This window comes from Delphinapterus leucas, chromosome 10 (assembly GCF_059928025.1).
Source record: "Delphinapterus leucas isolate spDelLeu-1000000601 "Yukka" chromosome 10, BTC_Dleu_Yukka2, whole genome shotgun sequence".
Lineage (NCBI taxonomy): Eukaryota > Metazoa > Chordata > Mammalia > Artiodactyla > Monodontidae > Delphinapterus > Delphinapterus leucas.
Genome location: NC_143138.1, coordinates 19,360,174 through 19,603,966, shown reverse-complemented (window position 1 = coordinate 19,603,966; position 243,793 = coordinate 19,360,174). Strand labels below are relative to the sequence as shown.

The 243,793-nt window shown below is 41.9% G+C and overlaps 5 protein-coding genes across 11 annotated transcripts; 3 read left to right on the top strand and 2 right to left on the bottom strand.

The window, feature by feature from the left end:
* The first annotated feature begins 616 nt into the window (after positions 1 to 616).
* Positions 617 to 52,929, top strand: KIAA0319 (KIAA0319 ortholog). Its single transcript, XM_022562203.3, has 20 exons — positions 617 to 1,477; positions 6,651 to 7,393; positions 10,091 to 10,283; positions 12,884 to 12,982; positions 14,398 to 14,495; positions 15,366 to 15,453; positions 16,416 to 16,508; positions 17,835 to 17,967; positions 25,776 to 26,004; positions 30,570 to 30,693; positions 31,342 to 31,474; positions 32,497 to 32,645; positions 34,109 to 34,260; positions 35,906 to 36,044; positions 36,727 to 36,886; positions 40,100 to 40,242; positions 42,337 to 42,459; positions 43,932 to 44,022; positions 45,828 to 45,919; positions 48,521 to 52,929. The coding sequence occupies exons 1-20, from the start codon at positions 1,423 to 1,425 to the stop codon at positions 48,697 to 48,699; spliced, it is 3,216 nt and encodes a 1,071-aa protein (XP_022417911.3). The 5' UTR covers positions 617 to 1,422; the 3' UTR covers positions 48,700 to 52,929.
* Positions 52,930 to 52,943: 14 nt separating this feature from the next.
* ALDH5A1 (aldehyde dehydrogenase 5 family member A1) lies at positions 52,944 to 85,977 on the bottom strand. 6 transcript variants are annotated; one of them, XM_089918408.1, is made up of 12 exons: positions 85,442 to 85,853; positions 79,427 to 79,510; positions 77,043 to 77,213; positions 75,509 to 75,625; positions 73,772 to 73,915; positions 69,579 to 69,722; positions 67,635 to 67,793; positions 67,066 to 67,248; positions 63,734 to 63,903; positions 61,022 to 61,080; positions 58,635 to 58,815; positions 52,944 to 54,172 (listed from the first exon to the last, which is right to left on the bottom strand). In XM_089918408.1, the coding sequence occupies exons 1-12, from the start codon at positions 85,766 to 85,768 to the stop codon at positions 54,154 to 54,156; spliced, it is 1,758 nt and encodes a 585-aa protein (XP_089774534.1). In that variant the 5' UTR covers positions 85,769 to 85,853; the 3' UTR covers positions 52,944 to 54,153. The 6 variants fall into 6 exon arrangements, with proteins under 6 accessions (XP_089774534.1, XP_089774538.1, XP_089774539.1 ...); XM_089918412.1 differs by lacking the exon at positions 52,944 to 54,172 and adding an exon at positions 83,940 to 84,185 and having other exon boundaries at positions 55,411 to 58,815; positions 85,442 to 85,545; XM_089918413.1 differs by lacking the exon at positions 52,944 to 54,172 and having other exon boundaries at positions 55,411 to 58,815; positions 85,442 to 85,977.
* On the top strand, positions 55,411 to 141,263 carry GPLD1 (glycosylphosphatidylinositol specific phospholipase D1). Its single transcript, XM_089918415.1, has 27 exons — positions 55,411 to 57,492; positions 67,900 to 68,027; positions 69,698 to 90,733; positions 93,457 to 93,512; positions 101,901 to 101,979; positions 105,076 to 105,173; positions 105,667 to 105,777; positions 106,562 to 106,610; positions 107,248 to 107,302; positions 112,577 to 112,684; positions 112,908 to 112,935; positions 113,039 to 113,178; positions 116,178 to 116,243; positions 117,819 to 117,942; positions 119,958 to 120,094; positions 122,197 to 122,383; positions 125,462 to 125,572; positions 126,894 to 126,968; positions 127,068 to 127,224; positions 128,133 to 128,274; positions 129,075 to 129,180; positions 129,269 to 129,362; positions 131,825 to 132,001; positions 132,348 to 132,508; positions 133,689 to 133,715; positions 134,067 to 134,117; positions 136,651 to 141,263. Exons 3-27 carry the CDS (start codon positions 90,637 to 90,639, stop codon positions 136,735 to 136,737), a joined length of 2,523 nt encoding a protein of 840 aa, XP_089774541.1. The 5' UTR covers positions 55,411 to 57,492; positions 67,900 to 68,027; positions 69,698 to 90,636; the 3' UTR covers positions 136,738 to 141,263.
* Positions 137,335 to 176,847, bottom strand: MRS2 (magnesium transporter MRS2). Of its 2 annotated transcripts, XM_022562341.2 has the most exons (11): positions 176,623 to 176,847; positions 174,724 to 174,797; positions 172,297 to 172,333; positions 170,943 to 171,055; positions 169,086 to 169,259; positions 167,060 to 167,190; positions 165,929 to 166,045; positions 149,847 to 149,999; positions 149,475 to 149,592; positions 142,021 to 142,134; positions 137,335 to 141,519 (listed from the first exon to the last, which is right to left on the bottom strand). In XM_022562341.2, the coding sequence occupies exons 1-11, from the start codon at positions 176,810 to 176,812 to the stop codon at positions 141,409 to 141,411; spliced, it is 1,332 nt and encodes a 443-aa protein (XP_022418049.1). In that variant the 5' UTR covers positions 176,813 to 176,847; the 3' UTR covers positions 137,335 to 141,408. The 2 variants fall into 2 exon arrangements, with proteins under 2 accessions (XP_022418049.1, XP_089774540.1); XM_089918414.1 differs by lacking the exon at positions 165,929 to 166,045.
* A 24,166-nt stretch (positions 176,848 to 201,013) lies between these two features.
* Positions 201,014 to 202,101, top strand: DCDC2 (doublecortin domain containing 2). Its single transcript, XM_089918407.1, has one exon. It carries the CDS (start codon positions 201,750 to 201,752, stop codon positions 202,044 to 202,046), a length of 297 nt encoding a protein of 98 aa, XP_089774533.1. The 5' UTR covers positions 201,014 to 201,749; the 3' UTR covers positions 202,047 to 202,101.
* The last annotated feature ends 41,692 nt before the right edge of the window (positions 202,102 to 243,793 follow it).

Genomic DNA, 243,793 nt, shown 5'->3' with positions numbered 1-243,793 from the left:
ATTGGAAGAGCCATCATTATTTTAAATACCTTGAAGGAAGAAAGAAATCCTGTCAGTTATACCATAGCACATCACTTTCTTATCCTGTAAACTATTTCTACACATTGAAAGAGATTTTGGGGGGTTGCTTCAGCAGATTTTTATCCTGAGTCCTTCTTGTGTATACATAAAAAGGAAATATAAGTGAATATACATTAAGGTATTTTTAAATTTCCTGACAATATTTGTCCATTTCTGCTGAATCACTTGTCAAAGCATTTAGTGAGGTCTGTGTTTTTTTCTGCACAATTTTGCCTCTCTGTCGTCATGAGCACTGAGGATGCAGCACTTCTGAAAAGAGTGCTTCACGTTGCCTTATTTCAAGCCTCTGACACCAGTCCTACAGAGTCCACGTGTGTGTACAAGCAATGACATTATCTTCTGCCCAGTGTTCGGCCAACTTAAGACATCCCAGTTTCAGAGATGGTAAAGCATGAAAATATTTACACGTTAGAACTGATGAAATATAATAGTATGATTGACTCTATTTCATTCCCTAGGTTTGGCTTATAAAGTGAGAAAGCATGAGAAACCCTTTGCCCCTTCTTAGGAACTGTACTTGCTATTTGAACAAACTTCAGTGGATGGTTTGCCTGAGATATGGTTGTCAGGGTGGGGAAAATTTCCCCCTTCCGCTCTTGGTCCTTTTGCCTGGTCAAATAATTAAAATGACATAAGGCAGATTAACAAGAGAAAACCAAATTTAATTGCTTACGTACAGGAAATCCACATAATGTGAGAGATTCCAGGTAAAATGAGAGTAAGTAAAATGAGGTATATATGTCATCCTGGACCAAGGAGAAGGGGGTAGGGGTCTGGGACTTCAAAGGGAAGGAAGGCAATTCACAGGAAGATGAAAAAGAGCACATGTTTGGTAAACAAATGTTTGCTGCATCATACAGACACAGAAGAACACAGAGAGGAATTTTAACAAACAGACTTTGCTAGGTTCCTCCCTGTCTACCACACCTAGTTCACATTATACTGTATTTATTTATGGTGAGAGGTCCCTTCCTGGAACAGGTCTTCTATCTAAATCCTTTTGGGCAGTTAGGGTGAAGGTCAAAGATTCTTCCTGAATCCTTTAGACCTTGACTGAAATAATCCACATGCCAAAGTGGCACATCTTGGCGTGTCCTGCCCTGAACCTCACTATGGCCCTGGGATGTAAACAAGACAGGCTTCCCATTGCCATGAATAAATAATATAAGTAACTTTGTATGTTTCTGCGTTTACCTGTTTCTTCCTTCCTGTCTCTTTTCTGTTTTTCCTTTTAAGTTCTTGAGGCCGAATCTGGCTCCTAAGGAACATCAAAGGAAGCCTGCACCAAAGACCCCTCAGGGCCATCTCTGAAGCCTGCTTCCACCCACCGTGTGAGTCAAAATGGCTCCCCCCACAGGTGCGCTCTCTTCATTGCTGCTGCTGGTGACCCTTACAGGTAGGAAACCGTTACCCTGGAGACACCACCAGACATCACACTTGGACTTCCTATCTTTGGCTTAAGTAACTCAGATCAACCTGAGGTGAAGGTGCTGTGTGTTTGCTTTCCAATAGACTTATTTCACATATAAAAAGGCAGACCTGGGGCTTCCCTGGTGGCTTAGTGGTTGAGAGTCCGCCTGCCGATGCAGGGGACGTGGGTTCATGCCCCGGTCCGGGAAGATCCCACATGCCGCGGAGTGGCTGAGCCCGTGAGCCATGGCCGCTGAGCCTGCGCGTCCGGAGCCTGTGCTCCGCAACGGCAGAGGCCACAACAGGGAGAGGCCCGCGTACCGCAAAAAAAAAAAAAAAAAAAAAAAAAAGGCAGACCTCATGCATAAGTGGTTTCTGGAAACAGGCATTTAAATTTTTTATCATGACTATTTTGGGGGAAATAAAATCACATTTCATATATACCAGGAAAACTTCATGTATTTATTTAAAAGAATTGCATAGTAGATCTTTTTCGGAAAGCAAATGACAGACTTTTTTTTTTATCGTAAATCTTTATTTTCATATAGTCTGTTTGCTTCTTGTCGACACACCATGGCGTAAAATCATTGGTGAGCATCAATTCTGATGATTCATGCCCCAACTAGGCCAGCCAAGCCAGCCGAGCCCCTTTGAACTTACCAAAGATTGAGGATGGAGATATGGCCAGGGAAACTGGTTTTATATCCGGGGTTTGTCCAAGTATGGTAAAACCAGGCTGAGGCTTCCCTGAGAGCGACCCTGGTTAAAATGTGGTTTCCTGGGCCCCATCCAGACCTACTGAATCAGAACTTCTAGTGGGTGTGACTCAGGAGTCTGAAGCATCTGAATTTTTATAAGCACAGTTTTAGATCATACAAGGGCCACTTCAGGAAACACTACAATCGGGAAAGCCCTATCGTTTCCTGAAGTTTACCCTCCCCACGCCATCCGTCCATCTTATTAAATTCACCACTGCTTAGCATGCAAGGCAAGATGTTCCTTTATTCCATACTCAGTGTACTCTTTACTCTGGAGAATGCTGTCGTTAATGTTTGAGCCCTCTTTTCTCTCTCTCTCTCTCAAATCCCCACTTTTTCACTGCTTTTCTTTTTCTTATGAGGTGTTTTTCATTAATTCAAAGTTCCTGAGTTACTGAGCCCAAATAATGTTATTTAGGGTTTGTCTGTCTTTTCTCTCTATCCTCTTTACCTTTGATAAGATGCTAACCGATGATTTTATTGATCTGTCAACAATCATGGAGTGCCTAGTGTGTTCATGGATTGGGCTGGTAATTTGTAGAGGGGACAAACATGTGAGTGTTTCCGGTCTCTTCAAGAACGTTCTTGAGTGAGTCTAATAGATTCTAAAGTAATTATGGCAACTTGGCCCAAAGGGAGAATGGTTTAGTTGTTGGGAAACCCACCTTTTCAAACTTCTTTCTTTAGCGTTCAGATCTCTGCTTAAGGTATGTACATCTAAACAGCCCATTCACGTGATTTTTTGCAGAACAAAATAATGATCTGTCCCAGAGGTATTGGGTTGGCCAAAAAGTTCCTTTGGGTTTTAAGTAAAAATAAAAGACACATTTTTCATTTTCACCAAGAACTTTATTAAACAACGTATTCACCATTTTGTTCCACTACCTTTTGCCATTTTTCAGGCAACTTCATAATTCCGTCTTCCCAAAACTTTTTATTTTTTTGAGCAAAGAACTGTTCCAGGTACCTTTTACAGCCTTCCAGGGAATTCAAATTTTTTCTGTTAAGAGAATTTTGTAAAGAATGAAATAAATGGAAATCTGAAGTTGCAATGTCTGGTGAATATGGTGGATGAATCAGAACTTCCCAGGTAAGCTGTAACAGTTTTTTCCTGGTCATCCAAGAAACATGCGGTCTTGTGTTACCCTCATGGAAGATTATGCGTTTTCTGTTGACTAATTCCAGACTCTTTCATGGAGTGCTGCTTTCAATTGGTCTAATTGGGAGCAGTACTTGTTGGAATTAATCGTTTCGTTTTCCGGAAGGAGCTCATAATAGAGGACTCCCTTCCAATCCTACCATATACACAACATCACCTACTTTGGATGAAGACCGGCCTTTAGTGGGGTTGGCGGTGGTTCATTTCGCTTGCCCCATGATCTCTTCTGTTCCACATTATTGTACAGTATCCACTTCGTCCATCACAATTTGTTTTAAAAATGGAACGTTTTCATTATGTTTCAGTAGAGAATCACGTGCAGAAATACGGTCAAGAAGGTTTCTTTCACTTAACTTCTGTGGAACCCAAACATCAAAGCAATGAACATAACCAAGCTGGTACAAATGATTTTCAACACTTGATTTGGATATTTTGAGTATGTTGGCTATGTCCCACGTGATATAACATTGACTGTTCTCAATTAATGTCTTAATTTGATTGCTATCAACTTCAACTGGTCTACTGGACCATGGAGCATTGTTCAGTGAGAAATCTCCAGCACAAAACTTCCCAAACCACTTTTGACATGCTCGATCAGTCACAGTACCTTCTCCATATACTGCACCAATCATTTTTTGTGTTTCAGTTGCATTTTTACCTTTCTTGAAATAATAAAGCATAATATGCTGAAAACGTTGCTTTTTTCTTCCATCTTCAGTATTAAAATGGCTACACAAAAATTCACCAATTTTGATAAGATTTTTTAAAATGCACGCTGATATGACAGCTGTCACAACTGAATCTAACAAAATTGTTTCCAATGAAGTTAAAGACAACTAAGTGCTACTACAGCCATCTTATGGCAAAAAACCAAACGAGCTTTTTGGCCAACCCAATAAATGGCGATCTCCACCTTCAACCTGATGGAAAACTGCTTTAAGCTTTGTGTTGAAGGTTCCTGCCATGCTTCTTACCCACGTGTAACAATTTGCTTATTCCAGGATCACAGCCTTTTCCCTGTATAATGGTTTCTGTGACACAGTTTTATAAGTTGGCTTTTAAGCTTCTGGTGGCCAGAGCCGGAAATGAAACATGATAGTTCTTATGAACCATATTGCCCAAAAGGAGAGGACCCAACAGTTGTTCAAGGGAAATAAAATATATCCTGCCATTTGTGTTTGAAAGAAATTTCTAGTTTGAGTCTTCATTTAAAGTCCCCTTCATTTAAAGGAATGTAGTGATATCTTTACAAATAAGGACACTATTTTTGAGAGTAGAACTGGGAGTTGGAGATTACCTGCCTATTTTATATGCTTCATCGTCTCTTGACCTTAATTAGAAATGCTATTTTGTTATGTTCAGCAGAATTATTTTTTTTCCTCCTCTCCATATCTGAGACTAAGCTTTCCTTTAGAAAATAGAAGGCTAAAACTATTAAGGTCATTTTTTTAAAAAGTAGATTTGGTTTGAGAAAATGTCATTTCAATTGAATTAAAGTAGTTTGTTGGGCTTCCCTGGTGGCGCAGTGGTTGAGAGTCCACCTGCCGATGCAGGGGACGCGGGTTTGTGCCCCGGTCCGGGAAGATCCCACATGCCGCGGAGTGGCTGGGGCCGTGAGCCGTGGCCGCTGAGCCTGCACGTCCGGAGCCTGTGCTCCGCAACGGGAGAGGCCACAACAGTGAGAGGACCGCGTACAGCAAAAAAAAAAAAAAAAAGTGGTTTGTTGCTAGCTTATTCATTGGGAAAGATGTATATTTATTATATCTAATTCTTATTGAATTGGACCAATTAGACTTTCCTGTAGAGTCAGTGTTAGTCATTGAATGATTCTTAAAAATTTATAACGCTGATATGTATACAGGTAAAAAAAAATAGGATGATTCTTATACTGTATTTAACCATTTCTCTTACCTCCAGTTAGAAGTGATCTCTGACTGTCATTATGAAAAATGTAACAGTTATTAAGAGAATGATCAGTGATGAGCCCTCACTAGAAAAGAAATCCTTTGCTGTTCTGAGTTCTGCAGCAGAACAGTGCTCATCAAACTATATGTGCTGAGGGACCAATTCATTTTTATTTCCAATCTACCACCGACAGATTCTTTGGTAAAAAAATCAACACACAATTTCTACTGAAAGAAAAATGCACAGGGTAAAAGTTGTGGGTTTCAGTTTTATTCAGGGACCTTCCTGAAGACTATAGCCCAGGAAACAGTCTCTCGGTAGCTCTAAGGGAACTGTTCTGAAGAGACAGGAGGAGAAGCCCATATATATATGATTTGGGGCTAGAGAATTCGTGCAGTCAAGCACACATTTTAGTAAACGATTACTGCTAGTCACAAGGAACAGCTATCTCAGCGGATGATTTTAGTGCTTTTCTATGTAAGGGAAGATACAAGAATCTGGGCTCATTAAAACTCTAAGATATGCATCTAAGTATCTACGGGGCCTGTTTGTCCAAAGCACAGAGCGCCTTATCCTGTGTCTCACCCTGAATTCACTTCTGGGTGCACTGTCAGTGACTGCAGTGGGTAATGACTTTATCCTTGTAGAACTGGGTGGTGGGCAGCATTCTTTGTTTTACAAAATAAAAAAGCAGGCAAGTGATTTTTGTCCTTGGAAGTCAGGGAATGACAAATTGCCGCAGAGCTTTCTAAAAGCCCCAGTTGCCCTTATTCTTTATGGACTGGTCACAGCGTTTGTGGCCTGCAGGTCACACTTACGTAGCACTGCTCTCCTGCCTGCTGTATTTGCCAACTGGCACCATTTGTAGTTCATGGTTTAGAACGTGCTTAAAGCTAGTTGTTATAGACCTGTATTTAGGACAAGTTTTTCTCTCCTTTGATATGTCATCAGAATTGATCTATCATCAGAATAACCTGAGATGTTTAAAAATTCAATTAACAGCATGACATTGTTCCTAAAGCAAACCTTTATAGCTGGGTTTTGGGTGAGGAGCAAAATATTATAGTGTAAAAGCAAATACGCACGTAGAAAAGAACGCCTCTCTTCGCTGAGTGGAGTAACATCATATAAAGAGAGAGGGTGGGCGGTTAGATGGACAGGTGGGAGAATCTATGGATGGATGGATGGGGGTGAAAAGTTGGGAGGACAGATGTACGGATGGGGCTGTTGATGGATGGGCTCTAAAGCCGTGGACTTTCTATAGGAGATGCTGGTGGTTTATTTGCTTGCCAGAAGTGATATGCCTCGCTTCCTTATTGGAGACCGCGTGTTTGTAGGTTGTGCCTGTACGCAGTGCAGTGAGGGGAGGACGTATTCCAATGCCATCATTTCTCCTAACTTGGAAACTAGCAAAATCATTCCAGTGCCTCAAACCACGCCCGTGGCAGACTGCACATCTGCCTGCTGTGACCTGTACAGCTGTGACCTGGCCTGGTGGTTTGAGGGCCGCTGCTACCTGGTGAGCTGCCCTCACAAGGAGAACTGCGAGCCCAGAAAGATGGGCTCCATCAGGTCTTACCTGACCTTTGTGCTCAGGCCCGCCCAGAGGCCCGCACAGCTGCTGGACTCCGGGGAGCTGATGCTGAACAGGGGTTCCCCGTCAGGAATCTGGGGGGACTCACCTGAGGATATCAGAAAGGACTTGGCCTTCCTGGGCAAAGATCGGGGCCTGGAGGAGATGTCTGAGTACTCACATGGGGAGCTGGAGCAGAGCCTCTTCCGGCCCATCGGCAAGCAGGAGCCCCGAGGGAGCTCCGGGTACACGGATTGGGGCTTGCCGGCCCGTGGCAAGGGAGGTTCCAACTCCTCTGCTGGAGGCAGCCCAGCAACATCGGCGGAGAAGCAGAAGGAGGGCCCAGAGCACCGTGAGCTGAACGAGTCAGCGTGGACCCCGGCCCCGAATGCCTCCGTCGGGGGAAGGTTTTTGCTTCCCTTGGTCACTACTCCACCTTCCGGAAAGGAACTGGAGAAAGAGACTTTTCAGCTCCAGGAGCAATCCAGCAACAGCTCTGGAAAAGAGGTGGGTGTGGCTGGCGTGTGTAGGAGAGGGTGGGAGGGGCTGAGTTCACTTTCAGAGCCCGGCCCTCGTTAGGACACACGTCACGCGAAGCTTCCTTTTGGGGGCACCTATTAAGGTATCGTCTAAAAAATGACTCTCAGAACCTTCCAGACAAAACATCCTCTTCCTCTGTTGTGCACTCATGACCAGACTGTTTAAAAGAGCAAATATTTATTCTGCCTTCACAAGTCAGCCGCCTAATGATGATTTAGTGCTTCTCCTTAGAGATGCCTCTACCGGTATCTCAGATGAATGAGGTTTTATAGAAGTTTCTGGAGCCAGCCCATATACACAGCGAGTGTAGCCAGAGGCTTTGCAAATCTCTCGTGGTAGGTTTTGTAGGAGCAGAAAAAAATTTTCTCCTTTCCAAGTTTTTTGGTTGGGGTAATAATTAAATTGACGTAAGATAGATTAACAGGAGAAAAACAAATTTACTTTGGTCTGTATTGGAGCCCCCATAAAAATATGAGAGGTGACCAAAGCAGGAAGGCTTTGTATCTTTTAAACAAAGAAACAATCAGTCTGTGAAGAATTGACAAGCCAAAGAGGATTAGGCTTGGGGTAATAAATTGGTGACAAAGTATCTGTTAAAGATAAGTATCTGAAGCATATTAACATTTTTAAGAGTTTGAGCAAAAATGCATTCAAATCAGGCAGCATCCAGTATAGCAGGTATAAAGGAGCTCCGAGGAGCTTTACAAAATGAAAAACTTTTTTAGGCAGGAGTGGAAACAAGGAATATAAGGCAAAAAAGTGGGTTGGTTATTACAAGGTTACTTTCTTTTAAGGGGTAGTAGGGGTTTATCAAGCAGATTACCTCAAAATTATTCCTGATTGACTGGTTTAAGATTCCATTTCTGGGAGACCTGAAACTGTAATTAAGTCTTGGTTTGGGGGCCTAACATAAAGGACTCTATTTGGGGCCTGTTGCTTTAACACGAGGTTTGTTTCTACAGCCTTCTCAGCCCTAAATTTCCCCTCTATGGTGATAAGGATACCTTCTATCCTCCTGGTACAGTGTTTTATTTTCCACGAAAGTACATATTTTCCCCTATAGTCAATTAAATTTTTTTGAGCTGCATTAAGTTGTAGATAATCCTTGAAAAGAAGGGTACCTTTTGCATGGGAGATTTGTCTCTTGCTTTCAGGGGGGACAAAGGAGGGTCAGAGTGTCCTTCTTGCACTGGTTGTTTCTCAAGTACCTTTCATTCAGAATAATCAGCTATATTTTAGAGTGACACTCTGACCCGCTACAGTTTCTTCAAGACCCAACAAGGTTCTGAGGTTGCTTGAAACTCACCAGTGAAGAATCAGTTGGATAGGAGGAACAAGATACTAAGGAGAGAACATAAGCTGTACAGAACGTTCCATGAAAAACACAGGTGAAAAGAATGGGAACCTTTGGGAGAGCAGACATACCCAAAACAGAGGGAAGGTTCAAGTGCTAACAGCAGAAGGTCAGGGAGATGGAGAAGGAGGCTGCACTGTGGGGGGAGTAGTTGGGAGCTCAGAGATTGCTCATTTGGGAAATACCAGGACAAGGTGAGGATATAGTGAGTGTGTCGATCAGGAGAAGCCGAATGCAGTTGGCAGTAAAGTGACAAAAGGACAGGTCATGGGAGAATTTAGTGTATTTCAAGATACAAGAGAGCAAATCAGAATGTAAAGGGACATAAACCAATTAAGATTTTTTTTTAAAAAAAGGAAAATATTATTTAAGATATCAGTGCTTAGGTTAGAATAAGTGAAGAAAGCTGGATCGAATTGACTAGACATTATAATCTCAACCATTAAAACTTGCTAAACATTCTTTTAAGCAGTGAGATTATCAGCTTTTTTCCTGCTTTGATGTATTTTTCATTTCAAAGTTTTCATATTTTTCTGTCCTTGTAATTATCTTAAACATTCTTAAGACTTTCAATTAAAAAATAAAGTATCAAAGATTAACGGTGTTCTTTTCCCCCATCCCTGAGTATTAACACATTTTACCTTCTTTTATGTGGCTAAGTGAACTGCAAAAAAGAGTAGCTGTGTTTTCAATAAATACCAACACCCCCCCCCTAGTTAACATTTGAGTTACAGCTTTGCTTTCTGTGGATCTCACACTCAGCCACCCCTTTGGGTCTCCTATCTTCTTAGCCTGAGTTTTACTTATCTGGCTCCATACAGGCACTGGCAGTTGGAGCTCAGAAGAGCATTTTATTATCATGTTGTGAGCTTTTCCCCCTGCACATAATATTTAATTTAAAACTTTAAGTTGGATAACCCTATAACCATAATCTTAAATTATAAATTATATACAGTGGGTGATATGAATAGAGATCATTTACTCTAGAAGCCTGTTCATTGTTGAATTATCTGATTGTCTTCAATTACTGCTACTCTAAGTATTTTCTCTCTTTTTATCTTGAATGTTTTCTGTATGTGTATGTTTGCCTATAATAATTCTCCAACCCAGAGTTGCCTTACATTTTTAGCAGGTAGCAGAGAATATTTAAAAGAGATGGTCTAGAGTTCCAGTGGTTTACAATGTTAGACATGGTATTTCAAATGCTACTGAGTCTAGTTTTTGAAAAAGTCAATGACATGGTGTTGTCTTGAAGAGTTCAACCTTTGTTTTTCCCCCATAACAACTTATGCTTGTAATTGATCTCCTAGGTCCTAATGCCTTCCCATAATCCTTCTCCAACCAGCCTGGAGTTCAGCCCAGCCACCATGGAGAAAAGCCCAGCTCTCACAGTCACCCCACGGAGCACAGAGCATACTATTTCAACCCTTCCCGCTAGCACCCTCCCCACTGAGTCTGCCCCATCTCAGCAACCTGTATCTGCTCCTACTGCCCCCAGGACAGGTAATTTAAAAAATATAACTGGAAGAAATGTACTGAAGACACACCGTAGAATATAGTAGTGACAACTTCGAAAGTTTACTCATTCCCTCCGGGCACATTTTTGAGCATCTATCGTGTGCCAGAAATGATGCTAGGCGCTGGGAATAAAAAGATGAATAGATATTGTCTTTTCCCTCCTTGACTCTATAGTCTAGAGGATGAGGCTGACAGACAAATAGATGGTTTGATACAGTAAGTGCTCTGAGAGGCTGCTATGGGAGCAGAAAAGGAGCAGCCCGGCTGACCGGCTCAGAGAGGCCACAGAACCCTTTCCAGAGGTGGTAATGCTAGGATAGATGAGCCAGCAAAAATGGAGTCAGCATGCTGTTCAGGTCGAGGGAGCGACATGTGTAATAACGATAATGATAATTACATTTACTGAGCACTTACCCAGGGCCAGGCACCACGCTCGGCATTTCCTGCCCATCCTCTCATTCACTGCCTGTGCCAGGGAACAGAGGAACAAGAGCTCAAGGGGCATTTTGGGAAGAGCTATAAGGGGTTCAGTATGGCTGACACTGATCATGTAAATGGAGTGGAAATGGCAAGGTCTGAGTCTAGAGTATTTTGAAGGGTCCTGTGTTCTGTGCTAAGGAATTTGTGCTTTATCGGATGAGTAGAGAGAACCCCTGAATGATCTGAAGCAGGAAAGTGAAATGATCAGACTGATATCAAGAAAATAGTATGGGGTTGACCTGAGGCAAGAGGATCCATTAAAAAAACTGTAGTGAGTGGTTGCAGGGATGGAGGGAAGGAACCAGATTCAAGCGATATTGGAAGGGCAGAATCATTAGAACTTGGTAAGTGGTTGAAGGTCACGATGAAGGTAAAAGGACTCTAAGATATATGAACACGTGGAACTGAAAATTAGATGAGTGGTTGGGCCAAAGATAAAGGACTAGGTGTCTTCGGTGTAGAGGCGATAGTTGAAGGCCCTCCAGGGAGAGCCACGGGGTGGGCTGGGGAGAGGCCTGAGGGGTGGAACTTTGGAGCCATCATTGTATTAGGAGCCGGGACAGCAGAAGGAGCCTATAGAGCTGACTGAGTGGCTGTGACAGAGAGGTAGAGAAAGAGGAGAGCGTGGACTGAGAGAAGGAGAGAGGAGAGGTTTCCACGTTGGAAGAAGTGATGAAGGGGCTGGGTGTTACAGGAGGATTGAAAAGCTCCCATTGGATTTAATACTAAAGAAGTTACTAGAGACTTTTGTCATGTTTCCTGAGCCTTTCTGTGGGTAATGTACTTTGAGGGTTACCCTCTCTTCTTTGGTTATTTACTTTGATCCTGAGCTTCAGTAGAGAGAAGGATAATGGTGGAAGAGCTGTACAGTATATGGAAAAGGAAACTGGCCTGGGAATTAGCATCCTTGAGTTCTAGTAGCACCTATTGCATAGAGTAGTCAGAGGATGAAATGAATTGATAATCTTCAAGTCCTTGGAACAGAGCCTATCAGAGTTCACTCTCGTAGATAAGTGGCTGTTGACATAAATACAGTTTAAATTAGTTAGATATTGGTGGATCTATTGCTAATGATCCACATAGCCTCAAGCAACTTATATTGCCTCTCCAGGGCTCAATTTCTTTATCTGTCAAATGATGGGTTTGGACCAATATCCCTTTTAGGTCCACCATGGCTGATTTTTCTTGAAAAGAGTCAGTGACAGGGAAGAAGAGCCAGAGACGGCAGACGGCAGCGAAGCCTCTGCAACTGGTCTAGGTAGGCACTCGAGGGACTGAGTACAGACTGAGAGAAGTAGATTTAAACGAGCCATGCCTCCATCTAACATCTCCAGGCAGCTAGGACCTCTAGAGAGCACTCAGCTTTTCTCTAAATCTTTGCTTTTCTCTATGTGATATCTTGACGATCTCAATTGTATTTTACAAAGGGAGACTAATGTCCAGTTGAGTCAAGCCAATTGAACGTATCAGTATAATCCTGGTTATAGAGCAAGGAAACAAGCCTTGTTCTGAATATGCTGATTTAGTGACTAAGCGCTTCTGGTGAGAGTGGATGTGCTTTTGCTGCTTGAGTTAAAATAGCCTTTTTATATTGAGGTTGACAGGCTTTTCTCTTGGAAAGGTTCCAGGAGCAAGACCGTTGCAGTAATTCATGGGGTTTTGCTATCAGAACTGAGTGGCGCGTGATTAATGCTACAGAAACACTTATGATTACACTCCATCTTTTCAAGACTAAAAATAGCACGTACCAGGGGGTCAAGCAAAGCTGGAAGCAAGAGAGAAAATAGACCCAGTCCGCAGTACACTACCTGTTTTCACGCAACTCTTGTCACCGACACCTTGCTCAGTCTATCTGAAGCATTATTTTCTCCACAGTGCCTACTCACGTTGACAGTTTTAAATTTATGAAATCTACCCTGCAACGTAATATAGGGCACAGTTCAGTTACTAGCCAGAGGGAAAAAGTATCTTGGATAAAATCGCATGAAGAGCTATTACAAAAATATGGGTTATCTTATGGATACTAAAAACTAATCTATCATAGGGCAGTAATTTAACATCATTGAAGTATATGATGAAATGTACTATTTCTAATTAACTTTTAGTGAAAGAACTCACGGTATCTGCTGGTGATAACCTAATAATAACTTTGCCGGAAAACGAAGTTGAACTGAAGGCGTCTGTTGTGCCAGCACCACCTGCAGGTGAGAGTTTGACTTTCCTCTGGGACCAGTAGGGGCCCATTAGCTGGTGTGTCCTTTAGGTGTCTTTACTGGTTATTTACAACTTTGATTCATTTTCACAACATAGTGAATGTCACTTTCGAGTGGATGACAAGGCTTTGATGATCATAAGCTTTAAAGTTTATTGAAAGAGTTTAAAATGGAGTGAGAGGATAGGAATTAAATACAGAACATTTCCTTTAATTGGTCAGGATAAGAAGTCATACATTTCTGATGATGCAAAGCAGAGTGATACCTTAGAACAGGAGAGGTTTCCATATACCAGCTTTTGACTTGTAATAACCCACAGAGCCTGGGAAAGTTCCACTGTCAGGTGAGGGAGGGAGCACGTGCACAAAGGTTGTTTGCAGATACTGTAGTGGCAACACGTCTCTCAGGTTCTCAGGATCCTCACACCAGTTGTTCAAAAACTGTTTAAAATACTCTTTCTTCTGCTGATCCAGCACTCTGCCCTTCAGCAAACATTTGACCTATTCCTGTGACCTGTCAAATGCATTCTTTCTTAAAAGTATATTCATTTTTAAGGTGTTTGAATATTTCTCATTCAGGTTAGTTCCTTTATTCATTTTTCCCTATCACACATGGATCAAAATTTAAGCATAGATGTTAATATTTGGCATTTGTCATTTACTCCTTTCAGCTGAGGTAACTCGTGCTTTACTAGAATCACAAGGTGGAAGACAGCTTCATCTTAATATAAAGAGATTTAATCTGTTCTTATGGCCTTATATAAACCCCTACGACAGATGGAATGAATTTAAATCTCCTTGCCTTTTATTAAAAGGAGAAAAGTACAGTGGATTATACTATGTTAAAATTTATATGTATAGTCAGGTGTAGTAGTCTGGAAAGAAAGTCATCAAATGCCAACAATGAAATTAGGGCAATTTTTTAAAAACTTTCTATATTTTCTAAATTTTTATAAGTTGTATGTTCTTATAATAACAAAGAAATTTTACATTAAAAAGATATAGAGGGCTTCCCTGGTGGCTCAGTGGTTGGGAGTCCGCCTGCCGATGCAGGGGACACGGGTTCGTGCCCTGGTCCGGGAGGATCCCACGTGCCGCAGAGCGGCTGGGCCCGTGAGCCATGGCCACTGAGCCTGCGCGTCTGGAGCTTGTGCTTCGCGGCGGGGGAGGCCGCAGCGGTGAGAGGCCCGCGTACCACAAAAAATATATATATAATAAAATAATAATTAAAACATAAAAAGATATAGATACCTTACTGTTCCTTACCTGAATGATAGTTGAAAGTTGAGTGCAGTCTATCTAAATTAATTTCTGCTAGTAGATTGAAGACTGTCATTTTCCTCCCTCTGCCCAGATTACAGTGACTTATAAGAGTTTATAACTACTCATATTTTTCTTTGCTCTCAGAAACAACCTACAACTATGAATGGAGTTTAATAAGCCACCCTGAATACTACCAAGGTGAAATAAAACAAAGACACACGCAAACTCTTAATGTCTCTCAGGTAAGTGGTAACCGGTGGTAACTGACAGCATACCTTAGAATTCAGGTAACGCCTTCTTAGCTGTTGAATCTAGAAGTCTCTCTTACGACTAAGATTAAAAGAAGAATATAAATGAATCAAGTTTCAAGCATGTAGGTAGACAGGTAGATTAAAATAAAGGGGCTTGCGGGATCTTTTCTTTATTTGACTTACTTGACATATCAGCCCAGGGAAGAGAGGCTGGCCCAGGCTGCTATGGGTCTCTGTAGTGAGGTTAAAGCCTGTGTTCCAACTCTTGATCCCTTTGCAGTGTTAGAGACACTCTGGTCATCTCTGATTCTTAGTCAGGCACATTTCTAGGATTGCCAGAAATTCCATTCCAGTTCACATATGGTTTGACTATCAAATATTGCTCCAAGATATAAGAAGAAATGTTCCCTCTTCTTGGCCCATAGATGATTATGTTCTCTTCATTTCTGATACTGCACAGCTACTGGTGCAACATGAGTTAGCATCACCCCCATGCCACTGAGCGCTGTTTCTCGAAGTCTGGTACCCAGACCATTGACAGCTGACCCACAAGTGCTACTTGGTAAAAATGCAAGATTCCCATACACTCAAGTTTGAGAACTGCTGCCCTCGGTTGGTCCATGTCACATACGCCTCTGTAAGCCCCGTGAACATCTGTAACTAAGCTGAAGGCCTTCCTGGGTGATCTTCAGTGTTCCAGCATATAGGCTTCAGACATGTGGCAGTGTGTCCACAGGTCCTGAGCCCCTTCTCTATGCTGATTCCAGGAGAACGGCTTCTGGAATATTTAAGGATTTTCTAGGCAGTGGACCCATCCTGTTGTTTGCATGTTTATCAGTATAACTTTTCTTTATCTTGCAGTTGTCAGTAGGACTTTATGCCTTCAAAGTAGCAGTTTCTAGTGAAAATGCCTTTGGAGAGGGATTTGTAAATGTCACCGTTAAGCCAGGTAAGCCTGTGTAAGAGGACAGCCTCCTGTTTATCTCAATTTTTGGTGCCTGAATAACACGGTAATATATCTTTTTAGTTTTACATTAGGCTCCATTGTAGAGAAAACATGCGAAGATTATACGGTTTTTTTCTTTCTTCTTTCTGTATAATTCTTAGTACTTGCTTGACACTGCTGTGTAAGGTTGCAAGGTTATTGCTTGCTGTTCTTAGGTGTGGCAATAGACTCCTCCGTCTGACATTTGCTGAGTTCACCCTTCTACCTCCATTCCCCGTGACTCAGCTTGTCCTTAGGTGAAGGGAGCAACTCAGGGGTCAAGGGAAATGTATGCCATGGGCTTTCAAGCTCCCTGGTCCTTTCAGGCCACCACTAGTCCATAGGTCAGTGCACTGGTGTGAATTAGAAATAGTGGCCCTTTGTCTGGGTGGGCACAGCCCTGGCTCAGTGCATGGAGCATGGGCCTTGAGCCTCTGCCACCCCCTCCTCTGGGCACAAGGGATGTGGGCCAGCTCAGTGCCAACCTCACCTCCAGCCTCTTCCCCAGGGGCTGACAGCTCCCCATTTTGCACATTCTGCCTGGTTATTCTTAGAGCTAAACGTGGTTGATGGGGGCGGGGCCGGGGGGGCGGGGCTTCAAAGAGTCAAGAGCCAGCTAATCGTAGGAGCTGGAACCCTACTCCATTGCTCCTCTCTTGCAGTTGCTGCTCAGGTTCTGTGACCAACCCCTTGCTTGTTATTACATGTGTTCATTCAGCCTGGGCTTTCATACAAAAATCTAAACCTGCAGACGTGCTCCTAAAGTGTATAGGGGGGTTCCAAAACATTACAAGTACTTCCCATAGTTGAGGACTGCAGGATAAACACTTTCCGGACAGGATATTTATAACCAATTTTTGAAAATCAGATGGTTTATTTGGGTGGTGACAACTTGGGCTCAGCCCGTGTCCTTTTTTCTGTCACAGCCGGAAGAGTAAACCTGCCTCCCGTGGCAGTTGTTTCTCCCGAGAGACAGGAGCTCACTCTGCCTCTGACGTCGGCCCTCATCGATGGCAGCCGTGGGTATCCAGCCATACTTCAGGGGATTTTGCCCTCTGCACTATGAGACGTAATGGGAGGCCTCTATTGAGGCTGTGAGGACTTATGGGCTAACTCACCAATAGATGAGCATCTATCTGTATCTTCAAGTCCTTCAGCTCCTTTAGCACAACTTCTCTGTCTTAGGCTGAATTTCCCTTCAGTTATGTCTCATTTGTCTATGACAAAATTCTTTAGGGTCTAGCTATTTGATCAGAATTAAAGCAATTATTAAAGAATCTCCTTTCGATGTAGTATACGTGATGAGCAGTTGGAAATCACTTTTTTTAAAAAATTATTATTTATTTTATCTATTTATTTTTTTTAGCTGCGTTGGGTCTTTGTTGCTGTGCACAGGCTTTCTCTAGTTGTGGCGAGCGGGGGCTACTCTTTGTTGCAGTGCACAGGCTTCTCATTGCGGTGGCTTCTCTTGTTGTGGAGCCCAGGCTCCAGGCATGCAGCCTTCAGTAGTTGTGGCACGAGGGCTCAGTAGTTGTGGCTCACGGGCTCTAGAGTGCAGGCTCAGTAGTTGTGGCGCACGGGCTTAGTTGCTCTGTGGCATGTGGGATCTTCCTGGACCATGTGTCCTGCACTGGCAGGAGGATTCTTAACCACTGCACCACCAGGAAAGTCCCTAAAGCCTGTTTTAAATGAAAATATTTACATGAGAAAATATATTACATTTTGATTCCTCTAATTCAGTGCGATTTAGTTACAGGAAACTGTTCAGGATTATTAATCTGTTGCATGAACTTTTCTTTCCTTAAATGAATTAGATGAAACTGGCTCCCTTCCAGGTCTAAACTTCTGTGATTCTACTTAGTACATTTTGTTTGCTGTCTTTTAAAGTAGAAATAGGAGGTTTTCATGTAGGATACTACCTTTATCTGGATTTACACTTAATAATTAGGGTAGTAAAAGGTGTTTTGTAATTATATAGGAGCATCTCAATTCTTTATGAATCTGTCAGTTCAGATACCTATTTGAATTATCAGTAAGATATCGTGTGCTGTAGTTGAAGTGAGTTAAAAAAAAAGCAGTTGTGCCTGTCACTTTGCTTTTTAAATTCACAACTGAGTCAAAACACCCTCACTCAAATCTGGTGGAAACCCAGGAGAAAAATCATGATGATAATTTAGAAAGAAGTAATCCTCCTTCTAACACATAATATATGGCCATTGAAATCTGTGCAATTATATAATTTCATATAAAATCAAATGTAAGCCCCAATAATGTAAATTACAAAATTTATGTTTTAATATTCTTGTGTTTAATTCTAGTTTTCGTTTATTTGTCAATCTTTCTAGACAGTACAGATGATACTAAAATAGTGAGTTATCACTGGGAAGAAGTTAATGGGCCCTTCCAAGAGGAGAAGACCTCAGCTGATACCCCCGTCTTACATCTGTCTAACCTTGTTCCTGGAAACTATACTTTCAGGCAAGTGGGTTCGCTTTCCAGCACTGATAATTTGACTAGTTCCGATAGATGCCGATAGAACATTGTGCTTCTTTTCATTTTGATCAGGAGACAGGGCAGATTTGGTATCCTCTGGGGTTTTGGTTGTCAGCCACTTTACACTCTGATACCATCATCAATAATATAAATTACAAGTGTGTATTTATTGGAAACCTTTGGATTTGGTTGTCAGGAATAGTATGGGATGGCATCTATTTTGCTGTGTTGAGATACGTGAAAGAAAGTTTCTGTCTTCAGAGTGAAAGTGAGGCAGGTTTATATGATTTACCTGTTTCTTTATCTTTTTACAACTTTTAAAGATATAACTGAAATGTAATAAACTGAACATATTTAAGGTATAAAATTTGATGAGTTTTGACATTTGCATACACCTGTCAGACCATTGTCACATTCAAGATAATAAACATTTCCATCATCCCCAAAAGTTTTCTCATGCCTCTTTGCAATCCAAACCTCTCTCTATTCCTGTCCTTGGGCAACCACTGACCTGCTTTCCCCCACTTTAAATTATCTTGCACTTCCTAGAATTTCACATAAATGGAATTGTACAGTAGGTGCTCCTTTTTGCCTGGCTTCTTTCACTCAGCAAATGATTTTTGAGGTTCATTCATGGTGTTGTCCCTATTGATAGTGTGTTCCTTTTTGTTGCTGAGTACTATTCCAATGTATGGATATACCACAATTTATCCTTTCATCTAGTATGGACATTGGCTTGTTTACAACTTTGAACTATTACAAATAAAGCTGCCATGAACATTTGTGTACAAGTCTGTGTGGACATGTATTTTCATTTTTGTGGAGTAAATACCCAAGAGTGGAAAGGCTAGCTAGGTTCTACGGTGAGCTTATGTTTAACATTGTAAGAAATTGCCAAGCTCTTTTCCAAAGTGGGTGTATTAATTTATATTCCCAGCTGTAGTGGATGAGAGTTCCAGAATCCACATCCTCACCAACACTTGATGTAATCAGTCTTTTTAATTGTATCTAATTTGATGCGTGGTTGTATCTCATTATGGTTTTAACTTGCATTTTCCTGTTGACTAATGCTATTAAGCATATTTTAGGTGTTTACTGACCATTCATATAACTTCTTTTGTGAAGTCTCCATTCAGATCTTTTTTCTGTTTTAAAAATTACATCTGGGCTTCCCTGGTGGCGCAGCGGTTGAGAGTCCACCTGCCGATGCAGGGGACACGGGTTCGTGCCCCGGTCCGGGAAGATCCCACATGCCGTAGAGCGGCTGGGCCCGTGAGCCATGGCCGCTGAGCCTGCGCGTCCGGAGCCTGTGCTCTGCAGCGGGAGAGGCCACAGCAGTGAGAGGCCCGCGTACCACAAAAAAAAAAAAAAAATTACATCTTACTTAGTTGTAAGATTTTTATACATTCTGAAACAAGTTCTTTGTTTTATATATGTGTTGTGGATATTTCCCAGTATATGACGTTTTGTTCTTTTAATGGTATCTTTTAAAGAGCAAAAGTTTTAAATTTTGATTGTCTAATTTATCAATTGTTTCTTTTATGTTTCATGCTTTTTGTGTTCTATCTAAGTAACCTTTGTTTAATCCCAAGATTGCAAAGATCCTGTTTTCTTTCTAAGTTTTATAGGTCTAGGTTTTATTTTTAGATCTGTGATCTGTTTTGAGTTATTTTTATGTATTGTGTGAGATTTTTGAATGTTAAATCAACCTTGCATTCATGGGATAAACCCTATTTGATCATGATATTCTTTTTGTTTGTTTGTGGTACGCGGGCCTCTCACTGTTGTGGCCTCTCCTGTTGCGGAGCACAGGCTCTGGATGCGCAGGCTCAGCGGCCATGGCTCACGGGCCTAGCCGCTGTGCGGCATGTGGGATCCTCCCGGACCGGGGCACAAACCCGCGTCCCCTGCATCGGCAGGCGGACTCTCAACCACTAAGCCACCAGGGAAGCCCCCATGATATTCTTTTTATGTAGCATGAGATTCAACTTGATAATATTTTTGTCAGGATTTTTATGTCTGTCTTCATGAAAGATTTGGTCTGTGCCTCCTTCTCTCTTTCTCTCTGTCTCTCTCTCTGCACTGTCACAAGGTTTTGATATGAGGATTATACTGGCCTAATAAAACAAGTTGACCAGTGATCCATCCTCCTTTATTTTCTGAAATACTTATGAACAACTGGTGGTATTTCTTCTTTGAAAGTTTTATAGAATTCACCAGTAAAATCATCTGGGCCTGGAATTTTCTTTTGGGGAAAGTTTTGATAACAAATCCAATTTCTTTAATAGATGTAAGCCTATTTAGATGTTCTGTTTTTTTTTAATTTTTCTTTTTTCTTTTCTTTTTATTTTATATTGGAGTATAGTTGATAAACGATGATGTGTTATCTGTTTTTTTCTTGTGTCAGTTTTTAGTAAGTTGTATTTTTCAAGAAATTCATCCATTCCTTCTAAATTATCATATTTTTTGGCATAAAGTTGTTCATAGTATTTTCATATTATCCTTTCATGTCTGTAGGATCTGTACTGATAACTTCTTTTTCATTTCCAATATTGGTGATTTGTGTTCTTTTTCTCTTGATAAGTCTAATTAAGGGGTTTGTTAATTTTATCTTCTCAAGGAACCCTAACTAGAACTGTTTTAATTATATTTGCCTGTTTTCTAATTTGTTCTTTTCTGCTCTTTACTGTTTCCTTACTTCTGTTTGCTTTTGATTTACTTTGTTCTTTTTCTTCTAACTTCTTAGAGTAGAATCTTGGTTCGTTCATATTAGAGCTTCCTTAAAAGCTTATAAATCTTTCACAGGTATAATTTTCCTCTAAGTGCTGCTTAGCTGCACCCCACACATTTTAGCTTATTATATTTTTAAGACCTCATATACTGCTTTAAGAATCTGATGATTTCAGAGAAGGAGCCCGTACATATGTATTTATGAATCCTCAGAAGTCTAGCCAGCTTAAGAAACTCTCAAGCATCTGACTGGATTCATCTTTGACTAAAAAGTCCACAGATGCTCTAAAGTGCTTTAGATTTTACACATGTTGTAAAAACTTCTGTTTGGGTTTATTGGAAATCTCAGCTTAAGAAGCAGTTTACTCCATTAGGATAGCTATCATTTAAAAAATGGAAAATAACAAGTGTCGGTGAGGCTGTGGAGAAATGGGAATCCTTGTGCATTGCTGGTAGGGATGGAAAATGGTAGAGCTGCTGTGGAAAACAGCTCGGCAATTCCTCAAAAAGTTAAACATAGAATTGCCGTATCTGCAATCTCACTTTAGATATATACCTCAAAGAACTGAGAGCAGAGACTCAAATAGATGCTTGTACACTATCTTCGTCCATTCAGGCTACTATAACAAAAATAACCATAGACTGGATGGCTTTTAAATGACAGAAATTTATTTCTCATACCTCTGGAAGCTGGGAAGTCCAAGATCAAGGTGCTGGTAGATTTGGTGTCTGGTGAAGGCCCTCTTCACATGGTTTATAGACAGCCATCTTTTCACTGTGTCCTCACATGGTAGAAGGGGTAAGGGAGCTCTCTGAGGTCTCTTTTGTAAGAGTACAAATCCCATTCAGGAGGCCTCTGCCCTCATGACCTAATCACCCGGAAGGTCCCACCTCCAAATACCAGTCACATTAGGAATTAGGTTTCAATATATGAGTTTTGGGGGAACAGAAAACATTCAGTCTATAGCATCCTCCAATGTTAGTAGAACAACACAAATGTCCATCAACCGATGAATGAGTAAACAAAATGAGGTATGTACATACAAAGAAATATTATTCAGCCTTAAAAAAATGAACTACTGAGACGTGCTACAGCATGGATGAACTTTGAAGACATTTGGTTAACTGAATGAAGCCACTCACAAAAGGACAAATATTGTATGATTCCACTTAGTTAAGGTGCCTAGAGTAGTCAAATTCATAGAGATAGAAAGCAGAATAGTGATTGCCATGGGGTGGTGGTAGAGGAGAAATGGGGAGTTAGTGTTTAATGGGTACAAAGTTTATGTTTGGGATGATGAAAAAGTTCTGGAAATGGAGAGTGGTAATGGTTATACAATAATGTGAATGTACTTACTGCCACTGAATGGTGCACTTAAAAATGGCTAAAATGGTAAGTTATATGTACTTTACCCCAATAAAAAAAAGAGAAATTTACCTAGCTCTGAAAGCTTCTTTTATTATTGAGTGGATTTCTGGGAATCTATAGGCCTTGTAGGGGTAGAGTGAGTAGCCACATGGGGCATCCAGTGCTCATGTGTGGGTTTTTTTTTTTTTTAAACTTTATTTTTTTAAGAGCAGTTTTAGGTTTACAATAAAATTGAAAGATACGGAAATTTCCCATATGTCCCCTGCTCCCCACGTGCTCAGTCTCCCTGTTATCAACATCACTCACCAGAATGGTTCATTTTTTACCAAGGATTAACCCACATTGACACATCATAACCACCAAAAGTCTATAGTTTACCTTAGGGTTCATTCTTGGTGTACATTCTATATGTTTGGGCAAATGTATCATGACGGATATCTATCATTATAGTATCATACAGAGTATTTTCACTGCCCTAAAAATCCTCTGTGCTCTGCCTGTTCATCCCTGTCCTTTTCCCCCTCCTCTGGTAACAACTGACCTTTTTACTGTCTTCATAGTTTTGCCTCTTTCAGAGTATCATACAGTTGGAAGTATATAGTAAGTGGCCTTCTCAGATTGGCTTCTTTCATGTAGTAATATGCATTTAAGATTTTTCCGTGTCTTTTTATGGCTTGATAGCTCATTTCTTTATAGTGGTGAGTAATATTTCATTGTCTGGATGCACCAAAGTTTATTTATTCATTCACCTACTGAGGGACATCTTGCTTGCTTCCAAGTTTTGGCAATTGTCCATAAAGCTGCCATAAACATTCATGTGCAGATTTTTGTGTGGACAGAAGTTTTCAACCCCTTTGGGTAAATACCAAGAAGCATGATCGTATGGTAAGAGTATGCTTGGTTTTTTGTGTTTTTTTGGTGGCCTGTTTTGTGGCTTATTAAACATACATTGTACATTTGGTTTGGCCATTGAGGAGGAGAATGCATTTAAAAGTCAAAATAGAGTAGCTTTTGTTTGTTTATCCAAGGTAAAACTAGGTGGCCATTGTGGACGTGATTTCAGACATGTTTGTGTATTGCTGAGAACTTGAATTTTCTGAACTGTATGGGATCTAAGGACACCACCAGTCATTCTCAAAACAACATCTGCTAGTAGCTTCCAGCTGCAACCTTATTGTCTGAAAGTCATCACCTCTTATAGAGTATGTTTAGTTTTGTAAGAAATTGTCAAACTGTCTTCCAAAGTGGCCGTGCCATTCTGCACTCCCACCAACAGTGAATGAGAGCTCCTGTTGCTCCACATCCTCTCCAGCATTTGGTGTTGCCAGAGTTTCAGATTTTGGCCATAGTATAGGTGCGTAGTGGTATCTCATTGTTGTCTTAATTTGCATTTCCCTGATACTGTATGATGTGGAGCATCTTTTCATATGCTTATCTGCCATATTCTTTGCTGAGTAGGTATTTATGCTAGTTTGATCCCTGGTTGGGGAACTAATAAAAACATGTGGTGTATTTATTTTTAGTTTACCACACTGGCTGCCACAGCTTGATCCAGAAGAAATATAGGTTTCGAGAGCCAAGTAACAATGCAGGTGTTTCAAAAAATGATATTTTCTTCTTCTAATAAGAATAATGCATGTTTGCTATAAAAATAAAAAACAGAATGTATCTAGAAGCAGAAAGAAGGAAATTAAACACCTCCCATAATTCCACTACCTAGGAATAAACATCCTTAAGAGTGTAGTACTAGGGAGACGCAAGAGGGAAGAGATATGGGAACATATGTATATGTATAACTGATTCACTTTGTTATAAGGCAGAAACTAACACACCATTGTAAAGCAATTATACCCCAATAAAGATGTTTAAAAAAAAAATTAACATGAGCGCATGGCAAATAAAGAAAACAACATAAAAGAAAAAAAAGAGTATAGTACTTATATTTATGGTTCTTTTTCTATACACATAAACTTAAAACTTTTTTCTTACTTGGATCAAAATGTATAAGATGTTTTACAAGCTACTTTCTATATTTTCTTCTAAAATTAAGAATTTTGTCTTTCATGTTTACATTTTATCCATCTAGAATTGACCGCATGTCTACCGTGGTTAGATCCAATTTTATTTGTTCCCACATGGATAATCAGCCTATTGTCCCATTACTGTTTATTGTCTAGTCTGTCCTTTCTCAATCTGCAAGACCACATCTCTTCTATATCAAATTGTCATATATGAGTGGATTTGATTTTGGATTCCCATTAATTATGGATATCTATGTCATTAAATATTCTGCAACATCATGTTTGATGCTGATACATTTCAGAAAATTAATTTAGCCCCATTATTCAGTGTTTGGGAGCACATTCTTATAGTTAAATTTTGGAATGCAAGTAAAATTTCTGGGTCAGAGGCCTGTATGTTTTTAAGGAGTTTGACATATGTTGCCAAATTATTGTCTACTTCTTATCTGAGGGTTTTGCTAAGGTAAACTTGTGGAAACTTTATGACCTAAAAGTCTAAGGGGACTTCAGAAAAGTTATTTTTAAAAGTCTTTCTATAACACTTTACTTATTTATTGGGGTAAAATTTATATACAGTGAAATGCCACTTTATGAGGTTCTTTTGATTAATTTTAATTTAATGACTCTTTACCTGTCTCATTGGGACAGGCCCACTTTGTTTTTATGTTGTTGTTTGTTTGTTATTTTTAACTCCCCAACCAGGGATCGAACCTGTGCCCCCTGCATTGGGAGCACGGAGTCTTAACCACTGGACCGCCAGGGAAGTCCCAAGGCAGGCCTACTGCTAACCCCATTTTACTAGGAAGAAATTCCCTTAGGGGCCCAGAATGTGTCCTGACTCAGCCTGGTTGAGGAGGAAGTACCTTAGGTGTTTGGTTTGCCGTCAGAGCGAGAACTGGAGTTTGGACCCTGGTTGTATAGAGTATGTGGGATAGAGGCCCAGAATATGGGGGCCCCCTGTACAGGTACCTTACCTACAAATAAGGCCTGTGTTTTTTCCAGAGCTTCATTCTCATATTCCTATTTACACCTGTTACACATGCATTGCTGCTCCAAACTAAATCTTGGCCCCAGAAGAATGAAGTGACCTTATTTCACTGATCCAGTTGCCACATCACCAATGAGTTTACTACAGGAGGGTCAGTGCAGCTCTCTGTGTTGTTTGTGTAGGCAGAGTATCGTTTGTATTTCAAAGTGCTTAATCCTAAAATTGCTTTGCAAGGAGTGTCCTGAAAACACTTAAGTCCTCTAGAAAAGAATGAGAAAATTAAAAAGCTTTGTAGCTGAAAATTCAGGAGTGATTTGCTGTCTCTACATGCTCAGGCCTGCAGGCAGGACTTAAAGCTGATACATTTGGGTCTCAGGTGGTAGAGAGAGGCTTCTGTGTTGGCTGAGGATGGTTTCTTCATCCAGCATCTCAAAGAATGAGAAACCCATATAAAATAAAACTCTATCATGTGAATATATTACTAGCTAAAAATAAAGTAAATCAACAGAAACAAAGAGAAAGTATAGCCTCAGGTCTCTGTTCTTTCCTCAGCTTCATCCTCAAATTTCTATTTACACCTGCTCTCGGTTGTTCTGAGAAATGTACCATAGGCAGACTAAATTGACCACTTGCCTTGATATTTGGCATATTCATGCAGTGTAATAGCTTCCTCTCCTTTTCATAGACTGACTGTTACAGACTCAGATGGAGCCATTAGCTCCACAACAGCAGCCCTAATAGTCAACAGTGCTGTGGACCATCCACCGGTTGCCAATGCGGGACCAAATCAGACCATAACTTTGCCCCAAAACTCCATCACTTTGAATGGAAACGAGAGCAGTGATGATCACCAGATTGTCCTCTATGAGTGGTCCCTGGGGCCCGGGAGTGAGAGTAAAGAGGTGGCCATGCAGGTGAGTTCTCCATCCTGCCTTCAGACTTTTATTTGTCTATCTGTGTGTTCATCTGTCCGTCCGTCCATCCATCTATCTATCTATCTAAAATATTGGTACAAGGGGGCAGCTAAATTCAGAAAATGTTTTATAAAGTTGTCTGATATATTACAACTAATAGAAGAACAGCTAAACTCACAAATCTTCCAAATTTATGTCACTTTCCTTCACCCACTCTATATAAGCCCAGGATAGCAACTAAGCAGCTCCTATACAGACAACTTGACCTTGAGGTTAGTTTAGGAAAAGTCTGACCTAACATTTGCTACAGAAATATTATTTTAGTATTAGGATAAACCTTAGGAATAATCTAATCTAAACCTCATTATCAGAAAATTCCTTTTTATTTTGTTTCTCCTATTTTTAGAAACTGCATGTTACCTTTTCTGGATCCAGTGGGCTCTTGTTAAGATCTTTTTGTATTTACCTTTTGATTTGTTCAGATTGCGAATATATCTGTCTAAAGTCATAAAAACCTTGAAACATTGCTGTATATTTATGCGTGAGTATGTGTGAGCTGTTTGCTTATTCTACTTCTGGTGATGGCCAGCTTGGTTTTTTTTTGTTTTTTTTTTTTTGCGGTACGCGGGCCTCTCAGTGTTGTGGCCTCTCCCGTTGCAGAGCACAGGCTCTGGACGCGCAGGCTCAGCGGCCATGGCTCACGGGCCCAGCCGCTCCGTGGCATGTGGCATCTTCCCGGACCAGGGCACAAACCTGTGTCCTCTGCATCGGCAGGCAGATTCTCAACCACTGCGCCACCAGAGAAGCCAAGCTTGGTATTTTTGAAGTTATGTTATTATTTAAGAGTTTAATGGAAGAAAGATAGTAGCTTACATTACCACCTTCCTCTTCTCCTTCAAACTCCATCTCACCAGTTCAAGACAGATTTCTCATTAGTGTTTATGGTGAAGTCAGACATTCCATGAAAACTGACCTACTTTACTTTTTGATATTTCTGGAAAGTGCTTTGTGATTATGATGAATTAAAAATGACTGGTTGGATGCATGAGTCTTGAAAGAGCCGTGAGTCCTCTAGATACCCTTGGAGAGCACTTGGTATAGAGTTCATCTCTACCTAAGAGTTGTGGCAAATGCTATGTTTGCTTCTGTTAGGTTAAGAATTCGCATTTGGTGGGGTTTGGATACAAACAGGAAAATGGGTATTTTGTATTTTCTCAGTTAAAAAATATTCCAAATTTTCTTTCCCTAATTACTGGGAAGTATGTGCCCAGAGCTAATGCCCCAGTACATCCAAGTCTAATGAACATGTATCCAAAGGAAGTCACTAGTGCTGGGCTGCAGACCTAGCCTCGCTGCTCTGAACACCTGCCCATCTGCTGCAGACACTCTTAGATTATCCACAGTAACAATGTCACTGCCTTGTGATTGACTGATAAGGTGTCAAAAGGGGTGATGCTTTTTATGAATTGGGGCAATCGCAAAGATCAGCTTTTAAACCAGCCTCTCTTACACTAGTCTAAAAATCGCCAAGGCAAGCTGCAGAGGCTATGCTTTGCGCTGGGGAGATCACTGAAGGTCACTGAAGCCTGTGCAGCTACCTGAATCATATGGCTGCTTTGAGGGCTCTCAGTGAATTAGTCTGCTCACTTTGCATTTGCCACAAGATTCCTTTTTATTGTGTGCATAAGCATTCATGTAACCATATTAATTTTGAGACACATATTACTAGGAAATTATACTTTATAGAGCTCTTCAGAAAAAAAGTACTTTGCTCTACTGAGTCATAGTAGGGAAAAGCCCTTTTTTTAAGTTTTAAAATAATGCATTTCAAATTTCAGAAGTTCCCCTTGTGATAACACACTTGATTTTCTATCCATTTTTTTTCCATTTTTCCACTAAAACTCTAAAACACACACACAGGGATTTCCCAGGTGACACAGTGGTTAAGAATCTGCCTGCCAATGCAGGGGACACGGGTTCGAGCCCTGGTCCGGGAAGATCCCGCATGCCGCGGAGCAACTAAGTCCATGAGCCACAACTACTGAGCCTGTGCTCTGGAGCCCGCGAGCCACAACAACTGAAGCCTGTGCGCCTGGAGCCCCTGCTCCACAACAAGAGAAGCCACCACAATGAGAAACCTGTGCACGGCAACAAAGAGTAGCCCCCACTCACCACAACTAGAGAAAGCCTGCGCGCAGCAACGAAGACCCAATGCAGCCAAAAATAAATAAATAAATAAATAAATAAATAAATGAATAAAACAGATACATTTATCTTTAGACAATCTTGTGATCTGTGAAAATAAATAAATTATAGTAGGACTTAAAGTTAAAAATCCTTTTCAGGATGCCATGAACTTCAAACATAGGCAATAACTGGAAATATTACCAACAACACAGCAGCAACAAAATGAAAGGGTATTAACCTGTAGGCAATAAGTAGCTAGCTACTATATACTCAATTGAAAAAATGCCTTATTGAAAAGTTATGTTGTCCTAGCATTTAAAAAATTTATATTTACAGCAAGGACTTACTGTATAGCACAGGGAACTATATTCAATATCTTGTAATAACCTATAATGGAAAAGAATCTGAAAAAGAATATATATATATACACATATATATAACTTAATCAGTTTGCTCTACACCTGAAACATTTTAAATCAACTATACTTCAGTAAACATTTTTAGAAAAGAAATACATGCAGGGCTTCCTTGGTGGCACAGTGGTTGAGAGTCCGCCAGCTGATGCAGGGAACACAGGTTCGTGCCCCGGTCCGGGAAGATCCCACATGCCGCGGAGTGGCTGGGCCCCTGTGCCATGGTCACTGAGCCTACACATCTGGAGCCTGTGATCCACAACGGGAGAGGCCACAAGAGTGAGAGGCCTGTGTACCACAAAAAAAAAAAGAAAGAAAAAAGAAATACATGCAAAAAATTCAATTCAAAAGATAACAATAAATGGAGAAAAATAACAAAATTTATTTATTTAGGGCTTCCCTGGTGGCGCAGTGGTTGAGAGTCTGCCTGCCAATGCAGGGGGCACGGGTTCATGCCCCGGTCCGGGAAGATCCCACATGCCACGGAGTGGCTGGGCCCGTGAGCCATGGCCGCTGAGCCTGTGCATCCGGAGCCTGTGCTCCGCAACGGAAGAGGCTGCGACAGTGAGAGGCCCACGTACCGCCAAAAAAAAAATATATATATATATATAGTTTATTATTATTAAATTTATTTTTGGCTGCACTGGGTCTTTGTTGCTGCACGCGGGCTTTCTCTAGTTGCAGCGAGCGGGGGCTACTCTTTGTTGCAGTGCACGGGCTTCTCATTGCGGTGGCTTCTCTTGTTGCAGAGCACCGGCTCTAGGCACACGGGCTTCAGTAGTTGTGGTACATGGGCTCAGTAGTTGTAGCTCGCGGGCTCTAGAGCACAGGCTCAGTAGTTGTAGCTCACGGGCTTAGTTGCTCCGTGGCATGTGGGATCTTCCCAGACCAGGGCTCGAACCCGTGTCCCCTGCATTGGCAGGTGGATTCTTAAAAATTGCGCCACCAAGGAAGCCCACAAAATTTATTTTTGATTATAAAAGTAATACATTAATTACTTCCTGTGGTTAAAAACAAACAAACAGGGCCTCCCTGGTGGCACAGTGGTTGAGAGTCCGCCTGCCGATGCAGGGGACGCGGGTTCGTGCCCCGGTCCTGGAGGATCCCATGTGCCGCGGAGCGGCTGGGCCCGTGAGCCATGGCTGCTGGGCCTGCGCATCCGGAGCCTGTGCTCTGCAGCGGGGGAGGCCACAACAGTGAGAGGCCCACGTACCGCAAAAAAACCCCACAAAAAACAAACAAACAAAAAAAACCAAACAAACTCAAATTCTGATAAAGTGAAAATACACCTTGACCTCTTCCAAGTCCCTTTACTCAAGATAATTACTTTTATGAGTTTAATGTGTGTGCATACCGAATCTCCTCTATGTGTTTGCATACATGTATATGTGCATGTAGCAAATATCTATCATGCTGTATCCATTGTTTCACAGCTTTCTTTTTTTGCTTCGTAATATGTCTTTGACATCTTTCCACTTTATTCTTTATAAATCTACTTTATTCTTTTAAACTTCTTTTTTTTCAACTAGCATCCCACAGTGTATTGTGGTGGGTTTGGCCATTCCCCTGTTGATGATTGTTTAGATTGTTTCCATTTTTTTTTTGGTGTCATAGGCAATGCCTCAGTCAGCACCTATGGGCGAGTCTCCATAATTACACATGTGGGCGTTTCTCTAGTGTAGATACTCAGTAGAAATGCTGGGTTGAAGAGCATGTTCTTTTAACATTTGAATGGATGCTGCCAGATTGGCTTCCAAAAAGGCCATATTAATTTATATTCTTTCAATAGCATCTGAGGATATACAATGGACTTTAGATCCCATTTTCCTGGGACATGCACATTTTTTTTTAAAGCAGGATCTCCACATTTAGTAAAATCACTAATTTTTCATTATGTCATGCTAATTACTTGTGCTTCTTTAATATTATTTTTTCTTTTTCATTTTTGTATTTGCTGTTACTTAGGGAGTAGAGACACCGTACCTTCATTTGTCTGCAATGAAGGAAGGAGATTATACATTTCAGCTGATGGTAACAGATTCTTCAAGGCAGCAATCCACAGCTGTGGTCACTGTGATTGTCCAGCCTGGTAGGTGAGATGGGAAAGGGATTTAGCCCCAGAGATTAAAACAGAAGTGACATCTGGGCTTCTGGGCTTCAGACCAGCCAAATTTGGTACAAATTCTCTAAATCTTTGAACTATCAAGAAATCAGGGCTGCAGAGCTGAATCTTAATATCAAGGCAATTTGCTTTTGTGGTTCTGAATTATGTCCTGGCTGTGTCTCCAAACCATGGCATGAAGGACAAAATGAGAGCTATCTCCAGAGTCACTTTGGGCTCTGATGCCATGCCCCACTCTGCTGCAAAGCTTTAGGGCATTCTTGAAGAGGCTGGTAGTTATGTGTGGCTTGATACTCAGATGGCTTGTGGCCAGACATTGGGGAATTAACTACAGTTCCACTCCATGACTTTTAAGGTATTTTAAAGAAACCAAAGATGTACATATTAGGGAACAGTATTTCTTGCTGCCTGTAACCCCCATCTCAAACTTAGAATGTTTAACTCCTGGGCCAGCTAGGAGACTGCAGTGTTTCACCCCAGGATTCCCAAAGGACAGGGCATGCTCTAGTAGCTGCCTGAGCTGAATATGAGTAATTTGCTTGAATAAAGAAATCAGGGGATGGCAGACTTAATGCAAAGAGATAATATTTCTTCACACCGTTTCTATAATTCTAGAAGACAACAGGCCTCCGAAGGCTGTCGCCGGCCCAGATCAGGAGCTGGTCTTCCCGGTGGAAAGCACCACCCTGGATGGGAGCAGAAGCAGTGATGACCACGGCATTGTTTTCTACCACTGGGAGCATGTCAGGTAGTCAGCCCATCTCATCACTGAGTGCTGGGTTCACTCCCTGGATGGGAGCTACTATTACCCCTGCTCTGGAGGGTCTACATTAAACACTCAGCTTGAGAGTGTTGAGGAGTCAGTATTTAAGCACATTTCTAGAAGTGGCCAGGGAACTATTGATCGGATTCTGTATCAGGTGTGGATGGACAAGATGGACATTCCTTGACAGTGGAGAGAGGTGGAGCTGGGGCAGGTGGACAGGGCAGTCTTGGTGTGAGGTGAGCTTCATGACAGAAGTGGTGCAGGGGAACCTGGGTGGGGTCCTCACGAGGCCCCCCAGTCTGCACTCACTCAAACCATGTGCAGTGACTATAGACAACAGAAGTGCAGAGTTCAAGGGGATTCCTTTATCCTCCAGCATTTTCTGTGCTATACATGCTTAATCTCATGGAATCCTAGGTCATTTCTTAAGAGGTAAATGATAATATTATTCCCATTTTAAAGATGAAGAAACTGAGGCTTGCAGAGGTGAGTCAGTCACAGGGTCTCTGGTTGCCCAGATAGTAAGAGCAAGAGCTGAAGCTCAATCGTGGGTCTTCCTGACTACAAAGCCCACGATCTTCATGACTCCGCTGTATTGAATAATTCCTCTTGAGCCAGGAGATCAATTACCTGGCTTGCTCTCTCCTCCTCCACACTCTCTCGAAAGATAACTGAGGATTTCAGCTGATTTTATTCAAAGGAGAAACAGGAATAGTTTATAAGGCTCCATTCTGATCATTTCACTGACAGTTCAATTTAAAAAAACAGAAGACTCCAAAATCCTCTTCCCAGGAATCCAGCAGCCTCTGTCTGAAATAGGCTTTAACTTGTGACTCTTACATAGAACTAGAGAATCTAAATGAATACAAAATTATCTTAGAATTCTCTAGATGGTATATATTATTGCTGTGAAAAGAAGCATTTATAAGGACACAAGCAACATACCTGCCGTCGTCAGAATCCCATGCCCCCTGCCTTTTGTTAATGACTGTCCTGTTTCACAGAGGCCCCAGCGCAGTGGAGATGGAAAACATCGACAAAGCTGTAGCCACAGTAAGCGGTCTTCAGGTGGGTACCTACCACTTCCGTTTAGCGGTGAAAGACCAGCAGGGACTAAGCAGCACGACCACCCTCAGCGTGACCGTGAGGAAGGGTGAGTCAAGGCAGAGGGCAGGTGGATCTGCCAGTGGAGGAGGTTGGGCCCCTTCTGCTTTTCAGTCTCACAGACCCTAAGCCAGGCCATGGTTATCCGGAAACGTTAGTGTTTGCTTATTGGCTATAGCAGATACCGAACTCTGCTTGGCCAAGCAAAGGTCACTCTTCTTCCGTCCACATGCACAGCATTTCCTTTTGTTTGTGGAGTGTGTGTCCTAATAGCTTCATTCTCCTTCTGTGACTACTGGCAACTAAAGCCCCATGTCCTAGTGACCACATGATGCTTTGCTTTCCCTCTTCCTTGGAAATCTAAGAGCAGAGATGGTTTCAAATTCCATGTTGTTTCTTAATATGAAATGTGTGGTCCAATCTATGACATCCTGCTTTATATACTTGTCTCTTTCTTCTTTTCCATTTGACCATGAGCTGGTTGAAGACCTTTTTTTCAGGTATTTCTCTCTCTTCCACGTGGCACAGTGCTAGACTCATGGCAAATCAAAGATGTTGGTTACTTCAGTGAATGAATAAATGATTATGATGTATTGAAGATCAGAGGTGTAAAAGAGCATGGCTGGATGGTAAAATCCATTCACCAGTATTATGGACCAGCAAGAGTGTCAGTTCATTGGGGAGGGTGGCTGAGACAAAGGCAGAAGCTCAGCCTTGAGGTATTGTATGTGTCAAGTGTCATGCTGAGGAATTTGGACTTTATTTGCTGGGCAGTTGGGAAAGGATAAAACAATTTTATCAGCACAATGACATCGATTTGAGTTTTTTTCAAACGTTTTATTATGGAAGTTTTCAGCCATATATAATAGTAGAGAAAGTATGGGGACATGTGCATAAAAGGGGGTGGTTGTCTTAAGTTCCAGTTTTGAAGCTTGATAGGGTCTAGATATTGTTTTTTGTAGAAGGATTTTTGGGCTTACTCAATTTACTGCCCGTCTATTTCTATTCTTTCTAGCCTTTCCCTGTATGGACAATGGAATTAAGCCTCCTCAGTGCCAGATTCTCCCCACTGCCCTGAATCCTCCCTCTTCAATTTACTTAGACAAGCAAGATTTGGTACTGTTAGAAACAAAAATATTTCTGTGGCCAGATAGTGTGGACCAGTACAAACTAATCCATAGCATATTTTAAACCAAAATATTTTCATTTTCCAGACCCCAAACATTAAGTAAGATCATGATCTCTCTTTTTTAAAAAGAGAAAAAACTGTAATGATAATAGAAAACTGTCCAGCATATAGGCTGCCAAATTACAACTAGCTAAGTGCAAAAAGAACTTTGAGAAAGTCTGTATGTTATCTAATGGGTATTTGGGGCAGGAAATGATGCTTTTTGGATATTTTAAATCTACATATCTGCAATATGGAATAGTCATGGATAGTTTGTGATACACTTCTATCACAAGTGTTTTAAATCAATTTCTTTGCTTTCATTTTTGCTATATTTGACTTAGAAAATAATAGTCCTCCCAGAGCCCAGGCTGGTGGCAGACATGTTCTTGTGCTTCCCAATAACTCCATTACTTTGGATGGTTCAAGGTCTACTGATGACCAAGGAATTGTGTCCTATCTGTGGATCCGGGACGGCCAGAGTCCAGCAGCTGGAGTGAGTACTTGAAGAGAATTGCCCCTGGACCACTAATCATTACGTCTGTATTAGTTTGCTAGGGCTGCATAACAAAATAGCATAGACGGGGTGACTTAAACAACAGATATTTGTGTTCTTCCAGTTCTGGAGGCTGCAAAGTCCAAGATCAAGGTGCTAGCCAGTTTGGTTCCAGATGAGAGCTCTCTTCCTGGTTCTCAGACAGCTGCCTTCTTGCTGTGTCCTCACAGGGGTGGGGTGGGGGTTGGGGGTGGCAGGAGAGAGAGAGGAGAGAGGGGAGGGGAGGGGGAGACAGAGGGCTCTTGGGTGTTTCTTCTTATAAGGACACTAATCCTATGGGATCAGGACCCCACCCTATGACCTCATTTAACCTTAATTACCTCTTAATAGACCTTATCTCAAATAGAGCCACACTGGGGGATTAGGGCTTCAGCAGATGAGGGAACACAGTTAACTACACAGCAATGTCTCTGTTATGACCTCATCTCCCTTTCCATGGTCCCCACTAAGGTGTTTATGCTTCTAGGTTTCTTCTGAGGGCTGGAGGCAGCAGGCTGCTGTTCAGTTTAAACAAATCTGAAGTCCCTTCTGACTTTTTCCTTGCCCAGACTTTGCATAGGGTCAGAAACCATAGCCTGGAGGGACTTTGAAACCATGTCTTCTCATGGGACTCATTCTGCTCCTTAGCTTCCCCATTGTTCCTATTTTGGTCCAAATGGATTCTTTCCTTTTCCTCAACATTGTACCAGATAGGTCAATAGATCGAGGATTGCTATTCCCATTTCCTAAGTACAGAGAATGAGTTGCAGAGATGGAAAGAGACTTGGCCAAGGTCAACTAACTCATCCTTAGTCAAACCAGATAGACCTAGGTTTTTAGCTCCTGGCAGGCCTTTTTCCCCGTTAGATTACTCTGCCTCTTAGGCTGTAAATTTAGGTACATCTTCATTCTTCCTGTTGCTAAGGACTTGAGAGATGCAAATTTACTCTTGGAGATGTACTGAAGGAGTGGTCCCAGGGAAAGAACTGAAAATGCTTTATAATTCCTAAAGTAACTCTGGAATGAATACTGTTCAGCCAGATGGTGGGTTAGCCTCTAAGTGTAATTATAACAGCTCTCTGATCAGAGCCCTTGTTACCACCCTCTTCTGTTAGCAAGTTCAGAGAGAGGGTCTGGGAGATTCTTCTCGAATTCTTTGAGCAGAGATGTTGCTACTCAGGCTCTTGGGTCATTTGAGAAGGTGAACCTGATACACCATGAGGAAACCCGAGATGAGAGCCTTGTAAAACTATCTTTAAAAATAAGACCCAGAAAGCTCTTCAAAGAGAGTGCTTCACCCTCCAGGTCTCTGCCCTAATTTCGGTGGTTTTCCCCTCTGCAGGGTGGAATTTGGTAATTCCTAGAGAGCCCTTGGGAAGCAGCTCAGCTCACAAAGTCCTGTCTAAGGATTGTGCCTCCTGGTGCTTTAAAAGTGGGAGAGACGCTGAGGATTACCCGGACCTTCACTAACCCACCACCTTGCTTCCTGTTCACCCTGCCCCTTAGAATCATGCATGTGTGACAAAGACGGGACCCTGAGGTTTGGGATCAACAGAGGCCCAGGTTGGGAGCTGACTATTGAATCATGAACTGGGTTATTTCTCAGGATGTCATGGATGGCTCTGACCACAGCACGGCCCTGCAGCTCACCAACCTGGTGGAGGGGGTCTACACTTTCCACCTGCGAGTCACTGATAGTCAGGGCGCCGCGGACATGGACACTGCCACCGTGGAAGTGCGGCCAGGTGCGCTCACAGGCTTCCGGGCCTGGGTTTGTGGGGCTGGTCCGTGAGCGGGGGCTGGGGGGAGAGGTCAGCCTTTGGGGCTCCTTGCAGGTGACAGTGGAACCCGGTGTGGGAAGCTAGGCCCACTTGGAGGTTTCCCCTGCCTGTGGTTATCTATCCTCAAACAGATCCAGCCTCCTAACTCATTAGGGAGAATTGGGTCTGGCAGCAGGACTCCCTGGTCACTTTGGTTTTCCTGCCAGAAGACAAAGACCTAATGTGAGGTGGACACGAGGCCTTCATTCCTGGGAGCACGGAGAGGGCAGCTCCAGCAAGGTGGCCACACCGACCCCCGGCATAAACTGGGCCGGGCCCGCAGCGCTCGGAGACATAGTTCTCTTACCAGGCCCGAGGAGGTGTGTGAGGTCCCAGAATTTCACGTGAGCCCAGAGGCAGATTAGTCACACCTCCTTATCATCTGGAGAAAAATGAATAGACAGCAAGCTGATATAAAAGAAGGAAGAAGTACTCTCGGATAGTGGCCCCCGTGGTACTTGGAAGAATTGACCTGAGCCCTAGAACCTAAGCGTAGAAATTACACAGGGGTCATTTAAAGCTCTTTAACTATTACACAGGCCTTGCTCCTCCTATTATCAAGCCTGGGGTTTCCAGGTGGAAAGCCCATGTCTTCTCATTTCCCCAGACCCGAAGAAGAGCGGCCTGGTGGAGCTGATCCTGCAGGTTGGCGTTGGGCAGCTGACGGAACAGCAGAAGGACACCCTTGTGAGGCAGCTGGCGGTGCTGCTGCATGTGCTGGACTCAGACATCAAGGTTCAGAAGATTCAGGCCCTCTCGGATCTCAGGTAAGAACTGCACCATCCAGCCTGGAGCTCGTCATTTCCTCTCGTTCTGTGTCTTTGCACGCATGTTTATCCCATTCATATTCTTTTTTTTTCCTCAAAGGGAAGCAGTAAGGACAACATCATTATAGGTCCTTCCCACAAGTCTCGGTAAATGTTTGTTGATTGAGAATGTTCTGAATGAAGGCATAGGGAACGTCAGAGGGAGCTGGGTTTTAGTTCTGGTATCATCGGAGGGCGTGCGCATGGTCTGGGGCACGCACGGGGGATGCCTCACAGCCAGGCTTCATCCCTGCCCCGTGTTTAGGGGCTGAGGCTTCTCTCAGTGTGAGAGGATTATGGGTTACCATTGCTGTCTTCTGAGGGTCTATAAGGTTCAACCTCTTCCTTGATTTCTTATAAGATTTACAATTTTAACTGAGTTTTTAAAAAACTCTTATCCAACTTATGAACAGGGAAGTGGGATGGGGAGAGAGAGAGAGACAGAATATGGGAATAAAAACCTACTATTCATAGTAAATCCATCTGCCAGTTATTGTCAGCTATTCTGTTTAGGTTTGCTTTTCAGATAACTGAAATTTACTTAGAAAAATAATAAATTAAAAATACTAGTTATTTTTTTACGGAACTCTTTCAAAAATGGATCATACATTTCCCTTTCTTATATCAAACACTGAACCAAACACATCTGAAAATCAATAAAACCAAAAGTCGTTTCTTTTTTTTATAAATTTATTTATTTATTTTTGGCTGTGTTGGGTCTTCGTTTCTGTGCGAGGGCTTTCTCTAGTTGTGGCAAGTGGGGGCCACTCTTCATCGCGGTGCATGGGCCTCTCCCGTTGCGGAGCACAGGCTCCAGATGCGCAGGCTCAGTAGTTGTGGCTCACGGGCCCAGTTGCTCCGCGGCATGTGGGATCTTCCCAGACCAGGGCTCGAACCTGTGTCCCCTGCACTGGCAGGCAGATTCTCAACCACTGCACCACCAGGGAAGCCCCAAAAGTTGTTTCTTTGAAAGATCAACAAAATCGATAAAGCTTTAGCTAGAATGACCAAGAAAAAGAGAGAAGACTCAAACTGCTGAAATCTGGAATGAAAAGGGATATCACTACCAACCTTATAGAAATGAAAAGGATTATAAATGAAAAGGAATTAGTTAAGATGAGGTCATACTGGAGTAGGGTGGACCCTTAATCCAACATGACTGTGTCCTTATAAGAAAAGAGACACAGAGACAGACACACGGAGAGCCTGCCATGTGATACTGGAGGTAGAGATTGGAGTGATGTGTCTACAAGCCACAGAACGCCAAGGATTGCCAGCAACAGCAGAAGCTAAGAGAAAGGCATGGAGCATATTCTCCCCTAGAGCCTTCAGAGAGGATGGTCCTACCAACACCTTGATTTTGGAATTCTAGCCTCTAACACTGTGGGAGAATAAATTTCTGTTGTGTTAAGCCACCCAGTTTGTGGTACATTTTTACGGCAACATTTGGAAACTAATACAGATTTGAATAAAATCTCTCCAAAGAAAATATACAAATGCCAATAAGCACGTGAAAAGATGCTCAGCATCGCTAGCTATTAGGGAAATGCAAATCAAAATCACATTGAGATACCACTTCACACCCACCAGGATGGCTGTAATCCAGAAGACAGACCATAACAAATGTTGGCAAGTATATGGAAAAATTGGAACACTCATACGTAGCTGGTGGGAATGTAAATGGTGTAGCCACTGGGGAAAACAGTTTGTCAGTTCCACAAAGTGCTAAATGTAGAGCTACCATACGACCCAGTAATTCTGCTCCTGGGTATATACCCAAGAGAAACGATAAACATATGTCCATACGAAATCTGGCACATGGGAGACTCAAGAGGGAGGAGATATGGGGATATATGTATATGTATAGCTGATTCACTTTGTGATACAGCAGAAACTAACACAACATTGTAAAGCAATTATACCCCAATAAAGATGTAAAAAAAAAAAAAAGAAATCTGGCACGTGAACATTCACAGTGGGTTATTCGTATAGCCAAAAAGTAGATACAATCCAAATGTCATCGACAGATGAGTGGGTAAATAAAATGAGATATATTCATACAATGGAATAATATTTGGCAATTCAAAGGAGGGGGAAATGCTGATATATGCTGCAACCTGGATGAGCTTTGAAAACATTATGCTAAATGAAAGAAGCCAGTTGCGAAATGCCTCATATGTATTCCATTTATATCAAAAGCCCAGAATAATTAAACCTACAGAGACAGAAAAGTAGATTAGTGTTTGGCAGGAGCTGAGGGGCGGCATGGGGGCGGCTCTTAATGGGTGTGGAGTTTCTGTGATGATGGAAATGTTCTGGAATTATTTATTTATTTTTATACTTATTTTTGCCTGTGTTGGGTCTTTGTTTCAGTGCTAGGGCTTTCTCTAGTTGCTGCAAGTGGGGGCCACTCTTCATCACGGTGCGCGGGTCTCTTCACTGTCGCGGCCTCTCTTGTTGCAGAGCACAGGCTCCAGACACGCAGGCCCAGTAGTTGTGGCTCACGGGCCTAGTTGCTCCGCGACATGTGGGATCCTCCCAGATCAGGGCTTGAACCCATGTCCCCTGCATTAGCAGGCAGATTCTCAACCACTGCGCCACCAGGGAAGCCCATGTTCTGGAATTAGATGGTGGTGTTGGTTGCACAACTTTGTGAATATACCAAAGGCCACTGAATTGTACACTTCAGAAGGGTGACTTTTGCGAGTTCCCTGGTGGCCTAGTGGTTAGGATTCTGGGCTTTCACTGCCTTGGCCCCAGGTTCAATCACTGGTCTGGGAACTGAGATCCTGCAAGCTGCACAGCACCGCCAAAAAAAAAAAAGTGACTTTTTATTGTAAGTGTATTATATCTCAACAAAAAGGTAAAAATGAAGATGTGTCTGAAAGTTCTCATTCTGTGTGTGGTTATGTCTGTTTGCACACACACATACATTGCTCCTTTTATCCAAAGGTCTATCTATCATCAGCTGAACTCTGGGACCAAAGAGCCTTTATTTGTGAATAGAAACCAATCAATCCCTTGACCCTCAGCATACACCTCTATGTCCTTGCCAAGCGGCAGAGCTGTGGCCGTCTGTCTTCTCAGCCCCACAGGTCAGATGGCTGGAGTGGATGTGTCACATTGGTCACTGCATAACCGTGTGGCTGGCCTCTCTCTCTGTCTCCTCTGCAGCACCGTGATTGTGTTTTATGTACAGACTGGGCCACCTTTCAAGGTCCTCAATGCTGCTGAAGTGGCCCGAAATCTGCACAGGCGGCTCTCAAAGGAAAAGGCTGATTTCTTGCTTTTCAAAGTCTTGAGGATTGACACAGCAGGTATGTCCCCATCAGAAATATTCTTTTTTATTTTTAGTTTTAAAGTTCAAGTAATGTAAATACCTAATTGTTGTATATTCAGAATTGGATTCCACTGGACTAGACATCCCATCCAATTAAATGCAATGGGAGTCTTATAGAAACATAATTACCCAGGTTAAAGGAAAAGATTTTTCGGAGAAGGTGAAATATGATTTGGTTCCTATATGGTGGGACAGTAGCCAGGTCTCATAGTCTGTTTTTTGTTTTTTGGGGTTTTTTTTGGCGGTACGCGGGCCTCTCACTGTTGTGGCCTCTCCCACCGCGGAGCACAGGCTCCGGAGGCGCAGGCTCAGCGGCCATGGCTTACGGGCCCAGCCGCTCCGCGGCATGTGGGATCTTCCCGGACCGGGGCATGAACCCGTGTCCCCTGCATTGGTAGGCGGACTCTCAACCACTGCACCACCAGGAAAGCCCTCATAGTCTTTTTTGACAAGTAGGAATGAACTTCAATATTTCATTATCTTTCCAATTTCTCCATGTCAACCCCTACGGGAATATTCTAAAAGAATCAGATTTGCTGATCGTGGCTATGTTTTACTGGCACAGAAGGAGGACATGTGGACATCTTTGCTTTAGCATCCAGAGATTTGTTTTGCATTTATGTCTCCAGCTGGTTTCCTGCAACATACATTTGCCAACCATGCTTTGTCTTTGAGGGAAACTGGAGACCAACAACAGTTATGGTCTGTTTTTAAAACCATACTCTTTCATACTGGTCATGGTCAGAGATTTCATACTTAGATGGTCAGAACAGTTTTAAAAGACAGATACGTGTTATTGGTTGGAAAAGCCATGTTTATATAATTTATTGACCTGGCACATCGTGCCTTAGGTTGTGAACATGGTGTTATGTAGACTCTTGGAAATTTAAGATAGATTTTTTTTTTTTTTTTTTTTTTTGGCTGTACGTGGGCCTCTCACTGCTGTGGCCTCTCCCGTTGCGGAGCACAGGCTCCGGACGCACAGGCTCAGCGGCCATGGCTCACAGGCCCAGCCACTCCACGGCATGTGGGATCTTCCCGGACCGGGGCACGAACCCATGTCCCCTGCATCGGGCAGGCAGACTCTCAACCACTGCGCCACCAGGGAAGCCCTAAGATAGCTTTTAAGTGCCTTCCAGTGGTACCTCTTTTCTTAGTGGCTTGCCTGATGCCTCTTCCTGGCACCAAACTCATTCATATGTGTGGATGGAAATGTGGTCTTTATCCCAGGTCATTTCAATAAACACTGGGGACTGTGATACCATTTGGGGAGTAAAATTTAATTTGTTTCAGATGTATACCTATCCACAATTGACTTTCTTTGTAATATGGAGTAAATTAATTTTTTTAAGAACTCCTTTTTTTCTAGCTACAAAAGTAGTATTTATTTATTGTAGGAAATTTGGAATATCCAAGAAGACAAAAAAAATTAGAATAATCCTTTAGATTCTAGAGTCTAGAATTCCCACCATCCAAAGATAACTTTGGTTAATATTTTGATGTTTTTCCTTCCAGTTCCCCCATCTCTAGAAACACGTTAATACAATCAGGATAGTTTGATATATAATTTTTTAATCTGGTATTTAACTGCAAATCATATTATGACCATTTTCTCAAATCTTTTAAAATTCATCCCTCAATAACATATTCATGACCTCACAGTACTCCATCCTAGATATGTTCCACAACTTGTACAACCAATCCTCTACTCACAGACTGTCAGGTTGATTTTAAATAATGCTGCAATGTAGATAAGTTTTTGTGCACATCCCCAGTCGTTTTCACTGGATAAATTCTTAGAATTTCTCTTTCTTAAGCCAAAGGGTGCTACGTTTCTGCTACATGATTAAGGCTTTTGTTTCACAGTTCAGGTGTTGGCATATTTCTGCCATTTGCTTCCAGATGAGATTATCGATTCGAGAGACTTTCCCTGGGACCCCTGTTCATAGCGTAAGAGTCTCTTGATTCAACGAGATGCCTCTGTTCAGGGTCTATGCTATGAAAAGACACAGCTGAAGCCAGGGAGCGCCTTTTCTCCATGGTGACCTCTGCCCCACTCGCCTCCTTGCAGGGTGCCTCCTGAAGTGTTCTGGCCATGGTCACTGTGACCCCATCACGAAGCGCTGCATTTGCTCTCAGTTGTGGATGGAGAACCTGATCCAGCGTTATATTCAGGATGGGGACAGCAACTGTGGTGAGTCCTGGTGTGGTGGCTTTGGGTGAGGAGCCTTCAGACAAATTATTCTGAACTGTCAGAAAGATCTGCCTAGCTTTGCAGCTGTAAACTCAACCCTTTTCTCACCCGAAGCCAAGCGAACGAGCTCACGTGGTGATGGGTTAAGATACTCCCACAGTTCACCTTGGGGGTGTGCTTAAGGCTTTTCGTAAAACTTCCCGATGAGGAGATTCACCTTGGCAGAGCAGATTTGGCTAACCATCGCTGGCATTGCTGAGAAGGCTGCTTTGGGCTACATGGTCCCCATTTCCACACTGCACCTGCCTTGACTTGAGCTGAGTGTGACCTTCTGGTGAAGTGGTCCCTGGTGTGGACCTGGCTGGAATCAGATGAACAAGAAAATTGGCCCATTCTTCCAGGCTGTCTGCCCAAGGAGGCACCAAAAATTGGAACCACCGCCTCAGCTGGCCGAGCTGGTGCCCTTAAGTCTCTTCTGAGGAGGGAACTGTATTTCAATGCCAGTCTATTCCTAAGAGTAATTTTGTTTTCTTGGGGATGTAGATGGACATAATTGGCCAAAAAATTAGGATGAGCTGACTGCCAAATTATGTTCCCACTCTCTACTACATAAAAATTTGAAAATAGCCAGCCCTTGGATTGTTATTCCAAGGAGCACATATAACATCTAATAGAGGTAAACCTTTTGTTTTTGCTCCATTGGTTTCTCTCTTCCTGAGTTGCTGGTGCAGAACTTTTTACCCTGGATTTCCACAAGGATGTGGGGGAAGTGAAGATCAGGTAGCTTCTGAGTGGCTGTCTGGCTCTGTGAAAAGCATCTTCATGTCATAGGCGACCATACAAATACTTTATTTGCTTTATTCAAACCAGGCCAGAACTAGTTTTGAGGTTCTGTGATTCTGGAATGAATATATATTTTTTTGTTTGTTTGTTTGTTTTGCGGTATGTGGGCCTCTCACTGCTGTGGCCTCTCCCGTTGCGGAGCACAGGCTCCGGACGCACAGGCTCAGCGGCCATGGCTCACAGGCCCAGCCACTCCGCGGCATGTGGGATCTTCCCGGACCGGGGCACGAACCCATGTCCCCTGCATCAGCAGGTGGACTCTCAACCACTGCACCACCAGGGAAGCCCATGGAATGAATATTTTGATATGACTTTCATGGGTGTTTAAGAGGCCTTACTTTTTAACTGATGAATTTATTTTTTTCAGATTATTCTGTTCTCAGGTCAGTGTGAAATATGTGCTCCATGAGGTCCCTGAACCAGCTGGATGAAAGTCGGGTGGTTTTAAGTTGTTCTTGATTTATTTGTATTTCACCTTGCTTAGGCTCTCGACCAGCCTGGCGAGGTGGTAGCAGCACCACAGATGGCTTTGCTTGTAAGGACTCAGAAATATTCATTGTGAGTCATTGAAATAAAGCTGTTTTGCAAATGGTATGTAACATGTCCACTCTGGTTTTCTTGTTTTTCAGAGTGGAGTGTGTTCTATGTGACAACATTGGCTCTAACTCTTGTCGTGCTAACAGGGGGTTTAACTTGGCTTTGTATCTGCTGCTGCAAGAGGTACCTGGCACGCTTACTTATGTCTTTGAAATAAAGACGCAACATTGAAGGTGATATGACAGTTCTAGCGGCTTTTGCTCGGGTTTGTGAAGCTGCTGAACTGTTTGAGTCACTCATTTTATGAAGAGAAACTTGACTTTAAAAGTACTTTATAATGCATTCTCCCCCACGAAGCTTATGTGCCTAGTTAAACAGAATAATACTAGAGACAGCTTTTTTTCATTGCAGCTCTCATATTTTCTAGAAGATTCAGTGCTTCTGTATCAAACCTAATGCTCTTTTCTATCAGTCTCGCATTATGTTCACTAGAACAGTACCTAAGTGGCCTGACTAATCCACCCTCGGTAGAGAAAGGAGTTGTAGTAAATGCTAGATTTATATTATTTTACGTATGTGAAGCAACAATCTAATCTACCTGAATTCTATTTCATAAATGCAAAACTTTAAGCGAACTGAATACTATCACCAAAGAGACGTTTTGCTTTAGATTTTTCCTTCTTCTTTTTTCCCATGGAGCTGACCGCTGAGAAGCCCCAGAGCTGCCTAATTATCCGAACCTTCCATAACCCCATGCTTGACCCTCTATAAGGAGATTTGTAGGAACAGTGATTACTCAAGTCCTTAGAAGACAGCATTGGGTCCACTTTCCTATATGGAACTCTATAAATGCTCTCCAAAGAAGACATGATAAAAAGAAATAACGGTTATACCAAAATAATAGTTATTTTTCAGAGATCACTTATCAATTTTTTTAGTTTTATTTGTGGTTATTTTCCCAAAGGTAGGACTGGTGAAAGAGAGCACAGGCACTTAGAGGCCTCCACCCCATTAAGTTTTCCCAGAACCATCTGGGATGATGGTCACCCTGCTGTGCTTGGCTTTAAAAATTCTGCAGCTTTGTGACGTTTGTATCAAGTAGATGAGCATGATGACAAGGGTGATTGACTGTGAGCATTTATTAAGTATTTGCCACTGTGATGAATGGTTCTAAGTGCTTTCTGTGTATTATCTTATTTAGACCTCCTATCAACCATATGAGAAAGGGACTATTCTTACTCCCATTTTACAGGTGGGAACATGGAATCACAGAGGTAACAGAAAATGATCTCAAAGTCACCCCGATAGTAAACCCAGGGTTAGAGGCCCATGCTGTTAATCACCAAGCTATCAGAAAACTGCCTTTGTTTGTTCTCTACATATCTTAACCATAGTGTTGATGTGTATTTTCAAATTATCCCCTGAAGCATAGGAGGAGCTCCACAGGATCAGCCCAGTTGTTTTTATGTGTTGACTGAGTTATTGCTTATTCCTTTGGGGGAATTTATTATAATTTCTGTTGGGTTTTTTTTCTGACTGCCAGTTACATCATCTTTTCATTCCTGCATCTTTGGACATCTCAGGATAGTATAGGTTCAGGGGAAAACTTGCTATATCCAGGTTTTTATGAGGAAGGAATGACTCGTGGAGAAAAGCTTGCTAGGCCAACACACAGGTATTGAGAGTTTCTGGAAAGGTCCCTGGCACCTCAGCCTGAGGATTGGGTGAGAGCCTGCAGTCAGGAGGGTGATAGCAGTATGGCCCTTCTTACTCTGACATGTGTTTCTTCAAGATGCATGATGTACCTCAGACTCACCAAACTCAGATCTGGCTGTGTATGCATATCCTTAATAAAAGATGCCAATTAATAGAATGTAATAAATTCTAAAGGCAAAACATTTCCTTTGGTGTCCTCCATGTGTTTGAAATCCTGGATCCTAGTTACCCTTTCTGAGAATCTGGGTTGACCTTTTCTTTGTTCTTTGCAGACGAAAAAGGACTAAAATAAGGAAAAAAACAAAGTACACAATCCTGGATAACATGGATGACCAGGAAAGAATGGAGCTGAGGCCCAAATATGGTAAGGCAGCCTCCAAGATGATTTCCTGGTGCCTTTCCATTACTTGATCCAGGTGTCTGAGTGTCACCATAGGTGAAGGGAGAACAGCAGGCTGGAGTGGGCACTTTAACCGGGGAGGAAGAGCGAGACTGGGATTCTGTGAAGAAAATCAACCTACTTCAATCCCGGGGATATGCTACCTGGGAGGCGATAGTTGTATTATACACGTAATGAAATCTTGGCAAAGTGCTTTGAGGCATGAATGGGTGAGGGATAGGAAATGCCTATTATTGGTAGAACCAAATGACCCCAGGAATAAGACTGCTTTTCAAACAGGTGTCCCCAGTGCCTGGCTTTTCTCTACTCATGGTTGGAGGGTGGGGCCTGTGATGCTGTTTCACCCTGGCTCATCTCTGAATGCTGTTCCTTTTAGGTCTGCCACACACAAAATGCCACCAAATAACATTTGGACTTCAAAACCAAACATTTTTCAGTGTCTGCATTAGCTAATCAGCCATGTGTATAGATGGACACAAACGCTTTTACAAACAATTGACTTCGTTCACAGCATGAATTGATCCCCATGCTGAGAACTACCTCTTGCCCACCTCAGTTAACTTTCTGATTCTCACTTATTAACTCTTGGAGACTAAAGGAACCTTCTCTGGCCCCCTGAGGCTGCTTAGCACTGATTCTGTGGACTTGTCATAATTCTGGATTGATGACTAAATTGATTCTTACAGAGGGCTGTAATCACTTTCGAAGTTGTGAGATGCAGAACGTTGTCCACGGCAAATGTCATGTATCTACCCATGTATCTGTCATGTATTTTTACCCATGTACATTTACCCAAGTAAATGTCATGTATCTGCACAGACCCTGAGTTAGGCCCTGGAGATGGGGAGGAGAATGAAGCATAGGGCCTGCCTTGGGGCACTCAGAGCCCAGAGGAGGATAATTACACCGGAGTCAGAGTCCTACAGAAGCCGGATGATGCCCTGTAGGAACATAGAGGCCAGAATGACTGAGCGTTTATGGAGAACGTGGTTCAGGTCTTTGGCAGGGGAAGCTTCTCAGGAAATCCACATAATAGCGTGCATTTATCAAGTGCTCACCATCTGTATTACATAACTAATATCAGAGGTGTTATAAAGAGACTTTGTACCTAAGAGCTCAAAGTGCTTTTGGGTGTATTGTCTCACCCACCTGCCTCCTAAAATACACTCCCCCTTCTGGCAGTCCTGTTTCTACTCACAGCCCCCCTGTGTTCCTCATTACCAGGCTCTAAAGTTCAGACACTGGTGCTTGGTCCAGGATGCCTTGTCCCCACTCCAGCCACTCCACCTTGCCTAATCTCTTGCCCTCTTTCCTCATCGTTCTCACCACCACCCTAGTTCAGACCCTTGTGATCTCACCTGTGGACTAATAGTAACAATAGTAATAGTTAGCAGGTACTTAATGTTTAATATGTAGGAGGTACAATTCTATGCACTTTACCACTGAATTCCAATCCTGCCAACAGCTCTATGATTATCCCCATTTTACAGAAAGGGAAACTGAGGCACAGAAAAGTTTAGCAACTTGCCCAAGTAACAGAGCTAGTAGGCGCCAAAGGCAGGCGGGACAGGCCGTCTGCTCTAGAGCCTGGGCTCCCTTCCTCCATGCTGCGCTGCTCCGTGTGTGTGGCTGGCTCTCCAGCTATTCCTCTCTCTTCCTTCTGTCCTGCCACTGGGTTTTAGTAATATCTTAAAACAACATTTTAATAGTGTCACTCCTTTGCTAGTAGGACAAAATCCAAGCTTCATGGCTTCCCTTGGATTCATGTGCTTTTCTATGAGATCCCAGCCTCTTTTTGTTTTTCTTTTTTTTTGCATTTCCTACGTGAATCATTTGCTCCAGACTGCTTTCTGCAAATATTTCTGGATGCCTCCGCATACTCCATGCTCCTCCACTGTCCTCCTGTCCAAACCCTTCACTCTCTTCAAATCCCATCCTGTGTGAACGATCCCTGAAGCTTCTAAGTGTGCACTTGTCTCTTCTTGATTCATGTAAAATTTATTTTTAAAACTTTCTTGCCTGTCATGAACCCTCATCTCGTCTTTGTCTTACATCCTTAGCTAGACACTATAAATTCTTTGAGAGCAGGGGTCACATACCTGTCCCTTCTCTTATTTTAACTCCCAGCAATCAAATATTCTACTGAAAATATTTGATGGGAACAAGTGGTAAAATCATAATGGTTTTCATTTATTGAGTGCTTACTAAGTGGTAAATGCTGGCAGGAGCTTTACATGCACGAGTTCACTTAACCCTCACCATAAACCCGTGGAATAGATGCCTTGTTATCTCCTAATTTAATAGATGAGGAGACTGAAAGCCCAGAGAGGTTAGGTACCTTGCCCAGGGTCACACAGCTGGTGAGTGACAAAGCTTGAGCTCAAGCTCAGCAGTGATTCCAAAGCCCCTGTTAATACTCACTAGGAAACCCCAACCGCCTGCTGCGTTGTGAGTGATCGTTTTGCATGTGCAGAGCGCATGACTCCGTGCATGGGACCAGAATGATGGGCAGCTGAGAGGGAAAGTGCCCTCCCCCCCAAGATGCACCTGTCCGCTTCTCCCTAGGTATTAAGCACCGAAGCACAGAACACAACTCCAGCTTGATGGTGTCTGAGTCTGAGTTTGACAGCGATCAGGACACAGTCTTCAGCCGAGACAGGATGGAGCGAGGGAATCCAAAGGTTTCCATGAATGGATCCATCAGAAACGGAGCTTCCTTCAGCTATTGCTCAAAGGACAGATAATGGAGCGGTTGTGAAATGGAAGGACGCCCACAGGAATCCTTTAATCCAGGACAGTCAATGGGAGTTAAAAACTAAACTAACTCTTGTTAGAATAGCGTGTTCCCATCCTTTCACACTGGGCTGGAGGTGTGTCCCCATATTTTAAAAGACCCGTCTTCTGGGGTTTTTGAGACACAAACCAAAACAAAAACATTGCTCTTTTAACTGAGATGCTTGTTAACGGGAATAAAGGTTGGGTAAGGGGCTAAGGTATACACTTAAAAGAGTTTTGTGTTTTCGTAGCTGGCACAGTGTTTTGTTCCTATGTTAAGAGAAAGATTAACCTGTTTCTATCTGCAGACCCTTGCAGAAGATGAGTTCAGCATGGTGTAAAGAGGGCCAATTTCTCTTAGGAGCTGTGATTGCCTTTAAAGACGACTTTCCAAGCGTGGTTTCTGTCGTAGGACCCTTGGAGTCTGAGGGCTGTGTGTCTATATATATATATTTATATATATATATATAAAAGATACTTTATCTGAGGAATGGGTTGTCCTCTGTCCAGCAAGTTTTCTGTGCTGAAGAGACACCCATACAGAGCCCAGCTCTCCTGTTTTCACTCTTTCGCTATGCCAACCGCCATTTCCGTGCTCTCTCTACAGAGCAGCTTCTTGGAAGTTCGAGAACTAAATAAGAATGTATTCTGAGGACTGGAGGCAACAGAGAGGGAGGTGGGGTTTGCTGACTTGTAGGTTGAAGGTTGAAGGTAGCATTTTAGCATGTTTCACCTTTTCTTTCTCTGAGAAAAACAAGCCACACTGAGGCCTCTCTCAGTCCCAGTTTACATGAAACACAAGAAAAGTGATTATTAATTCCTTAGACATTTATTGAGTATGTGCTATAGGCCATGCATTTGGACCTCTATCAGTAGGAATAAAGACTCAGCAACTTGGTAATATATACAGGCGGGCCTCCGTGTCCATGGATGCAGGACCCGTAGGGATGTGGGCCCCATGGATGCAGATGTGGGAGGGTGGGGGAGGGCCGACTGTGTTCCCAAACTCTGAAATACAATCAGTCTTAATGAGGATGGTGTGCTTATGATACTCGGCCCCTACAGGTACTTTCCCTAATAACTTGACACAGATATCCACTTCATATGTTTAAAAATATATTAAACCATTTTCTACTAAATATCTTATTTTAAATATATGAAAAAAACATTAAAGCATCCCCAACCCCAGAGCAGCACCCCAGAGCAAGGACTTGGAGTTAATTGTAGCCTGACACGTTGGTTAGCTGATTGTTCCCCATCCGCCCATGGCCCTGAGGCTGGGGGCCTGGGTGGTGCCCGTGGCATTCGTTGTGGAGAGATTAGAATGAGAGGTGGGGCCCGTCACAGACAAGCGTGACCACACCTAAGCAATATTCTGTTGCACAAGCCTCTGTCACACGAGGGGAAAACTAGGATTGCTTTGCTATGACTAAGTGGAGAAGAAACGTGATTAAACTGTCAGGTTGAAATCATCAGGACAGGACAATAGAGAAAACAGTTCCCATGGGCCTTGGAAAAAATTAAGCTTTCCGGTGCTTTTGCTCCTGCTGCTAATATTCATCCTCATGAGACCATCTTATTTTTAATTATTCTGCTTTACAAGGAGTGGCAAAAAAAAAAGTAAAAAGCACAGGAGGGTGATTTTATTTTTAAAATAATTTCTCTGCTTATGTCTACACTTTCTGTATATCCAGCCAGTTCAATACTATCGATGGTGTTAGAAGGAAAATGTGATGCTTTTTACATGAACATTTAGCTTCATACACTTAAAATCTGCCCTACCCAGTGGCCAGGGTTACATTATTTTTGTGCACAACTGGAAATTTCTGGCACAGAGGATGGCAGCCTAAATATGAGGTCAGTAGAGCACAGTGATGGAGAAGAGAGTGATCATCTGTGAAGTGCTATGTACATAATACACGTATTTTACATACTCCATTGACCCTTACGGTCATCCTGGAAAAGTAGATATTCTTCTCATGTTGCACATAATGAAGGCCCAGAGAGTTTAAGTAACTTGCTCAAGGTCACGGCCAATTAGTGGTGGATCTAGGAATTGAATGCAAATTTTGTAAGCTGCAAAGTCCATGCTTTCCACCCTCCTCCCCTACACAAAGAACTGCCACCTCCAACTGTTGGAGGGCAAATTCTGGTGGACCTTTTGGACCACTTGGAAGTTCTGTTCCTAGGACCAAGAAAGACAAAGGGAGAGAAGCCTGCCTCATCTCTTCTGTTGGATCACCCCCAGGGCCACCCCTCCAGGTCACTCCTCCTTTTCTGTCTCCAGCCCCGCTGGTCTGATCTTTCCATCACAGATGGATCTTGAATCTATGGTGGAGCAGAAATAAAGACCACACCAGTGATCAGAAAGTGGGTCCTCTCTTGTTATCGGAGGAGCAGAGCATGAGGTGGAATGGCAGCCAACATTCTTCTCTCGTGCACTTTGCATTAAGGGCCTTGGGAAGATGAATCTCACTAGCAGCTCAGGATAGATGAGAAAAGCAGGGCCCAAGAATGTGGGAGAGGGCATTGGTAGGGCTCACAGGCTGACAAGATTCTTAGCTGCTTTGGCTGAAGTCTTGGTTTTATTTTTTTAATGTTATCTTTTTCTCATGTATTGACAACGTATCATTTCCGATATAACACTATTAAACATATATGCTAATCTGAATAAAGGTGTCTGTAGTCTCTGTAATGCCTCCTTGTTGTTGAGGAGGATGGGAATACTTATTCTTTCTGCTTCTGTGTGGAGGGATTTCCCTGGAGTAGGAGGCAGCAGGCTGGCCCACGACCTGTTTTTGTGCAGCTGGTGAGCTAAGAATGGTTTTTACATTTTCAAGTGGTTGAAAAAAATATCATATTCTGGGACACGTGAAACTCACATGGAATTCAGATGTCAGTGTCCATAAATAAAGTCTTACTGGAACACAGGCACACTCATTCATTCCTTTGTGCTACAACAGTAGAGGTGAGTAGTTTCAACAGAGACTGGGTCTCAAGCCTAAAATATCTACTATCTGAACCCTTACAGAAAAAATTTGCTGGAGCCTAGAGTAGCACCCCCGGCTCCCTCTTGCCCGTGGGGGACAGGATTTGGGGAGGCACTGAGGGTGCTCAGTGCTGCCTGTCTTCTCTCCCCTGCTTAGATTCGGCCGCCTGCCGGCTGCCGAAAGAGTGCATTCCCCTGGTTTCTCTGACATTAATGGGTAGTCTGCCCTCTGCTGGAAAAGGCCTTCAGTTGGGGGAGGTGCAAATTAGATTAAGGTGTGTGTGTGCTTAAACTACATCCCCTAATCTAGTTTCCATCATCCGTGTGACTCTTGCATGGAAAAACTGGTGAAACTGGTATAAAGATCGTATGAACGGTATGTATTTCCTGGTTTTGATATTGTGTTAGTTATGTAAGATGTTAAGCTCTGGGGGAAGCTAGGTGAAGGGTACACGGGAATCTATTACTTTTGCCACTTCCTGTGAACTTATAATTACACTGTGCCCTCTGTATCCGCAGATGCAGAACCGCAGATCCGAAGGCCCGACTGTACAGTGCTATTTTACATCAGGGACTTGAGCATGGGTGGATTTTGGGATCCATGGGGGTACTGGAACCAATCTCCCACGGATACTGAGGGACGACTGTATTTAAAAATAAAAAGTCAAAAGATTTTGAGGGGAAACATACAGATTCATGATTAATCGCGAAACACTAGAAGCGTTTCCATTAGTCGGGAACAAGTTTTTAAAAAAGGCAAAACCATCATTTCTCCTACTAAGTGGTCCATAGAGCCTCCCTTTTTGAGATGAGCTTAGGGAACAGCCAAGCGTCCTTTATTTGAAGCCTACATGGTGAGAGTTACTACCTCTGTTCTCCCGAAGATGAGCCCAGAGCTTCAGTGCTGAGTCTTACCACAACAGGAAAAAGCACAGAGCCTTATGTAATCTGACAGAACGTCTGAAACAACGTCCTTGTCCACTAAACCACCGGGACAGTGGTGTTGCCTGTGGTCTAAATTGTGGCTACTCCTTCCTGGTTAGCTGATGAAATGGATGGATTATAGGTAAATTTACAGACCACCAATTTCCAAATCCATTTCCACTCATTTATAAATAGCGCACAAATAGAATATCCCTGTAGCCTTTCAACACTCAGACCATGCAGGACCTGTTCTTTTTCCAGACAGGTTTCCCACACATAAATGAAAACCACACTAATTTGCTTTTTAAATTTGTTGCAAGGTAAATCAGAGATAAAGCAGCTGTAACAGGTGAATATTTCCTGTTAGAAATAGTAGGAAGATGAAAATACACTTGCTTCTAAGCAGACGCCTAGGCCAAGCATTGAACAAACCCACAAATTGAGAGTATAAAAAATGAACAGAAACTTCAAGTAAATAGAGTCGGGCGACCAGAAGGGGGAGCTCTCACACCCTGTGATGATAGTAAAGCCCAACAGGAAGAAGGAAGACTTCTCTTTCCTGGTAAGGACTCAGCCAATGAAAAGTCATGAAGTTTTTCATTATGACCCTCCCAACTTCCTTTTCCTCCCGATAAAAGTTCTTCCGTTGCTGGGCAGGGGCCTGCAAGCGGCTCGCTATGGCTGCGGGCGCTGTGTTGCAATTCTCTGCCGATACCAAATAAACCCATCTTTGCTGGAGAAATATCTGGGAGTCTATTTGTTTCAGGTCAACAAGAGGTAAGTGGATCGTTTCTCCTGGTAACAAAGTAATTTTAAAAATCAAAAGCAGGTTAAGAGAAATGCATGCAATAAATGGAATGACAAAGGGAGATGTGTATTCTTTCTTCCAAAGAAAACCTTACCTTTGTTCAAGGCCTACTGCTACAATTTGGATTCAATGAGGCCACGTGAAATTTCTTAGAATATAAATGAACACTGGATGAAAATATAAGATATGCTGTTTAAATAATTAACAGTGATTATATCTGAATGGCAGGGTTTCAGAAATGTCTTCCTCATACATTTCTGTATCCAAAAAACCCAACCTTTGAAAAAAGTACATAATGGATAACAGTGGCACACGTAGACGAGTGAAGCTGGTGTATTTGAGAAAGCTGGAGGCTACTCCTTTCTTAGGCAACCACACCTGCAAACCAGGTAAATTCTCAATTTAGTTCAGCAAACATTTAATGAGCGCGAACCATACGACAGGCCTGTTACCAAGTCTAAGCTTGTGCTGCTCACTGCACAACAGGCCAATAATCAAGAGACAAGGAATAACGACTTTATTCGTAAAGCCAGCAAACGGAGAAGAACATGCCCCAAAGAACCATCTTGCCTGAGTTAGAATGCAGGCTTCTTTTCTACTAAAAGGGGAGGGAGTAAAGTCAAACATTTCCTGGTTCGGCTCGGCCTCCGGAGGGGATATGTTAATTTCTTCCTCCTTGCAGTCATTCACAGGTGGGCCTGGTCAGGATGTTTCCTGTGAGCTAAACAAAGGTATTTTAGCTTAATGCTCATTACCTGGGAAGCACGGTTCCCAGAGATGGGCTGTTATGTGTAGTTTAAGCTTATAGGCAACATCCCTTTAGTGATTAACTTGTAATAGAATGTAAAATGTTTTTCCCTGTTACAGGCTGTCCTGTAGGAAGGTGCTAGGGTACCAAATTTCACAGGCAGGTTCCCTGCCCAAGAGATTCACACACTAGTCAAGGGAGCACCATTTATACATGTAGGAGAGGAAAAATAATTTTCCCTCCAACTTTCTGAGTTCTTGGCTGAGACCACTGCAATGAAAGATTAACAAGAGAAAGAGAAACAGAAGTTTATTAACATGTATATCTCATGTAAACATGGGACACAGGGAGAAATGAGTAACTCGAAGAGGTGGCTTAAAACTTCAGCTGACAGAGCATTTCAACAAAGAACAATAAATCTCTGGAGAAATGACAGGACGGAGGAAAGCAGCTGTAGGCTTTCAAGGGCAGAGATAAAAGCTAATTAGTAAAATTTGTTATTTAGATTCCAGGCTGATTGGGCCTGAAGTCCTCTCTGGGAATTAACCTTTGTCCTTCCCTCCTGATGTGGGGAGGGGAGCAACTTTATAAATCTGTATCCTGCTTTTAGGCAAATGGAGGGGGAAGGGAAGAGAGAGGGCTTTTCTTGTATCTGCTTCTTAATTGCCTTCAGCTCACAAAAAACCTATGCCAAAGTGGCATCTTTTGGGCTGGCATGTCCTGAACTCCTACAGTCAAATTTTGGGGTGGCATACATATCCAAACTGGTCTAATAATCTCCAAAGTAAACTCAAATGATGAACTGGCAAGAAAAAAACCCACAAACCAGAAACCTTGACATAAAAAGAGGAAATTCTGTTAATTCAACCTTTATTAGTTACACACGTACAACTCTGCTGACAAGACATTGACACACACACACAATTATCAAAAACTGGAAAAATGAATTATGTGCACGTTTAAAAAACAAAATATTTCCACACTTCCAACTACATTTATTCCCAAGTTTTATCCCATAAAATACAGCACAAAAAAAATCACAGCATAAATATCATTCAAGTAAAATGCTGTCTACTATAGCTGCTCGTGAACAGTTAAAACCCTGGGCTCCAGCCTTCCGAGAAGGCAGTCGTGTGGCACAGTTTAAAGTTAATGACACAAGTTTACAATAAAATAGAGTTATTTGCATTGTGCTTCTGATCTTTACTTTCACTGAGTCTTTACATAAAAATAAAGGTAGATGAACCAGCGCTTGACATAAAATTGTATTTAAAAGCTACTCAAATGGATAAAGATAATAGGTACAGAGGAGCTTTTTAAATGAGAATCCCTGCATAGCTGGGGAAAGTAAATTGAGAAGTGTTTTTTTTCAAGGCCAATAGACTCCCATTCTCTGGGTAATTTCATATGAGTTATGTGATAATTGCTGGGAAGTTCTCGGTGAGAATTCACTGGAGCAAGGCCCAGAAAAGTATTTTTTACACAGTAGGTGTTCAATAAAATGATATAATGCCTCACAAACGGGGGAAGGTCAATATCTCCCTCTTGGTTTAGATCAGGGGTTGGCAAATTATTTCTGTAAAAAGCCAAAGAGTAAATACTTTAGGCTTTGTGGGCAATACTGTCTGTGCTGCAGATACTCAACTTTGCCAAGAAAGTAGCCATAGATCATATGGTAAATGAATGGATGTCGCTGGGTTCCAGTAAAATTTTATTTCTGGACACTGAAGTCTGAATTTCACAAAATTTTCACGTGTCATGAAATACCATTCTTTTGATTTTTTTTCCCCAACCACTCCTTTGGGAATATAAAAACCATACTTAGCTCTGGGTTGTACAAAAGCAGACAGCAGGCCAGATTTGGGCTGTGAGCCAACCCCTGGTTTAATGGTCCTTTTCTATTTCATATTATAACATACATTAAAAAAAAATCCATCACATATGGTTACCTTATTGAAAAACAGCCCCCAAAATGTTCATTTAAAAATACTTCTGTTTTCCCCACAACCCAGAACAATTTTACTAACAGTAAGCTATTTCCTTTTCAAATTATTTTAATTCCAGAATTAATCAAAGATATTGGAATGAGTGTCTGGCCCTCAATTTATGTACCTGGTGAGCCAAATATACTAGAAAACTCAAAATCTGCCACCCAGCCAAGACATTCACTGATTTACAAAGTTACAAATGTATTTGAATGTATTCCTCCAAACATTTCAAGCACCAGTATTCCAGACTTCTAAAAACTAGTGTTAGAGCATTTTTATTGTTAATAGCAAACAGATGGACTCACCTAAATATTAAGTAATTAGGGTGTTACATAAAACAACCCTAAAACTAAAAAGTAGAAATTCACTGTCAATATGATGCGTACGTGATTCTGGACAGGGTCTGAGCAATGCATGTTACCAGGAGGTGGATTTCAGCTCATTCCTTATTGGGCCTTAGGGGAGATGGCAGATGTAACCCAGGGCAAACACAAGGCAGCTCCAGGACTAGCCATGGTACTTTTTTTTTTTTTTTTTTCGGTACGCGGGCCTCTCACTGCCGCGGCCTCTCCCGTTGCAGAGCACAGGCTCCGGACGCGCAGGCTCGGCGGCCATGGCCCATGGGCCCAGCCGCTCCGCGGCACGCGGGATCCTCCCGGACCGGGGCACGAACTCATGTCCCCTGAATCGGCAGGCGGACTCCCAACCACTGCGCCACCAGGGAAGCCCTAGCCATGGTACTTTTGTGCACAGGGACATCTCAGACCTTTAGCTATTCAGCTCCCCATGGCTCAGTGAGGGACGCTACATGCCAGCTGGGTCCAGGAGTGACTGCCTCTAGCACTACTTTCATTCATGTTTTCCTTCTGCTCCCCAGAATATCCACAGAATGTCAGTGAAGTGTGCACACAGAGAGAGTGGAAAAGGAGGTGCTTCATCCTTGTCTGTTCCACCAGGAATAGCTTTTATTCCTTTTCCTTGTATATCAGGACAGACGGAGACATGATACAGAAAAGCCTAGTGTGTTTTTAATCAGAGTTTTCAGAGTGACAGGAAACAGTGGTCATAGGGTTTTTTTGTTTTTGTTTTAAATGATGAACTATAAAAACTTATTGGATAAAAGGTGCCTGAAGGGCAAAACCTCATGCCTCTTCCAATTGGCAATTATGGAAATTCTTTTTCCTTTTGGGATTATTGTCGTGAAAGTGCTTTTGCTCTTTTGCAGGTGAAGGAGCAGCTCTTCATAAGAACAGAAATAGCAGGCTGCAGGTGACAAGCCCTCACTCAGGCTCAGGTGCTGGGCAGGTGGGTACCAACCTCCGCTCACCTTGGCAAAGCCACTGCCGGACACCCAAGCGGGGCTGGGACGTGCTGCTCATAATAATGACGACTCCTGCACTTACACTGAATTTTTACTTTTTGGCAAACACTTTCACTTTCTCTGAGGCTCACAATAGCCCATGGAGCTAAATAAGGCATGTATAGAATCTCCACTCTCCTGAGGGATGCGGGGGTGGGGGAGGGGCGGGGAGGGGTTGAATGGAACATGGGGACAAAGCCAGGCCAGGCCATTACTTGTGGGCCATCCATCCCACCAAGCTGCTGTGCTTTATGCTTAGGCTCATTTCCTAACGGAAACAACATGACATGGAAAACAGCACAGAAATGAAAAAACCTTTAAACAGTTAATTTAGGACAATGGAGACTTCAATTTAAAAAATGGTCGAAAAAGGGAGAGGGGTTCCTTCATGTCTCAAAGAAACACAGGCAATTCCGTGCTATTTCTGAAGTCTTAAAAAATGAGTGGTTCAGCCTCTGCAGCAACACCCCAGGATACCCAGCAAGTGTCTTTAGTGCGCCCAGGCAGTGATCCAGCTGTGACCATGGGGCTGTGGGGGCCAGCTGGCCTCACGCTGCACTTTGCTCTGAGGCAGAGGGGGTCGTGGTGGGGTCCAGGGCTTCATTCTATAAACCCTACGCTGGTTCTCGGGGAGTCTGCGGCCTCAGGCGCATGGCATGTATTGGTCCCTAGTCAGGTAGGGGGAGGGGTAGGATTTGCATCTGTATAAGATTATGAGGATTGGATGAGCTTTAAAAAATTCTTAATTCAGGGCTTTCCTGGTGGCGCAGTGGTTGGGAGTCCGCCTGCATCGGCAGGGGACGCGGGTTCGTGCCCTGGTCTGGGAGGATCCCACGTGCCGCGGAGCGGCTGGGCCCGTGAGCCATGGCCGCCGGGCCTGCGTGTCCGGAGCCCGTGCTCCGCAACGGGAGAGGCCGCAGCAGTGGGAAGCCCACGTACTGCAAAAAAAAAAATAATAATTCCTAATTCAGATACCCTATGGGCTTATTTAGAATAATGGATGGCATGTCCCCATACATGTGGCGAAGCTTCCTTTCTTATTTTTTAAAGAACTAAGGAATCCTATAAGCCTCCAAAGCACACGTACTTGAGCTCCAGGTACTCGTCAATGCCATACTTGGAGCCCTCTCGCCCAAGGCCAGACTGCTTCACCCCACCGAAAGGGCACTCCACGGAGGAGATCAGTCCTTCGTTAACGCCAACCATGCCGACTTCTAGCCGCTCCGCCACCCTCCAGATCTGGGCTGGGTCTTGAGAGTAAAAATAACCTGTCATGGGGATAAAGGACATGGATGTAGAATAGTCATTAAAGCCAACGGTCCCCAACCTTTTTGGCACTGGGGACTGGTTTCAAGGAAGACAATTTCTCCATGGACAGCAGGGGCAGACGGTTCATGCAATAATGCGAGCGGTGGGGGGTGACGGGAACCGGCAGATGAAGCTCCCCTCGCTCGCCCGCCACTCACCACCTGCTGTGTGGCCCAGTTCCTAATGGGCCACGGACCGGTACCGGTCTGTGGCCCTGGGGGTTGGGGACCCCTGATTAAAGACATCATGTCCACAGCTGAGGATGCCATGGATGACCATCTGCCTAGTCATGCGGGCCTGGAACCCTCCCTGCTCCCATGTGGAGCCCCGAGTTGGTCCTGTGCACATCTTCATCTCAAAACCTTTGGAAATCATCTTTCTGCTTCTATTCCACTCTCGCTAGCGCTCTCACCGACTCCTATCAGGACTGTAACAATAATGAACGCAGCTCCTGTGGCCTCCTGTTCAGTGCATCCTGCACACGTCAGTTAGATTATCCACATAATTTTTTTTTTTTTTTTTTTTTTGCGGTATGCGGGCCTCTCACTGCTGTGGCCTCTGCCGTTGCAGAGCACAGGCTCTGGACGCACAGGCTCAGCGGCCATGGCTCACCGGGCTTAGTTGCTCCGCAGCATGTGGGATCTTCCCGGACCGGGGCACGAACCCGTGTCCCCTGCATCGGCAGGCAGACTCTCAATCACTGTGCCACCAGGGAAGCCCCCACATGATATTTTTAATCCCAAACTTTCCAGTGACTCCTTGTTACCTATAAATAAGGTTGAATTTCTGGTGGGTATTTTGAACTCTCCCTAACGTGGTTTCAGTCAACATTTTCAGCTTTATCTTCCATTATTCCAGGCACCAACCATTGTCACCAAACTTGTCCACCCAATACTCTTTGTCCTATCTTCCTTCACTTCTTAACACCCTTGGTCCCCCTCTGCCTAGAATCTCTCTCCTCCGATCTCTGCACAACCAGAATCCTGCCCATCTTTGATGACCTGGTTCGGAGTGTGGCTTCCTCCATCCATCCCATCGAGAAGGGACGAAAGGAATACCAAACTCAGCGTTACGGAGGCACTTGTGAACACCTTACTCCAGCGTTAGGCTCTTTGAGTAGGGGCAGACTCAGTCTCAGCAGCAGAGTAAGGGACCCTACGGTGTGCACAGCCTTCCTCTGGTTATCAACAGTTCTCTTCCACCCAGAGGGGAAGCTCCAATAGAGCACAGCTGTATCTTGTATCTTTGTCAGCACTTCATTCACTCTGGTTGCTAAATACAGATTGGTTGAGTGCATTTTTTTTTAATGCCTTATTTTTTTTATAAAGTCATTTATTTTTTAATTTATTTTTGGCTGTGTTGGGTCTTCATTGCTGCACATGGGCTTTCTCTAGTTGTGGCAAGCGGGGGCTACTCTTCGTTGCAGTGCGTGGGCTTCTCATTGCAGTGGCTTCTGTTGCGGAGCGTGGGCTCTAGGTGAGTGGGCTTCAGTAGCTGTGGCACGTGGGCTCAGCAGTTGTGGCTCGTGGGCTCAGTAGTTGTGGCGCACAGGCTTAGTTGCTCTGCAGCATGTGGGATCTTCCCGGACTAGGGCTCGTACCCGTGTCCCCTGCATTGGCAGGCAGACTCAACCAGTGCGCCACCAGGGAAGCCCTTGTTGAGTGCATTTATGCACATATAATTTTGTCAGGGTCATAGGGTACATTCTGTGGCCACCTTGTCCATGTCCAAACTGAAAGAACGGCAGCTACTCTGTGAGGCTGCCTCTGCCTGTGCTGCCTTCGCTTCCTTCATCGCCCCTGATGCTCTCTGTGAGGTCGGGCGCTGTCTCTTTTGTTCAGACTTCCAGGAGCCACACAAAATGGGAGGAAAACCCCTTGGAATTTCCAGGCATCGAGCCTCTGGGAACATTATCCACCTGAAACACAGCACTGCTTCTTCTCCCACGACCATACCCAGCTCCAACCGGGGAGCCTCCATCCTGCATCTGGGAATGAGGCAGAAGAACACGGACTTACACAGGCCCACCCCCGCCCCTGGGAAAGCAGTGAAACACATGCTCCAATGAAGTTGCCTTCTCAAAACCCAGGGTGACGTTTAAAAGGCCACCCTGGCATCAGCTGGAGAAGTGATTATGACAGCTACCGAGCGAGGACGGACGCCTACCTGCCAGCCCGACGTCGGCCACGTTAGCGATCGCCACCGCCTCCTCCTCTGTATCAAACCTGCCAAAGTCAAGATGGGTCATCAGCAAAATCCCTAAGGGGAGAGTGAGGAAAACCAGCTGATTTCCTCCCGATTTGTTTCCCAAATAAGGGCGAGGGGTTAATCAGAGCTTTGCAGAGAGTACAGAGGAAAACACCATCACTCGCTGCAACCGTGCAGAGTTCAGGGCTAGCGAGCTCGGATCAACACCAGTTCATCTCCTCTAGAAGATTGGGAGACACACAGGGAACTGTGGAGTATTCAAGATGTCGAACAAAACGCCTTAAGAAAAGGATTACAGCTCTTGCTACCTACTAAGAAGAATAATATGTACCGATCGGACTTCCCTGGTGGCCCAGTGGTTGGGACTCCACGCTTTCACTGCTGTGGCCCCCGGTTCAATCCCTGGTTGGGGAACTGGGATCCCACAAGCCACAAGGCGAGGCCGAAAAAAAAAAAAAATGTACCGACCATAACAACTACTTTAGAAGCAGCCATAATGTAGGAGAAGGAAAACATCCAGAGGCCACTGGGGCCCAGGGCTCTAGTGTCGGCCCCACCACTTATGCTCTGAACAGTGTGACGGTGCTGGGGGTCTGTTCCCCTTGGAAATGAGACTGCTAGCATGGAAGCCTTATGCAGTCTCTTCCAGCTTTATCATCGTTATTTCTGGAACAACATTTCAGAGGCCTTTTTCTGTTGCCCCAGAACTGTAACTGGGGGCAAAACATTGTCCACATCCCAGATCCTCAATTCAGAGGTCCAGCAGCAGTGGCAGCCGGCCAGCCAGCCCTCTGAAGGCACCGGGCAGAGCTGGCGGACCCCAGTCAATGCAAGAGGACGACTGGGAGAGAAGAGAGCGCTCTGGGGGAGGGCAGGTCAAGGAGGGTGACCCCAAGAGAATTATTTCTTCCAAGGATGACCAGCTGTGTCTCCCAGGGCTTGGCTCTCCACCTGTAGAGAGCAAGCCATTCTATCTGCCAGAGAACAGAAAACAGGGCATCACCCATGTCCTCACTGGCCACCTGTGCCTTGAAAATGCAGTCATCAGGACTTCCCTGGTGGCACAGTGGATAAGACTCTGAGCTCCCAATGCAGGGGGCCTGGGTTCGAGCCCTGGTCAGGGAACAAGATCCCATATGCATGCCGCAACTAAGGAGCCTGCCTGCTGCAACTAAGGAGCCCACGTGCCGCAACTAAGGAGCCCTGGAGCCACTAAGACCCAGTGCAACCAAATAAATAAATAAAAAGAAAATGCAGTCATCACATCATCAGTTGTGACATCCTTGAGGATTTTCACCTTTCTGTGCTAACATGGGTGGTGCTCCCACCGCCCTGTGTCCCAGAAGAAGTGTGAGACTAGAGACCCCTAGTAACAACTGTGTCCCCCTCCCTGACCTAATGCTTTATTTACACAACAACACCCATAATGATATCAGGCAATGTGCTAAGTGCTTTACATACATTATGTCATTTAAACCTTAAAACTGTCCTGTGAGGCAGGTACTAGTTTTTATTCCTTTTCCCATCAAGGACCCTGAGGCTCAGAGAAGTTAACTTGTTCAAGGGGACACAGGTATGAAGTAGCAAAGCCTGAATCTACACCCAACTCAACTCCAGAGCCTGCATTCCTAACCACTGCATCCTTTTGGAAAATGTCAAGTTCATACTCCAGATAAAAAAAATTTTATTAAAACAAAGAAGATGAAAGTTCTCCAAGTGGTTCATTTCCCCAATGTCAGATTAATCTATAATTTTTTATTTTATTTTATTTATTTTTTTTTTTTGTGGTACGTGGGCCTCTCACTGTTGTGGCCTCTCCCATTGTGGAGCACAGGCTCCGGATGCACAGGCTCAGCGGCCATGGCTCATGGGCCCAGCCGCTCCATGGCATGTGGGATCTTCCCAGACCGGGGCACGAACCCGTGTCCCCTGCATCGGCAGGCGGACTCTCAACCACTGCGCCACCAGGGAAGCCCTAATCTATAAATTTCATTAGCAGTAGAAGAGAGAGAAATATTTGGAGAAATAATGACCAAGAATTTCCCAGGACTAAACAAACACTTTAGACATTAAAAAAGACATTGGACCTCTGACTGAAAAAGCTCACAGTGTGCCATACCCAAGCTACCATGGTAAAATTTAAGAACGTCAGAGGCCGTGAGGAATTTTAAAAGTCTCTAAAGAGAAAAAGCATATCCCTTCACAGGAGTAAGAACCAGGTATCAGCTTTCTCAGTGACAACCCTGGAAGTAAGTAGACCAAGGTGTGACATCTTCAAAGTGTTGAAGCTAGAATTTTATGCAGGTAAATTATTATTTACTTGTGACTGTGAGATAAAAGGTCACATAAGAACACACAGTTCATTTCCCACAGACACCCTTGAAAGAACTCTTAAAGTATGTACTTCATTACAAAGAAAAATTAGTTCAGCAGAAAGCAAGAGAGCAAAGTAGAGAATTTGGTAAATTTTGTGGTCTAAAGAGGCAATAATAGAAATAAAATTTTTTAAATGTTACATTGAACTTAGTGCTTCCACTGATACAACCCTGCTCTCTACTTCAGCCCATCCCCCACCCAGGCCTCAAACGACACACGAACTGGATTTCTCTCCGGGTTTCCTTTTCCTTTCCTATCCTTTCTCCTGTCTTCCGACCCACTGGATGACCTTACTTGATAACGGGTGCCACGGGCCCAAAAGTCTCTTCCTGAGAGCAGAGCATGTCTCGGGTGACGTTGCTGAGCAGGGTGGGCTGGAAGAAATTTTTTCCAACTTGATGTCGCTTCCCACCTGTCACAACAGTGGCCCCTTTGGAAATGGCATCACTCACATGTTTCTCTACCTGTGTGAAGAGAAAAAGAAGAGCCCTTGAGAAAGGTGGTCGAGGATACTTGGGAAACGTTTAAACTGCAGAAAACTGTAACTGGGTTTCTTTCTTTTTCAAAAAAACTGTAACTGGGTTTCTTTCTTTTTCAAATAGATTAATGTACCCTGGTCCCTTCTGGGTAGAAAGAACCAAATGCACAGAGATACAGAGGCAAGAGGGCACATGGTGTGTACCATGCTGTCTCCTCCCACCTCTGTGATTTTCTCGCTGTTTGCTCTTACAGTTTGTCTAACGGTCTAATACACATATGCCCATGTCTTTGCAGGCCTGATGCTCAGCTGTCTTCCTGGGATTTGTTCTCATCTCCTTCCTGGGTTAGTTCCAGGCTCTTGGATCCCATGTTGTTCTCCTCCCTGGATTTCACTTTCATTTTGTTCTAATACATTCTCGAGTAGTTGTTTCAAAAAAGGTGCACTGAAAATGGTTTACCTTCAGAGTTTTCTGACACTGCATGTCTGGTGTTTTACCTTGCATTGGTTGGTGATGGAATTTGGACCCAAAGTAATTTTCCTTCAGAACGTTGAGTGCAGGTTCGATCCCTGATCAGGGAACTTAGATCCCACATGCCAGCAGAGTAGCCAAAAAAAAAAAAAAGTCCTCACTCCTTTGTGGGTTTGTGGTAGCTTTTCCCGCCTCTGGAAGCTTCTTGAATATTCTGGTATGTTCCTAACATTCTAAAATTTTAATGAAACATATCTGGGTTTTTCTTTTTATTATTCTACTTGGCAATTGACGAAGTCTTTCAACTTTGAAGAATTGTTATTTTCCCGTAGCTCTGAGAAGTTTTCCTCTAGTATTTGATAATCCTATTTCTTCCATCTCAAGCCTTTCTTTCTAGAGTTCCTATTACTAAAATGGATACACCCGTCACCTCAGATCGATTTCTTTGTGCATTCCTGCCATATTTTTGCTTTAAATTCTAAGAGCTCTCTTCGATTTTGTCTTCCATCTTCATTACTGAGTTTTAAAAAGATTTTGACCCCCATGTTTTCAATTTCTAAAAACATTCTTTCTAGGAGTTCCCTGGTGGCCTAGTGGTTAGGATTCCAGGCCTTCACTGCTGTGGCCCAGGTTCAATCCCTGGTCAGAGAACTGAGATCCCACAAGCTGCACGGCACAGCCAAATAAATAAATAAAAACATTCTTTCTTGTTCTCATTGCTTCATTTTCATAGAACCTGCTTCTGTTTTATAGATGTACTATCTTCTCAGAACTCTTGGAGAATACTACTAGATTCCTGGAAAAAATCCTGTCTGTTCACAGTGTCATCTGCTTTCTTGAGGGTCAACTGTTCTGTTTGCTCTTCTTGACCCTCCTCTGATGTGCTGTGGGTTTTCCTCTAGGGCTGTCAAGATTCTTGGTTGTTCATCTTTCTAATGAAGGATGGGGTTGGTTAATTTCAACGGGTGACATGGGTGACCTCTGCTGTTTCCAGTCTCTTCCCCGAATGAGAGGGACAGCGCCAAGCTTGGGTTTATCTCACTCGGCAGGCTTCACTTTAGGGGTGGCCCCACCCGAGCAAAGGGCAAAGGCAGGGGAGCTCCTCTCTGGCGTGCCTACCCTCACTCTTCACGCTGTACTCCTCGTAGGCTGGCTGCTCTATTTCTTCAGAGGCATTTTCCTGCCCAGAGCAAATGCCTCTGTTACGTTGTATGTGTTGGTGGTGGGTGGAGGGAAATGACCCAGAAAACTGTGCAGAAGTAGAACCAATTAGCACTATTTCTCCCCTCCTCCCACTGCTACCCTCGACCCCAGCCATTTCTAGAAAAGCTCCATCCTAGAAATGACACCCATTTCCTCTGCAGGCTTCCCCTGGGCCTGCCTCATCTGCTTTGACTTTTCTATTAACACGACCCCTGCTACCTTCCAGAAGTTCATCACAATCCATGGTCCACTGGAGTCTCCCCCTGCCTCCCATTCTCAGCGGAATATGCTGTAGGATTTCAGAAGAGAGAAATAGAGCCTTGGGCACAGTCTGCCATCGAGATTCACCCTTTTGAGATCCTCACCCCTTCTAATGCTCTCATAGTTCACTGTCCGCAACAAATCCCCATTAGCTTCCTTTCTATGATTTATATCTCTAAAAATACCTCTATTTAACATACTTAACAAGGCCCCATTCTATTTGACCTCAAATAAAATATGCTCTGTCCTCCTCTTGTCACATTAAAAGTGATGTGCACTTTTTTCCCCCAGGTATTTACCCTGTGACTGTATGTACACTAAAGCCAGCACAATGGATTGTTTTCAGACAAGATGTTTTCTACTAAACTCTCAGAGGGAAAAAAACAAAAACAAACCCTTCAACTGTAGTTGCTTGAGGTCCTAGGAAACAGCGTCCTCTAGAGAGCAATGTCTATACAATCACTTTGGCAAGAATAACAACAAAATCTCCAGACAGGTTTCCCAGTCTGCAAACTAGCAATAACTGGGGCACTAAATGCCTAGGCCCTACTCCAGACAAATTCACCCCCAATCTCCTCAAGTAGGACCGAGGCATCTGTAGTTGTTAAAGGTACTGGGTGGGTTAAGAACCACCCCTCTGGGACTTGAACCATAGCTGGAACAGAGCCAGATTTTCTTTGCTGGCTGAGTGCCCAGGGTCCAAAGTCATCTCAGAAATGCAGGTGGTACCCATGTAAACTTTAACGTATGTTCTTTATCTAGAGGTAGAAAATCCCAAGGCAATAACTAGAAATGTTATCAGCTCTGTAAAACCCCAGTGCTTCCTTGGTGTCTACTGGAGAAGGCACCAGATATGATCTTCAGCCAACCAGACTGCCCACTGGGTCAGGGCAGCCATGGCGGGGCTTGGTCCTCAGGCCCTCAGGAGGCCGACGAACAGCGACTGGGCTGTGCTTCCCACCTGGGTGCTGACCTGGCTCTAACTTGATTTTGGTTCCTCAGGTGACCCAGGAGGCTGGCTGTGCCCCCTTTTTCCCACACACACAACCTCCAGCCTGCATTTTCTACTAAAATTCTATGGAAATCCTTTCTACCAAGTAAGGACTTATCTAGGGAGCATACCGGATGTTTGGTATTATACGAAACCTCCTTGTAAGCAACTCTAAAGAGGATTATTTTTTTAAAACAGTAGGACAAGAAGAGAAAACTCACCTCGCTAGTAGTCAAGATTGTGACATTATTTGAACAAACAAATCCTTGCTTAAGGAGTTTCCCTTTCTTGCCATCTCTAAATCTTAAACATGATTTCTGTGGCTCTACATCTCCTGCCAGGATGTTTTCGCCAAGGATTCTTCTGCAAGGGCGTTTTGTTTTCAGTGCCAGCCAGCAGTTCAGCTGAAACATAAACGATCTCAAAAACAAAGCCTTTTTCCTTTCCTTTCCTTTTAGGTGTTCCAGAAATTAAAGAACTTTGTATTTCAGGATCTTAATTTCTGAGGCAGCAGGAGATAGAATTAGCACCACTGGAAAAGAAAATTTAGGGAGGGCGGTAGGAGAACAGAAGTGACAGATCTCATGGGGACTCAGTGAAATGATGGAGCTGGAAAAGCTTATAACCACGTGGTGCCACTCAGTTTATACAAATTGGCAGAAACTCATTTGTTTTCCCGATTTCTCCATTGTTTGCAAAACCGCCTTGCTGGCCACCTTACCAGTGGTTTTGCTAGTTACGCTTCTGATACTGAAACCATGACATTGAACAGATGATAAAACGAACTTACCTTTTCTACAGCTTTCTCATTAATTAACGGGCCTTGAGTAGTTTTCTCCTCAAATCCATTACCCACATGCAGGTTTGTTTTCATTGCCTCGGCAAATTTTTTCACAAAGGAATCATGGATACCCCTTTGCACCAAGAAACGGTTTGAGCAAACACAAGTCTAGACAAAAAGAAACAAACTCACACTGACAGTTTGTTGGAAGCTACTGACCCAACCAATAACCGTGTGACTGCTGCTACCTCTGAATGTGAATGCACTTTCCCAGGTGATTCCCGTCCTGTGTTCTACCTGCTGTGTTCCTCCCCACGTGGGCTTGGCCCTAAAGACAAACGTGCTGAGTGCATGGACTTCTCCAAGCCCCTCTACAGCCGCCACCTCTCTGTGGTTAAACAGGTAAGCGAGGATAAATATCTGTGCGCAAAAAACCAAAAAGCCACCTAACCCAAGTTTTTTCGAACGGCTCCTATTGGAAAGAATAAAACCAACGCAAGAAACTAACTCCCTGAGACAGTGATGCTGCAGTGACAGCAGAGCTAGAAGGAAAGGGATTCAAAGGCTAACTTACATCCACTAGCTTATTAAACCTTTCAATTGCTTGGCGGAATCCGAGATTTTGAAAATGGACGCAAGACCATTCTTCCGTGTCAGCCTAAATTATTGAAAACCCCTTTGCTTATTATTTTTTCTAATTAGACCTAATATTTAAAAATTATGTAATATAAACACATTACAGGAAATGTAGTTACCCTTGATACGTTTTCTTCTTGGCTTTTTCGTTGTTTTTTTTTTTTGTCTTTTTTCTTAATCGTGTATTTTTCTAATAGAAACAAGCCTATAGATAATTTTGTATCCTATTTATTGGCTTAAAGCAATACACCCCAAAGTTGTAACTTTATAAGTGTAACTCTGAAGGTTACATACCTTGCCATTTTGTGTTTCTAAAAGGAAACATACCTGTTTCCGAAACAACGAAGCTTATTAGGTTATGTGAAAGGAGAAAAATTAATTACCAAAGGCCAAAACAAGGATGAAAGCTATTTAATATGGAATATTGTACAACATTTCACCTTTTTTTCCCCCAGATAACCTTTCAGGAGTTATCATTCCATTTCTGGAATGCATTTAAAACTGCTTAGTGATGGTATTCCAAGACAAAGTGCTTAAGAATATTGTATAAGAAGCCAGGATCCTGGCAACAGCTTGGATAGAAGTTGGGAGACTGGGCCCTAGGTTCACAGTCCCAGATCCTGAACCCAAGGATGTATGACTTCAAGTCAATTAGTCTTTCTAGAGTTTCATGTCTTCAGCTGTAAAATGCAAGGTTTGTGTCAGATACCTGGGAAGTTCCCTGCTAGATCTAATGCTCCAGGATTCCCTACAAGGGGTGAGCTCAGGCCACCACTCTCCCAAGGACAACCTGGACCCTCCTTGGGCCACTGTAGTGTGTGCAGCCCTGTAGTGGGTGCCTGTCATGCCCCCTCCATCTCGGGAAGAATGAGATCCAGGCAGCAGGGTTTTGAGTTTTTAAAGGCTCCATCTCAACATTTTCCTCCCTTCTTTTCCTTAAGACTGTGGGCCTCAGACCCTAGGTGTTCAGGCTATTTTGTGTCTGAGGAGATGTTTAAACCTGTTCAGCAGAGAAAAGCCCAGTGAGGTAAAACTATGAAAATAACCAGATTCAAAGAGGAGATGAACGATGAGATGAGAGAATGATTTGATTAAAAGGCATCTGCTGTTCAGGAAATGCCTTGAAGCCAGGGATAATACCTTATTTCTCTTTGGACCCTCTGAGCCTAGCAGAGTCCCAAGCAAAGAGGGGGCACTTAACTAAACACCTGATGAAAGAGGGCGTGGACAAAGAATGAGGGGAGTGTCGTCCTAGGAGGTGAGGAAGGGGGTAGGATCTGTAAAATACACAACCCAGAAAAATGCCCTGGGACTCACCTGTCCAGAGTTCCTAAATTTAGATGCCATGGCCCCAGCGACAGCCTGGTCAACATTGGCACTGTCAAACACGATGAATGGGGCATGGCCGCCCAGCTCCATGGACACCCTTTTCACAGAGTTTGCTGCATGATGCAACAGGACCTGGGAGCAGATGAGAGGATGCTGTGAGCACCGGATCAACTACATGGCCCGGTAAGCCTTTGTTTCAAAAAATTGCCCAGTAGTGGAAAAAGCCAGGTGCACAGTCGTGTACACGAGATGACAGTTTGCATAAGAAAAGGGGAAAATAAGAATCTATATGTATTCATATTTGCTTGTATTTGGTAAAGAAACACAAGGAAGATAAAAAAACTAAAAATTATTTATAAAAGGGAGGAAATCAGGGATAGGGGTGAGGGTGAAACCTCTGAATATAACCATGTTTATACTGTCCCGGTTTTTGAACCATGTCAATGTATGACCTATTAAAAATTATGATAAATTTGTTATGATAAACATAAAAAATTATGATAAAAATTATAAAATTATCGTATTATAGAGATATGCTAATAAAATCACCCATAACCCCATAACCCATAGCTTACCACTGATAAAATCTTAAGGTATATCCGTCCAGAATTTGGCTACACACACCAGGGACATCTGCCTTTTTTTTTTTTTTTTTTTTTAAAAGAAAACAGGATGGTAGAGTTACACAGCTTTATAACCTGCTTTATCTTCCCAATTAGTCATATATCTGGAACATCATAACATGCTCACAACACTTTAAACACACCCATATCAGCGTGTGTTTCTAGAACATCCTTTAGCTGCTTGCCTAGTATTCCACTGCAGAGCTACTCATTCATTTATTTATTCAGCCCCCATCTGTTGGAAATTTAAGTTGCTTCCAATTCCTTGCTATTAAAACAACACTGCAGTTACTCCCTCAGTATAAATAGAAGTAGAATCACTAGCTCAATGCACAACTGTAAGGCTTTTGTTTGTTTGTTTGTGTTTTTTTTGCGGTACGCGGGCCTCTCACTGTCGTGGCCTCTCCCGTTGCAGAGCACAGGCTCCGGACGCGCAGGCTCAGCGGCCATGGCTCACGGGCCCAGCCGCTCCGCGGCATGTGGAATCTTCCAGGACCGGGGCACAAACCCGTGTCCCCTGCATTGGCAGGCGGACTCTCAACCACTGCGCCACCAGGGAAGCCCCTGTAAGGCTTTTTGATACATATAACTATTAGGCTTTAAATATCCAGGAAGAGATTCTTACGGCCTAGGAAAGCTGCCCAGGGATGTTTGCTTTATTACACGATAGTAGGTCTTTATCCAACCACAGCTATGAGAACGGTGGACCCACTTGGATGGTTCAAGTGAAACGAACAGTGGTCACAAGCCCAAGGTCACTCCAGGACTGGTCCCTGTGATACACAGCTGTGGGTTTTATGATAGGTCTCTTAGTCAAAATTCAGAAAAGCTGGAAAATTGCTTCAGTGCTGGTACTTCTCTATATGCCCAGATGTTAAGATTCCAGCAATGAACTAGTAAAAACGGTCTTCTCAATGAAATGTTACTATTCAACAAAGTAGTACAAGTTTTAAGATTAAACCTATTTTTTTTTAAAATTTATTTTATTGATGTATAGTTGATTTACAACGTTATTTGTTTCTGCTGTACAGCAAAGTGATCCAGTTATATATACATATTTATGTGTATGTGTGTGTATATACTTTTTCATCATGGTTTATCACAGGATACTGAATAGTTCCCTGTGCTATGCAGGAGGACCTTATTGTTTATCCAGTCTATATATAATAGTTTGCATCTGCTAATCCCAACCTCCCACTCCATCCCTCCCTCAGCCCCCCTCCCCCTTGGCAACCACAAGTCTGTTCTCTATGTCTGTGGGTCTGTTTCTGTTTCGTAGATAAGTTCATCTTTTAGATTCCACGTGTAAGCAATGTCATATGGTATTTGTCTTTATCTTTCTGACTTCACTTAGTATGATGATCTCTAGGTCCAACCATATTGCTGCAAATGGCATTATTTCATTCTTTTTTATGACTGAGTAGTATTCCACTGTATATACATACCACACCACACCTTCTTTATCCGTTTATCTGTTGATGGACATTTAGGTTACTTCCATGTCTTGGCTACTGTAAATAGTACTGCTATGGACATAGGGGTGCATGTTATCTTTCCGAATTATAGTTTTGTCTGGATATATGCCCAGGAGTGAGATTGTTGGATCATATGGCAACTCTATTGGATCATAGTTTTTTGAGGAACCTTCATACTGTTTTCCATAGTGGCTGCACCAGTTTACACTCCTACCAACAGTGTAGGAGGGTTCCCTTTTCTCCATACCCTCTCCAGCATTTATCTGTAGACTTTTTAATGATGGCCATTCTGACCGGTGTGAGTAAACCTATTTCTTTATTTCCTTCTGAATTTTTAAGAACTGCTCTCTGCCAGGCCACTGATTTTTCTGACTCTGCTCGCTTTTGGGTCGCTTGCCTCCACCTGTGTCCTCTGACTGCGTCTTCTTGCTACTCAGTGCGCATGATGAGGGCTTGAACCTGCCTCTGACCTTCATGACCCCTGTGGCACTGCCTGCAGTCCTGCTACGTCTTAAGGAATCCTTTCTGCTCCAGTTCCCCCTGCTGACCTTCTCAGGATCTCAGCTTTCAAAGCCCTAGAAAGGGAACGTGAGTGCCCAGCTCATCTCTCTATGGCCAGGTCACTCGTCCTAGGTCACTGGCCAGCCTATGAATCTGTTTTCCTCGGGTCAAATGACCACTCATGGTTGAATTCTCTGTGGGGGAACAGATGAGGTATCATGTGCTATAAAGCATGGCTGCTGTCCCCGCAGCAGGCCCCAGGAGGGGTGGTCCCCCTGGAAGGAGTGAGGGCAGGGCAGCATCTCCAGAACAGGCTGACGGAATGGGGTTCAGTAGAGGCAAGATTCTATGTTGCAAGATCAGGAGCTCAGCCACTGATCCTCTGCAAAGATCAGCTCAGAAGAGGCCCCTGGCTATTCCTTTATCAGTGATTCCTATCACTCTTCCCTTTAAACCACTTGAAGTGAATCACTGTCCTGCGTAAATAATTTAAGAGGCACAGTTGGGCTTGGCAGGAACATGGTCGACATTTTCCTTCGGGGTCTATCCAATGGGGATAGTTCACTGAGCAAAGCGAGGTTGAGTAATGAGTGGCTGGCCTTTGTCCAGCATCTGAGAATTTCTCTGGCTTCAATGGCAAAGGTTTACCACCTTTTTCCCAGGCCTCTCTCTTTTTCTCTAACTATTGATATCTTGAAACCCTCTGAGAGTAAGTTTGCTCTGCAAGATCCATTGATCAGGGTGGTAGCAGTTTACGGATCTAAAAATTCCTGCTTCTGGAATGAATGGCAGGCTTCCCAAGTGTGCGTTTATGGCATGACAAATGTGGTTATGGTTGGGAGCTACTAAAATTGCTTTATTCTCTCCCGTTTCTCATGGTGTCAAAAAATGACCAGTTTCACCAAAACTTTCAGATTAGATTTATATTATTTTTATCTGGTATATGTTTATGTACGTCTCTAGCATGAGTGTGTGTGTGTGTATATATAAATACTAGCAGAAAAAAGTATACTATCTGGAGAGAAACACCATAAATAAGAACTTTTGTTCTCCTCTGCTTTTCTTCTCTTTTGAACATTTAAAAGGATAAGTAAAAATGCACTCACAGGCACACAAATGAAGTTTTCGGGAAAGAACTTTTCAACATATGAGGGGGGGAAAAAATGAAAAAAAAAAAAGACCTTTCTATTTCTGTAAGCACCTTTATACTAAACACAATTTTTGTTCAATTCTAAGACATCCATTTCTTTAATTCTAGATTATGAAAGAAACATGCATTCCAGAGTTATGGGAATTCCAAAGTTATGGACAACTTTCAGCTACTTCACATGCAACAAATAATGGGAACCTTGTCTACCCCTAAACTTTCAGTTTTGTCAAATAGAAACCTAGGTCATGTCACAATAAGGAACAGCATCCAGATATCTCCAGAAAATGACTGTACGTTACATTATGGGACAGAGCTTTTAACACTGCCAGAAATCTTCCTACAAATAGTGATCAAGATGAAATAGTATTTTGATACTCTATAAAGACAAGATATTAGAATGCCATTTGGTTTTTTGAGACTTGAGTCACATACCTTTCCAGTGGCTGTTGAACCAGTAAAGGAAATTTTAGACACTAGGGGATCCGTGCAAAGTGCTTCCCCTACTTCCTTGGCCTTCTTTTGAGAGCAGGGAATAACGTTGTATACACCCGGAGGAATTCCAGCCTGGTCTGCAAGCTGTAAAGAGAAACAGCAAACGTGGCAGCAAATGACCAAACTGGAAAAACAGAAAAGAGAAATAAATAGATGTTTTAATCTAAAAAGTAATGGCAAAAAAAAAAAAACTAGGCTGACTTTAGGGACAGAATATATTTGGAACTGAAATAAGATTCTTAATAGTGCTAATGTGATATTAATATGAATGTGTTGTTGGAAGTTTCTGTATGAATTTAAGCACTATTTTATTGTGTGTGTGTGTGTGAGAGAGAGAATACATATATGTATATTTCCTAGCCCTGACACTAAAAGGCCTAGAAACAATGACCAACTAGTAGCAATGACCACCCCTAGTGCCCCAAATGTAGTCTTAAAATAGAATTTCCTACCAGAAGAAATAAGGGCTTTCTGCAAAAATGGTTAATCCCAGGTCTGAGGCAAGAAATATATATAATAAGTCTAAAATATCTTGTCATACTAGCAAGGAAGGTCTCAAAAACTAAGAGTTATGTTAAAAGATAAAAGAGACAACTCGAAGAGGCTGCCATTGGCCAAAAATGGGGGCAATCTGAGCTTCATCAAGGATAATAACCACAGCAAACTGAAACTCATCAAATACGTTAAAATCTACTAGCACATAATGCTACTAACAAACTAATTGGGAGCCTTAGGCAGATGACAGGAATAGATGCATTAATTTGGAAAACTGTAAATAAAAAGAAAGAATCAAACATATTGTCTTTCCTGTGGGAATTTACCATTGGGTAACCACACAGGAGATGATGGGTAGCTTTGATTTATAGAAGTGGTCTGGTGAATAAATGAAAGAAAAAGGAAAGAATTCAAATATCAACCATTTTTGCACTCCTAATGAATTAACAGACTGAGTGGCATTGCACAGCAATGTCTGCAAATATGAAAACGGAGACACCCAGACATTACTCGCCTCCTGACAAAAGGACACAAAATGGGATCGAACCCAAATCTGAGGAAGCGTCTGGATGCAGCTGCCAATCTGTGGAAAGTGCAGCAGACAGAGGAACCCAGTGCATGGTGTGCCATCTGCAAAGCCCCAGACTATGGGGAACTCTACCAGTCAAATGTCTCGCTTCTTCAAAAGATAAATTGTAAGGGACAGAAAAGGATGAAGGGGAATGTGTACAACAGGAGAAACTCATCAAACATTCCCAATTTTTAAAAAGTGAAGGCCACTGCAGGAAGCCTGAATTTTACTCTAAGAGACATGAGAAGCTATTAGAGGGTTTTAAACAGAAGAACAAGATATGACGCAGATTGAGCTGGAGAAGGGAACGGTAAATAAGAGGTCCCTGAATCTGAGAAACGCCCATATTTTAGTTACATTACTATGACTTAATAAAAATGATGGCTAGATATCATTTTTAGGGTAGGCTAAACAATACATTGCCTACAGATGACAGAAAACTCCCCCATCTGTTATTTTTTCTATAAAGAACATCATCTGGGTTAAAATAATGGCTAGTGAATTAAAACACAACACCATCAAACAGGAGACGCAGGCAAAGAAGGTTTCGAAAGTCTTTCCTTCCATCCCAGATAACATCCTTTTTTTGGACTCTGTGCAGAGAGGCTCACCACGGCCAAGGCCAGGGCAGAGAAGGGCGTGTCCTCGGCAGGTTTCACCACTACCGTGCAGCCTGCGGCCAGGGCGGCCCCCACCTTCCTCGTGATCATGGCGCTGGGGAAATTCCACTGGATCAGAAGAGAGAGGAGGTAAGTGAGAGGAAGGACTGCCCCCTGGTCCAAAGGCAGGCAGGTTGGGAAGTCAGCCAGCAAATTCCAGTGCACAACTGCCTGGCAGAGCTGTTCTTGCACAGATGAGCTCTCAGAACACCTGGTACCTGCTGACTGCAGGGACTGGGGAGACAAAGGCTCGTAGAGACAGGAAACATCGTCAGTGTTTAAAACAGTACAAAATCATCTACACTGGGGACAGCCAACTTTCTCTGTAAGGAGCCGAGTAGTAAAAATTTTAGGCGTTGTGGGATGTCCAGTTTCTGTCACAAGGACTCAAGACCACAGACAATACAGTATGTATATGAATAGGCGTGGCTCTGTCCCAATAAAACTTTATTTACAAACACAGGCAGCAGGCTGGATTTGGCCTGAGGGCATAGTTTGCTGACCCTGTGGGGGGAAAATATTAGCAAAGGTGATTTTGAAAATGGTAGATGATATATTACTTTCCTCTCTATATATTTATAGATAGCTCTCTGTACACATCTGTGTATCTATAGTAACAATGTTTTATTTCAGCAAAAACTCATATAGTGCTTATTCTGTCCCAGGCACTGTTCTAAGCACTTTTAAACTATAATTAATTAAATCCTCATCACAACCCAATGAGGTTGGTATTTTTCTCCTCATTTGCGGGTTTGGACAAAGTGAGACAGAGCAGTTAAGTAATTTGCTCAAGGTCACACAGCTAGTGGAGAGTCGGCTCTGAGTCAAACCTGGTCAGTCTAGGCAGTGAGGGAGGCAGTTCTCTGTAACTATGGTGAGCGGGGAAAGATACGCAGTCTTGAGACCAGCTGGCAGACACTGTAGAGAAGTTAATATGGGATCTAGAAGGTGGACCCAAGAAAGGCAGTTCATGTAGAGAAAGCTGGGTGCCCCACAAGTATACTGCAACCCTATCCAGGCAGACACAATATCTTATTTTTTAGCCTTTTTACTTTCAGAACCTGGCCCAGTGCCTGCTGGTAGATACATAAATACTTTGCTGTTGATGATAACCATAAATTAAGCATAAAATTTTCTGAAAACTATAGCACATTTAAAAATTGTCAAATCTTAAGTCTTTTTAAAAAATGATAAATACCAAAGATCTTTTTAGATGTACTAGGCAATGCCAAGAAGAAGCCTTTATGCTAAGTTAGAGGAGCCCCTGGGTCCTCCAGGGGGTCAGTCCCCTTCTGCAGGCATTAGAAGTGCCCCCTGGCCACCACCACACATCTCACACCTATCACAGAGGACCAGGAAACACACCTCCACATGCAGCAATGGCATCCGGAAGCCAAGAACAGGTGACAGAGCTAACAGGATGAGCACACCTGCTCAAACCCCACTCAACCTCCTCCCCTAGGATCTTGCAGATCCTGCCACATACTGGAGTGATGACTGCGGCCACACCGAGGGGCTGCTTGAGGACCAGGGCCCGTTTTTCTTTTGCTGGGGTGTAGATAATGTCTCCGTAAACGCGGCGGGCTTCCTCTGAAAACCACTCCAGGAAATTTGCAGAATAGAGAATTTCTCCCTGTGCCTCCTTTAGTGGCTTTCCCTAAATTAAATCAGAAAAGGACACACTCATTACCTTCTAATAACGAAAGCATGATTCTGAGTTTCTAAATTCTTCAAGGATGCAAGCAGAGCAGGAAAGTCTCCCGTTACAAAACCCACAGGGTAGTTGAGAAATTTCTAATGAGAAATGGAATATTTCCTGCCACATCAGTAAACAAAGGATGTCACAGTCATCAGCGATTTGCAGCCCCAATGTGAGCTGGTGAGCCCTGAGTGAACTCAGGATGTGAAAACACAGGATACTGGCCCCAGAGAGCTGAGGTGCATATCAAAGGAATGATTTCAGTGAGCCCAGAATCTTGCATCTTCCCATACAAAGGAAAGCACTAAATTCCTTAACTTGGGATCTGGTTTTCTTTACAATAATCCTTTGACATTCAGACTACCTGCTCTTTGTTGCAAAACTTCTGTATAACCTGGCTCTGCACTTCACCTCCTCAGAGCAGTTCTCTCAGGGTTACTTGAGATGCTGCCTCCCGGGCTTGAGGTCCTAGAAATTCCCGCCGAATAAAACAAAACTCTCAACTTTTAGGTTGTGAATATATTTTAAGTCAACACTAACCTCAGTGTGAGTCTTAGAAAGCAGAATCACAAATGGTGATGGAAGGAAGCCTGCCAGGCTGATAGGAATTGAGTAGGATAATCAAATAGCTTAGAAACCCCATTAGGGGACTGTGGATAGAGAGGGGACTTTAGGAGACCACAGTAAGGTTAATGATCACTCAAGAAAGTAATGGGAAAATCCTGAAACAATGTGGGCTTGCTTGACTCATAAAGCCGAACAAGTCGCTTAGCATCAAAGCCAGATTGGCTTGCTTAACAAAATCAAGCTAACTTGATTAGCAACAAAATCATACAACAGAAGCATGAGACATGCCCCAATACAATAAAACAATGGTGGCATGAGACCTACAACCTGTCGGTGGTGTCATCAAGTTAATGACCCCCAGCACATGCTCTGTGCACACACAAAAATCATTTATGGAAAGGACATTTCAAAGTGAAAGACCCTCATTGTAGTGAGACCTGAAATAATTTTTCCAAAGTGCCATGACAGTCCTGGCCTGACCATGTAGGGACAAAAAACCCAAAGTGGAGGCGGAGCCGATGACAGAAACGTGATACCTACTCAAGAAAGACAAAGAAGGTCTTCTCCTCCACCCCTCTCTTCCTCTGATTATAAAAATGTAACCCACTAAGTACTTGGGGCAGCGCAATGCTTGCCTGCCCGCTTGTAAGCCTCACGAGCAACCTATTCTAATAAATCATTTTTAAAAAACTAAATTTATATATTTATTTATTTATGGTTGTGCTGGGTCTTTGCTGCTGCACACCGGCTTTCTCTAGTTGAGGCGAGCGGGGGCTACTCTTTGTTGCGGTGCATGGGCTTCTCATTGCGGTGGCTTCTCCTGTTGCAGAGCACAGGCTCTATGCACACGGGCTTCAGTAGTTGTGGCACGGGGGCTCAGTAGTTGTGGTTCGTGGGCTCTAGAGTGCAGGCTCAGTAGTTGTGGCACACGGGGTTAGTTGCTTCGCGGCATGTGGGATCTTCCCGGACCAGGGCTCGAACCCATGTCCCCGGCATTGGCAGGCGGATTCTTAACCACTGCGCCACCAGGGAAGTCCTAAATCACTTCTTATCTATCACTTTGCCTCTCGTTGAATTGTTGTTTCTGCACTGAGACATAAAGGACCAGGCTTCTTGGAGGCCCCCGAAATGACACCTAACAGTTTCAAGACCGCCCTGAGCCACAGTCATCATTTGCATTCTCAATATGTTTACAATTAGGAGGAGGCACCTAGAACTACCTCTTCAATTTCTTTTCCTTCTAACATCTTCTAAATGTTGTGAACGGTGGAAAGTAATTTATTAGAGCAACCAAAAAACTGGTACCTTTGAAAATGTACAAAAACAACATGAAAAATCAATCAAAGCAATCACATGCTAAAAACCTGGAATGGTGGAAAAGCAGTATTCACGCAGTCCCACTCAAAATCTATTTCTTGCATGTTATTAAATAGGCGTGCCTGACTTAATTTTGTGCCCAAAATAAGAATTAGCTGATATCTGATCGTTAGGCAAGGAATTCACGTTTTCTTTAGCTACAGCACTGAAGTTAGAGGCTTCCCCACACTTCGGTCTAAGAACTCCTGGACAATTTCTTCAGGTAGTAAGTTAGCGTCTGAACTTACACTTTCAGCTGTGATTATCTTGGCAAGGTCATCCTTATTTTGTATCATTAAGTCGTACCATTTCCGAAGTAAAGAACTCCTCTCCTGAAAAAGAATTGAAAAATAGTAAAATGCCAAGTGTAAGAGAGACTATTAAATAATCTTCAGTTTCCTAAAATATTTGCTGTGTGGTCTCATTCTTGGGGAGACATACATTGACCTTTTTTTTAAATTGAGGTATAATTGACACACATTATATTTGTTTCAGGTGTACAGATCTTTCTTTGATAAGTGATAACAAAGATCCAATTTTCAAGTTGCATCTAACAAGGTGTGCGGAGTCATAAATTGTGAGAGAGAAAAAAGTTCTGTGGAACAGCTGTTATTATTTATGGTAAATATGAATAACTTGAATTTCACCACACTAAGGTATAGTTCCTTTAAAAAAAAAGGTATGTTTAATTGCAGTGAAATACACTAAAATTTGCCATCTTAATCATTTTTAAGTATGCAGTTCAGTGGCATTAAGCACATTCACAGTGTTGTACAACAGTCACCACCATCCATCTCCAGAATGCTTTTCGTCTTACAGAACGGAGACTCTGTACCTGTTAAACAATAACTCTCCACTCCCCGCAGCCTCTGACAAGCACGATTCTACTTTCTGCCTCTGTGAATTGGACTGCTCTAGGTACCTTATATAGGTAGAATCATACAGCCTTTGTCCCATGACTGACTTATTTCACTCAACACAATGTCCTCAAGTATAGTTCTTTATTTTAACGACTCACTGGCTAGTTAAATTTGTCCCACAGACTGGGGTGGAGGTTGCAGGGTGTGTAAGGCATCTGAAGGGGTTTTGCACACTTAAGAAGAGGGCCCAGGCACAACACCGCGGATGCCCTTGATGCCACTGAATGGTACACTTGCAAATGGCTAAAATGGTAAGTTTTATGTTATGTACATTTTATCAGTTTTTTAAAATTTCCAAAGATAAAAGGATGAATGAATAAATTGGATTATTAAGTATATTATGGAAGAAATGGTTTCTTAAAAAAATTTTTTTTAGGGCTTCCCTGGTGGCGCAGTGGTTGAGAGTCCACCTGCCGATGCAGGGGACACGGGTTCGTGCCCCGGTCCGGGAAGATCCCACATGCCGTGGAGTGGCTGGGCCCGTGAGCCATGGCCGCTGAGCCTGCGCGTCCGGAGCCTGTGCTCCGCAACGGGAGAGGCCACAACAGTGAGAGGCCCGCGTACCGCAAAAAAAGAAAAAAAAAAATTTTTAAAAAGGAACTCATATAAAACCATAAAAAAAAAAAGAGGGCCCAGAGAATCCAGGTCAACCAGGCCACACAGAGGTGCCCCGAAGGAAGATGTGCCCCCGAGCTCTGGCTTCCTGCATCCAAACAGGTGTATCCGAAGCAAAGGAGAATCTTTGGTTTATTCCTACCTGCCTGAAAGGTTGCCCACAGCAACGAGCAAACATTGTTTGTGATTCTGTCATCCTAATCCATCCAGCAGGTGTTAAGATTTAAATTATTTTCTCATTCCACTCATGAGCAGGGAGCCTGAGACTGTAAGCACCACTAACCATCTTTCTCTGGGTTCTTTCCCTTCCCTATTTTGGATAAGCTAATAAGCTTCGTTATCTTAGCTCTCAAGGGTGTCATTGAGATGAAGTCTTCTGAATCTCCAACCCCCAGAGAACAGGCATTGACAGCTCTTAAAACAGTATTACTGCAGTAATTTCACCCTCGCTCTGTGCAACACTGGTTAAGAATCTGATGACTGTGGGCCTGTGTGCTGTGACTTATTCTGGGTAAGAAAGGAAAGACTAAAATCTAGGAGGCCTGGATTAAAGAAAAAAAAGAAATATGAGTAAATGGCCTGCAAGGAATAGAGCACCACACAGAGTCTGAGAGAGAATGAGAGAAGAACACGGAAAGCATGAGAACGGTAAGAATAAAAAGCAGATTCTGCTTGCTGGCAGAAAACCCAGGGTCCAGTCTGAACACAGAAACCAGCAGAGGCCACAAATTGCCCTCAGTGTGCGCGGCCCGTGTTACGGGTTAGTTGCACCTGCCCAAAAATGGCGTGTTGGAGTCCCAATTCCCAGCACCTCAGAGATGGGGAGATGGGGTCTTGACAGAGGTCATCCAGTTAAGACAAGGTCATCGGGATGGGCCCTAACCCACTATGACTGATGTCCTTATAAAAAGGGGAAATTTGGACAAGACAGAAGCACGCACAGAGGGAAGATGACACAGAGAGACACAGGGAGAAGATGGCCGTCTATAAGCCGAGGAGAGAGACTTGGAACCGTTCCTTCCCTCGGAGCCCTCAGAAGGAACCAACCCTGCCGACACCTTGATTTCAGGCTTCTTGCCTCCGGAACTGAGGTGACACGTTTCTGTGGTTTAAACCACCAAGTCTGTGGTACTCTGTGGCGCCAGCCCCAGGAAGCGGCTCCAGCCTTTGTAAGGAGCTGAGTAAGTGTGCAGGCCTCAGACAGGGCGCTGGGGAGGCTGGTGGTGGATGGAGTAACGTGGGGCTCAAATCCCAGACCCTCCACTTGAGCGACAGTGAAGTTACATAACCAGGAGCCTCTGTAAGCCAGTTTCCTCGTGCACAGCATGGCTCGACTGTCTAACTCAGAGGGCCATTGAAAGGACTAAACAAAATGCACCTGGAGCACCAAGAACAGTACTCAGCTGTGGAAGGCGCAACAACAGCCCTCAAAGAGGGCCTCAGCCTAATCCCTGGAACCTGTGAACATATTACTTTACAAGGCAGAAGGGATTCTACCGACGTGATTAAGTTAAGGACCTTACAGTAAGGAGATGATCCTGAATTACCCAGGTGGGCCCAGTGTAACCAACAAGGATGTCTATAAGAGGGAGAGAGGCGGGGCAGAGGCAGTGTGGGAGGTGTGATACAGAAGGAGAGGTTGGAGTGCTCTGGGGCCACAGACCATAGACTACGGGCGGCTTCTAGGAGCTGGAAAAAGCAAGGAAAGCCCTAGAGTTCCTGAAGGAATGCAGCCCTGCAAACCCGTTTTGGACTTCTGACCTCCAGAACTGTAAGAGTAAGTTTGTGTTGTTGCGTTTTAAGTCCCTGAGTTTGGGGTGATTCGTTACAGCAGGCCACAAGGAAGTAATGCATCAGCTTATAAGGCGGTCAGTAAACGCGTCAGTAACCATCTTTCCCTGAACTCCTCTAGGAGTTCACAAGGTGGAGAAAGGAGGTCATAAAACGCGTGAAAAGACGTGAAGTAATGCAAAAGATGTCAAGGGGAAGGGCGAGACAAGGGTACGGGCCACGCTACGGGTTCGGGGGAGACTGACGGAAGGCTGTGTGGTCCAATGGACGCCATGGCAGACATGATACACGAGCCAGACCCCAGGAATGGCGGGACGTGAGTGGGCCTAGAGAGGAAAGCAGAAGATAGCTGGGGGGCAGCGGGGCGAGCAGCAGAGGCCTCGGGGCAAGAAAGCTGCCTTACAAGCTGCGTTTGCGCCCCACCGTCCAAGCTGCAGAGGTGGACCCAGCTTCCTTAGAAAGCCAAACCCACCACTTCCTTAGTAAGACGCTCCAAGGTCCTTTCAAGAAGCCCCACGGAAGACCACCTGACTGCACCTGGAAGAGCGCCAGGGCACTGTAACACCCCTACATGGCAGGCTTGAGGCTGCGGGCCCTGGTGGGGCTCCAAAACAACAGCAGAGGGCCCAGGGCTCAGCCTCGATGCCCACCCTTCCTGTAAGCTCGCCATTCCCACAGCTGTAAGTGCATACGCGTGTTGTCTCTAGCTCAGGCCTCCCTCTCCTGACTCACGTAGCCAACATCCTACTTAACACCCTCACTTGGTGACTAACAACATCTCAGACTCAGTGTGTCCAAAGCTGAGCTCCGATGTCTCGCCCCAATGCTGCTCCTCTAACCCCCTTCCCGTCTCTGGACAGTTACTCCTTCCTTCCAGTGGCTCTGGCCAGAAGCCCTGGGGTCATCATTCCATCCTGTCTTTCTCTCACACCTCATCTGTAATAATCTGTCGGGGAATCCAGTTGCCTCTACCTTCAGAATATATCCTTGATCAGAACACTGCTCACCGCCTGAACGGCTCCCACCCTAGTGCAGGCCCATCAGCATCTCCCACAGGAGTCACTGGCACAGCCTCCTAGCCCTCTGGGCTTCCACCATTGGCCCCCCTTCAGTCTATTCTCAGCACTGGGAATAGACTGAAACCCTTTGAAATGGAGCCCCGCCTCACTCGCAGTAAAACCCCACTCAGTCCTTAAAATAGCTCCACAGCCCACTGGATCCAGCACCCTCCTCCTAGGACTCTCCCCCCACGTTAGTCCCCTCAGCACACGGGCCTCCTTGCTGATCTACACCTGTGTCAGGCATGCCCCTGACTCAGGATTTTTGCTCCAGCTGAATTCCCTCACCTCCTTTGGTCTTTGCATCTCATGTCCTCAATGAGGCCTACCCTGATGTTATAGGGTCCCCCTCCGCAATTCATATAACCCCCCAGTACCTCAGAATGTGACTGCATTTGGAGATAGGGTCTTGAAAGAGTTTTTTTTGTTTTTTGCGGCATGCGGGCCTCTCACTGTTGTGGCCTCTCCCGTTACGGAGCACAGGCTCCGGACGCGCAGGCTCAGCGGCCATGGCTCATGGGCCCAGCCGCTCCGCAGCATGTGGGATCTTCCCGGACCGGGGCACGAACTCGCGTCCCCTGCATTGGCAGGCGGACTCTCAACCATCGCGCCGCCAGGGAAGCCTGAAAGAGGTTTTTAAGGTTAAATGAGGTCATTAGGGTGGATCCTAACCCAATATAACTAGTGTCTTCACAAGAAGAGACTAGGACACTGACAAGTTCAGAGGCAGAAGCATGTGAAGATGGGGGACGACGGCCATCTACAAGCCAGAGAGAGGGGCCTCAGAAGAAACCAACCCTGCCCACACCTTGATAGCAGATTTCTAGCTTCCAGAGCTTTGAGACCAGAAATTCCTATTGTTTAAGCCACCTAGTCTGTGATACTCTTATGGCGGCCCTAGCAAACCAATACACCTGCCCACACTACTTATTTTGCATCTTGCCCCTTTTCTCTGGCCTCTGATCCTCTTAGCCCTCCTTCTCTACCTTTTTTTCCCTCATAGCATCCATCACTTCTAACATATTTGTTTAGCTATGTTTTGTTTACAGGTTAGAACTCCCCTCCCACCCCTCACCCCCAAGTGAACTCCAAGAGGGCAGGAATCTTTTTTGTTGATTGCTGTATCGCAAGCACCTCCCACAGTGCGTGGCATAGCAGTTGCCCAGACAATATCTAATGGATGAATGAAAGCTACGACTCCCTAGGGTACTTGGACCTTATTGCTGGATTTGTATCTTTCTTCAGAGGGAGGATGCTGAGGGACAGGGTGGACAGTCACTTCATTGGGCTGATTCCTCGGTGTCACATAATAAATGCTCTAACAGCCCCCATCCCGCACCCCCAATTCTCCACTATTCTCTATGTCAGTTAATAGATGGAGCTCTCTAATCAGGCCCCAAACCTGGAGACTGGTCCTGGACTGGTCCCTTCCCCTGCTCGATTCTTTTCCCCAGTTCTCTCCACTGCCGAGTTCGTGACTCGAGCCCGAGGCACTCACTACCAGCCTCCTCGTGGACCACTGAAGATGCTCTGAAGTCACTCGTGCTCTCACCTTCCCTGACCCTTCCCGCCCTCCACCCCCAACACACATGCACACACGCACGCACCGGCCTGCTCAGCCTGCTCGCTTGTAATCGCATGTTGGTGTTCTGCCTCACCTACTGGATACCTTGTGAGGCTTGAGGCTGGGGCTGTGCTCCCTAGCGCCGGCACAGGGCTTGGCACAAAGCCGACGCTCCAAACGGATTTGTTGGCCATCTCTTTTCTTGTTACCATGACTGTCCCCATGGTGGATGCCGGAGCATTGGGGAGGGGAGGTGACAGCTGGTTTCACTAGAGGGCAAAGCCCGATCGCCCCCTGGACCTGGCGCGCACTCACCTTGGCCGAGACCCCCCTCCAGCTGCAGAAAGCCTCGTAGGCGGCACGCACGGCGGCGCGGGCCTCGGGTACCCCGCAGTCGGCCACCAAGCCCAGCTCGGCGCCGCTGGCCGGGTCGTGCACCGGGAAGGTGGCGGCGGCCGAGAGCCAGCTGCCGCCCACGAAGCCGTCGGTGCGCAGCAGGGCCGAGGAAAGGCCCAATGGGCCCCGGGCGTAGCCGCGAATCCGGGCCACCGGGTAGTCGGCGCGGGGGCGGAGGACCCTGCTGGGAGGCGTCCGCGGGAGGTGCAGGGCCAGGCAGCTCCGCAGCCGAAAACAGGTCGCCATGGCCCAGGCGGCGGCGGCGGCGGCGGCGGCGGCGGCGGCAGGAAGCAGGCAAGCGAGCGTGCGCACCCGAGTGCAGGGATCAAGGCGGCGGCGGCGGGGACGCGCCGGGTGGCGGCGGACGCGGGCTGAAGGTGGCCGAGATGCGAAGCAGCGCCCTCTCCCCGCGCTCTTCGCTCTGCATCTCCGCGCAGTCTGGACCTTAACCCTGAGCGCCGGGCGGCTTGGCTTCCTGCGCGACCTGGGAAGGGTCGCTGGGAGAGACAGCTGAGGACTGCCGTGCCGTCATCTTTGTCCCTCTCGTTTGTCTAACTTTTCCTTAGCCCCTCAACCGCTGCAAGAGAACCGCTCCCTCTCTCCACCACTCCCCCAAACCGGCATTGCCCCGCCACCGGCATTTGTGCTTGGCCCATGAATATGCTGGTGTCTGCCCCAGCTTCTAAGGACGTGATCACGATTCTTTATTGCCATAGCTCCTGTGCACTCAGGATTTGGGGCGAGGGTTCTCCGAGAGGGTGCAGTGTGGTCCACCGTTCTGCTGCCTGGATGCTTTTCTAAGTGTGTGTCTAAGTGTTCTCTCCATTAACTGGGAGCAAGCAGGGGTGCCCATGATATAAGCGCCTTTGGAGACGAACAGACTTGGATCTAAGCTCAGAATCTGTTGTTGGCAAGCTGTGTAACCTTCTACAATTTATTTAACCTCCTTCCTCTCCTTTGTAGAATGGAACAATACCTACCCCATAGGTTTGTTGTGATTTAACATATGCTCAGTACAGCATTACTCAGTACGTTAAATTCAGCAGTGTTCAAAGCCATGCTAGCTGCCCTGGTTCAAACAACTAGTAAGACTAAAGTTAGGACACCTACTAGTCAGTGGGACCATTTTGTCAAAATCATCAACCAAGGTATAATCACAATTAGACTTGGCCTAAAACCCTGCAAGTAGCAAGGAAGCCTCAACTTCAATGAGGATAAAAATAAAAATAGCAGGCCTATACTCGGAATTTGTGGGTTCAAATGAAGCCTAACTCTAGGCGTTGATTGGATCACTAGTCTCAAAAAACTCCCCTTCTGTATCTCTCCTGACTGGAGAGTCTCTTGCTGGCTTTTGCAGAGCCTGTGGGCTCTTTACCTTTTCTAGATTTTTATTTGCAAAAGGCCGAGGCGGTACTTTATATTTTGACTTTGGTTTTTGCTGAGTCACTGTCACTCAATCTTGAGTCCGTCACATTTGGCAGAAATGGGAATAGCACTTAATTAAATAGTGTTTAATCTTTTGTGTGAGTGGGTTCACTTTTGGGTTCTGTATTCTATTGAAGGAATTGGGAGGTGAGAGGCAGTCCTGATGGAGACCACAGCTGGTTGGGTATCACATTCGGGACTGGGGAGCTGGTGTGCTTCCACCTACGGCCTGCAGAGGGAGCTCTACGGATAGTTGATTTCTAAGGGTTGGGGAAATCCATTCTGCTGAGCAAAAACTAAGTCCCAGAAAAGTGAAGTCTGCTGTGACTGCCTCTCTCGATCCAAAATTACTTTTTTTTCTAACTTATTATTTTTTCAGGGTTCTATTTCAAACGGTGCCCACTCTGCCTAGGGCCCATAGGACTTTTAGGGGAACACAAAAATATTGACCTTCTTATAAAATCAGAATAAAAAAATAAGCTTTTACGTTCAATATTAATAACCTTTATACCAATGCAGATGTAAAATGTGATTTTTTAAAAGTTTATTTTTATGAAGGAAGGGACCCTCCCCCCCAGCACCCCAACCAAGGCAAAAGTGCCCAGGGCCTAGGAAATTCACCATGTCCCCTGCCCTTCTCCCCAACTCACTGTTCTGTGCTCTTTGCAAGTTCCCATTGAGGGTGGGAAAAATTCCCTCCTGCTTCCGGGCTTGCTTCTAGGCCCGCCCAGAGCTGGCCAGTTGTGTTCATCAGGGCTTAAAAGGATAAGACCACCACCAGGTGACAGGGACCTTTCTTCCTCTCCCCTTGGCTTTCCCCTGTCCTCTACCTCTAATTCTCACTTTCTCCATCCTCTCTTCCATTCACTATAAGGGCACTATGATGACAGCAACATATTAGACTGTGCAGAAGTGAGCTGAAATTGTCTGCTTTATCTCAAAAGTTTCTGGACCTCAAAATTGTATCTCATTTAACTGCACAAGGAGACCCACCTTCACTTCAAAAGCCCTACCCTGTGTTGGCTTCATATACCAATCTAAACTGTTATAAAAGGTATATTGCTGTATATCTGAGTGTAAAGTTTTTATTTTTAAATTCAATAAGGAATATAGTTACTCGATAGAAGTCTAAGGTGCATCTTTTAGAAAGGGAACATTTCTTTTGAATGATAATAGTTAACATTCATTAAACACTTACTGTATACCAGTCACTTTTTTTTTTTTTTTTTTGGCGGTATGCGGGCGTCTCACCGTTGTGGCCTCTTCCGTTGGGAGCACAGGCTCCGGACGTGCAGGCTCAGCGGCCATGGCTCACGGGAAGCGGCATGTGGGATCTTCCCGGACCGGGGCACGAACCCGTGTCCCCTGCATCGGCAGGCGGACTCTCAAACACTGCGCCACCAGGGAAGCCCTATACCAGTCTCTTTTAAGCATGTTACCTATATACTCATCTGATCTTCATGGCAACCCTATATGGTAGGCATTATTATTATCCCCATTTTTATGGATAATTTTATAAGTAAGGAAACTGAGGCAACGAAACTTTTAGTAACTTGCCCAAGGTCACCCTAATAGAAGGTAGCGGAACAGGGACCCAAATGAAACCTAAGGCCTTGTGGCTCTCAAGCCTGTATCTCCCCACTCATTCCTTAATATACCTGCATGTTTACTTCTCAGCTTGTGTCTCTATTTCCAGAAAAGCTCTAAATGGTAGACTCATGATGTCTATTTTATAACAAAGCCACCTGTATTAGGGAAAGAGGGCGTGCGGTAGGAAGAAAAACAATTCCATACACCTTTGTCAGGTAGCTTTCTTAATATTGCCAGCTCCATTTTAACTTTCCTTTAAAAGTCATATCTTCGTTACAAGCAGCATTGTCCTACAAAGGCCCTATCTCAAAACCATCACACTGTACTGCCTAAGCAAATAATCCCTCCCATTCTATTACATACCTAAAATCAAGTCATTCTGAATCTTAAACACAAAAAATATATGTAATGAGAAATTTGGCATTAATATGGCTTAGTTACTGAACCCTGAACCCATTTCTTTCTCTGGTGCTTTTTGGAGAGGTTTGCTTTATTAAACCTGATTAGATATTGTCTTCAGGCAGTGTTACATTTTCCCTGTCGACCCTTTGCAGCCCTTTACTGTTATTCATTGAATACTCCTGGGTCTTCTGGGCTTACCAGAGCCCTAAGTTATAATTGCCTCCCCCTGTCTTGCAGGCTTTGGAAAGCCCGGAATGACAGGGGAGCAAACTCCGTGGCCTCTGATGGCCAGAGGGGCATGGCAACCTGTACACGTGTGTGTGGGGCGGGCTGGAGGACGTGGGGAGGGCACCTCTGTCTGTGGTGGGGAGACTGCTGGCTCTTCAGCTTCAGCTGGTGGTCACATCACATGGGAATGTCAGTTCATGTAGCCAGTTTGTTGTTTTGCTTTTTTAAAGAGAGCTAGAAATCTAGGTTTCTATGTGGATTTTCCCCATTAAAAAAAAAAAAAGTTGGCCTAAATTTATAAAACACCCTATTTGCCAAACAAAACACATCAGCTTATGGCCTCTGACCTACAAACAGGAGCAGAAGGGCCTCATGCCATCAGGGTTGAGGGAGAGCTCTAGGATTCCTTTCCTTGGGGCTTTGCAGATGCAGAGTTAGGGTTACAGAGGAAACTTGGCAGACACCTAAGGGTCTCAAATCATCCCATCTTCTATTCTTCTCTTCCATTTGGCTAACCTGAGAAGGAATACCGTGTCCTCCCACTCTTTTAAAATCTCCTTTCTTGTTTTTAAGGTATAATATGCATAATTTGAGCTTTAAGATCACCATCATTTCTATGAAGAGTTAAACCTAATGTTTCCCATGGGTTAAGTGCTATAGATTGGATACTTTGTCAGGTGTATTCTGAACCTAGCATTTTCTGAATCCTTCTTTCTTGGTCCTAAATCTGTCTCTCCCCACTTGCCCCTCCACTCCCCACCCACCGACAGTGGTATTGGCATCTTTGTTTGGGCTGCAGGAATCTGACCAGGCAGCAAGCTCTGGATAAGCCCTATAAGAATAGCCAGAGATAAAAAGACCAGGAGTGGCTGCTGTTGTGTAATCAATCCCACACAAGTGTCATAATTTGTTGCCAGATACTGAAAGAGAAGCTGGTTCCAGCTGATCGTCATAAAAGATTTCCCAGCCCTTGTGGCTTCAGAGGCTAAGGAGACAGGGTAACCAGACGTACGTGTGGAAAGATGCAAGAGAAATCGGCTCTTGTAAGGTGAGGTGGTCCAATATACTGATTATCAATAGAGACAGGTGAGTCTTTTTTTTTTTTTTAAAGAAAGCGAAGAATATTTGGAGACAACTTTGCTTGTGTCTCCGTCCAGATTTCATGTTAAAAAGAAATCCAGGGGAAAGCGGGGTCAGAAGATGGGAATGCACCACCTGGAGGCATTTAGATTTCAGTTTATCGCTTTTTTCTTTCCCAGGTGGAGTTTGTTTGCTGTTCTGGTGAAGTTAAACAGTAGTTAAACAGTTGAGTTCACTGGAAAATGATATTATTTTGAAATGAGGCTGGGTTTCCCGTGTCAGTGACCTGCTCAGCGGGAGAGCAGTGGGTCTGGGCCAGGATTTCAGACTCCGTGCTGCCGCAGCTCTGAGCATTTCTCGTCACCATAGGAGCAGGGAGTAATGAGAGCATGTCTACTTTCAGATTCTGGTCAGGAGTGCTGATTGCACTGGGCTCCCTCTGCCCTAGAAGCTCACCGTGTGGCATTTCAACACACATAGAAATAGGTAAGTGCCGACCCCTTGTCATGGTATTAAGGACAGTATATCTGTCAGAAATGTTAAGGAAGGGATTTAAAGTCTAACGCGTGTATTGATAATGAGTTTCCCTGCTGCACTGAGCTGTGGGGCAGTGGAGAAGAAAAAGCCAGAGATGGAGTCGTCCAGGATTGGGGATTGACTACTGGGGTGAGGTCCGTGGAGGAACAGGAAGCCTCCTTGGTCATTGGGTCCCTGGCTGTTTCTCCGCGTGGGGAAATAGGAACTGGATAAACTAGGGGTTCCCATGAAGCAGAAGAACTGACAGAGTGGGAGAGGAGAAAGACGGGTGGAATATGGTAGGAGTGAGGAATTTATGCTTGTTTTTACATTTCCAAGTATATGTAAAGGACCATGTGTGGCCACGGGAGTGGGTCCCCTGAGTCAAGTGGCTTTAAAGATGGTTGGCTTTAGGGAGGGCAAGGAATGGTCCCTGGCACTAGAAATGCCCAGAATGATGGCAGGATTTGGGGAACACAGGGGTACAGCAAGCTAGTGCCTATGAGCTCAGGGGCAAAGGCTGAGTTACCTGGATAGAGGTAAATGGTAACACAAAAAGTTGTTTCTTGGACAAAATGTATTTGTAATGTTTTTTAACTCTTTAGATAAAAACAATAACAATATTTTATAGTTATGCTACTTCCGGAAGATTCAAAACAGAGCAAGATTACAAATAAAATATAAAAATTTATCAATGCAAAACAGACCTAGAATATTGAGCTCAGCTGGGCAAGAACTATATTATCACAGAATTCTATGATCTGAAAGGACACTAGAGGTCACTGAGTCCAGTTCCTTTATTTTACAGCAGAGGAAACTGATCCCAGGGAGTTTTCACAGCTCACTTGTTAGTGACCTGGTCAAGAATTACATATCCTGACAGTTGGTCCAGTGTTCTTTCCATTAAACATCTATTGCTGGGCTTCCCTGGTGGCACAGTGGTTAGGAATCTGCCTGCAATTGCAGGGGACACAGGTTCGAGCCCTGGTCTGGGAAGATCTCACATGCCACGGAGCAACTAAGCCTGTGCACCACAACTACTGAGCCTGCGCTCTAGAGCCCGCGAGCCACAACTATTGAAGCCTGCGCACCTAGAGCCTGTGCTCCGCAACAAGAGAAGCCACCGCGATGAGAAGCCTGTGCGCCGCAACGAAGAGTAGCCTGAGCTCATGGCAACTAGAGAAAAGCCCACGCGCAGCAACGAAGGCCCAATACAGCCAAAAATAAATAAATAAAATAAATTTATTAAGAAACCCGAACATCTATTGCTAAAAGGGAGTCAGGCGACAGTGGAAAAGGAAATTGGACCTAGGTTCTAGTACCAGCTCTGCTGTAAACTACATGGGTGACTCTGAACAATTCACTTTCTCTCTCTCTTCTTCTTCTGCAAAATGAGGGGGCTGAACTTCTTAATGAATTCTAACTTATTTTGCACATCTAAGTTCTCTGAAAATGAAATTGCTGAAGTTATAGCAGTGGGCCAAAGAGGAACAAATATAAGTGGGAATATTCAAGTTTTTAATCTTTGGATTTTAAAAATTAGACATGAAATCTAAAAATTTTTAAAAATCAGATAATTATGTTTCTTCAGTAGTTGCAAAACAAAGGTGCTAATAATATGTTAATATATATTAATCTAATATATGTTCAGTATAAAACATGTAATAAAAAATAATAAACATGTTTATGTGGACGTAATTAAAGGCAACTCCTAATCCGCACACTGAGTATTTTTCTATAAAAGGCGATTAAAACAACACTTATTTACTAATAACTTGGATTTCATAAATATCCTGGTTCTTGTTTTCACCTCTTATGTAGGGCCTGTGTGGATGGTTGACATTTATGTGAGTTAATTATTAGAATTGGCCTCATTCAGTGATTTGGGTTTATAAATCACTGGAATCCTATATACAGGTTATTTGTGGGCTGTGACCTTGTCTCTCTTATGGTATAAATGCTTATAATATGGTAGTGGCTATATTTTTGTTGTATGAATTAAAAAAAAAATTGGATGTGACTTCCAGTAGAAATAAGGTATCACCTCTGAATGTCTCTTCATAATTAGTGTTCGTTGATTCTAAGGAGATTCAGGGTGTGGGTGCACGTATCTTTTGGGTGTGGGCGTGTGGGTGGAGCAGGTGGCTTTTTGAGACTTTTGTCCTTCTGAAGTAGTCCAGTGATGAGGAAACACTTAAGGGATGCTGATTCAGTCCATGGTTTAGGCCCTGTATTGTATTTCCTACTTGGGTTTATCTACCCCAGTGGGCTGCAAAATATGGTGATGACAACTTCTGTTTATTGAGTTCCTGCCATGTGTCAGCCATGAGCTCCTCACTTAGCGTTTATTTTCTGTGATTCTCTTAACCTGTAAGGTAGATATTATTTACTTAATTTTACATAGGTGGGAACCGAGGCCTGGAGAGGTTAAGTAATTTACCCAAGGTCATAAGAGCTAGTTAAGCAGAAACGTTAAATCATCATGCAATTTTGATTTGTATTATAACAATATAAATATTGTTTGAATCTAATTATAGCTAATGAAAATTACTAGTACAAAGTTAACTTTCATTTCCCGCTTCCTTGACAGTTACAACCACAAAATTATATATTTTCCTTTTAAAATGATCTCTAGGAAGTTCTGTTTTCAGTTATAGTTGAATTTAATTGATTTATGTATTTATTTCTCTCAGGTCACAGAGCTCTGGAGTTTCTTCACCTTCAGGATAGGACTGTTAACTACAAAGAGGTAAGAAGTTTGATTTTTTTTTTTTTTCTTCCTTGGGCATTAACTTTCTCTCATAGGTGACAAACAAAGGTCCTAACAGATATTGAAATAGTAATTTTAAGAGTCATTTATATATCTTTATAAAACATTAATATTTGGGGTTATATGTCTCCTCTAGCACAACTTGAACATATATAATTTAAATAATATCATTGAAATATTTTCATTATATTAATGATAGTTTGAAAAATATTTGAGAGCATTTAAATTTAAATCTTATTTGTTCTTATAAAGAAAGGTTGCACCTAAGATGAGCCATTTATTTTCCACCACTTATCTCTGTGTGCTGTATAAAAATTGCATCACCGTGAGAAGAAGGAAGTATTTATTGAGAAGTATGCCTTGAGATAATCCTTCCAATTTTTCTGCCTACTGTATTCTTGGTAGGACTAGCTGATGGCTCACCTTTAACCATCCTCAAATTAGTTGAACCCATTCTGACCCTATACACTATTTCTAGTCCTATAGCTAAATAAAACTTTGTGACAAAGATGATTCTTAAATATTACCTTTGAGAGAAATGGTTAAATTCCCTCGTGACATCAGAATTGGATCAAATTATTTACCAGTGAGTCTTGACAATCCAGTATGGAAATCAGTATGGTTAAAAACAACAACAGAACTGAAATCTAGCATCATCCATAAATCACTTTTAGTCATTAGTTTCAACTTCCTTATTCACCAATTTAACAGGCCCTCTAGGAAAAAAAACAGCATTTATATTTGATTGTCATCTTCCTTGACCCTGATAGAAAGTCGACAGGAAAGAGGAGAAGCAAGAATCTAATTCATGGTGTGAACAATCAATCCTGAGCAGAGTGATTTTCTAGTAGAGGCATTCAAGCTCCTATCACTAACTTATAGCATGTTAAATGGACACACATACTTCCCCTCAGCATTGGTCCTAATCCAAATACTGATGTCATCATTGGAAATGTCCTGAGGACACACACCTCCCCCTTTTAACTTATGAAGACAGTTAGGGATTACTTTACCTTTTATCATGTTGTCAAAAAATTCCTTTTCAAGGGTTGGTGATCTATTTTATATCTCCATATGTGGGAATCTTTGGAGTTTCTCTTTCTCCCTACTAAAACCTGCTCTTTGGTGACTGCTGGACTCATTGGTCCAGTTTGGTGAAAGGATAGAGAGGGAGGTTACCCAAAGGATGCCAGACAGACCCCCACAGGCTGGCAGTATCTCAGCAAGCCCTGCACATTCGGGGTCTGAGTTTTGTTGGTTCTGGGATTATCATTTGCTGATACATCCAGAGGTGACTACATTTTAATGACTTTGACTTACCCTAATCAAGTTAATAAGAGACTAATGCATAAAGCTGAGAAAACCAGCTTATTAAGTTATAAGAACTGTAAGAACCAAGTGTACCTCACATTGGTGGTCATTATTGCCCTGATTTTATTCTCTTTCTACAACAATAAACAGAATGTGGTATGTTAACCAGGAAACCAAAACAATGGTATTTGGTTGCTTGCTTTCCTCTCTTTGCTCTGCTCCTCCCTCACTGCCCATAGAATAGATTTCGTCTTTTCTAATTATAAAACTAATAGAAACTCATTGTAAAAAATAAAAAAAAAATCTTAGAAATAACCAATGTTAACATTTTGCTTTAAATCATGCCAGGCATTTTCTCTGCATTTATTAGCACTTTCTCTCTTTTTTTAAACTACACATTATTTTGTAAACTTGCCTTTTTTGTCATTTACCATATCAGAGATATAGTCATATATCTGTTCATGTCCATATCAATAGACATCTTCAGAATAATTTTAAACCATTACATACTTTTCTGTACCATAATTCATTTAACCAGTTCCTTATGTTAACTTTTTATTTTGAAATAATTTAAAACTGATAGAAAAATTGAAAAAATTAGACAAATAATTCTTGTATGCCTTTTACCCAATTTCCCCAGTTGTCGATAACTTATCCTATTTGCCTTTTGAGCCTCTGTATACGTATTGATTTTCCCCTGAGCCATTTGAGAGTTAGTTGCTGACGTGGTAATCATTACCCTTCAACACACCCTTGTGTACAGTAATTCCCCTCATCCTCGGGGGATACATCCCAAGACTTTCAGTGGATGCCTGAAACCGTGGATAGTACCGAACCTCATATATACTGCATTTTCCTATACATATGTTCATACTTATGATAAAAAGCTTAATTTATGAATTAGGCACAGTAAGAGAAACAACAATGACTAATAATAAAGTAGAACAATTATAACAGTATACTATAATAAAATTATGTGAATATGGTCTTTCTATCAAAATATTGTACAAATTTAATGTCTTTTCCATTTTACCTAAGCACTTAATCACACACTGTGGCTGTAACTTTTACAGTTTGAGGTGCAGCAGCAAAATTCACACAAATTTCCTTTTCCTTCTTCACAATTTCATGGCTAGAAGGTTTGTTCTTACTGTACAGTAGTTCTTCCTGTATATCTTGCTGTATATCAAACTCATCATACACTTTCTTTCCTTATTAAGTCTACAGTGTTCACCTTTTCACTTAAAGGAAGCACTTTACAGCTTCTCTTCAGCATATCCAAATTGCCAGCATCAGTATTCTTGTGCTTTGGGGCCATTATTGAGAAAGATAAGAGCTGCTTGAACCCAAGCACTGCACTACCTTGATAGTAGATCTAATAGTGGAGACAAATGGGCAGGATACACTGGACAAAGGGATGATTCACGTTCCAGGCAGACAGAGCAGGATGGCTCGAGATTTCATCATGATACTCAGAATGGCGCCCAATTTTAAAACTATGAATTTTTTATTTCTGGAATTTTCCATTTAATATTTTTGAACCATGGGTAACTGAAACCAAGGAAAGCAAAACCATGGATAAGGAGAGACTATATTTCCTAAAAACAAGGACACCATGTATATACATATACATATATATAACTACTATATGTATCTATATAACTACAGTATAATAATCACAATCAGGAAATCAACATTGAAATAACACTATCACCCAATCCTCAGGCTCTTACAAATGTCACCAGTTGTCTCAATATACTTTATGGTTCCAGGAGCATGTGTTTAGTTGTCTGATCTCCTCCAACATGTAACAGTTCCTCAGGCCTACCTTGTCTTTATTGTCCTCAATAGTTTGAAAAAGTACAGTCTAGTAACTCCGTAGAATGCACCTTCATTTGGTTTTGTCTGATGGTTCCTCATGATCAGACTCTCCTGCAGGTTATTTTTGGGCAGAAATATTATAGACCATTGAAGTGATGCTGTATTCTTCTCATTGCCTCTTACCAGAAGGCACATGATGTCAACTTGTACCATTTCTGAACTTTTATTTCAGCTATTGTATTTTTCAGTTCTATAATTTCCATTCAGTTCTTCTTTATATCTTCTATTTCTTTGACTCTTTTGTTTGTTTCAACTGTGTTCGTAATTGTTCACTGAAGCATTTTTATGATGGCTGCTTTAAAATATTTGGCAGATAATTGGAAACATTCTGCCATCTCAATGCTGGCATCTACTGATTATCTCTTTTCATTCCTTTTGACATCTTTCTAGTTCTTGGTATGATGAATGATCTTTGATTGAAACCTGGACATCTTAGGTATTAGGTTATGAGACTCTGGATCTTATTTAAACTTCCTGTTTTAGTTGTCTTCTTCTGATACCACTCAGGTCGGGGAAGGGGTCAGGGGACAATGCCTCCTAACTGCCAGCTGGGGTTAGAATTCAAGGCTCCCCACTGGGCCTGCCCTGATGCCTCTCTGGCCAGGAGGGGTAGGAGTGCCTAATTGCCACTCCTCACCATGGCCTCTACTGATGTCAGAAGGCAGAGGTGGCCTCTTATTGCTGGCTGGAGGTGGATGTCCTGACTTCTCCTGGGCTTTTTCTAACACTGCCCCCCTCCCCAGTGGGGATGTGGAGAGATTCCTTGTTACTGCCAGTTGGGATTGGATGCCTAGGCTCTCCTCATGGTCTCACTGACATCAAAGGGTAGGGGTAGGGGGCAGGATGGGAGGGATGAAAGTCCTGGCTCCCTCCTTAGCCTTTTCTGATACCACTGAAGTTGGGGTGCTGGGGCACCTTACTGCAGCCTGGTGAGGGGATAAGTCTAGGCTCCCCACTAGACCTTAGCTGGTGGTGAGGAAGGGTGGGACCACAGGTTTTTCCTGTGATGTTTACCTAGAGTAGAAAGGTTATTGTGTAGAAGTCCTCTGTCTTGCTAGGCTGTCCGTTTCCTGATTCTCTGGCTAGAGAGCAGGCTTTTGTTGTGGCATTGTTTTGTTCTGTCTCTACGCATTGGAGTTTCTTGGTGGCTGGCTTTTCCATTATCCAGTTTGGGATATATGAAGTAAAAAGAAAATCCACAGAACTCACCACAGTGTTATTCTTCAGGTCCTGAGTTTCTTAGCCAATCTGCATACTTATCTCCACCTTTAGTCATCTTATATTCGTTCTGAATACAATGCCCAGGGTTTGAGTTGTATTTAGCAAGAAGGATAGGGAAAAGTACACCCACTTCTGGAAGCAGAAGTCCTATTGATGTTAATTTTATCACTTGGTTAAGATGGTGTCTGCCACATTTTTATATTGGAAAGTTAATAAATATTTTCTACTTTTTAAATTAATTAGTAAGTAAATATTTTGTGAGGAGATATATTGAAGTAATGTAAATATCCTGTTTCTCCTCAAACTTTTTTAGCATCCATTGCTTATTCTTGCCTGAAATAATTTTGATGGTTGCCAAATTGTTTATCTGATTCCATCATTCCTTCTACATTTATTAGTTAGCATTCTGCTGTAAGGTAGAGCTTTTCCTTATTCCCCATTTATCTATTTCTTTATATTCGTATACAGTCATGGATTCCTATTTTATTCAGTGGTTTATATCACATTACTAACATTATTTATCTTGATGCTCAAACTGTCCCAGATTTCACTTGAAGTTGGCTTTTGTGTCTGTCTCTTTACCTATTTAAAACCCTGAGTTCACACAAAAACATCTCCAGTTCAACCCATCAGCACAGGATTTATTCTAGCTTTCTCCATGTGTGTATCTGTAGCTCCTTTCTCCAACAGTGAGAAACCTGGCCTCCATCATCCTCAATATATATTCTTACACGCTAGATCTCCTTGTATGTGATCCATTACCTGGCAAATCCCTTCAGCCCTGGCCCTGCTATAGTTGAATCCCCTTGGCCCAGAAACAAATAAAAAAAAAAGAAGGAAAAAACAGGGAAGATATACATGACCAAGAAAGGGTTAATATCCTTAATTTTTCATGTATTTCATTGAAATTTCTTTATATTCAGATTTGGAAATGGATTCACTTTTATGGTCTATTTTTTAAAATTATTTTTTCATTTTTGCCAATTTCATATGTGAAAATGGTATTTTGTTATTGGTTTAATAGACATTTAAACGATTGATTTACTATTAATGAGGTTAAATATATTTCAAGTGTCTATTGACTATTTCTATTGCCTCTTCTGTGAATTGCGTATGTCTTTTTTTTTTTCATAACTTTATTTTATTTTTGGCTGCTTTGGGTCTTCGTTGCTGCGTGCGAACTTTCTCTAATTGGGGCGAGCGGGGGCTGTTCTTCATGGCGGCGCGCGGGCTTCTCACTGCGGTGGCTTCTCTTTGTTTCGGAGCGTGGGCTCTAGGCATGTGGGCTTCAGTAGTTGTGGTACATGGGCTTAGTTTGCTCCACAGCATGTGGGATCTTCCAGGACCAGGGCTCAAACCCATGTCGCCTGCATTGGCAGGAGGATTCTTAACCACTGCGCCACCAGGGAAGCCCTTCCCTGTGTATTTTGCTCATTTTTCTATTACGATACTAATCTTGATGTGGAGAATGGCTTATTTATTAAAGATAGTAGCCTGTCATGTGTCAAGTGATTCTTGTGGTTATTTATTTTTCTCTTAAATTTGTTTCTGATGCTTTTAACCATGCAGAAACATTTAAATTTTTGTGTAGTTAAGTGCGTCATCTTTTGTGGTTTCTGCCTGTATGTTTTCCTTAGAAATATCATTCCCACTCTGAGATTAAACAAATATTCACTTAAGATGTGTCTTGTTAATTTCATGGCTCTATTTTTGACATTTAACTCTCTAATTCATCTTGTATCATTTTGACATAAAGCATGATAGTGATCCAGTGACCTGTTGTTGGTAATGTCAACTTCAAGTCAGCGTCACCTAGGCTAAGTATGGATTCCCTGCAAAAATGGAATACTCATTGCCATGGGATTGTGCTAACACAATTGTTGATTACTCCGTCCTTTATTCATCTCTATCATGCATTAAATTATTATCTATGCTTGAGTCTGTTTCTTTACTCTTCTGTTTCATTGATCTGTCTCTTTTGGTTCTGATATCATACTGTTTTAATTTCTGTAGCTTAAAAATACATTTTTATATCTGAAGGATACCTCCTCCCTCTGTACTTTTTTTCCCCCTAGCAGTTTCTTGACTATTTTTCTGACACCTTTACTTTTTTTTTTTTTGACACCTTTACTTTTAAAAATTTACTTTAGAATTATTTTTCCCTGTTAAATGACACAGCCTCACTGGGAGATGCAGATTCAACAAGTCTTAATGCATATAAAGTGAAAAACAGTGGCTGGAAGGTAAATATTCAATAAGGTTAATTATTACTTTTAAGTGGCAAAAGTCCAACTCCAGCTATCTTTAGAAAAGAAGGAGACTTTATGGGTTCATGTAACTGATAGACTTGGGAAAGAGCTGGACCAAGAGGTCTAGATGTTGCTCTCTCTCCTAGTGGAAGACACTGGCCATCCAGGACTCAACCTCTAAGTTTAAAATCCCTGATGAGAGGAAGGTATCTTCCCCACAGCTCTAGCTGAGAAGTCTTGGGGAAAGTTCTAGCTGAAGTAGCTTCCATCAAATGTGCAGCTCTGAGCCAAGCACTGTAGTGGGAGTGGATATGCTGGCCTTGTACCCCTATGGTCAGCCTTACTGATCAGTATGGAAGAGATTCTATCTTTAGAAGACTGGGGATGAGACACTGCTTGAAAAAGCAAAAACAAAAAGTAGATGATACTATATTTCCTTATGTTTTAAGTTCTTTGAGGTACTTCTTTGTTGCTTTCATATATAGCCTATGTTATTAGTAAGTCTCTACTGAAAAATTAAAAAGTTGGAGTGCCAGACTTCTACTTTGCCCATGGTGTCAGAGTTCATTTGCAGATCATGGAAACCCCTCTGGCTAGCGTATGCTGAGAGGGGCATAAGACCATGTATTAGGGGATTCAGTGCTGATAAACTGTGAGAAATGGAGGAGCAAGCTCTAAGCTGAGTGTCCAGAATGGATTCCCAGGAAAACACGCAGAACTGGCCTGCCAGGACCACCATGCAATCAGACAGCCACTGTCCCATTCACTAGCTCCACGTCCAGCTGTCTCCTGTGTGGTTTGGAAAGGAAGAAGCCACCACCTTGACTGTTGGCTCTGGGGTCTCATCACCTCAGCCACCCTCCATACAAGCAAAATAGATGCCCTGCACTCTGCCTGTGATCACCTGGGCCCCCTCCACCTTTGCTGTGGAAAGGCCAAGCACTTCCTTGCTGGCTGAAGGAGCAAAAGGGGGAGAAGTGGGCTCCTCGGTAGAGGCTGGGAAATGTACTCTTCATTTTCTAGACTCTGGCGTGCGTCTGGGCACAGCCATAAGGGGGTCGGAATGGGATGGAGTGAGCCAGGCCACCAAGGAAGAATGCTGAAAGGAACACCTCTACCACTGACTTGTACGTCATTTTAATGGGGGAAAGGATATTTTTTAACTCTCCAAAAGCTTATAATCTTAACCTTTAACTTATAAAGGATATAATCTTACTCTAAAGCACAGGTAGCAACTCTAAACATATGTGTGTGTGTATATATATATATATATATACACATACACATATATATGTACATATGTCTATTTTTCTCATTTCACTGATTGTCACTAGATCATTGAAAATTTTACCACACACCAGTTCTGGGTCAGTGAAATAGCCTTGGGGAAATCCTGCTCTAGTGGGTGGACAGAAAAAGTGAAAGGAGATAAAATTCAAACAGGTGGTTTTTGCTACTACTTAATCAGCCTGTCTACTTTTGGTAGGAAAGAACTTGAAGTTCTACGTGACAGGGTGCTGTTTGGATTATACATGAATTTTTATAATTTCTTTGTTTACGCCTTCCTTCCTGCATTCCTTCCTTCCATCACTCCCTGCCCCGCCATCACATTGTTCTAACTTCCCATACTTGGAGATTGACTGGGCCTGCTTTTCCCAGACTGTTGACGCTTGCCCTCTAATCTCTATATTTTCCTGCTCCCCAGCTGTTACTTGAACACCAGGATGCATATCAGGCTGGAACCGTGTTTCCTGACGCCTTTTACCCCAGAATCTGCGAAAGAGGTAAGCGAAAGATTTATAGACCAAATGATGTCACTTTTCCTTGGGTGATAGGAATAGCTAGGACTCAAAAAAATATAAAATAACACATTATATTTTCTACAATTATTGATCAATGACTTAGGTGAATTTTCCATTTAACCGAAGCTTACCTGCTTAAGCATAGAAATTCTGAAAGCTTTATTCTAAGCACCCTGACTTGCTTTCCTGCTTCATGGCAGTAAGAGAAAACATTTTGAAAGAAATCAAAAGGTCTGAGTTTTTGTTCCTTCTATGTTGTCTGTTAGCATGTGACCTTGAAAAAGTCACTTCCATGCTGAGTCTCAGTTTCCACATCTATAACACAGTAATATCTAGTTAATTACTATTTAATTAATAGTAATAATTAATGCCTGCTTTGCAGCTTTACTGAATTGCTGTTGCCATTAATGCATGTTATTTTGTCAAGTCTTATGCAAATCCAAGGTAGTGTTATTAGTGAACTGGGTTTATGAGTTGTTTCAGTCAGGGCCCCCGGAGGCATAGAAGATATACTCAAACTGAATAATCTGAGGGGAGTTTTATAAGGGGACAGTTTACAAAGGTGTGGACAGGATACAAGAAAATTGCAGGGCATAGTGCAGGGTGGGGGCAGACATAGCTGCAGGGAGAGGGTCGCTTGATGGGGCCAGACCTTGAGTCAGGGACGCAGCCAGCCCCCTGTGACCCCACAGAAGGGGAGCTGGGAGAGTGAATATCCCACCCTCTCTCTCCTCCTTTTCTCTGATCTCCTGTCAGTTCTCCCCATTGGCCAAAACCAGCCCACCTCAAGCCAGAGGACAAAGTATTCAGTTGAAGCAGGTCACCTCAGAGGAACAGTGCAGGAGGGAGAAGGACGGAAAGTGAGTCTGGGGGGACCAATGAAAGACATCCAGTACATTGGGTTGCCACATAAACCGTTTTTGGAGTCTTAGGGTCATCAGCCGTTATCTCATTTTTTTTTCCAGTACAGTGATACATTTAAAGTCAATGAAATGTTTAGAGCTGCTCACGCCTCTAGTTATGATCCCAGATAACTCAGCTTTTGTGATTCTCTATTTGTACGTTTTTTTTCCTGTTTCCCTCTTAGTCTGTTCACTATCCTTTCTCTATCCTATTATTATATTTTGCCTGCTTGTTGTAGTTCTTTCTAATAATAGGATAACCTATAACTTCTAATTTAGCATTTCCCAAACTGTATTTAGGAGGCTTTAATGTCTCTTGATATTTTTAACAGCTTCTTGATATCTTACACAGAAAAAGAAAGAAGTAAAAATGATTTTTTTGTCAATTAAATTTGAGATACTTTTGCTTAACATATGCCCTTTTTAGAGACCAAAAAACCCCAACACAATAATAAAGGTTCTGAGAAGAGTGTAAGAGGAATGCAAACTCCAGCATTTTCTCTCTCTCTCTTTTTTTTTTAAATACATCAGTAGATAAGATATACCCTTTTATCTGTTATAAAGATTGGGACCAGTATGTGACTGAAGTGAAAAGGTCAATTAGAATTATAAAACATGTACCATTACATGGAATTTCACACAGACTCCTCCTAGATTTTCTCAGTTTTTCTAAATCTTATCTTTCTCTCATACATATCTACTTCAACAGTTTTTTCTTCTTTGGTGATTCACTTTTATTGCATCTTTCGAAAGGACTTAAATTTCTTAGATACTTAGTTGCCAAAGAAGCCACTTTTTGAACTCATAATTCATCAATTTACCTAATTAAATTCTATCATCATAGTAACAAGGACAATTGACTTAATAAACAGGATTAGAAACAGACATGGCTGACCTACCATAAACTGTAACAGAGCCATGGGAACCGAGATGCTTGGGCCTATGCACAGTGGCCTGCTAGTTGCCAGCATCCAGCAGTCCTGGGATGTGGCTTTCTTTTGCTTCCAGTCCATATGATTTACAGAGGGAACAAGGAGCTTCAGTTAATCCAGCAATTTGGTTAAATGAAGTTTTGTCAAAAGAGCTACTGGTATACTTAATTCTGGATTTTTGCTGTATTCTGTAGAATAGGAATGGTAAGTTTATCTCTAGGAAAACTGTTGGAGAAAATCAGATTGCTTAGTTACAACTTCTTTGAAAATCATCTTCAGAGAGACCAGTGATTTAAAACTGGTTAGTAGGTCTTTGTTGTTTATTTATATATATATACATATATATATATATATATATATATATATATATTAGTGTATATCTGTTAATCCCAAACTCCTAAATTATCCCCCCTCCCTCCCTTTTCCTTTTGTAACCATAAGTTTGTTTTCTATGTCTGTGGGTCTATTTCTGTTTTGTAAATAAGTTCATTTGTATCAAGCACAGGGGACTATATAACCTATAATGGAAAACAATCTGAAAAAGATGTATATGTATAACTGAATTACTTTGCTGTATACCTGAAACTAACACAACATTGTAAATCAACTATACTTCAATTAAACAAAACCCGATTAGGTTATTTTTAGTTTAACAACGGTATAAAAAAGTTGACCTGAGAGATCTGAGTGGAGTTTTGCTTTTGATTGCCGCTGTGACATGTGACACTCCCTGAAGAATCTGGCACTTGAAGGTTTTGAGTAGATGTCAGTTCCTGTCTTTTTCACCCCTCCTGCGGGAATAAAGAGGCATATGGGACACCCCATTTAAAAATATTATAAACTCAAATGCTTGAAAGCCTTTGGAGTATCTACTTTTGTCTTTTGTGCTGTTAGGGAGGCTGACTGTGATGGAAAAGAAGATTGAAAAAAAAACCCAAAACCTAAAAAGAAAAAAAAAAAAAAAAAGGATAACTTACCTCCTTAGCTTTAAGGCACAGAACTTAAATACTTCCAGCTTTTCTTGCAGCCCAGCTGTTTCCAGATGCTATGAGCAGTTAAGGCTCCTTTTTCTTTTGACTGGCCCTTCTGTTCTAGAGGCTTCCTTGGAATATTGACTCAGGAAAATAAGAGGCTTGGAGGGAAGGCGAAGGGACGCAGCAACACATCAGGTGGTGGTGGAAGATTTGATTGAGAATGTCCAACTTTTTAAGGAGGAATTCTGAGGGTTGCTTTTGTTTTGTCAGGACAATTTCATGAAGTGTCAGAGAGTACTCACTGGACTCCATTTCTTAATGCAAGCATTCATTATATCCGGGAGAACTACCCCCTTCCCTGGGATAAGGTAGGCACAGCCTCTAACCCTAAAGATACTCAGTTCCTGCCAAGTACTCTTTCTGCTCCTACATTAACCCCATTTGTGACCCGCAACCCCACCCCAGACTCTGTGAGGGCTGCTCACCGTCATGCCTGCAGTGCCAAACACAGCATGTGGGACATAGTAGATGGCTAGTTAATACCTGAATAAATGATGGGTTTGTGTTTGTGTTTTGAAATTTATACCTTCAATTTTATCTGCAATAAATGATGTTTTTAAAATTTGGGCTCTGTCACTTGGTCATTTTGTTCTAATAGTAAATTAATCTGAAAGCAGTTCCAAGGCACTCGAAAACATTTTTAAAAGTCCTTTGTGTTTTTTGGGAAACTACAATATACCTGTCTCTGATTTTTTTGTTAAGTCTCGATGGAAATGAATTCATCTGTATTAATCCTTTAATAAGATTTTTATAAAATAACCCCCCCCACACACACACAACTCTAATTTGCTCATTTGGCAGGACACAGAGAAATTGGTAGCTTTCTTGTTTGGAATTACCTCTCACATGGTGGCAGATGTCAGCTGGCATAGCCTGGGTATTGAACAAGGATTCCTTAGGACAATGGGAGCCGTGAGTACATATCTTCAGGTTTTAATGGCTTTATGGGAGTGATACTGTCATACCCAAGATCCAAAACTGACCCTCTTAGGAAAAGGAAAACTTTAGGTTATTCAGATTCACATGGAAACAAGACTTTGCCCAACGTGGTACTTGTTAGATTTCCATCTTTCCTGTTCATTCCTCTTACTCTTCTTGCTTCCTGGGTAAATTCATCCACATGGGCAGAATGACTAATGTGCACTGAAAACAGCGATGGATGTGATATTCTGTTTTAGTCACAAACAGTATTTGAGAAATTGTATGTTTTATTCAAGCTGTACCTCTTAACAAAAGTATAAATACCTACTACTTGGTTCTACCGTTTTTAAAAGTAAGTTCACATGTTTTTGTTTTCTTTCCTTCTTACTTTTCTATATGAGGATGCCATATCACCACTAAAAATTGTGATCTTACCTGGTGACTTAGCTTCTGAAAGTCCCCTCTGGTCATTCATTGATATTAATACCGTTCTGTACCAACTTTAAACTTGCACTTAGTAGAGATTTTCCATGCATCCTGTTCGATGCAAATGTCTACAGTAGCTTTATCTGTCTCAAGATATTAAGTATACAACTCAGCTGCCAATATCATTTTTTAACAAATAAAGCAATAAAATTAAATGTTTCTTTGAAAAGTGAGTCCATCACTAGGCATTCTCAACAATCATTGGGTTAGACTGTCACCTCTTCACTACTCACTTCATTGTGGGCTTTAATTTGTGAGATATAACAAATGGGTCTCTTTTTTTCCTCAGATTGATTTTCACGGCTCCTATTCTGAGGCACATCCGGTTGGTGATTTCGGTACTGTTTATTTACATTTACCAGATTTTCTTTTGTGCTAGTTATATTTCACTTGCAGTCACTATTGTACCTTAAATGTGTATTTTTTTAAATCTCTTGCCACTAGCTTTCTATTTTAATATTGCAGTTTGGAGTACAGTAACACCTCATTTCACATAGAGATGTACTTCTGTAAAGTTGCATGTTTTTTTCGGTAAAAAAACCCATTACATTTTATCATTTATTTGCGTCATTATTTTAGAAAAGCATTGCTTTTTAAATTGGATTTAAATTCATTGCCTAGTGTCTCCTAATACTTTAGCTTTAAATTGGTAAACTCCATCTTTTTTTTCTATAGTAAATTACCTTTAAATATACAAAGTATTGGTGAGTGATGTTTATTTACAAGAACCCTTATGGTCCTTCTTAAAGTAAAAAACCTTTTGGTTATATGGGTGACTCTTTCTTAATTCATGTGTTTCACTAAAATTTTAAAAGATCACTTTTTCTTAAAGACGTGCTTATACCTAAAACAATGAATGGAAACCTATAGCAATGTGAAGAACTAATAATCTGGATTGTGCAAATTTGTGTTCAAAGAAGCATGCTATGTGTTGTCATTAACTCACCAGATGCAAATATTTTCCTCATATCATAGGAGGAGACGTGTTGAGCCAGTTTGAGTTTAATTTTAATTACCTCTCACGGCACTGGTAAGAGCAATGTACATTTAAATGTGTGATACCAAATGGCAGTTAGGAGCTTGACTATTTTTTCCTTAGGAAATATAACTTGCAATGTAATTAGGAGCCTTCTGCATTCGTAAATTTTGAAAAGTAAAACTAAAGATTAGAATAGCCTAAGTAGATTCTTTTAAAAATTTGTGAATTATGCCAAACATATAAAATAATGTATTTTTATAAATAAGATGATGCACACTGTGTGGCTGCCACCTAGCTTAAGAAGTAGAGCATTGCTGGTATCTAGAAGCTCCAAGTCTTTCCCGCTCTATCACATCACCTTTTCTCCCACCAGATGTAATCACTACCCTAGATTTTCTTAATCATTTAGTTGCTTTTCTCTATAGTTTTACTACATGTAGCTATATCCATATGCAAAATATTATATGGGTTTTCATTTTAGATAAATAGAATTACACAGCATGTATTTTGCTTAAATTTAATGTAATTAAACTTAAAAATGTTTTTGCTTAAAATTATTTCTCTGACATTTAATCATATCGATATGTTCGGCTGTAGTTCCTTGATTTTCACCACTATATGGTCCTCTATTGAGTGGATATACCAAAATGACTTCATTCTAATATTGATGGATGTGTAACTGGTGTAAAGTGTTTTTGCTTTACACATAGTGTTGCCATGTACTTTTTTGCACATGTATTTTTGCACCAGAGGGGAATGTCTTTCAAGCAAGTGGCACCAGAAGTGGAATTGCTGGGCTGTAGGGTTTATGCATGTTTAACTTAAGTAAATAATCCCAGACTGTCATTCAAAATGGTCTTCCCAATTTGTACTCCCATCAGCTTTGTTCTGCTTCTTGTGTGTTCTCCAATACTTGGTATTGTCCAGCTTTAAAACTGTTCTAACCTATTTGGTGTGTAATGGTATCTCCTTAAAGTTTTAATTTGCATTTCCCAGACTACTAATGAAGTTGAATATTCTTTTGTATTTTATCAATTGTTTGTATTTCATTTTAAGTGAAAACCTTTTGTTTGGTTTTTAGCCTATTTTTCTGTTGGGTTGTCCTTTTTGTTTCTGAGTATTCTCTGTATATTCTGGTTTCTAATCTTTGTCCATTTATCATTTATTTGTTTATAAATATCTTTTTATAGTTTGTGGCATGTCTTTTTACTTACGGTGTATCTTGATAAACAGAATTTGTTAATTTTAATGTAGTTGAATATATCAATCCTGTCTTTTGTAATTTGTACTTTTGATGTCTTATTTAAGAAATCCTTCCCTACCTTGAGGGAATGAGGTTATTCTCCTACGTAGCCTTCTAAATCATTTATAGTTTCATTTCTTAACTTTATATCTTTAATTTACCTGGAGTTAATTTTTTGTATATTCTGTGACAGAAATTTTACTTTTTTCCTGTAGAGATAACCGATTGTCTCAGAACCATTTATCAATAGTCTGCCCTTCCTCACTGATCCGTAATGCCCTCTATGACATAAATTAAAATTCCGTACATATGTGGGTCAGTTTCTGGGTTTTCTATCATGTTCTGTTGGTCTAATTGACTTTCCCTGAGCAATACTGATTTTTAAAATTACAACAGCTTTAATACATTTTGACATCTATTAGGGCTGATTTCCCAACCTGTCCTTTTTCTTCAAATGTACCTTGTCCCTTCTCTTGCCTTGGCTCTTGGTAGGATCAAGTTGCCATGTTCCAAGAAAAATCTTGTTGGAATTTTGTTTAGAATTCTATTGACTCTAGAGATGAATTGGAAGAGAATTAACAATTTTGCAATATTGAGTCTTCTTATCCAAAAATATGCTATGTTTTATTTAAGTTGTCTTTAATGACTCTAAAATTTTATAAGTTTTTCCATCGAGGTCTTACACATTTTATTAGACTCAGCACCATAAATGGTAACTTTTGGCAACAATTGTATTTTCTAATTGATTGCTGGTGTATAGAAATGTAAGTGACTTTCTAATTTTGATTTTGTATCTAGCAACATTTCTTAGCTATCTTATTCTAATTATCAGGAGATTCTTTTGAATTGACTCACAATTCACAATCTACAAATTGTAACAATTTTTTGAAATTCATTTATTTATTTTTGGCTGTGTTGGGTCTTCGTGGCTTTTGCTTTTCCTTTTCAGTCTTTATACCCATAATTTCTTTCTTGCTGTATCATATTGGCTAGTATTTCCAGTACAATAGAAGTGGTGATATTGAGCATACTTTTCTCGTTCTTTATTGTAAAGAAAATGCTTTCAACGTTTCATCAAGTTTGCTGTAGATTTTTGGGAGTATCCTTTATCAAATTAATGAAGTTTCCTTCTATTTCAAGTTTGTTAGTAGTTTTTATTATAAATTAATTTCATGTGTAATGAACTCTTATTCTTCATCTGTTGAGATAGTTATTTGTTAATCTGTTAATATAGTGAATTATACTAATCTATTTGCAAGTATTAAATCAACTTTACCTCCTGGCACAAAGCCAATTTTGCAAAGCTATATCATCTTTTTTTATATTTGCTTCACCTCTTCTTGATGTTTAGGGTTTTTGCATCTATTTTTATGAGTTAGTTTGTACTGTAATTTTCCTTTCTTCTATCTGTGCTTGGTTTTGGTATTAAAGTCATCCTGGCTTCATGAAATCAGGTGGGGAGTATGCCTTCCTTTGCTATTTTCTGGAAGTCGGTGTAAGATTATAACTTTGATTTCTTGAATGTTTGGTAGAACTTGTCTGTAAAGCTATCTAGGCCTGGTGTTTTAAAAAGTAGGGACTCTTAAAAAACTTTTTAAATGGTTTTAGGACTGTACAGTTTTTCAGTTTCTTCTTAAAGAGTTTTATATTTTTCTAGGACTTTTCCATTTTGTCTAAGTGTTTGAACATTTTGGCATAAGGTAGTTCATAATGTCTTATGCTTTTTTCTTGTTTTATTTGTACCTATATTCCTTTGTTATCCATAATGTTTTTTATCCTGCCTTCTCTTATATTTTAAAACAATTAATCATGTCTAATATTTTTAGTTTTATTATTAAAAAAATAAACTTTTGGCTTTGTTGATCCTCTTTACTATATGTTCTTTTTCTCTTTCATTATTTTTTCTCATATTTATTTTCTTCCTTCTACTTTTCTTCGGTTCCTGTGAAATTTGAGTCTTGATTTTAAGGTCTAGCATATGATCAATTTTTATCAGTTTTCCATCTGTACTTGAAAAGAATGTTAATTCTCCAATTTTTGATTTAATGTTATATATATACTTATTAGCTCAAGCTTATTAAATGTACTGCTCAAATCAGAAGATTTGTAAACTATAATTAAGATAGTCTTACTATTTTTATCTGGTTGGTCTAACAATTACTGAGAAATTTGTTTAAAAATCTCCCCCTGTGATGGTTGAATTTTTCAGTTTCTCCTTGTAGTTAGTTTGCCATACATGTGTTTGAAGATATGTTGTTAAGTATATTCGAGTTTTAAAGTCTTATATTTTTCTAGTGAATTGAACTTTTTATCTGGTGACTCTTTATATCTCACAATGCTTATTGCCTTCAAGTCCGCTTTACCAGATATTACTGTAATTACTTTTTGTTGTTTGTTTTTTCTTCATATGTTTACTAAGCAGTCAGGTGACGGAACTCTATCCCTCAGTCCCAGCCTCAGCCCCTGAGCATGGAGAGCTGAGATTGGGAGGAGTGCTTACAGAACAAAGAGGAAGCAGAGCTGGGGGCTTGGCAAGTTGCCCATTCCCATCCCTGGTCCATCTACCTTAGAGCTAAGGGAGGCCCAGAACCAACAGGTCACTCCCAGATCAGATGAGGCCAGCTGGCCTTTGGATGTCCCAGGAAGAGGTGGTGGTAGCAGTGACATGAGGTTTCCCTCTAACTCTCCACACAAGGTCATCTGCACTGGATTAGACGTCCATTTCAAATTGTGCGTCATCGGGGATCTTGTCTTCTTTTGGTTATATTCACTGGTGCTTGAATTACTTGAGGCTTGCATTAGAGTTGCATTTCTCCAGAGAAGGTTTGTCTTGCTTTCTGTATGCTACCTCAAGGCACCACCTGGGACCACATTAAGTTACTTTCAACCCTTGAAGTTCTTCTGACCACACAGCTGGCATGAATGAAAGACAAAACATTTGTGGGGCTGGGTAGTTGTTATCGGTTCTCAGGGGAGATATTTTCCCCTCTCTCTATCCTTTGCCAAGATGAAGACAGGCAGGTTTCTTTGCTGTCCTTGTTGGTATGTTGAGTTTATTTCTAGCTAATATTCGTGCAGAAGGTATAGCCTTTAATGAGGAGTTTCCTCTGAGATGGCCCACTTTTGGTATTTGGTGGTTCCTATACTTTATCTCCTGTCTCCTGCATACCACACAGCCATCAAACAAACAAAACAAAACAAAAAACTCCTAGGTTCCCAGGTTTAGCAGATGTCTCCAGGGCAAAAGCTGGCTTCCCACATGCTTACCTCCCAAAGTTTCCAGTTTCAATTTGTTTTTGGCTTTTGGAAAAATTTCACTTTCTTTTTAGCTTGGTGATTCATCTAAGCAAATATTTTTGTTATTTTGTCTAGCGTTTTAAGCTATGTTTATGGGGAGGACCATTCTGGTGCGCTTGTGAAGTAAAAAATGGAAATCTCAATAGATTCCTTCTTATAAATACACTAAAATCAGGTTTTATTGGTTGTGATTTCTGTCTGGTATATTCTAAGGTTTTTTTTAAATAAAGATAAAAGATAACAGTATAAATCTAATTTTTAAAATGCTGCTCTTCTTCCAGCTGAAATAACTAATATCTGTGAACCAAAAGATTGACTTAGAATTCTCTTTTACTACCTTCCACTATGTACTCTGAAAGTAGGATGTTGGGGTAAGGAGCCATTTTTGGTATTTTTAAAACAATGATTCTTGAGAGTAATTCAACTCAAGAGAATAAAAATACTTTATATTGCTCCTTGAACTCTGAATTCACAAAACTAAACATTCTTTTTATATTTTATAGTTACTTATCTTTGTATAAATATTTGATTAGGGTACCCGTTTGCTCTGCAGCATTGAGCAAATTATTGAACTTTTCTGTGCCTTAGTTTCCTGTATGTGAAGTAGGACTATGATAGCACTAACCACTCGGGGTTGTTGGTAGGATTAAATAAATAATGAATGTAAAGCCCTTTGCATGCTGTCTGGCACATAATAATCCTGGAATAACTGGTAGCTGCTACTGCTGCTGTTATTATCTTCAACTTCAGAATCAAAACAACTCTTATTCTAATGCTTTTCTCAGGTATGTGCCTGTTGAAGATCTCCTGGAAATTTATAAGAAACTCTATGGCCGAGCAGTCATCACCAAAAATGCCATTGTTGACTGTTCATACCTTCAGTTCTTGGAAATGTAAGTGTAACTAGAGAAGTATTTGCAGTCGATTTTATTGTGACTTCCTTAACTTTCCAATGTTTTAGTTTTCTGAGAATGGATATTGGATTTATGGATTTTGCTTGTTCAAAGGCAGTTGCTTGATAGTGGATACATGTTGCTGGAGTCTTATCTTCATTAATTTGCCTCATTTCTTTGTGGAAACCACAGCTCACAGTCAAAATTATTGCTTATGTTGCAGGTATGGTGAGACGTTAGCTGTTTCCAAGGTAAAGGCATTTATTCTTCAAAATCTTAAAGTGTTATAAAGATACCATGAGAAGCACTTGATTCATTTATTTATTGACTTATTTTTCTTTCTCTGTGCCATAGCTTTATCCCACTTATTCTAGAAAGTCCCCATTTTTGGTGGAACAATTTCAAGAATACTTTCTAGGAGGACTGGATGATATGGCATTTTGGTCCACTAATATTTACCGTCTAACAAGTTTCATGTTAAAGAATGGGACCAGGTGAATTCTTACTCTATTTCTCCTTCCAATCACTCCCTGCTTTGCTACCCTGTCCCCAACATAACTCTCAGGTTTTTCAATTGATCAAATGAAGAACAAGAAAGTCTCATGAAGTGCTATCCTCTCCTAATCAAGAAGGAAAAGAATGGGACTTCCCTGGTGATCCAGTGGTTAAGACTCTGTGCTTCCACTGCAGGGAGCATGGGTTCAATCCCTGGTTGGGGAAGTTCTGCATGCCACGTGGCGTAGCCAAAAAAAAAAAAAAAAGGAAAAGAATGGAAACTGTTTTCTCAAAACTCCAACTAGCTCCCATCTGTTTAAGTTTGCTGATGTCTCTCCTGTCTTAGGGATGAAGAGGTAGATATTGCAAGGTTTGTGGTCTGGGAGAAATGGCTCAGGTGGGAAGGAATCTGCTTCCACAGCTGGACTGCATCTGTTTCTTTTGGGAGACCCCATGCTGTGGGCTGGGGTGTCCGCCTCCCCAAGCTCCAGCAGTGGATGTGGCCATCCTCCTCTCCACCCGATCGAGCTCTCAGGGCTCTAGGGTTTAAAAGGTTACTTCACCTAACCCCCGCACTCCAAAATGAAATTGGAAATGAATGCATTCATAAAGCTCAGCCTTCTGTTGGAATTTGACATCTAGCCCAGATGGGACAGTTGCTCAACCTCCAGCTCCTTTTCTGTTCCTCCCCAGCACACCTAGGATGAGCGTCCATCAGAGACCCAGATGGTGTGTAGAAGAGGGTAGACTGGTCTTGTCCCCAGATCCAGCTGTAGTAGACATTTCGGCTCTCACAAAATCTGTTCATGGCCTGAGGGAGCCAAGGTTCTCTCAGAACCCATGTCCGACCATACCGCTGAGGATGCAGCCCCTCCCTCCCACGCTGTTGAACTGAGCAGGGTAGGGATGGGTCTGGATAGGGACCCCTGGAGGCAGCACCTGCTGCAGGGAAATGGCAGGGTGGGAAGCTGAAGCAGCAGCGGGCAGGGAGAAAGAGGGTTCTGTGGCAGGAGCTGCACTGGGGTGGCTATTCTGGGTGAGGATCATAGGAGGGTTGGGCTTTATAAGTTCAGGGGCCTGTATGAGCACAGCTCCAGAACAGTGTACACTGCATGATGATCCTTTGCCCTTAAAACATTTGCTAGTATTCAAAGAATGTTAACCATAATTATATATTATGTTTTATATTATATACACAACATATATATATGTGTGTGTGTATATGTATATACAACACAATTATATATATTGTGTTGATTTGAAACAAAATTCCCTTTGATAAATTCAACCTTAGCCTTGCTTTTAAGACTCAGCAAGTAACAGTGTGGCAGATGGAAACCATCCAATATAAATAGCACTTTTAATAGTGAAAATTAACCTTCATTGAAATCCCCAAGCTCTTTTATGGCTGTGGGTGTTTCAGTCCATGTGTGTTGTAGAGAGGATGAACTTTGGAATTTAAGAGACGTGCCACTCTCTATTGACCTATCCCAAGCAAATTGTTAAATCTCCCCAAGTCTTAGTTTCCTCGTGCATGAAGTGTAGGCAGTAATAATTCTATCTTTCTCATAGGGCCTTGTGAGGAGTAAATGAGATCACTCATGTAAAGGGTTTAGCCTACAGTAAGCACTTGATAAATGTGGGCTACTAGTAGTAGTGTTAGAAAAAAGTTAAGTTTATATTGGAGGGATTCATAACACATGGCCATGTTAGAGTGAATGACCTACATTTATTTGTTTTATAAAGTCCAAGTGTATTGATCCTTAAATTGGAAAAACAATTTTGGTGTTTGTCTTTGGCTCAGTTGTCCAGCATAGCTAAGGAAAGTTCTGTAGCTGGACCTTATTCTTTAATTAGGAGGAGATAACTGAGAAAAAACAGATTTCTTGTCTCTTGATCTGTCTTAATTTATCAAGGCAGAAAATTCCATGAATTGATTGTATCTTTACAGACATTTGCAAAGAAAGATTCATCAGAATTTATGCAACTCTATGGGAAATTTGGAGAATGCTCCAAAGAAAGACAACGCAAACTCATGACAGAAAGAAAAGCATATGTATTTTCACATTATAACCACTTCTTAACTTACTGATACGTGATCTTCCAAAGCAAATTTGTGTTACTTGAAACTCATAAAGAAACAGTGAAATAACGGTAGTTACGTTCCCAGCCAGAACTCTACTTAACTCAAAAAGTATTTGTAATTGTAGTGCTAACCTTGTAAGGCTGCCGTCTAAATCCCGGTGGTGCAGAAAAGAGAATTTGAGGAAAACCTTTTCCTCAGCTTAAAGCTGGCCCTAAGAAAGATTTTGATGGGAAAAGTTTGCCTTCAGCTCTTTTCTGAATTCCTTTTCCAGCAACCAGTCCTTTTGCCCCAGGCTCATACTTCCTTCATAACTGCCCTGAAACTCCCTCAGTGACCTCCAAAGCTTCCTCTCCTTCAGAAGAGTCTTCATTCTGGAAGAGACTCTTACAGTGTAATACCCACTCCTTTAGTGCTTCTGTTCAGTGTTAGGGAGAAAGTTCACCTCTTACATTCTATCAGCAACCTTTTCACTTGTAGAAAGGGATACTTAGTTACCTATTTAATTATTAGTTTATAAGTTTTTGTTTTTAAAGGAATGAGAATGAGAAATTAAAACATTGAGCATAGATGGGCAAAAGGTGACACAGTTGGGAATCAGTTTCTTTCAGTCTCTCACTCTGAGATGGTTCATGTCAGCAGGGAGAACTCAGCAGGTGGAATCGGGAGGGAAGGGGAAGGCTGTGAGTCTAGGGTGACCAGCTGTGTGGCGCTGCCTATGTTACCGTAATAGCACCTGCTTATCCACCCTCATTAAGTAGGGCTCAGGCCCTTTACCAGTCCTGCCTGGCTAAGTTATAAAACCTCTGCATGAAGACTTTTGGAAGTGGTTTGAAATGTTACACTGATTCTCAGAAAAACTCATGCTTGAAAAGAAGGTAGAAAACTGCCTAACTCATTTGACTATTTCCCCAGTAACTGCAACCTACCTGAGAACCCTCTGTTTATCGCATGTGGCAGCCAGCAAAACAATACCCACGGGTAAGTGGATTCCAAAATGGCTCATAGAAAAAGAACATCTCACTCTCTCAGAGGGGTGCTCAGTAGACTCTGAAAGCATGGGCTTTGTAGACAGAGGTTCAAATTCCAGGGCTGCCATTTACAGCTGTGTGATTTTTAAACAAGTTGCCTAATTATTTTTTGAGCTGCAGCTTTCTCCTTTGGCAAACTGGAATAAATACATATCCATACTCCCAGAATTATGGTATGGATTATGTGCGAGAATGGATGTAAAGCAATTAGCACATTAGTAAGTTGCTCATTAACTGGTAAATGATAGTTAATAGTTATTATTATTATTACCATCATTATTGTTATTATTCATAAAGTTTGGCCAAATTCCACCCTGAAAAAGTAATTATCAACAAGACAGGGTGGGGAGAAGTCCTCTCAGTTAGTTTCTGAGGAAGAGGGCCAGAGGATCTGCTTTGTATTCTAAGGGGTGGTGTTCCCTGCTGGACTCAGGTACCAACCACCAACCATTCATTCATGCATTTAATAACTATATTAATCCTAAAAAATATTATTACTAATAATACAGTAAAACGTACAAATTATAAAATAATATTTCCTCATCATTATGTGCCAGGAACTAGTTCAGGCATTTAGAGACCTCATTGTGAACAAGACAGAAACAGTCTCTGCTCTCAGAGGATGGCGGGTGGATGGGCGCTGTAAATACCCTTGAGTATTAGGAAGGACAAGTGTTGGGTGCTCAGGATGTACCACAGAGTGTCCTAACTCAGTCACAGGAGACTTCCTGTGAAGAACTGATGCTTCAACCAAGATATTTAGGGTGAGCAAGTGTCCGATACTCAAAAAGAGGGCATTGCAATAAAAGATGCTAAGGTGAGAGAGAGTTCGGAGCTTCCAAAGAATTGAAAATGTGCAAAAAGTGTTCAGGTAAGCCCTCACTTTTTAATTTATGTGAATTAGGTAAGTTTTGTTTTGTTTTAATTAAATTGAACGCCTTTAGGTTGGGTTTGCAAGCTCTAGATTGTCGAGATCCCTACACTGGCTGGTATCTTATGCACACCCCCTTTGTTCATTTGTTGCCCCGCTTCCACTGTAAGCGTCTCTGAAACCTGTCTGGCTTCTTTAGGCATCTGATTGGTAGACTGGTTAAAACATATGAATTTGAAAATGTACTTTTATTGTATAATTAATTCTTGCATGTCTTTAAGGATAAATCAGTCCACCTGCATACTGGTTTCCCGAACAGCTATGACCTTTTCTTGGCCATTTGTATGAAATGTTGACTTTTGATTTTTTTTTTTTTTTTTAAATCTGGAAGGAATTCAAACTTATACGCCTATAGAACTTACTTTTGTAAGGACAGGCTTTTTCAACCTTGGAAATGTATTTATTAAAAGATGTGGAATCTCCTATAAAAGGTTTTCTAAAATTTTTTTTGTGTTGCTGTTCCTTCAACTTGCAGATGTTAAAATTTTATGGCCTTTTAACCTGTGATTAACTTGACTATAGTTTTCAACTCAGTTATTCAGGGGGAGTTGCTATTTCCTCAGTCTTAACCAGTTTATTCTTCTCTCTTTCCAGCAGCTCAAAAGTACAGAAAAATGATTTTCATAGAAACGTGACTGCAGCCCTAACTAAAGATATTGGAAAAAATATAAACTATACCAAACGAGGAGTGTTCTTTAGTGTGGATTCCTGGACCGTGGTAAGAATTTTTGGCTTTTAATGGAGAGACAGGCATCTGCCGCTTCCTGTGATACCGCGTTTTGTAGAGTCGCTGGTTGTTTAATCGTTCATTGAAAGTCACTTGGGCATGAGCCAGGCTCGCAAGTATCCTTGGCCTCCAAGTCTGGCTTGTTCCAGAAACATCCTATGATGAGAGTCTGGATCTCAGTGGCCTTTGGCAAGCCAGGTGGAGCCCAAGGTGGCCGTGGGGCCAGTTCTGCTCTGTCCTTAGGCAAAGTGTGTCAGCAATATTGTAGGCTCACTGTGCAAGGCCTGACACCAAGGGGACACCACTGTATATGAAGTTCCTCCATGAGATCATCTTAAGTGTCATTCCACCAGGGAGATAGAAGATGAAGGGGAAATAGCCTCTGACATTTAGAAAATTTCAGTCTAATAGGGGTGATAAATACAAAAATAACCATTTGTGAGTAGGATGCAACAAATCCTATGGTTGGGGGTGGGGGTGGGTACATAGACTCTCATGAAGATAAAAAATTATATCCCTACTATCAGAGAAGGCTTCATGGAGGAGGTGGCATTTGAGTTAGGCCTTGAATACTAGATGGTTTTTCATCAGTGAGCATGTATTTCTGGTAGTGGGTTGGGAAAGTTTCACGATGTTTGGAAGTCTGAGTAGTCTTGTTTGCCTGGAACACAAGATAAGGGATACAAGGTACTTGCGAGAGTTGGGAAGGGAGAAGGGTTTAGACGACATTGTGAGCTGGTCGAGGGCCCTGGCAGGGCCTGCTTCACAGGTCTGCAGCCTGCATAGTCACACAGAAGGCCGCCTCACTTGGTTTAATGCTCTGCTGTCATTGCTTTAAAATTCTTAATAACTTGGGAACAAAGAAATTTGCATTTTCATTTTGCAATGAGTTCTACAAATTATGTACCCACACCTAGACCTGGGAAGCTCTGTCAAAACAACTCTCATTTGGTCTTGCAATTATGTAGATCAGTCTCCTTTGCAAAGGGAAAACTGTGTAAGAGAAGGACTTTATATTCCCAAGGCCTGAGTGGTACCTGGCATGGTGCTTCCTGGATGAATGAGGATGCCAGAGCTGGGCAGCAGATGAGCAATCTGTGGATGGCCTGCCAGTCAGACTGGAGAAACGGAAGGCACGGTCCCTTCCTGCAGGGCCCTTAACCTGCACTTCTCTGGAGCCTGAGCTGTCCAGGGCTGTCCCATGGCTCTGAGCTGATTCTGCTCTGGGGCAGGCCCGGGAATTCTTGTTTGGTCTTATGTTACCCCTGGGTGGATTTTGAGTTGTGTTCCCTGAACTTGCATGGATCTGGTGCCTGGCCAGGTTGTTCAGGGCCACTGCAGTTTGTATTTGTGTCTCTGCAGTAACCACGCTAAGAACAATTCAGCATCCCAAGCTGAGGGGCTTGTTGTCCCCTCATTTCTCTCGCATACAGCTTCCAGCACTCCACACGTGACCACTCGTGCCTGCCCGGTTTCTTGGGACTCAGAGCAAATCCAGCAGCCTCTCAATTTGAGGGTGGTTGGGAGAGTTTCTAGCATTCCTGGTGGTATTTCAGTTCATTTTTTTGGGGGGGGGAAAAAAAAAGAAGGATATATATATATATATATATATATACACACACACACATACAAATATAATTACAGTTCTAGATTTGAATGGACTTATCTTTAAAAAAAGTTTAGTTCGTAACAATTATTTTGTTCAGTTACATTCTGCAAATTAATAGACCATCCTGACTTGGTTTAGGCTAATCCCAGCTGACTCTTTCTTTCCGTGATGGCCCTGACCTCCAGGGCTATAACTCCCATCTGTGAGCACTCACTGGGGGTGTGATTTCACTCTCCTAATTGCCAGTCTTAAGTCGTCTTACTTGTTGATAGGAATCGATAAGTTTTTTTTCAGCACTTGTAAAAACTTGTTTCCTAAAGTCTAATGCTTTTGGCAGGAAACAGTAGCTTTGTTGATTATGCTGTGTCTTCTTCTGTCTGTAATCATTTTATTTCAGGATTCCTTATCTTTCATGTACCAGTCTTTGGAGAGGAGCATACAGGAAATGTTTACTGGCAGCTCTCTGCCACTGAAGCATGTTTCTAGCCCCTCAGCATCTTACTACTTGTCATTTCCCTACACAAGGCTTGGTTGGTACGTATGAGTTTATCTAATTCATTTTCATCAGTATTAATTTCAAGCAGTCATTCACAAATGTTTTAAATGGTGCCTGTTAGCACTTTATTTTCCAATCAATACATCATCAACAAAAACAGTAATTTTGTGGTTAAGTTCTGGTAAAGATAAAATTATCTCCTTAAAATTGGTCAAAAATATGTTTAAATACAAACAACTTTTACTTTATTAAATAACCACAACAATAAACTATTACTTTATAGAATATTTGTAAAGCTTCAATGTTTTCGGAGATAGATTATTACAGATATCTTGGCATCTAATGACATTAGAAAGATAAAAGCAGGTAGCTATTATGGTGACTGGACTATTATAACTTCATAAGGCAAAAGCCTAGCACACCGCAATAATTTTATAAAGAGAATGTTAGGGATTCCTCTGATTTTAAAGATCAACTGTTACCAAACTGAAATCGGGTCCCCTCGCCCGATGCACAGCAAAGCCAATCTACTGATACCGAGCTGCGGTGAAGGAAAGTACAGCATTTATTGCAGGGCCCCAAGCAAGGGAGTTGGAGACAAGCCTCAGGTCCACTCCAATTTGGTCTTCGAGTTAGGGGTGTTTTTAAAGGGGGAGACCAGTGAAGCTGGGATCAGTCATCATCTTGTGACATTTCTTAATCATACTTTCAGGGGTCAGGATGTTTCGGTTTATGATTCTCTGGCCAGGTGGTCCATGGCTCCGGGGATTTGGTAGCTCGCTTGGCCTGGAGAAACAACCTGAGTTTGTTTATATAATTAACAACCTTAATTATATCTACAACAGCCATTTTAGTACATTAACGATGTTATCGACAGCAGCTGTTTTAGTCATCTGACTCTGGTTGATTAGTGTTCAGTTAGCAAAGGATTGAGGTCGGAGGGGACAAGAAAGGGAATAAAGTTTTGGATAGAAAGATTAATCATAAACTCAGTAAGGGAACTTGGTTTTAGGGGGGACTCAGTTTCACAACCAAACTGAACCCAAGGATATAAAAGTGACTATTTTTTGGAGGTTTTTGTGAAACCTCTTTTTTTAAACCACACTTTTTAAATCCAAATAACATTGCATTTCCCTTGGAACAATATACTGACAGCCCTTCCTCTTCAGGCCGCTAATGCATTCAGCTCCAGCACAAGGAATGGGGGGTGAATGCTGTCTTTACTGGCCATTCATTTGTGAATAATGAATAGCTCTTCTTGGCTGCCTTCCTTAAAATCCAAATGAGGGCCTCCTGCTGGGCTGTCTGCCACATGGGGCGGGGGAGTGGGGGGGCAGCACAGAGGTCCTTCCTGGGGGCCATTACTGGCCAGAGTCCAGCCTCGGGAGTGCAGAGACCAGCAGTGTCTCCACGGTGTGCATCTGACCCAGTTCACCAGGCGTCACACCCGTTAGAAACTGCTCTTCTCTTTTTCCTCTGTTCTGCTATTTATTCTTATGCGGTCATCAGAACCAGAATAAATAAATGACTTTTGGTCATTCCAGCCCCGCCAGAGACGTTTGAACCATTGACTCAGTTTGGCCAACTCTGTAACTGGTAGGTCATGGGCTCTCATTTAGAAACATCCACTAAACCTGTTAGGCATTGAATTTTTTCCAATATAAGCCACCCTATGTAGCTATGGTAGAAATAAAATGGTCTACTTACCACACTTGTCTTTGATCAGGTAACAAGTTGAAATGAGTTGAGCCGATTGTAAAGTAACCTGTGCGATTGGCTGATGGGGAATTTCCTCTCTGTTCTCAGGTGAAGCCTGGGATTGTGCTTTGGCTGCTCTGGGTTTTGCATGTAGGACAAGGTGCTTTTGTGAGGATGCTTTTTATGTGTTCAGGTTATGTGGTCCAGAAATGCCCAGAGGCCTTGATTTGTCCAGTTTTGTTGTTATTTTTTCTGCCGGAGAACAAGGCTGAATCACACACACAATATAGCCTCCGAGGTGAATATTCACAACAGTCATACAGGATGGAAAAATCCATGAGAGGAAGTAAAATTCTAGAATCCAGAAAGGAAAGGAGCAGAAGACAGTTTTACTCATAGCTCTCAGTAGACACTGCAGTGGGCTCCCTCTTCTTCCCTACAGGGCAATGACCTCGGCTGACCTCAACCAGGATGGGCACGGTGACCTGGTGATGGGCGCCCCGGGCTACAGCTGCCCCGGCCACATCCACGTGGGGCGCGTGTACCTCATCTATGGCAGCGACCTGGGCTTGCCCCTCGTCGACCTGGACCTAGACAAGGAGGCCCATGGGATCCTGGAGGGTTTCCAGGTGAGGCCCCCATCTCATATTTTCCCTTTTAGTGTCAATAAGCCACTGCCCGCATTTCCCGGCAAACTCTTCCAGGATGAATGACCAATAGCAAGAATAATGACAGTAACAAACAGCTGGTGGCCAGCATTTGTGTAGTACTTTTCATGTTTAAAAGCATGTTCACATCATTAATCTCATTCTATCATTAACTTTGAGTGTTTAGTCCAATACCTTCCAGAAACACCCATATTATTTAGTGGCTTTGAGTAGCCAATCAGAATGTGATATCTTGATAATATAAAACCTCGTTTGGTGTGTTTCTTTTAATATAAATAGTTTGTCTTGTAAGAATTTTAGATTCACAGAAAAGTTGTAAAGACAGTACAGAGAGTTCCCATGTACCCTTGACCCAGTTTCCCCTGTGTTAACATCTTACGTAATTATGGCATGCTTGTCAAAGTTAAGAGACCAACACTGGTAAATTGCTATTTTTTAAAAAAAATTATTTTTGGCTGCATTGGGTCTTCGTTGCTGCGCACGGGCTTTCTCGAGTTGCGGCGAGCAGGGGCTACTCTTCGTTGTGGTGCGCAGGCTTCTCACTGCAGTGGCTTCTCTTGTTGCAGAGCAAGGGCTCTAGGCACACGGGCTTCAGTAGTTGTGGTATGCAGGCTCATTAGTTGTGGCACACGGGCTTAGTTGCTCTGCGGCATGTGGGATCTTCCCGGACCAGGGCTCGCACCCATGTCCTCTGCACTGGCAGGCGGATTCTTAACCACTGTGCCACCAGGGAAGCCCAACACTGGTAAACTGCTATTAACTAAACTCCAGACTGTTCAGGTTTCGTTCCGTTGAGTCGTTGTTCACCACCAGAGGAGTTCCGCAGTGACTGTACAGATGTTCTGCACAGAGGCAGCATGAATTCCTCGTGGGAGCACTAGAGACCGGGAGGGTTTTCCTCCCTGACGTGTTTGGTATTAGTCCTTACGTGAGCAATAAATAAAGAGGGGCCGACAGAGCCCTGCTACCAGCCACAGATGAGTATGGGGGCTTTGGTGACACTGCAAGCTCCAAATATCAAGCACCAGGGGAATTTGGGGTCAGATGGTTTCTTGCCCCAGACATACCGTTAAAACGTTCGCTGTGGAGGAGTTAATGCTGTGAAAAAATAAGATGGTGCACCTGAACATACTTTAAATAATGAAAAGCCCAATGGTTTATAAGCTAGGTTTTTAAAAAAATAAATTTATTTATTCTTGGCTGCGTGGGGTCTTTGTTGCTGCGAGCGGGCTTTCTCTAGTTGCGATGAGTGGAGGCTACTCTTCGTTGCGGTGCACGGGCTTCTCATTGCCGAGGCTTCTCTCGTTGCGGATCACAGGCTGTAGGCACACAGGCTTCAGTAGTTGTGGCACATGGGCTCAGTAGTTGTGGTGCATGGGCTTAGTTGCTCTGCGGCATGTGGGATCTTCCCGGACCAGGGCTCGAACCTGTGTCCCCTGCATTGGCAGGCGGATTATTAACCACTGCACCACCAGGGAAGTCCATATAATCTAGTTTAAGCTCTGATGGAAGGAGCCTTTGAGTCCGAAAGGTGTTAAGTTGATGACCAGTGTAGGAGGTCACACAGTACCAGAGGGACAGCATTTTCTGGAACCTTCTGACACCACATGAGAAAGTTCCGAAATCAACTCATTCTTGTTACTTCTTTCTTCACCAAGCCATTCCCCTGTCAGACTGTGGTGTAAAGTGTAATCCTTTGGTCTCCTCTAGACAAGGAATAAGAAAGGCAACTGCTTCCTGTGTATGAGAAATTCTCTCAAAGACACTTGGGATGAGGAAGGAGGTAGCTCCATGCTCTCTTGTCCCAGTGGCCTTTGATAATTTGGAAGATGGCCAGATTAAGGCATGTGCTAGGGATGGGAATCCTGTACTCATCCCTGGTCTGCAGTTAACCTTTCTGGTCCTTGTCTATAAAGTGGAAGATTAGGATAGATAAGCATTTGCCTACTTTTAGAATGCTGTGCTTTTCTTGGAATGATGGTTACCCTGCAGGAGGGCTTGATGGTAAAGCTAGTGGTGATGAAACGAACCCATCTTCAGTTGGCAGGGACCCCTACTCATTGGTCCCCATACTGCCCCAATGCGCTTGTGTCCCGCGGCAGTCCTCTCTTGTTTATCAAGTTCCTGCCTTGTAGAAAGGGGCTGTGTTCTCAAATGCCATTGCGCCACAGGTATAGGGAGATTAGCCAACAAATAACAGATGTGGGTTCTGGGGCGTGCGTGTTATGTGGCAAGCATCACTTGTGCAAGACTCTTCTTCATTGTTAGATAAGTTGTGAAAGAATAGGAGAACCTCATGAGTTATATTTAGGTCTAGGCTACTCTAGACAGTAGGAGATGAAAGATCTAGAAAATCCACCTTGGAAGAAAACTGTCCCTGAATGGAGTGAATTTTCCATCTGTAAACCACAAAAGTAGGAGTAATAAAAGTATGTACGTTAATCCATGTGAAATGCTTAGTGTCTACGGCACTGTCATCGATAGAACTTTCCGTGATGATGGAGATCCTTTAAAGCTGTGCTGTTCAGTGTGGGAGCTACTAAGTGCTTTGGCTTTTGAGCATTTGAATGTGGCCAGTGCAACTGAAAAACTGTTTTGGTTTAATGTTAGGTAATTTAAATTTAAAAGTAATAGGCACATTTAGCTAGTGGCTACCGCACTGGAGAGCATGGCTCTAGAACCTCCTGAGTATTCGACAGATGTTAGCTACTGTTATGTGATTATTATCTTGGATACTTTCCAAGAGGAGCCTGGTCCTTAACGTGGGGCATGATACACACCAGACCATTTTCTGAAAACCTAGAACTTTTAAGAACCGACATTCTTCTCTCCGGCACCTCATCTTCCCCTCGGGGCAGACACATGAGCCAAAAACATCCTTAGGGCAGAGCTACCCATCTGGCGGGTCATGGGTGTGTTACAGGCGGCTGCAGTTTTGCTCCTCAGTCCTGGGATGCTGGGTGGGGTCCCCCAGGGAGTCAGGTGTGCTCTTCCTGAGGTTGTGGCTCAGCCCAGGGGAAGTAACTGGTGCCTCTTCAGCCTTCAGGTCGGTTCGGCTCTGCCGTGGCCGTGCTGGACTTTAACAAGGACGGCGTGCCGGACCTGGCCGTGGGAGCCCCCTCAGTGGGCTCCGAGAAGCTCACGTACACAGTAAGGAGGCTGCTGGGGGTGATGGTGGTGGATAGGGCGGGAGGGGAGGAGACACTGAGCGGAGGCTCCGGAGGAAAGCAGGCAGCAGGGGTGCCGGGCAGAGCTTTTGTAGGGAGATGGTCCCAGCCCCCCACGCAGGTCCTTGATGGGACTCCGGTTACCTGGCAGCTCCTGTTCCTGCCTCCCTGGCCTTAGTTGGGCTTCACGGGTGGCTCTCCACCGGGTACTGTACTCTCCCTCCCCCCTCCCCCGGGATGCTGAATGATAGGGAAGGTAGAAATTCCAGCTAATCCATAGCTTCCTGTCATCACAGCAGGGAGGTGACTTCCTGGATCTTTCCTCTCATGCAAGGAACCCAGCGGGTTCCCTCTTTTCTTACCGAGAGCAGAGATCCTGGGTCCTGGCCCACAGGGCTTTCCTCCCACAAGTCCTCCACACCATAGCCGGGCACCGCGAGTGACAGTGGAGTCAAAGGCCCTTCGTTTCCCTCTCCCACCTCACCCTGTTTCTAGTCCCGTGAACAATTTGTCATCCAGACCCATCAGGTGCCCTCACGTTAGGACTGGAGCTCACCTAGCTCCCTCCACCTGGAAAGCCCTTTCTCCCCTATTATCCATAGGGGTGAAATGTCACTTCTTGCAGGAAGTGTGATCTAATCCCTGGCTCAGGAGACACTTCGTTGTTCTGTGCTCGCTGCACCTTGGTAGCTCCCCACGCTGTGGTGTCACAGTTGCCAATTGGCCAGCTTTTGGGGTGGAGAGAGGTTGGTCTTATCCACCACTGTGTACTCAGTCCTTGGTTCACTATGGAAAATAAATGCATGTAGAAGGAGTAGGGATGGAGACAGGCAAGTTATAAGACGAGAACTGAGAACTAGTTCGTAACACAGTAACAGCACAGTCTGCATCCCAAGGCAAGTAAGCAGTACTGACACAACGTGTTAGTGTTCAGAGAAATAATGGGCTGGGCCGGGGAAGGGCTTCGTTGAAAAGCCAGAAACTGAGCTCGGGCTTGAAGGGGTGGGGAGTTGAGTAGGTCATTCTGCAAATACACTGAACAATTATGGATGGCAGACCCGGAGCAAGACGCTGGGGAGGCAAAGATAAAAATGACAGTTTCTGCTTTGGGGGCTTTAGTAGTCTGATGGACGTGGCCAATACACAGGACTGGACACTGACTTCTGGCAGTAACTAAGCTCCTGACCCTACAGGGCTCTGATGGTGATTTATTTCACCATCAGTCACCTTTGTCTTGCTATTATTTAAGGTTCTCGGGTCACCACCAAGTCTTAACGATCGCCCTGTGGTTTGTCCTTGCCTAGGGTGCGGTGTACATCTACTTCGGTTCCAAACAAGGAAGACTATCTTCTTCCCCCAACATCACCATCTCTTGCCCGGTATGTTGAGCACCTTTGACAGGTACAGAAAACTAGAACTCGCCATATCCTACTTGCCTCAAGGGCTGAGTAAGACGTATTTTCCTGTTTCCTCTTTAGGACACCTACTGTAACTTGGGCTGGACACTCTTGGCTGCAGATGTGAATGGAGACAGTGAACCTGACCTGGTGATTGGCTCCCCTTTTGCTCCAGGTGGAGGGAAACAGAAGGGAATTGTGGCTGCGTTTTATTCTGGCTCCAGCCACAGCGACAAAGGTAGTGCTTTCTGGGGCTGGGGGTGGAATGGGCGGAGATCTCCGCTGCTCTTGTCTGTGGTGCCTTCTCTTGCATATGGGTTTTTGTCCTATTTTCCTCATTGCATAGCATTTCACCTAAATTTTCTAACACTCTTATTCTTACAGATGTTCTGGCAAATGATATGGATAGATTCACTGAATAAACATAGAGGGATCCAGCGTGTAGGTCCAGATCCAAAGGAGGGAGCGATAGTTATTCTTATAGTGTCTCAGTGGAATGGAAGAGTAGAAACACTCAAGCATCCCAGTGATGCTCTAACTGTCCAAAGGCCCTTTTTGCCGTGCGGCTTGTGGGATCTTAGTTCCCTGGCCAGGGATTGAACTCGGGCCCTTGGCAGTGAGAGCACAGAGTCCTAACCACTGGACCGCCAGGAAACTCCTAACAGGCCCCCTTTTTAAATTTATGTATGTATGTATGTATTTATTTATTTTTGCGGTACGCGGGCCTCTCACTGCCGTGGCCTCTCCCGTTGCGGAGCACAGGCTCCGGACGCGCAGGCCCAGCGGCCATGGCTCACGGGCCCAGCCGCTCCGCGGCATGTGGGATCCTCCCAGACAGGGGCACAAACCCGCGTCCCCTGCATCAGCAGGCGGACTCTCAACCACTGCGCCACCAGGGAAGCCCCAGGCCCTCTTTTTAAATAGCATCCTCTACTCCACAGAAGTGAGCTCTAGAAATGCATTGCTTATATGAAGAGTGAGTTCCATTTCTGACATTGGGACCCTGGGGACAGCAAGGGGGCACGTGAGTTGTGGCAAAAACTCAGCCCAGTGAACCCATTTCTCATTGTCCTACAAAAGGGGCCCACTCTTTCCATTCTGGTAGTCTTTCCACATAAAGTAAAAGGCACTGATTGTCTTGTGTAGAAGAGCTGAATGTGGAGGCGGCCAACTGGATGGTGAGAGGCGATGAGGACTTCGCCTGGTTAGGATACTCCCTTCACGGTGTCAGCGTCAACAACAGGACTTTGCTGTTGGCTGGGAGCCCGACCTGGAAGAACGCCAGTAGGTGAGCACTGATGTTGGGGCCCAGGGACCAGTGAGCACGAGGGGCAGGTGCCTGTAGCCGTGGGAGCCCACTGAGTGTGGGGTTCAGAGGAAGCAGCTAAGAAATTCTTACCCTTCAAGGAAACGCTAAGGCTCTGGGACAAGGTTGCAAATGTTCCTTTTTAGACGTTTAAGAGAGAGATGGGTGTGTTCGTTTGCCAGGGCTGCCATACAAAGTACCGTAGCCTGTGTGGTTCAAGCAGCACGAATTGATGGGCTCAGTTTTGGAGGTTAGAGATCTGAGATCAAGGTGTCAGCAGGGTTGGTTTCCTCTAGGGCGCCTCTCCTTCGCTCACAGACGACCACCTTCTCCCTGTGTCTCACACAGCCTCTTTTGTGTGCCCCCATCCCTGGTGTCTTTCCCTCTTCTTACAAGGACACTAGTCATATTGGTCAGGGCCCCACCCTAATGACCTCATTTTAGCATGATTACCTCTTTAAAAACTTTATCTCCAAATGCCATCATATTCTGAGGTACTGGCAGTTAGGATTTCAACATACGAATTTTGGGGGAACATAATTCAGCCCATAACAGTAGGCATCCCTCTATTTTGTCAGTCGGGAAGTAGAATGGTTAACCTCACAGCTGGAGAGCCTTGATATTGGGATTCATTCTGAAAGCACCCCACGCTCATGTCTAGGTTCACAGGGACCAGGGGCATATGCGTGGGGAAGATGTGGGTTGTCTTTCCTTGGACCTCAATACCTGGCCAGCATTGAACCCTGTGCCCCATCAGCTAAGACCAGTGTGCTTCATTCCAGTCTGGACCATTTGTTCCACACTCGTGATGAGAAACAGAGCCCTGGACGGGTATCTGGCTATTTCCCACCAAATTGTCAAAGCCGGTTTACCATCTCTGGAGACAAGGTATGACTGCCCCTCCCTCCCCAGGAAAGTGGACACCACAGTGAAAGTTTTCTTAGCTGTACTATGTTGACTTACTGCTATTTCACAGGCAATGGGGAAACTGGGTACCTCCCTGTCCAGCGGCCATGTGATGATGAATGGGACCCGTACACAAGTACTGCTGGTTGGGGCCCCGACTCAAGGTAGGTCGCCCGCCATGAAACTTGCTTCTTTTTAGTCATGTGGCTCCTTGACCAAGTCATATTGGGGGAAAGTTAGGAGATATGGAGGCAGACAGACCTGCATTTGAATATTTCCTTTCCTCATTAATAGCAAGCTGGGTCACCTTGGGGAAGTTAAACTCCCTGAATGCAAAACACAGCTTATAATATCTACTTCAAAGGTTTGCTGAAAATCACACGTGAAAGTAACTTGGTGTGTTTTTAAAGCTCCTATCCCATTGAGCTTGGAGACGGAGCAAATTTTATAACCCAGCTCACCAGGAACAGGTCCACTCTGAGGGTGTATGTTAATAAAACATTATTTTGTTTGATTTATGGGTGAGTTAAAAGAACAAAAATCTACTCCCTCCAAGAGTATAAAAGTAAATTATGCTTATTATAGAAATTTGTGAAAATATTAGGAAGTATATAGAAGAAAAAAATCACCCCTTATCCAGATATTTTAAAGCTTAAATGCATACATATTTTTTCACACCTAATATTTTATATCTTAAGCATGTTCTCATGTTAAATATCCTTCTAAAACATTACTTTTGATACTTGTATCACATTTTTTCCATACACACATGCCAACATTTACTACCATCATCCTATTGCTAGAGGGTCTAATCTTAAGACTCTTACTACACATTGTGAAATTATTTTTCATAAAGATTTTCGTTTCATACAATATATTTGAATGATACGTAGAAGTGGATTGGGCAAAGGAATGGTTAAATCTTTCCTTGCGTGAGTAAGGACAAAGCATTACAACAGAAAGTTGCTGACTTAGCTTTGGAATCGTTTTTTTCTTCTTTACAGAGTCTAGGTAGTGATTTCTAAACTCTTGCCACACACATTACTAGTTTTGTGTCAGCACTCTTGCCCCCAGAGTGCTGTGAATTAGAGCTTCCCAAATTTTCTTAGTTTTAGTCCCTTTACTGCCTTAATAATTTTCTCCATTATCAAATATTGTATAAAATACAGAATATAAAGGTTAATTATATATATGATACATATATATAAATGATGCTTTTTGAGATAATTATAAATTCACATGCAGTTGTAAGAAATAATAAAGGTCATGTTACATTTTATCCAGTTTTCCCCAATGATGATAATCTGCACACCATAACCAGTGTCACAACTGGGTTATCAACAGATATAATCCACCAATCTTGCTCAGATTTTCCTATTTTTACTTGTACTTTGATTGTATTTCACCCACATAATTTGAGGGGCCCAGACAAAATTTGTTACCTGAAATTCTGGATAATTTTTCTTAACAGGAGAGCATAAAGCCAAGCACAGGGCCTTTCTCAGTATGGGGCCGTGTGACTCAGTAGGCTACAGATGCTGTGTTTATGTCCTAACAGCTTAGCTCCTTTGGGGTACTGTACCACTTCTCAAACCCTGGAATCAGATTAGACACTGCTATCCTCATTTCGATCCACACTGATTTTCTAGTGGTACCTGCATTTTACCGTAACAACCCGTTATGATAAAATCCCAGTTTTGCAAAGATGTGACATCATGGAAAGGAACATAGGGATCTAATGTTGAAACTATAACACACCTCCAGCAGGTAGGTCATGTGGCATCAGACAGATGTCACTGTGTTACCAGCAAAAGTTCAAGATACCTGCAGTATCCCCGTGAGTTCGCTGAAGCGTTTCAGTGTATAGTTGGGGAATCACGCTCTATGGACAGATTAAGTTAAATGTGAAAAATCTGATCTACTTTCAGGGCAAGTTTGAGTAGCACAGTTAGGCTTGTCCCTCTCACCCTGTCCCCTGCCTCGGCAGGATCTCTGGGTCAGAAATGTGGCCACTATATACAAGTTTGAATATTCAGTGAGGAGTTTAGAGTGCTGATTAAAAACTATGAAGTACTTTCAGTGTGAAAAAGAATACTCAATGATGGCAAGGTTGAAGTGAGATGGGAACTGACACACTGCTTGTGAAATGTAAATCGATATACCTTTTCTAAAAAGAGGTCTGGCAAAATGGCAAGAGCCATTCCCCAAATCCAGGGCTATATGGGCCCCTTCTAAGAATCTGTTCTCATAAAATACTCAGAACTATGGGGAAGGATATTTATCATAGTATTCATTATAAAAGCAAAAACTTAAAAATGGCCTGAGCGTAAAAAGAATTTTATAATCTGCAAAAACCCCCATTAAAATGTGTGTATGTATATGTAAGTATATATCATTGTCCAGAAAGAAATATATATGCTTTATATACGTTTTCTTCTTTATGCTTTTTTGGGGTGTTTCCCACACCTTTTATAATGATCATATATTAAAAAAAAAACCTTGGCATTCACAAATTTAACTGCCTCACAGTAATCCTGAAAGTCAGTGACACAAAGTAACCGATAACTTCTATGTCCTATCTTCGTCCTTGTGATGACAGCAGTTACCATACTGTGGTTTATTTCAGATGTCGTGGCTAAGATGGCATTCCTGACCACGACCTTGCACCAAGGTGGAAGCACTCGGATGTATGAACTGCCACCTGACTTGCAGCCTTCTCTGCTCAGCACCTTCAGTGGAGACCGCCGCTTCTCCCGATTTGGTGGCGTTCTGCACTTGAGTGACCTGGATAACGATGGCTTAGGTAGGAAGGAACGGTGTCTCGGGCCAGTAAGAAAGTCCTTTGCTTAATTGACGAGTCCCCCTAATTGGCTCACCTAGGCTCTACCCTCATAATGAATCAAGACCAGAGCCGGAGGTACAAGAGTAGTACTTTTTGAACATGGTGACACGAGAGCCACCCACATCAACTATTATTAATGAATGATAACAGAAAACAAAAGCCTCTGACTACATTGGAATGAAATCAGGACAGACCTAGTAAAAGATGTACTAATATTATTTGTGGAAGGTTGGGTCAGGATCCAGTAGTGTAGTGGAACAATGACAGCAAGTAGATACTTCCTGCTGCTGGTTTTCATTGTTTACAGATGAAATCATCATGGCAGCCCCACTGAGAATCACAGATGTAACCTCTGGACTGATGGGGGGAGAAGATGGCCGTGTCTATGTGTATAATGGCAAACAGGTCACCTTGGGCGACATGACAGGCAAATGCAAATCATGGGTAGCTCCATGTCCAGAAGAAAAGGTAACTGTTCTTGTACACAATTCCATACCATCCTGGGAAAGGATGGCTACTTGCTGATGCCTTAGTAAATTATGTCCACTACAGAACTCTTATTAGTTTCTGCCTGAACTCAGGTAACCTGCCCCTTACCTGGGGTCAGGACACAATCCCTTGCTTGTGTTTGTAGGCCCAGGCTGCCTGCTTACCGGCAGTTCTGCAGTGTTCACACCCCACAGCTGCAGTTGGATGGGGTGTCATACTGGTTCTTGGTCATAGCCGGCCACTGCTTGGTTAGGAGCCCACGGCAGAAGAAAACAGGCCACGGCCATTGGAGTTTCATGAAGACTCCCAATCTTTTTATTTCATCTTTCATTGCTTTGTTTTACTCCTTTTCTCAGGTGGGTTTCCTTAAGTTTCCTGGGTCTAAAACACTTGGCTGTTATTTTTAAACTTAAAAATTACTTTTTAAATTGCAAAAAGTGAAAGTTTATTGTAAAAATATTAGAAAATACACAGTACAAAGAAAATTAACATCTACCTAGAACTCTACTCTACAGAGATAACGTCCATTAACCTTTTGCTGTGTATCCTTCTAGTATCTTGCTAGGAGCTTAACTGCTACCATTTATTGTGTATTCACCCTGTGCCTGGCACTGTGCTACACACAGAAACTCTAACCCACATCAAAGCTATTAACTTGGTAGTTTATACCCATTGTAAAGAAACTGAAGATTGGAGAAGGAAGCTGTTACAGGTCACACAGCTAGGAAACAGCAGAACAGAGACCTGAACCAAGAGCTGATTCTAAAGTGTACTCTTAACCACTGCACTGTGTGTATCTTGTTAACGGTGGTGACCATATTGTACAGGATTTTGTATACAACTTTGTTTTCTATGCCTTCCTATAGTCTTATACAATATATCTACCAGATACCTAGTATTTTATCTGTAGATAAACCAGTTTAATCATTAAGTGATTATTATTAGTCACTTAGTCCATTTCAAATTTTTGCTGTTATAGTAAGAAATATTCACATATAAACATCTATTTTTCTGAGCTAAACTATAAGTGGAATTTCTGGTGACAAAGGGCTTCTCTAAAATGAAGAAATGTGAGTGTAAGGCTGTAATTAAAATTGGTTTAAAAAAACCCCCATGAACAGTAATAACATTGTCTCCCTTTCTCATCACTTTCTTTCAGGCCCAATACGTATTGATTTCTCCTGAAGTAAGTACCTTCTGAAAAAAATGAAAAACTACCCAAAAAAAAGCAGCCCTTCCCCTTATTTCAAGTGGATAAAATAACATGGTGGGTTTTTTTTATAAATTTATTTTTGGCTGCGTTGGGTCTGTGTTGCTGTGTGCGGGCTTTCTCTAGTTGCGGAGCACGGGCTCTAGGCACGCAGGCTTCAGTAGTTGTGGTGCACGGGCTTAGTTGCTCCGCAGCATGTGGGATCCTCCAGGGCCAGGGCTCAAACTTGTGTCCCCCGCATTGGCAGGCAGATTCTTAACCACTGTGCCACCAGAGAAGCCCCATGGTGTGGTTTCAAAGGCTATTAACAGACTGTGTGTTTTCCAGGCAGGCTCAAGGTTTGGGAGCTCTATGATCACTGTGAGGTCAAAGAAAAAGGTGAGTACCAAGACTGTACCACTTTGATATCTGCATTTGTTCTAAGGCTGGGATTTGGGGATGATCTCATTTTGTATGTATTTTAGATTTTTTTATTTGAAAAATCGAGGGACACACACAAAAACTCACACATAATCCCATCAGTTTTTGGTAAAAAGTTTCCCTTGCTACCCCTCCAATTTCATCCTCTACAGCAGGGGTTAGCAAATTACAGCCTGTGGACCAACTCTAGCTGGCTGCCCGTTTTTGTATAGCCCATGAACTAAAAATGACTGACATGTTTGCAATGATCAAAAAGTATATTTTGTGACACATGAAATTTATATGAAGTTCAACTTGCAGTGTCTCAAGTTTTAGTGGAATATAGCCACGGTCATTCCTTTCCTTACAGCTGCTACTATTACCGTTGATCAGTTGCCTCAGACTGACATCCCACAAAGCCTAACATATTATCCTGGGCCCTTCACTTGCCATACTGGCTAAGCACTGTTAATATTTTGGTTCTTTTTCTACAAGACTGTTTTTGTATGACTTTAGAAACATACACATGTAACTGTCTTTCAGTGCCTCCTTCCAGACAAGTACATATAGAACTGATTCTTTTCAATGACTGAATAGTAATTTACTGTCTGGATGCACCATATTTTATTTCTTTGGTTTACTTTCTCAATAGACATTTAGTTATTTCTCATAGTTATTTCCATTTTTTTTCCTATTACAGACAACGCTCTAGTGAGCATTCTTGTATCTGTATCTTTATAACTGCAAATTTCTCTGCTGGTAAGATTCCTAGAAGACTGCTAGGTCAAGGGGTATGCACATTTTGAATTTTTAATAGATACAACAGATTAAATGGGTTTTATCTTAAAATATACAGCTAAACCACTGATTCCACTCATTTATTTTAGGATATGACAGTGTATGGAATTATGCTAGGCTATGAGAGAGAGAGAAAGTTTTAAGATTTATACACATGGGAAGTTATTTAAGATGCAAATCAGTGTAGGGTTAAATGGTAAAGAGTAAGTGAACTATGGGATGAAGTTCAAGTAGCCCTTGCTGTAACTCATTTATAGGCAAGCTCGAAAGCAAATACTCAACCATTATTTATACCAACTGAAGGGGGTGGTACAGATCTTCTAAAAGTATATTTGATTCCTTTCTGTATAACAATGCAAATTAATCTTCCTTATTACATTTCACAAGTCAACTGAGACTGGGGGCCCCTAAAGCACTCTGAGTGTAAAGATAAATCAAAGGTTACCTTTAAAAAATGGACACACACAATCTGAGGATGATCAGAGCGGGTGGCCTTTTACTTGAGTAAAAGTTATGACTTTGAAGACTCCTTTCTCTACGTGAGCATTAAGTACTGAACTAGTAACCAGCTAGAACCAGGAGGACTCGGCACTTACCTGAGTGGTACTGCCACCTCCTGTGGGGCTGCCTTCAGTCAGCCCCAGGGCCTTGGCGGAGCAGTGTTACACTGGGCACCAGAGAGGCAGACAAACCTGGTCCCTGCTGCCAGGTTCTTAGAGTCTAAGTGGAAAAATGAAACACCTGTAAGACCAGCAGGTCCATTTAGGACGCCCAAAGGCAGTCAGAGATCAATGGAAGTCTATGCTGGTGGAGTCAGGGAAGGCCTTGCAGGGCCCCTCGGGCCTGAGTGGATCTGGAACTAGGAGTAGGCTGACTGGGCAGAGAGGGCAAGATGCAGGGTAAGACTTGATTTTAGGCGTGAAGATGGTTTAACCAGGAAATGGAGAGGAAACTTAGCTCACAGCCAAACTACAGGCAAATCCAGTAAATGAGTAATTCCATAAATAAGAGTTGAGATTTTCCCTCTTATCTGACACTAGTGTATTTAAAAAGATACAAGCAAAGAGTTAAGCACAGTATTTGACATATGGTAAAGGCTCAACATGTTAACCTTTATTTCTGGATTCCATTGGTAGTTTTCAAAATTAAGTCAATGAGAAACGTCACAGAAGGGTTGGTCATTTTATGGTCACACCCTGCTCTACCACAACCCTATCAGCCAGTTTGATCAGCTACACCTCATTTATCAGCCATGGTCCAGAAAAACTCTTCAGTTTCCAAAACTAAAATCCACCTCCAAAAATGTTTAAAAACTTGTACAAGCTTAGACCATTTTGAAAGACAGTTCCTACAATATTTCAAGCAGCAGGGGCAGAGTAGGTGGTGTGAACACACTGACAAAGGCCAGCCTGTTTGTGGAAGTCTTATTACTCCAGGTATGCCGTCTACACTGCACCACAGCTCAGACGCTGAATAAACACGCATGGACGCACTTTTCCTTTATGTACCAGAGAAGGGACTAGAGAGAACTTCCTCAGCTGTGGTTTTCTGAACCTACAGATCTGCCAAAGGGGTATTTAAGCTCAAGCCCTGGGGTCTGGCCAATGTCTTACTCATCTTTATATTTCCAGAGCATAACATGATGCCTGGACTACAGCAGGAACTTAATAGATGTTATGAACGGAAAATGAATTCTGTTTTGTGTCCCCTACAGAACCAAGTTGTCATTGCTGCTGGAAAGAGTTCTCTGGGAGCCCGACTCTCTGGGGCGCTTCACATCTATAGCCTCGGCCAAGATTAAAGGTTTCATTCCATTTTCCTAACCTGCCCCTCCCTCTCTCATGCCAAGTCATCTCCAGGGTGAGCGTTCTGGTGGACAGAGTGGTGCATCCAGTGGAGCCTTGTAGATCCCACCACGGGTGGGGCTCCTGGGGGTGGAGACATACACACTAACAGCCAAACTATCTGGAAATAGGATACAGTAAATGGGGATATCAGAAGCAAGTGAAACAGCAAATACTCTGGTTAGTCATGTCCCTTCCAAAGTTTGTTTCCTTTGTACCTAAACTTATTCCTAACTTGTTTCCTGTGCTCAGACCTGCTGTACAACCTATTTCCTCTTCCACATGAGTACCTACATGAGTACCTGTGTCTTTCTGATGACTGGAAAGGCCTCTCTCTGGTTATCTCTTAGGAAAACCTCTGTAACACAATTCTTCCTAAAAATGTCCTTTTAAAGTTGGTGACCCATTCCAATCAAACTGAAATAGAAAGCACAGTATACAGGAAAAAGGCACAAGGAGGAGAAACAGAGTGAGGAGAAAAGTAAGGGGTGAGGCATAACCTCACAACTCCAAAATCATCTTGCAAATGCTGTGGTCCTTTCTTATGAGGATGATTGTATTTCCAATGTTTCATATAGTGAAAGACAAATATAAAAAGTAAAACATCATCTTACTGTGCCCTCAGATGCTTTCGGAGAAACGACTGTTCTAACAGCAGATGAACCTAGTGAGCTAGCCTGAAGTCATCCCACGAAGCCTTGGGTGCCTTAGGCTGCCACAAGCTGTGCCAACAGAACTAGAGCAGAAAGGAGAGAGATCTGTCCTGAGCCGGAGGCTACTGCAAGGGACCAAGAGGAGTGAGGCAGGCTTGTTTCTGCGCTGGTTTTAGCAGAGTAGATCTCATCTGCCAGTCCTGCAGGGTGGCATATTTAAGGGAAAGGAAATGTACCATAGGATTTCAGCTTCACTAAAAATCTGCAGGCATTATTATCCATAAACAGTAACTAGTTGATTCTCTATCAGTCAGGGTACAACCTCTTTCTTCTGACACTAGTGAAATGATACTAAAAAGCAGGAGAAAATAAAAAATGACCAGAGCCCTTCTCTTAGCTTCTCTGGAGGCAGTACAGAGACTGGTCAAAGGAGATAGGAATTCAGCTGAAGAGTAAGCTAAATCAAGGAAAAGCTAGTAGAATTACAACTGTGAGCATAAGGTGAGTATGTATATAGGAAAACAGCATAAACAGGCACATACCTAGATAGGACCTCTGGATCACTCCTGGGACTGTCTCACCTTTCTGAAAGAGGTATACTAGCTGCACGGTTCCCCTATGGCACAGCAAAAAGCACATAGAAACACCGTGTGGTTTTTGGTTAACAATTATTGGCAGCTCAACCTATTTGAAGAATTATTTTTAATTAAAAGGAAGTTTATTTTTAGGGGACCAGAAATTAGCTGTAATTAAGAGTTTTTATGAATTGAGACGTCTGAGTGTAGAACAAGCTAATGACACTGAATTTTAGTAAAGGCATGTTTTCACTATTGGATTAGAAGGATGCATACCTTCATATTGCCATTATTATAGAAAGTGTTATGCTTTACTAAATGATAGGGCCTATGTTTAAACATGATTATTCTTTACCTGAAGATTTTTATTTTCTCAATGCCTGAACATACCACATAGCAAGCAGCAGGAGGAGGGGGTTAAAATTTACAACGTTAGAAGCAGGTTTTCATATAGGATATCAAACCATACTAACCCCATATTCAAAATTATATAAATTGTACTTCTACTGAGTATATGGCAAATATGTAAAAACCCAGCATACAGGAAAAAAGTCTAATACCTGACAGTCTAATGTATTATCCTAATAGATGGATTAAATTTTCACTCTACTAAGTATTAACTGTAGTTCCAAGCATTGATTCTGAAATACTTAACAAAAACACCTTAGGGTTTAATCTCTCCTGAACACAAACCTGAACTTATACAATTTAACTCAAAATTACCTTTAAGATATCAGAACACATTTACATATTTGCAATTTTTATCTATTACCTGTATATGCCAAAACTTTCATCAAGGCTTCAATACTGGAATTGTTTTATGCCTTTGTATCACAGACCTACAGAGATTTGAAGTGAGTTTGGGAATAAACTCAGGTCTCTGAATTCCCTATTCCATGCTCCATCTGCATAGCTATTACTGAGGTAATGACAATAAATCCTGAATTTAGAGTGAGTTTAATATTGCAATCCCAAAACATAAAGCTTGTACAACTCTTGGAATAACCAAAATAAACGGCTTTTTAATATGACTATTTAGTGGTTATCAGTCTTTATCAAGGATGAAGCAAGTGTTAATAGCATCTTAAAATGACGTCTATTCTTGCCACATTTTCTTAAAGGCCTTACAAAGGCAATCTGTTAAGAATATCATTCCTTGTACTTATACATGTTAAACAGAATACGACTGCCTGCTTACTCATAACTGAATGTTTGGTATTCTTTCACCTTACTTACATACTCCGTCTATTTAAATTCAAAATTTAAAACTGCTGAACATTTTTTTTTTGGCATAAGCTGTTATTATTTGAGGGCTCTTTAATATAAGAAGCATCCTGCTACCTATCACCAAAGCAGAGCTAGCTGACATCTGGAAATCATACTTGATTTAACCACCTTCAAGAAATTTAAACCATTAATACCTTCCCTTCATCAGACTTATGAGGTAGTTGCATTTATTCTCCCATTTATTGACGCGACATGACTCATCAAAAATTTTATGTAAGCCCACAAACTAAGCAACATCAGAAAGAAAAAAAGACCAAAATTCTATCCTATGCCTGATCTTAACCAAATCAAGTTTTGCCCTCTGGACTTCCAATTCTTCATATGTCACAGTTAAGTGATATTTATTACCTTATTTTACAGTGATGACCTAAGATCAAAACTAGCAGCAGAGTGCTCTGAGGTGTACCAGAGAAGAGTGCCCTGTGAAATCTAAATATTGTCAAAGATACTTCATCTTGGAAATCATCAAACAGATGTATGATGCCATTCACATTCCAACAACCACACCATAAAGTGTGCTCCAAGACAAGCTCAGCCTGTTTCATGCTATTCTAATGTCCTCTCATAACCAGACATGGGAATAGGGAAAACTTAATACTTGTAACTTTTCTTTCAAATCGGCTACTAGAAGATCATTTTTATTCCTAGCACTAAACCACCTGGTAAATGGACCGCTAAACTCCCTCATATGACATATTAGGGTATCAGGTATCCTCCAAAATCATCAGGGTATGCATATTTATTTTACTACTAAATTTGTAGCGCAAGAGCTGCTCTGAACACTCTAGAATCTTCTATGCATCTTTTGGAGGCAAATATAACTGTCATGTTCTATTGCATAACTGTACTTAACCTCCAGAAAATAATTTGGGTTCGCCAAAAAGTTCGTTCAGGTTTATAGACCCAACATTAAAAGAGGCAGAAGATGTTAAGTACAATAGGAGCTTTTTTTTTTTTTTTTGGCGGTACGCAGGCCTCTCACCATCGCGGCCTCCCCCGTTGCGGAGCACAGGCTCAGCGGCCATGGCTCACGGGCCCAGCTGCTCCATGGCATGTGGGATCTTCCCGGACCCGGGCACGAACCCGTGTCCCCCGCATCGGCAGGCGGACTCTCAACCACTGCGCCACCAGGGAAGCCCCAGGACAGAAGCTTTGAGACATACAAATATCAGTCATTTGTTTTAAACCCAAATCTGATTATGAAAACAAAAAGGTATCACAATTTTAAAGTTTATCTACCCTCTTGTTTTAGGAAGCCCATCTGTCAACCTCCAAGGTGTAGGCAAATAGATTAACTAGGCTACATATATTTTCCTTTTTGGGGTGACATGTCTATCTGTTCTAAAAACCAGGGAATGACCAAAACAGCTATAAAGCAGTAATAGAATGGAAATTCTTTCAGCTCAATTCCCAAAAGCTTTAATTATAGTCAAGCAAAGAAAAATAGTTTCATTGGTTGAGGAAGTAAAATTCTGATTAACTGGAATCTACATAAAGCTGACATTAAACTCATTTCCTTTTTTTTTTTATTCCTTATATAAAAAGGGGGCAAATACAAGAAAATAAGGTTATGTCAAAGACTGGTTTAAAGCACAAACTCCCAGAGTTTGTTTTAAGGTTAATATATATTCTGCTAGCTTTTCAGTCACCTGAGAGTGACAAATTCACAAGAATGTGATTCCTTGTACTAAGAACTAAGGCAACCTGGTCTCATAACTGTGGGCTTGTCAAGTTTCTAGGCTTCATTTGGCATGAGGTTGCACTTTTGCTGACATGTATAAATTAAATAAAATTGATACCACAATCTATTCTTGTGTTAAGTTAATCTCTTCATGCCTTACATGTCTATAAAAACAGCTTCTTAAGTTTGTAGGAAATAGAACTTTGGCCTTTTACAAAACAAGTGCTTTGTTTCTTTACTCAGAATCCTGAAAATGCAATTAAGTTCTAGTACTGTGACTGCCATAATATTTTTAACATCAGACACTATAATTTAAATGTCAGTGGTTTTTTTCCCCAAGTCTCTGACTCTTATAAAAGAAAATAACAGAAGAATATCAGAATTCTCCTGTGACTACCATAAAAAAATAATTCAGTTTCCACCGGGTTGTGCCTAACGGTTTGTTAGGACACTCCTGCTTGATTCAAGTCCATCCGGCCTGAAGCTGTGTTTCACTTCCGTCCTTCTATCTGCCTGCAGTGTCTTTTTAGGTAAAGAGGCCATCTAAATGAAGCAGAAAAATTCGTAATTTTAGTTGTGTCTGTTTAAAAGAAAAGCCACCAGTAAAACGATACATTAACCACTAAACGAGGAAAGGACTGCAAGCCACGTATCAGTGTCTTGAGCTCCAGGGGTATAAACTATAAGTGGAAACGTAAGAAAAAGAGGTAACTTGTGTATCTTTTCCTATACACAATAAATGTTCTCTACATTTCAATTTTGGTTATGACAAAAGCTGCACCACAAAGTTACTAACATGTGTCTAAACGTACGATGCTTGTCAGTGTCCCACACAGAATAAATTTCTAACTTATTTACTGTGCCAGGCCCTGCGCTCATAAGTGCATTACACACATTATCTAATTCTCCCTTTAATTACACGAAGCAGGTGGCAGATGCGAAAACTGAGCGAGGCTTAGAGAAATTAAGTAACCTGCTCAGGGTCACTTCAGAGCCCAGGACTGTAGCCCTCTGTGGTACTGCTGTGAACCAGACCCTTCATACCAGAGGAGGCAAAGGAGCTTCCAGCTGTCGTCCAAGGAATGACAGCAAGCGCCTCCAGATGAGGCCACTTCCCATGAACATAATTCCTGTGATCAGCCAAAACACTCTATGGTCCTAAAAGAGAACACACAGTTAATTTCAATCACAAAAGGTTAGTTTCCTTAGTGATAAAATTTCCTGAACTTATCATTGCCCCAGAGTTTAAAAGAAACCTTCTGTTATTTGTACTGCTCTTTCCTATAGGAACTAAGAACAAATAGCACCCAGAGACCAAGCGTCAGAAAATAAATCAGAAGGAAAACATGATTTAAGAGTATTTTACGATCATCAATGAACCCACATTAACTGCTTTTACTTTGTGTTTCCTTCGTCTGTTTACATTCACACAAATTTCAATAGTTATAATAGTTAGGATCACATAGGACATACAACTTAATTTAAATTTTTTGCTTATAGCCAAATTTGCCAAACTGTGAGCTGAGGTGTCCTGGCATTACAGCACCACAGAATGCTTTAAATTCTCAAGGAAATCACAGTGCCATCTGTGGAATACCATAAGAACTGCTACTCTTAAATTGTTTTGACCTACCTTCTTCATAAAAGAAACTGTAAGGTAACACGACAGAAACTCTAACATAATGAAAGAAACTTTTGGTCTAGGGATGCTGCAAAAAAATTACTAAGACACTAAAAGCATCATAAACCAAGAAAGTTTGGGAACCTCTGACTTACAGTGAACATTTTCCCTCACTGTCATTTTCTTTTCTTTTTTTTTTTTTTGTGGCCACGCTGCACGGCTTGCAGGATCTTAGTTCCCTGACCAGGGATCAAACCCAGGCCCCCAGAGTTCCAACCACTGGACCGCCAGGGAATTCCCCTCACTGTCATTTTCAGAATTGTATTATCTTTTGCAGTGTGATGCTTTTGAGTGCATGTGTGAATGTACAGAATCACAGAATTTATATTAATCTCCCACATGGAAGGAGTCTCAGCTACAGAAATGCCATTCGTTATTATCAACAATGGCTTGGTCTCCAGTGATTGGGAGCTCAATTTCCTCCAAAATGATCAGTAACCACTGATGGAAATTCAAGCCACATATGAAAAAGAAATCTGCCTCCTTTTTAACGTGAAATTAGATGTTAGACATAATTTATCAAGAAGACAAGTGCTAATGTGAGTTAACTGTTTGGATGAACACATTTCCAGTTATCCTAAACGAAGGCGCTAATTTATTAAGTAAAAATTATGTTTAAATGAGATTTAGCATACCCAGATTACTGTTGTTTTTTGCTATAGACTGGTTCTGTAATGCCCTATAAATCAAAAGTCTGGGAATGCTAAAATGTGATAAACTTGAGAGGTAAGCAAGTCCAAAATTCTACGTGTCATTAAAATACACACACAGCACACTGTGAGACCTCTAGGAGATTAAGGGAAGGGACAAGTGTCTAAGAGTTGGATTTTTAATGCCCCCTCTGCTCTGGGCATGCCCTGCAGTATTGTATGTTTAAGTACCTACCTTTCAAGCTCTTCATCTCTGCCACTGTTCAGTCTATCTACTCCTTAAAAATAAGATGCCTAGAACATCTTGATGTGCCAAAGGCTAAAAAAACACTAAAACTGATGGGGACATGTCAAAAGTACTCAGAAGTCAGCATGAAAGGAACAATTTGAACACCAAGATAAATAATGACAGTAGTGACAGATTATAACTCATTGACTAAAGTAAGACCCCATGAGTCCATACTGATACAAATGAATAAATAACTGGGAGAGAAGGAAGGCTCTACTTTACAAAGAATAAAAGTAGGAGGAGTGATGAAATTAGAAATCACCATGTGATAATCATCAGTGCAGTACTTGATTCAGACATGAATCCACTTTGGATCAATTAGTGGATGCTAAAACTAGAGGGTGCAAATTATTAGAGAACTGCAAATCAAAACCACAATGAGGTACCACCTCACACAGGTCAGAATGGCCATCATGAAAAAGTCTACAAGTAACAAGTGTTAGAAAGGGTGTGGAGAAAAGAGAACCCTCCCCTACACCGTTGGTGAGAAATGTAAGTTGGTGCAGCCACTATGAAAAACAGTACAGAGGTTCCTCAGAAAACTAAAAATAGAATTATCATATGATCCAGCAATCCCACTCCTGGGAATATATCCAGACAAAACTATAATTCAAAAAGATACAAGCACCCCTATGTTCATGGCAGCACTATTCACAACAGCCAAGACATGAAACAAACTAAATGTCCACTGAGAGAGGAATGGATAAAGAAGATGTGGTATGTGTATACAATAGAATATTACTCAGCCATCAGAAAGAATGAAATAATGCCATTTGCAGCAACATGGATGAAACTAGAGATTATCATACTAAGTGAGTCAGAGAGAGAAAGACAAATACCATATGATATCACTTACATGTGGAATCTAAAATATGGCACAGATGAACCTATCTAAAAAACAGAAACAGACTCACAGACATAGAGGACAGACTTGTGGTTGCCAACGGGAGGGGGTTGGGGGAGGGATGGAGTAGGAGGTTGGCGTGAGCAGATGTCAGCTATTATATAGAGAATGGATAAACAACAAGGTCCTACTGTATAACACAGGGAACTATACTCAATATCTTATGATAAACCATAATGGAAAAGAATATTAAAAAATGTATATATATGTATAACTGAATCACTTTGCTGTACAGCAGAAACTAACAACATTGTAAATCAACTACACTTGAATTAAAAAAAAAAAAAAACTAGAGGGTACAAATTTGATCAATAGCAGAGTTCTTACAAGGTACTTAATTCCACAGAGAAAAAGAGTAACTTCACAGGACAGAAAGTGGGCAGATACCACCTTAACCAAATGATCATAGTATCACCAGTAATGAGACAAACTGACATCAAGGGTCTCCTGATGGGATTCAATGTGAGGAACACACTGACACAACGTGTAACCAGAATCTAATAATGAAGAAAGAGTATCAAGGGCCAAACAACTGACCTACATTCTTTGTGAACGTCAAGGCCATGAAAGACAAAGATCGAAAAACTGGCCTAAAGAAGCCTAAGGAGACATGACAACTATATAACAACACACGATCCAAGATTTTCTATGACGCAAAGGGCTCTACTTAGCTGAGTGGTGACACCTGACCAGGGTCCACAGATTAGAAAATAGTGTTGTTTCAATGTTAATTTTCTGGAGCTGTGGTTATGTAAGAGAATACATGTTTTTAGGAAATATATACTGAAATATCTAGATGTAAAGGAGCATCATTTTTTGTTTACTCTCAAATGATTTAGAAAAAAAGTATGTATATATTGATAGAATGATAGAGTAAATATGATAAAATGTTGCTGTTTGAAGAATCTGGGTAAAGGCTGTACAGTAATATTTGACTATTCTTGAGACAGTCTGGTATTATTTTAAAAAAGAAAAATGTTTTTCCTATCTTGGATTCACCATTGTAAATATTAACTCCAACTATACAAGAACAGGGAAACCTCTGACATTCATAGATTTAATGAACATCTCTCAACTCTTCTCCAGGAAACCTGGAGATGTCATTTGCGACTCTGGTGAGACACTGATCTGAATCTTGCTCTGGGAGGCAAGCCTAGCTCACTACTTTCTACTCAGATCTCATTACAACCAGAATTATTGCATATGCTGAAACTATCAGAAAGGAATTTCTAAAAACTTTTTTTTTTTAATGGGCATTTAGAGAAAAATATTAGAGTAAGCATAAGATAGAGTTAGCTTGTAAAGTGAGTATATGTACATAAAAATAGTTCTTAACAAAAATAATTTGGGAGAATAACAGGAAAGAGTTCTGCAGTCACAAATTGGGGAATTTGCAAAGGTCTTCGGAAGTACCTTCTGAGAATGTCCAGGGTTGGTCTATGTCGCACAAGGTATTTTGGCGACTACTGGACTTTCTACTATATTTGGGCTCAAAAGCCTCCAAGAGATTCCTGTCACACTTAGAACAAACCCAAACTCTTAGCATGCGCCACAAAATTAACACGCCCTCCCCCTCTGTCCTTCTGACATTCTCCCTGCCTTTCTCCACTTGACGCAGCTCCCCTACCACTCTGGCCTTCTTGCTGTTCCTTCAACAAGCTCAGTGCAGCCCTGCCTCAGTCTCACATGCATGGTTCCTCTGCTTAGATCACCTTCCTCCCAGGCCTTCCCACTTTCTCTTTTCATTCAGGTCTCTGCTCTAGGGTCACCTCCTCAGAAAGATCTTCCTCGACCACCCTATCTCTAGGATGCCCCTCATCTCACCTCCTGCTAACAGTCTCTCCCTTTACCTGGCTTTATTTTTCTTTATGGCACTTATCACCTAATATACCATGGATCTGTTTATTCTCTTCTACCTCACTGTAATGGAATCTCCACAAGGGCAGGGATTCAATGCTATATCCCCACGGCTAAAAGCAGTGTTTAGTGTGCAACAGGCACCAAAAACCGTTATCTGTAAGATGAATGAATGAAGTGTGCTGCATTTATTTTTCTTTCACATCTTATAAGGAGCATTAAAATGACTACTGCTGACTTTGCTTCAGGGAGCTATGATCTTTTGCAGACTTTAAACAGCAACTGCAAACTTGAGGAACATGGCAAATGGGAAAGTGTGGGATTATTTGGGCACATATAACCAGGGGAGTAATTTTACTCGGCTGGGTTGGGGGTGCAGTCAGGGAAGAGTCTCCTTGGAAGTAACACGTAAGTTGAGACCTGAGAGAGAAACAGATGTTAACTAAGCAAAAACAGGTGGATGCCGAGGAGAGACGTGTGGAGGCCCCGTGAGTAAGAATAGTGATGAATCAACCAACGGTGATGGCAAGGTCTCTGGAGACAAGATGGAGACGTGGGTGCAGCAGACCAGGAAAAGCCCTACAGGCCAAGGAATCTGGATTTTTATCTTAATGACAATCAAAACCCCCTGAATAATTTTACACAGAAGAGTGACCATCAGATTTGCTTCTTTTAAAGACCACTTTATAAAAGTGAATAGTGGTCCTGATGAGATAACGTGGGTTGGACTTCGGCAACAGCCAGAGAATAGATCTGTTAACGAGGACACAGAACCCAGCGCCAGAGTGTGCCTGCCAAACGCGCATGCAGATTCATTTCTAGAAATCTCACAGTAAGACATCTTCTGGAAGTACAAGCCTACAATGTTATGAAAAACCCTGCGAGGGACTTCCCTGGTGGTCCAGTGGTTAAAAGAATCTGCCTTCCAATGCAGGGGATGCAGGTTCCACCCCTGGGCAGGGAACTAAGATCCCACCTGCCGCAGGGCAACTAAGCCTGCACGCCGCAACTACTGAGGCCTTGCACTCTGAAGCCTGCAAGCCTTAACTACTGAGCCTGCGCCACAACTAGAGAGCCCGCATGCCACAACTAGAGAGAAGCCCACGTGCTGCAACTAGAGAAGCCTGCATGCCACAACGAAAGATCCTGCATGCCGCAACAAAGATCCCACGTGCCACAACTAAGACCTGACACAGCCTAATAAATAAATAATTTAATTAAAAAAAAACCTGAGAGTTCAGTGTTATATTAAAATGGAGCAAAGTGGAAAGTGCAAGTCTTGGGGACTAAATCCTAGTTCTGTTATTTCCTAGCTCTGTGCCTTTGGTCAAGTTACTAACATTTTCTGAGCCTCAGTTTTCCTACCTATAAAGCAGGGAAAATACATTCATTTTCAGAGTTTTGATAACTGAGTCAAATAAAGCATGCAACTGCCTGGAACACTGCCTGACACACAAGAATTTAAAAGAAAGAAAAAAAAGAATCCCTCATTAACACTGCCTCACAGTGTACTACGTTTGGTCAAACCCTTCCCATGTGTAATTACATGTTTTGGGAATCATAAGGTAACCTAGGCTATCTATGTTATAACAGAGTCTAACAATACGGCATGAATTTTAAATGAGTTAGAATATATATTTTATTTCACTAGGGGAGTATACATGTTAAAACTTTCTTTTTAAAATCCATTAAAGGGACTTTCCTGGTGGCACAGTGGTTAAGAATCCACCTGCCTACAAGCAGCTCATGCAGCTCAATATCAAAAAAACAAACAGCCCAATCCAAAAATGGGCAGAAGACCTAAACAGACGTTTCTCCAAAGAAGATATACAGACTGCCAACAAACACATGAAAGGATGCTCAACATCACTAATCATTAGAGAAATGCAAATCAAAACCACAATGAGGTATCACCTCACATCAGTCAGAATGGCCATCATCAAAAAATCTACAAACAATAAATGCTGGAGAGGATGTGGAGAAAATGGAACCCTCTGGCACTACTGGTGGGAATGTAAATTGATACAGCCACTATGGAGAACAGTATGGAGGTTCCTTAAAAAACTAGAAATAGAACTACCATATGAACCAGCAATCCCACTACTGGGCATATACCCTGAGAAAACCATAATTCAAAAAGAGTCAAGTACCACAATGTTCATTGCAGCTCTATTTACAATAGCCAGGACATGGAAGCAACCTAAGTGTCCATCAAAAGTTGAATGGATAAAGAAGATGTGACACATATATACAATGGAATATTACTCAGTCATAAAAAGAAACAAAAATGAGTTATCTGTAGTGAGGTGGATGGACCTAGAGTCTGTCATACAGAGTGAAGTCAGTCAGAGAGAGAAAAACAAATACCGTACGCTAACATATATATATGGAACCTTAAAAAAAAAAGGTTCTGAAGAACCTAGGGGCAGGACAGGAATAAAGATGCAGATGTAGAGAATGGACTTGAGGACACAGGGAGGGGGAAGGGTAAGCTGGGACGAAGTGAGAGAGTGGCATGGACATATATACACTACCAAATGTAAAACAGATAGCTAGTGGGAAGCATCTGCATAGCACAGGAAGATCAGCTCGGTGCTCTGTGAGCAACTAGAGGGGTGGGATAGGGAGGGTGGGAGGGAGATGCAAGAGGGAGGAGACATGGGGATATATGTATACATATAGCTGATTCACTTTGTTATAAAGCAATTATACTCAATAAAGATGTTAAAAAAAAAAAAAAAAGAATCCACCTGCCAATGCAGGGGACATGGGTTCGAGCCCTGGTCTGGGAAGATCCCACATGCCGCAGAGCAACTAAGCCCATGTGCCACAACTACTGAGCCTGTGCTCTAGAGCCCACGAGCAACAACTACTGAAGCCCGCGCACCTAGAGCCCGTGTTCCGCAACAAGAGAAGCCACCGCAGTAAGAAGCCCACACACCACAACGAAGAGCAGCCCCCGCTCACTGCAACTAGAGAAAGCCCGTGCACGCATAGCAATGAAGACTCGACACAGCCAAAAATAAATAAAGTTCTCTTTAAAAAAAAATCCATTAAAACAATTATCTTCAAAACATTAAAAACAACCTCTAGGTTACTGAAATAATACATTCTCACCTCCTCAAGGGAAGATTCCAAATTCATTCCAAAAGCAACTCCCATTAGTCCAAAGAGCGAAAGAGAGAAGGTTCCCATGGTCAACTGTAGGTTCAACCTCATCATCACGTTACGGTGGCTGGGGAGGAGAACAACTGCTTAGTTCAGAAGATCTTACCAACTACACGCAGCAAATTCACTGAATAATCTATTAAAGGCCACACGGATTAAACATACACCTTAAAAAAAAAGACACGGCCATGTAGTAATTACAAACGATAATGATGGTATAATTCTTTCCAAAATGGAAAAACAAAGCTATCCTTAAAAGCTTTATTACTTTGTATTATTTTATAAAGAAAATACTGATTGTTTTATACGAGGCCTTCTTACCTGTCCAAGTTGATGAATATGATACTCTGTGAATCGTCAATCAGTGCCCTAAGTTCCCGAGCTGCATTGGAAAGGTCCTCAGCTAATCGGTAGTAGTTTTCCAACAGCAACTCCATTTCTTCTGCATGGTCAATCCCAGCACTGCTCTTTTCACTTTAATTAAGAGTTAACATAATTAACATGCCCCCAATACATGCATTATACATTTAGTACCACAGAACTTCCTGAATTAGTATAAAATATTCAGCTACCAGTGAAAAAAACTACCCTTTGCCTTTACTATTATTGTGATTGAGGCCAGTCTGGAGTGGCTTTGCCACTGATCCTAAACATGACACAGGTAGTTGAGGACACGGGTTCCATCCGTACACAGGCCTCACTGTATGCCATGGCCCTGATCCCAGGGATGCTCATGCAATGCTACCAGTTACAGGAAAATGCAGACATGTGAATGCTGATGAATTAGTGCAAATCCCAAGTCACTATCAGGTAAAACAAAACCAAAAATTAAAAATGAACATAAAGAGCATTTCCTTTCCAAGGTAAATAATTAACATCATTTTCATATATGAAGTAAACGGTTTTTGAAAAATGTCAATACAGTCAGAGGCTCAAGATGGCAGAGGAGTAGGACGGGGAGCTCACCTTCTCCCACAAATACATCAACATGCGGAACGACTCCCACAGAACACCTACTGAACGCTGGCAGAAGACCTCAGACTTCCAAAAGGGCAAGAAAATCTCCACATAACTGGGTAGGACAAAAGAAAAAAAAAAGAGAGAGAGAGAGAAAGGAACCTGGAAGGGACCTGCTCCCAGGAGGGAGCTGTGAAAGAGGAAAGGTGTCAGAACACTGGGAAGTCTCCTCCCTGGCAGGCAGACCACCTGGGACGGGGTGGGGGGTGGGGGGGGGCTTCAGAGCCTCGTAGGAGAGCACAACAAGCAGTTTGCGGAGGGCAAAGCAGAGAGAGCCCCACACAGTCAGTTGGTGCTGCTGCCTGGCACTCCCCAGCCTGAGACAGTCCTCCACTGGGGCGGGTGGGGGCCGGGTGCTGAGGCTCAGGCTTCGGAGGTCAGAACAGGAGAGAAGACTGGGGGTAGCTGCCTGAGGGGGCTAGGGTGTGGTGTGCCACCACTGAGGGAAGAAGCCTGGGCCCCCCAGAGAGGTAGGGCACCACTGCTGGGGTGGGGGGGCATGAGGGGGGGGCCTAAGGAGAGGGGTGGAGCCTCCACAGGAGCTTATTTCTCAGGCAGCAGGGCACTGCTTACATGAGCTGTGGGGGCGGGCACGAGCCACCATTGCCATCTCAGGCTCCAGAAGTGGGAACAGCCTGCCAACGCCGAGGGTCCCATGACCAGGCACCAGCCGCTGCCCCTGACCTCCTGGGAGCGTGCGCGGGGCACGCACCTGCTCACCCTCTGACAAGAGGATAATGGCCAGCACACGCTGAGGAAAGAGATGGCAAACATCCAAACCAAAAACAGCCCTCAAGCCAAAAAAATATTAAACCCACAAAAGCTAAGCAGGAATGCTCCCGCATGTAAATAGCCCTCCAAGCCTACAGTAGATAATTGTTTCTCCTAAACTCACAGGGTAAGAGAAATATAAGCTAAATGAAGAAGCAGAGGAACCACTCCCAGTTAAGAGAATTGCCCTGAAGGAACAAACAATGAAACAGACCTCTTCAGTCTAAAAGACACCGAGTTCAAAGAGGAGGTAATGAAAATACTGAAGGAATTAAGAAAGGCTATCAACAGAAATGCAGATTACTGTAAAAAGGAACTAGAAACTATAAGGAGGAGCCAAGAAAAATAAGAAAATTCATTTGCTGAAACGAAAGCTAAGCAATGAATAGCAGAATGAATAATGCAGAAACATAAGTGATCTGGAACACAGAATAATGGAAATTACCCAATCAAAACAGCAGACAGAAAACCAAATGAAAAAAAATGAAAGCAATATAAGAGACCTATGGGATAATATAAAGTGTGCCAATCTATGTATAACAGGGATTCCAGAAGGAGAAAAGGGGATTGAAAATGTATTCGAAGAAATTATGGCTGAAAACTTCCCACATCTAAAGAAGGAAACAGATATCCAGATACAAGAGGCACAGAGGGTCCCAAACAAGATGAACCCAAACAAACCTACACCAAGACATACTATAATAAAAATGGCAAAAGGTAAAGAGAGGATTCCAAAGGCAGCAAGAGAAAAACAAAGAGTTAATTACAAGGGAATCCCCTTAAGGCTATCATCTGATTTCTCGACAGAAACACTGCAAGCCAGAAGGAAGTGGCAAAATATATGCAAAGTTGTTTTTTTTTTTTTTTATGGTACGCGGGCCTCTCACTGCTATGGCCTCTCCCACTGCGGAGCACAGGCTCCGGACGCGCAGGCCCAGCGGCCATGGCTCACGGGCCCAGCCGCTCCGCGGCACGTGGTATCCTCCCGGACCGGGGCACGAACCCGTGTCCCCTGCATTGGCAGGCGGACTCCCAACCGCTGCGCCACCAGGGAAGCCCTATATTCAAAGTTTTGAGAGAGATAAATCTGCAAACTAAAATACTCTATCCAGCAGGATTATCATTTAGAATACGAGGGGAAATAAAGAAGTTCTCAGACAAGCAAAAACTAAAAGAATACAGCAATACCAAACCTATCCTAAAAGAAATATTGAAAGGTCTTCTCTAAATACAAAAGAAGAAGATATAGGAAAGGGGAAATCACAGTTGAAAAGTAAATCACTTAAGTGAGCCAGTATACAGATCAAAAAGAAAAAAAAAAAAAACCTACTGTGAAAGGATGATAAACACAAGAAACAGCAAAAGGATAAATATGAAGCTGTAAAAAAAGGACATCAAAATCATAAAATGTGGGAAAGGAGAGTAAGAAAATGTAGATTCTTGTTTTTTAGAATGTGTTTGAGCTTATATGACTATCAGTCTAAAGCAAGCAGATACAGGAAGGGGTTAACATACTTGAAAAACAGGGCAACCACAAATCAAAAACATACACTAGATCCACAAAAACCATAAAGAAGAGAACACAAGCATAAAAGGAAATCATCAAACCACAAAAAGGAACAACAACAAAAATCCATAGAATCAACTGGAAAACAAGGTTTAAAATGGCAATGGATACATATGTATCAATGATTACCTTAAATGTCAGTGGACTGAATGCTCAAATCAAGACAGAGTGGCAGACTGGATAAAAAAACAAGAGCCTACAATATGCCACCTACAAGAGACTCACCTTAGGGCAAAGGACACACACAGATTGAAAGTGAGGGGATGGGGGGACCTTGAAGATGGCGGAAGAGTAAGACGCGGAGATCGCCTTCCTCCCCACGGATACACCAGAAATACATCTACACGTGGAACAACTCCTACAGAACACCTACTGAAGGCTGGCAGAAGACCTCAGACCTCCCAAAAGGCAAGAAACTCCCCACGTACCTGGGTAGGGCAAAAGAAAAAAAGAAAAAACAGAGACAAAAGAATAAGGACGGCACCTGCACCAGTGGGAGGGAGCTGTGAAGGAGGAAAAGTTTCCACACACTAGGAAGCCCGTCCGCGGGCGGAGACTGCGGGAGGCGGAGGGGGGAGCTTCGGGACCGCGGAGTTGTGCACAGCGACGGGTGCGGAGGGCAAAGCGGGGAGATTCCCGCACAGAGGATCGGTGTCGACTGGCACTCACCAGCCCGAGAGGCTTGTCTGCTCACCCGCCGGGGCGGGCGGGGCTGCGAGCTGAGGCTCGGGTTTCGGTTTTGGACGGAGCGCAGGGAGAGGACTGGGGTTGGCGGCTTGAACATAGCCTGAAGGGGTTAGTGCACCACGACTAGCTGGGAGGGAGTTCGGGGGAAAAGCCTGCACCTGCCGAAGAGGCAAGAGACTTTTTCTTCCCTCTTTGTTTCCTGGTGCGCGAGGAGAGGGGTTTAAGAGCGCTGCTTAAAGGAACTCCAGAGACGGGCGCGAGCCGCGGCTAAAAGCGCGAACCCCAGAGACGGGCGCGAGCCGCGGCTAAAAGCGCGGACCCCAGAGACGGGCGGGAGACGCTAAGGCTGCTGCTGCCGCCACCAAGGAGCCTGTGTGCGAGCACAGGTCACTCTCCACACCCCTCTTCCGCGGAGCCTGTGCAGCCCGCCACTGCCAGGTTCCCGGGATCCAGGGACAACTTCCCTGGGAGAACGCACGGCGGGCCTCAGGCTGGTGCAACGTCACGCCGCCTCTGACGCCGCAGGCCCGCCCCGCACGCAGTGCCCCTCCTTCCCCCTCCCCCACCCCCGGCCTGAGGGAGCCGGAGCCCCCGAATCAGCGGCTCCTTTAACCCCGCGTCCTGTCTGAGCAAAAAACAGACGCCCTCCAGCGACCTACACGCAGAGGCAGGGCCAAATCCAAAGCTGAGCTCCTGTGAGCTGTGAGAACAAAGAAGAGAAAGGGAAATCTCTCCCAGCAGCCTCAGAAGCAGCGGATTAAAGCTCCACAATCAACTTGATGTACCTGCATCTGTGGAATACCTGAATAGACAAGGAATGATCCCAAATTGAAGAGGTGGAATTTAGGAGCGAGATCTATGATTTTTTTCCCTTTTCCTCTTTTTGTGAATGTGTACGTGTATGCTTCTGTGCGAGATCTTGTCTGTATACTCTTGCTTCCACCATTTGCCCTAGGGCTCTATCCGTCCATGGTTTTTAAAAAAAATTTTTTTTCTTAATAATTAATTTTAATTGTAATAACTTTATTATACTTTACCTTCATTCTTTCTTTCTTTCTTTCCTTCCTTCCTTCCCTCCTTTAGACAACGAATCACCCCAAATTGAGGAGGTGGTCTCTGAGAGCAAGATTTATGATTTTTCCCCCTTTACCTCTTTTTGTGAAGGTGTATGTGTATGCTTCTGTGTAAGATTTTCTCTGTATAGCTTTGCTTCCAACATTTGTCCTAAGGTTCTATCCGTCCCTTTTTTTTCTAAATATTTTTTAATTCAATAACTAATTATACTTTATTTTATTTTTACTGTATCTTCTTTCTGTCTTTTTTCCTTCTTTCCCTCCTTCCTTCCTTCCTCCCTCCCTCCTTTTTTCCTTCTTTGCTTCTTTCTTCCTTCCTTCCTTTCCTCCTTTCCTTCTTTCTTTCCTCATACTTCTACTAATTCTCTCTACTTTTTCTCCCTTTTATTCTGAGCCGTGTGGATGAAAGGCTCTTGGTGCTCCAGCAAGGAGTCAGGGCTCTGCCTCTGAGGTAGGAGAGCCAACTTCAGGACACTGGTCCACAAGAGACCTCCCAGCTCCACATAATATTAAACGGCGGAAATCTCCCAGAGACCTCCATCTTAACACCAGCACCCAGCTTCACTCAACGACCAGCAAGCCACAGTGCTGGACAACCTATGCCAAACAACTAGCAAAACAGGAACACAACCCCACCCATTAGCAGAGAGGCTGCCTAACGTCATAATAAGGCCACAGACACCCCAAAACACACCACCAGACGTGAACCTGCCCACTAGAGAGACAAGATCCAGCCTCATCCACCACAACACAGGCACTAGTCCCCTCCACCAGGAAGCCTACACAACCCACTGAAACAACCTTAGCCACTGGAGACAGACATCAAAAACAACGGGAACTACGAACGTGCAGCCTGCAAAAAGGAGACCCCAAACACAGTAAGATAAGCAAAATGAGAAGACAGAAAAACACACAGCAGATGAAGGAGCAAGATAAAAATGCACCAGACCTAACAAATGAAGAGGAAATAGGCAGTCTACCTGAAAAAGAATTCAGAATAATGATATAAGGATGATCCGAAATCTTGGAAGTAGAATGGACAAAATGCAAGAAACAGTTAACAAGGACCTAGAAGAAATAAAGATGAAACAAGCAACGATGAACAATGCAATAAATGAAATGAAAAATACTCTAGATGGGATCAATAGCAGAATAACTGAGGCAGAAGAACGGATAAGTGACCTGGAAGATAAAATAGTGGAAATAACTACTGCAGAGCAGAATAAAGAAAAAAGAATGAAAAGAACTGAGGACAGTCTCAGAGACCTCTGGGACAACATTAAACGCACCAACATTCGAATTATAGGGGTTCCAGAAGAAGAAGAGAAAAAGAAAGGGACTGAGAAAATATTTGAAGAGATTATAGTTGAAAACTTCCCTAATATGGGAAAGAAAATAGTTAATCAAGTCCAGGAAGCACAGAGGGTCCCATACAGGATAAATCCAAGGAGAAATACGCCAAGACACATATTAATCAAACTGTCAAAAATTAAATACAAAGAAAGCATATTAAAAGCAGCAAGGGAAAAACAACAAATAACACACAAGGGAATCCCCATAAGGTTAACAGCTGATCTCTCAGCAGAAACCCTACAAGCCAGAAGGGAGTGGCAGGACATACTGAAAGTGATGAAGGAGAAAAATCTGCAACCAAGACTACTCTACCCAGCAAGGATCTCATTCAGATTTGATGGAGAAATTAAAACCTTTACAGACAAGCAAAATCTGAGAGAGTTCAGCACCACCAAACCAGCTTTACAACAAATGCTAAAGGAACTTCTCTAGACAAGGAACACAAGAGAAGGAAAAGACCTATAATAACGAACCCAAAACAATATAGAAAATGGGAATAGGAACATACATATCGATAATTACCTTAAATGTAAATGGACTAAATGCTCCCACCAAAAGACACAGATTGGCTGAATGGATACAAAAACAAGACCCTTATATATGCTGTCTACAAGAGACCCACTTCAGACCTAGAGACACATACAGACTGAAAGTAAGGGGATGGAAAAAGATATTCCATGCAAATGGAAACCAAAAGAAAGCTGGAGTAGCAATTCTCATATCAGACAAAATAGACTTTAAAATAAGGACTATTAAAAGAGACAAGGACACTACATAATGATCAAGGGATCGATCCAAGAAGAAGATATAACAATTGTAAATATTTATGCAACCAACATAGGAGCACCTCAATACATAAGGCAAATACTAACAGCCATAAAAGGGGAGATCGACAGTAACACATTCATAGTAGGGGACTTTAACACCCCACTTTCACCCATGGACAGATCATCCAAAATGAAAATAAATAAGGAAACACAAGCTTTAAATGATACATTAAACAAGATGGACTTAATTGATATTTATAGGACACTCCATCCAAACACAACAGAATACACATTTTTCTCAAGTGCTCATGGAACATTCTCCAGGATAGATCATATCTTGGGTCACAAATCAAGCCTTGGTAAATTTAAGAAAATTGAAATTGTATCAAGTATCTTTTGTGACCACAACGCTATGAGACTAGATATCAATTACAGGAAGAGATCTGTAAAAAATACAAACACATGGAGGCTAAACAATACACTACTTAATAATGAAGTGATCACTGAAGAAATCAAAGAGGAAATAAAAAAATACCTAGAAACAAATGACAATGGAGACACAACGACCCAAAACCTATGGGATGCAGCAAAAGCAGTTCTAAGGGGGAAGTTTATAGCAATACAAGCCCACCTTAAGAAGCAGGAAACATCTCGAATAAACAACCTAACCTTGCACCTCAAGCAATTAGAGAAAGAAGAACAAAAAAACCCCAAAGCTAGCAGAAGGAAAGAAATCATAAAAATCAGATCAGAAATAAATGAAAAAGAAATGAAGGAAATGATAGCAAAGATCAATAAAACTAAAAGCTGGTTCTTTGAGAAGATAAACAAAATAGATAAACCACTAGCCAGACTCATCAAGAAAAAAAGGGAGAAGACTCAAATCAATAGAATTAGAAATGAAAAAGGAGAAGTAACAACTGACACTGCAGAAATAAAAAAAATCATGAGAGATTACTACAAGCAACTCTATGCCAATAAAATGGACAATCTGGAAGAAATGGACAAATTCTTAGAAATGCACAACCTGCCAAGACTGAATCAGGAAGAAATAGAAAATATGAACAGACCAATCACAAGCACTGAAATTGAAACTGTGATTAAAATCTTCCAACAAACAAAAGCCCAGGACCAGATGGCTTCACAGGTGAATTCTATCAAATGTTTAGAGAAGAGCTAACACCTATCCTTCTTGAACTCTTCCAAAATATAGCAGAGGGAGGAACACTCCCAAATTCCTTCTACAAGGCCACCATCACCTTGATACCAAAACCAGACAAGGATGTCACAAAGAAAGAAAACTACAGGCCAATATCACTGATGAACATAGATGCAAAAATCCTCAACAAAATACTAGCAAACAGAATCCAACAGCACATTAAAAGGATCATACACCATGATCAAGTGGGGTTTATTCCAGGAATGCAAGGATTCTTCACTATACGCAAATCTATCAATATGATAAACCATATTAACAAATTGAAGGAGAAAAACCATATGATCATCTCAATAGATGCAGAGAAAGCCTTCGACAAAATTCAACACTCATTTATGATAAAAACCGTGCAGAAAGTAGGCATAGAGGGAACTTTCCTCAACATAATAAAGGCCATATATGACAAGCCCACAGCAAACATCATCCTCAATGGTGAAAAACTGAAAGCATTTCCACTAAGATCAGGAACAAGACAAGGTTGCCCACTCTCACCACTCTTATTCAACATAGTTTTGGAAGTTTTAGCCACAGCAATCAGAGAAGAAAAGGAAATAAAAGGAATCCAAATTGGAAAAGAAGAAGTAAAGCTGTCACTGTTTGCAGATGACATGATACTATACATAGAGAATCCTAAAGATGCTACCAGAAAACTACTAGAGCTAATCAATGAATTTGGTAAAGTAGCAGGATACAAAATTAATGCACAGAAATCTCTGGCATTACTATATACTAATGATGAAAAATCTGAAAGTGAAATCAAGAAAACACTCCCATTTACCATTGCAACAAAAAGAATAAAATATCTAGGAATAAACCTACCTAAGGAGACAAAACACCTGTATGCAGAAAATTATAAGACACTGGAGAAAGAAATTAAAGATGATACAAATAGATGGAGAGATATACCATGTTCTTGGATGGGAAGAATCAACATTGTGAAAATGACTCTACTACCCAAAGCAATCTACAGATTCAATGCAATCCCTATCAAACTACCACTGGCATTTTTCACAGAACTAGAACAAAAAATTTCGCAATTTGTATGGAAACACAAAAGACCCCGAATAGCCAAAGCAATCTTGAGAACGAAAAAAGGAGCTGGAGGAATCAGGCTCCCTGACTTCAGACTATACTACAAAGCTACAGTAATCAAGACAGTATGGTACTGGCACAAAAACAGAAAGATAGATCAATGGAACAGGATAGAAAGCCCAGAGATAAACCCATGCACATATGGACACCTTATCTTTGATAAAGGTGGCAGGAATGTACAGTGGAGAAAGGACAGCCTCTTCAATAAATGGTGCTGGGAAAACTGGACAGGTACATGTAAAAGTATGAGATTAGATCACTCCCTAACACCATACACAAAAATAAGCTCAAAATGGATTAAAGACCTAAATGTAAGGCCAGAAACTATCAAACTCTTAGAGGAAAACATAGGCAGAACACTCTATGACATAAATCACAGCAAGATCCTTTCTGACCCACCTCCTAGAGTAATGGAAATAAAAACAAAAATAAACAAATGGGACCTAATGAAACTTCAAAGCTTTTGCACAGCAAAGGAAACCATAATCAAGACCAAAAGACAACCCTCAGAATGGGAGAAAATATTTGCAAATGAAGCAACTGATAAAGGATTAATTTCCAAAATCTACAAGCAGCTCATGCAGCTCAATAACAAAAAAATAAACAACCCAATCCAAAAATGGGCAGAAGACCTAAATAGACATTTCTCCAAAGAAGATACACAGAATGCCAACAAACACATGAAAGAATGCTCAACATCATTAATCATTAGAGAAATGCAAATCAAAACTACAATGAGATATCATCTCACACCAGTCAGAATGGCCATCATCAAAAAATCTAGAAACAATAAATGCTGGAGAGGGTGTGGAGAAAAGGGAACACTCTTGCACTGCTGGTGGGAATGTGAATTGGTTCAGCCACTATGGAGAACAGTATGGAGGTTCCTTAAAAAACTACAAATAGAATTACCATATGACCCAGCAATCCCACTACTGGGCATATACCCTGAGAAAACCAAAATTCAAAAAGAGTCATGTACCAAAATGTTCATTGCAGCTCTATTTACAATAGCCCAGAGATGGAAACAACCTAAGCGCCCATCATCGGATGAATGGATAAAGAAGATGTGGCACATATATACAATGGAATATTACTCAGCCTTAAAAAGAAATGAAATTGAGCTATTTGTAATGAGATGGATAGACCTAGAGTCTGTCATACAGAGTGAAGTAAGTCAGAAAGAAAAAGACAAATACCGTATGCTAACACATATATATGGAATTTAAGGGGAAAAAAAATGTCATGAAGAACCTAGGGGTAAGACAGGAATAAAGACGCAGACCTACTGGAGAACGGACTTGAGGATATGGGGAGGGGGAAGGGTGAGCTTTGACAGGGCGAGAGAGAGTCATGGACATATACACACTAACAAACGTAGTAAGGTAGATAGCTAGGGGGAAGCAGCCGCAAGGCACAGGGATATTAGCTCGGTGCTTTGTGACAGCCTGGAGGGGTGGGATAGGGAGAGTGGGAGGGAGGGAGACGCAAGAGGGAAGACATATGGGAACATATGTATAACTGATTCACTTTGTTATAAAGCAGAAACTAACACACCATTGTAAAGCAATTATACCCCAATAAAGATGTTTAAAAAAAAAAAAAGAAAGTGAGGGGATGGAAAAAGATATTTCATGCAAATGGAAATGACAAGAAAGCAGGAGTTGCAAAACTCATATCAGACTATAAAATAGACTTTAAAACAAAGGCCATAAAGGAAAAGAACGCTATATAATGGTAAAAGGATCCATACAGGAAGAGGATTTTACAATCGTCAACATATATGCACCTAACATAGGAGCACCAAATCCATAAAACACTAACAGACATAAAGGAAGAAATTGACTGGAATACAATAATAGTAAGAGATTTTAACATCCCACTCACATCAATGGACAGATCTTCTAGATAATCAATAAGGCAAGAGAGATCCTAAATGATGGAATAGGACAGTTAGACTTAATTGATATTTTCAAGACATTACATCAAAAAAACCAAAAACCAAAAAACAGAATGCACATCTTTTCAAGTGCACGTGGAACATTCTCTAGGACTGACCATATACTAGGGCACAAAACTAATAACCTCAACAAATTTAAGAGTATAGAAATCATTTCAAGCATCTTCTCTGACCACAACAGCATGAAACTAGAAATCAACCACAGGAAAAGAAATGAGAAAAAAATGATTATATGAAAACTAAACCATATGCTACTAAAAACCAATAGGTCGATGAGGAAATCAAAAAGGAAATTAAAAATTCCCTTGAGACAAACAACAATGAAAACACAACCACACAAAATCTATGGGATACAGCAAAAGCACTTCTTAGAGGGAAGTTCATAGCGATCCACGCCTTCCTCAAAAAACAAGAAAACATCTCAACAACCTAACATACCACCTAACATACGAACCTAACATACCACCTAAAAGAATTAGAAAAAGAAGAAAAACTAAAACCTAAAGTCAGCAGAAGGAAGGAAATAATAAAGATCAGGGAGGAAATAAATTGAGATTAAAAAAATAGAAGAAAACATCAATAAAACCAAAAGCTGGTTCTTTGAAGGGGTAAACAAAATTGACAAACTTCTGGCCAGGCTCACCAAGAAGAAAAAAGAGAGAACCCAAATAAGCAAATTAAGAAATGAAAAAGGAGAAATCTCAACCGATACCACAAAAATAGAAAAACCCATAAGAGAATACTATGAACAATTATATGCCAACAAATTTGACAACTTAGAAGAAACAGACAACTTTCTAGAAACATATAGCCCACCAAACCTGAATCAAGAAGACGTAGATAATTTGAAAAGACCGATTCACTAGAAGTGAAATACAATCTGTAAAAAAAACAAAACAAAACTCCCTACAAACAAAAGTCTAGGACCAGATGGCTTCACAAGTGAATTCTACCAAACATACAAAGAAGAACTTATACGCATCCTTCTCAAACTCTTCCAAAAGACTGAAGAGGAGGGAACACTCCCAAAGAAATTCTATGAAGCCACCATCACCCTGATACCAAAGCCAAAGATACCACCAAAAAAGAAAATCACAGGCCAATATCTTTGATGAATATAGATGCAAAAATTCTCAACAAAATATTAGCAAACTGAATCCAACAACACATAAAAAAGATCAAACTCCACAACCAAGCAGGATTCATCCCAAGTTCACAAGGATGGTTCAACATATGCACATCAATCAGTGTAATACACCACATAAAAGTAAAAAACCACATGATCGCCAAAAGATGCAGAAAAAGGGCTTCCCTGGTGGCGCAGTGGTTGAGAATCTGCCTGCCAATGCAGGGAACACGGGTTCGAACCCTGGTCTGGGAAGATCCCACATGCCGCGGAGCAACTGGCCCCGTGAGCCACAACTGCTGAGCCTGCGCGTCTGGAGCCTGTGCTCCGCAACAAGAGAGGCCGCGATAGTGAGAGGCCCGCGCACCGCGATGAAGAGTGGCCCCCACTTGCCGCAACTAGAGAAAGCCCTCGCACAGAAACGAAGACCCAACACAGCCATAAATAAATAAATAAAAATTTTTTAATGCAGAAAAAGCCTTTGACAAAATTCAAAATCCATTGATGATAAAAACATAATAAAAGCCATTTATGATAAACCCAAAGACATTATACTCAATGGTGAAAAGTTGAAAGCCTTTCCACTAAAATCTGGAACAAGACAAGGATGCCCACCCTCACCACTTCTATTCAACATAGTATTGGAAGTCCTAGCCACAGCAGTCAGACAAGAAATAAAAGGTATTCAAACTGGAAGGGAAGAGGTAAAATTGTCACTAAATGCAGATGACATGATACCATATACATAGAAAACCCTAAGGACTCCACACAAAAACTACTAGATCTAATAAGTGAGTTCAGCAAAGTAGCAAGATATAAGATTAACATTTAGAAATTGGTTGCATTTCTTTACACTAACAATGAAATATCAGAAAGGGAATATAAAAAACAATACCTTTTAAAATCACACCAACAAACAAAAAAACCCTAGGAATAAACCTGAGCAAGGAGGTGAAAGACTTACATGTTGAGAACTATAAAACATTAATAAAGGAAATTAAAGAGGATTCAAAGAAATGGAAAGATATCCCATGCTCCTGGATTAGAAGAATGTTGTTAAAATGGCAACACTACACAAAGCAATCTACAAATTTAATGAGATCCCTATCAAATTACCCATGACATTTTTCACAGAATTAGAACAAATAATCCAAAATGTATATGGAACCATAAAAGACCCAGAATTGCCAAAGCAATCCTGAGGAAACAAAAACAAAGCAGGAGGCATAACTCTTCCAGACTTCAGACAATACTACAAAGCTACAGTAAGCAAAACAATGGATCAATGGAACAGAATTGAGAGCCCAGAAATAAACCCACACACCTACGGTCAGTTCATCATCTACAAAGGAGGCAAGAATATAAACAGGAAAAAGTCTCTTCAGTAAGTAGTGCTGGGAAAGTTGCACAGCTGCATGTTAAGTCAATGAAGTTAGAACAAACCCTCACACTATGCAGAAAAATAAACTCAAAATGGCTTAAAGACTTAAACATAAGACACGACACCATAAAACTCCTAGAACAGAGCATAGGCAAAACATTATTTGACATAAATTGTACCAGTGTTTTCTTAGGTCAGTCTCCCAAGGCAATAGAAATAAAACCAAGAATAAACAAATGGGACCTAATCAAACTTACAAACTTTTGCACAGCAAAGGAAACCATTAAAAAAATGAAAAGACAACCTATGGACTGGGAGAAAGTATTTCCAAGTGATGAGACTGACAAAGACTTAATTCCCCAAATAAACAAACTGCTCATACAACTCAGAAACAAAAACACAACCCAATCGAAAAATGGGCAGAAGACCTTAATAGACATTTCTCCAAAGAAGACATACAGATGGCCAGTAGGCACATGAAAAGATGCTCAAAATCACTAATCATTAGAGAAGTGCAAATCAAAACTACAATGAGGTACCACCTCACATCAGTCAGAATGGCCATCATTAAAAACTTTACAAATGGGCTTCCCTGGTGGCGCAGTGGTTGAGAGTCCGCCTGCCGACGCAGGGGATACGGGTTCGTGCCCCGGTCCGGGAGGATCCCACATGCCGCGGAGCGGCTGGGCCCGTGAGCCATGGCCGCCGAGCCTGTGCGTCTGGAGCCTGTGCTCCGCAACGGGAGAGGCCACAACGGTGAGAGGCCCGCGTACCGCAAAAAAAAAAAAAAAAAACTTTACAAATAACAAATGCTGGAGAGGGTGTGGAGAAAAGGGAATCCTCCTACACTATTGGTGGGAACGTAAATTGGTGCAGCCACTATGGAAAACAGTATGGAGGTTCCTCAGGAAACTAAAAATAGAACTACCATACGATCCAGCAATCCCAGTCCTGGGCATATACACCTGGACAAAACTATAATTCAAAAAGATACATGCACCTCTATGTTCACAGCAGCACTATTCACAATAGCCAAGACATGGAAACAACCTAAATGTCCATCAACAGATGAATGGATAAAGATGTGGGGTGTGTGTGTGTATATATATGTGTGTATATATATATATACACACACATATATATATGCGTGCATGCACACACACACACGCACAGGCACACACACAATGGAGTACTACTCAGCCATAAAAAGAATGAAATAATGCCATTTGCAGCAACATGGATGCAACTAGAGATTATACTAAGTGAAGTCAGAAAGAGAAAGACAAATACCATATGATATCACTTATATGTGGAATCTAAAATATGGCACAAATGAACCTATCTACGAAACAGTTGCCAAGGGGGAAGGGGGCGGGAGAGGGATGGACTGGGAATTTGGGGTTAGCAGATGCAAACTATTACATACAGAATGATAACAACAAGGTCCTATTGTATAGCACAGGGAACCATATCCATCCAATCTCCTGGGATAAACCACAATGGAAAAAAATATAAAAGAAGGTATATATGTGTATAATTGAGTCACTTTGCTGTATAGCAGAAATTAGCACACATTATAAATTATCCTCCCTACCAAGGAGGATAAGTGGGAATGAAGCACTCTGTAAAAGACACTTATAAAGCATATTAGAGATAAATTGGTCTAAGAAGCAAAGAAAGCAAGAGTTACAAGAGTGACCAAGTTTCTGCTACTATATCTAGCTGCTATAATATCAAGCGTTATAGAGCCCTTTTTATCTTAATCGTTCATTAGAATATAGATAACTAATTTCTCAAAATGTTGAAAAATCTGTACACACTACAGAAACTATGCACATTACAGAGGTGTCTGTATTAATCTCTGATACTAATCTGCGAAGTACAAAAATGAAATATTTGGGGTATTTAAAAGTCAACATTTAAACTTGGGTGTGCACAAGAAGTGTAAATGATTCCTAAATTCATAAGAGATAAAAGGTTTACAAGATGAGAGCGTTTTTATATTAACCAGACTTACAGAATCTGTGCCAGTGTCTCTACTCGCCTCCCTGCACCCCACACCCTTTCCCTCCTCTCTCCCACTGAACTCTCCAGGTAAGTTATCTGGGTAGATGTGTATGTTACTTTGGTGACCAGTCCTTTGAAGATAAAGGTAATGGTGCGTGTACAGTCAAAGCCCAGCATATTGTTGTGTATACAGTGTGCACTTAATAAGTCCTCATTAAATTCAATCACATGCAGTATGGTACAGGAAACAGTGAAACAACTGGGGATGAAAAGTGCCTACATCCTCTATCCCAGGAAAACGTTGTGTCCTCCCTAAAAAGTCATCCTGAAAAAGACAAACAACTGATCCTAAGAGAGAAACGAACAAAGCATGACTGTCTGCTTACAAGACCTGTGGGTCGCTCCACTTTGTCAGACAGAGCTCCTCCAGCAACTCTTCTTCATCCAAGATCTCCAAAACGGACTCTTTGAAGATTTTAATATCTGTTTCTAACTCTGACAGGCTGTAAGAGTAGTTGCATAGAAATGATCAATAACATAAACCTATAAAAATATTTCCCTACAAGAATAGTGTCTTTTTGGTGTCTTATCAAGTAGATCCACTTATAAATTCATGGTAAACACTGATTTGTAAAAAAAAAATTTTTTTTATATTTACTATGCACTCTGAGAATCAATTCCCAACCCCAAAACTACATTAAGTGGTAAAATTAACCAATGATGTAATTTTCAGCATATATTATTTATCTCAGAAACATATAATCACTGTGATTTAAGCTTCTGGGCTCAGAAATTTATCTTTACTCTTAATAACTATGGCAGGTGATGAACAGACTGTTTACTTTTAATTCATAAAAACATCCTAATATTTTCAGACAAAGAACTACTGATTCAGGAATTTTAACTGTTAACTCCTGAATGGATTTTTAGGGGGTACAAATCCTGAGGGCATGTTCATTCAGTCTGTAATATAAATTAAAATATTATCCTTAAATTCTGGAATGCATTATGATAAACAAAAAAAACCCATGGACCTTGAAGAGAAAGAAAATTGGACTTGAGTCTAGATTTGCTATTTAGTAGCTGTTAAAGTTTAGACAAGTTACTTAGACCCCAGTTTTCTTATCTTCAAAATGAGGACCATGTCAACAGGATTGCTGACAGGATGAGATGACATCACACACATAAAAGAGACTGATACAGCATTTTATGCAAAATAGCTTTTCAATAAACATTAGTTTGTGTGCCCCCTTTAGCTCAACTTCCTACCTAGGCTACTTTCTTAAAGTTATGAAAGACAGTGAAAATCAAATATGGAAATGAAGGTACTGAGAGTAAGTCACAAAGTAAAAAATGTCATTATCATTAGCAAGACTAGCTGGTATTTTGAAAACAGCTAAGAATTACACTAATTTTGGACCTGAATATACGTTAAACATTTCACTGTTAAGACTACTGAAAGAGAAGTTTAAGACATCTGTGTCTAACTCCCAACTTGGTAAATCACCCATATTTACCTTTTGCCATTTTGTAGTAAGATGTGCAGTTTGCTTCTGTCTATGGAAGAATGTTTGGGATCCACTAAAGCTTCCAATGTCTCAAGGATCAGTGGTTGCAAAATGCTAAGTTTCCCCTGAAGAGTGTTGATCTAGATAACAACATGACCTTTCATAAGAATTAAAACAATCTTTTTAGAATACTCAGGGTCAGTGAATGCTCTGATTAAATACAGAAATCTGTAATAGCTAGCTAGGAAGGCTGGTAACATTTCAGAACATGGTCACTGCTGGAATGCCCATCCCAGATGATTAAAAACTAGATCTCCTAGGTTAAAAGATAACCATGCATAATGTTGTTAGTAAGCTACCATTTGGTTGGCAGGGAATTAACTCCCGTAAGACTCTTCCCCCTACAGACACCAAACACTTATAATGAAAGGAATGGAGGACTGATTAAAAGAAAAGCTGCCGTTCTTTGGTTAAAACATAAACTTGGGCTTCCCTGGTGGCACAGTGGTTGAGAGTCCGCCTGCCGATGCAGGGGACACGGGTTCGTGCCCCGGTCTGGGAAGATCCCACGTGCTGCGGAGCGGCTGGGCCCGTGAGCCATGGCCGCTGAGCCTGCGCGTCCGGAGCCTGTGCTCCGCAATGGGAGAGGCCACTACGGTGAGAGGCCCGCATACCGCAAAAAAAAACCCCAACAACATAAACTTTACATCTGGTAAACAATACCTATGTTCTTTGTAAATAGGATACAGTTCAAAACTCCTATGAACAAGGCTCTTTTGAAAACCAAAACATACCTTAGACTTTACAAAATAAACCTGAAAAGTCAAAAGTGTATTTATTATTCGGGTTAATATAGGCACAGCAGGAATCAATCAGCAGATATACATTGATACAGCTATACTAGTTCTTAAAATATTAAAATTCTTCCATACCTGTTGGTAAACAGCATAACAGCAGCTGAATTAAGCAGTAAGATTAATAATGTAAATTCCAACATATACCGTCCATCCCAGCATTAGCTGCTGAAACCTTAGTCAGTCTGTGTAGCTTGCCAGCGGCCAGTTTATACCTTCATTTCTTTCCATTTTTTCCCTGCTTAGTAACTGGCTTCAACTAGTCACCATCTCATTGGCTGGCACTAGCTGGTGCTATTGCCTCATTAACCTGAGTAAAGAACGGACCCATCTCCTACTCCCTGAGTAGAGCAAGGCAGACAAAGAAGGGTGCCAGGTTCCAACAACCCCCACCCACTTCATGTCCCCTTAACTCTCCCCTCCTCTTCTCCCACTCTGGCTAGCATGCTCATGGCACTGACTCTTGCATGTAGCCAGGTCCTGAACAGTACTATCCTGACTAATGGGGGAAGAAAAGATGAAGAAAGATTTGTCGGGGCCAGGAAGGCAGTGACCATCCTTGTTCAGAGCTTGACAGGATCCCCAGACACTCAATGATTATCAACTTAAAGGAGGAATCATAAGAAGAATTGTACACGGTTTCCATGTCAAACTAGGTCTCAAACACAGGCATCATTTAGCTAGCTCAAACAAAGGATTACACAAACAAAGAATGATATGGAAACTATCAGAATGATTTGATGAAAGATTTGTGCTATAATATTTATCACATGCAAGCAGTTACACAACAATTTAGTTAGAGAATAAAATGGAGTACAGTTAAAACCTTTTGATATGTTCATTTATATATTTAGGATAAGTATTTTGAATTAGCATCCCTGAATACACTTATTAAAATTGAACAACGGATAGACAACCTGAAATGAGCTTCACTGAATGTCATAACATGACTGTCAAAGAGACTCTATGTATACTATACCTAGAGACTTTACATCTATTTGTTTGGGTCATAAAGTTTAAGAATTAAGTACTTTCTGCATATAAGACCCTTAGAAATGTTTTTATTTGGCGGGAGGGTGTGGTTAGGGAAAATGCTATTAAAACAATACCAATGTGTCTTCCTCCTCAATAGCACTGTAAAACCAGAAAACATTCAAGAAGCTAAATAAAAACAGGCTTACCCGATACTGCAGGAGTGCTTCTATAGCTCTAAATTCAAAAGGTAAAGGGTATGTGACAAGTTGACCCTCTCCAGCCAACTGTGAAGGGAGCTCCCGGAACAGCCACTGCTCTAAATTTAAATTACGATAATCTAGTATCAGAAGACACTCTGGAGTTATCACAGCTTTCAAATACTGCGGGAAAAAAAAGAAAAAATATATATATATACATGTACACACACACATGCGCACATGTAAGTTGCAGAGTTGTAGGGAAAAAATAACCTTCATAAAATAGGATTTAATACTCCATTTTGGACTAAGCCTAAACCAAATCACTGTTCATTTGGTTTTTCAAAAAAAGTCAAGACTTTTTTTTTTAAAGAGAGGAAGCCTAAAATAAATCCAAGTCTTGATACCTCTAACTCAGTCTGAACAGAACTAGAATTAAACAAATTATGTATTTATTAGGACTTCCAGGGTAATCATGAGAAATATAGAGAACAAAGGAAGCAAGATAAGGTCTTCTTAAAAGTCAGGTATTCAGCAGACTTTTAGAAAAGATTTAGTTTAATCATGATTAGTTTGGCTGAAATGGGAAAGTTTCCTTTTTAAAATATCACCAAAACACATTAAGCTAATTCAAAATGATAAAGATAAGATGTATCCTTAGCACTCTAATTTAGAACACTATGAAATTAAAAATTTATTCTAAAAAGAAAGACTGACATCTTTTATGTTAGAAGAGTAACATAGAAGAGTAGCCTGTGGCCACTGTATTAGTGATATAAAAATCAGAAATTTTTCTTTCACATTTTCCCCATTTTACAGCTGACCCTTGAACAACACTGGCTTGAACCATGCGGGTCCACTTACATGCAGATTTTTTTCAGTAGTAAATACCACAGTACTACACTATCTGTGGTTGGTTGAATCTGAGGATGTGCAACAGCAGATATGGAAGAACTGTGGCTATAAATTATATGTGGATTTTTGACCGTGTGGAGGTTCAGCGCCCCTGACCCCCATGTGGCTCAAGGGTCAACTATAATATGAACATTTTTATTCAGAAAAGTTGAAAAATTACACAGTGAATACCTATACACATACCAATTCGATGATACAATTAACATTTTGCTAAATTTGCTTTATCACATACTTCTCTATCTCTTCATTAAAGAGGTACTGTTTTGAAGGGTGCTAGCTATTGATAATAAAAGTGAAGAATGTGTTTTGGAGAAAAATCACTTGGGAAAAGACTGCTTCCCTTTTTAATTTTTTAAAAAATTAATTCTAGATAAATTGACAAAAACCTGCCATCAAAGACTTTTTGAAGAAACCAAGTCTCATGTCCACTGCAGGGCCGATACCATTGAGACCTGCATCCCCTCATCTATTTCCAAACCTTAAACGTTAGCCCACCAAAATAACTTAAAGCTTTCGATAAAAATAAAAATTTAAATTAAGATGATAAACTTTAAAGGATATTCTTAGGCTATTTGGAAAACCAGAATATATTTTTAGTAGCTGAAGTTACACTACAATTACACATAACTGTATACAACTGAAAATGTCTATTATAAATCAAGATTCCTTCTCTTATTTCAGAAACTAGAGACTAAATTCAAACAGTGAGAATGGAGACCAAAGTCAGATCTTTTCCATCATAAATAGAGCAGTGCTATGCCTGCTGAGTATATGTATATAATCCATGTAAAATGAGTTTTACTCTTAACAACATGTTATATTATAAAATATTCTATGTTTCACATAGCTATTTTTATTACGAAATTACTTTTAACCTAGTTATTGATCAAGATAGTTAGGAACTTTTATAAGACTGCAGTGGAGAAATGTATATGAAATAAAATCCTTTACCTCCATTCTCATGATAATCCTATTGTTTCTGGTTGTGATGCTCATTAAATGCTGAAACCTCAAATCTCTGGCTTGAAGACCTAATTCTTGATATAAGTCAGTTTTCTTCTTTTCTATAAAAGAAACATGTTCAATAAAAAGAGTGGGTAAACCAATAAACCAAAAAGTTTAGATTTTTATATCAGAGTACCCCTCCCACCACCAAGATAATCTTCTATTACTACCATAAACAAGAGCTAAACTGGGTCTTTTTAATACCCATTTCTACCTCAAAAACATACTCAGGATAAATCTGGTCAAACTAATTTTTCTTTTCTCCTTTTAACCATACTTCATAAAATTTCTCTGTACTTAGAAAAGCCCCTTGGGACCAATATAAAAACCATAGCTATACATCATTGGAATTTACAGTATCAATTTCTAGCTCTAGATTCATGGATTTTTAAATATGAACTGTATAGAACTACAGTTCTATTTTCTATTTTTTCCTTACTACATTATCAACTTCAGCATTTTAAATCTATGAACAGACAAGTTCAATTTTCTTTGTTCTTGGACTAATACAAAATGAGAAAATGAAGTCAGTTCTCACACTAGATTCTCCTACCCAAGAGCTAAATTTATTACCTAAGAGAAAGCAAAACAGATGAAGAAACTCAAGAAATGATGCTGGTAATAGTAGCATCTATTCTTGTAGTATCAAGCCACACCTGTGACAGAGCTCTAAGTAGAACAACCTTTTGAAGGAGATGCCGAGCCAAAAAATGCCCAAAATACTCCACTAGGATCTTAGCAACAGCAGGAACAGGACCACGGGGTGGGAAGGACATGGGAGACCTGAAACCTGCACCTGAGGTCAGACAGTAAAGTAATGCTTGGTTTCATTTAAAAAAGTAACCGTCCATAAGAGCCATCACTGGCAGAGTTCCATCTGACTGCCATCCAGTGCCCTGTCCCTTCTGTCTGCTGTCACCCAGTGTTACTGCAACAACAGTGGTATTATGTGATTCTCTGCCTTCAACATGGTACAGGAGGAGAGGGACATGAGGACCAGGGCACTGGAAGGGAGACTAATGGAGAGAAACAAAAGGGAGAAGAGTGTTTCTCTCTCAGCTGCACACCAGCCTACGCTCTTAACATCCTATTAGAGTGAAAGTGGCTCCTGACACAACAACAACACAGGTCAGGTGTTGCCAGTTCCAATTAGGACAGATGGGCAAATGCTGAAAAAGATCTCCTTCAACACATCCATATATGCAAAGAATATTCTACTCAAAATATTATAATTTCTTGACTTCCAGTGGGTTCACTCATTCACTGACGAGTGATTTAAAAGAAAATTACAGATACTCACCAAAAGAAGTAACCTTTCCCCCTTTGTCAAATTTTGTCTGGAGAGAGATAATAAAATATTATTTTCTCCCAAATCAGTACACTATTTATGGTATCATATCATATGGCATTATAACCCTCCCAAATACTGAAACACAGATAAAAACCATAACTGCCCTTAAGTTAAATTCAGTCATGAGTTAAGGGTCAAAAAAAAAAATTCCCTTTCCCTTTGCTAGGACAAATCTTACCTTGGATTAACTTTCTAACTTGGTTCCCCGGGAGATCTGATAAAGGAGTGTCAGTTGTGTTACGAGGCAACAACGCTTATGGCAAAAGTGCCCAATGACTGGTAGACAGACTGCTCTGGACTGGAAAGACTAAGAACAGACTACAGACACCTGTTGGGAAGCCATGGTCCTGCCTTTCCCGAGTATAGTGGTTCCTGTAACTGACTATGCTCCTTACGGGAGCCCTGGATGTGTCTCTGGGATGGTTACAAGATACTGGCACTAGAGGGCCTGGGGATTCTAAGCCAAGGTGGATCTCACACCCACATTTGAGAATATCCTCTCCTCGCACCTGAGCTGTCACACAGGGGGCCACAGGAGCCCCTGCGTGGCTGTAAGGACTTCTTTTGAAGAGAAAACACCTAATGCTGCCCTTCTGCACTTCCTATCCTTTATCCTTCTGAACAGACTGGGACCAAGTGTGGCTTATCTTGTGAATCTAATTATCTATGGGAGGCTATGAAGTCTCTCTGGTGGGTGTTGCAGAATCAATAAATGTTTACAAAAAAGACCTCTTCTGATAGTTTAAAAAGAGGACACAATGCAGAAACTGCTTATTTCCTATAAAGCAGAGAGAAGGTTTTCCTGTAATACTTGTCCATAGTCAAGTTTGAAGATGTCAAATAATATTTAATGAAACACTAGGTACTGAGCTATATTAATTACTATTAAATATGCATTTTCAGGAAGACACACTCTAAGATACAGTTGTAGGTCCAAGTCCTGGGTTATTACCATGGAAAATACACATGCTGTGTTAATAATAACAATAAAACCTCACAATATATATTTCAGCTTGCTTCTCATGAGCAAAGATAAGATCAACAGGAATATATGAGTATCATAAAACATCAGAGTTCAAGGGAAATTTACATCAAGGGAAGCTTTATGTTTTGTGTAATACACACTAGCTTACCTCCTTACACTTATTTCACAAATATATACATCTGCTGCAGAAATTTGAAAATAAAGATAAATAAAACTATTTGGTCACAAATTTTAGAGAAAACCATGCTAATATTTTACTGAATGTCCTTCCAGACTTTTTCCTATTAAATATGTTCATGTTACACACACTTCTTTGCAGTCTCCCCTCCACTTTCAACTTAACAATGTATGGTGAATATTTTTGCATCTCAATATTTATATTTTTTCCTTAATGGGATTTTTTTGATTTAAAAAAACCCATGAGATCATACAAACTGATTTTTTTAAAAAAATGTTTACCTTGTAATATAACTCACATTATTTCAAATAGCATCAACTGATTTTAAGTGCTCTTGGTAGACAATGATTTCACCTGCAAAGAACCTTCTTTCAATATTTAACACCTGATTTTGTACTGTTAATTAAACTGGCTAACTCTTCCGGAACAGCGAATAAGAGTGATAACCCCCAGAACTACGTGTAAAAGTTATCTTGTTCTGTATAGTTGATAAAGAAAAGTTCTTACGTTAGTATGCCTAAATAATAAGAATGATATATAATGGCTAATATACATTGAATGCTTACCATGCATGAGCTATTATTTTTAAGAGTTTTACATATGTGAGTTAATTTAAATCTCACAATTCTATAAGGTGGGTACTTTTACCCCCAGTATACAGATGAGAAAACTAGGGCACAAAGATGTTATAACTTGTCCAAGTCCATCCAGTTAGTAAGAGACAGAGTTGAGATCTGAAATTAGAAACTCTGGCTCAGAGCAAGCACTTTATTTTTCTCTCTCTAAATATGTGAGACACACCATTTGTGTTATTTTATTCAATTTTTTTCTGAACAAAAGAGAAAGCTGCAGAGATCATGACCCTTCAAAGCATGCACTCTCAGGTAATACACTGCTGCCCTCAAAATGCTTCTGCACATATTACGTTGCATAGCACAGGTTCAAGCCGTTTTGTAATTAACAGCCTTCAAGGATTCCTAAACAGATTTCTGGAGAAATCTTGAGTATTCAAATAGGAAGCTCTGAATTGTGATTTGAGCCACCTGTTCTAGTATTAAAAGATGAGCTCTATAGTCATTAGCAAAGTTTCAAGAGTGCTGTGAAGCAAACCTAGCTGGTACTCAGGTCACTGGCTAAGCAAAAGACAATGACTTATAAGGATTCATTATAAAACAAAGTAAGTAATATCATCAAACGGACCACACATACTCACCACAGTAAACATTGGGGCTACACTGGCTAAAGTGGCTTGAGAGACATCAGAAGTTCTAAACCGGTGAATTTCACCTGAAAAACGAATCAGAGAATTCCTTGTGATCATATGATTGGTTTTCACATGCAGCTAAGATACAATTCTCACAGTATGTGGAGGTCTTCAGCCTATTTTACTATGTTTTGAATCTTTTTCCTAGAGGGAAAATAAGAAACACTCTTGCTAATATTTGTAGGTGATAATGTTACGTTTGGCAATGAATGAGTAGCTTAGGTGAGGCGTTAGAATCATCTGTGGATTCCAGTCACCGCTTTTCCTTTCTAAGTATTATTGATATCTTATAGTAGGATGAACAAGTGTATAACAATGTTCTGAGATTAAAATAAAATGTCCATTCTTTTTTGCCTAGTTTAGAAAGGCTCTTCATGCAAGTTACATTGGTACAGTTTGGAAAACATACATTCCAAGAACCACGTGACCTTTCAGCAGTCCAATATCAGGATTATTTGACCTATAAATTATGAAACCTACTGATTTTACTTCTATGTACTACCTTCTTTTCCACACATATACTTTAGAGTGAACATACTTATGAAATAACCTACTGCACTGGAATGGAGACCGCAGTGAACTGGAATAAAGACAAATCTTTATCTGAAAATAAACCTATTTAAAACATGTGATTTAAACTGAAGTGAGCTCTCAAGTATAACCAAGTAAATGTAATGCCTGACAAAGGACACTGTTCAAAATACTAAACATAAGAGGAATGAACAGAATTCCTATCTACAGAACGTGTAGATATATTCTCACTTCTGATCTTATTCCTTCCTATTACATACATTTAAAGACATGTAATTTGTTACCACCTGAGGTTTGTTGGTTCCCTTCTACAAAATACAAACCATGTTATGAGGGTCAGCTGAATAAAGGTTAAAGAGCTACACATCAGCTTTTGCTAATCAGTCACAAGTTAGATAAAATGTTACCATCTAATGTTTTGTCCTAAAACATTAGATGGGCTGAACCTGGGTTCCCAGGCATTTACCAAACAAAGAAGGGAATATGAAATGTAACCCAATTTGGAAAGAGTCTCCTAATGGGTATGAGGAAGAAGGTGGAGATGGTGAGTTACTTCGGGAGCATTTTGAGAGTACAACTGAGAAACTTACTTGAGGACATTTTTTGCGAAGCCATATATTTTAATGCCTTTTGTTTCTCAGCAATATTAGCACCCACACTGTCACATTTGTGAAAATGTCAACGTATTACCGTCATGCTCTATCATTCAGGGGGAAAAAAAATAACTCAAATTTCAACCCCTCTCCCCCCATCCCCCGACTCCTTCTGGCTGTCTGGTTACACAGTACTTGGAAAAAAAGTCAGATCTTTCTCAGAAGCAACTCTTCCCATTAAGTTTCAAAGTCTTCAGCCTCACCTCTAGATGCGTCCCCACCCCTTAGCTGAGCAACTGGAAAAGGTATAAATGTGTCCGTCCATAAGGAAGAGACAGAAGACAGGGAAAATACTTAAAAAAATATTTCAGGTAGATAAGCCTAATCTTAGCTTCAGCACTATGATGACAGGTAAGAGCGAAACTCTTTAAAGTCTCTTCACAAGCGCACTTAGGCCTGGAGATTTGCAGCCGGGGCGGTGGGAAAGACAAGAGGCCTGTCGGGTCGGGCTCTAGCTGGGCACAAGGCGCAGTGCTCAGTCGCGTTCGGGGCTGGTGGGACGCAGCTCGGCACGCGGACCTGTGCAAGGGACAAGAGCCGGGCGCCCAAGGGCGGACCTGGAGGCCGAGGCCGGAGCAGCCACGTGGGCTCCAGCGGTCGGGTCGGGACCCCGGGATCACTGCAAGCCCGGCGTCCCGGGGCTGCGGGGCGGAGAGGGTAGTACCTGCCGTGGGGAGCCGGCGGGGCCCGTACAGCGGCGCGGCCCACCTCCTTCCGAGCAATTGGGCAGCGCGGCCGCAGGCGGCAACGGGGCGAGTCCCGGGGGTCAAGCCCAAGGCCAGAGAGCACAGGGTGCGCCGGGGCAACCTCACCGCGCGGGGCTGGAGCTGGGCCAGGCTCCGCAGGCATTCCATGGCGCTGGAACGAGGAGGAGGCAGCTGCAAGACCCCAGCCCTTCATACCTGACGGTAGCGGAGCAGCCGGCACCTCGCGACCTCGCGCGAGCGCCCAAGCTGCGGCCGCTGCCTACCGGGCATGCGCGGAGCGCGCCTGCGTCTAACTTACCGCGCATGCTCGGACGGTGCCTTTGGGTGGGCATCTCGTGTCCCTCGGCCAATCGGAGTTTGCCTCCTGCACCTGAGTCTGTACCTGTAAAGCGAGTAGGGACCGGCTCGGGGGGGCGGGGCGCGTTTACCTGCGTGAGTCGAACTATCTAACCCAGATTCGACCCTTAGGGCTTTGGAGCCGTCAGGTCGGCGCGTAGAGCGTCGATTATTTCTATTAACTAGTAATCGTTAAATGTGAAAAAATACCCATCATGTATATAATGCTTTGCGGTCTCTGGAGCATTTTCATACGTATGATGCAGTCTGCAATTTGGAAGTGAGGAAATTATGCCCATTCCCAACTCAATTTATATTTAAGTTTAATGTAGCAAAAATAATTAACCGTCATATGGAATGATATATTAAATTTTGCTAGTGAAGACTGAGGAACATAAACGCGTAGGATTTATAGTCCGTATTTAATCAAATGTAAGATAGTAACAATTTCAAGGTGCCATTTTATATACCACCAAGAAAGAAAAATCGCTGATAAACTTTGCTCTCTAATTATATCATTTAGGAGTCATCCCAATTTCAGTCTGTAAAATGAAAAAAAGTGAGGCTTAGAATTGATGAAATATAGTATATATACATCTTTTTAAAGTGTGAGTTAATAGACTTGTCCCTTACAAGGTAGAAATGCAAGGCAGACACGAGTTTTACAGATTCCCATTCAATCACTATGTATGAATACAGAGCTGAGGAAACACGAGAGAACTTTTTCCCCGCCTGTAGGGTATTGAGACTGAGGATGGATTAGGCGGCAGTAGACAGAGAGAAGGCTTCCAAAACAGGGGACATTTGACTTGAGCATTGAGGGCAAAGGAGGACTTCAAGCAGTGCTTCCTTGGCAGTGGGATGGGGTGGGGTTTGGAAAAGAGCCCTGGGTATATAGTACATGACTGGTAGATTTTTCATGTAACTAAGGGCAAAAAGGATGAAATACATCTTTCAAGAACATTGAGTGCCTTCAGAGACATTTCTTGGAAACAATATGTGATAACTTTTTTAATACTTAGTCCCCAGCATGAAGAGACAACTCTGTTTAAGATGACCCTTACAGAGCCTTAGAAAAACTCTGGGACATGGCCAGACACATGGCCTTAAAACTCATGTCAAGGATTTAGAATTTCATCTGAGAAGGGTGGGAGCTATTGTGGGGACTTTGAGCAGAGAAGTAAATCTGATTTATGTTTAAATGGATGGTTCAGGCTGTGTGGGGAAGAGATTACAGAAAGGTAAGTGTGGAAGCAGAGAGATGGTGATGATGGTTTGGGTTAAGGTGGAGGTGGTGGAGACTGGATGGGTTTGGTGCTATAAACTGAACGCTGAGTTGACAAGATTTGCAGATGGGATGTAAACTAAGAGGCATAGAAGCTGACTCCAAATTTTTTGGCCTAAACAACTGGGCAATCGTGGTGCCATTTACTGAGCTAGGGAAATTTGGAGAAGAGCAAGTTTAGGTGGAGAGCAGATGATGGCTTGGCGTTTGGTTCTGGGCATGTTAAATTTGAGAGCTCTACTAGACAGATATCTAAGCATAGATATCAAGTAAGCAGTGTGGAGTCTGGGGAGATTTTGGAGCTAGATATATACATTTGGGACTATATAGAAATATTTAAAGCCATATGATTGGGTAAAATCTCTTAGGAGGTGAGACAGGAAAGAGGAAAGTTCCTGTGATTCAGCTCTAGGTCCTCCAACATTTAATGGTTAAGAATCGAAGATGGATCCAGCAGAATATGAAAAGGCATGGCCAGGAAGGAGAAGTAAAATTAGAAAGGGTGGGATCCTTGAAGCTAAGTGGAGAAAGTGTGTCAGGAATGAGGAAGTGATCAGTTATGTCAAATACTACTGTTTGGTGAGAAATGAGAATTGTCTATAGTGGATGTGATGCTGTGGAGCTTACTGGTGATCTTGACAGGAACAGTTTTCAGAGAGTGGTAGCAAATGGGATCTGGATTATCACCTTCCTTTTTTTAAAAAAATGTTTTTATTGGGGTATAGTTGTGTTACAATGTTGTGTTAGTTTCTACTGTTCATCACCTTCCTTTTCATCTCAAGCCATGACAGAATCCCAAAAGATTCTGCACCTATATAACAATTTGGCTTTAACGTTCCTTAATCTCTTTCCTTACCTCTTGAGCTTCAAAGCACGTTGGTGACCTAATCCCCCAGGATCACACTCTGGATTGTGTTCTCACCCAGAATTGTTTCACCTCAGAAATGTTATACCAGTTATGCACACCATATCCTCCTGGAGGCTCTACACCCACAGTGATTATATTCTCCCATCAGACCCTTCCTGGATACTCTTCCTTCTCTACCCAGCCCAGATTATGTAACTGTTCACTGAAACCACTAAGACTTGTACTTGGAGCATGTTGCACTCATGGGATGTAATCATAGAAGCCACTTTATTTTTGTCTCTTTAATCCTGCCGAGTGGGGCTAGTCTTTCTCTTGCCTTTTGAAAACTGGAGCTCATTCCATGACTTCTCCGGTCTTTCAGTCCTATGTTCATTTTAGTCTCAATTCAGCAATTTAAAATATCCACTCCCTATTATGTTTAGTGAAATAAGTCAGAAAAAGACAAATACTATATGTTATCACTTATATGTGGAATCTAAAAGGTAAAATGAATGGATATAACAAAACAGAAACAGACTCATAGATACAGAGAACAAATCAGTGGTTACTGGTGGGGAGAGGGATGTGGGGCGGGGCAAGATAGGGGTAGGGGATTAAGAGGTACAAACAACTATGTATAAAATAAATAAGCTACCAGGATACAGCACTGGGAATAGAACAAATATTTTGTAATAACTATAAATGGAGTGTAATCTATAAAACTTTTGAATCACTATGTTGTGCACCTGAAACTAATATATTGTAAATCCACTATACATCAATAAAATAAAACATCCACCCTGTATACTTCAATTCAGTAATTTGCAGTGTCAGACCCAGTATACTAATTGCTGTTTCAATCTTCATTCAAAGGAAAGACTTGGTTCCTCTTTCCTTGTTAGGCCTGGGGGCAAATAAGAATTTTGGGTGTGGGTAGAGATTCTGGGCAGCTCCTTCTACCCCTTTCCCATTGCCTTTCTTATTCTGTGGCTGCTGTTTCTGACCCTGCTGGGGCAGTGAAGCAAAGTTAAGAGTGAACCAGGGCTTCCTTGGTGGCGCAGTGGTTAAGAATCCGCCTGCCAATGCAGGGAACACGGGTTCAAGCCCTGGTCCGGGAAGTTCCCACATGCCGCAGAGCAACTAAGCCGATGGGCCATAACTACTGAGCCTGCACTCTAGAGCCCACGAGCCACAACTACTGAGCCCACATGCCACAACTACTGAAGCCCACGTGCCTAGAGCCCGTGCTCCACAAGAGAAGCCACAGCAATGAGAAGCACCGCGACCAAGAGTAGCCCCTGCTCGCCGCCAACTAGAGAAAGCCCGCACACAGCAATGAAGACCCAATGTAGCCAAAAGTAAATTTAAAAAAATAAATAAGTTTAAAAATACATAAATAAAAAAAGAACTAAAAAAAAAAGTGAACCAAATGTGTTTATTGAAAGATGGCCCCGTGTTCTCTCTAGGCAGGGCGGATTTTAAGCTGATTTCACCATGGGCATATTCACGTGGTCTCCAGAGGACCACCTCCCTCCCTCTCCCATCCCACCCCCCAACCCAGGGCCAACTGATTGCCATTGTTTTGATGTGGGCAGTGATCGTCCTGATCACTTTCAGATTCTTCCCCTTCTTGCCTCAGATGACCAGGTTCCTCTCTTCCTGACATGCTGCTCTTTGGGGCAGGATCCTTTTAAAAACAACTTCAGATTGATATTCCTCTTGTCAGGTCTGCATCTAGGATTTCATGCACCTTTAGAAGGAGTGCAGTTACTTCCCTGCAGAGCTGGTCTCCCTTGCCCAGGTGTGAGTCTAGGATCTCTTCCAGCTCTTGGAGGGCTCGTAAGTTCCTCTCACTAGACTTGAAGTGAGTGGGTAACACTTCCCCTACTCCTTTCTCTTGATGGTCGTGGTAGATTGGGTGGGATTCCCAAGCACAGTTTTTTTTTTCCAAATCTTCCATATAATATCTGCCCCTAAGTCTTCAGTCTTTCAATCCTTTTATATTGTGAGAGGTGAGAGGTTGAAGAGCCCTGTGATGGCTGCTCAGATTGTTCCTGGGGAATTTGCAGCTGGCAATCCATCTGGTAACTCACTTTGGTGCTGATACCCTATCTTGGCATCTCCGTGGAAGCACCTACACTCCTTAGCACCTTTGATTCTGTTGCACCTCTTTTATTTATTTGTTTATGCAGTCATTTATTTCACAAATATTTATTGAGCATAAACTTCATGCCAAGTATTATTTTAAGTTCTAGGGGTAGAGGAGTGAATGAAACAAGTCCCTGTTTATACTGAGTTGAATAGTGGCCCCCCCAAATTTATGTTCACCCAGAATCTCAGGATGTGACCTTATTTGTTTTTTGTTTTGTTCTGTTTTGGCTGCGTGGCATGTGGGATCTTAGTTCCCCAGCCAGAGACATGGAACCCACACCCCATACAGTGGAAGCGCAGAGTCTTAACCACTGGACCACCAGGGAAGTCCCAGGATATGACCTTATTTGGAAGTAGAGTCTACAGATTTAATTAGTTAAGGATCTCAAGATGAAATCATCCTGAATTTAGCGTGTGCCCTACAATGACTAGTGTCTTTGTCAGAGAAAGGAGGGAGATTGGGACACACAGACCCTGATAGAAGACAACCATGTGAAGATGGAGGCAGAAACTGGAGTGATGCTGCCACAAGCCAAGGAACACCAGAAGCTACCGGAAGCCAAAAGAGACAAGGAAGGATTCTCCCCTAGAGACCTCAGAGGGAGCATGGTCTTGCTGACCCGATTTTGGTCGTCTAGCCTCCAGCACTGTGAAAGACTAGTGTTCTGTTGTTTTAATCCACCTAGTTTGTGGTCCTTTGTTAGGGCAGCCCTGGGAAATTCATAAGCTACATGTTTTCATGTAGCTTAAATCCTAGTTCATTGGGGCCCATAAAATTCGCAGCCCCAGCTCTGCCCTCAGTGCTGCCTGCCAATTATTTTGCCCTCTCTCAGTCCCTTCTTTTTTTCCCCTAATACCTCCTTTGAATATTTACTGGTGTCCTTAAACCTCTTATTCCAGCCAAGCTCTACTCTCTCTTAGCAGATGGAGTACTCTGCAGTCATTTAAGGTACAAAATAATTTTACAGTGTCAGGAAATACAGTGATATAGACCAAAAGCAAGTAAGACCTGTTATAATTTTACATCTTCCTCTGGCTTAACTTCAGTTCTGTCTTTTATGGCTCTTTAATATTTGGCTTTGGAATTCAAATCAAAGCCTTCGCCCAAAATGTTTTGGGCCTTTAAGAGAAGTACATTCATTTCCTTTGGAGCCTCAGATGCATTTCTTGAAAGTAATTATATATTCTGGTCATTCTTCATCCCTTCAACCAATATTTCCAGGCACTGTATTTAGCTCTGGAAATATAAAAAAAGAGAGATGCGATACTTAGCCTCAAGGAGCTTACGTATCAGAGACAGACATTAAAAACATGATTTGAGGGCTTCCCTGGTGGCGCAGTGGTTGAGAGTCCGCCTGCCGATGCAGGGGACACGGGTTCCTGCCCCGGTCCGGGAAGATCCCACATGCCGCGGAGCGGCTGGGCCCGTGAGCCATGGCCGCTGGGCCTGCGCGTCCGGAGCCTGTGCTCCGCAATGGCAGAGGCCACAGCAGTGAGAGGCACGCGTACCGCAAAAAAAAAAAAAAAAAAAAAAATTGTTATTTTTTGACCATGCCACACAGCATGTGGGATCTTAGTTTCCCAACAGGGATTGAACCCTCGCCCCCTGCAGTGGCAGCACGGAGTCTTAACCACTGGACCGCCAGGGAAGTCCCTCGATTTTCATTTTTCAATGGTCACTCTGGCTTCCCTTGGAGACTGGGTTATGGGGGGTGAGAGGGGAAGCAGGAAGAGCTTTGGGAGGCTGCTGCAGGCATCCGTAAAAGATTTGATGGGGGCTTGGATGAGGACAGGTGAAACGGATATGGAGAGGATAGACTGAAGAGTTATTTAGGAAGTAGTGTGGGTAGGACTTGGTGACTGGGGAGAGGGAGAGGGTGTATTAGTTCGCTCAGGCTGCCATAACAGAATTCCACAGACTGTATGGCTTAAACAACATAAATTTATTTTCTCACTCTTTTGGAGGCTGGGAGCCCAAGATCAAGCTGTTGGCAGGTTTGGTTTCTCCTGGGGCCTCTTTCTTTGGCTTGCAGATGGCTGCCTACTTGCTGTGTCCTCACATGGTCTTTTTTCTGCACACGCACATCCCTGGTGTTTCTCTGTAAGTCCTAATTTCCTCTTCTAATAAGGACATCTGTTAGATTGGAGTAGGGCCCACCCTAATGGCCTCATTTTTAACTCAATTAACTCTTTAAAGGCCTTATCTCCAAATATAGTCATATTCTGAGGTCCTGGGGGTTAGGGCTTCAAAATATGAATATGGGGACCCAATTCATTCAATGACAGAAGGTAAAGATGAAATCCATGACTCTGGGAGAAGTAAAATACTGAATTATGGTACTGTTGACTGAGTTAGGAAAACCTGGAGGAAGAGATAGTTCAGAGGAAAGACTGGGAATTCTACATTGGACCTGCTGTGTTTGAGACTGCCTAGTAAATAATCCAACTGAATAATAAACAGATCATTGGTCTGGAGCTAAGAATATGGGTTTATCTAGGCTAGATGGATAAATGTGGGGGATTTGGCGTATAGATAATCAGTGAGGCTACAGACGTGCAGGAGATTGCCTGGGGGCCAGGGGGTGTATAATAAGGAGGGGAGAAAAGGGTCCAGATCACAGTCTCCAAGGCACACCAACCAAAACCAGAGTGATAGAGGAAGAGCCAGCAAAGGAGACTGAGGAGTGTGGGTACTTTGTCTGTTGTTAGCATGTACTGGCCTAAACAGCGGTGACCCCCAAATAAAATAGTGGAGTTACCCTGAAAGAACACTGCTTTTCACTATGGTGGCAGAGTAGTTATGGTGAGGGCCTAGAAGTTACTATAGCTCTAAATTTCACTAAGATCCATAAGGAAACAACCCATGGGTCTCCTTGATAAAAACAAATGCAGATCCCCAGGGTTGATGTGAGAGGAGGGTTCTCTGTGATGGGTTTAGGAGTCTGGCCCATCGTCCCTCTATTTTTTCCCTTGTGGCTTTCTTACTGTCACCACCATTCTGAAGTTGAGGTTCTACTCCTTTTTAAAGTCCTGGGTTAAGCCAGAATATTTGAGTTTATCATTATATACCAAGCACTGCGCTTAAGCACTGCAAGTAGTAAACTAGAGGAAAAGAGCTGGCGCAATATCGTAGTACCATGATTATACTTTTCCACACTTATCTCAACTGCTAGGTTTCCTTAGGGCAGTAGTTTCTAACTTTTTATTTAATCACAAAAGACTCCTCGTATTATTTTGTCCAACAGGATCTATAAATTCCTACAATATTTCATCAGATGAAATGAACTTTTATGTAGTAAGTGTCTACACACCGAGATTTTTATTTTAGTTAGTCTAAGAAATTTTCTTGTAGATAAGTGTTCAGTTGTTATTGGAGTATTTTTAAAATGTTGAAAATAGCTTTCAGACTTCTCTTATTTTCACAGAGCCTAAGGATTCAGAGATCCCAGGCTGGGGCTCCAGGTCCTAAAAGAATTGCTTTTCCTTGGTTGCCAGAGGGATGAGTATGTCGCAGTCAATCTTTTCTCTTTTCTCCCGCTCTCAACGCACCTGTCGCTAGCAGGCATGTTTTCCTAATGAAAACATTTCAGATCCACCTGGAGTTAATTTAAAAACTTCACTCTCCTAGTATTTCGCTGAGAAGAATAACTGAATTTGTATCTCACAGTAGCTAGCAACCAAAACATCCAAATATATTTTCTATTTTGAAGAACAATGGTTAAACATTGTAAATATATTACATTATAAGGCGAAATATATAATCCAAAAGGATGTAGTCAGACATGAGACTGAGTTCAAAAGAATCATCCTTCCTGAATTTTTAGCTTTATTGCTGGAATTCTAACAGAATGTATTTGGCTTTGCAGTTAATAACTACTACTTTTTTTTTTTGAAATTTTAACACTGAATGTTTATTTGAAGAGACTAAGAAATCTCCCTTGCATTTAAGGTGTGATGGAAGTATTGTGGTTAAGTCGAAAAATACATAAGAGATGAAGAAATACTACTTGTTAAGTTGAAGGTTTATATATTACAAATGAATGAAAAGGATGAAAGAATTCTTATACCAGGGTTTTTTTTAACCTAAGCTCTATTGACATTTTGAACCAGATAATTTGGGGGTGAGGGCTGTCCTGTATGTTGTAGGATGTTTAGCAGCATCCCCGTCCTCTGCCCCCTAGGTCCCAGTAGCACCCCTTCCCTGAGTTGTGACAATGTCTCCAGACATCACCACTCTCTCCTGGGGAGCAAAATCACTCCTGATTGAGAACTACTGTATTTTATAACAAGGAGAAGAATCCACAAAACCCCAAGACCATTTTTGCCTTTAGAAGATATATCCCTTTCGATGTTTCTAGACATATTCTTCACACGTGGTAGACATTAAAAAGTGAAAATCTAATGGTACCAGACTCCAGTAAAATATGATTTTTCCTGTTTTTATGGCTTAAATGTGTGTGCTTATTTATTTGTGTGCGTTATTGCAAACCCAAATCCCAGCTTCTAAAATCATGTTCCTGTTTACATACAGCACCTACAATGGTGAGTGGGCTTCTCTGGGGTCTGGGTCCATGACAACACCTGGTGTCTGCAAGAGATAGGTTTCCCTTGTTGGAAAATTTTCAAGGAATTTGGCCACAAGAGGGAGCACTATTCCTATGCTGGCTTATTTATTTATTAACTAACCTGCTTGTCCCACAGAGTTCAATGATGCAGGGAATTCCTAATACAGAAATCAGAAACACTGCTAGTATACTAGTCAGGATTTTCCAGGGAACTCGAGCCAAGAGGATAGAAGGAGATTTATTACGAGGAACTGGCCCACACGATGATGAAGGCTGAGAAGTCTCTTGATCTGCCATCTGCAAGCTGCAGGCCCAGCAAAGTGGGTGAGTAGTTCAGTCTGAGTCTGAGGCCTGAGAACCAAGGGAGCTGATGGTGTAAATACCAGTCTGAGGGCAGGAGATGAGGCATTCCCGCTCAAACAGAAGGCAGGAAAAATAAAAAAGGTGGAGAATTCCTCTGCCCTTTTTTCTAATCAGGCCCTCAGTGGATTGGATGACACCCACCCACACTGGGGAGAACAACTTACTGAATTCATTGATTCAAATGCTAATTTCATCTGGAAGCACCTTCGCGGACGCCCAGTCAAGCTGACACATAAAATCAACCATCACAACTAGTTTACCCATCGTGAATCTAACCACATCTCCATTTTTATAATCGAAACACTTGCCACTACATTTATTTTTTTCAGTTACATTTTTTGAAACCAGTAGTGTAAGATAGCACCTTGTTGGGCTGTGCTCCATAGGCCTACAAGGGCTGTGCTTGCCCAGCTTCAGGATGGAAGAAAGAGCCTGGAGTGAGCAATCAGAAACATCAATGGCTTAGTGGATGGGGGAACTTACACTTTTGAAGCCAGGTCCTGGAGCAACACCAGGCGGACACGAATTGGAGGTAGTCTTACTCCTGGGGAGGGCAGGGGGAGGTTACCAGTTATAGGGGAACTGATGTCAGGTGGGCTTATTAGTTACCAGGGAAACCAGCAGAGGGGAACGCCCCTCACCGCCCCTTTGATAAGCTCTCAACAGCTGGGGCAAGTATGTAGGAAGGTCAGTCTTGTGAGTAGGGTGTAGGTGAAGCAGGCCCTGGTCGGGCGGGGAGGGTACAGAGAGCAAGAAAGCAGCCATCTTGAGTGGCCTGACCATACATACCTGTAGATGAAAGATTTCTGCACCACATAGATGGTTTAAAGAATTTCTCAGAATAAAAGTATTAGAACTAATATCCTCTCCTTTGGAGAAAACACAGGGTATATGGTGACATCTGATAACTGGTACAGTCTCCACCTTTATGTACCAAATACAGGTGTATTGAGAAGGTGTTTAATATAAAGCAGGATTTTAGACTTTTTTTTTTTTTTTTTTCCGGTACGCGGGCCTCTCACTGTTGTGGCCTCTCCCGTTGCGGACCACAGGCTCTGGACGCGCAGGCTCAGCGGCCATGGCTCACAGGCCCAGCCGCTCCGCGGCATGTGGGATCTTCCCGGATCGGGGCAGGAACCCGTGTCCCCTGCATCAGCAGGCGGACTCTCAACCACTGCGCCACCAGGGAAGCCCTTAAAAATTTTTATAAAAATTTAGCAGCTGTCAAAATGTGTGTGTGAAGATTTTGGTGTGTGAAGATAATAGACCTTAACAGAAGTACATCTGTATGCTTTAAAAAATAAATGTACATGTACTTCATACTGTAATGTGCTTGAATTGGCTCCAGGCAACAGCCAAGAATGATATGGCAAATTTGGTGAAAAATTACTTTGAAGAAGTTTAGAGTGGGCGAGATAGAGTTAAATAAATAGAATAAAACCTTGTATGACATGGTATGTAATTTATTAAATTTTACCATTTTACTCTTTTAAAAACTGAGCTTATCATATGGATATGCCACTGTACTTTTTACACCCTCTGCCAACACAAAGGGAAGCCGTGTTCAGATATGATCATCTAGGAAGATGTTAGAAGAATTTAAGTTCACTTTTTCAGGAAGGTTGGAAATGTTCTAGACCTTCCCCAGTTTACCAGACCTGGAAGTGAAGTTTTGAAACTGATAGAGGTACGTCGATACATGTTGTTTTTTTTTAATCCATACATTTTTAATATAACCCTAATGCCTAAGGGAAGTTCTCATAGGATCCTGACTATAATACAGAATGGCATAATTTTAGTTTACCAGAAAGTGAAGATTTAGCTGATGGTGAGTTAGCTAAACCTCATTTTTGTTTCAACCCTTCTTATTGGGAATGTTTCTAAGCTATATTATTATTATTTTTTATACATTTATTTATTTTATTTATGGCTGCGTTGGGTCCTCGTTGCTGCGTGCAGGCTTTCTCTAGTTGTGGCGAGCAGGGGCTACTCTTCGTTGCGGTACGCGGGCTTCTCACTGCAGTGGCTTCTCTTGTTGTGGAGCACGGGCTCTAGGCACGTGGGCTTCAGTAGTTGCAGCACGCCAGCTCAGTAGTTGTGGCTCACGGGCTCTAGAGCACAGGCTCAGTAGTTGTGGTGCACAGGCTTAGTTGCTCCGTGGCATGTGGAATCTTCTGGGACCAGGGCTCGAACCTGTGTCCCCTGCATTGGCACGAGGATTCTTAACCACTGTGTCATCAGGGAAGCCCTCTAAGCTATATTATTATTTTCTGCAACAGTAAATGAATCTTTGGTAATCTGGGTCATGATTCTAGATGTAATTTCTTACTGATGAATACCCTAGCACTAGGTTGTATACCAGGTAGACTTACTTTTGAGTTCCATAATATCTTATAATCAAAGTTGACTGATGAGAGTAAAAGGTGATGGCTGGATCCCGAAAACGCGGCTGCCAGCTTTGCTTCTTCCTTTCCTGGGAAACTCTGATTTTGGTGGTGGGGAAATGATGGTGGCAACTAGGGCAGAGACTTGTCAGGGAAGATCCTGGAGTGGGGCATTCCAGCTGTACACGTAAAGCTGTTGGAGAGATTTATGAGTAGTGACCGTCCCGACTGGAATGACACTACTTCTTCCAATCTAAGACACTTGGGATTGTTACCATGGCTGTTAGCCTCGGGCTCTAACCCTCTCCCTTCCCTGAGGGACGGTAAGCTGTGGGCAAGTGTTATCTTTGTCTTATGGGAAACCACCAGAAGAGAAAAACAAGAGGCCACCAGAATTGATTAGAACAACCGGCCAAATCCAAGATGGCAGAAGACCCGACCTCCAGCAGACCTTGAGCCCTATTATATGTTCATTGTACTACATTAGCATTTATTTTATTTTATTTTTTATTTACTTTGTTTTTTATAATTTATTTATTTCTGGCTGTGTTGGGTCTTCGTTGCTGCGCACGGGCTTTCTCTAATTGCGGTGGCTTCTCTTACTGCAGAGCACGGCCTCCAGGCACGCGGGCTTCAGTAGTTGTGGCATGTGGGCTCAGTAGTTGTGGCTCGCAGGCTCTAGAGCACAGGCTCAGTAGTTGTGGTGCATGGACTTAGCTGCTCCTCGGCATGTAGGATCTTCCCGGACCAGGGCTCAAACCCATGTCCCCTGCATTGGCAGGCAGATTCTTAACTACTGCGCCACCCGGGAAGTCCCTACATTAGCATTTTAAATGACACACCTACTGGCAGCCAAGACAGGAAGGACCATAGAAGGAAGAAACAGAGATGGCAGTCCAGTTCCAGGAAGAACCCCACCCATTCCCAGAAAACCAATACATAGGGCTCTCCCTCATTAACCTTACCTTTAAAAATCTTGCCGGGACCGAGAAGTTGATTTGTGAACTAAGTTTCCACTTCCATTCTCAGCCATTGAATGGCCATTCAATAAAGCTTGCGCTGTTTTAGTCTCAGCATCAGTTTCATTATTGGCCGTGTGAATCTGAATAGGAAAAGAAACAGGAGGCCTTGGCTGGGCTAGGGCCCAAGTCAGGGTCCATAAGACCAATTCAGTAACATGATTGCAAGATGCACTGTTATTTTATGTACCCCTAACAAGGAAAAATATTAAATTCAATTAAATGATGATACAATGCTTTCTTATAACATAGATTTTAAAAATTATATACTTATTGAAAGTGCTCTTTTAGACTTATTTAGACATAGCTCTTTATCACATGACATTCTTGTATATAAATGGGAAAATGTAAGCAAAATATCATGGCATTTCTAAAACTTTTTTGTTTCAATGCTAAACCATGGTATGATCTTAAAAAAATTAATCTTAAAAAAGTCTTTAAAAAATTCATTTAAAAAATCAGTTAAACGTAACACATGAGGTACCAACCATGAACATACCTCAAGTGGTGACACTGTGAACAGTATGGCCAGGTTCTTACCTGCTCACACAATACATCACCTGGTCAAGGACAAGTGTAGGACTTTGTAAGGCACATCCCGATTTCAGAGATGTAAAGGTGGTGGGGAAAAATGTGCATCTTTTATGTAATGTAAAAATAAATGTAATGTAGTTATTTGTTTCTTTTTTTCCTCTCTTCTTCCTTCTGGCTTAAGTAAGTTTCTGATATTGTTTTGTCATTTGTCTCTTTCAGATTAAATTTGAGTCAATCATGGGAAAAAGTCAGTTAGGCAGGGTTCAGGGTGTGCTGGGTTCTTTTCTTTTTTCTTTTTTGGCTGCGCCGCATGGCTTGTTGGATCTTAGTTCCCCGACCAAGGATTGAACCCGGGCCCTTAGCAGTGAGAGCGCAGAGTCCTAACCACTGGATCGCCAGGGAATTCCCTGGGTTCTTATCAGGAAAGGTTTTACTGCATTTTAACTTATATGGTATTTAAGCCTTGTCATCCACTCACATAGATGTTTTAAGAAGCGCTTTTCAAATCTGCACTCAGTATGGTTTTGCTGCTCTATCTGAACATGTCATTGGGAAGTGATCAAATAGGTCATAAAACAGAGGGTTGAAAAAATGTTATATTGTGCAATCACTGAAACTTCTGTAGTTTATAATTAAGTTAGAAACCGATATATGTGAGGAGCAAACATTAGACTGTCTAGCCTTAATAATACTATCTCCTATGCTGGTCGTGGTCTTATTGACTGATAAAAAATTTTTTAATTAGAATTCCCAAACTTTAAATAACATCAGAACATCATAGTTCCCTAAAGCAGCTCCCTCCATTAATCCAGAAACTGGACTGCAGTTAACCAATAACTTCTGTATTAGTGACATAATTTCCTGCAAAATTGTTACTTTGTAATGGTTAACTTCTCTCTTGGTTTGTTCACAGCAGGGGGTAGTTTTCCTTCATGGAAGTCTTCTATTTATAATAAATTCACTGTGGCTTACCACATTGAATCCGAAAACAAAACCAAATCCCCCCAGGTACTAAGGGATAATACTGTTTTACCTCAGTAACTATCAGTGACCTAAAGAAAATCCTTTAAAACACTAACTCAAAAACTGTTAGTCCAAAGTGGACATCTAAGGTTTTCACAGAAGTAACCTTTTAATGACGGTAGAGGCAGAGAACTAGCCATCAAAGCATACTTGTTGGTGTTAAAGGATAGTGATTTTCATTTTGGAATTAAAAAAAGGAAAGAAAAGAAAAACTCTCTTCTGAGGTTGTGTAGAATTAAGGTCTGTGGAGAAATGTAGCCCGTTAGTAGTGTGAAGATATGAAAGAAGCCCCTGGAATGTTGGAGACAGGGCCAAGCCACATTCACTGTGTGGTTCTATTGCCCCAAATCTGAATTACAAAAGGATTAGCACAGTCTACCAACAAAAAAAATCAACCTCAGATATGCATTACTCTAATTTTCACTTTAATGAAATCTGATAACAACCTGGAGAGGCAGCGAGCCCATCAGAGACCAGAGGACCTTGAATTCTTTGGGCTGTGGGGTCTGGGGGGAGGTATCAACTGACTACTAAGCTTTGGCTTTATTTCTTTTTCATTTATTTCCTTATAATAAAGATATTCATTTTATAAACATCACTCCTGACTTAACGTAAATAAGATAGTTATACCTACTTACTTAATGATTATGCATATAAATAGAGAACTGGGAGGTAGAAAAACAGAACTTAGTTTGGCATAGTGAAACCATTCCAAAAGTATTGGCCACTTTGTAGAGTCAAGTTGAAGAAGATGAGCTAACAATTTTATTAATTCAGCATCGAAGAAAGTCTTGTTGAGGGTGACACAAATAATTTTTTTTGGCTAGGAAGGGACTTTTGTTTTTTTTAACATCTTTATTGGAGTATAATTGCTTTACAATGTTGCGTTAGTTTCTGCTTTATAACAAAGTGAATCAGCTATACGTATAAATATATCCCCACATCTCCTCCCTCTTGCGTCTCCCTCCCACCCTCCCTATCCTACCCTTCTAGGTGGTCACAAAGCACCGAGCTGATCTCCCTGTGCTATAAGGCTGCTTTCCGCTAGCTATCTTACGTTTGGTAGTGTATATATGTCCATGCCACTCTCTCACTTTGTCCCAGCTTACCCTTCCCCCTCCCCGTGTCCTCAAGTCCATTCTCTATGTCTGCGTCTTTATTCCTGTCCTGCCCCGAGGTTCTTCAGAACCATATATATATATATATATTTTTTTTTTTTTTAGATTCCATATATGTGTGTTAGCATTTGGTATTTGTTTTTCTCTTTCTGACTTCCTTCCCTCTGTATGACAGACTCTAGGTCCATCCACCTCACTACAAATAACTCAATTTTGTTTCCTTTTATGGCTAGGTAATATTCCATTGTATATATGTGCCACACCCTCTTTATCCATTCATCTGTCGATGGACACTTCGGTTGCTTCCATGTCCTGGCTATTGTAAATAGTACTGCAGTGAACATTGTGGTACATGACTCTTTTTGAATTATGGTTTGCTTAGGGTATATGCCCAGTAGTGGGATTGCTGGGTCGTATGGTAGTTCTATTTTTAGTTTTTTAAGGAACCTCCATACTGTTCTCCTTAGTGGCTGTATCAATTTACATTCCCACCAATAGTGCCAGAGGGTTCCCTTTTCTCCACACCCTCTCCAGCATTTATTGTTTCTAGATTTTTTGATGATGACCATTCTGACTGATGTGAGGTGATACCTCATTGTGGTTTTGATTTGCATTTCTCTAATGATTAGTGATGTTGAGCATCCTTTCCTGTGTTTGCTGGTGATCTGTATATCTTCTTTGGAGAAATGTCTACTTAGGTCTTCTGCCCATTTTTGGATTGGGTTGTTTGTTTTTTTTGATATTGAGCTGCATGGGCTGCTTGTAAATTTTGGAGATTAATCCTTTGTCAGTTGCTTCATTTGCAAATATTTTCTCCCATTCTGAGGGTTGTCTTTTGGTCTTGTTTATGGTTTCCTTTGCTGTGCAAAAGCTTTGAAGTTTCATGAGGTCCCATTTGTTTATTTTTGTTTTTATTTCCATTTCTGTAGGACGTGGGTCAGAAAGGATCTTGCTGTGATTTATGTCATAGAGTGTTCTGCCTTTGTTTTCCTCTAAGAGTTTTATAGTGTCTGGCCTTTAATCCATTTTGAGTTTATTTTTGTGATGCAAATAATTTAATTGTAAGTGAAGGGAATGGAGAATTGCATGAAGTGTTGAAAGGATTTTGAGCTTAGGTTGCCTAGTTTTGTGAAAGTTTTTTTTTTTTCCCCCTCCCTATAGTTGGACAGTTAAATCACCATGGAGGAGAAATTGCTTTGTTTAAATAGCTTTTCTGTTTAAAGAATCAAAGTGTCACAACAAACTCCTTGTAGGACAGAGTAAATTGTGTTGTAAGGGGAATTACTCAAAGAAAAGTATCAACATTACATCAGCTTCCAGCAGTCCTGCAGGCAAGCCAAGTCAGCCTAGCAGCTTCCTACACCTCCCAAGCTGAGGCAGAAACCCTTTAAAAAGCCAAGCTCTTTGCTCTAGTCCTCAGTTGTCATAAATGATCAAGTCTCAAGGTTTTCTGTAAAATAGTGTAATACTTTGTTCTTCGGTTTCCAGAAACTACAGTGTATAAGAACAAAACAAATCGATGATACAAATGATGTATATTGCCAACAGATGCACTGAAACAAATCAAAGAGTAAGTCAATTGGTAATGACTTGACTGAAAGAATTGAAAGTCGCTATAGTTCCAGTTCTGCTGCATCCTTTACTGGTACCTCATGCCACTGAGCTAGCATTTATAGGTTCGTTGAGACATTTCATGGTTAGTGTTTTTCATTCACCACCAGCTTTAAACTCAGCTTGGGTTCACTCTAAAACCTATGGGTCTATCCACTTTCCCAAAAAAGAAGTGAATGGGTATAACTAACAGATATAACTAGACGTTCTTTAGAACAAACAATATGTAAAATAAGGAGAGTGGTGATTTGATAGAATTGGCACTACTCGAATTACAAATAATGGATGTTATGAGGTGTACCCCTCAAAAATTCATATGTTGAAGTCCTAAGCCCCATTCCCTCAGAATGTGCCTGTAATTGGAGATCTTTAAAGAGGTAATTATCATTAGGGTAAGTTCTAATACAATATGACAGGAATCCTTTTAAGAAGCTGAAATTAGGGCACAGAAGGCGGAGAAAGGGCAGAATATTTACTATACTCTATAAATGAGAAATAGTGCTTTGCCCAGAGTAGGTTCTGAGCTAGTATTTGGTAATGAATGAATGAATGTGTGCATGCATTAGGTAGGCAGCTAAGGTCCAGGACTGGAGGTTAGAGAGTCAGAAGGGGTAGGGTCATAGGTTTGTATATAGTGACTTATTACAAAAGTGCATTTAAAGGAATTGGTAAGAAGCCAGGTAAGGGCATGATTTCAGGCGGTATCCCACTGAGGGCCACTTCAACGTGATTTCACAGGGGAGCTCTGAAGTATACTTTATGCCTTAGAATTAACCCAACCTAAAGCAAGGGAGGAGGGCTTTCAGACTCTTGCACTGGTTAGTCACAGGGTAAGGAATCTCATTAATCATACCTCTTACAATGGGATCTACAGAAGTGGTATGTCTGTGAAGCAATCGTGAAGCAGATGTGATGCTGCATTTCAGAATCTCTGGATGAAACTCTCTAATACAGAGGCGTTTCTTATCTTTAAAAAACCCACACTGATATTTAAAATAGTTACTCTCTTGTCTTTTTCAACATCACTAAGTTCTATTAATTTTTTTGAGTATACCTCTCTCACTTTCAAGATCTCAAACCCCTATATTTTCTCAGGTCATATCAGGCCAGTGGGTAAAACTGGTCAAAATTATTAAGGCACAGCTTGGCAGGTTCTTGCTTCCTATGAAGCATACATGTGCATCCCATAACTGTCCCCCTGAAACTTCCCGCATTTACTTCGAAGAGTTCCCAGGGAGTGAGCTCTTAAGTCTGCCCAGCTTCTGCATGTTCCTCATTTCCTGCTCTAGCTCCTTTTGGTGCTATTTCCTGCTGAGGCCTCTACTGCTTGTGAAGCCAGGTACTGCCACCTGTACACCGTTGCCTCTGTGAGGTGATGCTGTCTCTTGCCAGGTCCCAGCGCCATGGATGCTACGTTACAGTCCACAGGGTCCAGGGAGGCACCGCCAAGGTGACTCTGCTCCCTGCACCAGAAAGCCTCTCTTCTCCATCTCGCTTCCAGATTATATTTTACACACAGCATAAAAGAAGAGCTGTTTGTGCTCAATGCTTTATAGAATTTATAGTGAAATATGTATTTCAAATTTTACTGATAGCCACATCCAATTCCCCGTAATGACATGGGGATTGGAACCTGACAGGTGAGATGCTAAACTTCAGATTGCCCCTCTCCCACGATCTAGCCTTTGTTACTGGGTTTACTTCTCTTACAGCTTTTTACTTTAGGATGAGTTTTTTTTTTTTTTTCCAGTGATGCCTTAGTTTTTCATAAAAACACATTCCTCGTGGGTCTAACAGTCTGGCAGACATGCTCAGACATACATGAATATTGTAGGGGACATATTGGAGACCTGAGCTAGGACAGCTTCCTTCCTTTACCCTTTTCCTCCCTCCCTCCCTCCCTTCCTCCCCTCCTTCTTCTCTCCTACTCCCTTTTCTCTCTTTTTACACACACACACAATATTCATTTGCTAGACTATATGCCAGGCACTGTTCTAAGTACTTCATATAGAGCAGTGACAGATCAGACAATGTCCCACTCTCCTGGACATTCTACAGAGTGGCAAGTGCCACAAACAAGAAACAGAACAGGGTGTTGTGACCTACAGTGACTAGGGGACATTTTACATAAGGTTATTAGGGAAGGCCTTTCTGATGAGGTAAACATTCAGCTGAGAGCTGAATGACAAGGAAGACTCAACTGTACTTAAAAACCTGGTACTTAAGCATTCCATTCAGAGAAAATGGCAGTACTTATACCTTTATTTATATTATGTTATACTCTGCCTTAGAGAGCATCCCTTGCCCCTAAAGCTGTACGAAGTGGGATTTTACACTGAACCCACCCTTGGTTGACTTGTTCCACTCGCTCAGGTATCATGTTAGGGTCTGTCTTGATGTTGGGGTCACCCACATGAGTGGCCCTGTCTCACAGGGCCCTCAGCTGGAGGGATCCTCTGTAGATCCCTCTCAGGGTACAGCCATATTCCCAACTCACCACACACTCTAATGCGGCCTCTGGGCATATGGTTTTCAGGGTTTCTAACCTCAGCCCACAGGGAGGGGAGCTTCAGGGAAGTCCCAGCCCAGGTGCAGGATCACAGTGAGGAGAAGGCAGTGGAAGCCTGCAGCCTCCTTATTCTCAGGGAATTCCAGATTCCACATAGTTAAGCCCTAGAAGATGAAGAGTAGGGATTTCTTCAACCACCGTGGGGCATTTCTGATAGAGCAGGAGTATAAAACCTGGATTCCTTGAGATGGCTAAGGGACTCAGGAGGCTCTCGCATGCCCACGGGGGTCAGGTTCTCCCTTTCAGCTCCTCAGAGGGGAGGGACATTGGTCACCACAGGCTGGGCCTCCTCAGGCAGCCTCTCATTTCACCTGGCTTCCTCTCTGCTGGGGCTCCGCCATCCAGCCTCACTGTCCTTCACCACGGGCTCCCCCAGCAGACACAGGCCTCCCGTTGTCTCCTGAGCCAGGCCTGGGTCAGAGACGACTATTTGCCTTTTGGGTTCTTCCCAGGCTTATTCCCCCATATTGTCTTTGCTCATCATCCTTTCCTCATGAAGCCTCCTTTCATTTCTCCTCCATCTCTTCACTGTATCACATCCAATCAATTCTTCAAGGCCCACCTCAAGACTCACCTCCTCTGGGTGGCCCTACCCAATTGCTATTGTTTCCATGAATCTCTCCTTTGCTGAATGCCTACAAGCATCCCAATTCTTCCTCTCCCTCCCTCCTCACTTCCTCTCCCTTCTCTTACTTCCCTCCCTCTCCCCTCTCCCTTTCTTCCTTCTCCTCCTTCCTTCTAAATAAGAAAGCTTATTTATCCCAACTCTTTTTTGGGAAAAAAGCCTAAATTTTGAATGTATAACAAAATATTTATAAGGTATATGAGGGATAGAAAATATTAACAATAATACAAAGACATGTGTGCACCACACCCTCACCCCCACCAGTCCAAGAATGAGATATTACTATTTTCCTACAATAGATCGTAATGCTCCTGCCACATCCCATCCCCTGTATTCCCCCCACCCCACCCCCAATGCCAACAGGTAACCACTGTCCTGAATGTTGTGTCTGTCACTCTCCCTTACTTTTCTTTATAGTTTTAGCATTTTGGATCCTTCAACAGTGAATTCTTTAGTTCTGCATGCGTCTGAATTTTATACTAGTGAAAATGTACTATATTTATCCTTCTGTGCCTTGCTTTTCTGACTCAGCATTATGTTTGTGGGTAGTCTTCCATGTTGGTACATGTTGGTGTATGCTGTTGAGTTCATTTTCACTGCTGTATGTGGTGTTCTACTGTCTGTTATCTATTTATTTATCCATTCTATTGTTCTTCCACATTTGGATTGTCTCTTTTCTTAATATGAGAAATACTTCTATACACTTTCTTGTAGATGTCTCCTGATGCACCATGTGCAGGAGTTTTTCTAGGGTATTTACAAAGTAGAAGAAATGCTGGTTCTAAGTGGTTGTTCTAGGTTATAGTCTCACCAGTGGTGGATGAGAGTTCCTGTTGCTTTCCATCCTCTGTGACTTTGGTTTGTCATATCTTAATTTTTGCCAATCTGGGGGCAAAATCTTGGAGGTTTTAATTAGAATTTCTCTGATTTCTAATGAAGCTAAACATCTTTTCATATGTTTATTGCTAATTTAGATTTCCTCCTTTGTTAAGAGGCTGTCTGAATCTTTTGCCCATTTATTTTTATTTTTTTATTTTTTGCGGTACGCGGGCCTCTCACTGTTGTGGCCTCTCCTGTTGCGGAGCACAGGCTCCGGACGCGCAGGCTCAGTGGCCATGGCTCACGGGCCCAGCCGCTCCGCGGCGTGTGGGATCTTCCCGGACCGGGGCACGAACCCGCGGCCCCTGCATCGGCAGGCGGACTCCCAACCACTGCTCCACCAGGGAAGCCCTATGCTATCATTCTTTTAATTAATCTCACCAGAGTTGTGTTGATTTTATAAATCTTTTCAAAAAACCAACATTTGGCTTTGTTGATCATCTTTTCTTAATCCAGCTGTCTGTTGATGGACACTCGGGTTGCTTCTATAGCGTGGTTATTGTATACAATGCTGCTGTGAACATTGGGGGGCATGTATCTCTCAAATTGGTGTTTTTTTTAGTGTTTTGAGAAATCTCCATACTGTTTTCTCCAGTGGCTGCACCAATTTACTTTCCCACCAACAATGCACAAGGGTTCCCTTTTCTCCACATCCTCACCAACATTTGTTATTTGTGGTCTTTTTGATGATAACCATGATCAGTGTTTATCTAACTTTTCTGGCTTCTGAAATCCTTCTCCCTTTGCTGTGTTGGGATTCTGTATAACAGAGAAGAGCTCTAACACAAATTCAGCAAGCAAAAGGAGCAGAGAGAAAGACTGCAAATATATGACTATTTCTGTTGTTGTTTCTCCGCCATTGTTAAATATAGATAAGCCTGGTGCACAGGCTTCTCATTGTGGTGGCTTCTCTTGTGGAGCATGGGCTCTAGGTGCGAGGGTTTCAGTAATTGTGGCACACAGGCTCAGTAGTTGTGGCTCGCAGGCTCTAGAATGCAGGCTCAGTAGTTGTGGCACATGGGCTTAGCTGCTCCACGGCATGTGGGATCCTCCTGGACCAGGGCTTGAACTGTGTCCCCTGCATTGGCAGGTGGATTCTTAACCACTGCGCCACCAGGGAAGCCCCGACTCAATTGTTACATTTCCAGGAATTTTAAACATTGTCATTGCATAAATATACAATTAAATAAATTACATTAAAAATAAAGATAATAACTACTCAAAACTCATCACCACCCCCATTTTACTATTATCTCTGAGGTTATATATCTATTGTATCTGAATGGTGGAAATAACATACATGCTACTGCACATCTCATGCTTTCAGTGACGTCAGATTGGAGCTGGAAATTGGCCTTGTTTGCACTACTTATACTACAAAAGTTGGCAAGTGCTGTGAATCAAGGCTTTCCCCACCCTGCAAACCAGTAAACATTTATCGCCATATCACTGTCTAAGAGGCAAATGGATAAATGAGTCTGGGCTCAGGAGACAAATCTGGACTGGAGATAGTGTTGGGGGAGGCATCAGAATACAGATGTGGGGCTGCTTCATGGGCTGATGACAAGGCTTCACACTCAGAAGATCCTCATGCTTAGTTTATTGTTCTGTGGCCACCATCTTGAAATTCATAATTTTTGAACAAGAGGCCACATGTTTTTATTTTGTTCTGGGCTGGTATGGGTATGGATGGTACGGAGGTTTAGGTGGTCTGGGGGTGGCTTGATTTACTGCCTTTCATCCCTCAAAACACGTTTTCTGTCTTATTCACCTACTTGGTAGCACATCCCCACAGATATTTTCCCCATCCATTCCCTCAACCTGTGTATTCTTCACAACCAGCTCACAAAATTTCCTTCTTCTATTTTCCCTCTGTATTGTTCTCTCCTCTTTAGTCTTCTTTTGAAAACTGTTAACTTTCAAGGCATTGATGTATTAAATAACTTTAATAATAACATTTCTGCCCCAGATTGCAATGTCCCATACATTCGTCTCTCAGATTGGTATGACATGGTGGTTAAGGTGGTCCTGGAATCACAGAAAACTGGGTTTGAATTTTCCCACACGACCTGAGGTGAATTTCTTCTGTTTCTCTACGCCTCAGTTTCCTCATTTGAGGAGAGAGTATTTACCTCTGAAGGCTGTGAACATTAAATTAGATAATCTAATTAAATTAGATAACCTAAAGTGCTTAACACAATGCACATGGTAAGTGTTCAATTAATGGTAGTTATTAACTACCATTATGGTAGTTAACTACCATAATGGTAGTTTTTATTAACACTATTTTTATTCATAGATGAAGAATTAGGAACAGCCAGTAATGAAATTTGCACATGACACATAGTAGGGACGTCTTAGGAGGAACAAAGGGAACACTGGGAGAGATGAGCTGGAAGATTTCAACTTTTTAAAGAGAATTTTCCTGCTTCCATAATATGTGTCCCACAGTTGCTTGGACAAAGCACCTCTTCACTGAAGGTCTCAAAGCTCCTCTCCCCCATCTTACCATACATCGATCCAATCTATACAAACGGCATGGATGTGGGCTCTTGGGCACCGAGAGCCACTTAGCCTTCTTGAGGCAACCTTTTCTCGGCGTAAAGCTACGCATATGGTAGGCACTTCAAAATATTAGATTTTTTTCTATGCCGCTGTATCCCCCAACTTCCAACACAGCGCCTGGCACCCAGTAGGCGTCCATTTATAGAGTGACTGCATGATAATGACTCCCAGGCTTCCCCTCCTTCCTCCCAAAACACTCACTTATCGAGTCTCTGCCGGAGGCTGCGGGCAAAACCCGAGGGATCCAGGAGCGCGCCAGGCCTAGTGCACTGATTCCGCTCCCTGCGCGTGGCTGCAGTTGCTATGGAAACGGCGAGAAATAACAACTCCGTTCCCCCCGCGCGCCCCGGGTGACGGAGGCCCGCAGAGGCAACGGCAGCTGGAGGAACAGCGGGAGCGACGCGCGGCCGCAGCCGAGTTCACCGCGGCGCCCCTGCCCCACCCCCGCCCCGCCCGGCCCGGCCCGGCCCGGCCCGGCCCGAGCCGCCCCTCCCCCAACTGGGCCTCGGGTGTAGGTAGGTACTCCGGCCGCGGGCGCCTCCCGGGATCCCACCCACTACCCCCCGCCTTGGGACTTGATTGCCTGCCTCTGCCCTATGTGTTCAAAAGATGCCCATGGGAGCTTCGCCGCGGGGCGGTGCAGGTCATCTGGGGAGGGGGGAGGGGTCTAGGAAACTCTCTCAATGCACTTTAGGCATTTATTTCTCCGCAAAGAAAAATCTGGGCAATTCCAGCCGGAACCCTAATTACTTTGGGAACAAACAGAAGATTGAGAGGGGAGAGAGCCAGGCGAGGAAAGAAGTTTCATCACATGTATAATTTTATAATTCGTGTGTGTGTGCGTTTGTGTGTTCCCACCTCCCTCCCGGGCGCACGAAGTTTGCCTGTTTCAAGCCCCCCGCGCGGCTCCTGTGCAGAGGTGGTTACACCCCGATTCTGCCGGTAGCGAGTGAAACAGGTGTCGTGCGCGCACCGCGATTGCTGATTGGCTGTGCAGACTCTGGTGAAATACTTGAACGTGTCCTGCAGCCGCAGGGTCTTCGCGGGGTGAAAGCCCGGCATACGCACTTGCTTCGCCTTTACCCGTGAGCTTGTCTGTTGCCCGTTCGTTTCAGGACGCGACCCCGCGCCGCGTGTGCCGTGAGGCCGCTGGGGCAGCGGAGGTGCCTCCCCGCTGAGAAGCGAGCGGGAGCGGCGTCCAGTGGGGAAGATGAGCGGCAGCAGCGCCAGGTCCAGCCACTTGTCTCAGCCGGTCGTGAAGAGCGTGCTGGTGTACCGCAACGGGGACCCCTTCTTCGCGGGGCGCCGTTTCGTCTTCCACGAGAAGAAGGTGTCCAGCTTCGACGCCTTCCTCAAGGAGGTGACGGGCGGCGTTCAGGCGCCCTTTGGGGCCGTCAGGAACATCTACACCCCGCGGACCGGGCACCGCATCCGGAAGCTAGACCAGATCCAGACCGGGGGCAACTACGTGGCTGGGGGCCAGGAAGCCTTCAAGAAACTCAAGTGAGTCCTTCTATCCCCACCGCCCGTCATTTCAGAGGGTTCTAAGGTGGAATGGAATAACCCCCGCCCCACCCCACACCTCGGTGCGCTCAGGGGCTGTGACTGTGCGGGTTGATGCCACTCAAGGCTCCCGCTGCGGCTGGGGTCAGAGGTTGAAAGTGTGATTGGAAAAGAAAGTGCACGTACGGAGCAGTAGGAACAGACTTTAAATGTGTGTATAAGGAGTGGGAATCAAAAAAAAAAAAAAGTATTCCGTGACTAGCTATTTGGAAAGAGTAACACAAATGTCATGTTAGATATTTGGCATTTTCTGTTCTGCTTTTTCTCTTTCCACTTTTGCTTGGAACCTATCATTTCATTTTAATTTTTGTTGCCGTATAGTTGATTTACAATGTTGGAACCTATCATTTGAGTTTAAATGAAGACTTCTTAAAAATCACTTGGAAGTATTGTCACCCATGAAGAAAAGTGCTTTCAACCTTTCAGTTCCAAGTAGAACTGACCACACTCCACTTTGTGACCCTCCTCCCACCTCCTGCACGTTTATGTTATTTCCTTAATGCTTGGAAAAGTTTACTGGCTTGCTGTATTTGTCTACATGTCTGTCACCAGGTACTTGATGGTTAAACCTTCAAGGACAGAGGTCGTTAGTGGTGCTTATCCCCAGTTCCTGGCAGGGCGCTCACTTATTTGTGGGCGTTCAGTGAATCAGCAAACTGTGCTTAGGTCTCTGAAGGGAACAAAGATAAGACAGGACTCCTTGTCTTTTGGAGCTCACAATCTAACAGGAGACAGACTACATGCACACCAGTAATTTTAATGCGAAGTACAAAAGAATGAGTGCAATTAGAAAGATAGTTAAAGTTCTATGGGAGTTGAGAGAAATTATTCCTCGTGGGGGTGGGTACTGTAGGACAGGTAGAATTTAATATTCCATAGGGTTTTTTTTTTTATAGCTTTACTGAGATATATTTCACGTAACATAAACCACAGTGGTTTTTAGTATATTCCTAGAGTTTTGCCACCATCACCACAAACTAATATTAGAACATTTCTATCACTCCAAAAAGAAACCCTGTACCTTCCCAGTTTCCCCTTCTCCCCATGCTCTAGTAACCACTAATCAGTAGTGGTTAGTTTCTCTGTCTCTATGGATTTGTCTATTCTGGACATTTTATATACAGGCAGACCTCGGAGATATTGCAAGTTCTGATCCAGACCACTGCAATAAAGTGAATATTGCAATAAAGCAAGTCACAGGAGTTTTTTGGTTTCCCAGTGTATATGAAAGTTATGTTTACACTATGCTGTAGTCTATTATGTGTGCAATAATAACATTATGTCTAAAAAAAAGTACATGCCTTATTTAAAAAATACTTTATTGCTAAAAAATGCTGATCATCATTTGAGCCCTTAGCAAGTCATAGTAGTAACATCAAAGATCACTGATCACAGATTACCATAACAAATATAATATAATGAACAAGTGTGAAATATTGCAAGAATTACCAAAATGTGACACAGAGACATGAAGTGAGCAAATGCTGTTGGAAAAAAAGGCGCTGATTGATTTGCTCCATGCAGGGTGGCCACAAACCTGATTCAATTTGTAAAAAAATGCAATATCTGTTAAGTGCAATAAAATGAGGTATGCCTGTAAAAGGAACCATACAATATATGACCTATTGTGTTTCTGTCTTCTTTCACTTAGCATAATGTTTTCAAGGCTTATCATGTTATAGTATATATCAGTACTTCATTCTTTTTGTTGTTGAATAATATTCCATGATATGGCTATACCACATTGTATTTATCTGTTAATCAGTTGATAGATATTTGGATTGCTTCACTTTTGGCTAATATGAATAATGCTGCTATGAACATTTTCATTTCTCTTTGGGTATGTACAAGTTTTCATTATCTGGGTATGTATAAGTTTTCATTTCTCTTTGGGTATATACCTAGGAGTGGAATTGCTGGATTGTATGGTAAGTCTATATTCCATAGGTATTTTCCCCCTATAGTTTTTAATATAATATTTTAATTAACATTCAGCTTGGGCCTCAGGATGGGAAAAAAAAACCTTTACCATAAAATCTATGCTTGTGACTTCTGATCGTGTAGAACTATTTTCCCAAGTATCACTAAAGTTATCTAATATCATCCTAGCTTGTGTAAGTTTGTTTACATTGAGTTCTAGGAGTTCTGCTTTTCTGTTATGCCAGATGTTCTTTTTATGGGAGATGAGGGATACATTTGGATTTAGTTTCCCTTCCCTGAAACCTCCTTTAGAATGCTTTGTCTAACTTCCTTAGAAAAGAGCCAAATGAAACTGTACTTCAAAATAACTTAGAACGTAAAGCTGAGAGTCAGGAGACTTGTGTTTGAGCTGTTTATTAGCTCTGCATCCTTGTGCAATTCACTTGACACAGCTAGTCAGTTTCCTAACGCAGAAAAGGAACATAACCATTCCTACCTCACAGTCTTGTTGTAGAAAGTAAATGGTATGGATGTGAATGTGTTTTGTAAACAACGAAGTGTTATAAATGCAAAGCATCTCTGTGTCCAGTTCCTTTCATTATATACTTCGTTAATTTTTTAAGTTAAATAATTTTCATATGAAGCAATTTCATGGGAATGTAAATCTGCAATTCCAGACTCACTTTAATAATTCATATTCTCTTTTGTTTATTTAGTGCTACCAACTCAAAAGATAAAAACAGGTACAGTTCCAAACCAAATAGAAAGTGCACTTCAAATCACTCTTTATATATATATATATATATATATATATTTATGTAAAAGAGATTTGCATGGTTATTTTTGCTTTTAACTCACACACAAAAACCCTGAGTTTGTTATAACAGTGTCCATGGTTAATTTTCCATGCTGACAGATGAATATTTATTTGTGTTAAAGTGGTAGTATCTATGGTTATAATGATAGAAGCCAAGAAGATTTAAATGCTGAATATATTTGAAGCTTTGCAGTTTTAAGTTTACATAACAAATGAAGAAACTGGCAGAACAAAAGAAAGCCCAAAAGATATTGAGGGTAATTCATGCCATGTAGACCCTAATTGATGTTGGGGAAGATAACAATGGTGGAAAAATATTTTTCAAATGAAAATGATCAACTTTGTTCTTGCATATCTTTTACTCATGTTTCTTCTAATATTTTTGAAATGGTGATTAAACTTCAGGTAGCTATTAAACCTTTACTTTATAGCAGAGAATTCTAGAGATTGTATTTTCCCCAGAGTTTTCCTTATGCATTTTGGGACATTGACTCTACTACATGTGGACCTGAAATCACTTTCCTGCACATGACAGTTAGAATGTTTTATTGTTATGTCAGAAATCAGTCCCTGAAGATTTCCGAAAGACCCATTTTATTGTTAAGCAGAGGGAGAATTTTCACTGTCTTGTATAATACTGTTTATGTAAGAGAAATACATGATAATTTGCAGAGGTATGGATTAAGTAAAGCGTTCTATCCAAAAAACAACAAAATAAAACATAGCCAAAATTAATTCTAATATGAACTTTTTTGGCAACTCAGCAATTAAGGTAGTTGAGGTAGAGAATGTATCTATCTTTCTATCTATGGTTATAAATTAAATCCTAGATTTATATTTATTTTTAATATTAAAACATTTATTTAGCACCTTCTATGTATGAAGCACAGTGGAACGAGATCACAGTGATGGACAGATAGCTTGAAGTGGACAAAGGTATAAAGTTTTTAGGTTGTGCTTATGCTATAGCTAAAGAATGATCACTAGTTAATATATGTAGCAAATAGTAATGGAATAATAGGGGTCTCCAGAGGTTAACTAGTTTACCCATCTGTATTTTAGCCGAAACAGTGCCTAAACCATCCATCCCACATGGCTGAGCATTTCTGGATCATTAAAGTGCTCTCCCAGGAAAAAAGATTTCCCAGCTTTTCACAGTTGTTACTCTAATGCATGGGATCAGTACTACTTTCTTTGGCCTAAAGTCTGTGATTAATAGAACTAACTGTTAAGCAGCTTTACACACAAACCACTCTTTATATCAAAATTGCTATAAAAATAAGAAATACCATATATATAGTAAGTAGCTGACCATTGTGGGGAAAAAATGTTCCCCAATGGAAGTATGTATTTCTAAGACTTCAGTTTCATTGAAGTTTAGCATGGACATGTGTCAGCCCTGAAAGCAGTTCCTGTTATTATAATGGCTTTTAATTAGTAGCTATTGATTTTTGCTTTAGGCTTAAGTATTTCCTATGGCTAGCTTTACATTTTAATAATTTTTAAAAAGGCAATTTACATAGCTGATTCAAAAGTAATAAAAAAAGCCCTTATTGTTTTCTTTTTCCCCCAGTTACTTGGACATAGGAGAAATCAAGAAAAGACCGATGGAAGTTGTGAATACAGAGGTAATGCAAATAATAGTAACAGTGCTGCTTTGTGTTTCTTATGTTATGTCTTAGAGATTTGGAAGACATTCTAATCGAGATAAATTGTCTAATGTATATAAACAGGACATTAGATGTTTTAAGGCAAAGATAACCCTTTCTGTGGATCATTATCAGAAACAGACCGAGTAGGTGTCCTCAGATGTGTAGGACTAGACACAACATGCTCTTATTCTCCCATTTTCTAGCTGCGTGTTCTCTGGTTGAAACCCATAGGGATTTTCCCTGTCAAGTGAGAAGAGATTCTGAGCACCGTGATACCAACCTTTGCCAAAACTACATCCCCTTCCTGACTTGCTTCTGACAGTCCAATGTCTGAAATGGCCGGGATCACTCTGACTGGCCCTGAGGCTTTCAAAGGAGCCTGTTAAGACTTCCTGTGATATCAGGAAAACACCTCCATGTTAACTTGCATTAAAGTTCACTTGAGCGTGGTCACCAGAAGCTTGCATGAAGACTGGCAATGAGTCTTGTGACATAGATATTCATTCCACTATGTTCCACATAGCATCTGGATCCCTAGTGGAATCGTCTCTAGTGGGTATTCTATAGGATGTATTCCTTAGTTTATGGATGAAAAAATAGATTAAAAACAAAATTAAGGCAACAGCCTTAAACGTCCCAGTGAGACAGGGAAAATGATAGTTAAACCCAGATTGGGATTCTGTTCACCAGCCAGACTTGCCCTCCTCCCATTTGGACCCCACAGAGTCAAGTGCTCCCAGTGGGTGTGTCCTGCCAGTGAAGAAATGATGAACAGGAAAGGAGTTTTTCCTCATTTGTAGTGCAGAGCCCCAGGGAGACCCCTCAGCTCTGGCCATTTCCTCTCGTGCTGGGTTTATGCCCAACAGGAACAAATGGGTCCCTCTAGGAAAAAAAAATAAAACTACGTAAGAAAAAATTTTAATTGTGCGGTATTTTTAATAACGCGACGTTACATTCATCATTCAAATAATTTGTGGGAAAACGTGGTAATCCCAGACATTATTTAAAATATTATTGTTTGTATTTTTGATTTTCAGTGTATGAAAAGTTGATAATGTATGAAAGTGATAAGATTTATAGCTTAACGTAGACAAAAATATAAATTTTTCAGGTGGTGCTTATGTTACAGGTAAAGAATGACTGCTAGTTAGTATCTGTAACAAGTAGTAAGAAAAGACATTAGTGTATTAGTTCTGGATATAATATTGTTTGAAGGACACACAATTGCTTGAAGTAAGCTATCAATAACTTTCTTGAAGTTAGTGACTGAAGCCAAATTTCTGCAGTAGGATTTGAAATGTGTGAATTCCAAAAAAATTACGAGTGTATATTTACTCTGGATTCCAGTGTCTTTGATGAAGACATTGGGTCTGGCAAATTGCAAGAGGTGTGCAAAAAATTTTTGGAATATACTTAAAAAAAAAAAAGATTGGGCTTCCCTGGTGGCGCAGTGGTTGAGAGTCCACCTGCCGATGCAGGGGACACGGGTTCGTGCCCCGGTCTGGGAGGATCCCACATGCTGCAGAGCGGCTGGGCCCGTGAGCCATGGCCGCTGAGCCTGCGCGTCCGGAGCCTGTGCTCCGCAATGGGAGAGACCACAACAGTGAGAGGCCCACGTACCGGAAAAAAAAAAAAAGATTATCCTTAACGAAAGAAGCATTCACAAGGACTCTAGTGAATTTAATTTGCTAATTGTTCTTCCGCTTTGGAGCAGTAACTATTGATTTCTCTTTACTTGGGGCCTGTGCATGGGCCACACCGACAAGGTTCTGATTTATGAATGCATGTCTTACATGTGACAAATCCACCCCTTATCTCCAACTAGAAGACAGCATCTCTCCCTATTCTAAAACACTGTATCTCTCGCACTTTACTTCTTACTGGTGATTCCTGCCCCTTCTCATTTGCTCTAACTGCATGGATCCTGCTGTAGCCTTTCATTTCTTCTCAGTCCTTTCCCTCGCAGTCTTCCAAAGGGGGTCATTTTGGGGATGCAGAGCAGGTGGGAGGAGGTGGTGAGAAACTGTTCTGTTTGTCCGTGACCTTCAGCACTTTCCCTCATCCACCCAAGCCCCACTCTCCCACTTTTGTCCCCCTCAACCTTCCCTCCCAGTCTAGACAGCAGTGTATTTACTTCCCTCACTTTGCATTTCCAGTCTTTTCCCTTTCGGCCGTGCGTGGCATGCAGAATCTTAGCTCCCCAACCAGGCATCAAACCTGTGCCCCTTGCAGTGGAAGTGAGGAGTCCTAACCACTGGGCCAGGGAAGTCCCTTGCATTTCCAGTCTTGATCTTCAACACAGACACCTTCCTCCCCAAAGTCCACACCATGACCACACGCAAAGCCTGCTTTGAACAAGGGGACCCCTGTTTTCATTGCCAGCAAGGGAGAGTTTTGGGTTCCGGGCATCCCAAATAGGAACCCTGAATGCATTTTCCCATAGAGATAACACTTTCTCTGTTGGTTCTGCAGTCTTCTTGATGCTGTTTTAGGTGGAGCACAAGTCAGAAAGGCTTTTGTAGGCTGAGCTGAGAACCTCACTTTTGTGTGTGTAGTTCTTACTGGGCAGAAATACCTCTCTCTTTTTCACAAGTGCTTAACCATCAGACTTTTAGAATTCCACAAGTTTATAAGATAGAGGACAATCTATGTTCAAAATTTGAGAACAAACTTGACAGACACTGGCCTTTCACAATATTATAGATTCTATTTTCTTTTTTTTTTTTTTTTTTTTGCGCGGTACGCGGGCCTCTCACTGTTGTGGCCTCTCCCATTGCGGACCACAGGCTCCGGACGCGCAGGCTCAGGGGCCATGACTCACGGGCCCAGCCGCTCCGCGGCATGTGGGATCCTCCCGGACCGGGGCACAAACCCGTGTCCCCTTCATTGGCAGGCGGACTCTCAACCACTGCACCACCAGGGAAGGCCCAGATTCTGTTTTCTTGATCTAAGGTGGTGATTTCCTTTCAACATTTGTGTCTACTGAGAAAAGAGTGCACACCTGGTAAAATACTGTTGATGTCTGCTCTTCTTTGGAGGAAGATAACACATCTTTCTCCCAATCACAGAAATAATTTTGAAGTGGGAACATGAATACATAGAATTGGAGAGTTTAGAGTTGTTTCAGAGAAGAAGTTTCAATGCAGTAGTAGCACAAACAATGTCTATTCAAAGATGTTTCAATACGAAGAGTTAGTAAAATTACCTATTCATCAAAACTGGGGACATTTCCCTCAAATCTGACGTATTTCATATTGTTTAAGTTTTCAGTGTTGGGGTTACCTAATGAAAGCCACCACGTTGAGGTAGATGATTCAGTTTTTCTAATTGCTTGAAGCATATTCTGATTATTCACAATGCATGTTATAACAGAAGGACTTTTGCCGTTTGTTGGGGTTTTGTAGGACGTGTGGCGTTGGGTCCCGCAGCTGTGGCTAGGTTTTCGCATGTGGTAGGAAACCCAGCCAGTGGGTGCTGGGGGTCAGCAACATTCCTTTCGTCCTCCCGGAGCACCCCCTGCCCAAGTCCGTAATACAGTTTACTTGTTCTTTAGACAGTTAATAGTTTAGACGCAGTGGTATCCACTTGCTGACTGCAGGTCACGTAACGAGAATGGGCATGTCATCTTGACGTTCCAGGTTCTGCTGTGGTTTCTGTCATTGCCCTTCTGTGCCATGAAACTCATCTTTGAAGAAACACTGAAAGGACAGCTAGTCCTATTCCTCTTCTTCTTTGTAGCCATGTCAGCAGGACAGACAAAGGCAGAACTCTAATGCATCTGTTCCACTAACCTGAAAGAAGTACGTCGTCTTATGTGGCCAACACTTTTTGCAGCAGGAGGAAGGGGGAGGGGAAGCGGAGGAAAGACAGAGAAGAAAAAGGAGATGGGAGAAAGAAAAGCAAAATGGTGACTGTGGTTTGCACCTGCTCCAAAGTTGGGCTGCTCTGTGGGCTCTGAGCCCTTCCTTACCTCTCGACACCAGGTCTTGCTTTTAATAACATCCAGATAAAGAGACCTTCTAGGCCCCCCCTTGGACTCCTGCCTCTATTCCCCAGTCATTGTATTGAGTTATATTTTCATCTTTCTTCACACTTTCCCTGCATTGGTGGTGGTTTTTTTTTTTTTTTGCGGTATGCGGGCCTCTCACTGTTGTGGTCTCTCCCGTCACGGAGCACAGGCTCCGGACGCACAGGCTCAGCGGCCACGGCTCACGGGCCCAGCCGCTCCTCGGCACGTGGGATCTTCCCGGACCGGGGCACGAACCCGCATCCCCTGCATCGGCAGGCGGACTCTCAGCCACTGTGCCACCAGGGGAGCCCCTGGTGGTGGATTTAACAAAGACAGTGTTGTCATCTTCTGACCTTGGTAGTTCATCTCCTTATTTTTGTCTTCCCAGTCCTCTCTCTGCTTCCTTTCCCCGCTCCTCTCTGCCCAGTTTCACATCTCGTTCTATGTTTCTATGTTCCAAGTCCACTCACCAGCTTCTTCCTTTCCTCTTCAGGGAAGCCGTCTATGGAGCCCTCTGTCCTCATGCACTGGGGGCCTCTGATCCGCATGTGGGATACCTTTCCTCTTGCTTACCAGCCCACATTATGCTGTTACCCTTTCCCTTTAACTGAAGGAGGGTCTTCTTATTTTTCTGCTTTATCCGCTTTGCTTTCTCATGATTGAACACCCGTACTGTGCAGCATGGTAGGCAGAGAGCAGGGGAGCAAAATGAACAAGACATGTATAACCTCTCACCTCCAGGAATTTACAGTCTTGCTGAAAAGACAGATATACGAAAATCTCCAGTACTGCATAATAAGCGATTCAGTTTGGTAGGGGTTCAACTCCATTTGTGTTGAGCTGTTTATTTCAAGTGCTTTTGACTTTATCAGGTGGCAACAAAGCCATCGGTGAGCTCTTCAAAGGGAAGCTTCCTTCTTCTTTGACCTAGAGTTGTAGATGTTGCTGATCGGCTGATCATCTCTTCCCTGTCTCATCCAGGTAGTGAATCCTTTAGATTATGACATTCTTTAACACTTATTTAGAGAGCAAAATCTGTTTCACTGTGTAAGAGGCCTTGGATAGGGCCATTCTGGACAGAGGAGACAAGCAGACAGCTTGGCTACATAGCACTTAGGATGCGCTGGGAGCTGTGAGTCACCAGGTATAAAATGAGTACTTCCCCTCTCTTTTAGGAGTTTGGAGTCCAGGGGAGAAGACAGGGAAGTAAACCAACTATTATTATCCAGGGCACATGTGCTGGGCTAGAGGGATGCTTGGAGGACTGAAGAAGGGTAGATGGGATTAGGTTTATGGGTCAGTCAGTTTTGAAAAGATTTAAAATATAACAGAATCTTTTATTTTTGGCCCATTTCTCTTAGATTAAGGTTTTGAGAATGTCCCTTTCTACTCCTTGATTAAGGAAGATTATTGAATACTTGTATCTGTGTGAAGATCAAAGCCTGTCTCTGACAGAGTGAAAATCAGCTGGATGGAGAAGCAACAAAGGCAGCCTTGCCACTAGTCAGGCTTGGAGGACAGACACATAGCAGGCCAGCTGAAAGTTAGGCCAGCTGCAAAGTTATCATAGAACACTGCTTCTCCCAGTTTTGCAGCAGCTGTAAGATGCCATAAGGGCCTCCCTTTCAGTGATGAACGCTTACTTGCGGCTGACACTCCAGACCTGCTTTGCTGTTCTCATATTTTATCGGTCATCTTTATTTTTTGGCCATGCCGCACAGCTTGTGGGATCTTAGTTCCCTGACCAGGGATTGAACCTGGGCCACGGCAGTGAAAGCGTGGAATCCTAACCGCTGGACCACCAGGGAATTCCCTACTGGACATCTTTAGTTGCTAAATCACCCTCACCTCAGAACAACCCCTAGTTAACCCCCGCATCTAATTTCACCTCAAAACTGCAGTCGCTCCAGAACTGAATCGGCTTCCCTTAGACCCTCCTTGGAATCCTTCAACGAGAGCCCAAACCTTACAAAAGATGATTCCCTCCTCCGTCTTTTTCAGCGTCATTTTGTGCTTTCTCTGAGTGCCATCCCTCGCTGCACCAAATCAGTAAATCTGGTTTTGTCTGACTACAAACTTGTTCCTGTTGCTGGTAGCCATCAGCTGATTAGGCTTTAACACATGTGTCAGAGCTGCCTGTTAGACTGTACATCCCTCGGAGGTCTGCTAATTCTGTAGAGTACCTAGCATTGATAGGCTGGTAGTCATTTTAATTCTCTATAGTGTTGAATGTTCCTTATCATAGTTGAGGGAGACATCTGTTTGTCTCAAGCGTGCCTGGTGATTCTGCATTTCACATATGGGTGGGATGTCTCAAATAATTTAGAAGTCTTCATGGCCACTATCTATCTAGCTTTTTTTCAGGGATAAAATTAGTTCAGTTAAACCTTTGTGTGATTCATTTATTGTCTCTACTAGAATTTGGAGCTATATTAAATGAATGTTATTCATTTAACATGGATTTATTGCGTGACTGCTATGTGCCAGCCATTGTGCTTGTCACCTGAGAACCAAATAACATGGCCCCTGTCCTCATGGAGTTGACTACTCTTTAGCCTTCCTTGCCTGCCATGCCTTACTCTTAACTCTACCAACATTGATCTTTGTTGTAGAACTTGTAGGTTTCTTTGGCTCAAAAGCCCACATTTTAAGGGCTAAACAGTTTTTGAACTTTCTCAATAGTGGGTCAGGAAATAATGGGACTAATTTTTGAGGAGCAATAAACTCCTAATTTTTGGAAAATTTGTTCCATTTTCCTGTAGTTATAAACACCTAAGCTGCTAGTTGTAACCTGAATAATGGCTGGAGGTGTCCATCTCCTATGGTCGAGATAAAATTGGCTTGAACCTCCATTACTTAGCCTTTGGAATGTCCTACATTCTTCCCAAGACTTCTGTGAATTCCTGCGGGGATTATTACCTCATGCTCACCTCTTTGCCTGAGCTTCTGCTTCCAAAGTATTAGCTGAGTTCATGGACTGTCTTGTTCCTCTACAGGTTGTATTTGTTTAAGGCCCCACCAACTCAGAGGTGAAATCCTCTCATTGATGTACACATAGATACCCCGTTCCCACAGGTTTGTGTGTGGTGAAATTTACCAATGGTTTGTAGAAATGAAGTGGGTTTTATAGGTAATCTAGAAGTGCCAACAACTCAGAACTTAATATCAGACTTCCTCATTCTTAAAAATAGCTTGGTCTTATATGCCAGTTCAGGTTCTAGTCTTTGACCTTGCTTCTTGACCTCCTCTTTATTTTTTTCCCTCTGCCATTCTCTTCTCTGTTCTACTCCCACTCCAGTTTCTTTTCTTTCTTTTTCTTTTCTTTTTCATAAATTTATTTATTTATGGCTGCATTGGGTCTTCACTGCTGCGCGCAGGCTTTCTCTAGTTGTGGTGAGCGGGGGCTACTCTTTGTTATGGTGCGCGGGCTTCTTTTTGCAGTGGCTTCTCTTGTTGTGGAGCACAGGCTGTAGGCACACGGGCTTCAGTAGTTGTGGCATGCAGGCTCAGTAGTTGTGGCTCGTGGACTCTAGAGCTCAGGCTCAGTAGTTGTGGTGCACGGGCTTAGTTGCTCTGTGGCATGTGGGATCTTCCCGGACCAGGGATTGAACCCATGTCCCCTGCATTGGCAGGCGGATTCTTAACCACTGTGCCACCAAGGAATTCCCGAGCTGCTGTCTTAAAAATAAATCTTCAAATTAAAATCCAAAGACACTAATGAATGTCTTCCCAAGGAGTGGAAGCTTCCTCATTGGATAAACATCATATTGGATCCTCTTGAATACACCTCTCTCAGTTTAGATTTTCATTTATGGAGAATTTGGATAACTGTTGTTTCTTCTTAATGGGGTAGAGTATTGTAGGAGTACCTTGGAGGGGAGGAAAGAATGGAAGTGAGTTTTTGAAACCTCAGAACTTGGCCTGGTCTGAAAAGTTTGTGGGAACATGGGTTGTACTTCTGGTCAGTCACCCAGTGAATGTCTTTAAGATTTTGAATATCATTATCAAAACTTCACATTTCAGTTTAATCATTAGGCACCATCTCCAGTGAAACATACTATGAGATTTGCTACTTAAAGGCTTTGGGTTGGGAATGGATTTCTAGACATTAAATTGGGTGTAATTATTAACCTTACTGCAGGAAGGCATGGGGCTCTGTGGTTTCACTAACTAATCTTTAGCCTGGGAATTCTGAGTTCAAAGGGGGAACTACAAAATAGTTAAACTCCTAAATATTTGTTTCTCTAACTTGGGGAAAGATTTCCAGATTATGTTAGTCAAGTTTACTAATTTATCGAAGAATCAAAGAAAATGAAACCCACTTTTGTGAGTTCTTCCAACAATAATTGAAGCCCCTTTCCAATCTTTTATTTTACACCTTTCCCCCATCTCTCTAATGTATCTGCTAAGTGAGAAGCATTCTTTTAAGGACAGCCAGTTCACATCAGTGGTCATGGTGATTCCAAGGTGTCTATGACCTTGCCAAGGCTCTAGGAAGACAGAGTTTTCTGTTGAAGAACAAAACTGGCCATATTTCATTTTCCTTTCTTCTTTTCAAAAAATATTTATTTATTTATTTATTTTATTTTTGGCCGTGTCGGGTCTTAGTTGCGGCACATGGGATCTTCATTGCGGCATGCAGGATCCTCCGTTGTGGTGCGAGGGCTCTGTAGTTGCGGCACGTGGGTTTAGTTGCCCCGCGGCATGTGGGATCTTAGTTCCCTGACCAGGGATTGAACTCACGTCCCCTGCATTGGAAGGCGGATTCTTAACCACTGGACCGCCAGGAATTCCCTCATTTTTCTTTCACGCTTTCTTGTCTTTTCACTTTTCTCAGTATTGAACTGTGTGTGTGTGTGTGTGTGTGTGTGTGTATGTGTGTGAACAAGAGGAAGAAAGAGAGAAGTGTTTATGTCAACCTGGAAAATATTGGTCTAATGAAAAATATCCATTAATAACCCTATTCAGCTCTGATCAAAAGCTAAAAGACAGGTGATTTTAGTTTCTCCATTAACATGTGCCATGGCATTTGTTCCAAATATCTTGCATTTTCTATTTGGCATTTAGACATGATTTTAGAATGTCTGTGAAATTGGAAGATGTGCACATTAGGGTATGTATATCTTTTCTATTTATAGTAATAAGCTGTTCTAAGCAAAGACAGACATTTAATAAACAGTTATAAAATAATTATCGGGGCTTCCCTGGTGGCGCAGTGGTTGAGAGTCTGCCTTCCAATGCAGGGGACGCGGGTTCGTGCCCTGGTCCGGGAAGATCCCACGTGCGGCAGAGCAGCTGGGCCCGTGAGCCATGGCCGCTGAGCCTGCGCGTCTGGAGCCTGTGCTCCGCAACGGGAGAGGCCACAACAGTGAGAGGCCCCGCGTACCGCAAAAAAAAAAAAAATTATCTACCTTTTAAGAAAAAATAGAAAAAGTATCTAATAAAATAAATTGCTAGCTAATTATATGTGTTTAAAAATATCACTAAATCTAAGTATTGAACTATTCTCAGTAAGACATTTCATTGGCCCCACTAAAATAAAGCCCTTTTGGCAACACCAACAGAACTTCTTGTTCGTACAGTACATGAGATTTGGAAACACAGAAGATGAAATTTTAGGCATATTTAGTATGATCTGAAGTTCTGCCAAGGTATACCAAGCTTTTCATTGATGGATACTGTGCATCTACTAGAAAATCAATACTTAGGTTCACATTTTAGGATAATTTTTAGAATGAGCTTATTGCATTTTCTTGTGAGTCAAAGGGACAATTCATGATGGAAGTATGATTATTTCCACATGATAGGAATAATAGGAAAATGTGACCAAATAGCAAAGTATAGTCAAGGAAGACAAATTATGCTCAACCATTTATTGAATGCTGCTCATGTATGATTTCACAGTTTCTTGAGAATATTTATCCAGAGCCTGCTGAATGCCAGGCAGTGGGCTAGATTCTAGCCACACAGATATAAAAAGACACTGAGTATGTGCCAATCAGAAATTACAACAAGGTAATTGTTGTCAGAGGACGCTGAAAAGAGTTTTCAAAGAAACGCTATGTGAAAAAGTGTAAAAGATGGGAAAAATAATACCAGAGATTGTTAATCCAAGGGGAGAGAATTTTTTATTTAGACCTAATTAATAATTGGCTTCAATGCTTATAAAGAATATGCTGACTAGGTCTTCTCCATCATAACTGGGTACCGAAAAGGGGAAAAAAAATTAAGCTGTGGTGTGAAGTTTGAAGAATTTCAGTCAGATTGAAAGAAAGCTTTAAAAAACTTGGTTAAGACTACTAAGCATTTATTGAAAGAAAGTGTCGTATCTTCTTTTCATCTGTTTTAAAATATAAATCCATTCCTTTGACTTGCATATTTCAGCTGCATACCAAAATGGCAGAGGTGAATTGAGGTTTCCCTCTAACGTCAGGTTTTGTGGGTTAGGTTGCTGTCAGAGTCTTCCTGGGAAGCCCGGAAGGACTCCTTCCCAGGTTGTCATCACAGCCCCTCATGGAGGGAGCAGTGTGTGGGAGGAAACTGCCCAGGTAACTGGCAGCAATCCGTGCTGGTACCTTCCGCTGTGATTTCTCAAGTTGCAGAGAGTTCTTCTGTGTAAATAAGCAGGCGGTGCTGTGATTTGCTGGTACTTCCAGTCAGAATTTTAAAAAAGCAACAAAATTTGAAGGCACACCATGAAAGTAAAGGGTTTGGAGAATATTCCTGTTTTGGAATGTGGTTTTTGTATTTGGAACTGTAGCGTAGCCTCCTTGACAGATACAGCAACCATCTAAAGAGATGTTTCAGTTTTTTTTCCCCACACATTGTACATTCAGAAAAGAAAACCCAAGAGAGTGAGGTGTTAAAGGAATAAGGGAAGTGAAACTCAAAGGAATCAGTAATAATAAACAAGCATATAAGGTCATCTATGATGATGCATTCATTTTTTATTAGGATATAGAAACAGTTTAAATTATATTTCTCTTTAATTAAGAACAGATTTGTGTGTGTGCGCTGTGGAGTAATCTTAAATGCCTAACTTGTGGAAACTTGATTGCAGAGATCCAGAGTAGCACAGAGCAGCAATAAATCCTTAGACTGTTCCTCGTGGAACAGCATGGTGACAACACCATGCTAATGAAGGCAGGGACTTGGACTGGGACCCCATGGGACTCTCAGTTCTACTAGGTCCCTGGCCCCAGACTGTCCCCCAAACATCTAGCTGTCCTCTCAAGTGCAGCATTGTTTAAGGCATAGGTGAGAATGTATGTGAAATTCAGCTTACATCTATCACCGTATTGGAGAACAACTAAAAAGGTCCGTGTCCCACAGGTAGTAGGCTGATAATCTTATCTTTGTGTCCAAAATAAAACATATTTCTGTGTCCTTCAAAATGGATGCATGGAGGCATTTTTTAAAGGTAGGGCGATTTATTTACATTTGGTTTATTTCAGCCTGAAGTATAAAGGTGGTGTGCTTTAGTATCTAGCTTGGTCAACAATGAAAATTCCCATTTATTATTGTGAAAGACTCCTTTTTAAGCAGCCAGCCAGATCAAGCTCAGATGTCATCCCATGATTACATAGTTTGGATGTTTGGTTTGTTGAAATAAGGTTGATTTCAGCCCACCTGTTAGCTGGGGACAAAACTAAGTGGTAAGGGCCTGTGGGAGAGTGAAAACTAAATGGACTTGGTATATTTGCAATGTCTAATGTTTAACCTGGGACATTTCTCTCTAGGAAATTTCTAGTGGCAGCCAGTCCATGCTGCTTTGTGGTTTTTCCTCACCTTCTGGCAGTATTTTTGAGTTTCAAAGATTTATGAACCTCCATGGCCATCTTGCTATTTCAAATTATACAACCTAATGTAACTGGGCTGCCAACTTCTGGCAATATTTATAAAAGAAGTCATCTAATATTACCCAAGTTCCATTTTGTAACTTATATGGTGATTGATAAAACTCCATAGTCACAGCTTGTTTTTCTAGAAGTGAACAGATAGCTCAATTTCCTGTACTATGAGTTTTGCATCAGCCTGTGTGCTGTGGGATCTCCCACAGCTGGTTTTTAAAAGCTGGGTTAAAGGGACTTCCCTAGTGGTGCAGTGGTTAAGAATCCGCCTGCCAATGCAGGAGACACGGGTTTGAGCCCTGGTCTGGGAGGATCCCACATGCCGCAGGGCAACTGAGCCCACGCGCCATAGCTGCTGAGCCTGTGCTCTAGAGCCTGTGAGCCACAACTACTGAGCCCACGTGCTACAATTACTGAAGCTCGCGTGCCTAGAGCCTGTGCTCTGCAACAAGAGAAGCTACTGCAATGAGAAACCCACGCACCGCAACAAGGAGTAGCCCCCGCTTGCTGCAACTAGAGAAAGCCCGCATGCAGCAATGAAGACCCAACGCAGCCAAAAATAAATTAAAAAAAAAAAAAGCTGGATTGAAAAAGTGATTTGAGAACTTCCCTGGTGGTCCAGTGGTTAGGACTCCACGCTTCCACTGCAGGGGCATGGGTTCGACCCCTGGTCCGGGAACTAAGATCCCATATGCTGTGAGGCGTGGCCAAAACAACAACAAAACCAAAAAACCCCCAAAGCAAAAACAACAACAAAAGATTTGAAATATCAATTTAAAAATTACAAATATATATATTTACTATAGCATAGAGATTTTTTTAGTATGGATTTTGCAGTGTAGCTGTTTCTCATGAACTCTCAATTGGCTAATATTTAAATTAGTCAAATAGTATATGGAAGTTGGATTGAATTAACTTTTCTCTAGCTGGTACTTCTTCTAATTAGGTTGCTATTCCCTTATGTTATTCATGTTTCAATTGTTTTATCAATAATATTGATTAACTTTGTCTGACTCTTCTTACCTATTATCTAAACATGTATACATGGATATGTATATAATGAAGTATAGGCATAGGCAATGTGATTTGTCATTGGGATTTTTCAGCATTTTTACTTAGTGACTCTTATTTATTCCTAAACTCTCTTCCTCTCTTCCACTTCCCTAATTCACTTGCTTATATAGAACCATATTCAAATTGTAATTCTCTGTTTATGAATTCCCTTTGCTCTAGCTTATGGTGTCAAGTTAGTGGAGTTGTGTGCATCAGATTTGGTGCCAAGAGAATCTGTCCAATGCTTATTATAAATGAAATTATCCTAGAAAGACAATCTTGGTTAGATATCTGCATTTTAATCTGTAGCAATGTCAGTTTAGCTTGTGTCCCAGACACCATGGGATTATTCTGAGTATATAGACAGAATTATAGAATCATAATGGCAGTACTCCATCTAAGTGATCCTAAATGATTATAGAAGAAGGCTTTGTTGTGGTATGTGGAGAAGGGGAGTCTGGCAATGGGGTGCTCTGTGTTTCTGTTATTATTTTAGACCTTCTTGCATGTGGCAGGGTTTGGAGCTTAACGGAATGACACACACTAAACTTCCAGCGCTGTTCTGATAGTTAGAGCTCAATTAATGGAAATTATGCCTCATTGCTACTGATGTTAACAAGAGCCCTGTGGTAAGTGAAATAAGAGATGGATCACTGACATTGTATTGGCTGCATTTACTGGCTATGTCCCAAAGGAGAAAATGTAAATGTAAATGCTTGATGGAGTACAAAACCCTCTACGGATGCTAGGTGATACTTATCACTCCTTCTGACTGGGATGACCATAGATTAGATGTTTAATAAATGGTTGAGATTATTATTATATAAATACATGAAAGAGGAAATACATTAGTAAATAAAGTAGCATACAGTAAACTTGGGCGTGAGACTGAATCTTGGAGTTGTTCTTCAAATATTGAGAGTTTACATAATTTCACAAAGACTGAGATATATAGAGAGTGAAAAATATACACTTGACTTAGTTGGGATATTGTCGGGAAGAAAAAGAAAATATCTGTGTCTTATTTTAGTGGAAAAGGAATTTTAAAAAATATATTGGATATCCTTTAAAACCTCTGGTAGAGCTGCAGAACTGAGCTCAGAGAATGAGGGAATTGAAGTAACTAGAATCCAGACCACATTATGCCACAGGACCAGGCCGTTAAGGATGGTACTGCCACCACCATGATCAATGGAGACATTTCAGCTTCTCAGGCCACTGCCCCAAACCTTTCACAGTAGATGTGGTAAACACTACCCCTAGAAACTGGGCTTCATTGCTACTGATGGTACCACTTTTACCTTCTCTGCTTTGTTGTGTCACTGGAACTGGTGTTAAAGCTCTGGATGGGGCTGCTGGGCCAAGCAAAGGTCATGTTCTGATGGTTTAGCTTACGGTAGGGCTGATAAAGTGGACATCGGCCTTTTTAACCTTCTGTGACTAGTGGTAGGATCTGCTTCTCCCCAAGCTTCATGTGATGGGAACTCTATTCTTATGGAAGATGCATTCAGATGCCGGAAAGCCAAATCTGACAAGTATTTATTACATATCTTTCTGCCAAAATCAATGCTAACGTTTCTGATACCTCTGAAGACATACTCATCCTCTTCCTCAGAAGGAGGTTACATTACCCATTGTCACCTTAGTTATTGTATCTTGTTCCAAGTCAGGATCTCTGGGTGATGTCTATTCTTTTTCTAGTTCTGCTGCTGTCCCAACTCAATATTTTGATATAAATGTAATTATTATTACCTCCTATAAGTCAATGAGATGGGGGGGAGGATATTAGTTATAGACAATATCCAAGATATACAAGACATCACAAGAAAGGAGATAGGGTATTTCTTCAGAGAATCATGAGACTAGAGATAGTATTCATGATTTCCTTTTCTACCCTCCTTCCTACCTTTAATTAACATTGGTTTGGCCAAAAAGTTCATTCGGGTTTTTCTGTACCATCTGATGGAAAAACCCGAACGAACTTTTTGACCAACCCATACTTCATCTGCTTAGCATTCTTAATTGGTTGGGTGGCTCACATGTTTGTTCTGGAGGGATCTGAGCTGTTGGTAGTGTTGTCAATATGGGATTGCTGATGTTTTCCATTAACATCATTGTTTTTAAGAAACTATGAATTATATATAACCTACAAAAGAGAAACCATAGCTACAGTTTGTAGAACAATAAAATTAACATCTGTGTACTACATTCAGCTTAAGAAACAGAGCAGAACAAATATAGTTAAAGCCCCTATGTCTCTCCTTAGTCCCATTTCTTGCTTCTTCCCAAAATGTAAGCGCTATCTTGAATTTTATATTTATTATCTCACTGCCTTTTGTTTTTCTTAATAGTTGTGCTACATATATATGTAATCCTAAACAATATGTAGTTAAGTTTGGAACTTAGGTAAATGGAATCATACTCTATGCATTCTTTTGCAACCTGCTTATTTTGCTCAGCATTATTTGTGGTATTCATTCATGTTGTGGGGAGTTGTATCTCTTTCATTCACCTTGCAGCACTGTATTCCATTTTATAAATATATTACTATTTATTCATTCTCCAATGGATAACATTTGGATTATTTCTAATCGTTCCTCCTTCTTTCTTTTTTGTATTACTATTGAAAATATTTGGGGCATATCTCAGTTCATAAACACAAGGGTTTCTCCCTAAGAGATATATTGAGAGTTTGTGCCCAAGAGCCAATGTCTGTTCATTCCTCAGTGGGCTGAGTATTTTACTCCCCCCCAGGGCATACTTCTCTGGTGAATGGTTTCAGGTCTCATTGAAAGGACTTTGAGGAAGACTCAAAAGTTTTTATTTGTGATATTAGGATATAGGATCGTTTGGCAAGGGCCAGGCCTCAGGTATCAGGATACCTTCTGGGGCTGTGAGGTCTGATAATTGACTGTGGGCTATGACAACTGGAAGTTTGAGTCAGGCTTCTGTTTACAAGATCTGGAGATTTTTGTTATAGAAATCAAGTAGTGAGTCGCACAACTCTTTTAATCTTAGAAGTCCCAAGATCATTCAGGCAGCATTATAGGGCCTTACAGGTCAGTTTATTGTGGTTACGACATTGACTCTGCTGCCTCTTACGGTTACTCTGCCTGCTTTGTCTCTGGAGATGAAGTGCTGCTTTTTCCTTCTGCCACCCCAACAATCCTGATACCCCGCTGGAACCAGAGAGCCCACTTAAAATGCAGCATCTTCTATGCACCAGCGCACTTTTAGAGTGGCTGGAGCAATGTTCCTCACCCATGGGTTCCTCAAGGCCTTGTTGAAGGGAGGGTGTTTGGGATCCTTCTTTGAGTCACATAGGTAGGAGATTAGTGGCCGAAGCGCTCATGAAATTCTACTCCAAGATTTCTGTCTCCTGAAGTCTTTGGCTGCTTCCTTCCTTGGAGTCACTTAACTAATTTCTGTAAAGGGCAGGCAGTAAATACCTTAGGCTTTTGGGTCATATAGTCACTGCTGTAAGTACTCAACTCTGCTGTTGTAGAATGAAAGCAGCTCTTGGCAGCTCGTGAGTGGTGGCTGTGCTCCAGAGAACAAGCAGAATGTGGCCCATGGGCAATAATTTGCCGACCTTGGCTCTGAATTATATGGAAGAAAATTTGGCATCTTAACTTCTTTATTGAGGACCACCACTAAGTCCCAGGTTTGGTTTTTTTTTTTTTTTTTTTTTTTTTTGCGGTACGCGGGCCTCTCACCGTTGTGACCTCTCCCGTTGCGGAGCACAGGCTCTGGACGCGCAGGCTCAGCGGCCATGGCTCACGGGCCCAGCTGCTCCGCGGCATGTGGGATCTTCCCGGACCGGGGCACGAACCCGTGTCCCCTGCATCGGCAGGCGGACTCTCAACCACTGTGCCAACAGGGAAGCCCTAAGTCCCAGTTTTAATAAACTAGCTAAGCAAAAATCCAGGGCTATTTCTAGCTGCTCAAGATAGTATATTGTGCCCAGTCTTTGGCAAGTACACCCATGGTGATAAAAGGTGATACCTCATCCAGTGCTAGTCTCAACTGTTCTTCAGTGAACACAGTATCTGGGACTGTGAAGTTATTAAAATATTTTTTTTCACTAAATGTGCTTCAAAATTACTGTACCCCAATGAGCAATCACCATAAACTAGAAGTCAGTTTTGTTTGCAAGGGCTGTCTTCCCTGCTCTATACTTGGTTTCTTCCTTTGTTTCTTCAGAGAATGGTACTACTTACCCATCTTGTTTTGAGAGTCAAAAACCTCACTCATCCTCAGTGTGTAGTTAATCACTTCCATCAGTTTTAACTCTCAAGTATCTGAAATTCATCCATTTCTCTCCACCTCTACCCCCACTATCATAATTCAAGCTACTATCGTATCTTGCCCAGTTTTCCCTGGTAGTCTCCCACCTCATCTTATACTCGTTCTGTTTCTTCTGCATTCTGTTTTCTCTTTTATTTCAACCAGAGTATTGAAACACAGATTTGATTATGTTACCATGGGGTTTAAAACCCTTCAGTGACTTCCCATTACTCCTAGCATAGAGGTAAATTCCTTAACTTACCCTCTTAGGCCTTATGCCAGTGCTTTTCAGACTTCAGGTTGTGACCCTTTAGTACATTGAAAATCAATTTAGTTGTGACAAATACATACAAAGATAGAATAGACCATAGTAGATTGCATGATAAGTAGTGAAGGTAACTCCTGTTTTGTGAAACTGATTTTGATTGAGTGTGTGTGCATGTGAATTAAGTTGCAGTGTAAGATGTATTCCTTTCTTTGAGTGGTGGTCAATAAAAGTCTGAAGGATATTGTCTTACGTGTTCTTGTACCTTCATATACTTCCAGATCCACTCTTCCAACACTTTCTTTTGCTCTTTTCTCTTTACCTTGCCACCCTCCATCAAGAGGTAGAGTCTAATTTTTCTTCCCGTGAACCTGGATGGGACTTTGGCTTGCCTGGGAGAATAGGATGCAACAGAAGTGACGTTGCATGACTACTGGCCTTCCTTCAGACCATGGTGTACCCATGCTACCTCTTGTCTCAGGACCTTTGCACGTCGCTGTTCTCTGAGCCTGGAACATTCTCCCCTGTTCCTCTCTTTGCCTCTTTTGCTCAACTCAAGTGTCATTTTTTCAGGGAAGCCCTCTCTGACCTTCCTAACTAGATCAAATTCCCCCACTATTGGTGCATATTGGGCCTTTCTCCCTGTTACAGTTGCATTTACCTTTGTGTAGCTGAATAGTTGATTGAAGTCTTTTCTCCCCCTAGATTGTAAACTCCAAGAGGTCAGTCATTACATCTGATGACACTCATCTTTGCACCACCCCTGCATTAAACACAGTATCTGGCACACAGAGTTTTTTTTTGAATGAATGAATAGTAATCATGCTACTTTCCTGGTATATGAAAATGGCTGTAATCAGTTTTTGCTTTAAATACTACTATTTCCTTCATATTTAAAAAATTTCAGATTTTTTTTGACAATGAAGTGTTCCAGTTTTTAAGGCTGTGACGTAAATTACCCCACAATTTAGAAGCATATGACAATGATTTATTTTGCCTATGGGTCCTGTGTGTCAGGCATTCAGGGATGCACAGCAGAGATGGTTTTTCTCTGCTCCATGAAGTCTGGAGCCCTAGCTGAATACTTGCAGGCTGACTGCTGGAATCATGGGAAGGCTGTTCACTCACATGAATGGTGGCGAATGTTGGCTGTCAGCTGGACCTTACTTCCTCTTCACCTGCCCGTTTCCACGTGGTATCTCCTTGTGGGCTAGATTGGGCTTCTTCACAGAATGGTGGGGTTCTAAGGGCAAGTGTTGAAAGAGAATCTGACAGACAGGCAGATAGACAGACTCAGAAGTCATGCAACATCACTTCCCTTACATTCTATTCTTCCCGGCAGTCCAAAGTCCTGTCCAGGTTTGGGGGGAGGGGAAACAGACTTCACCTCTTAGTGGGGAGTGGCAAGATTCTGGAAAAGGAAGTGGGCCAGAAGTATCGCTGTGGCCATTTTTGGAACACACCCTCTGCCACACTGGGAATTTGTTTCTGTTATAGCATTTAGGTACGGTCATTGCATACCTTCAGATGTCAATATTTTGATGATAACCTTGTGAATTAGTACAAAGGCTCTCCTCCTTTTCATATCTCTTATTTTTGAGTATCCAGAAACAAACTGATTTTTCGCTTAATTGCTTATAGAATTAACTGCACTGTATATATATGATTTATCCCAATATAAACAACTTCTCCTTAGTCTTCTGGTTGCTCAGGAAGCACCACTCTATTCTGGGAAATTTTTCCTGTAGAGTATTGACAACACAGAAAACAGATCATGAAGGAACCATTTAATTTGATCTTCTGAAATATAATTTGTCAGTAGAACTGAGTAGAAACATTCTATTAACATGTAGAATTTAATCTGATAAATTTGAACATTCACATGCAGATAATCTGAAAAAGTGACTTCATGTAATTATGACGAAATATTTGAAAGAATTTAGATATTTCTAACTATATCAAATATTTTTATTGTAATCAAATATATATACTTAGATATAAGTAATAGAGAGAAGTTAATCCTAAATATAATTATTTAATAACTTTTGTGCTTAATTTTTAAAAATTAGGTCACATTTACGTTTTTTCCAAATATTTTTTTTTCTCTTCTTTCTAAGCGACTTATATTTAGCATTTTGGATGTCCTCATCCTTACTCTCTTAATTTTTTTCATTTCTTTATCTTCTTACTTTATTCACTATTCTTTAAACTCTTCCCATGTTCGGCTTCTAGCCTTTACTGTGCTTATTAAACATGATTAAAAAAGAAAACTTCAGCTGCCAGCTTCTCAGTTCATCTCTTTCCAGTGTGTTCATGTCTTATTTTCAAAGTTAAAAAGTATATATGCTGTGATGTCTTGATTAAGTGAAGATATTTTTGATAAAGTGAAGATATTTTTGATCAAGTGCATGCGTTGTTGGCTACCATCTCCCCTCCCCACACCAATTGACTTTTATTTCTTTTTTTAAAAATTTATTTATTTTATTTATTTATTTTTGGCTGTGTTGGGTCTTCCTTGCTGTGCATGGGCTTTCTCTAGTTGTGGCGAGCAGGGGCTACTCTTCGTTGCGGTGTGCAGGCTTCTCATTGCGGTGGCTTCTCTTGTTGCAGAGCACGGGCTCTAGGCATGGTGGGCTTCAGTAGTTGTGGCTCGCGGGCTCTAGAGCACAGGCTCAGTAGTTGTGGCACACAGGCTTAGTTGCTCCGTGGCGTGTGGAATATTCCAGGACCAGGGCTCGAACCCGTGTCCCCTGCATTGGCAGGCGGATTCTTAACCACTGCGCCACCATGGCAGTCCTGACTTTTATTTCTTGATAACATTTTTATTAACATGTTAATTTTGGTGAAAAATACTCCAGATCATTTCTGCAATTGGTATTTGTGGTTGACTTGGCTTAATGATTAGCATAGGAGAGGGATTGAAATACCAGGGAGTCAAAGCTATAGGTAAGATAAAAACAAATTATGATTAGCAAAATTTAATAAATGAAAGCGCTGCTTAAGAAATAAGTGAATGAGTGACGAGGTAACTCCTTACAATACCAGTCTGAGCTGTCATCTGAATGTCACTGAGTCTGCACCATGTTTAGATAATTTTAGTGACTGTTGTCAAATAAAGGATCGGGTTTAAAATATTACCATTTTATATATAATGTATCATCCATTCTCATTAGAGGAAATAGAGTTTTCTGTTGTGAAGTTTTGAAGACTGTTTGATAAAAGTGTTTGAAGTCAGGTTAAGATGATACGGAATCTTTCCTGTCTAACCCGAAGACGTAGAGAATTTACTAGTAATTTGGCAAAAGTAATACCTGTTTCTTTCAGAGAGGATAAATGATGTATGTGATTTAGAAGTTAATCAAAATTAAAGGGCCTCACGTATTTAGTAGAAGTGTAACCGCCAGCAAGCCTGTGTCAGTTTTGTTTGTTCTTTAAACCACATAAGGGGTTTTTTTCCGTAATTGATCTGAGGTACATTTTCTTTTCCAGAAGCAAATACCTGTCAACTTTGTGATTTCTTTGTTATTTAAAGAAATTTAAAAAGACTTCACATAGAATTACAAAATAAAGCGGTTCCATATCAAACTACTTGCACTGCATGAGGGTGAATCTGCTGCTTTCTTTTGATGTTTCCAAGTCATCAAGCTACCGAGCCAGGCAGCTTATCAAAACAGAGAGGGTGGCAGTCATTTAGGAGCTTGTGATACAAGACAGGAGTGCTGACAAAGGTATAGGACAATTTAAGGAACATTGAACTAGGACTTAGATTGATTTATTAACATTGTGTATAAGCAATGGCTCAAGGCATATTATAGGACTGTGAGTGAAGGAGAGCTGGGGGAAGTCTATGTCCCCAGGGAGAATTCTCTGCCCATCTCCAGTTAGATAGGAGAGATTTTATAGAAGGGCTGAGGTTTCAGTAGCTGTTTGAGTGAAGGAAGGGAGACATCTGGAAGAGCTGGGGGCACAAGACGGCAACCTGATGCATAACAGTATGTGTCCTTATCGTGCCAGAAAGGACAAGGAAAAGGCATTCAATTTTTGCCTTCCTTTTATTTCAGTATTCCTTTTCTCCCCCAATATTGTGTTTTTAGAGTAGAGAAAATGCTCCAGCTGCTTTTCATTCTAATTCATTTTAATGATGAAAATACTCAAGTTTTTAAAATTGCAATTCAAGCCTTTTGGGAGCACAAACAGGCACCCCTGTGTTAGGGAAAGATTCATCACAAAGTTGAAAAATATGATTAAACCACAGCCTAACCCCCTCTTATTCAGACAAATAGTGTCCGTTTAAAACATCATTCCTCTGGGATCCTATTTTCCTGCCCCTCAGTGGCTGTGGCTCTTTCCTCTCCAAATTCTCTCGGTCCTTCTTGAGTTGTGGGATCCTACCTGCCTCCAGCAATCTAGAAAGAGATGGACCAATGTTGAATCAAGAAGGCAGCCTGGGGCTTCCTTGGTGGCGCAGTGGTTGAGAGTCTGCCTGCCAATGCAGGGGACACGGGTTCGAGCCCTGGTCTGGGAAGATCCCACATGCCGCGGAGCAACTAGGCCCGTGAGCCATGGCCGCTGAGTCTGTGTATCTTGTGCTCCACAACAAGAGAGGCTGCGATAGTGAGAGGCCCACGCACCGCGATGAAGAGTGGCCCCCGCTTGCCGCAACTAGAGAAAGCTCTTGCACAGAAACGAAGACCCAACACAGCCAAAAATAAATAAATAAAAAATAAAGGAATTCTCTTAAAAAAAAAAAAAAGAAGGCAGCCTGCCTTACACACCCACAAAGCAAATTTACAAGATAAAAATTCCTAAGTGTTCTTTGTGGTGGTCCATTTTCAAAGGCCAAGTTCTCAGATAGTTTGGGAGGCTAAATTCCTCCTCTTTTGAAGCTAGACAGAATGACTTTACTGCAAGGTTGCCCAACCAATACTGTTTATACAGGGTGACCCTTTACTTTGATTTACTAGTCTACTCCCCACGGGTGTGAAGATTGCAATTTATCTTTGAATGCATATGGCAGGTTTCAGAATCTCTGGAACTGTATGTCTAGAAGTAACATTTAGTCCAGGGTTGTTTGGTAACTGGTAACCTGGAAACCTAGTTGCAACAACAAGCCATCCAAACACAGTTATTCTTCTGAGTGTGCATAATGAAAGTAGCACCGGGAGGGATCAGCTGGGAATGGATTAGACAGTCCTTGCAAACAAAGCTGGCTTCTCGTTTATGGTTATTGCTAATTGGAGTACAGTAATTCTGAAGCATGTTTGGTGGAATTTAAAAAAAAGAAAAATTCCACAGTTCCTGGTAATGTGTTCACTGAAGACTTACTGGATGAAGTAACATTCTTTCTCATTTGCAGGTTAAAATAGCTGTCTTTTCCTCCATATCCAAGCAAGTGTAAGAGATTTGCTTTCTTAAATAAATGTGCTTTTTTTTCCCCTTCAGTATTTCACATTATATAAACACTACAACAAAATGGAAAGGAACACAGCGTGGAAATTTGAACACCCCTCTGACCATTTTATTCATTCATGTCTTCATTTTGACACTATAAATATAAACGCAGGCAGAATAGAAGATAGCCCAGGGAAGACTCAGTGCTTCATGTGGAAATGATTTTGTGTCATCTCTTGGATTTCTTGAGTTGTTTGTATTGAATTTAATTAGGCACAGAGTAAGCTAGGCCTCTTCTTGTAAAACCTAGATTAATCACAGAAATAGCTTGGTTCCAATTTTGGGATGATAGAAGGAATCCCTCTCCGATTTCCCATTCTGTTTGGGACATTAGGTGGCTAATGTTGCTTGTCTGTCTCCACTGTATCCTTAGTTCCAAGCTATCACCATTCTCCCTTACCTTACCTTTAAAATTTTGGGATTGCAGGGTAGACATGAGGAGTTGAAGTGAAGCAAAAATGCAGTGATATTTTTTCAAACGGATCTTTCAACAAACCTGAGTTGATAAAAGATTTCATTGAACTTGTTTTTCTTCTTTTTAAAATTTTTTTAATTAAAAAATTTTTTTTTGCGGTACGCGGGCCTCTCACTGTTGTGGCCTCTCCTGTTGCTGAGCACAGGCTCCGGATGCACAGGCTTAGCGGCCATGGCTCACGGGCCCAGCCGCTCCGCGGCACGTGGGATCTTCCCAGACCGGGGCACGAACCCGTGTCCCCTGCATCGGCAGGCGGACTCTCAACCACTGTGCCACCAGGGAAGCCCTGTTTTTTTTCTTAATGTGACAGTTTATGCTCAGGAAAACAAAGAAACAAAAAAACATGGTAAAGGCTTTCCAAGAAGTCTATCTTACATGGAAAGGGAATGAGGGTAAACACTTTGCTTCAGTTGTGTTATTTATTATTTTGTACATGTCCCCCTGCTCACTACACATCCACATGCATTTCGGGTAACCAAGCTTATTGAGCCTGAATTATCTCCCAAACTTTAATTTATACGCTTCCGTCAGTAGGTGAGTGCCCATCCATTTTTATCTGAATGCTTCAGTTTAGCATCATTTATCATTGAGAGAGGGCAGGGCTTAGTGGAAACAGCATGGATTTTGGAACTAAATAGGCCTGAGTTTCAACCCTGATCCTGGGACCTAAAGTACTGTTTTGGGAACTGGAAAAAGTTATCTCTGTCTTGAAGTTGTAGTTATCAAGAAATATTAAGTGTGCACTTCCCTGGCGGAGCAGTGGTTAAGAATCTGCCTGCCAATGCAGGGAACACGGGTTCGAATCCTGGTCTGGGAAGATCCCACATGCTGCGGAGCAACTAAGCCCGTGTGCCACAACTACTGAGCCTGCGCTCTAGAGCCCGTGAGCCACAACAACTGCAGCCCGCATGCCACAACTACTGAAACCCACATGCCTAGAGCCCATGCTCCACAGCAAGAGCAGCCACCGCAATGAGAAGCCTGCGCACAGCAACAAAGAGTAGCCCCTGCTCGCCGCAACTAGAGAAAGCCTGCGTGCAGCAATGAAGACCCAATGCAGCCAAAAATAAATAAATAAAATAAATAAATTTATATTAAAAAAAAGAAATATTAAGTGAATATCTACCATGTGTCAGATGCTGAACCGGATGATTGGGGTGAAAAATGAGAAAATGTGACCCCTGTTTTCCAGGGAAGAGCTTGTTGTCTCACAGGAATGATAGATGAGCACGCAGATAACAGTAGTAAAGTGTGATAAATGCACAGTGTGTAAGACTGATGTGGACGAACGTACCAAGGGGAATGCAATTAATATTGCGTGGCAAGTGGGGTCAGAGAAAGGACACTTCAGAGAGGAGCTGGGTCTTGAAAAATCAGTAGTTCAGTAGACATATTGAGGGTGAGGTAAGCAGGCCATGAGCAAGGACATAGACGCATAAAATTTCGTAGCTGTGTTGGCCAAGAGTTTGAGCAATGACCTCTGGGGTATGGTAGGCCATGGGCCTCACACTTGACAGAAATGTGCTTTGGCTATATCAAGTCCCCAAAGCAGTGATTCTCAACTCTTGGGTTATTCTAGCTATACAAGTTACCCCTTTGCCTGAAGGTAATTCAGATACACAAGTTGTGGCCTCAGTTAGTTGAATTCATAAGCATCGCATATTCAGATGTCCAAAGCACAGCTAGTTTAATATCCCTGGTAGTGAACTTTACAGGAATCTTAACTCTTTATTACCTTGAGATCTAATAACTGTAAAGGTAAGTCTACACAGGGGAATCCACTTTAAAATCCTCAGTTGTCAACAACTCAGTGCCAGTAGGCAGGGGATTTGGAATTACTCTGTGACTGAGCAGGAGAGCTTATCCAGTTTCTGTATATGTGGAGGAGATATATGCCCTTGGAGAAAGTATTCCTCTTTGCTTCCTAAACAAATACTATTTATTGACATCTTCTGATGTTCATTGTCAGGGAATTTATACTACACTCAGAAGGCCGTCTATATTTTCTTCCTTGAAAATGGAAGGACGTTAATTTAGACCTCATTTCCTTGTGCTTGCCGTCTTAGCCATCTGCTGGAGAGTAACAAATGTGGGGCATTAAAGTGTAAATCAAGCTAAATATATATTAAGCAGAGACAAATAAATGCAAGGGGAAAGACATATTAGTACATTCACTGGACTATAAAACTTTGTTGTTTAAAGAATATTCATTTTGTTTGCTTGTAACATCTCATGTCTTCATTATAAGTTTATAATGTTAAGAGATTGATTAAAAGTGGATCGCTGCAATGAAAACTAATGATATGTGTGAAATTCACACACATCACATGCTAAAAGACACTGAAGATATTAGAAGAGATTAGTTTTAAGTAAGTAGGGTTCACAGAGAAAATGTCAGTAGAAATGAAACAGAATGCTTGTTATGTAAAGCAGAGAGATCTCAGGAGTTAGAGTTGAAAGTCCTGGCTCGGTTGCTTTATGGCCTCAGTTTCCTCAGCTGTGAGTTGGTGATGACAACAGTAACTGTTCTAACCTAGGTTTCCTTGTAATTCAACTCAACTCAAAACACATACTGTCCCGTTAATGGTAAGCCCTCATAGTCTAGGAACCCTGACTGGCTGGTTCATGGTCACGTGGAGGGCTCCACAGATGTTTGCTGTTGTGCCAGGCCCTGGGCTGTGCTGGAGGAATTAGAAATATGAAAAAAACAGAGTCCCTGGGCTCACAGAGTGAACCATCTATCTGAGGAGACAGCAGGCAACAAATCCTGTAACCAGAATGGGTTAAAGAAGAATGTAAGTGAAAGTTCTTCATACATTCTTCTTTATATTTTTTATTTTTTGCGGTACACGGGCCTCTCACTGCCGTGGCCTCTCCTGTTGCGGAGCACAGGCTCCGGACGCCCAGGCTCAGCGGCCATGGCTCACGGGCCCAGCTGTTCCGCGACACGTGGGATCTTCCCGGACCGGGGCACGAACCCGTGTCCCCTGCATCGGCAGGCGGACTCTCAACCACTGCGCCACCAGGGAAGCCCCATTCTTGTTTATTTTTAATAAATTTATTTTATTTTTGTCTGCGTTGGGTCTTTGTTGCTGCGCGCAGGCTTTCTCTAGTTGCGGTGAGCGGGGTCTACTCTTCGTTGCGGTGCGCGGGCTTCTCACTGCGGTGGCTTCTCTTGTTGCGGAGCACGGGCTCTAGGCGCGCAGGCTTCAGTAGTTGTGGCTCACAGGCTCAGCAGTTGTGGCTTGAGGTCTCTAGAGCACAGGCTTAGCAGTTGTGGCGCATGAGCTTAGTTGCTCTGCGGCATGTGGGGTCTTCCCTGACCAGGGCTCGAACCCGTGTCCCCTGCATCGGCAGGCGGACTCTCAACCACTGCGCCACCAGGGAAGCCCTGAACTGTTGCTTTTTGAGGAAAAAAACCTCACTGAACCTTGAACATTCTTTTTTATCTACATCATGTGCTTTGACCTCCTGGATGGTGCAGTTTTGATGTGGAGGTGAGGTTCTTTTGACCTAGTTCTCCCCTAAGGGATTGCAGATATTTTCCCAATTAAGCTAGGTTCACCGGTTAACAACAAATCATTGTTCCTTATTGTTCTGAGCTAGTAGGCCTGGTATGTGAAAAAAATCTCCCCCACCACTTTTTGTGTATTTGTGACAAAACTCATGACTGATCTTTGGGAGATAACTGTGCTTCTCTGTTTTAGCGGTGCAAGAAATTATTAATTTAGTGTCGAATTTAGGATGACTATTTTTTTGTTCTTTCCAAGTTGTCTCTTGGCTTAACAAAGTAATAGAAGGTCAAGTTTCTTTGAAACTACACCAAAACCCAAATGTAATCACATGACAGAAGTGCCTAAGTTTATTCTAGTTACAAGTGGAAACTATTGTTGGTTATCTCAGGAAGTTTTTTTTACATTTTTAGTGCAGAGTTGTGCATGATTATTGAGAGAAGATAGGGTGAAGGAGGTGAAGACAGGGCAAGGGAGGCCTCCTATGTATCAGATCTTTAGTTATGGTAAGGGGTGTTAAAGATTATATCTGTTTAGCTTTTTATTTTGAAATAATTTTAGACAAAAGTTGTCAAAGAGTACAGAGAATTTATGTACACCTTACTTCGTCCAGCTTCCTCTTTTAACATCTTACATAACATTAGTATCATTACTGAAAGCTGGAAATTAAAACTGATACAATGACTTAATTTATAAATCTTATACAAATTTTGCCAGTTTTCATGCTAATGTCTTTTTTTCAGGTCCTGGATTCAATCCAGAGTCCCACACTGCATTTAGTTTATCATGTTACCTTCGTTTCCACTAACCTGTTACTGCTCCTCAGTTTCTCATGACCTTCACAACTCTGAAGGGCAGTTATTTTGTAGCATGTCCTTTAGTTTGGGTTTGCCTGATGTTTTCTTGTGATTGGGTTTGAGGTTATTTATTTTTTGGCAAGAATACCAGGAGGTGATCTTGTGCCCTGTTCAATGCATCATGTCAGAAGATACTGCTGGAGATATATAATTAAAAACAAAATCCCTCAATCCAGAAATTTAAAACAAAATCTCTCAATCCCGAAATCCTCTCCTCAAAGGTAGTAGAGAAAGAAAGCACTTTTATTACTGAATATGCATTAAATTAGAATATGATGTGAATCACAGGCAATCTACTAAGAAATTGCAATGAGAGAAAGAAATTTTACTCTTTTATATAGTCAAGCAGGTGCCACCCACAATATACGTACATGTTTTCAAGATAAACAACAACTAGCCCTGAAGTGTGAGGACTTGAGAGTACCATTTGTCACACACCAGTTCATCATCAGTTCACCTGGTAATTGGGGTGACCATCTGTGTTAGCTAGTTGGCTTTATCCAGAAGAAAGGTGGAGGTGAGGCTTACCACTTGGAGTAAGGTGTCCATTGAAATTAGGCTTCTGTCCTCCAACAGAAAGTGGGAAATAGGGGTGCTATCTCCCTTGATGTTTACATCCTAGGTCTTTGAGAAAGACATTACCAGGTGATAAAGTTGACAAAGGCCTATCTTAATCTTCAAAGAGATTATACATACCTTTCAAAGAGAGGAGAAGGTGCTTACAGTTGCAAGTTTTCTAAAGTAAATGCTCTGAGAAAAAGTTAGGAAGGGAAATCTCTTGATTTCATCAGCGAGAATTAATCCTCTTTCAATTTGTATTTGTCGTTAGAGTAAATAATGCTGATACATCTTCTTACTGGTGATACTAGCTTCGAGCTCTTGGTTAAGGTGGACTCTAACAGCTTTCTCCACTGTAAAGTTACTGTGTTTCCTTTGTAATTAACAAGTATCTTGAGGGGAGATACTTTGAACCTATGCAAATATACTTTTTCTCATCATTCAGGATATCACTCACAAATTTTATTATCCATGGATGGTTCTTGCCTGCAACAGTTATTACAGTGGTGTTTACCTAATGATAGTTTCCTGTTTCCATTGTGCCTTCTACATTTATTAGTTGGAATTCTACTGTATGGGAGAGTTGTCCTTTCTCTCACATTTATTTATTTGTTCATTCATTCGTTCAGTTATTTCTTTATATCAGTATGGACTCATGGATATTTATTTTATTCTCTTGGTTAAAATCCAGTACCATCATTATTCATTTTGTTACTTAAATTATTCCTGCTTTGCCCACTGGGGACTCTTTCCAGATGGCTTCTGTGTCGTTTTGACATGGTTCTAACATTTTTTTGAGCACTTCATTACTTTCTAGCACCACAAGATGTTCCAGGCTTATTTTGTATCTTTCCTTCTCTGGCCCTTAGAATCAACTGCTTCTCCAAAGAAACCTAGTTCATTTTAATGGAGAATGGTATTTAGAAACCAATATCTGGACGTTAGGGGTGCTCCTTGCTACTGAGATGTCATGGCTTTTAGGGCCTCTCAATAGACAGAGCTAGAAAATATATGTATATATGCAAATACACACACCTACATTTATTTCTATATCTATCCATCTGTGTATATATGCAGATATATATTTAAAAAACTGAGTGCATACTGATACTCCAATTCCACACCAGAAGCACAGGGTTCATTCTGTCCTTTCCCATTCCTTATATGAAACTTACTTCTCTCAACTGGGAAACTCCACTCTCATTATCCACAGTATATTCATGTATTTGTTCAGTTTTTTTTTTTTTTTTTTTTTTTTTTGCGGTACGCGGGCCTCTCACCGTTGCGGCCTCTCCCGTTGCGGAGCACAGGCTCCGGATGCGTGGGCTCAGTGGCCATGGCTCACGGGCCCAGCCGCTCCGCGGCATGTGGGATCCTCCCGGACCGGGGCACAAACCCGTATCCCCTGCATCTGCAGGCGAACTCTCAACCACTGCGCCACCAGGGAAGCCCTGTTCAGTTTTAATGTACTTACAAAATAGTTTAAAAATTGCTACCTCATACTCCTATGAGAAACATTTAATTGACTAGAGTCAGTATTTGTGTAGTTCTTTTTGTCTTTAGTTTTCCAGTATACAGTAAGGACACTATTGTCCCAAGTTACTTAGGTTAGTTTTTTTCTTTCTCATCCCTTTTGTTATGGAACCAGGTTCGTTTGCCCAATGCACAGCAAGCCAAACACTGAGACACTGAGGTCTGCAGCAGAGAAAAGTTTTACTCACAAGGCAGCCAAGGGGGGAGATCCAAGAACAAATCTCAAATCCACTTCCCTGAAGGCAAGGGGCTTGGGATATTGATGGGATAAGGGAGCAGGGTGGTCTGAGGTGTGGGGGAAAGATGATTGGAGGAAAGAAAAAGGTGAAATAATCGGTGTTCTGTGGAGGCTGAACATGCTTTTTCATGGGATACATGTTCAGAAAATGGCAGTGTTAACATGATCTGAGGGTGGAGTTTTTGGCCCTCTGATGTCAAAAGGTCATCCATCGGACACTTGTACAGGCCCCATTGAATGGTCGGTGGTCTTGACAGGTTTGAGCTGGGCAAGACTAGCTCCATGATCCTGAAAAACATTTTAAGCAACAGTTATTATATGTCAGAGGTATTATCTATAGGGGGAGGTCAAAGAAGTCTTGTGATGTATGTCTAAGCTACGCGAAACTTGGAAGGTGTGCAGTTTGCAAGAACAATAATAGCAAGCTTGGTTAGTGAAGGCAGGTTACAGGATATTATTTATTAAGAAAGTTATAGTTTAAGGGATCTAACTGAAGACTGCCCTCTTTTTCAGTGTGGTTGTGTTATTTATTATAATACAGTTAGGTTCATTTGTTCCTGTTTATGTTCTATTTTGGGTACACAACATTGTGGTTGATTTTAATTATTTGCCATGTCCTGAAAGTCATAAGCTGTACAAAAAGATATACTGAGAGAAGTGTCTCTCACCCCCGGCCCCACTCCCATTCCTACAGCTTAGTTCCTAGTCCTGCATTCTTTATACCTGGTTCTCGTCCATTCCCCATAAGAAACCATTCTCCTTAGTGTCTGTCTTTATCCTATCTTTTTCCACAAATCAGCAGATATGTATCTCTACCTCTGTCTCTATCTCTATATCTATATTCCTTTCTTTTCTATATGAAGGGTCCACGCTATAGATATCCTTTGGCACTTTGCTGTTTTTCACTTAACAGTATATCCTGGGAATCTACATATAGGTGATTCTCATTCTTAACTGCAACTTCAGAGCTCTTCATTGTATGGATGTACCATACTTTTCTCAACCATTCTCCTATGTGTGGGCATTTAGATTGTTTCTAATATTTTATAATTACAAAAAATATTCCTAACAATCTGATTCCAGTTACAATGTGTGGTTCCCCCCCCACACACACACCAAGCAGTTCTCTGACACCAGCTGGGTGTCCTACAATTCAACTCAATTCTGACACTATCTACCTGGAGATAGGTAGACTGTCCCCCTGCCCCCACTTGCTAATCTCAAGTCCAGGTTGTTACCTGTGCTTCTGAAGACCCAGCTATAGATCAAAGGTTCCAGTGACCCCCTCTTTTTGTTTGCTAGAGTGGCTTTCAGAACTCAGAGAAACATTTTACCTACTAGATTACTGGTTTGTTATAAAAGGATAACCAGATGGGAGAGATGCATAGGGCAAGATGCCTAGAGAAGGGCACCGAGTTTCCATGCCTCTGAGCTGGCCACTCTCCCGGAATCTCCATGTGTTCACCAACCCAGAAGTTCTCAGAACCCTGTCCTTTGTTTTTTTTATTACATAGCCATGGTTGGTTATATCATTGGCCATTGGTGATTGATTCAACCTACAGTTCTTTTTCCCTTCCTATTGGTCTGGGAAGTAAGACTGAAAGTTCCAACCTTCTAATCACACATGGTTCTCTCACTCCTGCATCCCACCCTATGCAGAAGCTCAGTCACTGAGAATGGAGGCCCTTCGTGCACAGTTCTGAATCCTCCACACAGAGCCCTGAGCACATTGTGCGTGAACCACTAATAGTTGCTAAGTACGTTAGTGTACTTTCTCTTGCCATCCTTTGACATGTTAATAGCTTTCTTAGTATTTATGAAAGACAGCATTTAGATCCTGTACAGTTGGCACATCCTTCAGTGGGAATCCTGGGGACTAAATGACTTATTTAAATGCAGGTGGAGGCTGTACTCTGCCCCCGCATGCTCGGCATTGGTAACCTTTCATCTTGCATTGTTATGTACACACTTCCAGCTGCTCTGCATTCTTAGTGGAAATTTTACATTCCACTGCCTAGATTGGTACGGTAACCAGAATCCCATTTGGGAAGACAAACCAAACAAAAATGACAATGGTGAAATAGAGAGCAAGTTGTAGTAAGTAAAGAAGAATATTAAAGAAAAGACAAACAATCCCCCCAATTTTTTTCTTTTCAATGCCTTGTTAGTAGTGGTTTCTGTAATTACTCCTAAGAATTCTCTTGGGTTAATTGGTTATTTTTTAACTTTATGAGGGTCATGTTATTCGCTTCAGCATAGCATTAGGGAAACCCATGCAGACTTATGAATGCCTTAAAAATGACTCAAGTCCTGTTTAGTTTTGCTATAAGATAGAGTGTCCATTGCAAATAATTACTTTAGAATAAAGTAAATAAATGTGAGGTTTAACATTATATATTCAGAATGCTTGGGATTATCTGATCTTTCAAAATATTCCACAAAATGCAAGAGAGAGAAAATTAAACCAGAAAGCCAATAGTTTAAAAATTTGTGGTATGCTGGGAAATTGATTTGATGGTTCATAATTTGATGAAAATTAGTGGGCATTTTGTTTTTTAAGACAAAAAGATTTAGCAGTATGGACACATTTAAATATATGCTTAAGAATACTTAAGAATTTTTCAAGGAAGGTATTACTAATGATGGGTATATTATCTTTTGGGTTACTTTTATAAAAGTTAAAAAATATTTTTTTAGACATTACGTTTTAAAGCCGTTTTAGGTTCACAGCAAAATTGAGGGGAAGGTACAGAGATCTCCCATATAGCCCTTGCCCCGAGGCATGCATAGTCTCACAAGAGCGGTAACTTTGTTACAGTTAATGAACCTACACTGACACATCCTAATCACCCACAGTCCATAGTTTACATTAGGGTTCACTTGTGGTGTTATATATTCTATGGGTTTAGACAAATGTATAATGACATGTAACTTTTGGGTCACTTTTAAGCTTAAAAGAAATCTTTTACCTTGCTGTTTTGAATAGCCATGTCATTTTGTGAATTTGTTTTGACTTGTTTTCCTACTTCAATGAAGGGGGAGACATTCATTTAGAGAACAGTTCAAAAGCCAAATATGCAAACTGATGCTAAGATATCCATTATTGTCAGAAAAATGACCCTCTGAATAAGAGATGATAATTCACACCTGATAGATGAACCGTAACCCTTCCTTTGGGTATCAGCCCCTGGACTGGGTACAACAACACAGGGACCTGTGGAGGACCCAGGTAGAGATGAGTGGTTGCTTCAGCTCATAGAAACGAATTGGACCCTTCTGGGAATGTTCTAAACAGCTGGTTCATTACAATTGGAGACATCTCCTATAACTAGGTTGTCACTGAAGTTAGAGTGGTTGGAATTTTTTATTATTATATAACAATGCTGATGAAAATATTTCAGTGGCCGGGGTGATTTAGCCACCATGCCTTTCTGGAATTTCTAAAATTTCAGGGGGTTAACAGATTTCAGTTTTCATTCCATTGGAGTTCCATAAATTATACTGATATGATCATGTAAAGAATAGTTGGCAGGTAGCAGTGAAGGGGAGAGGAACTTGGGTGGTCTTGAGAAGATACTGGAACCACTGAATAAGGGTGGTCTAGATATGCCTATATTTATAAATGTTTACGGATATTCAGTTGTATATAATTCAAGAAAGCTCTTACTTAAATGGGTACAAATATGTGTCTACTATTTCTGCTAGTGGCCAATTTCTGTCTTGGGCAACATTAGCAGTAGGAATGAACCCTGCACTGGGAATCAGAAGTGGACTCATGTGACTGCTTCTTTGCTTACTGTGTGACCTTGAGGGGTGGAGAGGCTCATCTTTTCCTTTCTATACAACTGGAATAATACTAACTTTATAATATTATTTTGAGGAACAAACATCACTATAAGTGTGAAAGCATTTTATAAATTCTGTTGTGTTTTACAGTTGTAAACTTATTTGAAAATAACTAACATAAAGATATTACAAAAAGTCAAGGTAACATGTGGAAAGTGTTTGATACAATTCCGGGCATGGTATGTGCTCAAAAACATTGGTCCCAATTTTGTTTAATTAAAGTATTTACTGAAGATGTATACACACACACACACACACACATATACACACACAATGGAATATTACTCAGCCATAAAAAAGACTGAAATAATGCCATTTGCAGCAACATGGATGGACCTAGAGATTATCATATTAAGTGGTTATCATATTAAGTCAGACAGAGAAAGATGAATATCATATGATGTCACTTATATGTGAAATCTAAAAAAAAATGATACAAATGAACATATTTACAAAATAGAAATAGACTCACAGACATAGAAAACAAACTTATGGTTACCATAGAGGAGAGGAGGGTAAACAAATTAGGAGTTTGGGATTAACATACACACACTACTATATATCAAATAGGTAAACAACAAGGACCTACTGTATAGCACAAGGAACTATACTCAATATTTTATAATAACCTGTAATGGAAAGGAATCTGAAAAAGTATCTATCTATCGATCGATCTGTGAATCACTTTGCTGTACACTTGAAACTAACACAGCATTGTAAATTAACTATACTTCAATTTAAAAAAAGTATTTACTGAGTGAATTCTATGTCCAAAGTGCCAAAGTGCCATGAATGGATCTTTGAGTTATAGATGAGGCTCGTTACTAAAAAAAATAAAAGAGAGATGCAGTCCATGAAAATATTGATAACATAAGGGGAATATGTTATACCTATGAAAAATGTTGTATGGAGATTCAGACAAAATGATATGGAATTTATGAGGAGAATTATATCCAGATGAGTGGAGGGTAGGCGATAGAATAGTGAGAAATGAGGTTAGAGTGTGAAAAGATGGGGCCAGATCAGATGTGATCTCAAATACCCAAGTCCAGGACATGTGGACTTCATCTGAAGGCAGTGAAGGAAAATAGAGTTGAAGGATCTTTGTGTAGGTTGGGCTATATTTTGCAAATAAGTAGCTTCAGTATGTTTTTTTCCTAAATGCCTAAGTCTATCATATATGGACAGTTACAAAAACGTGATTTTTAAAAAAAAATTATTTATTTTGTTTATTTATTTTTGGCTGCATTGGGTCTTCATTGCAGTGCGTGGGCTTTCTCTAGTTGCGGCGAGCAGGGGGCTACTCTTTGCTGCGGTGTGCGGGTTTCTCGTTGCGGTGGCTTCTCTTGTTGTGGAGCACGGGCTGTAGGCACCCGGGCTTCAGTAGTTGTGGCTCACGGGCTCAGCAGTTGTGATGCATGGGCTTAGTTGCTCTGCGGCATGTGGGATCTTCCCGGACCAGGGCTCAAACCCATGTCCCCTGCATTGGCAGGCGGATTCTTAACCACTGCGCCACCAGGGAAGCCCATGTGATTTTTTTTTTAAAAAGCAATTTAAAATTGAATTTTAAAAATGTATCAGGAGTTTTTACAAGAGATCAGTGGTCATTAGATTTTCATGATGGTGTCGTTTAAAGGCATCATTTCCTCAGGTTCTTAGACCGACTTTGGTTTACTTGGCCTAGGGTTTCAAGAGGTGGTGAGTGCTGAGATTTGAGGCAGGTAGACCTGAAGCATTCAGCCTTAGCAGCCCCAGAGAATGGTATTGCCACTTCATTACGTAGTTCATGGAGCATCCCTTTGGGCTAGTTTAGCAGGATTATCTCTGTTTTTACAGAGCAAGAAAATGAGGTGTGAGGTGTTGAATTGGCAATCAGTCCTGGAGTTCAGAATTTCAGACCTTTAGTCAGTTCCTCAGTTTGTAGATCTTGTTCTTATTAATCCAAATATGTATTTTCACAACAACAATTTTAGTTTCATTGAGTTTATTTTTTTAAATAAAAATTCATGTTTTTAAGTCATGCAGGTTTTACCTTGAATTTGACCCAGCTGTGATATTGTCCAAGTGTCACGTGGAATTTGTGAACTTGAGTTAAATTATATACTTAGACTTGTCAAATTCACATAACGTTTTTTTTGTTTGTTGTTGGGTTTTGTTTGTTTGTTTGTTTTTTGGTATAGCCATCTGTGACATAAACACAATCTAAATAAGATACCAGAGGCAGAGTGATATATTGAAAGGTGCATGTGATTTATATTCAAAGACCTGGCTCATCCCATTCTAGCAGAGTGAACATGCTTAAGTCACTTTTGCCCTCTTTGACTTTGAAATATTTCCAAGAAAAATGTTAGCCAAATATTTACTCTGTCTATCTATCCATCCAGCTGTCTAATTTCTACTCAGGGAGTGACTCCTTTCTGATTCACCAGGCTAACCTACTTCTCAATATCCAAACAAACTGGGTTTTCCAAGACAACGTTGAACCCAGCGCAGAATCAAGGTTAGAGGTCAGCTATAAGCATGTTCTGCTTTTCCTGGCGGTGGTTCCCTCACTCGTTGACAAAGCCAACCGGGAGTATGATCTCTGCTGAGTCCACAATGAATGTTCGAGTTTTGCATTGATGCCTTTTCCGTTGATTTGGTTCCATAGTCACAGATTACACCTAACACTGGTCAGGATGCTCACCAGCAAGACATTCCTGGTATACAGGGGTCTGAGTGGGAGTACCTCATACTCAATCCTTTGGGGTCCATCCCTCTATAACCAGGTGTGTTGCTACTTCACATTATTCTCATATTTCAAACATTATTTATTTTCAAAGGGCAAGGGAAAGTGTACAGCCTAATAAGAAAATGTACGTGTTTTAAAAATATATTCTAATTGATTATTATGTTTCCCATATCTAAGCTACAGTGTCTCTAGACTAGCACCAAGTGACCAACACTTAATCTCTGATAAGGGCTCTGGGAAAGCTCCCCTTATATGTAGTTGATTTGTTTAATTATTTTGTGATTTAAGTTATTATTTAAAATGCCAGTTAGAGGGCTTCCCGGTGGCACAGTGGTTGAGAATCAGCCTGCCAATGCAGGGGACATGGGTTTGAGCCCTGGTCCGGGAAGATCCCACATGCTGCGGAGCAACTAAGCCCGTGTGCCACAACTACTGAGCCTGCGCTCTAGATCCCACGAGCCACAACCACTGAGCCCGTGTTCCACAACTACTGAAGCCCGTGCGCCTAGAGCCTGTGCACCACAACGAAGAGCAGCCCCCGCTCGCTGCAACTAGAGAAAGCCCGTGCACAGCAATGAAGACCCACTGCAGCCAAAAATAAATTTATTAAAAAAAAAAAAGCCAATTAGAAAAATGC

Coding starts and splice junctions, on each gene's coding strand:
- KIAA0319 (XM_022562203.3), top strand. CDS start 1,423: ATGGCTCCCCCCACAGGTGCGCTCTCTTCATTGCTGCTGCTGGTGACC. Junction 36,887..40,099: donor CAGGCCCTCTCGGATCTCAG/GTAAGAACTGCA, acceptor TCTCCTCTGCAG/CACCGTGATTGTGTTTTATG. Junction 40,243..42,336: donor CTTGAGGATTGACACAGCAG/GTATGTCCCCAT, acceptor GCCTCCTTGCAG/GGTGCCTCCTGAAGTGTTCT.
- ALDH5A1 (XM_089918413.1), bottom strand. CDS start 85,768: ATGGCGACCTGTTTTCGGCTGCGGAGCTGCCTGGCCCTGCACCTCCCG. Junction 75,626..77,042: donor TGGCCGCAGTCATCACTCCA/GTATGTGGCAGG, acceptor CTTCTGATCCAG/TGGAATTTCCCCAGCGCCAT. Junction 73,916..75,508: donor CTGCCCTGGCCTTGGCCGTG/GTGAGCCTCTCT, acceptor TTCTCTTTACAG/CTTGCAGACCAGGCTGGAAT.
- GPLD1 (XM_089918415.1), top strand. CDS start 90,637: ATGTCTACTTTCAGATTCTGGTCAGGAGTGCTGATTGCACTGGGCTCC. Junction 105,174..105,666: donor ACCCCCTTCCCTGGGATAAG/GTAGGCACAGCC, acceptor CTCATTTGGCAG/GACACAGAGAAATTGGTAGC. Junction 129,363..131,824: donor GGTTGGGGCCCCGACTCAAG/GTAGGTCGCCCG, acceptor GGTTTATTTCAG/ATGTCGTGGCTAAGATGGCA.
- MRS2 (XM_022562341.2), bottom strand. CDS start 176,812: ATGGAATGCCTGCGGAGCCTGGCCCAGCTCCAGCCCCGCGCGGTGAGG. Junction 149,593..149,846: donor ATATTCATCAACTTGGACAG/GTAAGAAGGCCT, acceptor TCTCCTCCCCAG/CCACCGTAACGTGATGATGA. Junction 142,135..149,474: donor TGGAATCTTCCCTTGAGGAG/GTGAGAATGTAT, acceptor GTTCTCTTTTAG/GACCATAGAGTGTTTTGGCT.
- DCDC2 (XM_089918407.1), top strand. CDS start 201,750: ATGAGCGGCAGCAGCGCCAGGTCCAGCCACTTGTCTCAGCCGGTCGTG.